The sequence below is a fragment of the Ranitomeya imitator genome, chromosome 3 (genome assembly GCF_032444005.1).
Source record: "Ranitomeya imitator isolate aRanImi1 chromosome 3, aRanImi1.pri, whole genome shotgun sequence".
Lineage (NCBI taxonomy): Eukaryota > Metazoa > Chordata > Amphibia > Anura > Dendrobatidae > Ranitomeya > Ranitomeya imitator.
In genome coordinates, this window is record NC_091284.1 from 679,157,598 (window position 1) to 679,445,955 (window position 288,358).

Consider the following 288,358-nt stretch of genomic DNA (forward strand, 5'->3'; position numbering starts at 1 on the left):
GCATGAGCCCAATGTGCACCATTATATTTGGCCTTCCAAGGATATCTAAGATTTATTACATGATGGCTGTAAATTCAAAAGTGTAGAAATCTCTATACAAATATACTTGTTAGCATATGCCGGGGACTTAGTCAATGTCAATAATGTATAGACTTTTGCCTCACTCCTTATCTTACATCACATTGTGCCCCTCCCAAAAGATGTCATCCATTACTGATCCCAGAAGAGCACACCTCGTATTGTTGTGTTGTGAGGTGACATTTGAGACCAGGCACAAGCCTGCAATGAGTGTTGGGCTCTGAAGCTAATAAAATATTATTATAGAACGCCATCATATTCCACAGCACTTTACAGACATTATCATCACTGTCCCCATTGGGGCTCACATTCCACGCAAACACGGGGAGGACATACAAACTCCTTACAGATGTTGTCTTTGGTGGGATTTAAAGGAACAGTGCTAACCACTGAGCCACCATGCTGCCCACAGATTGGCACTAAATGACCCTTTTACATAGGCCAATAAATGATCGTTATTTGGCTAGATGCACGCTGATCAGGGAGGCGCACATTCTACGCCCACAGAACAATTCTTAATATGATGCTTCTGTCCCATTTTAGCAGTTGTGCTGTAGAGAACAATGAGTTTTAAGCCAGCATAAAAGCTCACACACCCAATGAATGAGTATTTCACCCGTTCATCAGGTGTTTGCGGCCTATTCAGACGGGCCTATAGGATTAATCTTTCCTGGGAACACGCGTGGCCCATTTCAGTGGACGATATATATCTGTTTTAGGTAAGTTTTGCAACATGTGTCCAAAGTTACTAAATTGTGTATGAACTCTGGATGTAAACAGATTCCATTATCATCATGTATGTTTCTGACTGCTCATACTTATACCCACACACATTATCATTTTACTTTTGCCCAAGTACACACAATAATTTTGTAAAGACTTGTAATCTGATTAATTCAATAAGTATACAAATTTTACAAAATATGTTATCTATCGACAGTAAGTATATATAGAAAATATTATTGTGATGCTAACTACTTCCGCTATAATATGGTTGGGACAAGATGGACCCGGTCCACAGTGTATAGCTGGTATGAGGGAGTATATCATTGTGGTGGAGGACACCGGGGCCTCCTGCTGACCATATTAGGTCTCTGAGCAGCAGAGGAATGTCTCTGCTGTCTGTTTATCTGGGGGCTGCGCTTACCAGATGGAGTCAGATACTCGCCTGTTTCCCTTTTATGTTGTAGCACAAGTAATGCATATAGATGAATCTCACGAGTAAGTAATAGCACCGAAACCCTGCTCATATATGCATTCTGGAATAAAAAGGGATGAACTGGTATTTCGGAATTATTGCAACTAATATGTTTAGCGATGTGCTTTCCATCCTCCCCTAAAGTATCTCATCTGTTTATGATCAAGCAATAACTTGCCATTTTTTACAGCCCTAATTGTAAGGAGAGTTGGCAGAAGTGTATCAATTGGATCAAGTTATTTTAGATAATAAAGTACCAAATAAAATGGTTGGATGGTGACTAGTGATGAGCGAGCATGCTCGGATAAGGTGTTAGCAGAGCATGCGCGCGTGCTAATAGAGCATATTCGGTGTGCTCGAATACTATGCTCGAGTCCCCGTGTCTGTATGTCTCGCAGCTCTTCAACAGCCACAACACATGCCGAGATTGCCAAACAAACGGCCATTCCTGCATGTGTTGCGGCTGTCAGACAGCGGTGAGACATGCAGCCGCGGGGACTCGAGCATAGTATTCTACGACACACAAGATACTCTACTAGCACTTGTGCGCTCGCTCATCACTAGTGGTGACATCAAAGGTCAACACAGACCAACTGTATGCACAGGTTTGTCACAACTCTCCGTACTTCCCGTGCAAGTGGGTGGACATGTGACCACAAGTATGCGATTTTTCGTACCTGCGGTTAAAAGGATTTACCCGCAAACAAAAGTTTATTATTCCAACATCTGTTGATTAAAATAATTTCCACAATTGGATTTCTCCTACGCCTCATTGGGGGACACAAGACCACAGGTGTTATGCTGCTGCCACTAGGAGGACACTAAGTAAACACAAAGAATTAACTCCTCCTCTGCAGTATACACCCCTTGACTGGCCAGTAACGACCCAGTTCTTGCTTAGTGTCTGTATTTTATTTTTCTGTACATTTTTATTGTTTAATTAACGGAGTGAAGGGGGCGACGGATTCTTTTTCAGTGTCCGCTCTCCCCTGAACTATCAACAGGCGAGCACGGCGAGTATACCTCCCCGTACCTCTCCTGCGTCGATTGGGGCACGCCTAATCTACGCTAGGCTGATGGTTCGTATACGGTCCCGATCTCCCCCCTGTAAGATGGCGAGCACATAGAGTATACCTCTTATGTGCATCTCCCGGGCTCCTCCGCAATTAAGCCCTCACCTGTTGGCGTCATGTAGTCCCCACAGTAGCCGTAAGCCCCCTGCGGCAGGCACAGCTGTAAGTCCCCTGTGGCAAGCACACATCAGGACGCTCTCCATCCCCCGGCATAGGGAGGATCGATTGAGCTGGAGGTGGCTCCCTCCTCGGTGAGTACTACTCTTCCTCACGCTGCTGGCGTGGGAAGATGCGGTCCAGGTCCCTGGGGAGAGGCGCGGCTCCACTAATTTAGTCCCCGGCTTCTCCAGTTGGACTAGGCCACAATTCAAAAATCCCGCCCACCGCCGGAGCCCCGCCCACTACTCAGGCGCTTCTCGCTTTGAACGAGAAGAGCCCTGCAAATCTCGGGCGCTATCTTGGGACTCCACTGCTGCAGGGAAATACAGCCAAAAACGCTACTTCCCTCTCTTCCTCACTGGGGACACCAGCACAGGATTGTGGGTAAGCTGCTCCACTCCATAGGGAAAAGCATAACCCCTTCTCTGCACCCATAGCCCTGCTATTAGCAGTTTACTGGAGAATAGACATACACTATGTCTCAATCTAAGGAGTCTAAAAGGGGCAATAAAAATCATACTGTTTTTTACTTCATGTGCCACTTGTAATTCTGCGTGGCCACGTGCCCACAATACCCCCTTGTGCCAGACCTGTGACCCGGCCTGTGCGCAGCCGCCTTCTGCCTCCACTGACCACGTCGAGCCTAACCCTCCTAAGTGGGCTGCGTCCTTGTCATGCTCAATGGATTCCTTGGTCAAGGCATTGGACTCTTTCCGAGGGTCCTCCTTAAGCCAGAACTCGCCTCCGTCAGCTGCGATGGAATCTGGCTCCGATGCGGGGCCATCCGACCACAGGGGGCGCACCGTACTACGGGAATCTCGGGGTGCCAGAAAAAGAACCCCTCATCTCCTGTCCATGCTCGAGCTTCAGTATCTGTGAGCTCATCTTCCCGCTCCCCCGAGGGTCTCAGCGTACAAGACTCAGAATACGAGTCAGAGGAATCTTTAACCCAAGATTCTTCTATCGGTCAAGAGACACTTGACTCCCTTATTGAGGCAGTCAACAAAACACTAATGGTGGATGAGGAATCTGTATCCACTCAGGAACATGTCGTGTCTTTTAAAAGACTAAACGTGTTCAAAAGATATTTGCTAATCACCCTGAGTTTCAGGACATTGTCCAAAAGCATAGGGAACACCTGAAGAAGCGATTTACGACTCAAAAAGCCACGGAAGCTAAATATCCTTTCTCCAAGGATCTGATGAAGGAGTTGTTTCTCTCTCCTGTGAAACCTGCTGCATCGCGACTCGCATCCAAAACAGTCTTATTTCATCAGTCAAAAATCCTTCTGACTGTCAAATTGACGTCCTGGCTCGCTCAGTCTTTGAGGCCTCAGGAGCAGCTCTCCTGCCATCCGTTGCCGCTACCTGGGTGGCTAAGGCAATGGTTGCCTGGGCAGAGGTGTTAACCTCTACCGTCCACGACAGTAATCTTCCACCAGAGGCAGCCAGATTAGCTAACCAGATAGCTCAGGCCGGAGATTTTGTAGTTAACGCTTCCATAGATGCGGCTAATTGCGCAGCACATGTGGCTGCAAACGCAATCTCCATCAGGAGGGCCTTATGGCTCCATGATTGGTGAGCAGATCCTGCTTCTAAAAAGTCGCTGACTTCTTTACCTTACCAAGCTGGTCCTTTCGTAACAACTCCAGTTGGTCCTCCTCCTCCCCTGGTTCAGGACGGCGGGAAAACAGAAATCCCAAGGTCTCATACAGACCAAACCGTTCCTGGAAACCCAGACAGAGACCTTCTGGCCCTAAGGCATCCACATCCCTTAAACCTTCTACACAATGAGTCATCGACGTGTCCGGCGGACACTGATAAAGTAGGCGGACGCCTTCTTTAGTTCCGTCAAAATTGGCTCTCAGTTCACGACGAGTGGGTCAGAGAGCTCGTGTCTTCCGGATAAAAAATCGAGTTTTCTTCCATCCCCCCTCCGCGCTTCTTCCAGTCTTCTCCCCCCAAATCAAGGGCGTCACATCTTCTTCAGGCCATACAGGCGATTCAAAGGGATGGTGTCATCGTTCCGGTCCCTCAAGACCAAAGGTTTAATTGGTTTTACTCCAACCTATTCGTAGTCCCAAAGAAGGATGGGACTCTACGGCCCATACTGGACCTCAAACTGCTAAACAAGTTCATACAGGTCCGACACTTCAGGATGGACTCGCTCCGTTCCGTTGTCGCGTCCCTGGAAAAAGGAGACTTCCTTGCATTCATAGACATCAAGGATGCTTATCTACATATTCCAATTTTCCCCTCATCAGCAGTTCCTGCGCTTCGCAGTCCAAGAAGAACACTTACAGTTTGTGGCTTTGCCCTTCGGTCTCGCCACTGCCCTCAGAGTCTTCACGAAGGTCATGGTGGCCGTCATGGCCATTCTTCACGCTCGGAGAGTGGTAGTTCTTCTATATCTGGACGACCTTTTAATCAAGGGTCCGTCCCATTCTGCCTGCGAGGAGTCTGTAAGTATCACTGTGGATTCTCTTTCTTGCCTGGGTTGGAAAATCAACTTTGAGAAATCATCTCCAGTGCCGGCTCAGCAAATCTTCCTGGGCATGATTTTGGACTCTTCCTTGGGGGTTAGTCATTCTCCCTCCAGAGAAGGTCTTGCCCTTACAACGGGGAGTGCGCAACCTCTCCCGCCCAGTCCCTCACTCCATTCGCTTTGCGATGCGCATCCTCGGGAAAATGGTTGCGGCGATGGAAGCCGTTCCGTTTGTGCAGCTCCATCTCCGTCCCCTGCAACAGGTGCTGCTGTTAGCCTGGGACAGGAGTCCGTTTTCCCTTGACCGTCGTTTTCGCCTGTCCCCACAGGTCAGGCAGACCCTCAGTTGGTGGACGCTGCAGTCCTCCCTGGACCAAGGGAAGTCCTTTCTCCCAGTGCGCTGGTTAGTGGTGACCACCGATGCCAGCCTTTTGGGCTGTGGCGCAGTTTTCAATCACCACACGGCACAAGGTCATTGGTCCACAAGAGAGTTGCGTCTTCCAATCAATATCTTGGAGATTCAAGCGATCACACTTGCCTTACGCAACTTTCACCATCTTCTCGCAGGCCATCCCATCCGAATCCAATCCGACAACGCCACAGCCATGGCATATATCAACCGGCAAGGGGGAACCCGCAGCAGGGCAGCCATGCTCGAAGTCTCCCACATCCTGCGCTGGGACAAGACCAATCACTCACTCATCTCGGCGATCCACATACCGGGTGTAGAGAATTGGGAAGCGGACTTCCTCAGTCGCCAAAGTCTTGCCTCGTGCGAGTGGTCCGTCCAGCCAGAAGTCTTCCAGCAGATTTGTCTTCGCTGGGGGACGCCGGATGTAGATCTCATGGCCTCGAGGCTCAACAACCAGGTTCCCCAGTTGATTGCTCGATCCTTGCGCCATCGGGGCAGATGCTCTGGTCCTGTCGTGGCATCGGTTCCAGCTACCATACATATTTCCGCCTCTTTCTCTGCTCCCAAGAGTCATCAAGAAGATCAGGGCAGAGGGGAAACCGGTGATCCTCGTCGCGCCGGACTGGCCGCGCCGAGCATGGTACGTGGAACTCGTCCAAATGGTCGCCGACGTCCCATGGCGGCTTCCAGATTGCATGGATCTTCTCTCACAGGGCCCGATTTGCCACCAGAACTCCGGGGCCCTGTCTTTGACGGCGTGGCCATTGAATCCTGGATTTTAGCCCAAGCCGGATTCTCTCCAGGGGTTTCTTCTACCATGATTAACGCTAGGAAATCCGTATCCATGCGCATTTATCATAGCACCTGGCGCATCTTCTTTTCATGGTACAATGCCCATGGACGTTCTCCTCTGGTTTTTTCCATTCCGTCCATTCTGGAGTTTCTCCAATCAGGTTTAGAGTCAGGCCTTGCCCTCTGCTCACTCAAGGGACAAGTGTCCGCATTGTCTGTTCTATTCCAACGAAAGAGCGCTTCCAGACTGCCGGTTAAGACGTTCATCCAAGGAGTCTCCCGGGTGGTCCCTCCCTATAGAATGCCTTTGGCTTCATGGGATCTTAACTTGGCTCTCGGAGTTCTTCAGGAGGCCCCTTTCGAACCATTGCAGGACATCCCTCTCATCCTCCTTTCATGGAAGGTGGTTTTTCTCGTGGCGATTACGTCAATCAGGAGAGTTCCTGAGTTGGCGGCCCTCTCTTGCCGACCCCTTTTTCTGATTTTTCACCCAGACAAGGTAGTTTTGAGAACCTCTCCCTCTTTCCTACCTAAAGTAGTCTCATCCTTTCATCTAAATGAGGACATTGTCTTGCTGTCATTCTGTCCGGCACCAACCCATCGTATCGAGAAAGCTCTCCATACTCTGGATGTGGTTAGAGCTCTTCGGCTGTACATATCTCGCACGGCTCCCTTCCGTTAGTCGGATGTCCTGTTTGTGCTTCCGGAAGGACATAGGAAAGGTCTACCCGCCTCAAAGGCCACTCTAGCCAAGTGGATTCGCTCCACTATTCAGGAATCCTACCGCGTCAGGAACACCCCTGTTCCAGCAGGGATTAAGGTGCATTCGACTCGGTCGGTGCTTCTTGGGCCATTCGGCACCAGGCTTCAGCACAACAGCTTGGTCCAGTCTGCATACCTTCACGAAGCACTATCACGTTCATACCCAGGCTTCGGCAGACGCTGTCCTTGGCAGGCACATTCTGCAGACGGCGGTACAACAGTAAGTCAGTGGTACATGGGTTTTAGCAGTGCAATTGCTCCCCACCCAGGGACTGCTTTAGGACGTCCCATAGTCCTGTGTCCCACAATGAGGCGTATGAGAAAAGAAGATTTTTGTGTACTCATCATAAAATCTTTTTCTCCGAGCCAATCATTGGGGGACACTGCACCCACCCTGTTAGCCTATTGGCTGGTTGTTGTTCTGGTTTGTTCCTCAGTTTTTGACATAGTTTACTTGTCTTGGGTTTTATTATACTCCTACTGCTTTACTACCGAACTGGCCAGTCAAGGGGTGTATACTGCAGAGGAGGGGGGGGGAGACTCAGGGTCCTGGAGTCTCATAACTTGTCCAACTGCTCTTGGCATCAGCTAAGTGTTTTCTCCTCCTTTCAGCTAAGTGCAGACAATGAGCTAAACCAGTTTTAGGCTAGTGTCTATAGAAGGCAGCTGTACCTGCTGTGCAGGTTCATTTTTTTTTTTTTTTTTTCATTTTTCCTTTTTATTAATAAAGGTCTGAATCATTAGGCCACTTGAGGAGTGAGAATTGTGTGCTGCCTTGCCTCTAGAAGAAAAGGGTGGTCAATCTCAACACTGGAAGTTGTAAAGGACTTCAACCTACTCGAATCACTGATCACCACTAGATGCAGTGATGACGCAAGGAGTCCATATAATAGCTATGGAGAAATCAACAATGAAGTCACAGGGCAAGGTCTTCATATTGAGGAGTATTTCACTGGCAACAATGACACAGCTTGTACATAGCTAAGGTTTTTTTTTTACATCGTGGATATGAAACCTGGACAAGTAACAAACAAGACAAAAGAAGAATCGCCGCCTTTGAAATGTGGTGCTGGAGAAGGATGTTAATACCGTGGATGGCAAGAACAAAAATCTATTTTGGAACAAATCAAGCCACATATCACCCAAAGCAAGGATCACCAAATTACAACTTGCCTACTTTGGACACATATGAAGAGAGCAATCACTGGAGGACATCCTGGTGGGAAGAATAGAAGCAACAAGGTGGCTTGATACAAACAAGACCCTGGCTAGGCAGACACAAGATTGATCTTCCTACAGATCGTTCATCCATCAAGTCACCATGGCTTGAGAGTGAGCTGAAGGCCATTAAATAATGTCTCTTCCTCATTTGTAGCAGGGGCATCTTCCCTTCTCCGCCTGTGTGCAACTCTGGGAACCCTGCTGTTTGGCTGACTGTATGCTCTCACACTGTTTTTCTTCTCACTAGCTTTTTAACGTCCATAACCACCAGCCAGTTATGTATCAGCATAGCACTCTCATATTTGCAGGGAGTAGAGCTATGTCAGAACAAAAAAGTAAAGCAACAGTGGTAGTCAGCATTTTGAATGTTCCCATTGTAGTGCAAAATTTGTTTACTCAAACCCTCAGCGTTATCTGCATCCTAGACAGTCCCCATCTTCAGCCTCACTCAGTTTCTAACCTGAATAAGTTTTCTTCCTATTTTAGGCAATAGACTTCATAAGGTGCCTATATTAATCTCAACATGTGTTGCAAAACCTTACAGGCCCTTTCATAGCAGAATGTGGCTCTCAAGGTAATAAAGGTTGGGGACCCCTGCCCTATAGTATAATGCACTCACCATAGACAGCCTCTATAGTATAATGCATTCACCATAGGCAGTCTCTATAGCATAATGCAGCCCCATAAAATAAAATACCTCTCTTCCTCCTGCGCTGCTCCGAGCTCCCACACGTTCGGACCGCAGGCGCTGAGTAGTGATGTCATCGCGCCCACTGTCAGTGTATGCTGGAGAATGATGACAGTGACACCGATGCTAGGAGAGGGAGCGCTATGCTCCTTTTCTAATCAATGCGGTCAGTTGAACCCGCGATTAGACGTTTTGTATTCTCTCCTTGTAAACAGTAGAACCTCTAGCTCAACAATGAAAACCATTTTGTAAAGCACTATAGTAAAGATACTATCGATGGTAGTTGCAGAATCATCACAGGATCTGCAAAATGGACTGCTCCACAAAATATTTCTTTTGAGGCAGTTGGTTCAGCCCTCAGGCCAATATTTGCCACTTTGTGGACAAAGCAGCAATGAGATGGGCAATGCTGCCATTCGATCCATCATTCTAGCAAAATACCCTAGACACTAAGGCTTCTTGCTCACCATAGACATTTTCCATGCCTAGAGAGGGCCTTTCACCAAAATTTCCACTTGAAACTGGACACAATTTAATAGTAACTGCAGAGCAGAATAGCCTTTATAATAAGGGTCTGCCAAAGGGTAGGTGGAAAAAAAAAACCCTCACAGCATGCTGTAATTGCACTTTTGAAATCGGGGGCAACTCGCCCATTCAAGTCTGTGGGTGCGTGAAAAACATCAGACAGACCGATTTTCCACGCCCAACAGAATGGAGAAATTTTGTTCTCTTTCTTTTCAGTGTGCTCAGATTCTCTCATCCAAGAGTATTGATCACATTATGCGGTCACTCTGATGATGCTTATATCAAAGTCTTATTAGGCCGGCTTCACACTCAGCGTATGAAAATACGGTCCGTATATTACGGCCGTAATACGCTGAAATGTCCCGAAAATAGTGGTCCGTAGCTCGTCCGTAGGCAGGGTGTGTCAGCGTTTTTTGCGCATGGCATCCTCCGTATGTAATCCGTATGGCATCCGTACTGCGTGGTTTTCTCGCAGGCTTGCAAAACCAACATACCGCTATAGAAGTGATCCATGTGTCCCAAAAAGAAAAAAAAATATATATATACTATATATATATATATATATATATATAAATATATGTCATTAGACACATATATGTATATATTTTAATATTTTTTCCAGCGCTATACAGCTTGAAAGCCGGTAATTCAATTACCGGCTTTTTCCTTCTCCTTCCTAAAACCCGACATGATTTGAGACATGGTTTACATACAGTAAACCCAGGCTTTCTAGGTAATTTCCCACGATCTATGAACATCCAGCAGAGGGCGCCTCACCGCAAATGAAGCTAAATATAGCTCATTGATCTATATTTAGACTCATTCCCCGGGGTTTTGCAGCGAGGAGTAGCATTGCATTAGCAAAGCTCCTTGCTGCAAAATGTTTTAACCCCTTCAGAAGGATTTACATCGTTGGACGTTACAGATCTGCAGAGGGTAAGTATATTGTTGATTTATTATGTTATTTCTTTCACAGAACGAGGGTCTTCAGTGACTGGATTGGGCGTAGAATAAAATACTCAAACAACCATTGTTTTTATTTCATTAAAATAATTTTAAATAATGTGTTTGTGTTTTATTTAACCCTTTACTACAATTGGATTAATAATGAATAGGTGTCATAATTGACGCCTCTCCATTATTAATTAGGCTTAATGTCACCTTACAATAGCAAGGTGGCATTAACCCTTCATTACCCCATATCCCACCGCTACACGGGAATGGGAAGAGAGTGGCCAAGTGCCAGAATAGGCGCATCTTACAGATGTGCCTTTTCTGGGGTGGCTGGGGGCAGATATTTTTAGCCAGGGGGGGCCCAATAACCGTGGACCCTCTCCAGGCTATTAATATCTGCCCTCAGTCACTGGCTTTACTACTCTGGCGGAGAAAATTGCGCGGGAGCCCACGCCAATTTTTTCCACCATTTAACCCTTTATTTTAAGAGCTAGAACGGCCAAATTTTGCAGATACACTCTACTGACATTAGTAGTGTGGAATCTGCAAAAAAAATGGAGAGAAGACATGGTTTACTGTATGTAAACCATGTCTCAAATCATGTCGGGTTTTAGGAAGGAGAAGGAAAAAGCCGGTAATTGAATTACCGGCTTTCAAGCTGTATAGCGCTGGAAAAAATATTAATATATATACATATATGTGTCTCACTGACATATATATATATATACATACCTATTCTATGTGTACACATTTATTCTACCTATTCTACTGTAAGCTGTCAGTGTGATTTTACTGTACACCGCACTGAATTGCCGGCTTTTCTCTCTAACAGCGCTGCGTATTTCTCGCAAGTCACACTGCTTGTCCGTGTGTAATCCGTATTTTTCACGCTTCCATAGACTTTCATTGGCGTATTTCTTGCGCAGTACGGTGACAAACGCAGCATGCTGCGATTTTGTACGGCCGTAGAAAGCCGTATAATACTGATCAGTAAAATACGGCAGATAGGAGCAGAGGCATAGAGAATAATTGTGCCGTATTTTTTGCGAGTTTTACGGACGTAGTTTCTGCGCTCTTACGTCCGTAAAACTCGCAAGTGTGAAGCCGGCCTTAGCCTGATTCCTGGGATGAGAGAATCTACGGCCATCTGATCACAAAAATTATTTCATACAGAATCAGATTGGATTTTCTAGTTACGGTATATACAAGCTCACTACAGGGATTAAGTGTCAAGGCCATGATTTTTTTTTCCATTATTGACTCTTTGGTTACAATGTTTAATATATTGGGTTTATATGGCACATTCTGTGAGCATGTTTTTCATCAAAGGATTTTTAAAAATTGTGAGGTTTCTCCGCCTTCCCATTTTAAGAAATCTGTACGTTTTAATCATATTACATGTTTAGATTCTGGTTGCTGGTTACCAGTTTTCGGATGATGGCCCTTCCTAGAGATTAACCCCTTCATGACCCAGCCTATTTTGACCTTAATGACCTGGCCATTTTTTGCAATTCTGACCAGTGTCCCTTTATGAGGTAATAACTCAGGAACGCTTCAACGGATCCTAGCGATTCTAAGAATGTTTTTTCATGACATATGGGGCTTCATGTTAGTGGTAAATTTAGGTCGATAATTTTTGCGTTTGTGCCACACCACACACCTGATGTAGTGTCATGTTGGTGAGTGTGGCGTAGTGTACATCAGGTTGGTGTACGTGTGGTGTAGTACACCACACACCAACCTGACGTAGGGTCAGACTGGCAAGTGTGGAGTAGTGTACATCAGGTTGGTGTGTGTGGTGTGTGTGTACACGTGCGAGTGTTTAAACTTTCTACTGCAGGAGGGGGCTTTCAGGCGTGGGGGGCTGAGGAGATGCAGGAGCCGGCAGCAGCAGCAAGGGGAGCGATCAGCGGGGCAGGAGGGAGCTGTCAGGCGAAGGGGCCTGGGGAGATGTAGGAGCCAGGGGCAGGGGGTGATCACTGGGGCGGTTGATCACCGGGGGGGGGGGGGGCTATCAGGAGCAGTGGGGAAGGAGGGGGCAGGGGAGATGTAGGAGCCTGCAGCAGGGAAGGGTGATCACTGGGCAGGGGGGTGATTTCTGGGGCATGGGAGGGAGTGGAGGTCGGGAGGGGGGAAATCGGACGGTGGGGGGAGCGGGAGGCAGAAGGGGGAGTACCAGAAGGCGGCAATCAAGCGGCTGCGGCGGTGATCAAGCAGTGGCAGCGTCAGTCAGTCGGCGGGGGCAGCAGGCAGGAACCTCACTCTCCAGCTTCCACGGAAGGGATGAAGCTGGAGAGTGATGTCAGACATGTTTCACTGCGCCCCTCCACATCTGATTGGAGGGAAAGCGTCACATGGATGCTTTCTCCAATCAGAGCTGGGGGGGGGGTGAAAGAGGTCACAGGAGCGATCGTGGCCACAGGGGGGGGGTGGGGGGGGGTGGGGGGGGGGCAAAGCTACCCCCTCTGGGGTCAACTAGAGGTCCTCACGTACCTGCGGGTCGGGTGACATTTCATTGATCCCGGTCACCCAAACCGCAGGAACGCAATCAAACCATGACGCATATGCTGCGTCATAGGTCAGATTGGCACCGACTTTCATAACGCAGGGTATGTGTCATAGGTCAGGAAGGGGTTAAATTAATCAAACTTGGATCAGAGTATTAAAGGGGTTTTCCAATCTAGTTGTTAAAGTCAGCACTAAACTGTTTTAGGAGCAGTTTTGTAAGAAAACACTGATGCATATTTATTTCCCCAGTATGGTTTATGTATTTTTAACCTTACGGGTGGGGAAGTAATAAGATGTACAGTATGGGAAGTTATGAAACTTTGCAAGCCACTGTGATAGTTCTTCATTCCTGTCCAAGTCTGGCTTTTTTCCTCCCTAGTCCTTTTCCTGCCCTCAGCTTTATGGATATCAGCACACTCAGAGTACAGAAGCTGGCAGTAAAAGGGTCAGCCTAAGTGTTGTGCTTACCAGAACAATCTTCTGCAGCCCCTCACTACCCCCTGTATACTGTAATGGAAATATTGGATTTACTTACACTCAGTTTATTATAATTCAGAGGCTAACTTTTTTTATTTTATTTTTTTAGACCCAATATCTCTGAGGAATACCTCGTCTAGTCTACCTTTCTAAGCCAAATACATTGGCAGCTATCCTATCCCAATGGGGTAAGTTACCCACTCGGACACTAGCAAACCCATTTGCCTAAACACAAGGAACAATACGCAGGATCAGCAAAGTATACACATTTATAGCGGCTCTGGAAAGTTTAGCTGTACATGAACTACACAGAACATACCAAAAAAATTGAAAATAAAAAGCCCACATGCAACCTAGTCATTTTGTTCCTTCCCCATGTATCTAATTTATGAGTCAAACAACATTGTTCTGTATTGACGGTATTTATTTTGAGCAGACATTGCAAACAATGTAGTATTAACTTATCATCCTGTCCATGGTTTTCAAGGCTATTCTGGTTAATAAAGAAAATTCACAGGGAATTTTTGAAAAAAGATGAAGTTCTCTTTATTTGGTAATTGGGAAAAATAGAATATTTTACTGAGTGGTTGTAAATAAATTCCAGATTATTTTTACTATTCATTCTATGGAGGACCAAACTTGCAGTCACACCTTGCATTATGGGCACCAACTCCTTCACGGGATCAGATGTCAACACTCGGAGAGATGGACGAGTAGGACAAAGGGTGAAAGCTTTCAGGGACCTTCACTATATAACCCAAATGTCCTTCCATGTAAAGTATAGCAAATAGAAACATTAATACGTGAAGCTGCCCCTCTGGTCTGGCTGGTAGAAAGCAGTGTAAAAGATTCAGCCGTTCATTACCATCCGGACAAGTTCTGCAAAAGAAAAACCAACAATTACTGACAAGCTTCAGAGCCAAAGGCTTATACCCTGCTGCTTAGCACAGAACATATGAACAACTTTTGATGCCTTGAAATGTCCAAGCTCAACGGAAAATTGCTTCAAAGTTGTTTCATATAAAACAAAAGTATGAAATACTAAGAGGCCTATAAAGCAGCGGGTCAGCGAGCACACAGTCCCATGTAAAGGGGGCAAGAGCTCCTATATTAGTAGATGGGGTGCTGAAACTTGGAATTTCCTAAATACTAAATTCATGTGTTATCACACAATTTGGCATCTGCAAGTATGTAAAGAACAACCGTGCATAAACATGATCAAGGCGTGAGGAGTATCTGATCAATGTTCATGTATCCAAAATAATAAACTTATTTACTTTCTAAGGAGTAATGTGCAGCAGATGTGTATTGACACACTGGCCAGATTTACAGAAAACTTTAGTCGAAATATTGTGCAATATGTTGATCCATTATATTGATTATGGAAAACTGCATCAAATACATGGAGTCAGAACACTTCTGAGAAGCAGATTATGTAATGTTTTATTTTTAAGTAACATCTTTCCAAATCAGCTGAACTGTGGACAGATGGATCTCTTCATGTACACTACAGATAAATTCAAGGCTTTTAATAATTCATCATTAAAAGGCTAGTGAATATAGTGAAGGATAATTTAACATTCCACCCATCAAGAGAACCATAGGAGCCCTTCTCCCAGATTAACGATCTTCTACGTTCTACTAATGATTAAGACATGGAATCTACAGCAAACTATATATTAAAATGGCATAGGCAAAAGATATTTCTATTATCTACAGAAAAAGTTGGAAGCAATCAGCAGATTGCCATCAGCAATGAAGCAGGAAATTTCAGAACTGCAGGAGAAAACACATTTCACACAAATCTCACACTTGTCCACATTTCACGGATGTGTGAAACCGGCCCGTTATCTCATCAGAAGACCCGGCCTGACGTTGGGTGTCTCCCAATCTGAGCGAACTACTTCATATATTCCTATTAAGCAGCTTTGGTCGGTCGGGAGGGAGGGGGGGGGGGGGTGGGGGGGTCTTCCAACGCAAGAACGGTCAACATTTCACAGATGTGTTAAACTGGCCTTACCAATGCCTGTCAGGACACAGTCATCTGCACAATGGGGCTGAACGTTCCTTCTGTCATATTTTAGTTGTGGATTTATAATTATTTACTTATTTATTTAGCAAAATAAATTCTTCTAAAAACATAAAACCCTTTTACAAGAAGATTTTGCTTTTATATGTGCCTTTATGTATTTTAGCACAGGACATCTGCATGAACTGCAGCCATGGTGATTTTGCAGAAGAGTCTTGTTTTAATACACAGAACACAGTATTTTGTTGTATAAAACAGACAGGACTCATCTGTCATATTTCCATTTGTATATACTCCCATCTAACATCTTTTTGTAGAGCAAGAACTTGTTCAAGATGTTGTTAACACGGCCCGATTCTTCTATAATGGCACACATCGTTCCACACTCAGTCACTACAGCAGAAGTAGACGGCTTTCTGCAAAGTAGACTCTTTGGCAGAATAGAAGATGCAGATTTCAGTTTTAGTTTCTCTACAGCTGCAGTCTAGTAATATCGGCTCTGGCACAGCAGATAGCATGCAGAGATATGCCAAGGCATCCAGAAGAAAAAAAAAAAAAACATTCTAGAGGCTTAGAGAAGGGGGAATAAGAATCAAAAGTATCACAAACTGAACCAGATGATGGAGCCAGCATACCCAGGAGGGGCGAGATCACAACGCCATGATGTGCCTGACAAAGTCTGCAGGAAGGAAGATTCATCAGAGACTCAATATAACCCTAGATACATAGCATCCAGGCACACAGAGGACAGAGTTAGAAGTCATTGTAACCAATGTGCTCTGCCCTAAGACACTCATTAGTTTACACGTGCTGCGCCGATTCTTTGGAATGCACTACCTAGGTTAATACGATTAATCCCCAATCCCCACAGTTTTAAGCGTGCCCTAAAAAAAACTCATTTGTTCAGACTGGCCTACCGCCTCAATGCATTAACCCAACGATCCCTGTGTGGCCTATTTATAATAAAAAAAAAAAAAAAAACGTTCCTCGCATCATGTTCTCATACACTTTATGCAGTATTAGCCCTCTGTGTCTGTACTGCTACATACTTAGGCAGGTAACTGGTTCATGCAGCTTTACATGAACACCTGAGCCTTACACTATAGCTGGTCCGAATAACTAAAGCAATTGTTACCATCCACCTCTCGTGTCTCCCCTTTTCCCCATAGTTTGTAAGCTTGCGAGCAGGGCCCTCACTCCTCCTGGTATCTGTTTTGAACTGTATTTCTGTTATGCTGTAATGTCTATTGTCTGTACAAGTCCCCTCTATAATTTGTAAAGCGCTGCGGAATATGTTGGCGCTATATAAATAAAATTATTATTATTATTATTATTATTATTATTATTATTATTATTATTATTATTATTATTATTATTATTATTATTATTATTATTAGTGCATTTGCTACAGTTGTTGCAGAAGGTTCTACAACTATCCCATCCATCTGAAATTAACCCATTAAGATGAATGGAACAGATTTTCATACACAGAAATGTCTCGAATAAAATCTTCAGCCTAAGGCCGGGTTCACATTGTGTTGCTGGCGTCCGTTAGACGGACTACGTTACACCGTGGCATAACGCGGTGTAACGCAGTCCGTTAATGCCGCCATTAATTCCTATGTTGGACGCATCGCTGGCGCACGCCCACAGTGGGCATGCGCTAGCGATGTGCCATCATTGAGTGACGGACCCCGAGACGCGTGCTGCAGCATTTCCGGGTCAGTCACTCCTAGCGCAGATAGAGCTAGCAGATGATCTATCTGCGCTAGCGCGATGGAATGTCGGCACTTGCGTTAACAGCAGCCCGTTAACGCAATGTGAACCCAGCCTAAGGGTATGTTTCCATGGTCCAGAATGGCAGCGCTTTGGATGCAGCTCCGTACAAAGTGCTGTACGCGCGGTGATTCCGCATGTGTTCATTGAACCGTGTGGAATCACCGCATCCTATACATTAGACTGTGATATTTATCTTGCGGAGGCTGAGCCTCTCCGCAAGATAAGTAGACATGCTGCGGCCTGGAAAGACGTTACGCATGGAAGCCGGAGGCGTCTGTGCCCGCATAGTGGAGACCGGATTTCCTAAAATCCCATCCACTATGCTGTAACATCTGGCTGCTGCGGATTGGACGCTGTGGCTGTACGCAGCGTCCAATCCGCAGCAAATACTGAACGTGGAAACATACCCTAAGAATTCACCATTAGGCCATGTTCCTGCATGTGAAAAATGCATTTTTTCCACCAGACTTCCCATAAAAACCTATAGGGAGAGGCGGAATTTACACATGTTGGACCATAGGGCAACATTGTATTAAAGGGAATCTGTCACCCCAAAAATCGTATATAAGCTGCGGCCACTGGCATCAGGGGCTTATCTACAACATTCTGTAATGCTGTAGATAAGCCCCCGATGTAACCTGAAAGGTAAGAAAAAGAGGTTATATTATACTCACCCAGGGGCGGTCCCGGTTCTGTTCATGTCCGATGGGCGTCATGGTCCGGGGCCTCCCATCTTCATTCGATGACGTCCTCTTCTTGTCTTCCTGCTCCGGCGCAGGCGTACTATATCTGCCCTGATGAGGGCAGAGCAAAGTACTGCAGTGCGCAGGCGCCGGGAAAGGTCAGCGCCTGCGCACTGCAGTACTTTGCTCTGCCTTTAACAGGGCAGATATAGTACACCTGCGCCGGAGCAGGAAGACAAGAAGAGGACGTCATCGTATGAAGATGGGAGGCCCCGGAATGCGACGCCCATCGGACTTGAGCAGAACCGGTACCGCCCCTGGGTGAGTATAATATAACTGGTTTTTCTTACCTTTCAGGTTACATCGGGGGCTTATCTACAGCGTTACAGAATGTTGTAGATAAGCCCCTGATGCCAGTGGCCTTCGCTCATATACAATTTTTGGGGGTGACAGATTCCCTTTAAGTTTTTGTGACTGCTCCATTCATTAGAATTTGCAGAAATCCATGTATGTTCTGCCAAGACAAAAACAAGAACTGTTATTTACTGCCACAGAAATGTCTGCAACAAATTTGCCACATCAAAACATAACCTTACCAAGGGAAAAAAAGAAAAGAAATAAAAATGGTGTAAAGTTAATTCCTGCTTTCAGAGAAAAATCAGAATCTCTTAATGAGAATATGGGAACCCAGGAAAACAAAAAGGTATTGATGACGTTTTTGCTTTACTTCATGTTATCCACTTGAACATTAGATTACAAAAGTGGTTTTCGCCATTACAACCGCTGGAATATACAGTATATATAAAACAATGTGGGCCCAATCATCCCCACCAAGAACAAATTCACCTTTACATGCTGGTTCTTATATTGAGTTTAATAGAGCGGGACCACTCAAGTTCTTGGTAAAGGCGAGGTATCACACACTTGTGAAATAACCATGAAATATTATGTAAAATATTTGCAGTACTAAAATTCCCCTAGAAGAAATATCACAAGAGCAAACAACGTAAGAGTGTAAATTCCAAAGTACCATCTTTAACCCAATATGAAGGATGTTCTCACCTTCATAATTAATGCATCCATTGGCATCTTCATGGCCACAGACTAGCATTTCCACTTCTTCCTCTGTCATTTTTTCTCCTGAAAAATGATAAGATTGTTAGGCAGTCTATGTCGGAACGTATCATTACACAACGGGCTGCAGATAAGGCGAATGGGCAGCGGCAGACAAAGCAGATGTACGCCAGTGTGAGCATTAGACTACGGTCACACCATCAGTATTTTATATCAAGATTTGTAACCCAAAACCAGGTGAGGAACAATCAGAGGAAAGGTATAATAGAAACATATGCACCACTTCTGGATTTATCACCCATATTTTTGTCTTACAAATACTGTTGTGAATACTGACCAAACACTGATAGTGTGACGGTAGCCTTACACGGAGTCTTGCATCCTTAGGAGCGTTGATTTTGCTATATATTAAATGCAGGTCAAAGCTTTATGTAAAATACACACAGAATAAGGCTGTGTGCACATGTTGCGGATTTTTCGCTATAAAAAAGCATACATATGCATCCCATCATTTAGAATGCATTCCGCAATTTTTGTGCACATGATGCGTTTTTTTTCCCGCGAAAAAATGCATTGTGATACAAAAAAAAAGCAGCATGTTTATTAATTTTGTGGATTTTTTGCAGATTTCCCACTGTATTATTGCATTGGGAAATCTCCGGAAAAAAAACAAACAAAAAATAGTTGCAGAAAACGCGAGAAAATCACGCAAAAAAAAAATAAACGCATGCGGATTTCTTGCAGAAAATGTCCGGTTTTGCTCAAGAAATTTCTGCAAGAAATCCTGACGTGTGCACATAGCCTCAAAGTTATCAAAAGAATAGAGGGAGCAGATTTACATTTCTGATTACCTAGTGTGACAAGAACATGACGGATCTCTGAGCCCATAACAGTGCCATTGCCTTCCTTATCAAATACTTTCAGCCCCTCAATAAAGTCGTCTGTTGTGCCCTGGTCCTTGTTCTTGGCAATGGTTTGCATCATAGGTAGGAACTGATCAAAGCCAAGTGTCTTGGAGTTCAGCTCTGAAAGACCAAAGAAACACTGGTAATAATTAGAAGACCACCAGGAGCCGACAAGGCTATGCATGCAAATGGGACATTCTAGGTGAAGAAACTATATACAATTAATCCCGGAGTGTATCAGCCATATCCTCCCGCTTCCTCAAACTCAATGTGGCCAAATCTGAACTCATCGTCTTTCCTCCATCCCATAGATCTTCCTTACCTAACCTATCTATCTATCGCAATTAACAACATTACGCTTTCTCCTGTACCGGAAGTCCGCTGCCTCGGAGTAACCCTTGACTCTGCCCTGTCCTTCAAACCACACATCCAAGCTCTTTCCACCCCGTCGCCTCCAGCTCAAAAATATCTTCAGAATCCATCCTTTCCTCAACCTTCAATCTACTAAAATGCTTGTGCATGCCCTTATCTCCCGCCTTGTCTACTGCAACATCCTTGCACCTCTCCAGTCCATCCTTAACTCTGCTGCCCGACTAATTCATCTCTCTCCTCGCTACTCTGCTTCCCCCCTCTGCAAATCTCTTCACTGGCTCCCATTCCCTTAGCGTATCCAGTTCAAATTACTAATACTGACCTACAAAGCCATCCACAACCTGTCTCCTCCATATATCTCTAAACTAATCTCCGGATATCTTCCCTCATGTAATCTCCGGTCCTCCCAAGACCTCCTTCTCTCCTCCACACTTATCCACTCCTCACCCAACCGCCTCCAAGACTTCTCCTGAATATCCCCCATCCTCTGGAATTCTTTGCCCCATCACGTCCAACTATCAACCACATTTGGATCCTTCAGACGGAACCTGAAAACCCACCTCTTCAGGAAAGCCTACAGCCTGCACTGACCCCATTGCCTCCTCACCACTATCGGAGCTACTACCTCACCAACACCGGAGCTCCTGCAACCCTCAACCTACTGTCTCCTCCTTCCCCACCATCCTGTAGAATGTAAGCCCGCAAGGGCAGGGTCCTCGCCCCTCTGTATCAGTCAGTCATTGTTAGTTTGTTTACTGTAAGTGATATCTGTAACGTGTATGTAACCCCTTCTCATGTACAGCACCATGGAATCAATGGTGCTATATAAATAAATAATAATAAATATTTGACCTTACTAAGGAACCGTCTTATGTCGCAGAATTAATACTTTTTGGAAATTTTATTTTAGGCCACCACATTACTCACCTTCAGACTTAGGATTTCCCAAGACTTTGAGGACCTCAGCATTGGTGGGATTCTGACCCAGAGCCCGCATGACATCTCCACACTGGTTGTAAAGGATTTTGCCATCTCCAGTGCGATCAAAGAGAGCAAAAGCCTCCCTGAAATCTGGCATGAAGAATTAGATAAATATTAGCATTGATAGAATTACAAATCTAAGACAGAAAAAAAAAAAAAAACACTGCTGGGAATTGTCCGTATACCACAGAAGCACAATGACAGCTGCAAGTGGGCCATCGGGACGAGATTAGAAGATATTTTATAAGTGGCACATTCTTCCTTTAACCCAAAGTCAGACAAATAACCAAAGAGTTTGGGCAAATCCGAGTTAAAAATAACAATGGTCAAAAAACCATGATGTGCAGGTATGTCAGCGAAAAGCCAAAATCACTGATTATTTCCACGTAACCAGTTGGATTAGTGATCGGCCTTGCAGCCCCATGTTGGAATAAGTGCTCGATTTTGGCCGATTACTATACAGATTTTTCATCCTCTATGGGTTGATGCATATATTTTTTGGACAATATATTTAATCCCCCTCTGCCGCTGTGGTCCCCAGTATCAGACCCAGGAACCCCTAAACCGCTCACATTAACAGTTCTGCTATTAGGTCATTTCCTAATCACAGAAAACAAAGGCTATAAAGTGACTTCAATCAGAGAAGAAAAAACCCACAAAGTTGTGCTCTACATATATGAAGCAGGCCGGATACAGGCGTGTACACAAGTGCTGGCCATGTGGAGGGGCAGTGTACACCAGGGGGTCCTGTACCAGCAGCTCAGCACAAGCTCCCACAGGCTCGGAGCCCGGCTGGCAGACAGCTTGCCGCTTCCTTCCTGTGGCACTCCCTGCATCCACCCCTCCTGCTGCATTCCAGGGAGAAGCCGTCCACACAAGGGCCGTAGTGAGGCAATGCAGCGCCCAGGCTACCTCACCCCACCGCAGACCCTTATTTATCGGTATGGGCTATGTCCACAGTGGGAACGATGGTGAAGATGCCCAGGGCACTTCCCAGAGAAGAATGTACAGTATTGACTCCCATCATTGACTCCTCCTGTACCAACAGCCCAGAATGAGGCTTTGTTACCATATAAGGCAGCCACATACAGCCCGGCAGCCATGTTTGTGGAGAGGAGGGGGCGTGGGGCTGTGTCAGGGCAAGGCAAAGGATTGCATGCAGAACAACATCCTCACAGCAGGCAGGCGCTGCGGACCCCCTTATAAGGCCGGTACCGGCCCGGGCAGGTCTATACACACAGCCCGCCATCAATTGTGACAAGTCTGGAATGTACTTTACTAGTCCCCACTGTGCACTAAAGGAGAAATATCTCTATCCATATCTATCTGGTGGCCCATAGCCTGGCATTAGGAAATTACACAGTATCAGAACCGTTGGTGTGGACCACAGCTACACAGGCCTAGCGGACCGGGCACTCCTGATGTGTAAGGAGGCCAAAAAGGGGCACACAGCCCACCTCACTTGCCTCTGAGGGGGACAAGATTTTGTGTGACCCCAATATAATGTCACCTCACACAATCTATATAAGATGTACTGCATTTTCCATCATATTTGATAAAGTTAGAGTGTAAACAAAAAACACCTCCCCCAAACAGCACCACCTGAGATCAGTCCATAGGACGTGCCCCATATTACAGATCATTACCATTCAAGGGAATGGAGCGAACCTGCAATACCAGTCACAGCCCACAGGCAGAGGTGGCACCATTTCTGGGTACAAAAAGAAGAAAGTGAAATAATTTTTTAGGCTTTACCAACCACATAGTGATGCTGTGTAAAAATCACATGTGCCCAGTATTGTAGGCAATTAGGACAGCCTCGGGGGAGAGAAAGACGGCCTGTGTGCAGGACCCTGCAGTAGGGGGTATAGTGCCCCATTATGGCTCTGCACAGAGTGCCCACATTAGTGCGGGAGTAACTACTATCACCCCAGCCATAAAAGCACCGGATGTGGAGCCCAGGAGTCCACAGAAGCCCGCAGCGTGCAGCACAGGGGCGATCGGACAGGAATCTGCTGACTGACGCGAATCACAAGCGATATACCAGAAAGGTCATCAGGGAATCGGGCTCCGCGCGCTGCTTGCCTCATTAGTGGTATGAAGCTCAGCGCGGAGAAGGGCTGAGGAAACTCTCTTATCTGTCTCTTTCTGAGCTCCTCTCCGCACTGTCTCCCACAGACCACACCAAGGTCTGAAGTGCAGAGAAACAAAAAAGTTTGTAAAATACAAACTGCAAAATGTTTAGCCCCAAACACATCCTGAAAAACCTGACGCAGAGAACAGAGGGATGTGACAATCAGCGCTGATCCGAAAAGCCTGAACGGTGACAGGAGCACGGCGGACCCCCTAAGTGACTAAAAGGGGCCACTGCGCATGGATGGGGTCACACAGCGCCCCCTGCAGGGACATTACTGGGACTGCACTGGTAACCTCACAGCGGACAGGATACATGGGGGTAGTCCCACAGATATTAGTAGGGGATGATCGGGGTAGTAGTCCTTCACACAGTCACTTACCACCTATCAGATGGGGCAATGCAATCTGGTCACCAGGAGAGAGAGGGGCAGACAGGAAGGAGAGGTGGAGGGAGATGCTGGAAATGAAGGAGGAAGAACACAGAAGCAATGACCAGATCGGAGCAATGACGGAACGGACACGATCGTTCACTTACCGGAGATCTGATCTTCGGAGAAGTCGCTCTGTGCGAACAAAGACAAGGGAAATGCATCAGACAGGACAACGGCAAAACCATCCACACCCCGAACCTGAGCAGCCCGCTGACGTCACAGTGTACAGAGCCCGGAGCAAAGGTGAGCGCAGAGCACCACAGGACGCCCACCATCACTACACCCGGGGGGCGAAACGGGGCCTCAACGGCTCACACTGTCCGAGCCAGCCCCCGCATACACCAGCGCCCTGCCCGTCCTCACCATGTTGCCTGCTCGTCCCGCTTCCGGAATGTGACTGCTGGCGGCCGGGAGGGTTCTTTCTAGTTGCGCCTACGTCACCGGCCCCGGTCTGACCGCTCCCAGCCAACGGGAGTGCAGCAAGTCTGCGCTGTCAGGCCGGGTTCACTTTTTACCTATTGGCGCCATCTTCTGGGAGCAATTAGAACTGCAGCCTGGTACATACGGACGCTGTGACCTTATCGCGGCTTCTGAGACTTTTTTTTCCCCTTTTCGTTTGATGTTCCGCCGCTTTCTACACTTGGTCGGATATTTGCGCGGGTTGGTCAGTCTGTGGCCTGAACGCTAAAGCTGCAGAGTAACATGCGACACTTTGTTACAGTTGGTGAAAATAATGGTAGCGTCGCCTCCAGCAAAATGATGGCAGAAATTCTCCTCACAATAACCCCCCACAGCCTGAGACCGCTCTGTGCCCGGTGCAACGTGTCTGCGACGGTTTATACAGACTGTGAATTACTGTAAAAAAAAGCCAAGTCCCAGAGAAGCCGCAGCGGAAATCACTAGAGGGGCCATTGCGAGGGCGGTGACACGTATTGCCGTATCCTCATCCGATGGCGGATGGAAATCTCGCCTGAGCTGCCGATTCTCCTGTCACCAGGTTTTGCCACCTAATCTGAGAGCAGCATAATGTAGGGGCAGAGACCTTGACTCCAGCGGTGTCACTGGGCTGCTTGCTGTAGTTTTGATAAGCTCCTGCTGATAAATCAGTGATTTTATCACTAGAGGACTAGTAACCCTGCTGCCATGTAGTCCTCCATATTCATGAGCCCTATATTATCCCACCCCCACCACTGATTGGCAGCTGTCTGTGTACACTGTGCATAGGCAGAAAACTAACAATCAATGGTTGACAGTGTCGGATCAGAGTGCCAAGAGCCCACAAATGTCATGTTACCCTCATGCACTAATTTACCTCTGCTTTTAAATAATAATTCACAAATTACCCAGTTTATTGAGTCATGATTTGCTTCCCTTGTCTGTAAATAGTGAAACAAGTGACTTGTGCCAGTTACTACTCATAGGGGGGCACTTCTGTATAGGGGCCCACGGAGGAAGGGGGATTCTCCTTTCCCCCGTTAGCCAGTCTGTGCCCGGTGGTGTGTGCAGTGTTATTCAAGCTCAGCACGTAAAGAACAGGTCCATCTGCAACAGAGAAAACCAGAATTTTATTGAAGCTGCAGCAAGGCTGGAATCGGGCTCTGTTTCTACATTATGCTGCTCTCAGATGAAGTAGCAAAAACCTGGTGACAGTTTCCCTTTTTTAGAGGTTGTCCCACTAAAGAAAATGTTGCTGTTCCAAATTAAAATAATTTGACATTTTAGATGGCAACATGTACAGTTCTACCTTTCCTGCACTGCTTCAGTCATCTCCTCTGTGTCTGCGCTCTGTGCACACACTGTAGTGGTAACTAGAGATGAGCAAATATTTCAATGCTCGGTTCAGATTACAATCGCCAAATTTGCAATATTCGCCAATTCATCAAATATTCGCCGAACATAACCAAATGCCATTCAGGTCAATGGGAGGCAAAAAGAAACGCACAACACCTTATAAGGGCCCCATATGCTGCCAAAACACATCAAATGAGGGACAGACACCAGGAAAGTGGCCTCAATTCACCCACAGTACAAATAGTAGTATGGAGCTGCAGCAATCAGCTAGGCATGAGGTATCAGGGTCTGGGACAGCAATTACATATTTCCAATGAACGTCACAGTAAGACGAGGTGGATGAGGGATCGGTGTAGGGCCCTTTTGCTGGGAGCCCTGACACCACATGCAACACCTCTCCCTGCTTTCACGCTGAGCGACACTCAGTCGGCACAAATATCAGTTTTGTAGACTACTATTGTCAGAAAAATTTAAGGATAGTAACATTGGTAGTTGAGTCCAAGGTAGTAGAGGCCTGACGGAGTCAGAGGCCTGCTGCTAGAGGCAACAAGCATGAAGGAGACCCATCCAGGGGTGTTCACATTTCCAAAAATTATTGGCACACACCACCAAAGTGGCATCAATTTCACCACAGTAGAAATAGTAGAATAGGGACCAATAGGTCTTCCACTACACTCAATCCAGCGTATGGACACCCAACCAGCAGTGTTCACATTTCTAAAATTTACTGGCAGACACCACAAAAGTGGCATCAATTTCACCACAGTATAGATAGTATAATAGGGACCAACAGGTCCTCCACTACACCCAATCCAGCAGATTGACACCCAACCAGGAGTGTTCACATTTTAAAAAATGAGGGCCTTACACCACAGAAGTGGAATAACAGGCTGTGTGCACACGTTCAGGATTTTTCGCGTTTTTTCGCTATAAAAACGAAATAAAACCGAGAAAAAACACATACATTAAGCATCCTATTATTAGAATGCAATCTGCAATTTTTGTGCACACGTTGCGTTTTTTTTCCGCAGCGGAATCGCATTTCAGAAAAGAACGTAACATATTCATTCTTTGTGAGGAATCGCGGGGATTCCGCACACATAGGAATGCATTAATCCGCTTACTTTCCGCATGTGGCTATGCCCACCATGCGGGAAGTAAGCGGATCATGTGCGGTAGGTACCCAGGGTGGAGGAGAGGAGACTCTTCTCCAGGCCCTGGGAACCATATACCGTATATACTCAAGTATAAGCCTAGATTTTCAGCCCAAAAAATGGGCTGAAAGTGCCCCTCTCGGCTTATACTCGAGTAATGGAAGGCGGGGGGGTCGGCGGGTGAGGGGGAGCGACGCCTGTCAAATACTCACCTGCTCCTGACGTGGTCCCTGCATGTCCCATGGTCTTCGGGCGCCTGCAGCTTCTTCCCCTGTTCAGCGGTCACTGGTACCGCTCATTAAAGTTATGAATATGGACTCCACTCCCATAGGGGTGGAGCCGCATATTCATTACTGTAATGAGCGGTACCATGTGACCGCTCACTACAGGAAGAAGCTGCCGCTCCCGAAGACCGTGGGACATGCAGGGACCGCGTCAGGAGCGCCGGGAGCAGGTGAGTTTGTCATATTCACCTTTCCGCGTTCCACCGCCGCCTCGTCTTCCCGTCCTCTTGCTGTGACTGTTCAGGTCAGAGGGCGCGATGACGTATTAGTGTGCACGCCACCCTCTGCCTGAACAGTCAGTGCGGAGAGACGGGACGCTGAGGAGCAGCGACGAGAGGCGAGTATGTAATTTTTTTTTTTTTTTTAGTGCTGCAGCAGCATTACATGTGGCACATTGCATGGCAAGAACTGCATGGAGCATTATACGGGGCATCTATGGGGCCATAACTGCATGGAGCATTATATGGGGCATCTATGGGGCCATAACTGCATGGAGAATTATATGGGGCATCTATGGGGCCATAACTGCATGGAGCATTATATGGGGCCATAACTGCATGGAGCCATAAATGCATGGAGCATTATATGGGGCCATAACTGCATGGAGCATTATATGGGGCATCTATGGGGCCATAACTGCATGGAGCATTATATGGGGCATCTATGGGGCCATAAAGAACTGAATGTAGCATTATATGGGGCCATAAAGAACTGCATGGAGCATTATATGGGGCATATTTGTATATGGAGCATCTTATGGGCCATAATGAACTGTATGGAGCATTATATGGGGCTCTTGATTCAATATGGATATTCAAAAACACTTAACCTACTGATGTCTCAATTAATTTTACTTTTATTGGCATCTAATTTTATTTTTAACATTTACCCGTAGCTGCTGCATTTTCCACCCTAGGCTTATACTTGAGTCAATTAGTTTTCTCAGTTTTTTGTTGCAAAATTAGGGGGGTCGGCTTATACTCGGGTCGGCTTATACTCAAGTATATACGGTACCTGTAAAAAAAAGAATTAAAATAAAAAAATTGTGATATTCTCACCTTCCGGCGGCCCCGGCAGCCTTCCCGCTCCTCGTGATGCTTCCGTTCCCAGGGATGCTTTGCGGCAATGACCTGTGATTACGTAGCGGTGTCGCGAGACCGCTACATCATCTGGCGTTATTGCCGCAAGGCATTATTGGGAACGGGAGTATCACGAGGAGTGGGAAGGCTGCGGGGGACGCCGGAAGGTGAGAATATCACAATTTTTTATTTTTTAAAATTATTTTTAACATTAGATCTTTTTACTATTGATGCTGCATTGATGTTTGACAAGTGTGACCAACCTGTCAATCAGTTTTCCAAGCGATGCTACAGATCGCTTGGAAAACGCTAGCATTCTGCAAGCTAATTACGCTTGTGAAACGCTAGTGTTTAGCGGGAAAATGCATGCCAATTCCGTATGCGTTTTACCCGCGGCACAGTTGCGGAATTGCAGAGGAAATTTCCGCAGCAATTCCGGAAGTGTGTACATAGCCTCACGAGAATAGAAATAGTATAATTGGGACCGAGACGCCTCCCACCACAGCTAACCCAGCAGATGTAGACCAACCATGACTGTTCACATTTCCACAAATTTGTTAACAGCAGCCAAAGATATCACAAAGTGCAGTTACGTGACATTAATGCATCACACTAAAAAATGCAATATCACCTAGTCTGTACAGTCTACGATTGGGGTGCAAAAGTCCTTGGAGATCCATGACCTGTTCATCTTGATGTAAGTTAGGTGGTCTACACTTTAAGGGGACAGCTGGCTCCACTTATCTGTCAGGACACCACCAGCAGCGCTGAAGACGCATTCTGAGGGAACACTGGCTACCGGGCATGATAAAACCTCCAAGGCATGTGAGGCGAGCTCAGGCCACTCATCCATTTTGGTAGACCAAAATGTGAAAGGGTCCAAACCCTCCCTGATGGTATTGATATTTACTTCTAGATACTCCTGCACCATCCTCTCTATTCGTCCACCATGTGTAAGACTTGGACTCTGTTGTGCTGTGCACGAGTTGGTCTAAAAAATTTTGTCAAAGGACTCACAGAAATTGCTTCCTCCACTTCCACGACTGCTGCTGCTAATGTTTTGGCGTTGACAAATTGATGTGCCAGAGGTTGGAAGTCTAGAGTTGCGATGCGAACTGTGTGCTTCACTGCTGTCTTGGGAAAAAGCTTTCTTAAGGTTGCGTAAAAGCGTGTATCGATACTCCAGAATTCGCGGGTCCCTTTCTAGGGCCGGAATCATCTGGCAAAATTTGGTTTTATAACGTGGATCTAACAGAATGGCAACCCAGTAGTCAGCATTATTCCTAATCATTACCAGGGCAGCACGGTGGCGCAGTGGTTAGCACAGCAGCCTTGCAGCGCTGGAGTCCTGGGTTCTAATCCCACCCTGGACAACATCTGCAAAGAGTTTGTATGTTCTCTCCGTGTTTGCGTGGGTTTCCTCCCACATTCCAAAGACATACTGATAGGGAATTTAGATTGTGAGCCCCATCGGGGACAGCGATGATAATGTGTGCAACCTGTAAAGCGCTGCGGAATATGTTAGCGCTATATAAAAATAAAGATTATTATTATAGCAGGATCATGTAGCAGATACTGCAGCAAGAAAGCACTCATATGTCGGGCTCTACCATGAGGTCTGAGCCCATGCTGTGTTGGTGGCTGGATAACAATGAGGCTCGTTTCCTCCGTCCCCTCCCGCCAACCCTGAACAACAGAGAGGGGAGGATTATCCTCTTTACCGACAGTTGCTAGTCCATCACCTCTTCCTCCTTGCATCTTGCACCTTCGATAACAGTTTGTTATGACCAGCCCCCCTCAGTCGCAGTAATCCACCCTCCCTTGGCACTCGCCTGTGTGACGACAGTCTTGAATTTAGAGACAGTGGTATCTCTTCCGCATCCTCCGCTGCTTCCTCCTCTTCTTCTGGGACCACCATCTCCCGCAGGCAATTCAAAGTCTGCTCCAGCATATATATGACCGGAATAGTGATGCTGATGACTGCGTCGTCAGCACTAACCACCTTTACTAGCTATTTCTAAACTGTGCAGAAGGGTTCAGAAGTCGTTAATCTGTGCCCACTCTTTAAACGTGAAATGCGCCACATCCGTACTGAGTTGGCCAGGCTATACAACATGACATACTGCGTCCGGGCTCGCTGCTGCCACAGTCGCAGCAACATGTGCAGAGTGGAATTCCACTGTGTCGGCACATCGCATATCAACCTGTTAACTGGCATGGACAAAGACCTCTGCATCGATGTAAGTTGATGACCAGAGGGTTGCGAATGGTGGAAATGAGGGCTCAGCTTACGTGCCTTCTGGAGCAGCTCACCCAGGCCACGATAGAGGCAGAGAAAATGCTGTGCCACCAGGTTGAGGGTGTGAGCCATGCAAGGTGAGCTTGCCTCGCCATAGGGCCGCCACTAGGTTTGCACCGTTATCGGACATGGCCTTCCCTGGATGCAGGTTCAGTGAAGACAGACATTGATCAAACTCAGCCTGGAGAGCTGTCCACAACTCTTCAGCTGTATGACTGCGATCTCCAAGGCATATCAATTTTAATACTGCCTGATTATGGTGAGCCCTGGCTGCACAGTATGAAGGTGGTGGGGATTCGCTCTGCGCTGTTGGAACGCTTGTCTCGTTAAGGCAGAGATTGAGGTGCAGGTGAAGGCCCTGGAGGAGATAGAGGAGGCAGAAGCAGTGGAGGAAGTGTTGAATGTAGAGGTTTGTCCTGCAAGCCTTTGGGATTCCAAGACTTGAGGGGCAGCTCATCCCCCCACAGCAACCAGATTCATCCAGTGGCCAGTCAACGACAAGTAACACCCTTGGCCATGCTTACACGTCCAAGTGTCTGTGGTGAAATGCACCCTGGCAGAGAGAGATTTGGAACAGGTGATGTTGTCTGTGACATGCTGATGTAGCGCAGGCACAGCTTTCTTAGAAAAGCAATGGTGCCTGGGTAATTGGTACTGGAGGACTGTGACACCCATCAGCTTTCGGAAACCATCTCTATCTACCAGGCGGAAAGGCAGCATTTCCATGGCCAACAGATTGGAGATGGTGGAGTTCAACCTCTCAGCTTTGTCATGCGTAGGAGGAAACAATCTTTTACGTGACCACAACTGCGGAACCGTGGGCTGGCTGCTGTGCTGAGGGCAGAGTACATGAACTGGACAAACTGCTGGACTGTGAGAGAGGTGCAGGCGGAGAGGTTATGGCGAATTGAAAAATTTGTGTGCTCGTTCTCTGAGATCAGTCAAAAACAGCAGGCATGTACACTTCCATTACAGCTGAAGGCAGATTCTCAGTCAGTGTGACTGGAGAAGGTAAAGAACCCGAGGTTCTGCGGTCAAAGACCTGCATCTCAATAGCTGGCATGGTAACAGAGGAGGAGGAAGAAGCGGCAGATGTGATTAATGGGCCAGCTGATGGTTGATGAGGTCTGCATTTTTGCGTCATGGGATTCCCACAGTAAAGTATGTTGATTGCGCATGTAAAGGTTCATACATGTAGTAAACAAATTATTGCACTTTTACCTCGATTCAGTATTTTTTTTGCAAAGTTGGCAGATGATATTACGTGAGTTGGCTCATCCTTTGCAGTGTCAAAAAAGGCCCAAGATAGGCAACCCTTGCCACCCCTGCGAGCTGCTGCCCCGCGGATGCTGCTGGTCACAGGCAAAGTTGTGGCAGAGGATGCATTGCTTGTTGTGGCTGCATCACTATGTGTCTGCGATGTATGGCGCAACGTAACCTCCTCATCTTCCTCTTCAGATGACCTATTCAGCTCTGTGTCTCTATGTTCATGCCTACTGGGATCTAACACCTCATCATCCTCTGTGTTATCACATTCCTCGCCCTTGGAGTCACCCTCCTCTTTTTCTTGCCCTGACAGTACAGTACAGTCTACATGAGCTTCAGATATCTGAGTTTCAGAACCACCTCCCCCAGGGGTTAACATCTGATGATGAGGGTCAGGATGCTGTTTGGACTGGATACAAGCTAAAACAAATTTTGGGCATCGGTGCAGATTTCCTCCTCTTGACTCTGCGATGTTTTTGAGTACACTTCTGATGAACATGGCATAGAATGAGGGAACAGCTCTTCAAACTCACCCATCTGTGGTTCCCTGCAGTCAGTTGAACGGTTGGATAGTTGGGACGCGTGAGGAAGCAAGGGGAATGTGGGTGCCACCTCTGTGGACTGTACTGGGTGTGATGTTGAGGTGGAGGAAGAGGAGAGGTCACTTAAAGCTACACTTGCCATCCACTCGAGTACATGCTCTTTCTGGGCATCATTGACAAGGCGTACCACTGTCCGTCTGCCAAAGAAAGGTAGTGTCTTTGCATAGGACATGACATTGCTTAACTAGTGCTTTCACAAACATTACCACCAACTGCACATTCACCTTGAACACCAAGGCCTATTTGCCCTTCCACCACGGTCTCGCTTTTTCCCAGTCATGTTGCTCAGATAGTGTGGTAGGAGCACAGTATTAGCAACAAAAAAATAGATTTTAAACTCTGCACCACCTCTGGAAAACAGCTGAATTTCATCGACCGTAAATTCCAAGTTGAAATATGGCATGCTGTATCGTGTTAGTCACAGAAAAAATAATTGAGTGTGGATGAGACTTGTATGACAAAAGTTATGCTGCAAACAATTTGAAAGTCAGGTCCCTTACTGTTTGACACTAGGAAAAGAAGAATTATTTTGTGGCCTCTGAATCAGGCCTCTACAGCTTAATTTCAACCCAACCAAATGACAAAGTGTGATACAGCGGGTTGTCTAACTTTTGGCAACTGAAATTTTTTTTTTTTTTTTTAAATGCGCCTTAGGTCTGCAGACCTTATACTTATTATAATACCATTCTTGATTTGTAAACTTTGTTACATATCTTATATATTTATTGTGGTGAACTCAGGTTAATGCGTCTCTTTTTGCATGATTGCACTACTGCTCTGCTTTGCACACGTTCCCCATGAAATCCCAGCTTTTGTCCTATACTTATAATAAAGATTTTTCAATATATTAATTTTGGATGTTGTGGTCGTAATTTGTGGTTTCCACACTCCCCTTTTGTGTTATATTTTATACTTGACTAGAAAACCTGGAGTATAATGAATCAAAAATTGTGACATTTTGAAAAGTCACAAATGTTGAATTAGGCTAGAACATTTGGATAAGTTAACCATGCCAACATTGAAAAAAAAAAAGATTAAATTATGTAAAGCTAATTTAAAAAAAGTACCCCTTCCCGACCTGTGACACAGCGTATGCGTCATGAAAGTCGGTGCCAATCCGACCTGTGACGCATATGCTGTGTCACAGAATGATCGCGTTCCTGCAGATCGAGTGAAAGGGTTAACTAATTTCACCCGGCCTGCAGGGACAGGGGGAGTGGGGTACTTCAGCCCCTTGTGGCTACGATCACTCTGATTGGCTGTTAAAAGTGACTGTTTCACTTTCAATCAGCGCAATCGTAATATTTCACCAATGAAAATTGGTGAAATATTACAATCCAGCCATGGCTGATGCTGCAATATCATCGGCCATGGCTGGAGACCACGATCTGCCCCCGCCACCGATCTCCACCCCTCCGTCCTCCGCTCCCCTCCATCCTCCTGTCCGCTCCCCCGTGCTCTAATCCCACCCCCCCATACTTACCGAGCTCCGGTGTCCCTCCCGCTGTCCATCCGTCTTCTCCATAGTCGCCGCTATCTTCCAAAATGGTGGGCACATGCGCAGTGCGCCCGCCGAATCAGCCCCCCTTTATCACCCCCATAGGTAGGGACAATAATAATATAAAATATATTTACTTTTATTTTTCCACTAGGGTTAGGGTTAGAACTAGGGTTAGGGTTGCAATTAGGATTAGGGTTAGAATTAGGCTATGTGCACACGGTGTGGATTTGGCTGCGGATTCGCAGTGGATTGGCTGCTGCGGATTCGTAGCAGTTTTCCTTCACGTTTACAGTACCATGTAAAGCAAATGGAAAACCAAATCCGCTGTGCCCATGGTGCCAAAAATACCGTGTGGAAACGCTATGTTGTATTTTCCGCAGCATGTCAATTCTTTGTGCGCTTTATACCTGTTCCTCAATAGGAATCCGCAGGTGAAATCTGCACACAAAACACTGGAAATCCACGGTAAATCCGCAGGTAAAACGCAGTGCCTTTTACCTGCGTATTTTTCAAAAATGGTGCGGAAAAATCCGCACATGAATCCGCAACGTGGGCACATAGCCTTAGGGTTAGGGTTGGAATTAGGGTTATGATTAGGGTTAGGGGTGTGTTGAGGGTAGGGTTATGGTTAGGGTTGGGATTAAGGTTAGGGTTGGGATTAGGGGGTTAGGGTATGTTGGGGTTAGGGCTGTGATTAGGGTTAAACCTCTCTTGAGCACCGACACAGTTGTGCCGGCACTATACTTCACTTGTGATTAGGGTTATGGCTAGAGTTGGGATTAGGGTTAGGGGTGTGTTGGGGTTAGTGTTGGAGTTAGAATTGAGGGATTTCCACTGTTTAGGCACATCAGTGGTCTCCAAACGCGACATGGCGCCACCATTGATTCCAGCCAATCTTGCGTTCAAAAAGTCAAATGGTGCTCCCTCCCTTCTGAGCCCTGATGTGCACCCAAACAGTGGTTTACCCAAACATATGGAGCATAAGCGTACTCAGGAAAAATTGCACAACAACTTTGGGGGTCTAATTTCTCCTCTTACCCTTGAGAAAATAAAAAAAATGGGGGCTAAAAAATTATTTTTGTGGGAAAAAAAATGTTTTTTTTTTCTTTTTATTTTCACGGCTCTACGTTATAAAATTCTGTGAAGCACTTGGGGGTTCAAAGTGCTCACCACACATCTAGATAAGTTCCTTGGTTGGTCTAGTTTCCAAAATGGGGTCACTTGGGGGTTTCTACTGTTTAGGCACATCAGGGGCTCTGCAAACGCAGTATGACGCTCGCAGACCATTCCATCAAAGTTTGCATTTCAAAACGTCGCTATTTCCCTTCCGAGCCCCGACGTGTGTCCAAACAGTGCCCCCCCCCACGTGGGGTATCGGTGTACTCAGGACAAACTGGACAACTATTGGGGTCCAAGTTTTCCTGTTAACCTTGTGAAGATAAAAAATTGTTGCTAAAAGATCATTTTTGTGACTAAAAAGTTAAATGTTCATTTTTTCAAGTTGTTTCTGCTGCTGTGAAGCACCTGAAGGGTTAATAAACTTCTTGAATGTGGTTTTTAGCACCTTGAGGGGTGCAGTTTTTAGAATGGTGTCACTTTTGGGTATTTTCAGCCTTATAGACCCCTGAAACTGACTTCAAATGTGAGGTGGTCCCTAAAAACAATGGTTTTGTAAATTTTGTTGTAAAAATGAGAAATCGCTGGTCAAATTTTAACCCTTATAACATCCTAGCAAAAAAAAATTTGTTTCCAAAATTGTACTGATGTAAAGTAGACATGTGGGTAATGTTATTTATTAACTGTTTTGTGTCACATAACTCTCTGGTTTAACAGAATAAAAGTTAAAAATTTGAAAATTGCGAAATTTTCCAAATTTTCGCCAAATTTCCATTTTCTTCACAAATCAACACAAAAATTATCGACCTAAATTTACCACTAACATGAAGCCCAATATGTCACGAAAAAACATTCTCAGAACCGCTAGGATCCGTTGAAGCGTTCCTGAGTTATTACCTCATAAAGGGACACTGGTCAGAATTGCAAAAAATGGCCATGTCATTAAGGTCAATATAGGCTGTGTCATGAAGGGGTTAAGTAATAAGGCACAAACATAAAAGCCACTACAAAAATTCTTTTCTAAACAAAAAAGTGCAAAGACTAATGAATACAATGATACAATGTTAACTTTGTTGTGTTTATTTTATTTATTTTTTTCATACACAACCGCAAACGCATGGCAAAACGCATGCAAACGCTTGATAACTCTGCGTTTTTTATCCGCATCAACTTACACATGACCGATAAAAAAACGCAACGTTTACACTCGTTTACATTGTTTATGCACATGCGTTTGTTATGAAAACATTTTTCAAGGAGAATTTCCTTGACACAAGCTACTCCCAAATAGGATTTCTCTATGTAGACCCTTGTGCAAACGCAAGCGAATGCATATCCTTGTGTTCCTATGCGTTCCCATAGACTGTAATGCGTTGTTTTGGATCGTAAAAATCGGAGAGGAGGAGGGGTTTGTCTCTATGTAAAGTCTTGTCTAAAGTCCACTTTAAGGGAGGATATTAGCGAAGGGAATGAGGATGTCGAGTCCATATGGGTTGAAATTCATGGAGGGAAAAATGGTAACAAAATTCTCATTGGGGTCTGTTACAAACCCCCAAATATAACAGAAAGCATGGAAAGTCTACTTCTAAAGCAGATAGATGAAGCTGCAACCCATAATGAGGTCCTGGTTATGGGGGACTTTAACTACCCGGATATTAACTGGGAAACAGAAACCTGTGAAACCCAGAAAGGCAACAGGTTTCTGCTAATAACCAAGAAAAATTATCTTTCACAATTGGTGCAGAATCCAACCAGAGGAGCAGCACTTTTAGACCTAATACTATCTAATAGACCTGACAGAATAACAAATCTGCAGGTGGTCGGGCATCTAGGAAATAGCGACCACAATATTGTGCAGTTTCACCTGTCTTTCACTAGGGGGACTTGTCAGGGAGTCACAAAAACATTGAACTTTAGGAAGGCAAAGTTTGAACAGCTTAGAGATGCCCTTAATCTGGTAGACTGGGACAATATCCTCAGAAATGAGAATACAGATAATAAATGGGAAATGTTTAAGAACATCCTAAATAGGCAGTGTAAGCGGTTTATACCTTGTGGGAATAAAAGGACTAGAAATAGGAAAAACCCAATGTGGCTAAACAAAGAAGTAAGACAGGCAATTAACAGTAAAAAGAAAGCATTTGCACTACTAAAGCAGGATGGCACCATTGAAGCTATAAAAAACTATAGGGAGAAAAATACTTTATCTAAAAAACTAATTAAAGCTGCCAAAAAGGAAACAGAGAAGCACATTGCTAAGGAGAGTAAAACTAATCCCAAACTGTTCTTCAACTATATCAATAGTAAAAGAATAAAAACTGAAAATGTAGGCCCCTTAAAAAATAGTGAGGAAAGAATGGTTGTAGATGACGAGGAAAAAGCTAACATATTAAACACCTTCTTCTCCACGGTATTCACGGTGGAAAATGAAATGCTAGGTGAAATCCCAAGAAACAATGAAAACCCTATATTAAGGGTCACCAATCTAACCCAAGAAGAGGTGCGAAACCGGCTAAATAAGATTAAAATAGATAAATCTTCGGGTCCGGATGGCATACACCCACGAGTACTAAGAGAACTAAGTAATGTAATAGATAAACCATTATTTCTTATTTTTAGTGACTCTATAGCGACAGGGTCTGTTCCGCAGGACTGGCGCATAGCAAATGTGGTGCCAATATTCAAAAAGGGCTCTAAAAGTGAACCTGGAAATTATAGGCCAGTAAGTCTAACCTCTATTGTTGGTAAAATATTTGAAGGGTTTCTGAGGGATGTTATTCTGGATTATCTCAATGAGAATAACTGTTTAACTCCATATCAGCATGGGTTTATGAGAAATCGCTCCTGTCAAACCAATCTAATCAGTTTTTATGAAGAGGTAAGCTATAGACTGGACCACGGTGAGTCATTGGACGTGGTATATCTCGATTTTTCCAAAGCGTTTGATACCGTGCCGCACAAGAGGTTGGTACACAAAATGAGAATGCTTGGTCTGGGGGAAAATGTGTGTAAATGGGTTAGTAACTGGCTTAGTGATAGAAAGCAGAGGGTGGTTATAAATGGTATAGTCTCTAACTGGATCGCTGTGACCAGTGGGGTACCGCAGGGGTCAGTATTGGGACCTGTTCTCTTCAACATATTCATTAATGATCTGGTAGAAGGTTTACACAGTAAAATATCGATATTTGCAGATGATACAAAACTATGTAAAGCAGTTAATACAAGAGAAGATAGTATTCTGCTACAGATGGATCTGGATAAGTTGGAAACTTGGGCTGAAAGGTGGCAGATGAGGTTTAACAATGATAAATGTAAGGTTATACACATGGGAAGAGGGAATCAATATCACCATTACACACTGAACGGGAAACCACTGGGTAAATCTGACAGGGAGAAGGACTTGGGGATCCTAGTTAATGATAAACTTACCTGGAGCAGCCAGTGCCAGGCAGCAGCTGCCAAGGCAAACAGGATCATGGGGTGCATTAAAAGAGGTCTGGATACACATGATGAGAGCATTATACTGCCTCTGTACAAATCCCTAGTTAGACCGCACATGGAGTACTGTGTCCAGTTTTGGGCACCGGTGCTCAGGAAGGATATAATGGAACTAGAGAGAGTACAAAGGAGGGCAACAAAATTAATAAAGGGGATGGGAGAACTACAATACCCAGATAGATTAGTGAAATTAGGATTATTTAGTCTAGAAAAAAGACGACTGAGGGGCGATCTAATAACCATGTATAAGTATATAAGGGGACAATACAAATATCTCGCTGAGGATCTGTTTATACCAAGGAAGGTGACGGGCACAAGGGGGCATTCTTTGCGTCTGGAGGAGAGAAGGTTTTTCCACCAACATAGAAGAGGATTCTTTACTGTTAGGGCAGTGAGAATCTGGAATTGCTTGCCTGAGGAGGTGGTGATGGCGAACTCAGTCGAGGGGTTCAAGAGAGGCCTGGATGTCTTCCTGGAGCAGAACAATATTGTATCATACAATTATTAGGTTCTGTAGAAGGACGTAGATCTGGGTATTTATTATGATGGAATATAGGCTGAACTGGATGGACAAATGTCTTTTTTCGGCCTTACTAACTATGTATGTTACTATGTTACACTCCTTCCGCAAGCGTCCGCATGCGTATGGTGGCAGAAATTTGACGCCCAAAAAATTCTAACATTGTGCGTCAGCCACACACCATGAAAAAAAAGCATGCGTAAGCAAGCATGGGCAAACGCATGCACCTGCGTCTACAATGTTAATGATAGGAAATCAAGACCCATGTGGACGTATGCGTCAGAAATGCTGCGGACACAACTACAAATGTGAAACCAGCCTAAGTCATAGGATTTTCTGTCTATACAGAGTGCAGCAGCTGAGATGGCTTTGTCTTTGACTGACGTACTCTGCCTAGGCATCAATTGATAACTGTCTACAGTGGTGATTTGTGGTTCCCTAGTTGCCATTCATTTTCTCTTTTCCTGGACTATCAACTGATATGATAAAGCTCACTTCATCATAATGTGAATATTGTCATCTCGGCCGCTGCCTATGAAGAGCACAGCAACGAATGACAAATTCATGTTGATTGCTGCGATCTGCAGAGTTACCTGCAGCATTGGAACCAAGTTGTCAAAGAGGCTCCTGACAACTATCTCTGTGCCACTCCCAAACTCCATGCCACAAGTTTTGGAGCTGGGTTGGAGAGTCTCCCTTTTAATATTGCTCTTTGTAATTTTGAAGTCCATTTTATATGTTTTAGGAAATCTGCAAATAATTTACCACAGCAGCCCATCCTTTGTACGCAGCACATTGCCGTATCGTGTAATCTATAGCTAATGGAACAGAAACTCTATAGTCTTTGCTTATCTAGTTTTCTCATGTGTCCTGGTCCTTTCATGATCAGTCAGTACTAGAATTCAGTTTTTCCTTCCAAGCGCATATTAAATGTTTATGTGCAGCAAGAAAATGCCACTTTAGTATGTACATTACAACCCAATCGCTGTAAACGGGGGTCAGAACATACAGTATTTAGAAGGGCAGCCTTCCTTTTATGGTGCATTAATTTATTATAAAGCAGCAAAGACATACAAAACTTATCAGTTACACAAAAATTTGATTATGATACTAATATAATTTGCAGCTAACATGACATGAATAATGAAATGAAAGATTTTATGCAGATACAAAATATCCTGAAAAGTTGAAACAGGACAATAATAATAATAATTTAAAAAAAAAGGTAGATGGGGTGGGAATAATAACTGTAAATATAATGTTAAAAGAGGACCTGCCTCCAGGTCATAAATATGCTTTTGCTTATATTATATTCCCATTACTCCCCTGTGTATCTGTGCCACTTTGCATTATTACCCTGTGAGCAATGCCCTCTTTGTAAAGACCATAAAAAGAAAAGCAGCAGGTGTGATGGAGGGTTTGGTATGTAGGCATCAATTTTAGAGTTGAGTGAATTTGTTCGGGTTCCCTCTTATTTGGCAATCTATAGCGCTTACCGAATAAGCTGCAGAGGGAACCCGGCTTCCTGGATCACGCCGGCCGATCAGCGCCGCAGCTGCATGTGTCGCAGCTGTGTGACAGTCACAACACATGCATGGAGAGCCCAATAAACAGGCTCTCCATGCATGTGTTGTAACAGTGAAACACCACTACACATACAGCTGTGGTGCTGATCAGCTGATCTGTCAGCGTGATCCAGGTAGCCAGGGTTAACTCTGCAGCTTATTCGGTACGTGCTATAGTACGTGCTATAGTTTGCTGGATAAGAGGGAATTCGCTCAACTGTAAACATTTTGTCTATATTCATATTTTACTGATTTTCATAGTGTTCTCTTGTAGGACGAGTTGATATTTGTTATTTGATGAATAGCTGTTAAGGTACCGTCACACTAGACGATATCGCTAGCGATCCGTGACGTTGCAGCGTCCTCGCTAGCGATATCGTCCAGTGTGACAGGCAGCAGCGATCAGGCCCCTGCTGTGCTGTCGCTGGTCGGGGAAGAAAGTCCAGAACTTTATTTGGTCGCTGGACTCCCCGCAGACATCGCTGAATGGGCGTGTGTGACACCGATTCAGCGATGTCTTCACTGGTAACCAGGGTAAACATCGGGTAACTAAGCGCAGGGCCGCGCTTAGTAACCCGATGTTTACCCTGGTTACCATCCTAAAAGTAAAAAAAACAAACACTACATACTTACCTACAGCCGTCTGTCCTCCAGCGCTGTGCTCTGCACTCCTCCTGTACTGGCTGTGAGCGTCGGTCAGCCGGAAAGCAGAGCGGTGACATCACCGCTCTGCTTTCCGGCCGCTGTGCTCACAGCCAGTACAGGAGGAGTGCAGAGCACAGCGCTGGAGGACAGACGGCTGTAGGTAAGTATGTAGTGTTTGTTTTTTTTACTTTTAGGATGGTAACCAGGGTAAACATCGGGTTACTAAGCGCGGCCCTGCGCTTAGTTACCCGATGTTTACCCTGGTTACCGGCATCGTTGGTCGCTGGAGAGCGGTCTGTGTGACAGCTCTCCAGCGACCAAACAGCGACGCTGCAGCGATCCGGATCGTTGTCGGTATCGCTGCAGCGTCGCTAAGTGTGACGATACCTTTATTGCCATCTGATATCAGCTCCCACAGTACTGTACTGTTATCTTTCCACAAGGTCAGTGAATAACCCTGCTTTCTAATATGCTAATGACATATTGAACAAGCTTATTGATTTTGTAAAGCAATGGAAGACACAATGCAAATTGATGAAATGTTCAACCGGCTCCTGCGACCTACCCCCCAGACCTGTGAATGAGAGGGACTTTTTTTTCTCCATTCTTTATTTAAGTTTAGAAATTTAAAGAACAAACAAACATTACAAGTGCTATAGAGCGATACAAACAATACAAAAAAATCAGGCTCACAAGTCTCATCATAAAGAGGAGAGCGACTTTTTTTGAAATATCAGCCAGAAAACAGGAGAGATGAGAGAGAGAGGAGTGAGATTAGAAAGAATGGACTATTTTATCCTCTGTCTACTGGATTGTTGGACTCCCATTTCCCAGGGCTTTTATTTAGTTACCGAACTGTATTCGGGTTCTGGACTATCTTATCCTTTGTGTGGTGGATTGTATATGGACCTTTCGGCTTTTGCCTAAAAAAAGGTGTTTGGATTGTTCACTTGCTCTGCTCATTGTGTGATACCAGAGAAGGACCCTGTGACAGCGGAAATAAAATAAGAGAAAAAACTGGCCACTTCTGACTGGTCAATTTTATGCTAAATAGGCAAAATTATACTGTGACCACAAGTACACTTAGTATTCCCATCAAATCTCTTAAAAGGGAACCTGTCAGCAGGATTGTGCACAGTAACCTACATACAGTGCCAGGTCGGCGCCGTTATACTGATTAAAACAATACCTTGGTTGATAAAATAGGGATTTTTGTGTACTCACCGTAAAATCCTTTTCTCCGAGCCACTCATTGGGGGACACAGGACCGTGGGTGTAGCTGCTGCCACTAGGAGGCTGACACTAAGTAAATACACAAAGGTTTAGCTCCTCCTCTCCAGTATAAACCGCCCACTGGATCCGGATAGAACCAGTTGAGTGACCAAGCAGATTAATAAAAAAAAATAACCGTAGGTACAACATGTCAAAACTATAACACTCATCATAGGCAACAACCCAAAAAGGGGTGGGTGCTGTGTTCCCCAATGAGTGGCTCAGAGAAAAGGATTTTACGGTGAGTACACAAAAACCCCTATTTCACCATCTCCACATTGGGGGACACAGGACCGTGGGACGTCCCAAAGCAGTCCCTAGGTGGGAAATTACAACATAGAGTAAATTCACGGCGCTTGCTGTCTAAAGGTGCGCTACCGCTGCCTGCAAAATTCGTCTATCCAGGCACGCATCTGCAGATGCCCGAGTATGGACATGATAATGCTTTGAGAAAGTATGCAGGCTAAACCAGGTCGCAGCTTTGCAAACCTGCTCAGCAGACGCTTGATGCCGAATGGCCCACAAAGCACCCACCGACTGAGTGGAATGTGCCCTGATCCCCGCTGGGATAGGCTTGCCTCTGACGTGATAAGCTTCGTGAATAGTCGACCGAATCCATCTGGCTATTGTCAACGTAGAGGCAGCCAATCCCTTCCGGTGTCCCGCCGGGAGCACGAACAGAGCTTCCATCTGTTGAAAGGGTGCCGTCCTAGACACATACTTTCTGAGAGCCCTTAGGCTAGGTTCCAATTGCGTTAATGGGACCGCGCTAATGGACAGCGTTGCACGGCAAAGTTAACGCCGTGCAGCGAGTCCGTTAGCACGCCCATTAACAGCAATGGGGACGCGCATCACTAGCGCGTGCCATTTTCGGCACGTGCTAGTGATGTGCCGGTGTTTTGTGGCATGCCGTGGACGTTGCTTGCAGCGTCCGAGGCGCGCCCGAGGTCCGTTCCCCGCTCTCGCAGATCGGAGATCTGCGAGAGCGGGGATGTTTAACGCGACCCCTTTACAACACATTGCCTAGCGCTAACGGATTGCGCTAACGCAATCTGAACCTAGCCTTACAAGATCCAAGGAGTGAAGAGCCTTCTCCACGCGGTGCGCCGGGGCAGGACAAAACGAAGGAAGGACGATATCCTCATTAAGATGGAAGGAGGACACCACCTTTGGAAGGTAGGAGATGGTCTGAGGACCACTTTGTCTCGGTGGAATGTAAGAAAAGGCGCTCGAGAGGAAAGAGCAGCCAACTCTGAGATTCGTCTGATAGAAGTAATTGCGACAAGAAAGGTTAACTTCCATGAGAGGAGCGATAGAGAGATGTCCTGCAACGGCTCAAAGGGAGATTCCTGCAGGACCCTTAGGACCATATTAAGGTCCCAAACCTCTAGGGGTGCTCTAAAGGGAGGCACCATGTGGGAGATTCCCTGAAAGAACATTCTCACCTGGGGTTTGGAAGTAATTTTACGCTGGAAAAGGACTGACAAGGCAGAGACCTGCCCCTTAAGGCAGATCGGCGATAGCCCCAAGTCCAGACTGGATTGAAGGAATTCCAAGATGGTGTGAATGTTGAAAATCAGCAGAGGGTGACCTCTACTTCTGCACCATTCAAAAAAGATCTTCCAGGTCTGATGATAGATGCACAATGACACCAGCTTTCGGGCATTGATCAAGGTGGAAACTACTTTGCGGGAAAAACTACTTTGCGGGTAAATCGGACCCTGTAAAAGCAGATCCGGACGTGGTAGCCGCCAAGGAACATCTGCAATCAGTTGTACCAGCTCCGCGTACCACGCGCGGAGAGGCCAATCCAGAGCAATGAGAATCATCGGCACCCCCTCCGCCTTGATCTTCCTGATGACCCTCGGAAGTAAGGGCAAGGGAGGAAGCAGGTAAGGAAGATGAAACTTACTCCAAGAAAGGACCAGCGCATCCACTCCGATCGCTCTCGGGTCCCGAGACCGGGCTACAAACTAAGGTACTTTGGCGTTGAACCAAGAAGCCATCAAGTCTACGTCTGGAGTACCCCAACGAAGGCAGATCTGTTGGAAGATGTCATGATGGAGAGACCACTCTCCCGAGGCAAGACCCTGACGGCTTAGGAAGTCCACAGCCCAATTTTCCAACCCTGGAATGTGAACAGCCGATATGACCGAGTGGTTCCTCTCAGCCCAGTGAAGAATGTGTTCCACCTCGCGCATTGCAGCCTTGCTGCAGGTGCCCCCCTGATGATTTATATAAGCCACAGCTGTAGCATTGTCCGACTGAATATGGATGGGGCAGCCTGCTAGGAGATGATGGAACCTCTGCAGGGACAGCCAAATTGCACAGATCTCCAGGACATTGACTGGAAGGCGAGACTCAAAAGGAGACCAGCTCCCCTGTGCAGTGTGATGATGGAAAACAGCTCTCCAGCTGAGGAGGCTGGCATCAGTAGTGATCACCAGCCAATGGACTGGAAGGACTTCCTTGGAGAAGGGAGGCCCGAAGCATCCACCATTGGAGTGCCTGCTTGATCCGGTGGGGTCAGTGGACACGGTTGGTCGAGGGAAAAAGGACTCTTGTCCCATGCGTCCAACAGTGCGTGCCAAAGGGGACGAAGATGCAGTTGCGCAAACGGAATCGCCTCCATCGCGGTCACCATCTTTCCAAGAATCCTCATGCCGAAATGGATGGAACAGGGAGACGGTTGCTGGAGCTTCCGGACCCCCTGTTGAAGGGCTAGGACTTTGTCCCGAAGGAGAAGCACCAACCCTCGGGAAGTGTCCAGAGTGATGCCCAGGAAAGAGATCTGCTGAGCTGGGACAGGAGATGACTTTTTTAAGTTGATCAACCAGCCCAGCTGAGAAAGAGTATCCAACGAAATGAAGATGCACTCCTCGCAGGCTTGGAAAGATGGGTCTTTGACCAGTAAATCATCGAGATAGGGGAGAACGACTAGACCCCGAGAGTGCAGGATGGCCATGACCGCTGCCATGACCTTTCTGAAAACTCTGAGGGCGGTGGCGACACCGAAAGGTAAGGCCATGAACTGAAAATGTTCTCCGCTGACAGCGAAGTGAAGGAACCTTTGGTGAGGGAGAAAGATTGGAATGTGAGGAAACGCATCCCGAATGTCGATGGAGGCTAAGAACTTGCCTTGTTCCATTGAGGCGATGACAGACCCGAGGGATTCATCTTGAAATGTCGAACTTTGACAAATCTGTTTAAGAGCTTTAGATCGAGGATGGGTCTGACTGTACCATATTTCTTGGGGACCATGAACAGATTTGCATAAAAACCGCGGAACCTTTCGTTTTCTGGGACGGCGATAATGACTCCGTCGCGGCGAAGAGACTCGATGGCCTGGAAAAAAGCCGGAGCTCGTGTTCCCGCTTCGGGAGGTTGGGAAGCAAAAAACTGGGTTGGAGGGGGGAGGAAAATTCGATTTTGTATCCGAAGGACACCAGATCCCAGACCCACTCGTCGTGAATGACTGCAAGCCAGATATGACAAAAACAGGAGAAGGCGACACCTACTCTGCTGATGTCATTCGGACAAGGTCGCGAGTCATTTAGTTGACGACCTTTGGGGTCTGGATCCTCTAGATCTAGACTGCTGGGGGCGGCCCTTCCAAGAGTGGTTGGGCTTGTATGAGGTCTGTGGACTTTTGTCTCTTGACAGTGCGACACCCCGAACCGGGGGAACTGGACGTAGAGGACCACCCATAATTGCTGCGAAAGGACCAAAAATGAGCCTGCGGCTGTTGGCGGATCGGTTGCCTAAATCTTTGCTGGGGAAGGGATTTACTCTTCCCTCCTGTAGCATCCGAAATCAGTTGGTTCAGCTTTTCACCGAATAAGCTGCCACTGAGATAGTGAAGTAACATAGTCACATAGTTATTAAGGTTGAAGGAAGACTAAAGGTACCGTCACACTAGACGATATCGCTAGCGATCCGTGACGTTGCAGCGTCCTCGCTAGCGATATCGTCCAGTGTGACAGGCAGCAGCGATCAGGCCCCTGCTGTGCTGTCGCTGGTCGGGGAAGAAAGTCCAGAACTTTATTTGGTTGCTGGACTCCCCGCAGACATCGCTGAATCGGCGTGTGTGACACCGATTCAGCGATGTCTTCGCTGGTAACCAGGGTAAACATCGGGTAACTAAGCGCAGGGCCGCGCTTAGTAACCCGATGTTTACCCTGTTTACCATCCTAAAAGTAAAAAAAACAAACACTACATACTTACCTACAGCCGTCTGTCCTCCAGCGCGGTGCTCTGCACTCCTCCTGCTCTGGCTGTGAGCGTCGGTCAGCCGGAAAGCAGAGCGGTGACGTCACCGATCTGCTTTCCGGCCGCTGTGCTCACACAGACAGTACAGGAGGAGTGCAGAGCACAGCGCTGGAGGACAGACAGCTGTAGGTAAGTATGTAGTGTTTTATATGTATTTCTATATCCGCGCTGGAAATGCCACAGAAAAATATATATATTTCTTTCAAAATAAAATATTATCCTAAGATAAGCGATGACTTAATTAGGCACTGATGTAACATTAAAAATAAGATAAAAATGGTTACCGGATGATGGCAAGCAATTTCCTCCTTGTCCGGGTTCTCGAATGTGTGCCCGATAATGAAGGAATCTTGTGCAATTTTAAAGGTAAGTATGTGAGGGGAGGGTGTAAAAAAGCCTGTCCCGGCCGGTGACAGACACCCTCTGCCTCACGAACGTAGTTACCTAATCTTCAGCGCTGAGCAGCGCTTCCACACGCTGATTGCCGGCGAGGTGCAGGAAGTTTGCAGGACCTCGCGTGACGTCACTCGCACGTGATGCTTCACGTGAGCGGCTACGGAATACGCACTTTCCCAAAAAGATTCTTGTCCTATCCCTTTGCACTTTACATTGGACAATTCAGGTAGTTGTGTCCATATATTTGCAGCAGGAATACCACTATTATTAAGATACCACCACTATTATTAATACACATTATATGCAGCGCCCCTAGCCTCTTTTATATTAAGTATGTAGTGTTTTTTTTACTTTTTATGATGGTAACCAGGGTAAACATCGGGTTACTAAGCGTGGCCCTGCGCTTAGTTACCCGATGTTTACCCTGGTTACCAGCATCGTTGGTCGCTGGAGAGCTGTCTGTGTGACAGCTCTCCAGCGACCAAACAGCGACGCTGCAGCGATCCGGATCGTTGTCGGTATCGCTGCAGCGTCGCTAAGTGTGACGATACCTTAAGTCCATCAAGGGAGGTTAAGGACTTTTTAGATGCAGAGTCCGCTCGCCAGTTCCTCAGGCATAGTGCCCTTGTAATCGCCACTGTGTTTGAAGCTATAAGTGCAGAGCAATTAGCCGCGTCTAGGGAAGCGTTTACTAAGTAATCACCAGCCAAGGAAATTTGATTAGCCAACTCCGCTATCTCGGAGGGGAGATCACTGTTCTGTATGGCCTTATGCAGAGATTCTGCCCAAAAAGTGCCGAGCCTGATGCCTCAAAAACCGAACGGGCAAGACTGTCAATCAGGCGATCTGTGGGATCCTTGATGGAGGATCTGTCCAACAAGGACAGAAGAGTTTTGGAGGACAAATGGGAAATGGGAGGATCCACTGGAGGAGATTCTGTCCATTGTTTGCGGAGGTCAGGAGAGAAAGGATATCTGGACTCTAGAGATCTCTGGCCTGCAAAGCGTTTGTCCAGACGCTCCCTATTTTGCCGAACTATGTCCTGGAACTCTGGGTGATTGGCAAACACCCTATGAGGATGCTTGGTCCTTTTCAAGGACACTGCATTATCCGTATGGGAAGTAGCGGGTTTCTCGTCGACATATTTATCAAGTTATTGGTTTGTGTGGGAGGTGCTCTACAAGTGTCCATATTGTCACTTTGGTCTATATACAAATAATAATTTTTTTCTGGTCCACCTTCTTTACAGATTTGAAATCATGATATTTTTCCAAAAATATATTCTAATATGTCCTATGTTGTGTGCATGTTTTTAACTTCGTATCTCTGCTGCTATTTCTATTAATAAAGGCATATATTATATCATCAGTATAACCTTGCCTGGTATTTTATGGTTATCCATGTTGTTGGTATTTTATGTTTTCTGCAGATGTCTGCTCCACACGATAGAATAACAATCTGCTCTGATTATTTGCGGTGTTTCTTTTATACATTTTGTGTTTTTGGTGCAGATGTGAGTCCACGTTTTTAATGCTTTAATAGTACAGAAAAGCTTTGATTCTGCATTTAAAAATGCAATGGCTTTTTTCCCCCTTTGTTATTTCAGGCTTCACTTAGAAGCTTATAGATAAAAAAAAGGAAAAGCACCAAATCCGCACAGTTCAGCAGCAACTTTAGATGAACCAAGGGCACAGTTTTTCATAAAATCACATCCACTTTGCTTTGACTTTTACACCATGTTCACATGTAGCGTAAATGCTGTGTATTTTCTGCAGCTTTTTTTTCCTGAGTTGTTTAACTGTCCAAGTAAAGTGAATGTGATTTCCTGAAAATTGTGCCCACTGTGCATCTAAAGTCATTGCTGAACTGTGCGGATTAAGTGCTCTTTTTTTTATCTACAGGCTTCTATGTGATGTGTGTGTTAGGTATACTCACGGGCAGAACCAATCTAGTGTGTGCGACCTTGGTCCATACACTTGTATTGTGTGAGGTTGAGCCCATCTAGTTGGCACGAGACTGCATGTATGCTCCCGCACGCTTTATGAGGATTCATAAGTCTTAAGTCACCGAGTACCTGAAAGCCAGACAACTCCTTTAAAGCATGGTGGTCCTCTTCAGATTGATGTACTGTAAATATTGTATGTGGTTTCTTGGCCACATTTCAAGCCAACATTCGTATGGATAGTGTACCGGTAATACAAGGATCATCAGTGACATTATACACATGAGCTCTGTACATTGTCATACAGTGTCAGTGTACAGGTTTAACACACTGACTTCACCAGTGACGTCCTTCATCTTTGCTTTCCTTTTTCATCCAGCGCAGACCGCCATCACTTCTTACCACCAGGACTTATCTCTGCATAAAATAAGTTATCTAGAGCATTGCTTCCAGAGCACATTTCCCACTTTTTCCCTTTGTTCTACACTACGCAGCTGAATACAGATGTGCACCCACCATTAATATATAATAGCTTATATGCAATCCACCGTCCCAAATATAAATTATAATCCACCACTGTGCCCCCACTAACTATAAATAGCCACTTTCCCCACCTAATATACAAATTAGCCACTCACTCTTTCCCCCAATACCAGTCACTGCATCCTCCACACACCCCACTCTGTACCTCCCACTCCTCCAATTCATTATATTAACATGCCCCTTCCACCTCAATTTATGTCATGTCTCTCCGAGCTGAGCCCTCTATTCATTATAAACTGCTCTGCCCCACCCTCAATTCATCATTTGCAGTCCCCCATCCCTCACCCTCAATTCATTATTTGCAGAACGCTCAATCAAGCTGATATTTCCAGTGAACGAGGGTGTCAAAAGAGAGAGTTTTCCTTTGTCTAGATACCTTATGTAGCAAAGACACTGACATCCATGTCCCTTATTCATTAGTAGGGTCGATGCTCCTGTACGAATCGTGCGCCATCAGCCCCTCCATTGTGGTGATGGTTGCCCGGTCACAGCCCCCGCTCACTTGCAGTCCCCCATCACTCCCTGACTTCACCATTTGCAGTCCCCCTCCCCCATGTAATTCATTTTATAAAGAAAACAAAAAATGTTTTTCATACTTGCCTCAGGGACAATCCCCTGCAGGTCAGGCTCTGCTTCCGGTGTCCTGGCAATGGCCAGTGGCACTCGTACATGCTGCCGTGTACGCAATAACTTTATCCTGTATGCGCAGTCACCTGACCAGAGATCGCAGAGGGAGCTGCGCAGCTGTTCAGGTCAGATGGTCGTGGATCTCTGGGAAAGCTCCCAGTGCCGAGGTGTGCGGTGCATGACACTTTATTACTCGCTGGGGCCCAGTGAGAAGCACCAGAGAGGGGCCCTGACTGGGTCCGTTGCCCCCCTCTGTACTTCTGCTCACTGGGACCCATACCAGTAATGCCCTGATTCCAATATCCAATGATGAGTATTTGGCGAGTTTTGACATTGCAGGTTTTCTGCACAAATTAGGTTACTTGCGTTATTCTAATTGTTTTTTTTTAACTCCATTTTTATCGCATTTTTTGTCTCTTTCTGGTATATCATGTATTAAACTGCACAGATTTTGATACTTCCAGATATTTGACTAGGACAAAAGTTTATTGATAAAGTAATGTGCGGATGATATGCATTTCCACAGGGGAAACACAGCATGTGTTTTTTTACCTATGGATTTTCATCTAATGCATTTCTATGGTAAAAACCAGCTCATAAAACTCTGCGTACCCACAACAGAAAATTTATGTTGCGAATTTAAAACGCACAGCAGGTCAGTTTATGCAGCACAAATAAAAAATAAAGAAAGAAAAGCATACTGGGCATCAGATTTCTATACATCCCACTGACACTGTCAGACGCTGAATTTTTTTGCAAGCAAAAATACGCAGCTTAAACAGCTCAACAAAAAGCTAATCATGACAGCTTGTACTTGGCGATAGCATTTTTGGTCTTTTCCGACTGCTCATCTTTGCCATAATGAACAAAGAGCAGGGAAAAAAATTGTCCTTACTAAACGTCAAAACCACCATCGATAGGACAATTAAAGTCATGTGAGTGGGACAAGCGAGTCTAATTTCTAATTAATCACCGGTCACTTTGATTTCTCCCCTTTGTTTTAAACTGAATGGTGGGAGTCACTCAGTGTCCTTCCTGGCATTACCGTATATTCAGTTTTGGATCTTTTTTTTTCAAAGTGAGAGATAAACTGCAATATGGCTGCAAAAAAAATATATGGACCTGTGATGTTCCGCTCCATAAATTGCTTGACCAGGAACCCGCTGATTGGTGCGGCTGCCTTGGGTCGGACTCCCACCAATCTTATTAGTGATCTATTCAGATGATGAATGTACTTGTAACCACATATATCATTGAAGTTCAGCACCAAAATGAAAGGAATTGCTTACAGCGAATCTTGTATAATAAGTGATAGGTTGACATTCTAATTTTTTATTTTTTTTTACTTGTCATTAAATAACACCATAGAGACATATTGAGAGCGTTTTATTGAATATGTAACAATTATCCAGAAAGAATGTTAACAATTTGCTAATTGAATAACAAAAATAGCACATAAGCATACATAGAGGTACAGATAGTGCAAATGTTGCTTCTCCTTCTCAAAGCCGCATAATAAAATATTTGTGGAATAAAAAAATGCACATAAAAACACAAAATGTAAAGCTAAATTTTGGCTTCCATTTGAATGCAAACAGGACAACACTATAAACAGACCTAAAGCATTACAGACTTCACAGCGCATTACCACTGATCTCCCAGCTACTATCACATTGCTGCTCCATATACTAAAGAGGCTCATGGCAAGTTGACTTCAAGAGTCGGGTCATGTTTTGGATGAGGCCTCTAATAAATGCAATATAAATTAAATATCTTGAAAGCATTTTTATTTCAGCACTGAAGTGGTGCCACTAATCTAAGTCCCTTGACCCTAGTATTACTTACCAGCAGCTGTCTTCTGTTCTTCTTGTGACTGACTGGAAGTCAAAGGTAACTGTCACAAGCTCTCAATTCTAGTCTATGAAAGCCTTGTCTGGTCTTGATCTGGCCCTCATAGACTTACATTGAGTAATGACTTCCAGTTCGCCCAGCAAATACTGGAACAATCCGGCAGGTTGCAACCCGCAGAAGAAGACTGAAGCGCTGATAGAAGATAAAAATGGTGGCTGGTAAGTATGAAACTAGGGGCAGGGAACTTATATTAGTAGCTGCACTCCAATGGTAAAATAAAAAAATGAACAAAACATTTGAAGCAGTACTTTAAAACTCAAATCTTTTTGAAAATTATATATTTGAACTATTTAACAATGAGGCCAATTCAGAAAAATTGAGTTTTATACGGCACTTTTGATGATTTGTATGCTTGAGTAAAATATGCCAAAAGCATCAAGAGGTGTAAAGCAGCATTACTAATGTTATGGAATACAGTATATTTCTGTCATTATTTGCCTCCTTGGTTATGATATAAATTACCACTTTTCAGAAAGCTGGTTAAAAGAATGCAAAAAGTTACATAAATTTTAGTACACACTGTTTGACAAATCTGCCCCGTTAACTAAGAATTTTGCTAAAGTAACGCTTACCAACCTGGAGCTTTTGTGGATGTTAAATGGGTTCTCTAGGATCCCCCCACTCCAAAAAAATGGCCCAAGAGAGTGGGGAAATGCTATAAGTGTATATTCCCATGTAGCACTTAGGCTATGTGCCCACGTTGCGGATTCATGTGCGGATTTTTCCGTGCAGATTTTGAAAAATCTGCATGTAAAACGCACTGCATTTTACCAGCGGATTACCCTCGGGTTTACTGCGGATTTCCAGCGTTTTTTGTGCAGATTTCACCTGCATTTTAACACCTGCGGATTCCTATTGAGGAGCAGGTGTAAAACGCCACGGAATCCACACAAAGAAATGACATGTTGTGGAAAATAAACCGCAGCTTTTCAGCATGGTATTTTCCGCAGCATGTGCACTGCGGATTTTGTTTTCCATAGGATTACATGGTACTGTAAACTGGTAAACTGCTGCGAATCCACAGCGTCCAATCCGCTGCGGATCTGCAGGCAAATCCGCAACGTGTATACATAGCCTTATGTTGTTGATTTCCCACTGCAGATTTGCTGGGTCGAAAAGGATCTCAGCAACAAGATAAACTAGTGGAGTCTGGCAGCCTGTCTCTCTCTCATACAGAACACAGGAGCACTTGGCAGAGCGAGTGCTCAAAACTATGGAGAAGACGGGACAGATAGCTGACAGCAGAACCTACGTCCGACAGCGATTTATTAAGTATGGCACGAGTAATGCTGCTTTTATTATTTTACAGGATTTACCATCCTTTAACTTTTTTTTCCCCAGCCAATCCGTTAAAAGGTGGCGATAAGAGATATCTGATCATTTTGTTGTTGGATAGTTCCCAATGCATGTTTAGGTAGAGAGCATGAATGTTCACTACCAGACACCTCTTGTACTAGTTATATACTGGGAGAAAACGGATTTGCCATGTTGAAATTAGAGTTGAGTGAATATGTTCAGAATCAGTCTCCAAATCAGAATTTGCCATATTGGTACCCTATTCATGTTGAATTTATGTTTGACGATCGATTCCGAACATATTCGGTCATTTCTACTCCCATTGATTCCAATTATATTTGGCTGTGTTGCTAGTGCATTGCAATGCATTATACCTTCAATCAAAGTGAAAAAGTGAAAGTCCCATAAAGGGACTAGGTAAAAAAGTAATAAAAGGAAAAAAAAATGAAAAAAATTACAAAATAAAAAACCCCACTAATAAATACACATTTTTATGTAAAAAAAAAAAATTAAATAAGCAAAAAAAAGTACACGTTTGGTATTGCCACATCCGGAACAATCTAATATACAAAATTGTCATGCTAGTTAACCCCTTCAGAACGCCATAAAAAGAAAAAAAAGTAGCAATGTTTTATCATCATACTGCTTGGAAGAAGTGGAATAAACTGCGATCAAAAAGACTAATATAAATAAAAATAGTATAACTGAAAATACCATCCTGTCCCGCAAAAAACAAGCCACCATACAGCTCCATCAGCGGAAAAATAAAAAAGTTGTAGCTCAAAATAAAGTGATGCAAAAATATTCTTTCTATAAAAGTTTTTATTGTGTAAAAGCACCAAAACATAAAAAACTATACAAATGAAGCACTGCAGTAATCGTACTGACCCGAAGAATAAAGAGGCCTTATCAATTTTACCACATGCAGAACGAAGAGGAAAAAAAAGCAATTCCTGAATTGCTAGTTTTTGTTCATTCTGCCTCCACCAAAATAGGAATAGAAAGCGATAAAAAATGTCATGTGCCCGAAAATGGTACAAATAAGAAAGTCAACTTGTCCCGCAAAAAAAAAAAAAAGACTTCACATGACTCTGTGGGCTGAAATATGGAAAAATTGTAGCCCTCAAAATATGGTATTGCAAAAAAAGCGTGTCTTTTACTGTGTGACAGCAGCCAAACATAAAAAAGGATATAAATCTGATATTGCTGTAATCGCACCAACCCAAAGAATAAAGATGCCTAATCACTTATACCACACGAGGAACGGCGTAAAAAATAAATAAAACAAATTCTTCAGCTGCTGTGGATTTGTTCATTCTACCTCCCAAAAATTACAGTAAGGCTCGGCGCACATTTATCCTGTGCTCTGCTCTGAGTGCTTACACTGGGGTGTCCATGTAAATCTCTGAAATGCGTAATCAGACAGAACTGCCGGCGGAAGATTCCCTATAATGAGGCAGATGGAGGCACTGTGGACGCCAAAGGACCCGTGATCCGGCAGTGTCCGTTCTTTTAGGCGTGCATAAAAATACGGTCCACCACAGTTTTGTGCACCTCTGAAAGGAAGGACAATGCTGAACAGAGGCCAGACGGAGTCCAGAGTAGCTCTGCTGCCTCATTATAGTGATTGGATCCCTCGGGGGTTCATTTGTCACGTCACTCGGAGATTTAGATGGAAACCCCGAAGTAAGTGCTCAGCGTAGAGCGCCAGGTAAATGTTATTCCAAATGTTATGAAAATAGAATTAGTCTTACCGGTAATTCGGTTTCTAGGAACCTTCCACGACAGCGGTACTGGAGGATGTCTCCCCGCCCTAATAGGGGACAGGAACACAAAGAGGTTAAATACCCTCCCCTTCCTACCACCTCCAGTGTTTTTTCTGGACACAGTAGTATGTATAATTACCAACTCGGTGCAGGAACCCCTAAATGAATATCGTCAATAGGGAGAGAAATTAGTGCTGTCGTGGAAGGTTCCTAGAAACAGAATTACCGGTAAGACTAATTCTATTTTCTCTAGTCACCTTCCACGACAGCGGTACCAGAGTAGTACCAACAAATAATTTCTTAGGGAGGGATGACAGCCTGCAGAACTCGGCTGCCGAATGTTAAATCCCTGTTAAAGTCTAATATGTAGTGCCTGGTGAACGTGTGAACTGATGACCAGGTGGCGGCTCTGCAGATCTGCTCCGTAGATGCGTCTCCTCTCTATGCCCATGATGTCGACACTGACCGTGTAGAGTGGGCCTTTAGTGATAAAGGAGGGGATAAGTTCTGAGATGAATATGCAAGGGCTATGGCTTGCTTAATCCAATTGGCAATTGTGTTCTTTGCCGCCTTTTTGCCCTTGTTCCTTCCTGAGTATTGGGTGAATAAACTTCGATCAATCCTCCAGCTCTCAGTCTGTTGGAGGTAGAAAAGAACCATCCTTCGAACGTCCAAGGTGTGGAAAGACTCTTCCTTCCTGTTGTAAGGGTCTGGGCAGAATGAGGGCAGCACTATGTCCTGACGTCTATGAAAGTCTGATGTTACCTTAGGTAAAAATGATGGGTCTAGACGAAGGATTATACTGTCAGTTGTTACCCTGAAATAAGGTTCTTGCATGGAAAGAGCTTGCATCTCTCCTACCCGTCTAGCGGAGGTAATGGCGACTAGAAAGACAGTTTTGAGGGTGAGAACTTTTAAGGAAGATTCTGATAAAGGTTCAAATGGAGATTGTGTCAGACTATTTAGTACCAAATTCAGGTCCCAGGGGGGAACACGACTACGCACTGTGGGACAGAGTCTACTGGCTGAAGTCAAGCGTTTTATCCAACAATGGTTGGCCAAATCCTAATAAAAAAAACAAACTAAGTGCAGAGACCTGAACCTTTAATGTACTCAGCCTAAGTCCTAACTCTAGACCTCTCTGGAGGAAGTTTAGTATCTGGGAAACATTCAGATGGAAAGGGTCTGGAGTATTCCGGAGTGTAGGAGGAGGCTGTGGTAACAGGGTCTGGGAAAGGGCAGATACTGATGACTGCACTTCTTTTTTAATAAATGACTTGATGCTTTCAAGGAGGGATGGCTGTTCGGTGCGTAACACCTCGTCCGTGCAGGACTGACAAAGCTTTTTCTTGTATGATACAGGGAGCTTTATTGCACATACGCCACACTTGCGGTCTTCCGTTTTTCTGGAAGATTTGTCCTTCTTGGGGGCAGAGGCCTTGTCTCCCTGGAAAGAGAGAGAAGGAAACTAAGTCTAAATGCCACCCAGAAGTAAAGAGGACCTTCATCCGCTATTCACAGTAGGAGGGAGGACGCCGGGCTCCGCAGACGCAGAGAGGGGGGTTCAGTTACCATCCATGGTCAGTCCACAGTCCAGACAAACAGACAGACAGTGGGTCTTACCTGGTGGTGAACCCTGACCAGGGTTAAATAACAGAGTTCCGGTGTCTGACACCGCGTGCTCCTCCTCTCCCAGGTCACAGGAAGGGGGGGGGGGGGGGGGAATGCCAGGCGAGAATGCCCCATGTGGCCACCGACTCCGGAGAACAGCGGAGATGCTGGGCGTGCATGCGTTCCAGCATGGAAAGCACAGGGAACAAACCGGAAGTACTAGCACGTCACTTCCGGTGTGCGCGTAACTCCGGAATCCAGCACCATGAGGAGAGGAGGAAGCAGAGGAGCCGCGAGGGGACGCCGGCTGCATGTCACCGCCCTGCTTTACCCCACAAGGGGGCGCAGGAAGGGCGGGAATAGGGGTCCCGAGTCCAGGTACGGCATGGAGACGGGAGCAGCTATATCAGGAGGAGAGCATCGCCCCTGACCCCAGCTGCCCAGCTAATGGTAAGCTGAACAGTGTGCTCCGGTCGTCGGTCATGGCAGCACCATAGGATCTCTTCATGCCCCATAGGGGACAGGAAGAACACTGGAAGTGGCAGGAAGGGGAGGGTATTTAACCTCTTTGTGTTCCTATCCCCCATTAGGGCGGGGAGACATCCTCCGGTACCGCTGTCGTGGAAGGTGACTAGAGAATAATGTATCCAATAAAAGTTTCAACTCAATCCACAAACAACAAGCCCTCACTCAGGTCCGTCATCTATTAACGGAAATATAGGGGGCTTCCATGTTACTGGTAGCACAAAGGCTCTGGAAAAGCAAAATGGCTCATTGCCCCCAAAATGAAATTCAGCAAATTCTCCGCTCCCAAATCCAAATGCCTCCCTCCCTTCTGAACCCCAGTGTGCATAAACCGCCTTTGCAGTTCACATTTGCAGGGGTATAATTTCCAAAATAGGATCACTTGAGGGGAGATTCTGCTCTCTAGCACTTAGGGGCTCTGTGTATGAAGTCCACAAACTATTCTAGGATAATCTGCGCTCCAGGAGGCAAATAGCGCTCCGTCCCTCCCAAGACTCTCCGTATGGCTAAGCAGTACTGTACAACCACATATGGGGTATTTCTATATTCAGCAGAAATTATGGGACAAATTCTGGTGCCAATTTTACCCACTTCTTGTGTGAAAATATAAAATCTGGGGCTAAAACAATTTTTTGTGGTAAAAATATAATAATCTCAATATATCTCACATGATGGCACTTGAAAGCGCACAAAGCTAAAATCAATAAGCTATAAAAAAATAAAAGTAGAATTTTCAGTGATATGTTGGAATACAGAAAGATGATGTTATTTCTCCAAACTATTTATACTCTGCCTTCACCTAGAAGCACAATTAAATAGATACAATTCACATACTAATAAAGATTACATCTTGGCATATTGTAAGAACTTTTTGGTGCACAGTAAGAAAACTGGAATGCTGTACCAGCAGGATGCATGGTATTAGGACATGATAAAGCATGTGAAGCGTTACATTGCAATGGACGGAGTGTCTGAAGCTCGTTCTGTAAAAAACATACACTAACTTAAAAAAGTCTATTATGTAACACTGAAATGTTAAGAGGACAAAAAGTAACTTATGGCTAGATTTACATCACACTATGGAGATCCGCCCGCCCATGTAGCCCCCTCTCCCTTGTGCCCCTCTACTGACAAACTAATCTCCAAAATGCAATATACATCTAACAATATTTGGTAAAAGCTATATTCACACTATGTAAAACTTAAAATTGCAGTAACACAGCAACATTTTGCCATGATTTTCTAAGAAAAAGGATGTAACTTCACCTTAAATTTTGCAATTTGTGAACGCAGCCTTATAGGGATTTACATCCTTTTAGAATAAAACAAAATATATAAAAAAATAAGACAGTTTGTTAAAAAAGACCATATAACTACAAAAAAGTGAAAAAGTATATAAAAAGGATAACAGAAATGTTTTTACCTTCAAGCTTGGAATCACATGTAATAGGACATGAAGGAACCATAAAAGCTAAAATGGAAAAAAAGAAATAAGATCAAGAACATCCAAGCCTGACAGGTTCCCAGCCGGCAGTGTACACAGACTGAGTATTTACTACAAGTGGATGCTCCTTTTTGTAAACTACCAGTAAGCGCTAGGCTTTTGTACTAGAAACATCAAGATATTTCAATAAGTCGCCTCATTGGGTTCTTGTTTGGCGGTTACACATTTTTCTGGTTGGTCTTCTCTCCAGCTCTCTTGGCAGTAACAACTATAGAGGAAAGGGTAAGCAGATTGCTGGAAAGGGTAAGCAGATTGCTGGACAGAACCTGGACTATGTTCCCTTGTAACATTAATAACAGCAGGCTCCAAGCAGCGAAATGGTCCCATGGGATTGTCTTTGCTTTTCCTGCTATTGTGACCTGTTCTTTTCTGCTAGAGATGCCTTCAGACGTGTGTTACGTGATGACTTTATAGGGAACATCTTGAGAAGAGAACGACGGCTCACTGCATTGGCATTGTAGATGATAGTTAGACGCTTGTCCTCTCACCCTTCAGGTCATACCTGACAAAACATAAGTTTAAGAGAAAGGAGATCACTTATAAAGAGTATGGTGTAATTGGTAATATGGTAATTACATATCCAAAAAAGGATACCAATATGAACTCTAATTTTATTATTGGGCAGACACATTACAACAGCTCCTTTATGTCCTTGTGGCCAGATATGCACACAGAACTGCTGGTGTATTTTATGGGAGTTGTAAATGTAAGTAAAGAGCTTTTTATTTTAAAGTTTTCGTATTTTGCAATGATAAAGGCTAAAAAACTACACCAGGTTAAAGAAGAATTTTCAAAAAGTTGCACAACATCATGAACTGCTATAAATCAGTGTTGGCCAACACCAGTCATCAAGAGCCACCAGCAGACCGTGTTTTCAGGATTTCATTAGCATCGCCCAAGTGATGGAATGGTCATATGTGCAATACTAGGGAAATCTTGAGAACATGATCTGCTGGTGGATCTTGAGGACTGGAGTTGGGGGGGAACACCGATATAAAATAATATTAAAACAATACCTGTACAATTCCCATCAATGCCAGTATCACCATTCAGGTGATCTCAGCAAATCTGATGACATCACATCAACTGTCACAGCAAAGCACTGACCTCAGGGAGCATAAATGCAAATGTCACCGCTAAGCAGCAAATGCCTGCATCGGTCATGTAAACGATGGATAGAATGTTGTCAATGCAGGATTGGTGGGGATCATAAAAAAGTGGACCGAATGGGGACTGAACGTGACTGGTCCTTTAGGATTATTTTATGATGATTCCTACTATTGAGCAACTTTCTCAAAAAGTCTGTACAAACCCTTTAATTTCTGTGCAGTAGTTAGTTCTAGGACAAGTTGAAAAGACACCTTGTAATACTTGTCAGAAAACTTTTATTTTGCACCTAGGTAACATATAAGAGACAGCAACTCAATAACAGCTTTAGCCATCAGTGATCGGCAAAAGGCTCCATTTCCTTTGGAACTGGTGCAAAGAGTCAGAACATCTGCACCAGGGAATGAGGCATCTCTAATGGAGCAAGACTAAGCAGAGGATACTTAAAGGGCATCTGTCAGTAGGATGAACCCTCATAAGCCATCTATATGGGCATGTAGGTCATAGTAAGCTGAATAAAGTGATCCTTTGTTATCTGAAATCCAATGTCTTATTCTGGAGAAATCAACATTTTTCTTATATGTAAATGAGCTATTCAGGACTTTGGGCCGAACGCTGATCTGCAAAAGGATCCGCCTCCAGAGATTATTTTTAATAAAAGGGAGAGTTACCAGTGTGAGACAAGTAAACACGAGAACTGAACTTTGTCTCCTTATAATCACATTTGCTGCAGCTTTCACAGCTCTGCTGTATGACAACCCTGACTGCCTGCGAGAGGACCCTGCAGATGTGTCAGGTATAATCACACACAGCTCTGCAGTGAGATCAGGGGAGCAGAGAGCGGCCATTACACATCACACTGGTAACTCACCTTTTATTTTACAATTAGCTCTGGAGGCAGATTCTCACGCAGATCAGTGTCCAGCCCATAGTCCAGAACAGCAATTTTACCTATTAGAAAAACTTAGATTTCTCTGGAATAAGACATTGGATCACAGATATTTTATTTTGCTTCATATCACCTATATGCCCATGTACACCACTTATGAGGGTTGATGGTACTGACAGATTTCCTTTAATGAATACGGAGGGGTTTTTACATATTTCTGCTGACAGATACCTTTAAAAGGGGAATACGGTGAAGGTAGACACAAGCGAACTCTAAATCTCCATTTCCTTATTTTTCAGTCTTAAGAATTATCAGATTCAATATCAGGACATCATTTGTTTTCTAAGAGAAACATGCATGCTCAATTTAAACAAGTGTGCCTGTTTATTCTATAGGGAGGAGGATGACAAGCTGCTGCCAGTCACTCTGACAGAAAGTCACCTCCTGGCAGAGCAAACGATCAGCGTTGTTGGCTTCCAACATGCCGGACTCTCATTGCACCGACTACTGGGGAAAAGGAAGTCCTCATGTATATTGCAGAATTCCCCGACTGATATAAGGTGGAAAATTAATGGTGTTTTTACCCTCTACAAAACTTACCAGTGATTAATTCCTTTGGACAAATCCACCTGGGAAAGGTCAATGATCACCTGCAGAATGAGGGGGAGACAGATCTCATTAGCACCGAATGAATAGCAGGAGCGGTCTTCATAAATTGGGGCCACTGTATTCTATATGGAACAACTATTCCTGGTAATTTGTTAGGTGGTCAGACACAGGGGGTAGCAAAGTAGTGAAAGAGAATAGGAGTTAGGAATCCATTTTATTGCAGGTCATGGAGGAGAAAAGACCCAGGGATCCCCAACCCAGAAGAGAACACTTGTGTAAGGGTTAAGCCTTAATTCACTCTCTGCACTGAACATGAACACTGAGCTCCAAGCAGGTGGGGATGGACGGGATTAACCCCTTACTTACACACACACACACACACACACACACACACACACACTTATCACCACTACTCTAGAGAGTGAATTGAGGACATTCAAACAAGGAACTTTGGGACCCCCGTTCTTGTGATAATAGAAGAAACAATTAGACCTTCAGTTATGGGGAAAAATCCTTTAAATGGGCTTTAAGAGAGAATCACACTAAAATTTTGATGAACCGCCTGCCCTTTTTTTTCCTATTCAGGATTCCTATTGTTAGATCATTCCTTCTTGTGAAAAGAACAGTTACAACGATAAGCAAATGTAAGACAAGTGATATTCATGAAATAATGCAAAAAAACAGACAAAACAAAAATGGATAAACTGGAATAATACTGCTATGCATAAATGTATGTGATAATAAAATCATTTGTAGCATTAGCAGGAATAATAGATGTCTGTAGTCCTGCATTTTAATAAACTGTACCTTTCCAAGCAGCTCCTTCTCTCTTGACATGAAGGACACGCTGTTTTTCACTGAGATTTCTAGCTTCCTCTTTGTTGCTTCCTCCAATGGAATTTCCCACTCCAACCTACAGTAATCAGAATTATGTAAGGGCTGTAAGTAGTGTCCAGGCTAAATGGGTTGTCCTTGCTTAAAACAAATTATCACCTATCCATAGGTAGGGGGCCGACTGCTGTGCCCCACGAAGATTGGCAGAATGGGGGAAATTTACCCGTTAGAAAAGAGTTGTAGCGCACATCTGCGACCTGCACGCTATTTATTCTCTATGCCCACTGAGCGCTGAACCATGCTTTTTCCAGCAGCCTCATAATAAATTAATGGAGTAAGTAGTCGTCCGGTAACCGGCCTGCCACATCACTATGTAACTGGGATTAAAGCTTCACGTCGGGGATAAAAAAATCACCAAACTGCAGATTAGTGTGAATCCCAGTGAGGAGGAGACAAAGTAGGAAGCAAGCGACAGCTGTTTTGCGTAAACTAAGCTTCTTCTGGCTTCTTTAGCAGCAAGACGCGTAGTTTACTCGAAACAACAGTCACTTGCCTCGTTATGTCTCCTCTCCCCATGTGACGACCACAATAAAGTGCTACTTTTTCACGTACCAGTGGTGAGTGCAGCTCTCATTTAGCTTATCATGCATTTTTGCTCACAATTTTATACTGTTGAGCATCACTATATCTGGTAATCCGCAATCAGTGTTTGCCTGAATGTATTCCTGGAGGGTCTTTTAGCAGTGCCAGTATTTCTGCCTTTTATTTTTTATGAGTTGGACTTGTTTTCAAGATCTCATAAGTCCAAGTGTATTGACTTGTACTGAGCAGTGTGAAACTCCGCATCGGTAGGGAGGAGGTGCACTGAGGAGCTATCAATTGAGCTTAAATGGTGAAAGAGATATTACAGCCATTGTGACAAGGATGTCATGTATATCAGTCACATCAGGTCTAACAGATTGATTTAATATATGTAGTATAACATACGGAGTCCATCTCTACTGGAGCTGGTGCCACCCCAAATGTTGGAGAACAGTGTTGTAACGTCTCCAGCAGGCAGTAGATCTAGAGGAATGGAAGATGTAGGTATACAGAGGTATTGGACGGCACTATAGACTTGTATGGTTGCCATATTAGAGATAAGTACAACTTTGAGGTTGGACAAAACTATAATAGTCCTTGAAGGCCGTGAGAACACACTCCTTGGAGTTGGTCCATCTATTGTGTCACATTTTCTCAGGAATTGTTGGAGTATTCACCACCAGAACGTACATTAGCCACAGACGAGCCCAAGTCGCTTAACACCATGTGGTCACTTTCCAAATAGAAGATTATCACTTAATAAAAACTGTCAGCACGTGATGGGAGTGCTTACTTTTCATTGAACTCTGGATTAAGGGTCCGTTTCTTCACACTGGTTTTCCGCTTTGTGGTACGATTTTTATCTGGTAGCAAGATAGCTGACAAGTATGGATCAGGAAGGTCCTTGGTACCAACACTTAAATTCCTAAGGATAATGAAAAATGGGCAATAATAAATGTAAATAAAAATACCTCCCCCCCCCAAAAAAAAAAAAAATTGACACATCTTCAAGATTAAGGGCAAAATATCAGCATACAGTTAAAAATAATCATGAGTTACATCTGTGAAAAGAAAAAAAAACTGAAAAAATAAGTACAGTGGACCATTTAATACATTTAGGATACTTATTATTCAAGCACCAAACTGGTCTCATGGATGCTGTTAATCCAGCATTCATGAGACCAGTTTGGTGCTTGAATAATAAGTACGGTATATAATATAATCTACTATATAATTGTCTAAGGGTCACTTCCGTCTTTTGGTCTGTCCTTCTGTCTTTCTGTCCTTCTGTCTGTCACGGATATTCATTGGTCGCGGCCTCTGTCTGTCATGGAATCCAAGTCGCTGATTGGTTGCGGCAAAACAGCCACGACCAATCAGCGACGGGCACAGTCCGGAAGAAAATGGCCGCTCCTTACTCCCCGCAGTCACTGCCCAGCGCCCGCATACTCCCCTCCGGTCACCGCTCACACAGGGTTAATGCCGGTGGTAATGGACCACGTTATGCCACCGGTAACGCACTCAGTTACCACCGCTATTAACCCTGTGTGTCCCCAACTTTTTACTGTTGATGCTGCCTATGCGGCATCAATAGTAAAAAAATGTAATGTTAAAAATACTAAAAAAACAAAAACCTGCTATACTCGCCCTCCGTAGTCGGCCGAGCCGCTCGCGCCTGCCACCATCTTCCATTCCCAGCGATGCATTGCGAAATTACTCAGAAGACTTAGCGGTCATCTGGGTAATTTCGCAATGCATCCAGGGAACGGAAGATGGCGGCAGCCACGCGCGCATCGGGACAGCTTCGCTGGATTGGATCCCGGCGGGTGAGTATAGAACTATTTTTTTTTTTTTTTAACAGGGATATGGTGCCCACACTGCTATATACTACGTGGGCTGTATTATATACCGCGTGGCTGCTATATACTACCTGGCCAGTGTTACATACTATGTGGGCTGTGTTATGTACTGCGTGGCTGTGCTAGATATTACGTGGCCACTGTTATATACTGTTTGGGCAGTGTTATATACTACGTGACTGGACAATATACTACGTGGCTCTGTGCTGTATACTACGTCGATGAGCTGTATACTTCATCGCTGTGCAATATACTACATAGCTAGGCAATATACTACGTGGCTGGGCAATATACTACGTGACTGGCCAATATACTACGTGACTGGCCAATATACTACGTGACTGGGCAATATACTACGTGGCTGGGCAATATACTACGTGGCTGGGCAATATACTACGTGGCTGGGCAATATACTACGTGGGCTGTGCAATATACTACGTGGGCTGTGCAATATACTACATGGGCTGTGCAATATACTACGTGGACATGCATATTCTAGAATACCCGATGCGTTAGAATAGGGCCACCATCTAGTATATAACAAGAGAACATCTCCCCTGCCTCATGGCTACCTGCCTGCCAGGAACAGGGCGCTGCTGATTGACAGTACAGCCTAGTGGATTAGTCATGATGACTAACAGTTTAGCCCAATGGCATAGTTATGCTGACTGACAGTTCAGCCCAGTGGCACAGTTATGCTGATTGACAGCTTAGCCCAGTGGCATAGTTATGCTGATTCAGAAAGTTATAGAAGGCTAGCACTCGACAGTTCTGGAGGTGACGGTGCAAATGAACGGAACCCGTGGTCCTCTCAATCATGTAGCGTAAAATCACTGCACTCGTACGATGAAGAAATTCAATTCATGTGGATGTTTTTATTAGATAAATGTTCAGGTGAAGCGATAAGTACAAAAACGTTTCGACCAGCCCGTGGCCTTGATCACTAAATCGCCTAAGGTAGTAGATTCTTCCCTTGCATGCGTGAATGTTGTTGCTGGGGTGTCAGCCAAGAGGAAAAAAAAGGGTAAACAACCTTAGTATAAATAATGTTGTAGTCGCCGTGATGGAGGGCAGACTGGTGTATATCAATGGCTCTGCGCTTTAAGGGACCAGCCTGAATACAAGTAGGATACCTTGAGAGAGTACAACCAATAATGTGGGGAGATTCGTATGGCTTGGTGGTACTGGTGCTGTAGTCGCCGTGGTGCACGGCAGACAGGTCTATGTACCATATGCTGTGCGCTATAGAAGACCAGCCAGAGCAACACTTGAATACCTTTGAGGAGTACAACCAGTACTGTGGGAATATTTGTGTAGCTGCTGGGTTGTGGAGCCAGTCAAAGTCCATGTCTAATGAGCTAAGCCACCGGAATAGGGGAACCAATGTCAATCCGTCCTCAGGAGTCCGTGGAGACAGGTGGCCAGGACCAGCGTTGGTGCGCTACCTCACGCAGTGACACGGTTAGTGTCTGCCTTTCCCACTTGCCCACCAACGCTGGTCCTGGCTTAGCTCATTAGACATTGACTTTGACTGGCTCCACAACCCAGCAGCTACACAAATATTCCCACAGTACTGGTTGTACTCCTCAAAGGTATTCAAGTGTTGCTCTGGCTGGTCTTCTATAGCGCACAGCATATGGTACATAGACCTGTCTGCCGTGCACCACGGCGACTACAGCACCAGTACCACCAAGCCATACGAATCTCCCCACATTATTGGTTGTACTCTCTCAAGGTATCCTACTTGTATTCAGGCTGGTCCCTTAAAGCGCAGAGCCATTGATATACACCAGTCTGCCCTCCATCACGGCGACTACAACATTATTTATACTAAGGTTGTTTACCCTTTTTTTTCCTCTTGGCTGACACCCCAGCAACAACATTCACGCATGCAAGGGAAGAATCTACTACCTTAGGCGATTTAGTGATCAAGGCCACGGGCTGGCCGAAACGTTTTTGTACTTATCGCTTCACCTGAACATTTATCTAATAAAAACATCCACATGAATTGAATCTCTTCATCGTACGAGTGCAGTGATTTTACGCTACATAGTTATGCTGATTGACAGCTTAGCCCAGTGGAATAGTTATGCTGACAGTTCAGCCCAGTGGCATTGTTATGCTGACTGACAGTTCAGCCCAGTGGCATAGTTATGCTGATTGACAGCTTAGCCCCGTGGCATAGTTATGCTGCTGGTTGACAGTTAAGCCCAGTGGCACAGTTAGGCTGATAGTTCAGCCCAGTAGCAGAGTTATGCTGCTTGTCAGAGTTGCATGTTCTCAGATGCTGCAAGCAGAGGCAGCTTTACCTCTGCATCGAAGGAGCACTGGGACACTGAATGGGACAGGATCCAGCACCAAAGGCAGACTTGGAGCAGCACTTGCAAGCTCTTTAGCCAAGCCTCCTTGCCTAGGTAATGATAGAACTAAAATTCCCTCTCTTCATCAGAACAGAGAAAATTTTTATTAAAAGATAAAATTGCTTGTTTTTACAACCACTTCGCAATTTTATATTTATAATGTTAACAAAATCCCTTTAAGGCCCCAAAACACATAGAATAAAAATAGTTTTAACATCAATTTCATAAGTATTGGCAGACCATCTGATGTGCAAACTCTTTTCCAACAGATGGCATCAGGGGAGAAAAGCATTGGGCATTTTGAATGGGAGAAGATGGGACAGATAGCTGTATGTGGCCATATAAGGTGTATGAGCGGCTGCATGTGGCCATATAAGGTGTATGAGCGGCTGCATGTGGCCATATAAGGTGTATGGGCGGCTGTATATGGCTATATAAGGTGTATGGGCGGCTGTATTTGGCCATATAAGGTGTATGAGCGGTTGTATATGGCCATATAAGGTGTATGAGCGGTTGTATATGGCCATATAAGGTGTATGGGCGGCTGTATATGGCCATATAAGGTGTATGGGCGGCTGTATATGGCCATATAAGGTGTATGGGCGGCTGTATATGGCTATATAAGGTGTATGGGTGGCTTTAGTGCATATATGTGCAATGGCGCCATACACATTAGACTAAAGTCAGCCAAGCCCACCAATATCGATGGGTTCGGGAAACAAACTAATAAGTATGGGGGTCCTGGACAGATGATGTTGGTGCGATAACGATCCAGAGTATCCGATTCTGGACTGCAATCGTTTTGGTCTCCCGCCTCAACTAAGTTTCCATCTAAAGATCCTGGCAGAGGCGCTCTCAGAGTACAAGAGCGTCCTCAACGAGAGAGCGCTCCTGTGCATGGGAGAGGTTGGCGAGAAGCATCAAGCAGACAACAGCCATCTAAAGTGTATGGGGGCTGAAGAGCGCGGAGATAGTCATGGGTAATTAGTCTAAACACATGCAGCCATGGGAGCCCAGAGACGCTTACCTGCAGCTGTGCATTACTGCCAGGAGCTTGCCTTCCTTCGCTGGGTAATACACTGTGACATGCAGCTGACTTACATTGAATTCCATGAGGCTCGGATCACTGTGGGAAAACATCAGACATTTTTGCTTATTGAATTTCTTGACTTGTCATAAGGCCCTGCCCCTCCATCCTGGTGCTGACAATATCAGACTGTAGGGACTCGCCCAACTGAGAAAGAACCATTAGCTAAAGCAGACAGACCCTCGCTTAGGCTATGTGCACACTGAGGGTTTGCAGCAGATTTCTCTGCACTAAACACGTCACATGGCAGGAAAAATGCAGCTCACAATACATGAATTTTGTATATGTTTCTACTTTCATGCACTATTCTCTTCTGCATTTCAGAGACGAGGCGCCTCTTCTGGTGTATGGGTCCGTACAAAAATTATGTGTTTAACGTGCAGTTAACTGTGCTTGATGTTTTCCTGAGAAGTTTAAAAAAAAAAAAAATCCATTTTAAAATGGCGCCCGCCACGTCTCTACAGTAGCAGCTATCGGTGTATATAGGTTATCCGATAGCCGCTACTGCGCATGCGCCGGTGGCACCATCTTGCTAGAGTAAAAAAAAAATCCTCCTCCAAGATGGCGCTGTAGCAACTATTTGCGATTACTAGTGGTTCAGTCTAAAGGGGCTCCGGAATGAGATACCAAAACATCAATATTTTATATTGTTTTCCTTATAAAGGGTGCAGATAGAGGATTTGGTTGCCTTTTCCCATATATTCTGCCAGCATTGGGGAGACGGCGTCCTTGCCATATGGATGACAATACAGGTGAAAAATAATCTATTTTTCCTGGATGAAAATTTGATAATTTTTAAAAGTGTGTAAATTTAGTTTAACAGAAAAAGGTGAACGTTTTCTCCAAAAGACATTGACTATTCTTGACCTCATGCAGCATCCATTTGTGACACTGGAACTATGCTGTTAGCACTAAGTGCAAAGGTAGAAAATCTTACTGAAGACCATATAAAAGGTAGGATGACTAAACACCACAATGATGCCACTAAATAAGCAACTCATCTCACATACACAAATCCTCATATGGATGCGCAAAAGAAAAGGTGCCCATATACAATGACGCAAAGTAGGCAAAACCTGACTGAGCCGGACTGAATGAATATCCAAATAAATATCTTCCAATGGCGGCGCAAGTATCACAGACCCAGAGTGGTTACAAATTGTATAACTGGCAGCTATTGAAAGTGTATGGTCAGCTGCATATAATCCAGTCTGGGCAATGGCTAAAAATCTTGGCCTTAAAGTGAACCTGTCACAAGGTTTGGCCGATACGAGTTACGGCCACTCCCTTTCAGGACTTATATACTGCATTCTATAATGCTGTATATAAGCCCCCGATCCGACCTGTAAGAGAAGAAAAATAACCTTTATATACTCACCTGCTGGGCAGACCGTTCCGAGGGGTGTCGCTCTTCTTGGTCCAGCACCTTCCATCTTTTTACAATCCCTGTCCTCCTGCTTGCTTCATGAGTATGACGCGTCCCTGCATCATCCACAGGCTCCCCGACATCGCGCTCCTGCGCAGCCGTGCTTATCTGACCTGTCGAGGGAAGAGCAAAATACTGCAGTGCACATGAGCTGGGGGCTCTTTGACCTTTCCCGGCACCTGCAGTACTTTTCTCTGCCTCAACAGGTCAGAGACGTACGCCTGCGCAGGAGGACGGCATCACAAGAAGAAGGGAGGAGCTGGACCAAGAAGAGCGACACCCATCGAATTGGACCGCCCAGCAGGTGAGTATAATAAAAGTTATTTTTCTTCTCCTACAGGTAGGGTTGGGGCTTATATACAGCATTATAGAATATGGTATATAAGTCCTGAAAGGGGGTGGCCGTAACTTGTACTGGCCAAACCTGGTGACAAATCCTGAGGAAGAAGGACCGCATCCTTCGAAATGCGTTAGTTGGATCTGACCCTATGCGCACCAGTCCTTACCAGTCACGTGGCGCCACGTTTCCGTCAGTTTTGCTACAGCGGTGTTTCCGACCAGAGCACCGCCATTAGCTTTTATCCCAACACACTCCTGCTCGAGTCCCTGTGCACCTGTGCCAGCTATTATCACGAGAGGACGCTCCCTACAATCTGGTCTTTCTGCACCCTAGTAACACCAGCATGGCATCAATTGTTCATGCCTGGACAGCAGAAGTGCCATCAGTGATTACTAGATATTAGCACACCGCAGCCCTGCATTGATTTTACAGTTCAATATAACAATATCGAGCAGCACAGTGTAAGAGCAGGGACTTTTTTCTTTATTCTCAATTTTACATGATGTGTAATTAAAGTTATTTTTCTTCTCTTACAGGTCGGGTTGGGGGCTTATATACAACATTATAGAATGCTATCAAATCAACATATGTCCAAAAGGTACTTAGGGGCACTTGATCCAAATGCAACCACAAAATCCCACATCATTAAATGTTTGGGACAAGGAAGAGATCCCACACAAATTATTAAAATCAATATTTTTATTCAAGCCAAAAAGGACAATGAACAACAATAAAAAAGCAAAATGCCATCTAGGAGACGCCAGAATATTAATCAGAACATTCCCCACACAAACAATAGTCCAACGCAAAATTGCCTTATTATCAGTTTATTAATATATATTGCTGTTAACACAAAATTATATAGGAACTTTTTCTAGCAATGAAGCCATTCAAAAAATACCCAATACCATTTCTACATCTTCACGTAATGTGACCAGACTCGATATCTCCAAATGGAGGGTTATAACAACACTAATAATCCTGTGTTATATTTAACAACCAGGAAAGATGAGACCTATCCTAATAAATAACTACATAGTCTCCATAAATTCAAGTCAATAACCTTCCCTGGTACACAGTATTCATTTAGGGTGGTAAAACAAAAAATGAAGATTGATAATTACTTAATGTGTGGATAGTTTTGGCGTCCCCTCACCCCGACGCGCGTTTCGCCGCCAGCTTCTTCTGGGGGCATGTCAAGGTGAGGGGCTGCCGTGTATTTATGTGAGCGCTGGCCTATCAGCGGTGTATGGTGCCGGTCAGCTGATGCGGCGCATTGTGTGTCTTCCCCGCCTCCTCTATTCCCCTTCCTAGCAACGCTCAATGACACGCACGCTAATCTGCGTGCCAGTGTCAGTGTAAGAGAGCAGCCTGGAAGTGACGGAGTCAGAGGTAGCTGCGCATGACCGAGCGGCTTCACCAGCACCACCGATATCTAACTAGCAAAGTGTGGAATCAAATGAACGGAGACCGAAAAGATTTCTCAAATTGAAATAATTCTCATCCGTATTACTACATACTAGGAATCTGTTTATATAATATAGATGTATGCTAAAAATGAATTCATATTTAAATTAGCCTCCTTAAACGTAACCAAGCCTCCCTAATTATAAATGCAATATACCAAATTAAACCTTAATCATAATTAAATCTTTATCAAATGATATAGGGTACACTAATTTATATAGAATGAATAAATTCATATCCTATATAAAAATATATATATATAAAAGTAACAATTACTAAAAAGTGACTTCGTGCATGAGGCATACAAGTCATATACTAAACCAAAACCTATATTAATAAAATAACTCAACTCAAGGTGACTATAGTGACTAGTGCATAAATTAATGATCATGTTTTTAACCAAAATTTACAACTTCAACATTAATATAATACTTTTAAAGTGACCTAGTGCTGTCATAAATCACGATCACATGAATTATTATTATTAACCCTATAAAGTGACCAAGTGCTTGAATTGAATGAACTACAATGTCTATTATATATATCTCCTATAATCCTTTATAAAGTGACCAAATGCATAGTGAACCCATAGTTATTCTATTTATATAGCGATTATTAACCCTATAAAGTGACCCAGTGCTCCTATTGTTTAATCAATAAAAATATCCAAAAAATCTAAATATAAATATAGGCAGTGACATAATATATATGGGTTTTACTATGTTACTATATACCGTATATACTCAAGTATAAGCCGAGATTTTCAGCCCACTTTTTTGAGCTGAAAGTCCCTCTCTCGGCTTATACTCGAGTCATACCCAAGGGTAGGCAGGTGAGGGGGTGCGGGGGCTGTCTAATTATACTCTGCTCCTGGCACGGTCCCTGCAGGTCCCTGCTTCCCGATGCCGGCAGCTTCCTCCTGTACTGAGCGGTCACATGGTACCGCTCATTACAGTAATGAATATGCAGCGCCACCTCCCACAGAGGTGGAGCCGCATATTCATTACTGTAATGAGCGGTAACGGTGACCACTCACTACAGGAAGAAGCTGCAGCACCGGGGAAGCAGGGACTGCACAACGCCATGAGCAGGTAAATATAACGGGGAGGGGGAGCGCTGCACTGCGCGATAGTTACCCGCTCCTCGTTCCGGCACCGCTCCATCTTCAGAAGTGGCGGTCAGGTCAGAGGGCGTGGTGATGTGGTCAGTGCGTGCCCTCAGCCTGAACGCAAGGGCTGAAGATAGGAGCGGCGCCGGAGTGAGGAGCAGGTGACTATTGAAAGTGCTGGGGGCCTGAGCGACGGAGAGGTGAGTATGTGATTTTTTTTTTTTTATCACAGCAAATGGTGCAAGTGTCTGTATGGAGCATTTATGGGGCCATAACGTTTGTGCAGCACTATATGGGGCCATAACGTTTGTGCAGCACTATATGGGGCCATAACGTTTGCGCAGCACTATATTGGGGCCATAACGTTTGTGCAGCACTATATGGGGCAAGTGTCTGCATGGGGCCATAACGTTTGTGTATCAGCAGGGTGAATAATCCAAAAAGTAACACTTGAACAATAGTAGCAATTGGATACAATAAAACTTGACTTTTATTTACTAATGTTAAAAAATACTAAATAAATGCGACATATGCACAAAAACAAAAAATATGTACACGGAGGAAAGGGACCAAAGTGAGGAAGTGCCCTATACCCTAACACAGAAGGGAAGACAAACACAGACACAAATATAAAATGACCGTACTGATTTTACGTTGGACTGGTGATGTACCAGCAACCAAGGTGATGCAGAGAAACTACACTACTAAAGTGCAGTAGGGAAGCACTATTCCTCCTAATCCCTATGGAGAGAATGCAAATTTTAAATCAAAAGAATAATGCATCACAAGACCATCTACCATAAGGGATAACAAGATATGGACTGATATCTACTTATTCCATCTATGCAAGCTAATGTCAAGACATGCATATATCAGAGGTGCCAACCTCCGCTGTTAGGCAGGGAGCAGTTAGTTTTAGGGAAATTTCGTTTTAGGGTCTTATAGGCTACAATTCTCTATTCACCTTTCACTTTTTGATTCATCTAGTGGTGTCCCGTACATGTTAGGATTGAGCATGGGATTGCTTTTTATATCCTAGGTACCAATCAGTATGGCCCCCTTTTACATATAAAAACATCTTCTCTCTAAAATTCTGAGCCACCACTCCATATGTCTTTTTTATAATTGTAACAGCACACTCACGCCAATGAGGACTTTCTTTTGTGTCTGGAATATGGTGGTTGTGTTAAACCTGTATCATGCCTTAGGTGATAGATAAAGGACGAAGCGAACATGAATTGTATTCGTCTTTTATTCGAGTGTTGGGTCCATGCATAAATGTCTGTCATTCATATTCAGACTTCTCTGTCTTTGCATGTGTCTCTACATTGGTTTTCAGTGCGCGCTGATCCGTTCAGCAGCGCACTATGCATACCCAGTCTTTTCGGTATGGAAAGGGTTAAGAAAATGACCCTCATAAGCGCGAGTACCTGGTGGAGGGGAGCGCTTGCGTTCCACCTCCCTGTGATACTTGCGTTCTTCTATGTAGATAAATGTTCAGTGCATACCGGAAGTACTCCTTTGAACCAGGCACGCGTCACACGCCGGGGGCGGAGCCTCTCAGACGCGCCAGAAATCTGAAGGCATAAAACGGCACAGAAGGGGGGAGACCGACGATAGCAGCAAGTACAGGTCTTTTAACTCCCCTGATGACTCCGTAAGGAAGAAACCCGTCGGGAGACGATGTCCATAGCCGGGGCTTCTAGTTTTGCTTCACCATTACGGGAGAACTCCAGACAGTCAGGAATTTCTCCAATATCTTTGGTGAGATCTACCCATTATTTGGGAATACTTAGTGTACATATTGGTTGCTTGTTTGGACCAATGTTAATGACGTACACATATTTAAGCTATTTTGAGCATTTGTAGTTCTACTGTAAGGGAACGCCCATTAACATTATAGGGGGCAAGATGGTTCCATATTTACAAGAATGCGGACTACTGTGCATTTGTCATAATGTTGGCTTCGAAGCCACTTTGCTATGCTGCTACTAATTGACAGTACTGTGTGGTATGGTTGATAATTGGGACGCACACAAGCACAATATAGCGGTTCAGTCCCCAGGTGTAACACTACAGGCTATGGACTCGCATCAGTGACTAATGCTGTCCTCACATTTTTTATATAAAAGCCTCCTGATATAACACTGCGGGCTGTAACTTGATTCCAATCAAGTATCCTCCGAGTGGTTCTGATATATGCATGTCTTGACATTAGCTTGCATAGATGGAATAAGTAGATATCAGTCCATATCTTGTTATCCCTTATGGTAGATGGTCTTGTGATGCATTATTCTTTTGATTTAAAATTTGCATTCTCTCCATAGGGATTAGGAGGAATAGTGCTTCCCTACTGCACTTTAGTAGTGTAGTTTCTCTGCATCACCTTGGTTGCTGGTACATCACCAGTCCAACGTAAAATCAGTACGGTCATTTTATATTTGTGTCTGTGTTTGTCTTCCCTTCTGTGTTAGGGTATAAGGCACTTCCTCACTTTGGTCCCTTTCCTCCGTGTACATATTTTTTGTTTTTGTGCATATGTCGCATTTATTTAGTATTTTTTAACATTAGTAAATAAAAGTCAAGTTTTATTGTATCCAATTGCTACTATTGGCCATAACGTTTGTGCAGCACTATATGGGGCCATAACGTTTGTGCAGCACTATATGGGGCCATAACGTTTGTGTAGCACTATATGGGGCAAGTGTCTGCATGGGGCCATAACGTTTGTATAGCACTATATGGGGCCATAACGTTTGTGCAGCACTATATGGGGCCATAACGTTTGTGCAGCACTATATGGGGCCATAACGTTTGTGCAGCACTATATGGCACAAGTGTCTGTATGGGGCCATAATGTTTGTGCAGCACTATATGGCGCAAGTGTCTGTATGGGGCCATAATGTTTGTGCAGCACTATATGGCGCAAGTGTCTGTATGGGGCCATAATCAATGTTTGTGCAGCACTATATGGGGGCAAATATCTTTATGGAGCATCTTATGGAACATAATCAGCATGTGTGCAGCATTATATTGGGCAAATGTCTATGGAGCATCTTATGGGGCCATTATTAACCTTTATGCAGGATTATATGGGGCATTTTTTAATATGGAGCATCTTATGGGGCCATCATAAACTTTATGGGGCTCCTGATTCAATATGGATATTCAAAAACACTTAACCTACTGATGTCTCAATTAATTTTACTTTTATTGGTATCTATTTTTACTTTTGACATTTACCGGTAGCTGCTGCATTTCCCACCCTAGGCTTATACTCGTGTCATTAAGTTTTCCCAGTTTTTTGTGGCAAAATTAGGGGGGGTCGGCTTATACTCGAGTATATACGGTAATTTTTTGTTAATAAGATAATAAGGCAATTTTGCTTTGGACTATTGTTTATGTGTGGGGAATTTTCTGATTAATATTCTGGCGTCTTCTAGACGGCAGTTTGCTTTTTTATTGTCCTTTTTGGCTTGACAAAAAATATTGATTTTAATAATTTGTGTGGGATCTCTTCCATGTCCAAAACATTTAATGATGTGGGATTTTGTGGTAACATTATAGAATGCTGCATATAAGCCCTGAAAGGTGCTGGCCGTAACTCGTATCGGCCAAACCTGGTGACAGGTTCACTTTAAGACTGATATATTGTAGCAAACTTTGACAAAGTATGCTCTAACTTCTAATATGCATAGTGGTTAAACGTTAACTATATAGGACCAATGAACCACTTCAACTGGGCAACATGTGTTCTCCGCTCTTGCAGCCTGAATGAGAGCACATAAAAGTGCAGCTGAGCTGTGGATTCACTACGTGACATGTGAGTCACTGGTACAAGTCTCACCACACCCCACTCTCTAACCAATGCAAAGAATCAGGAAAGAATGAATGTATCTTTTTAGGATAAACATCAAAGCACCTTACTTTACATATATACTTAAGGTACCTTCACACTAGACGATAACGTTAACGATATCGTTGCTTTTTGTGACGTAGCAACGATATCGTTAATGAAATCGTTCTGTGTGACAGCGACCAACGATCAGGCCCCTGCTGGGAGAACGTTGGTCGCTGAACAAAGTCCAGAACTTTGTTTCGTCGCTGGATCTCCCGTGGACATCGCTGGATCGGCGTGTGTGACACCGATCCAGCGATGTCTTCACTGGTAACCAGGGTAAACATCGGGTAACTAAGCGCAGGGCCGCACTTAGTAACCCGATGTTTACCCTGGTTACCAGCGTAAAAGTAAAAAAAAAACAAACACTACATACTTACCTACCGCTGTCTGTCCCCGGCGCTGTGCTCTGCACTCCTCCTGCACTGGCTGTGAGCGTCGGTCAGCCGGAAAGCAGAGCGGTGACGTCACCGCTCTGCTTTCCGGCCGCTGTGCTCACAGCCAGTACAGGAGGAGTGCAGAGAAGCTGAGCGCCGGGGACAGACAGCGGTAGGTAAGTATGTACTGTTTGTTTTTTTCACTTTTACGCTGGTAACCAGGGTAAGCATCGGGTTACTAAGCGCGGCCCTGCGCTTAGTAACCCGATGTTTACCCTGGTTACCCGGGGACCTCGGGATCGTTGGTCGCTGGAGAGCTGTCTGTGTGACAGCTCTCCAGCGACCAAACAGCGACGCTGCAGCGATCCGGATCGTTGTCGGTATCGCTGCAGCGTCGCTTAATGTGAAGGGGCCTTTACTTCACCCAGGGAAATAACAGGGCCGCCTCTATCCAAGGGGTGTGAATGGGAGTTCTCACCTGTTTGTATTGGGCAGCCTGTGTCTCAGCTCCCCCGTAGAGAACTCATTATTATCCACAGCAGACTCTAAGCTAAATGTAGAATTCAGAGGGCTAGGGGAGCTTGGCGTTACAGAAGATTTAAGAGTCAGTGCTTGGACCTCAGGACTGACATTGGGAGAAGAGAGAACCTGAAAAAAAACACAAAAAAACACAAGTTTCAGTATAAAAAAAAGCAAATTATGATTTTGTCAGGAAAATACAAAATGCATTTGTTCAGTTTGCAGAGACTGAGGGTATGTGCACACGTTCAGGATTTTTCGTGATAAAAACACATAAAAAACGCATACATATGCATCCTATCATTTAGAATGCACTCCGCAATTTTTGTGCACATGATGTGTTTTTTCCGTGGAAAAAACGCATCGCGGTAGAAAAATAGGGATTTTTGTGTACTCACCGTAAAATCCTTTTCTCCGAGCCATTCATTGGGGGACACAGACCGTGGGTGTATGCTGCTGCCAATAGGAGGCTGACACTAAGTGATACAAAAAAAGTTAGCTCCTCCCCTGCAGTATATACCCTCCTGCTGGCTCTCAGCTAACCAGTTCGGTGCAAAAGCAGTAGGAGATCAATAACAATATATGAGCGTATAGCATGTCATATTCTAAAAAACAAGCATAAGCTAATAACAGGGTGGGAGCTGTGTCCCCCAATGAATGGCTCGGAGAAAAGGATTTTACGGTGAGTACACAAAAATCCCTATTTCTCCTTCGCCTCATTGGGGGACACAGACCGTGGGACGTCCCAAAGCAGTCCCTGGGTGGGGACAACAATAGATCAGGCCCTGTGTAACCGCTACTTACAAGTGCGCCACCGCGGCCTGCAGAGTCCGCCTGCCCAGACTCACATCTGTGGAAGTGTGGGAATTATAGTGCTTCAAGAATGCATGCGGACTGGACGAATCCGCAAGCTTGCAGGCGTGCCTTGCTGACGCCTGGTGCCTAGAACCCTTGATAGACAGGAAGATAGGCTGACATCTAGCACGGAAGGACTCCTGGATGGTGAAAAGAATTCACCATGTTATCATGGTCGATGAAACGGCTAAACCCTTCCTGAAAATGTCAGGAAGCCCAAATAAAATGTCCAACCTTCAGAAGGACGCTGTCCTCAAGACGTACCTACTCAGAGCACTCACTTCGTCCATAATATGGGGGATCTTATTCCATTTTGTGGACTGGAGCCAAAAGAGATGAGGGAAGAACTATGCCCTCATAACAGTGGTAATACAGTACCACCTTGGTAACAAGGGATGGAGATGGCCTGAGGACAACCTTGCCTCGAAGGTAATAAGGGAAAAAAGTCTGAAAGAGCAGAGAAGCTAGCTCCGAAGACTTGTCAGAGTGAGAATATCGCAGAGGAGAACGGGACGACTTTCCCTGATAGTAAAGTCTGCCCGGATGAAAAAGGAGCCTACTGTAAGGCTCCTAGGAATAATAAGGTCCCAATGATCTAACGGTATGCGATAGGGAAGAACTACGTGTGAAAACTCCCTGTGAGAAAGTCCCTACTTGCAGTTGTGCTGCGATAAGGCGAGAAGATACTAGCTCCGCAAACAAAAAACGGACGTGGTCAGTGCGGATCTCTGAGGATCACTGGGGCCCCTTTCTGCTTCTGAAAGGCTTTTGGAAGCAGTGAAAGGGGAGTTATGGAAACTGGTACCACGGCAGAACCAGAGCATGGAGAGCGATGGCTCTTGGATCTCGAGGCCGAACCACGAACTCGAGTACATTGGCCTTCAGTCTGGATGTCATCCCACCAACAACTGGAGAGCTCCAGTAAGGACAGATCTGATGGAAGACTTCGGGGTGAAGTTCCCACTGAATTGAGGCTGAACCCTGACGGCTGAATTTGTTTGCCGTTCAGAGTTCTACTTCTGGGATATATACTGCCGAGATCACCGAATAATAGACTTCGACCCATCAGAGAAAGTGAGGTACCTCGGTCATGGCGCCTGATCGTGGGTACCTGCTAGATGACTGACGTAAGGCACCGCCGTGGCATTATCCAATTGAATTCGGATAGGGTGACCCGCCAGAAGGCAGTGGACCTGATGTAAGACTACCGTTCGGATCTCCAGAACAATGATGGGGAGAAGAAGACTGGCATTGGTAGTTACTAATAACCATTGAACCGGGAGAAAGGCCCTGGATAAAGAAGGAGCTCGGAGACTATTGTCTGAAAGTCTATTTGACTTGCTGAAAACGAGCGGAGCGAAGGAAACCGCTTCCATTGTCGTCACCATTTTTCCTCAGAACTCTCTTAGCAAATCGAATGAAATGAGGGGTGAGTAATCAAGTCCTCAGAACTCTCCTTGCGCGAGCTCCCTGTTGAAGGGCCATGACCTTGTCTCGAGGAAGAATTACCATCCTTCTAGAAGTGTGCAGGATCATCCTCAAAAAGGATATCTGCTGGGCTGGAAATGAGGAGAACTTGTCTAAGTGTAGCTGCCAGCCCAGGAGAGAAGGTATCGCAAGAGATATAGATGACTCAGCGTAGTCCTGGAAGGGTGGCTAGACAGACCAAACAGGGCAGGACGAGCACGCCTCTAGAGTGCAAGAGAAACATGACATCCGCCATGACCCGAGCGAACACTCTGGGTGCGGAAGCAAGGCCAAGGAACAAGGTTGTGACATGAAAATGCTGTTGACGAATGGAAAGGCGAAGGAATTTTTGCAGAGGGTAAGCAACCCGAATGTCGATGGATGCCGGAAACTGCACCTTTTTCTGTTGAAGTAATGGCTGAGCGGAGGAACTCCATCCAAAGAAGGAGGACCATTTCAAAGGTTGTTAGAAGTTTGAGGTCCAGGGTCGATCTTACTTTTCGTTCCCCTGTTTGGAACCAAGATCCCTTAGATCTAGACTGTGCTGGACAATCCTTATACAATCCTTTGTCAGTCTCCTGCTCAAAGGATTTGATTGGCCAGTTGTTGCTGGTGTGAATCAAGTTAGTTAAGGTCTCCAGCCAGGAGACCATTGCTCTAGCAATCCATGCGGCCGCTAGGGAGGATAGAGCGCTGGACCCGAAGCCGCAAGACGGAACGAACCAGATTTGCTATCTGACAGTCCGTGGTATTTTTAATTGATGACCCATCAAGTAGGGATACTGGTAGGAATACCACAGGAGATTCTACCCGGTTAATCTGCCCCATGGCAGAATGTGAGACTGCATCCAGCAGGTCATAGTCTCTTGCCATCGCCTCTTTTCACGGTGCAGAGATAAAAATTAGGCACCCTCGATCCATCAACCTCTTAACAGGGAAGTGGAGAGGAATTGTCCGCCTTCTTGCATCATCCACTAAATAGTGGTGATGCAGAGGGGGGAGCTCGTACGCCAAAAAGGGTGCCTCTATATGTCCGCAGAGTACAGGTCTCCAGGTGGACAGGACAGGTTGTCTGGCGTTAGGCCTGGATGCAGAAGAGGAAACATGGAGACGACACTCCGTGTGCTCGTCTGTTGATGGTGTGGGGAGATCGGTGCCCTTTAAAGGACCCGTCGCCCTTAAAAAACAGGCCAGGCATGGCATCCCACGTAGAGGCTTCTGTCCAGTGAATCGCTTATCCGAATTGAATGGCAAATGCTCTCGAGGGAGTTTAGTCTCTGAAGCTCTGGCAAGCTCAGGCAATATCCAATCCATATTCAGAAAAGTAAACAAAATAAAAACGTTGGGGTCTGAAACAGACCCATGTGCCTCCTACAGACACTAAGCAAGAACTGGTTAGCTGAGAGCCAGCAGGAGGGTATATACTGAAGGGGAGGAGCTAACTTTTTTTGTATCACTTAGTGTCAGCCTCCTATTGGCAGCAGCATACACCCACGGTCTGTGTCCCCCAATGAGGCGAAGGAGAAAAGCAGCATGTTCATTAATTTTGCAGATATTTCGCGCTTTTCCTGCTATTTAATGCATTGGGAAAAGTCCAGAAAAAAAACGCACAAAAAACGCATGCGGACAGAAATGTCCGTTTTTTGTCAGGAAATTTCTGCAAGAAATCCTGAACGTGTGCACATACCCTGAAAGTACTTGCAAGTTTATGTCACTCCACTTAATTAAAGGGAACCTGTCAAACCCCCCCCCCCCCCCCCCCCCAGGCGTTTGAAACTAAAAGAGCCACCTTGTGCAGCAGTAATGCTGCATTCTGACAAGGTGGCTCATTTAGTTATTGGTGCTGTAACTGCAGAAATAATTCGTTTTGTAATTTGTCCGAAATACCGGTCTTCAGTCCTGGAGGCAGGTCTTTCCCCCCTGCTGCAGACGCCTCACAGCCGTCACTCAAGTCTTCTTGGCGCCGCCTCCTCAGCGCTGTTTTGAAATCAGCAGTGTCTTCTGATTTATTCATACTACGAGGCTGGCATTCACAGGCAGGGCGGCCGCACAGGCGCAGTCAGCTAGACTGCATATGAGGACAGACGGGCAGCGCTCACTGCGCCTGCCCCAGGCAAGACAAGAGCGCAGGTGTCGGCAGATTTCAAAACAGCGCTGAGAAGGCGGCGCCAAGAAGATTTGAGTGACGGCTGTGAGGCGTCTGCAGCAGGGGTGGGAAAGACCTGCCTCCAGGACTGAAGAAAGGTATTTAGGACAAATTACAAAACGGATTATTTCTGCAGTTACAGCACCAATAACTAAAAGAGCCACCTTGTCATTGTCAGAATGCAGCATTACTGCTGCACAAGGTGGCTCTTTTAGCCTGGGGGGGGGGGGGGGGAAGGACAGGTTCCCTTTAAATGGTGAATGACTATGCATTGACCTCCGCCTTTTCAACTAGAACTTCTGGGCATGTTAAGACCAGTGCCAAACCGCCAATGGCAGCAGTGCCAACACCGAGCTCCTGCCACAAGCCGTCATCGCAAGTTTAACTGTATTGGCATCCGCTGTCGATACAGCTGAAAGCAATGGTGAAAGAGGGAGCATCAGCTAACATTTCCTCCATCATTCTTCCTCAGTGTCTGATGTCTCAGCGCATCACGGGCGTCATGAAGTCACCACTTGGTGCCCATTGCACTGAGAGTGGACACTTCAGAACGAGGAGGAGAGGTGAGTATTGTTATTTTTTTTTGTTTGTAAATCAATGACTACATTTTGGTGGCAATTATATTACATGGAGGACTATGGGGAGCACATTGTACTTCATTGGGGACTATGGGTAGTGCATCATACTACATGAAGGACTATGGAAAGTGCATTCTACTATATGGAGGACTATGGGGTGTGCATTATACTATATGGAGGGCTATGGGGTGTGCATTATACTATATGGAGGGCTATGTGGGGGCCATTATACTATATGGATGGCTAAGTGGGACCATTATACTGCATGCAAGCAATTATACAATGTGAAGGTTTGTGTGGGGTCTATCCATAGTGTGTAGGGCTAGTGCGGGCCATTATACAGTGTGGTGAGGTCTGGGGGCCATTATATTGTATGTAGGCCCATTATACTGCATGGAGGGCTGTGTGGGGTCACAGTTGGGGGATCATAGTGTACTGTGGTCACCATACTGTGCAAGTGGAAGGTACTGTGGGGGTATGATGCAGTGTTTGGAAGGCACATTAGTTGGCATCATATTTATGGGTGCAATTCTTGGCTTCAGTAGGAGTAAAATTACTTTGCAAAGTTGTGAGATATGCTCTTCTGTGACCCCCACCGAACATTAATTATTTTATTTGTTGGGGTGTGGGGGGGTCCAATTAGAACTTCTCCTATGAGGCCTCATGATTTCTATGCATGCCCTTGTTTAGCCCTATGCTCATTTTTAAAATTAGTTGGGTCTCCAATTTGGATTTATTAATTTAAAAGTTTTTTTCCCCCACAAGTATGAAAGTTATCACCTATCTGATCACTGGGGTCAGACTGCTGAGATTCTCCACTGATCCAGAGAATCAGTGCAAAGCTCAATTATGTGCACTTCACTTTCATTCATCCTAACAGGAAAGCCGAAGACCAGCTGAACACAGCACCTTGCCATCTCTGGTGGTCCCATGGGTAAGTGGGTAAGGGATCATTTTCCTACATGAATACTCCTATAAGCTAGATGTATTTTAAAGCAACTATTTGAACAGTATCTTCGTTATATTGATGGTGCACAGTTGATATAGTGAATAACTGGTTCTCCACAATTGCTTTTAAAGGGAACCTGTCACCCCGAAAATCGCGGGTGAGGTAAGCCCACCGGCATCAGGGGCTTATCTACAGCATTCTGTAATGCTGTAGATAAGCCCCCGATGTTACCTGAAAGAGGAGAAAAAGACGTTAGATTATACTCACCCAGGGGCGGTCCCGCTGCTGGTCCGGTCGGATGGGCGTCTCTGGTCCGCTGCGGCGCCTCCCATCGTCATTCCAAGACGTCCTCTTCTGATCTTCAGCCACGGCTCCGGCGCAGGCATACTTTGTCTGCCCTGTTGAGGGAAGAACAAAGTACTGCAGTGCGCAGGCGCCGGAAAGGTCAGAGAGGCCCGGCGCCTGCGCACTGCTGTACTTTGCTCTGCCCTCAACAGGGCAGACAAAGTACATCTGCGCCGGAGCCGTGGCTGAAGATCAGAAGAGGACGTCTTGTATTGAAGAGAGGAGGCGCCGCAGTGGACCAGAGACACCCATCCGACCTGACCAGCAGCGGCACCGCCCCTGGGTGAGTATAATCTAACGTCTTTTTCTCCTCTTTCAGGTAACATCGGGGGCTTATCTACAGCATTACAGAATGCTGTAGATAAGCCCCTGATGCCGGTGGGCTTACCTCACCCGCGATTTTCGGGGTGACAGGTTCCCTTTAACCCCTTCATGACCCAGCCTACTTTGACCTTAAAGACCTTGCTGTTTTTTGCAATTCTGACCAGTGTCCCTTTATGAGGTAATAACTCAGGAACGCTTCAATGGATCCTAGCGGTTCTGAGACTGTTTTTTCGTGACATATTGGGCTTCATGTTAGTGGTAAATTTAGGTCAATAAATTCTGTGTTTATTTGTGATAAAAACGGAAATTTGGCGAAAATTTCGCAATTTTCACATTTTGAATTTTTATTCTGTTAAACCAGAGAGTTATGTGACACAAAATAGTTAATAAATAACATTTCCCACACGTCTACTTTACATCAGCACAATTTTGGAAACAAAATTTTTTTTGCTAGGAAGTTATAAGGGTTAAAATTTGACCAGCGATTTCTCATTTTTACAACGAAATTTACAAAACCATTTTTTTAGGGACCACCTCACATTTGAAGTCAGTTTGAGGGGTCTATATGGCTGAAAATACCCAAAAGTGACACCATTCTAAAAACTGCACCCCTCAAGGTGCACAAAACCACATTCAAGAAGTTTATTAACCCTTCAGGTGCTTCACAGCAGCAGAAGCAACATGGAAGGAAAAAATGAGCATTTAACTTTTTAGTCACAAAAATGATTTTTCAGCAACAATTTTTTTATTTTCCCAATGGTAAAAGGAGAAACTGAACAACGAAAGTTGTTGTCCAATTTGTCCTGAGTACGCTGATACCTCATATGTGGGGGTAAACCACTGCTTGGGCGCACGGCAGGGCTTGGAAGGGAAGGAGCGCCATTTGACTTTTTGAATGAAAAATTGGCTGCACTCTTCAGCGGACACCATGTCACATTTGGAGAGCACCCGTGTGCCTAAAAATTGGAGCTCCCCCACAAGTGACCCCATTTTGGAAACTAGACACCCCAAGGAACTTATCTAGATGCATAGTGAGCCCTTTAAACCCCCAGGTGCTTCACAAATTGATCCGTAAAAATGAAAAAGTACTTCTTTTTCACAAAAAATTTGTTTTCGCCTCAATTTTTTCATTTTCACATGGACAACAGGATAAAATGGATCCTAAAATTTGTTGGGCAATTTCTCCTGAGTACACCGATACCTCACATGTGGGGGTAAACCACTGTTTGGGCACCATTTGACTTTTTGAATGAAAAATTATCTCCATCGTTAGCAGACACCATATCGCGTTTGGAGAGACCCTGTGTGCCTAAACATTGGAGCTCCCCCACAAGTGACCCCATTTTGGAAACTGGACCCCCCAAGGAACTTATCTAGATGTGTGGTGAGCACTTTGAACCCTCAAGTGCTTCACAGAAGTTTATAACGCAGAGCCATGAAAATAAAAAAAAAAATTTCTTTTCTCAAAAATGATTTTTTAGCCCGCAATTTTTTATTTTCCCAAGGGTAACAGGAGAAATTTGACCCCAAAAGTTGTTGTCCAGTTTCTCCTGAGTACGCTGATACCCCATAAGTGGGGGTAAACCACTGTTTGGGCACATGTCGGGGCTCGGAAGTGAAGTAGTGATGTTTTGAAATGCAGACTTTGATGGAATGCTCTGCGGGCGTCACGTTGCGTTTGCAGAGCCCCTGATGTGGCTAAACAGTAGAAACCCCCCACAAGTGACCCCATTTTGGAAACTAGACTCCCCAAGGAACTTATCTAGATGTGAGGTGAGCACTTTGAACCCCCAAGTGCTTCACAGAAGTTTATAACGCAGAGCCATGAAAATAATAAATACGTTTTCTTTCCTCAAAAATAATTTTTTAGCCCAGAATTTTTTATTTTCCCAAGGGTTACAGGAGAAATTGGACCCCAAAAGTTGTTCTCCAGTTTCTCCTGAGTACGCTGATACCCCATGTGTGGGGGTAAACCACTGTTTGGGCACATGTCGGGGCTCAGAAGGGAAGTAGTGACTTTTGAAATGCAGACTTTGATGGAATGGTCTGCGGACATCACGTTGCGTTTGCAGAGCCCCTGGTGTTCCTAAACAGTAGAAACCCCCCACAAGTGACCCCATTTTGGAAACTAGACCCCCCAAGGAACTTATCTAGATATGTGGTGAGCACTTTGAACCCCCAAGTGCTTCACAGACGTTTACAACGCAGAGCCGTGAAAATAAAAAATCATTTTTCTTTCCCCAAAAATGATGTTTTAGCAAGCAATTTTTTATTTTCTCAAGGGTAACAGGAGAAATTGGACCCCAATAATTGTTGCGCAGTTTGTCCTGAGTATGCTGGTACCCCATATGTGGGGGTAAACCACTGTTTGGGCACACGTCGGGGCTCGGAAGTGAGGGAGCACCATTTGACTTTTTGAATACAAGATTGGCTGGAATCAATGGTGGCGCCATGTTGCGTTTGGAGACCCCCTGATGTGCCTAAACAGTGGAAACCCCTCAATTCTAACGCCAACACACCCCTAACCCTTATCCCAACTGTAGCCGTAACCCTAATCACAACCCTAACCCCAACACACCCCTAACCACAACCCTAACCCCAACACACCCCTAACCACAACCCTAACCCCAACACACCCCTAACCCTAACCACAACCCTAATTCCAACCCTAACCCTAAGGCTATGTGCCAACGTTGCGGATTCGTATGAGATTTTTCAGCACCATTTTTGAAAAATCCGCGGGTAAAAGGCACTGCGTTTTACCTGCGGATTTACCGCGGATTGCCAGTGTTTTTTGTGCGGATTTCACCTGCGGATTCCTATTGAGGAACAGGTGTAAAACGCTGCGGAATCCGCACAAAGAATTGACATGCTGCGGAAAATACAACGCAGCGTTTCCGCGTGGTATTTTCCGCACCATGGGCACAGCGGATTTGGTTTTCCATATGTTTACATGGTACTGTAAACCTGATGGAACACTGCTGCAGATCCGCAGCCAAATCCGCACCGTGTGCACATAGCCTAATTCTAAAGGTATGTGCACACGCTGCGGAAAACGCTGCGGATCCGCAGCAGTTTCCCATGAGTTTACAGTTCAATGTAAACCTATGGGAAACAAAAATCGCTGTACACATGCTGCAGAAAAACTGCACGGAAACGCAGCGGTTTACATTCCGGAGCATGTCACTTCTTTCTGCGGATTCCGCAGCGGTTTTACAACTGCTCCAATAGAAAATCGCAGTTGTAAAACCGCAGTGAAATGCGCAGAAAAACCGCGGTAAATCTGCGATAAATCCACAGCGGTTTAGCCCTGCGGATTTATCAAATCCTCTGCGGAAAAATCCGCAGAGGACCAGAATACGTGTGCACATACCATACCCTAACCCTACCCCTACCCCTAACCCTACCCCTAGTTCTTACCACAACATTAGTGGAACAAAAAAAAAAAATTCTTCATTTTTTTATTGTCCCTACCTATGGGGGTGACAAAGGGGGGGGGGGGGTCATTTACTATTTTTTTTTATTTTGATCACTGAGATAGGTTATATCTCAGTGATCAAAACTCACTTTGGAACGAATCTGCCAGCCGGCAGACTCGGCGGGCGCACTGCACATGCGCCCGCCATTTTGGAAGATGGCGGCGCCCAGGAAAGAAGACGGACGGACCCCGGGAGGCTCGGTAAGTATAAGGGGGGGAGATCAGGGCACGGGAGGGGGGGCGTCGGAGCACGGGGGGGTGGATCGGAGCACGGGGGGGGGGTGGATCGGAACACGGGGGTGGTGGATTGGAGCATGGGGTGGGGGATCGCTGTGCGGGGGGGTGGATCGGAGCACGGGGGGGGGGATCGCAGTGCGGGGGGGTGGATCGGAGTGCGGGGGGGTTTGATTGGAGCACGGGGGGTGTGATTGGAGCACGGGGGAGTGGAGCACAGGACGGAGGGGAGCGGACCACAGATCGGGGGGCTGCGGGGTGATCGGTGGGGTGGGGTGGGTGCACATAAGTGTTTCCAGCCATGGCCGATGATATTGCAGCATCGGCCATGGCTGGATTGTAATATTACAAATCGCTCTGATTGGCAGTTTCACTTTCAACAGCCAATCAGAGCCCCCTGGGCTAAACTACCACTCCCCCTGTCCCTGCAGATCGGGTGAAATTGGAGTTAACCCTTTCACCCGATCTGCAAGGACGTGATCTTTCTGTGACACAGCAAATGCGTCACAGGTCGGATTGGCACCGACTTTCATGACGCATACGCTGTGTCACAGGTTGGGAAGGGGTTAAGCTTTCTTTTTGTCTTAAGATACATTCATTTTAATTTATTATTGTTATAAACTGCGCCCAGTTCTGTCATGTAACATCACTCATATACACTACTTTAGGCATATATGGCAGTAACGTCCACAGCATGGAAAGACATACCATAAGTGCAACCACGCATGGACCCATGAGGTAAGGGCACCACTTCTACCCGTAAAGCAATTATGCATTATGATGAGCTATTGAACAGCAAAAGGTCCATATACTGATCTTGCACAGGGCCCTCTCCTGTCTGTGTGGGTGCATACAAGCCAGAAACCTGTGGATCTATTAATGCCTGGACTGCAATATGGAGAGAACATCGACTCACCCTCAATGTAAGTCTCATGAGAATCTCACTGTTTGCTCCTGGTGAAGTCAGAGGGAACCAGCCATCACGTGTCATGGACTCCGCGGTTAAGAGATCAGAGAGTGGCATGGTGAGAGACCCCAGAGACTTATTAGACTCATCTTGAACCTTAGAAAAAAAAGACCAACATCACCATCTGACAAGGTAAAGTAGATCATTTATATTCAAACACGGCTTATGTAAAACATTCTCCTGAGAATATAATCTTCCTACTAACTTGTAGCTGCAGAGTCTCATTTTTGGGGTTCTTGACTAGGAACACACAGCTTTCCTCCCACACTGGCTCAGTGTTCTTTGTGGTGACCTGAAGTAAATGATTATTATTACTACAGATGAAAAAAGAACGCCTGTGTCACTGCATTTCACAAGGTAATATGATAATATACAGTACATAAGAGTGAAATTTCAAGAGTAACATGAAGGGATCGGAGCGTTCTACACAGCTTGTGTCATGTATAAGGCACTGTCCCAACGAGGTCCTGCATGAGGCGGAACAGTGCATTGGTTTTATCTGGAGTGAGCTAAAAATTTCCTACTGAGGAGGTTCAATGTTATATTAAAGAAGCATTCCTCCTCCCACCAAGGTTTTCATCCTCTTAATATATTACAATCATATTATATAGCACTGTGTACATACAATTGCTCATTTTGCCTTTCTACTCTGACAATTCTTCTCTTTTCCATTAGGTTTATGACATCACGTGATTAAAACCTGACTAGCTGAATCCTTCTAAGCGCTATGTAGAAACAGGAGGTCAATTTTCCCTGTATGAATCATAATTCACTGCAAAAGTCCCTGGTAGGGGGGAGCAGCTGGGTCAGGAGATGATGAGGGGAATGATAAATGTAGGGACAAGAGACTTCCTGTTTCTACATAGAGAACAGAGAAGAATTAGCTGGGTAGAAAGGCAAGATGAGCAACTGAAACTACACACTGCCATATAATATGATGATTGCAATATATTAGGATGATAAAAACTTTGATGGCATTGCTTTTTTAAGGAGTATCTGTCCCCACTTGGGATATGTCTCTTTTTCGCAAACACTGTGTAATATTGTTCCTCTGTTATTCCTCATGAACATTTATCAATACATTAACTAGCAGTTTCCATTTTCCCTTTCAAATAAGAGTGTGCCTCCACAGTGACTGTCAGCACTGGTTGGACAATGTCTGGTTGTATGGTGAAGGGACAACACCTTTCTCCAAACTGGCCACAAACACAGTTCAAGTTATTCGTAGACTTCTAAACGAATGGCACAATACAAAGGTCTAAGAAAAGAATGATAGGAAGAATTCTTGTATTTCCTATAATGGATATACAAGGGATGACGACAGGTCCAATTACAGGTACGCTGCAAATAATCAAGTGGAAAAGATGGCTGAATAGAAAAGCGTATACACCATGGCTGTAACAAGTACCTTAGTCTTGTAGGAAGCTTTCCTCACAGTTATCTGTGCACTTGCACTTGGAAGTTTGGCCCCTTTCTTCACCTATGTAAACAGTAAGATGAACAGTAAGAAAAGTGTAGAAAAGAGCGAGCAGCTAAATGTAAAAACACTGCAGTGTAAGGGGGAAGAGAAACAAAAGAAAGTGATTACCGCTATGGGGCAGATCACTAGGCAAGGTAATGCATCACACTGCCGCTTGGTAATATCGGGGCCTCAGACTCCCTAACATTACGCTACGTATTGCTGACTTGCATTACGCCAACATTTTGGCACAATTTTACTGCATGGTATAGCATCTGCAACCAGGCCCGTCTTTTGTATGAAGCCACAGATTTCCCATCAAGCTACAGCAGTTTGCTAAGCAAGGCGGAATAAAAGGGTCTGACCAGAGGTTTGGCACTATTAGCTTAGCAAATCTTCCCCAAGGGTTTCTTTTTTTTTTTTTTTTTTTTAAATACATAGAGGAGGATGGCATTTTCCAATCAGAACGTGGTGCACATAAGCGCTCTATAACATACAGCAATACCGGGCTCTAGTATGGTGCCTTGCCAGTAAGATATAAAGGCCTGGATTTGTTTCCCTCTTGCACTTAGGTGCTATTTACAGAATATAGGGGGGTTTGGCCACCTCCAAGCTCAAGCTTCCTATTGCCCACCCATCATTCTAAGACGGTCTATAATTAGAGCAAATCATAGCTGGATCCTGCAGAGGCGACTTTGCACAATTCAGGGTCCCATATAAATAAAGTCAGCTTGTTGCTGGTGGGTGGGCTTTGAAGATTTTGATCAAAACTGTAAACAAATTATCTCATGCTTTTAAATGTCTAAATATAGTTGAATTTATGTACTCATTAATTCTAGTGTTTGTAAATGTATGTTTGCATATCGGCCACAGCATACGTACACCCTTGTATTAAGTGAATGCTATATGTGTGTGCTGCTCGTATCTCACTTTTTTTTGCATTTACAAGATATAGCAGTCCAAGTTTATTCTTCCTTGAAGGGGTTTATCCGCGACATTTATTATTTTTTGCTTATGGACTAAGAACTAACAGGCAGGTAATTGCTACCTACTGTACTTGCCTGTTCTTCCTGGCATTGGTCTCTGTTGACTCAGCGATTCCCATGCTGCCGTTGGCGTTGTGTTGAAAGAGCAGCGTTTCCTGTTCTGCTCTGCTGACAGGGCGTCTCTGCTGATGTCATGCTGATTGACTGACTGTGGGAAGCCGGCTGTCAATCATCACGACGTCTGCAGAGCAGAATAGGAAGAACTGCTCTGTTGACGAGAGGTGACATGAATCAGGGGACTCGCCAGCTGATTAGCAATGTTTAGCACTTTCCTTTGTGGTTTTAAAAATGCACAGTAAAATTGGCTTGTAAGATGTGCAATCTGCTTATTAACCCCTTCCCGACCTTTGACGCATACGCTGCGTCATGAAAGTCGGTGCCATTCCGACCCATGACGCAGCATATGCGTCATGGAAAGATCGCGTCCCTGCAGGCCGGGTGAAAGGGTTAACTCCCATTTCACCCGATCTGCAGGGACAGGGGGAGTGGTAGTTTAGCCCAGGGGGGGTGGCTTCACCCCCTCGTGGCTACGATCGCTCTGATTGGCTGTTGAAAGTGAAACTGCCAATCAGAGCGATTTGTAATATTTCACCTAAAAAACTGGTGAAATATTACAATCCAGCCATGGCCGATGCTGCAATATCATCGGCCATGGCTGGAAACACTTATGTGCACCCACCCCACCCCTCCGATCGCCCCCCCAGCCCCCCGATCTGTGGTCCGCTCCCCTCCGTCCTATGCTCCGCTCCCCCGTCCTCCTGTCCGCTTCCCCGTGCACCAATCACACCCCCTGTGCTGCAATCAAACCCCCCCGCACTCCGATCCCCCCCCCCCCGCACACAGCGACCCCCCCCGTGCTCCGATCCACCCCCCCCGCACAGCGATCCCTCACCCCGTGCTCCAATCCTCCCCCGTGCTCCAATCCTCCCTCCCGTGTTCCGATCCACCCCCCCCCATGATCCGATCCACCCCCCCGTGCTCCGACGCCCCCCCCGTGCCCTGATCTCCCCCCCCTTATACTTACCTGGCCGCCCGAGGTCCGTCCGTCTTCTTTCCTGGGCGCCGCCATCTTCCAAAATGGCGGGCGCATGTGCAGTGCGCCCGCCGAATCTGCCGGCCGGCAGATTCGTTCCAGAGTGAATTTTGATCACTGAGATATAACCTATCTCAGTGATCAAAATAAAAAAAATAGTAAATGACCCCCCCCCTTTGTCACCCCCATAGATAGGGACAATAAAAAAAATAAAGAATTTTTTTTTTTTTCACTAAGGTTGGGGTAAGAACTAGGGGTAGGGTTAGGGGTAGGGTTAGGGGTAGGGTTAGGGGTAGGGTTATGGGTAGGGTTAGGGGTAGGGTTAGGGGTAGGGTTAGGGTTTCGGTATGTGCACACGTATTCTGGTCCTATGCGGATTTTTCCGCAGCGGATTTGAAAAATCCACAGTGCTAAACCGCTGCCGATTTATCGTGGATTTACCGCGGTTTTTCTGCGCATTTCACTGCGGTTTTACAACTGCGATTTTCTATTGGAGCAGTTGTAAAACCGCTGCGGAATCCGCAGAAAGAAGTGACATGCTGCGGAATGTAAACCGCTGCGTTTCCGTGCTGTTTTTCTGCAGCATGTGTACAGCGATTTTTGGTTCCCATAGGTTCACATTGAACTGTAAACTCATGGGAAACTGCTGCGGATCCGCAGCGTTTTCCGCAGCGTGTGCACATACCTTTAGAATTAGGCTATGTGCACACGGTGCGGATTGGCCGCTGCGGATCCGCAGCAGTGTTCCATCAGGTTTACAGTACCATGTAAACATATGGAAAACCAAATCCGCTGTGCCCATGGTGCAGAAAATACCGCGCGGGAACGCTGCGTTGTATTTTCCGCAGCATGCCAATTCTTTGTGCGGATTCCGCAGCGTTTTACACCTGTTCCTCAATAGGAATCCACAGGTGAAATCCGCACAAAAAACACTGGAAATCCACGGTAAATCCACAGGTAAAACGCAGTGCCTTTTACCCGCGGATTTTTAAAAAATGATGCTGAAAAATCTCATACGAATCCGCAACGTTGGCACATAGCCTTAGAGTTGGGTTGGAATTAGGGTTGTGGTTAGGGTTAGGGGTGTGTTGGGGTTAGGGTTGTGGTTAGGGGTGTATTGGGGTTAGGGTTGTGATTAGGGTTACGGCTACAGTTGGGATAAGGGTTAGGGGTGTGTTGGAGGTAGAATTGAGGGGTTTCCACTGTTTAGGCACTTCAGGGGGTCTCCAAACGCAACATGGCGCCACCATTGAATCCAGCCAATCTTGTATTCAAAAATTCAAATGGTGCTCCCTCACTTCCGAACCCCGACGTGTGCCCAAACAGTGGTTTACCCCCACATATGGGGTACCAGCATACTCAGGACAAACTGCGCAACAATTACTGGGGTCCAATTTCTCCTGTTACCCTTGAGAAAATAAAAAATTGCTTGCTAAAACATCATTTTTGAGGAAAGAAAAATGATTTTTTATTTTCATGGCTCTGCATTATAAACTTCTGTGAAGCACCTGGGGGTTTAAAGTGCTCAGTATGCATCTAGATAAGTTCCTTGGGGGGTCTAGTTTCCAAAATGGGGTCACTTGTGGGGGAGCTCCATTGCATAGGCACACAGGGGCTCTCCAAATGCGACATGGTGTCCGCTAACAATTGGAGCTAATTTTCCATTCAAAAAGTTAAAAGGCGCGCCTTCCCTTCCGAGCCCTGCCGTGTGCCCAAACAGTGGTTTACCCCCACATATGAGGTATCGGCGTACTCGGGAGAAATTGCTCAACAAATTTTAGGATCCATTTTATCCTATTGCCCATGTGAAAATGAAAAAATTGAGGCGAAAATAAATTTTTTGTGAAAAAAAAGTACTTTTTCATTTTTACGGATCAATTTGTGAAGCACCTGAGGGTTTAAAGTGCTCACTAGGCATCTAGATAAGTTCCTTGGGGGGTCCAGTTTCCAAAATGGGGTCACTTGTGGGGGAGCTCCAATGTTTAAGCACACAGGGTCTCTCCAAACGCGACATGGTGTCCGCTAACGATGGAGATAATTTTTCATTCAAAAAGTCAAATGGCGCTCCTTCCCTTCCGAGCCTTACCATGTGCCCAAACAGTGGTTTACCCCCACATGTGAAGTATCGGTGTACTCAGGAGAAATTGCCAAACAAATTTTAGGATCCATTTTATCCTGTTGTCCATGTGAAAATGAAAAAATTGAGGCTAAAAGAATTTTTTTGTGAAAAAAAAGTACTTTTTCATTTTTACGGATCAATTTGTGAAGCACCTGGGGGTTTAAAGGGCTTACTATGCATCTAGATAAGTTCCTTGGGGCGTCTAGTTTCCAAAATGGGGTCACTTGTGGGGGAGCTCCAATTTTTAGGCACACGGGGGCTCTCCAAATGTGACATGGTGTCCGCTAAAGAGTGCAGCCAATTTTTCATTCAAAAAGTCAAATGGCGCTCCTTCCCTTCCAAGCCCTGCCGTGCGCCCAAACAGTGGTTTACCCCCACATATGAGGTATCAGCGTACTCAGGACAAATTGGACAACAACGTACGTGGTTCAGTTTCTCCTTTTACCATTGGGAAAATAAAAAAATTGTTGCTGAAAAATCATTTTTGTGACTAAAAAGTTAAATGTTCATTTTTTCCTTCCATGTTGCTTCTGCTGCTGTGAAGCACCTGAAGGGTTAATAAACTTCTTGAATGTGGTTTTGTGCACCTTGAGGGGTGCAGTTTTTAGAATGGTGTCACTTTTGGGTATTTTCAGCCATATAGACCCCTCAAACTGACTTCAAATGTGAGGTGGTCCCTAAAAAAATGGTTTTGTAAATTTCGTTGTAAAAATGAGAAATCGCTGGTCAAATTTTAACCCTTATAACTTCCTAGCAAAAAAAAATTTTGTTTCCAAAATTGTGCTGATGTAAAGTAGACGTGTGGGAAATGTTATTTATTAACTATTTTGTGTCACATAACTCTCTGGTTTAACAGAATAAAAATTCAAAATGTGAAAATTTCAAATTTTCCAAATTTCCGTTTTTATCACAAATAAACACAGAATTTATTGACCTAAATTTACCACTAACATGAAGCCCAATATGTCACGAAAAAACAATCTCAGAACCGCTAGGATCCATTGAAGCGTTCCTGAGTTATTACCTCATGAAGGGACACTGGTCAGAATTGCAAAAAACGGCAAGGTCTTTAAGGTCAAAATAGGCTGGGTCATGAAGGGGTTAAACTCTCCGCTATGATTTGTGAAACATAGATAAAAGGTAAGAAATGTACGATACCCAACTCACCGGTAAATTACTGGCTCGCTCTAAATATACACACAGAAGGGCAGTGGAGAACTCTTCGCTTTGTGCTGACTGAATGAGGCTGTTCACCTTCTGCACCTAAGAAAGTATAATAAAAAGACCATAGAAGTCATAGCAGCCAATAACAACAGAACTCTATTACTTGTATAAAGCAAGAGCATAATACTGCCAGGGCAAGACAGGAGCGAGTCCGCTAGAAGTACTAACAATAGAAAAAAAAGGGAAGCGAGTATCCAACAATGTAGAGACAGAAGCCGTATATTACAGACTAGAAACACAATGCAGTATGTAGGAATACCTGATCGAGCAGAGAAGGATCCGTCAGCTGAGACAAACACTCGGCTTTGACATGCAATCTGCCTGATTTTACAGCTTCCAAGGGCAGCCACTGTCGGACGGTAACAGAGTTAGTGAAGACAGTCCAGACATCAGTGTTATGTATCATTTATTATTGTCCACTATGGTACATCATCTTATTAATGGACCCATGAAGGTGAGGAAAAAAAAAAAAAGATGGACACTCGCCTGCCACACTAGCTCACTCCTCAGTAGTTAGCACTGGGCCCCCATTGGTCTGCTGGGATCAACATTCAATGGGGGCGTCACATGAGCGCGGCAGCCACTGATCGACTGCAGCGTTCACATATTGTAAGAGCCAAGCCGGATTATTAAAGGGGTTGTCTGCCTCCCTTAAGTCTCACAACACTGTGCACATGTAAAACGGATAAAACATACGATTGTATGTAATCAGTAGCTACATACAGTTAGGTCCATATATATTTGGACAAAGACAACATTTTTCTAATTTTGGTTATAGACATTAACACAATGAATTTTAAACAAAACAATTCAGATGCAGTTGAAGCTCAGACTTTCAGCTTTCGTTTGAGGGTATCCACATTAAAATTGGATGAAGGGTTTAGGAGTTTCAGCTCCTTAACGTGTGCCACCCTGTTTTTAAAGGGACCAAAAGTAATTGGACAATTGACTCCAAGGCTATTTAATGGACAGGTGTGGGCAATCCCTTCATTATGTCATTCTCAGTTAAGCAGCTAAAAGGCCTGGAGTTGATTTGAGGTATGGTGCTTGCATTTGGAAGGTTTTGCTGTGAAGTAAACATTCGGTCAAAGGAGCTCTCCATGCAGGTGAAACAAGCCATCCTTAAGCTGCGAAAACAGAAAAAACCCATCCGAGAAATTGCTACAATATTAGGAGTGGCAAAATCTACAGTTTGGTACATCCTGAGAAAGAAAGAAAGCACTGGTGAACTCATCAATGCAAAAAGACCTGGGCGCCCACGGAAGACAACTGTGGTGGATGACCGGAGAATAATCTCCATCGTGAAGAGAAACCCCTTCACAACAGCCAACTAAGTGAACAACACTCTCCAGGAGGTCGGCGTATCCATATCCAAATCTATCATAAAGAGAAGACTGCATGAAAGTAAATACAGATGGTTCACTGCACGGTGCAAGCCACTCATAAGCATCAAGAATAAAAAGGCTAGACTGGACTTTGCTAAAAAAAATCTAAAAAAGCCAGCACAGTTCTGGAAGAACATTCTTTGGACAGATTAAACCAAGATCAACCTCTACCAGAATGATGGAAAGAGAAAAGTATGGCGAAGGCATGGTACAGCTCATGATCCAAAGCATACCACATCATCTGTAAAACAAGGCGGAGGCAGTGTGATGGCTTGGGCATGCATGACTGCCAGTGGCACTGGGTCACTAGTATTTATTGATGATGTGACACAGGACAGAAGCAGCCGGATGAATTCTGAGGTATTCAGAGACATAGTGTGTGCTCAGATCCAGCCAAATGCAGCAAAACTGATTGGTTGTCGTTTCATACTACAGATGGACAATGACCCAAAGCATAAAGCCAAAGCAACCCAGGAGTTTATTAAAGCAAAGAATTGGAATATTCTTGAATGGCCAAGTCAGTCACCTGATCTCAAGCCAATTGAGCAGCATTTCACTTGTTAAAGACTAAACTTCAGACAGAAAGGCCCACAAACAAGCAACAACTGAAAACCACCGCAGTGAAGGCCTGGAAGAGCATCAAAAAGGAGGATACACAGCGTCTGGTGATGTCCATGAGTTCAAGACTTCAGGCAGTCATTGCCAACAAAGGGTTTTCAACCAAGTACTAAAAATGAACATTTTATTTAAAATTATTGAATCTGTCCAATTACTTTTGGTCCCTTTAAAAACAGGGTGGCACATGTTAAGGAGCTGAAACTCCTAAACCCTTCATCCAATTTTAATGTGGATACCCTCAAATGAAAGATGAAAGTCTGAACTTCAACTGCATCTGAATTGTTTTGTTTAAAAATCATTGTGGTAATGTCTATAACCAAAATTAGAAAAATGTTGTCGCTGTCCAAATATATATGGACCTAACTGTATCACCATACACACAGAATATTTGCTAAAACAATAGGGTCACAAGATAATAACCCGGCCATCTCCAGTCTGCTGAACTCAATGAGGCTCTGTTCACTTTGCATTGTACCCTGGGTCTGATCGGTGACCACTGAAGTCCTATGAGGAACAGGCCACCCAATACACACCTGTGGCAGGTTCACAAACTGCTAATCCTACATAATAGGGCACAAAATCAGATGTGTGTCAAATTGAGTCATCTTTATCAGGATATATTTCAATAAAATGACGTGTGTGCCTCTGCATGTGAAGGTCGTGATTAAAGTCCACCATGTATGCATATTATACACAGTAGATATAATTACTAGACAGCCCTGTACATGTGAGGAGTAAAGAAGGGAGATGCTGACCCAAACAATGGGTGCAAAGACAAGTAAATGTATAAGAAAGCAAAACCAAGGAGTGCAAAGAGGACCTCCACAACACATACAGGAAGGCAACCACAGCTGGCCTGCGCTTCACCATTGCTCCTATAAAATGAAGACCAGGCGTAATGTTGTTGGGGTGCAGCAGCCATCCGGGGTTCAATGACAATCCTTTATCCACTTTGGCACAAATCAGTATAGTTTACTGGGATTCCAGATGTATTTAGTAATCTTTGCAGCTGTTGATTTGGGTCAGTACCTCCCTGTATATACTGTCTCCTAGCAGGACGTACAGTACACACCTCGGTGTATGATGCTCCTCATTGACATTTTAGTGGAATGCATCATAACAAAAGCTTTATTTCTTTGACTTTTGTTCTGTGACCTATTTGTTAGGTTTATTAGTTACAATGGAGTCCATGAGGATTTCCGTTGTTTTGGAGGCATGCTACAGAATTCTTGCTGTCACCCTAATAATGCATGCGATCACAGCCCTACAGGTCTTGTGCTAGTTTTGTGTTAGGCAGGTTTTCTCTCATTTTTGCCAATTTTCCATGCACATACATATGGTTTACAAAATAATGCTGACCAGACGAAGTTCAGTATTACCTCATCAATGCTTTTCTGCTTCAGCACATTTTTCACGGCAACTTTACAGCTGAAATGAAAGGCGTGACCGATCAGGAATACCTTATTGCTAAATAACACAGATCTTTTAGTGTAGAAGAAAGGAAGTGAAAATATCTGAAGCAGCTACAAAAGCCCAGAACTTAAATACAGATGACGCCTACATCCAGTGGCAGGACTGTGCACAGACACTGTTCTTCAACAGGATGATGAGATTTGCCCAATAGTCATTTTGTTAATTTCCAGGAGAAATAACAGAAATATTTCATTTTTAAGAAAATATTATCCAGAATTGTTATTCAAGGGGGAATTAAATATTTACTAAAAGGGAAATGTAATTAGAGATTAAAGGTGCTCCTCCTCGGCAGGTCAAAAGCAGTTTCTCCCATTTTATTCCCATTGCTCCACTGATCGTTTTAACCTGTTGATAAGTTCACTTTAAGGGATTGTTCTCAACCTGTTTTCAGGGGTGCACCCTTCCCCCTTCCTATTTGCTGGGGGGTGGTGCACACCTCAGTGTTCGACAGTTCGCAACACAAGCATGATTGATACCCCATCATGAAATATATGATCTGCAATGCTGCTGGAACTCCCTGAATAAGAGGTCAGCCACCGCAAACAGACCTAGTCATTGATCAATAAACTATAAAATTAGAAATTCTTCCATTCTTTTTTTTAATTTTTTTAATTATCTTTTTATTGAAATATTACTATAGCAATAAACATTAACAGATCAATTAACATTGGCACTGGGAAAATCCCAGAATTTCCCCAAATACTTCTACCCCACCCACTCCCACCCCACAATTCTTCCATTCTTGAGAATGGAGAGGACTTTTAATAAGAAATTTGCAAAGGTGCTCGTCTTTCCAAGCTCTTTGCAAGTTTTCTGATTTAGAGAGATAAACCAGCTAGCAATTAACCAATTGCCACAATTTTTACCAATTTATACCAGCCTACCCACAGGTAACAATAGTCCCCCCAGGAGGGGATCGATGGCAGCTTACAGCCAGTTGTAAATGGTGCCTGTAATCCCCTAACAGCTAAAGGGCAGTGGTGAGGAGCGGACGATTATATAAAGCAGACCTGACATGGATGGTCTTGTTTTTGTACAAGGATTATAACTGACATGTACTGACCTTCCAAGAGAATCGTCTTTGTCAATATCTTTATCAAACAGGAGAAACTCAATATCCTGCCCAGGGACATCAGTGACCGTAATCTGCAGAACAAGCGCAATGCATTTGTATCAGATTTCCTGGTAAAACCATTCCCAGTATATACTATAAAGGCTCCGCATGTAGATGATACCTCAAAGGTCTGATCCCAGCGTGGATTCAAGGTCTCCTTTATTACTCTGGTTTGCACAGACTTCCCCCCAGATCGGATCACAACATAAGGGTCAGACTTCCCTTTAATCATTCCTCCCATGAAGTTATCCTTGGCAATAAGGTTTTCGGCTTCAACAATAAAAACACGTAGCACATTCTAGCGCAAGAAAAGGAAAAAAAAAATTAATTACCTTGATATCAGATTTCCAACAAAGACAAGAGTAAGGCCGAATTGAGACATCCATGAAGCCTTGTCTGTGTGTAGACGTCATATCCAGACCTGGACTCAACATCCTCATAGCAGGGTTGTGGAGTGGGTAAGCCAAACCTCCGAATCCGCAATTTCCCCGACTCCTTACAGCCCGTGCCAGCTCAGAAGCATAAACGTGACTGTTGTGTTCAGATCAGAAGACCCATAGCCGGTTTGTGCATTGTGGCCTGTTCATGGATGCCTGAATTCTGCCATAATGTCACCAGGAACCTATATTCAGCTATCAGCTTTCCCCTTAACTTTATTTATGTTTTTTCCTCCCCTTCTTCCAACAGATATAACTTTTTGACTTTGTCATCAACCTAACCACATGAGGGTTTGTTTTCTGTGGGACGAGTTGTTGTTTTGAATGGCACCATTAATTCATCTGATGCACTGGAAAGTGGAGGAAAAAAATTCCAAGTGAATTGAAATTGCAAAAAAAGTGAAATTCTACAATTGTTTTTTGGGGGCAATTCTGGAACTTGGATTTTTCTTCTAATTTTGCAGTTTAAGGATCAGATTAATCTATTTAGATTTTGATAGATTGGACTTTTACTAATGCACTGATACCAAATATGTGTACTTTTTAATGGGGCAAAAGGGGGTGAATTGTACTTTTAGATTATTTTTTTTCTTCATATTTTTAAAACATTTTTTTAAACTTAGAACTAATTGTTAGTCCCCATAGGGGAGTTGAGCCTGTGATTGTCTGATCACTTGTACTACACAAAGCAGTGATTCAGCAGAGCCCGGGCTGTCATAGCAACCCATCGATGCCCCGCAATCAAGTCGCATGGATTGATGCACCCCCTGCCGGCGAGCGTTAAATGCTGCTGTTAGAGACCAACAGCCTGTTAAATGCTTCTGGATTAAATCAGCCATCATCAGCCAGGAAAAGATACAGGCTGGGCTGGCGAGCACACATCAAAGTCAGGGACACGACATCCAACGTAAATATACGTCATGAAGGGGTTAAGAGGTAAACCCCTCTCGGCAATGAATGGCTATGATGGGAAAACCTGTTTATATATGTTGGCCAGTGGAGGACAGTACTACAGAAATATTCTTGCAAGCTATGCAGTTTCCGTAATGTCAAATCTCTTCTATGGGAGTTGTGCAAATACTTCTATAACCAAATCCTGGATCCTCTTAAATGTGGTCATCTAATATGCCACAAAATTGCCATTTTATTTTAGGAGTCATTTTTCAAAAATAAGCATTATAGGATCTGCACATCTTCATTACTGTACTGTAAAATAGAAAATAACATGTATATTAGAACAATACAATATATTCAATTCTCTCCAATACGCAGTTAGAGGTGAATTGTGGGTGGTACATTGTGTTCTCAGGTTTGGCGCTCTGGGCTGCAGTAATTGAGAACAATGGAGCCAGGATTCTAACCAGGATGTTTGCTCATCAGCTAACAATACCAATTATATTGTGCGTTACACAATGGTAGGTTATTCTCTGTCCGTGCAGTAACATGTCACATAGCTGGCAACATACGTTCATCGTTCATAGGGACATGCGGTTGATAACCTTGTAGCAGAAAGTAATGCATCTAATATTATAAGGGATATGGAAAGAAACAGATCATGGCTGGTCTCATTTCTGGGGTCCCTATGATCAGCTATTGATAGGGAAACTCATCAATAATTGTGCGGTTAATGAAACTTGGCTTCAAAAACTCTAAAGCCATCACTGAATCAATGTAACAGTGAAATACAAAACCACATCTAACCTCAGTGCCAAAGTTCTCAGGAGGGCTGGTTTTATTCGACCTTGGGGGCCTATCCACACTGGAGCCATGAGTTGATTCTACTAGATCAGAGTTTTCAGATCCTGTGACCGGGGATACAGTGGGATCCAAATACAGAATCTGTGTCAGAAAAACAAAAAACATAAACCAAAGCATTGTTTTTAAGTTTTGTGTTTTTACTTGTTGCTAAATTATCTGAGAAGCTCAGACTACACATTAAATTGTTTACAACTCCAATTATGAGGATTTCCTTAAGGCCGGGTTCACATTGCGTTAACAGCAGCCCGTTCAACACATACGTTAACGGGCTGCTGTTAAAGGGAACCTGTCACCCCGAAAATCGCGGGTGAGGTAAGCCCACCGGCATCAGGGGCTTATCTACAGCATTCTGTAATGCTGTAGATAAGCCCCGATGTTACCTGAAAGAGGAGAAAAAGACGTTAGATTATACTCACCCAGGGGTGGTCCCGCTGCTGGTCCGGTCGGATGGGTGTCTCAGGTCCGCTCCGGCGCCTCCATCTTCATTCCATGACGTCATCTTCTGATCTTCAGCCACGGCTCCGGCGCAGATGTACTTTGTCTGCCCTGTTGAGGGCAGAACAAAGAACTGCAGTGCGCAGGCGCCAGAAAGGTCAGAGAGGCCCGGCGCCTGCGCACTGCAGTACTTTGCTCTGCCTCAACAAGGCAGACAAAGTACGCCGGAGCCGGAGCCGTGGCTGAAGATCAGAAGAGGACGTCTTGGAATGAAGAGAGGAGGCGCCGCAGCGGACCAGAGACGCCCATCCGACCGGACCAGCAGCGGGACCGCCCCTGGGTGAGTATAATCTAACGTCTTTTTCTCCTCTTTCAGGTAACATCCGGGGCTTATCTACAGCATTGCAGAATGCTGTAGATAAGCCCCTGATGCCGGTGGGCTTACTTCACCCGCGATTTTCGGGGTGACAGGTTCCCTTTAACGCAAGTGCCGACATTCCATCGCGCCAGCGCAGATAGAGCTAGCAGATGCTCTATCTGCTCTAGCAGTGACGGACCCGGAAACGCTGCAGCCCGCGTCTCAGGGTCCGTCACTCAATGATGGCACATCGCTAGCGCACGCACATTGTGCGCGTGCACTAGCGATGCGTCCGACATAGGAATTAATGGCGGCATTAACGGACTGTGTTACACCGCGTTATGCCACGGTGTAACGTAGTCCGTCTAACGGACGCCATTAACGCAATGTGAACCCGGCCTTAAGAAAACATTTTTCTGTGCATAAAATAATAATCGAGATCTAAAACAAAAAAAAAATTATTTTTTGTATATTTCTATAAGGTTATAATTCAACATTATGATGTGAATGAACGTAATTGAGAACTGCTGAAATAAAAGATGCAGAGACATCGTATATTGGCAGTTTGGAGTGACCCGTAATATCCCCATGATCCTGTAGATCTGCAAGAAGAATATAGGGCTGCTCACAAAAAGTATAAAATAGTTTGGCCATTTAAGCAATCTCCTACTATATTAGTATAGCCACACAGGCCACTACTAATTTTTACATTTAGTATTTATTTTACTAATTTATCGCCTGAGTGACTGCTTTCATTAATATTGCATAATGTGATGATCCAAAATTCTTCAAAACTATTTATCTAGGAGGCACATGGCGGTAGGGTCACTAATTAATTCTAAATGTATGTAGACTGTGTATATATCGGTATTACCCTCATAACAAGCTTCAGATAAATTCTGCTTCTTTGTCCAGAGTTCTCGAGCTGAAACCACTGGTCCAACGTCAACTGATCAGCAGAAAGGATCCTCCCCAACGGAACTGACAAAGTGCCCAAAGTCTGCTGGCGATCATCATCTTTTACCTGGTAAGAAACAAACACGTGTCACTTTCTATCTATCTGATCGTTGCAGCCTCCTGACCGCAGTGATCGTGCTAGAGAAAATCTCATCTCACCTGAATGTCAAGGTCATGAAGGCTAGGATTACGTAGGAAGAATCGGAAAGGCTCTTCCCATACAGGACTGTTTGTGTTGAACACAGTCTGCAAAATCAAACACCAGAGAGCATTACGTCACTGCAGCAAGGGTCACTAGCACTGCGGTCATAACTTGTGGTCTAAAACAGGGCAAACACTAAAATAACAGACCAGCTCCTACATAATTCCCCCAAAAATCCCACTTACGGTACTTAAAATGAGGACGGTTTTCAAGGAACGAATAACATTGCAAACTAGCATTCATAAATGCAAAAATCAGAAAAAGAAGTAAAAAAAAAACAAAAACCACTAGAGCCTTACATGGTGCCCACCAAAGCACGGATGGTGGGTTTGTGAAAACCAAAGCAAGAGTGGGCGCCTAGAGGAGCTCTGAAAGCCTCAGTGCCAGCAATCTGAATATATCCGTGTCGGTGGATTTCTTTTGCTTGATGGATTATATTGGAATATCAGATCAATATACCGTTGTGCTACAGCTTTACTGACAAAGTGCTTCACTATGACTAAGTACCACTGTCCCTTACCTTGCTTTCATGTGTAACGTCCTGTATCGATAATTGTACCATAGGATTTGGTTGTTTTGCTGACTTCTTTAGCTATAAAAGAAAAATAAATATCACAAGGATAACAATTTAAAGACTTTTCTGAGTCGTATGGAAGGTGCGTATGGATGCACGGTGCCAAGGGATCCAGTTGTCTGTTTGTTGGGATGCGTGGATGAGATTGGAGTGGATAAACACCTAAAGATAGCTATAGCCAGATTGTTGTATATGGCTAGGAAGGTGATAGCTAGAAACTGGATTAGGGAAGAGCCGCCGTCAAGAGGAGAGTTCCTCCAGTATGTGAAGCAGGGCCTGACACTAGAAAAAGGGATTTATAAGAAGAAAGGGAAAACTGAAACGTTCAATAAAATGTGGTCTCCATGGATTGCTATGGGATAGTAATGTGAAGTGTGGCTTATACGAATGGTTGAGGGATTAGATACTCTATTGTTTTAATGATGGTAGTAATTAACAAGATGAGCTGCTTTGTGGGGTGGGGGTGGGGGGCTTTGGGATCGAAGGGGGCTGTTTGAAGGTGGAGGGGGGGAAATACTCTATATTGAAAATGTAAATGTAACATAGAAAATGTAATCCCCGCGCTAACTGGACTGAGGTCTAAAGTGCCAAAAAAGGATAATACTGAATAGTAGGTACAACATACAAAGAAAATAAAATAAAGGATGGAGATACAATGTATGGGTACTCACTGGTAGGAAAAAAATGGTAGGCGTATAATGAGATGATAGCTGGTGTATGCAGCTGTAGGACTTGAAGCTGGTAGATGAAATTCCTTGTACAGAAGAGTCTGCATACAATAGGCAGTGCACTGGAAATGGGTAGCAGACAAAAAACAAATAATAAATAATAAATAAATAACTAGAGGTTGCTGCCTGATGGAAGGTATATAAGAGCAATGTGATCTACCGTGCCTAAATGAAAGTGTATAAATACTCCGTCCAAGGTAGTCAACAATGCACAATAAAAAAAAAATATAAAATAAAATCAAAAAGCACACTTACTAGTAGATGTGCCTGGGCAGGACCCAAGGTAGGCAATGCAGCTGCACAAAGGTGCGGGGCTATGGTGAGCCGCCGGGGTGCGGGGCTGGATGAGTGCCGACGATGGAGAGAGGTGCTGCCGCGGGGAGCGGCTAAGTGGCGACCTCTGGAGGAAAGCACACTGGTTTAGAAGTGTGCTGAACGGGACCCAAGACTGGCGGTGATGATCCGCCAAAGGTGCGGTGTGATGCGGCTTACCGTGGGTGGGGAGAGGTATTGCTTGCGGAGAGCGGCTAGGTAGAGAGAGCCTCGGAGGGCTGGAACAGCGCCAGGCACCCGCGTGTTCCGGCCGAGAACAGCGCGGGGAACCGGCGCGATAGGTGGGTGGAGCTAAAATGTGACGTCACAAGGTAGCGAGGACGGAGGCTCAGTAAGGGATTGACCTACGCGTTTCGAGAGGGGTCTCCTCTCTTCGTCAGGGTTATCCCTGTGGCCGACTACCTGCCTATATATATACCTCTGCCCCATAATGAAATAATGAGTGCCTTAATTGGGTCCAAATGGATAAGAGCAGCACCTCTCTCCATCGTCGGCACTCATCCAGCCCCGCACCCCGGCGGCTCACCATAGCCCCGCACCTTTGTGCAGCTGCATTGCCTACCTTGGGTCCTGCCCAGGCACATCTACTAGTAAGTGTGCTTTTTGATTTTATTTTATATTTTTTTTTTATTGTGCATTGTTGACTACCTTGGACGGAGTATTTATACACTTTCATTTAGGCACGGTAGATCACATTGCTCTTATATACCTTCCATCAGGCAGCAACCTCTAGTTATTTATTTATTATTTATTTTTTGTCTGCTACCCATTTCCAGTGCACTGCCTATTGTATGCAGACTCTTCTGTACAAGGAATTTCATCTACCAGCTTCAAGTCCTACAGCTGCATACACCAGCTATCATCTCATTATACGCCTACCATTTTTTTCCTACCAGTGAGTACCCATACATTGTATCTCCATCCTTTATTTTATTTTCTTTGTATGTTGTACCTACTATTCAGTATTATCCTTTTTTGGCACTTTAGACCTCAGTCCAGTTAGCGCGGGGATTACATTTTTTACGTTCTAGTACCCATTCTTCACAGGTATACGCACAGAACCTGTCTAAATCTCCAGCTGCTCCTGAACTAGCATTCACCAGTGGTAAGCGCCAGTGGTATTCCTCCAGTTTTGTAAATGTAACATGTTAATTGCCTTGTTATTCTTAATAAAAATGTATTTGAATAAAAAAAAAAAAAAAAAAGACTTTTCTGGACTGCAGATAAATATCGGAGGTCATTCTATGCTACCGAATCATGACAGTGTGCAATGCGCACACTGTCATGATTCCTATGTTCCCAGCTTGAGTGAGCAGTGACTGGCAGTGCTGTTATGCTGTCTACATTTCCATCTGCTTCTTTTAAAAGCAGAAGAGAATCTAGTCTGCATGAGACTGCACCTCTGCCGTTTATATACTTGCGGTCACTCACTGGGAATACTGGGGAATCATGACAGTTTGCACATTGCACGCTGTTACATTTGGGCAACCTGCATAGGAGTGACTTCAAAAATGTGTCCAGAGCCCCAACCTCTTTATTGTAAAAACTTTTGAAAAAGATTATAATAAATGCGAATTGTAATTTTTTCCCCCAAAGTCTTCTTGATTTTTCAAAATAACAATTTTACAAGAATTAGTATTTACTTTAAGACATGACCGTACCAGCTATAGAGAGTACACAGTGTGAGGAGGCAGAAAAAAGACAAACACATTTTTAGGATGTATTAAGAGAAGCGTAGACTCTAGATCCTGGGACGTAATTATCCCCCTTTACTCCGCCATGGTCAGACCTCATCTGGAATGCTGTGTTTAGTTCTGGGCACCACATTTAAAAAAAAAAGAAATTACAAAACTGGAGCAAGTTTAGAGAAGAGCTTTCAGGATGGTGAGCGGACTGCAAAGTATAATAGCTCCTCCCTCACTGCTGTTATTTGGCCGCAATCACCAGCAGGACTAGCCTCCTCCAGCAAACCATCAACCGGGACTTCACATCACACGGCCTGGTAAGCTGAACCTACTCTCCATTTCTTCAAAACATCAATGACTTCAAGAACAAATGAATTTTAGACACATTACATATGCGATCAGGCTGCAGCGCAGGCACCACCGCCAGCACCTGCCTGCAGAAGGGGATTTTTTATACATCATATTCATTATGTAAACAAGGGGGCAGGTCAGTGAGGGATCAGGGACCTGTCAGCAGTCTGCATTATGAAGACCTAATCAGAGCACCTCATGTAGACCCCCACAGGCCGCCCCGGAGCCTGAACGGTCTTTTAGCTGACATCTATCTGATGTTAGGCTATTTTCACAATCTGTATTACGCACATGTTAAAAGGGAACCTGTCCTGTGAAAAAATGCTATTACGGTAACTTGCAGATATTGGGTTACTCTGCAGATTAATAGAGTTGTGACACCGTGCTGCAACCACACAAAGTCCCGCTGCCAGGAGGAAATTAGCTTTATTCCCAGCGGTAGGGTTCTTGTTTCAGTAACGGGGATGGCGGTGGTGTAGGCTCAGTCACCACTGTGTGTATAGAGAGCGGCGGCTGTAACCGTGCCCCCGCACTGACTGACAGCAGCTCAGCACTAGAGTCAGCTGTCAGTCACTGCCGGGGCTCAGTTACAGCTCTCTATACACAGAGCGGTGAATGAACCAACACCGGCACTGAATTAGACCTGAACGCTACCAGGAAGACAAATTTACTCCCAGCAACTGGGCATTAAGACCAGGCGCCAGGTAGGTTCATATCTGCATGTTAATTGTGTTTTTTCAAGTGACAGGTTCCCTTTAATCTGCACACAAAACAGATAAATGACAAAAAAATTATACATAAATAAATGTTATATAGGTGTTTTTTTGTTTTTACATTCTGGTCAATAGTGACTCTACACTAGTGTAGCTATACTGTGGCATATGTCAGAGCCTTTTGCCAGAGATATATAAGTCAGAGCTTTTTGCTAGAGGGATACATCAGAGCCTTTTGCCAAAGGGATACGTCAGAGTCCTTTGCCAGAGGGATAAGTCAGAGGCTTTTGCCAGTCTTTTGCCAGAGGGATAAGTCAGAGCCTTTTGCCAGAGGGATAAGTCAGAGCCTTTTGCCAGAGGGATAAGTCAGAGCCTTTTGCCAGAGGGAAACTACAGAGCCTTTTGCCAGAGGGATACGCCAGAGTCTTTTGCCAGAGGGATACATCAGTCTTTTGCCAGAGGGATACATCAGAGCCTTTTGCCAGAGGGATAAGTCAGAGCCTTTTGCCAGAGGGATAAGTCAGAGCCTTTTGCCAGAGGGATACGTCAGAGCCTTTTGCCAGAGGGATAAGTCAGACCTTTTGCCAGTCTTTTGCCAGAGGGATACGTCAGAGCCTTTTGCCAGAGTCTCTTGCCAGAGAGATACGTCAGACCCTTTTGTCAGAGTCTTTTGCCAGAGGGATAAGTCAGAGCCTTTTGCCAGAGGGATAAGTCAGAGCCTTTTGCCAGTCTTTTTCCAGAGGGATATGTCAGAGCCTTTTGCCAGAGGGATAAGTTAGACCTTTTGCCAGTCTTTTGCCAGAGGGATACGTCAGAGCCTTTTGCCAGAGGGATACGTCAGAGCCTTTTGCCAGAGGGATACGTCAGAGCCTTTTGCCAGAGGGATACGTCAGAGCCTTTTGCCAGAGGGATACGTCAGAGCCTTTTGCCAGAGGGATACGTCAGAGCCTTTTGCCAGAGGGATACGTCAGAGCCTTTTGCCAGAGGGATACGTCAGAGCCTTTTGCCAGAGGGATAAGTCAGACCTTTTGCCAGAGGGATACGTCAGACCCTTTTGTCAGAGTCTTTTGCCAGAGGGATAAGTCAGAGCCTTTTGCCAGAGGGATACGTCAGAGCCTTTTGCCAGAGGGATAAGTCAGAGCCTTTGGCCAGAGAGATACGTCAGAGCCTTTTGCCAGAGGGATACGTCAGAGCCTTTTGCCAGAGGGATACGTCAGAGCCTTTTGCCAGAGGGATACGTCAGAGCCTTTTGCCAGAGGGATACGTCAGAGCCTTTTGCCAGAGGGATACGTCAGAGCCTTTTGCCAGAGGGATACGTCAGAGCCTTTTGCCAGAGGGATACGTCAGAGCCTTTTGCCAGAGGGATACGTCAGAGCCTTTTGCCAGAGGGATACGTCAGAGCCTTTTGCCAGTCTTTTGCCAGAGGGATACATCAGAGCCTTTTGCCAGAGGGATACGTCAGAGCCTTTTGCCAGAGGGATAAGTCAGAGCCTTTTGCCAGAGGGATAAGTCAGAGCCTTTTGCCAGAGGGATAAGTCAGAGCCTTTTGCCAGAGGGATACGTCAGAGCCTTTTTGCCAGTCTTTTGCCAGAGGGATACGTCAGAGCCTTTTGCCAGTCTTTTGCCAGAGGGATAAGTCAGAGCCTTTTGCCAGAGGGATACGTCAGAGCCTTTTGCCAGAGGGATACGTCAGAGCCTTTTGCCAGAGGGATATGTCAGAGCCTTTTGCCAGAGTCTTTTGCCAGAGGGATATGTCATAGCCTTTTGCCAGAGGGATACGTCAGAGCCTTTTGCCAGAGTCTTTTGCCAGAGGGATATGTCATAGCCTTTTGCCAGAGGGATACGTCAGAGCCTTTTGCCAGAGGGATACGTCAGAGCCTTTTGCCAGTCTTTTGCCAGAGGGATATGTCAGAGCCTTTTGCCAGAGGGATAAGTCAGACCTTTTGCCAGAGGGATAAGTCAGAGCCTTTTGCCAGAGGGATAAGTCAGAACCTTTTGCCAGAGGGATAAGTCAGAGCCTTTTGCCAGAGCCTTTTGCCAGAGGGATACATCAGAGCCTTTTGCCAGAGTCTTTTACCAGAGGGATAAGTCAGAGCCTTTTGCCAGTCTTTTGCCAGAGGGATATGTCAGAGCCTTTTGCCAGAGGGATACGTCAGAGCCTTTTGCCAGAGGGATACGTCAGAGCCTTTTACCAGAGGGATACGTCAGAGCCTTTTGCCAGAGGGATACGTCAGAGCCTTTTGCCAGAGGGATACGTCAGAGCCTTTTGCCAGAGGGATACGTCAGAGCCTTTTGCCAGAGGGATACGTCAGAGCCTTTTGCCAGAGGGATACGTCAGAGCCTTTTGCCAGAGGGATACGTCAGAGCCTTTTGCCAGAGGGATACGTCAGAGCCTTTTGCCAGAGGGATACGTCAGAGCCTTTTGCCAGAGGGATACGTCAGAGCCTTATGCCAGAGGGATACGTCAGAGCCTTTTGCCAGAGGGATACGTCAGAGCCTTTTGCCAGAGGGATACGTCAGAGCCTTTTGCCACAGGGATACATCAGAGCCTTTTGCCAGAGGGATACCTCAGAGCCTTTTGCCAGAGGGATAAGTCAGAGCCTTTTGCCAGAGGGATACGTCAGAGCCTTTTGCCAGAGGGATACGTCAGAGCCTTTTGCCAGAGGGATAAGTCAGAGCCTTTTGCCAAAGGGATACGTCAGAGCCATTTGCCAGAGGGATACGTCAGAGCCTTTTGCCAGAGGGATACGTCAGAGCCTTTTGCCAGAGGCATAAGTCAGACCTTTTGCCAGAGGGATAAGTCAGAGCCTTTTGCCAGAGGGATAAGTCAGAGCCTTTTGCCAGAGGGATAAGTCAGAGCCTTTTGCCAGAGCCTTTTGCCAGAGGGATACATCAGAGCCTTTTGCCAGTGTCTTTTACCAGAGGGATAAGTCAGAGCCTTTTGCCAGTCTTTTGCCAGAGGGATACGTCAGACCTTTTGCCAGTCTTTTGCCAGAGGGATACGTCAGAGCCTTTTGCCAGAGGGATACGTCAGAGCCTTTTGCCAGAGGGATACGTCAGAGCCTTTTGCCAGAGGGATACGTCAGAGCCTTTTGCCAGAGGGATACGTCAGAGCCTTTTGCCACAGGGATACGTCAGAGCCTTTTGCCACAGGGATACGTCAGAGCCTTTTGCCACAGGGATACGTTAGAGCCTTTTGCCACAGGGATACGTCAGAGCCTTTTGCCAGTCTTTTGCCAGAGGGATACGTCAGAGCCTTTTGCCAGAGGGATACGTCAGAGCCTTTTGCCAGAGGGATAAGTCAGAGCCTTTTGCCAGAGGGATAAGTCAGAGCCTTTTGCCAGAGGGATATGTCAGAGCCTTTTGCCAGAGGGATACGTCAGAGCCTTTTGCCAGAGGCATAAGTCAGACCTTTTGCCAGAGGGATAAGTCAGAGCCTTTTGCCAGAGTGATAAGTCAGAGCCTTTTGCCAGAGGGATAAGTCAGAGCCTTTTGCCAGAGCCTTTTGCCAGAGGGATACATCAGAGCCTTTTGCCAGTGTCTTTTACCAGAGGGATAAGTCAGAGCCTTTTGCCAGTCTTTTGCCAGAGGGATAAGTCAGACCTTTTGCCAGTCTTTTGCGAGCCTTTTGCCAGAGGGATACGTCAGAGCCTTTTGCCAGAGGGATACGTCAGAGCCTTTTGCCAGAGGGATACGTCAGAGCCTTTTGCCAGAGGGATACGTCAGAGCCTTTTGCCAGAGGGATACGTCAGAGCCTTTTGCCAGAGGGATACGTCAGAGCCTTTTGCCAGAGGGATACGTCAGAGCCTTTTGCCAGAGGGATACGTCAGAGCCTTTTGCCAGAGGGATACGTCAGAGCCTTTTGCCACAGGGATACGTCAGAGCCTTTTGCCACAGGGATACGTCAGAGCCTTTTGCCACAGGGATACGTCAGAGCCTTTTGCCAGTCTTTTGCCAGAGGGATACGTCAGAGCCTTTTGCCAGAGGGATACGTCAGAGCCTTTTGCCAGAGCCTTTTGCCAGAGGGATACGTCAGAGCCTTTTGCCAGAGGGATACGTCAGAGCCTTTTGCCACAGGGATACATCAGAGCCTTTTGCCAGAGGGATACATCAGAGCCTTTTGCCAGAGGGATAAGTCAGTCTTTTGCCAGAGGGATACGTCAGAGCCTTTTGCCAGAGGGATACGTCAGAGCCTTTTGCCAGAGGGATAAGTCAGAGCCTTTTACCAGAGGGATACGTCAGAGCCTTTTGCCAGAGGGATACGTCAGAGCCTTTTGCCAGAGGGATGCGTCAGAGCCTTTTGCCAGAGGCATAAGTCAGACCTTTTGCCAGAGGGATGCGTCAGAGCCTTTTGCCAGAGGGATAAGTCAGAGCCTTTTGCCAGAGGGATACGTCAGAGCCTTTTGCTAGAGGGATAAGTCAGAGCCTTTTGCCAGAGGGATACGTCAGAGCCTTTTGCCAGAGGGATACGTCAGAGCCTTTTGCCAGAGGGATACGTCAGAGCCTTTTGCCAGAGGGATACGTCAGAGCCTTTTGCCAGAGGCATAAGTCAGAGCCTTTTGCCAGAGGGATAAGTCAGAGCCTTTTGCCAGAGGGATACGTCAGAGCCTTTTGCCAGAGGGATACGTCAGAGCCTTTTGCCAGAGGGATACGTCAGAGCCTTATGCCAGAGGGATACGTCAGAGCCTTTTGCCAGAGGGATACGTCAGAGCCTTTTGCCAGAGGGATAAGTCAGAGCCTTTTGCCAGAGCCTTTTGCCAGAGGGATACATCAGAGCCTTTTGCCAGTGTCTTTTACCAGAGGGATAAGTCAGAGCCTTTTGCCAGTCTTTTGCCAGAGGGATAAGTCAGACCTTTTGCCAGTCTTTTGCCAGAGGGATACGTCAGAGCCTTTTGCCAGAGGGATACGTCAGAGCCTTTTGCCAGAGGGATACGTCAGAGCCTTTTGCCAGAGGGATACGTCAGAGCCTTTTGCCAGAGGGATACGTCAGAGCCTTTTGCCAGAGGGATACGTCAGAGCCTTTTGCCAGAGGGATACGTCAGAGCCTTTTGCCAGAGGGATACGTCAGAGCCTTTTGCCAGAGGGATACGTCAAAGCCTTTTGCCACAGGGATACGTCAGAGCCTTTTGCCACAGGGATACGTCAGAGCCTTTTGCCACAGGGATAAGTCAGAGCCTTTTGCCACAGGGATAAGTCAGAGCCTTTTGCCAGAGGGATACGTCAGAGCCTTTTGCCAGAGGGATACGTCAGAGCCTTTTGCCAGAGGGATACGTCAGAGCCTTTTGCCAGAGGGATACGTCAGAGCCTTTTGCCACAGGGATACATCAGAGCCTTTTGCCAGAGGGATAAGTCAGAGCCTTTTGCCAGAGGGATACGTCAGAGCCTTTTGCCAGAGGGATACGTCAGAGCCTTTTGCCAGAGGGATAAGTCAGAGCCTTTTGCCAGAGGGATACGTCAGAGCCTTTTGCCAGAGGGATACGTCAGAGCCTTTTGCCAGAGGGATATGTCAGAGCCTTTTGCCAGAGGCATAAGTCAGACCTTTTGCCAGAGGGATACATCAGAGCCTTTTGCCAGAGGGATACGTCAGAGCCTTTTGCCAGAGGGATACGTCAGAGCCTTTTGCCAGAGGGATACGTCAGAGCCTTTTGCCAGAGGCATAAGTCAGACCTTTTGCCAGTGGGATAAGTCAGAGCCTTTTGCCAGAGGGATACATCAGAGCCTTTTGCCAGAGGGATACGTCAGAGCCTTTTTTTACCAGAGGGATACGTCAGAGCCTTTTGCCAAAGGGATACGTCAGAGCCTTTTGCCAAAGGGATATGTCAGAGCCTTTTGCCAGAGGGATACGTCAGAGCCTTTTGCCAGAGGGATACGTCAGAGCTAGTGATGAGCAAGGGGCCCTTACGTGTTTATGTGATCAGTGAATGTGTTTGAGGGGCTTTATGTGTTTATGTGATCAGTGAATGTGTTGAGGGGCCCTTATGTGTTTATGTGATCTGATTTATGACTGCTAGACTGGCTGAATACATGTGGGGATTCCCTAGTAACCAGGCAATTCCCACATGTATTCAGGCTGGCTAGCAGCCATAAATCATGCAGCTGCGTCAACAAAAACTGAATCTCCGAGCAGTCACAAATACTCGGAGACCACCTGAGCGTGCTTGGGAAAACCTGAGCAACGAGTATACTCACTCATCACTAGTCAGAACTTTATGCCATAGGGATACATCAGCGCATTATATCAGAGGGATACATCAGAAGTATTCCTCAACATATTTCTGCAGCACAAGGCTGTGTATAGATGTGAACACAGTCTTATATAAATGGATCACATTGGCATACAGCTTTTATCTGGTGTTACTGTTTTCTCAGTTCCGACTTGTTTGACAACTAAAAGGCTGTGACACAAATAATCTGGTCTGATACAAGTGGCTCTTTGTCTCTAGATGTCACTCACAGAGACTTGGAATAGAACGTTGTGGCAGCCATGAAACGAAGCAAACTTACAGTATGTGAACAGAAAAAAGCAGCCATGGCAACATAAAGGGAAGAAAAACAACTCTGTACATTCGTACCGTGCCACAATTCTACGTTACGAGAGCACATAACACGTACTCCACAATTATCCACATAAAGAGAACATTCTGGGTGATTTATAGAAATGGTTTTACTGTTATTTCACCCTAAGGTCTATAGCATTAAACTAATGCCTGTATACTCCACTAAACATCACACCATAATTCAGAATTTACTAGAGGTGGAAATTATTGCCACTCCTTTAACATGTGTTACATTACCCATGTTTCTGGGGGTGGGAGTAATTCATGCTCGGAGTGCCTGGCATACCCTTGTAAAATGGGCAGTTTTCAGATAAAGAGTAGGATCCACTAACCGAGGCCACAGAGCTGAACCAGACATGGCTCTTTGTTCATTTAATGGAAGAAAGCAGTCATTCTAAACAGATAGCCATTAACTTATGAGACCCGTTTACATCTATTCTCAGAGACCAAGAAATTGTTCAACAGAATTGACAAAAACTTTGCATAAATGCTGTCTAATAATTTCTTTTAACATAAGTAAAAAGTGAAAATTCACTACATTGAACACAAAGAGCTTTACTTCACAAGAAGCACAGATTATGACAAAATACTTGTGGATATATTTCTTGCTCAAGTAATTATTCCAATGTTTTCACACTCTGTATTACAGTTGAGCAAAAAGATCTGCTCTGCCCTCGTCTGGCATCCAGTCCTCCTTGATAGTCTTCATTTCTACAGCCGACATCCTCAACCCAAGATGCCGGCAGCCGTAGAGAAGACTGCCCTGATCTGGCTGACACGGAGGACTGGATGACGGATGAGGGTGGTGCAGATCTTTTCGTTCCACACCGTTCTGCATTAGTGTCTCCTTTTATATTAAACTGTGCAGAGAACTGGTGTTTGCCTCCGCGTGTACTCACAGGGAGGTCATCGGCTCGGTCCAAGTACACCATGAGAAAGGCAGCAGAAGGTTCTCCATTTGTTTTCGACGTTATCCCCTTGTTCATGTTTATTACCTGGGGAGGAAAGTAAACACAGGTGTGAATAAAGGCAGGGTCACCCTAACACCCAACATTGGATGTGGCCTGGACTGGAAAAGCAGTGTGTAAGATGCACAAGACTGCGACATGCCGGCGATACTGCATACTGGAAAAGTCAGTCAATAGTAAATGTGTCCGGTTACATAAGAGCAAAGTTGGCAGAAGAGCCACATAAAGCACATGATCAACTCAAGGAAAACAAAATTATTTCTATCACATAAATCTCTTCATGCTAGTTTGTAGATATTTCAGAAACTGTCCATGGATTATATTCCCGCTAAGATAATTTTGTTCCTTAGTTAAGCACATTCACTGCCTCAAAGAGATCAGAATCTTTCCCGCTGATGCCATCAAACTGCTTTCTCTTAACCTAACGGATAGTGTGTCAAGCAGGGTAGAAAAAGTGCAAGACTGTGTGCGCACACGGCAGCAGGCACTAGATGTCTCCGACAACAGCGAGACTGGACGATAGTCGGGAGACCCCAATTCACATTAAACTGTCGGCCAAGATTAAGAAAAGCCCACTGGTAACCGGAGAGATTTGGATCATATGTGCCATATATTTTAGGACTTGTATACAGAAGTTATACATGTATTGTTATCACATACATTTATAAATTACACTTAATGAACACAACCCAAATAATGAGTGTTTATTTACCTGCTCAAGGTTGGAAGCATTAGGCATAAGAGTAAGCCATTCCAGTCTGAGATGTATCTTCCCACTTTTGACACCATTAAGTTCATACCACTGAGAAGACAAACAATTAAGTACAGAAAGACCACAAGCAAATTGCACTCAGTAACTGACATGGGCTCTAACCTTATCAAGTACTTTAGCTTTTTTCACTTCACCAAGATCCAACTTCATTCTGAGTGACAGAAAACAAGGTTAATAAAGACTGATCTGCAAACACAGTTGTAGGTATGAAAATAGGGAATAAAAATACAAAGAAAAGAAAAACAAAGGTAAATACTAACATACATAAATCCCCCCAAATATTATAGACATTCAAAAAGTCTATTGACCCGATTCATGAAGGTGCATTTTTGCCAGGCCATAACAGTCCTTCAAATGTCGCAAAATGTTGTCGCATCGCAAAATTGTCAGAACATTTGTAACATTTGACACCAATTTCTGCCAGCTCTGCCAAAGTGGTTGGAACTGGGCAAGAATCCAGACAGGAGGAACATTTTTGGTGAGGCACATGCAATCCATTAAGTGGTGTATGGCTCGTAATGAATTTGGTGCATATTACTCCTGCACACCCATCATTAAGATAGGATTACGAAATGCTGAAGCGACGGGGCGGGACTTCTGATGGTATTCTGACTGACAGCCGGCTCCCCGGGTTAAGCAACAGGGATACGGCTATCAATCAGAATGATGTCGGAAGTCCCACCCCATCAACAGAGCGAAGCGGAGAAGAGGCCTTCGCTCTGTAGACGTGACGTCAGCAGAGGCTTTTGAATCCACGAAGGAGCAATTTGTGGCTGCTCTGTGTCGGGGTAAAACAGCGCTGTGCACAACAGGCAGGTAAGTTGCAATTACCTGCCTGTTAATGCTTAGGTTCATTTTTTATGAAGTCCTAGATACCCCCTATCAGGCTGTATGGCTGCACGGATACAGTACTTTGCAAATATTTTCAAAAGGAAGGTCTGACACATCGTCTGATTATTCCCCACTTCTGTTACAGCGGTATGGGTGTGGATTTCTTTATTCCAATAAGTTATCGGACGTTCCATACTGGAGCTACAAGCTTTGCACAATGAACTTTAAACGTGCAGCATCACATATGTAACGAGGCAGGACTAGTCTGATCATGCCCAAGAAGGGTTATTAGAAGATCCGCGGCTGGACTAGTCTGTGGAAAGATGCCCTGCTGGACTAGTCCTGACTAATTACATATATAATGTATGGAACGGCAAGAACCTTATTTGAATTTTTAAAAATATGTATGGTACTACTATATCAGCGGCTGGGGACTGTTCACACGGTAATTAACCCATCATTTAATTACAGATTGTACCATTAGAAGGCTATAATACATGGGAGCTTTCTAAAAGATTACGTACACTGACATTTTAGACAAAGGCTCTTGATCTACAATGAACAGTCCTATGGCTAATAACGTGGTAAAGCCTGCTTATATAGGAAGCTCAGAACCAACTGTGTTAGGATGTAATTAAAATCACAGCATGGTGAAGGGCGGAGCGTTCAAGTCAGAAAAAATAGTTCATAGTAAATATAGAAAAACTGACTGAACAGCAATCTAATCTGAACTGGTGCATAACCAAAAAAGTCATATAGAAAATAGATTAATGGCTGCACTCAAAATTAATCTGTGCTAGAGCAAGGAAATGTGCGATACATGAAATGGGAATAGCATAATGGCTTGTGAAATATATGAAAAAACACATGAGATTCTTAGCACAAGATTTGGCCAAAAGTTGTGAGCCCATCCACCAATCGTCAGTCCTAACTGTGATGTTACGATAAGGCATTAATACTGGAAAAAAGAGAAGTCTACAATTTTCCAAAATCAAATTTCTATGTGGGCGATCTCCGAGTGACAAAGCGCAGTCTCCTAACGTGAGAAAATAGACTTTAGATCTTCTATACAGTCTTGTAGACTACAACCAACTGTACGTGGTTTATTCCTGGTATCTGCTGGTGCAACAACAGCTATAAAGGAGCATTGGAGAAGAAAACCCTCCAATATTAACATACAGCAAACTGACCGGTAAATTGTAAGCGGTTTCATACAGCGTGGGTGTATAAATGTTCACACATCTGCTCATCTGCTCTTCCAGTAGGATGCTCAATACTGGGATTATATGGGACGATCGCAGTCGTAAAACATTTAGCTGATCGTCCTTCATTTAATAACGGACCATAATTCTGTGCGCACATGATGTTATCGGCAGCACATCCCCGGGGCATGCAGGACGATGTGTTGCCGATAGCGATGACTTTTAAGCCAGCTTTAAATTCATGGCACACAACGAATGAGCGTTTAACTCAATTGCTGCGTGTTTACAAGAAAATTTCCTTGGCCAATAATTGGAAACAAAATGTTCTAAATAGGCCTGTCCTCTGTCACCTCTGTATGAAAAACAAACAGGAACAAACAAAAAATGAAAAAAAAAATAGCAGTTCTGTCTAAATTAGGAAAATTGCATTGAAACAGGTCTGCATGTAGAGAGGAACGTCAGCTTCTGTGCACATATGTCCAGATAAGATAATAACCTCAAGACATTGCCGTTGGGTTTGACAACAATTTCTACATTTTATTGTAAACGGTGGCACCACGTAGGTAGATCAAAGATAAACTAAAAGTACCGTCACACTGAGCAACTTTTGAACGATAACGATAGCGATCCGTGACGTTGCAGCGTCCTGGATAGCGATCTCGTTGTGTTTGACACGCAGCAGCGATCAAGATCCTGCTGTGACATCGCTGGTCGGAGCTAGAAGGCCAGAACTTTATTTTGTCGTCAGGTCACCCGCTGTCATCTCAGCACAACTTCCTAAACAGCACTTGTGTTCCCGTTACTTATAGTAATCTGTGTGCACAGGATGATATACTTAACTCATAGCATTTGGGTCATCCTGTGTAAACAGGCCAGTAATCGACCGATGATTGGCTTGTTGATCTGCAGTGATTTAGCAATTAGAAATTCCATATAAATGCAATCGGAAAATACATTAATCTTCACTTAGTAGGACTAAGACAGTTTCAACGATGCCGAAGTCGTTCCCCTGATCGTTGGTCGCTGGAGAGCGCTGTCTGTGTGACAGCTCCCCAGCGACCACACAAGTCCCCGGGTAACCAGGGTAAACATCGGGTTACTAAGCGCAGGGCCGCGCTTAGTAACCCGATGTTTACCCTGGTTACCATTGTAAAAGTAAAAAAAAAAAAAAACACTACATACTTACATTCCGGTGTCTGTCACGTCCCTCTCCGTCAGCTTCCCGCACTGACTGTGAGCGCCGGCCGTAAAGCACAGCGGTGACGTCACCGTTGTGCTCTGCTTTACGGCCGGCGCTCAGTCAGTGTGGGAAGCTGAGGGCGAGGGACGTGACAGACACCGGAATGTAAGTATGTAATGTTTTTTTTTTTTTTTACTTTTACAATGGTAACCAGGGTAAACATCGGGTTATTAAGCGCGGCCCTGCGCTTAGTAACCCGATGTTTACCCTGGTTACCGGGGACCTCGGCATCGTTGGTCGCTGGAGAGAGCTGTCTGTGTGACAGCTCCCCAGCGACCACACAAGGACTTTCCAACGATCACGGCCAGGTCGTATCGCTGGTCGTGATCGTTGGAAAGTTGATCAGTGTGAAGGTACCTTAAGAAGCAATTTGTTAGTTTACCAAGTTTCATCTGTAGCTTAGGTAAGCCTAAGGTACCGTTACACTAAACGAATTACCAACGATCACGACCAGCGATACGACCTGGCCGTGATCGTTGGTAAGTCGTTGTGTGGTCGCTGGGGAGCTGTCACACAGACCGCTCTCTCCAGCGACCAACGATCAGGGGAAAGACTTCGCCATCGTTGAAACTGTCTTAGTCCTACTAAGTGAAGACTAATGTATTTTCCGATTGCATTTACATGGAATTTCATGAACAATTTTATCCAAACCTAATATCTGCACTATTTCCTTATGGCCCATTTACACGAGCCAAGCTCGGCTGCTAAATCACTGCAGATCGACAAGCCAATCATCCGTCGATTACTGGCCTGTTTACACAGGATGACCCAAATGCTATGTGTTAAGTATATCATCCTGTGCACACAGATTACTATAAGTAACGGGAACACAAGTGCTGTTTAGGAAGTTGTGCTGCCAATAAGGATTAAATATCATCGCACCCTATGAAGGAGTGCTTTTCTCATTTGTCGGGTGCTTGCCTGACTATTCAGATGGGTCAACAGTTGGGAATAAGTGTTTTTCTATGAAAGCTAGCACCCCGATTATTGACCCTTCTAAATGGGCCTTTACTCGCCTTGGATAAATGCCAGTTGATAAAATGTTTGCCAAGAACACACTACAAAGAATACACCTACATCAAGATCTTCAAAAACTGTGAGGTGGGCTTCACTGACGAGGTGCAGCCATGGGGTCAGTTTAGACAACAGTGTATAATCTGCACTGACCTACATTTGTAGCAACCACACTATCAACTACTGAGCGCAGGAGAAAAACTGTAGAAGAAATTGAGATAATTGAGGTCAAAAGCGTTTGATTGGTGTTGAGGCCCCAGCATCTCCATATTTTGGCTGGTGGCCAAGTCAACTCCTAGACTGAAAGGAAGCCAACACCATAACTGAGGTCAAATAACCCAGTGATTTTATCAAAACTGCAGCAAGCAGCCCAGTAAGTGACATATCACTAGAATCAGAGTCTCGGTTACAACATAAAAATCTGCTGGCAGACTCCCTTTAAGCGCAATGCTTTACTTTCAGTACATGTCAGCTAAAAAAATGGTATGTAGGTAAAACAAATACCTTAAATATAAAGTGAACATGTATTGCACATAATCATGTAAGTCATTAGCTCACAAGACTTTACATTTCCTTTTCCCCAAACCTCATTTTGGCTTTAAAAGGAAACCTGGCGTGTGAACAAACCCCATTACAAGTTAATATATGGGGTTATTTAATAGGCTAATAGTGTTCTGAAGCTCGGCGGCCGCCACACTAAAAACTCAGTGATTGGGAGGAAATGAACTTTTACTCCTCCTGGAAGTCTCAAGCTTTCAGTTACGGAGGCGTCGTTTCAGTACTGATGCACTATAACCAGGCCCTGGGCACTGACTGACAGCCAGCTCTGCAGAGCATCAGTACTGAAGCCATGCCAGCCACACCTCTAATGACTGAAAGCCGGAGGAATAAGGTTCACTTCCTCTTGGCTGCGGGGCTTTCAGTGCGATGGCCGCAGATTGCTATTAACCAGCAGATTAACATTATCTGCAGGTTAACAGCGTTTTTTCACAAGACAGGTTCTCTTAAAAAAAAAGAATAAAAGGAAAAAAAGTAATCTCTTACCTTCCTAAATCGTCGTCTTTATCAGGGTCCTTATCAAACAGCTCCACCTCAAGCTCCTGGCCTGGCACCTCATGTACTATAGCCTGCATGTGTGACCAAGAAGATTATGGTGAAAGGCATCATACTGCACAGCTGCACATAGGAGCAGGGACATCATGATAAAGGGAGAATTTTACTTCACACATAAGCACAATTTATAAACTTCCTGCCGTTGGCGATCATCCAGTCAAGCTAAAACTATTTCATTAGATCAACACAACAAATATAAAAGGGACAAGTGGTTCTTCTTTCAAATACAGAAACAACGTAAATTTTGCGAATAAACCTAATTCCCAATAGAAGATCAATAATTGTTACCGCACTATATATTAGGGAATATTTGGACTTATTTACCCAGCAGCATGGCAATACACCACTGTAACTGAGCCCGCTGCCCCGGTAACGGAGCCCGCTGCCCCGGTAACGGAGCCCGCTGCCCCGGTAACGGAGCCCGCTGCCCCGGTAACGGAGCCCGCTGCCCCGGTAACGGAGCCCGCTGCCCCGGTAACGGAGCCCGCTGCCTCGGTAACGGAGCCCGCTGCCCCGGTACCAGAGCCCGCTGCCCCGGTAACTGACCACATGCTGCAGCAGCCAATCATTAGACCGAGCGGTGACACTGGCATGTTTGGCACATAGCCAGTTATTGGCTGCGGCAAATATATTAATCTACGACTTATGACAAACAGCAGGACCAGAGGAGACCACAGGAGCAGTGGAGGTTTGAAAGGCAAGCTGTGGTTAGCTATTGGCTCATTAGGGCTTGTTCACACATAGAATTTTTTGCTGTATTTTTTGCTGTGTGGAAAAAAATGCAGTGTTTTACACTAGCAGCTAAATAAATCATATTTCCAAAATCTCATTCACATGCTGCATATTTTTTCTTGCATGCTTTTCAGCAGCAGTACGTTTTTATTTTAAATCAGAACATGTCAATTCTTTCAGCGTTATTACTGGGATATTTTATCCATTCAACAGAATACATAAAACGCATTAAAAAAACATGAAAAACGCAGTAAAAACAAGAGTAAAATTGACATGAGTCTTTCCTGTCAAATACTGTGTTTTTTTTTAATGAGGGAGTAAAAAAATACCCTTAGCGAAGATACCCCTAGCAGACAAAAAATCGATTTACACAACCGGCCCATTGGCCGTTACAGTATTTTTGGCAGCTGCATTGGAGCCGAGAACCGCCTCTTACCTGACGGCATCCGCAGCTCTTTTTCCGAGTAGCCAGCTTGGCACAACGTCATTTTGCCAGACTGGCCATTTACAGTTTATGATCACAGTATACTTCTGAGCAGCCCCCATTACAGTGACTGTGGTACTGCCGCCATTTTGGCTCTCATGAGACCAGTCTAGTGACCAATAATGTCGAAGCGTTTCAGCCTCCCAGCACTGTGGATGGTTGATGTGAACGTGCTCTATAGAGGGACCCATCACGGCCATGGATGCTGCACGCTATAACTGTGAAGCAATGTGCTGTTACCTCATACATTTCTTTCCATACAGGGTTCAGATTTTCATTGATGACACGGCTGGTGAAGACCTGGGTCCCGACACGTAGGATGGCATAAGGATCGGACTTTCCTGCCATCAAACCTCCTATCTGAAAATCCTTATTAACAAGTTCGCTTGCTTCTATAAGATGAATGCGCACAATACCCTGAAAGAAGTAGAAAAAACCCCTCAAATTACACACACCAGTGGACATTAAAGACATGCGTTTAACACCTTCATGACACAGCCAATTTCCGTTTTTGTTTTTTATTTTTCTGTCCACAGACATACAGTACAAACCAAAAGTTTGGACACACCTTCTCATTTAAAGATTTTTCTGTATTTTTATGAGTATGAAAATTGTACATTCACACTGAAGGCATCAAAACTATGAATTAACACATATGGAATTATATACTTAACAAAGAAGTGTGAAACAACTGAAATTATGTCTTATATATTCTAGGTTCTTCAAAGTAGCCACCTTTTGCTTTGATGACTGTTTTGCACACTCTTGGTATTCTCTTGATGAGCTTCAAGAGGTAATCACCGGGAATGGTCTTCCAACAATCTTGAAGGAGTTCCCAGAGAGGCTTAGCACTTGTTGGCCCTTTTGCCTTCACTCTGTGGTCCAGCTCACCCCAAACCATCTCAATTGGGTTCAGGTCTGGTGACTGTGGAGGCCAGGTCATCTGGTGTAGCACCCCATCACTCTCCTTCTTGGTCAAATAGCCCTTACACAGCCTGAAGGTGTGTTTGGGGTCATTGTCCTGTTAAAAAATAAATGATGGTCCAACTAAACGCAAACCGGATGGAATAGCATGCCGCTGCAAGATGCTGTGGTAGCCATGCTGGTTCAGTATGCCTTCAATTTTGAATAAATCCCCAACAGTGTCACCAGCAAAGCACCCCCACACCATCACACCTCCTCCTCCATGCTTCATGGTGGGAACCAGGCATGTAGAGTCCATCCGTTCACCTTTTCTGCGTTGCACAAAGACTCGGTGGTTGGAACCAAAGATCTCAAATTTGGACTCATCAGACCAAAGTACAGATTTCCACTGGTCTAATGTCCATTCCTTGTGTTCTTTAGCCCAAACAAGTCTCTTATGCTTGTTGCCTGTCCTCAGCAGTAGTTTCCTAGCAGCTATTTTGCCATGAAGGCCTGCTGCACAAAGTCTCCTCTTAACAGTTGTTGTAGAGATGTGTCTGCTGCTAGAACTCTTTGTGGCATTGACCTGGTCTCTAATATGAGCTGCTGTTAACCTGCGATTTCTGAGGCTGGTGACTCGGACAAACTTATCCTCAGAAGCAGAAGCAGAGGTGACTCTTGGTCTTCCTTTCCTGGGGCGGTCCTCATGTGAGCCAGTTTCTTTGTAGCGTTTGATGGTTTTGCCATTGTACTTGGGGACACTTTCAAAGTTCTCCCAATTTTTTTGTACTGACTGACCTTTATTTCTTAAAGTAATGATGGCCACTTGTTTTTCTTTACTTAGAATTTGTATTATGGCAAGAAAAAAGCAGCTAACAGTCTATTCAGTAGGACTATCGGTTGTGTATCCACCAGACTTCTGCACAACACAGCTGATGGTCCCAACACCATTTATAAGGCAATAAATCCCACTTATTAAACCTGACAGGGCACACCTGTGAAGTGAAAACCATTCCCGGTGACTACCACTTCAAGCTCATCAAGAGAATGCCAAGATTGTGCAAAGCAGTCATCAAAGCAAAAGGTGGCTACTTTGAAGAACCTAGAATATAAGACATAATTTCAGTTGTTTCACACTTTTTTGTTAAGTATATAATTCCACATGTGTTAATTCATAGTTTTGATGCCTTCAGTGTGAATGTAATAATAATAATAATTTTATTTATAAAGCGCCAACATATTCCGCAGCGCTTAACAAATTATAGAGGGGACTTGTACAGACAATAGACATTAAAGCATAACAGAAATCACAGTTCAAAATAGATACCAAAAGGAATGAGGGTCCTGCTCGCAAGCTCACAAACTATGAGGAAAAGGGGAGACATGAGAGGTGGATGGTAACAATTGCTTTAGTTATTCGGACCAGCCATAGTGTAAGGCTCGGGTGTTCATGTAAAGCTGCATGAACCAGTTCACTGCCTAAGTATGTAGCAGTAAAGACACAAAGGGCTATTAACTGCATAAAGTGTATGAGAACATGATGCGAGGAACCTGATTATGGTTTTTTTTTTTTGAATGGGCCACACAGGGATAGTTAGGTTAATGCAATGAGGCGGTAGGCCAATCTGAACAAATGTTCATAGTCATGAAAATACAGGATAATCTTTACATGAGAAGGTGTGTCCAAACTTTTGGTGTGTACTGTATGAGGGCTTATTTTTTTGGAATGTTGAAAGACAAAATTCTGTTTACCACATAATGTACTGGAAAACGTGAAAAAAATTCCATGTGGGGAAAAATTGGGAAATTCTGACATTTTTAGGGAACTTCTTTTACGGTGTAAATTTTGTGGTACAAAAGACCTTGCAATATGATTCTCATCAGCAAGTTTACGGCGATACCAAAAAGTTAACAGTTTCTACAAATTTTGTCTTATTATTTTAATGGTAAAAAAAAAAAAAAAAAGTGGTTTGGGTTTTGTTTATTTTTTTGAGACCAGTAACGTTTCAATTTTTCAGTCTCCGGAGCTCTGTGAGGGCTTACTTTTTGTGGGGTGAGACTACATTTTTAGTTTTACCATTTTGGGATATATATATGAAGTTTTGATTGCTTATTACCGCATTTCTTGAGGTATTGCAGCACCCAAAAAAAAAAAATTGGGGTTTACCATTCAGGTTAATTATTTTGAAATTTTGATAGATCGGACTAGTCTGAACTTTACAATGCCACCTGTATTTTTTTTTTTTTTACTATCTTTATTTTTAATGGGGAAAAAAGGATGGTTTGAAAATTGTGGGTTTTTTTCCATACTTTTTAAAAACTTTTTTTTTATTTTTTTTCTGTTCTTGTTAGTCCCCTTAGGGGACTTGAACCTGCGATCATATAGCTTGTGCTATATACAGCAATACAAAAGATTTGCTGCATATAGTAAACATTACGGTCTCCTTTGAAGCCCAGCCACAGGTAGAATTTCAAGTGAGCTCCATAATTACAAGCATGGAGGTCTGCAACAGACCCCAAGCTGGCATAGCAACCCTACAGCGACCCACGGTCATGTCACAGGTGCCCAGATGGGTGCATAGGAAATTACCGGTAATAGCAATGCAATTCTGTAGAAAATCAACATTTAAGGTGTTGTCACAACAAGCCAACCCCTTGTTTTGTAAAACTTGTTATCTTGAAGGATACTTCATAATAAAACGGTACAAACATACAGGAAGAGAATTACCGTATATACTTGAGTATAAGCCGAGATTTTCAGCCCACTTTTTTGGGCTGTAAGTCCCCCTCTCGGGTTATACTCGAGTCATACCCAGGGGTCGGCAGGTTAGGGAGAGCGGGGGCTGTCTAATTATACTCACCTGCTCCTGGCGCGGTCCCTGCAGGTCCCTGGCTTCCCCGACACTGCAGCTTCTTCCTGTAGTGAGCGGTCACATGGTACCGCTCATTACAGTAATGAATATGCAGCTCCACCTCCCATAGGGGTGGAGCCGCATATTCATTACTGTAATGAGCGGTAACGTTGACTGCTCACTACAGGAAGAAAATGCGGCGCCGGGAAACAGACGTGCAGCGACGGCGCCAGGAACAGGTGAGTATGACGGGGGCAGTGCGCAATATTCACCTGCTCCTCGTTCCACCGTCGGCGCAGCTGTGTCTTCTGCAGTGACGCTCAGGTCAGAGGGCGCGGTGACACAATTAGTGTGCGCACCGCCCTCTTCCTGATCGTCGGTGCAGAGGATGGGGAAGACACAGTGGCGGTCAGAGGTGGAACGGGGAGCAGGTGACTATAGCAAGTGCCGGGGGCCTGAGAGGTGAGTATGTAATTTTTTTAATCGCAGCAACAGCATATGGAGCAAATATCTGTATGGAGCATCTTATGTGACCATGTGCAGCATGATATGGGGGCAAATATCTGTATGGGGCATCTGTATGGGGCCATGTGCAGCATGATATGGGGGCAAATATCTGTATGGGGCATCTTATGTGGCCATGTGCAGCATGATATGGGGGCAAATATCTGTATGCGGCATCTTATGTGGCCATGTGCAGAATTATATGGGGCAAATATCTATATGGAGCATCTGTATGGGGTCATGTGCAGCATTATATGGGACCATGTGCAGCATGATATGGGGGCAAATATCTGTATGGGGCCATGTGCAGCATTATATGGGGCAGTTATCTGTATGGAGCATCTTATGGGGCCGTAATCAACATTTGTGCAGCATTATATGGGGCATATTTTAATATGGAGCATCCAATGGGGCCCATCAAACTTTATGGAGCATTATATGGGGCTCCTGATTCAATATGGATATTCAAAAACACTTAACCTACTGATGTCTCAATTAATTTTACTTTTATTGGTATCTATTTTTATTTTTGAAATTTACCGGTAGCTGCTGCATTTTCCACCCTCAGCTTATACTCGAGTCATTAAGTTTTCCCAGTTTTTTGTGGCAAAATTAGGTGGGGGGTCGGCTTATATTCGGGTCGGCTTATACTCCAGTATATACGGTAACTCAGTCATGTCACCATTGCACACAGAATTAGACATCGTAAACAGTAATATAAACTACCGTATGTAGCCTACAATTAGCAACGGTTATTGCATTACATTAAGGCCCATATAAAGATAAGGCACATTGCACACATCTGAAAGTGCAGAATTACACAAATGTAGCATGCTGTGTAGAACGGCTGACACTCACCAATGCAAGTCAGTAAGTGCGAGGAAAAACGCACGGCACACAGACCATGTGTGTGTGCTGTGCAATTTTTAAGTAGCGATCCCATAGGAAACCTGACATTTCATCAGCCGAGTACAATAAATTCACAGAGTGACCCGTCAGAATCTACTATATAATTGTCTAAGGGTCACTTCCGTTTGTCTGTCTGTCCTTCTGTCACGGTTATTCATTCGCTGATTGGTCTTGGCAGCTGCCTGTCATGGCTGCCGCGACCAATCAGCGACGGCCACAGTCCGATTAGTCCCTCCCCTACTCCCCTGCACTCACTGTCCGGCGCCCGCTCCGTAATCCCCTCCACTCTCCGCTCATACAGGGTTAATGGCAGCGGTAACGGCCTGTGGTGTAACGCACTCCGTTACCGCTGCTATTGACCCTGTGTGTCCCCAACTATTTACTATTGATGCTGCCTATGCAGCATCAATAGTAAAAATATGTCATGTTAAAAATAATAAAAAAAAACAAAAAAACCTGCTATACTCACCCTCCGCCGCCTTTCCCGCTCCTGGCCACGCTCTCGGGACCGCTCCATTGCAAGCGGCAGCTTCCGGTCCCAGGGCTGGTGTGCGACAAGGACCTGCCGTGACGTCACGGTCATGTGACCGCGACATCATCATAGGTCCTGCTCACACCAGCCCTGGGACCGGAAGCTGCCGCTTGCAATGGAGTGGTCCCGGGGGCGTGGCGAGGAGCGGGAAAGGCGGCGGATGGTGAGTATAGCAGGACTTCAATGGGCCTTCGGAAGGTGAGTATATGTTTTTTTTTTTTTTAAGTCTCTATACTACGTGGCTCTGTGCTGGGCAATATACTACGTGGCTGGGCAATATATTACGTGACTGGGCAATATACTACGTGACTGGGCAACATACTACGTGACTGGGCAATATACTACGTGGCTGGGCAATATACTACGTGGCTGGGCAATATACCGTACTACGTGGCTCTGCTATATACTATGTGGCTGGGCAATATACTACGTGACTGGGCAATATACTACGTGGCTCTGCTATATACTATGTGGCTGAGCAATATACTACGTGACTGGGCAACATACTACGTGGCCGGGCAATATACTACGTGGCTGGGCAATATACTACATCGCTGGGCAATATACTATGTCGCTGGGCAATATACTACGTGGACATGCATATTCTAGAATACCCGATGCGTTAGAATCGGGCCACCATCTTGTATAATGGATATATAGATGGAAAGAGGTCAGTGAGATATATACGGTAATCAGTGATGGGCATGTATAGTTTTCTGAACTTGTATTTAGGGAAAGCAGAAGGTTGAGAGCTGATCTTAATAGTCTGGGAAGGGACGATAGACATGGTGCATCCCAGGTTATTAATATTGTCTCACAGTTATCTACTTAGCTTTTACTGTTCATTAAAAAGGGGGGACGCAAAAAAAAACAGTGTGGGGCCCCCCCTATTCTATAATAACCAGCAAAGGCTAAGAAGACAGCTGCGGGCTGATATACGGTAAATAAGCTGAGAAGGGATCAGGGATATTAGCCCCCTCCCAGGCTAATAACACCAGCCCTCAGCTGCCCCCAGAAATGGCGCATGAACTGCGGTAACCTTATAAAAGTCACCGCTCGTCACTCCAGGCACGTTCTCACACTACTGTCAGTGTCTTCCGGCTGGCGTGCTGAGCGGTTGCATTACTCATGTCAACGCTCAACACACCATCTGGATGTAGCAGAGTTGGAGATCATCAAGGGACATTAGTTGGATTTACGGTGGACCCCTTTGAAATATTTGATTTGTTAAAGGTAATAAATGGGTAAAAGAGGGTCGTGGAGTGCTTTGTACAAATAATGGACTTTTCTCTGGGCTTGATGTCTGTTCACATTACAATAGCTTGGGAAACTCCATGTTTATTACCGCCTTACTAGGCTATTAAGACCAAATCTCAGCTGTCTGCTTTCCCGCAGCTACTTAACAAAAATGAGTGGGACTCCACGCCATTTTTACTTTATTTATTAGCTAAATATAAGTACAGAAAACAACACATGCATAGCACTGATTATATATTTCAATGACATTTCTTTCTATCTACAGGGTGGGCCATTTATATGGATACACCTGGGTGGGCCATGTATAAGGACACACCTAAATAAAATGGAAATGGTTGGTGATATCAACTTCCTGATTGCGGCACATTAGTATATGGGAGGGAAAAAAAAACTTTTCCAGATGGGTGATGACCATGGCGGCCATTTTGAAGTTGGCCATTTTGGATGCAACTTTATAAATGGCCCACCCAGGTGTAACCATATAAATGGCCCACCCTGTATATCAGACTGATTTATTAACAACAAACTAGCTAGAAATAACATAATTACTCTATGTAAAAGCATACACGTCATATGGATAGTAGGTGAAAAAAAACGCATGAGTCTCGCCTGACGTTCTCCAACTTTTCTTAAAATCTCAACTACCTTATATACACCGATGTAAGCATACCCTAAATGTGAGAAGTCTCCCCCAACCCTACTCAGTGATATTGCCTTCCCAAGGCACAATCTAATGGGGCTCTAATGATTTGTGACAGCATGCTGATCACTTCTCCCAGTATCTTTGTGACCACGCTATTCCAAAAGTCTGCACGTAAATCATTGCATTTCTGGCAACCATCTGATAACGTAAACTCTTTTCTCAAACAGATACTCTTGTCTACAAGTTGACTATAACATATCGGGCTCCTCGGTCTTCCGCTGATGAGTCTTCATAGCTGGGAACAAGATGGGAAGAAGAAAGAACTACTATTTACATATAGGAAAAATTTACATTACCCTAGGCAATGGAGAGCGTAGTTCTGCTGTATGAAGATCACCGGTAAGTGGGATGGTCAAACGATTTGGCAAGACAAGAAAGCCAGAAATGATGTCCATAACAACTGTATCAGATAGTACACTAAAGATATAAAAGAAAAAGTAATTGAAAACACAAAGCAGACCTGTCAATTCAAGTAACTTTTCAGAATAAGTTGACAGGGGCGCATACATGTAGAGCAAAAAAAAGGGAAGAAGCCAGCACTGCTTATGGTCAGAACGCAGTAACTGAAGTGCAATTGCACATAAATTCTAACTGTATTTCAAATATGAGACATGTAGCAAACAATTGATCAATTCTTTGAGCTACCCCGCCACTTCACGGCATTCTCATAATGGGGCAGTCCTAATCTACGTATTTTATTTACGTTGTGCCATTATGGCCTCCTGAATGTATAAAGAGTATAAAAAAAAAAAAGGACCACATTACATGCGAACTGTACCTGGAGCATTTTCAGAATCACTCCCTTGGTGCCAGGAAAGGCAAGCGCAGGTAAAGGCCGATCAGGTCCAGTGCGGACATTTCAGATCTGGCTTCCACACTGCCAAACCCGCACCAAAGATGAAGGGTGAGACAGGCTGAGACACAGGTGCACAATTAACTGGAGCCTGAGGCAGGGCAGGGCTGCTGTGTGTGTGCACAGCAGCCTATCAATCTTTGGTGCAAGCCTTTACCTGCGCTTGCCTTTCCTGGCACCAAGGGAGTGATTCTGAAAATGCTCCAGGTACAGTTCGCATGTAATGTGGTCCTTTTTTTTTTTTTATTTTTTTTTTTTATACTCTTTATACATTCAGGAGGCCATAAAGGCACAACGTAAATAAAATACGTAGATTAGGACTGCCCCATTATGAGAATGCCGTGAAGTGGCGGGGTAGCTCAAAGAATTGTTAATGTTGATAATTATGGCTTACAGCCAATGAAAACCCAAAAGTCATTATCTTGGTAAATTAGAATACTTTATAACACCAGCTTGAAAAAATGATTTTAACATCCAAAATGTTGGCCTACTGAAATGTATGTTCAGTAAATGCACTCAACACTTGGTCAGGGCTCCTTTTGCATCAATTACTGCATCAGTTCGGCGTGACATGGAGGTTATCAGCCTGTGGAACTGCTGAGGTGTTATGGAAGCCCAGGTTGCTTTGATAGCAGCCTTCAGCTCGTCTGCATTGTTGGGTCTGGTGTTGCTCATCTTCCTCTTGACAAAACCCTATAGATTCACTATGGGGTTAAGGTCAGGCAAGTTTGTTGGCCAATCAAGCACAGTGATACTGTTGTTTCTAAACCAGGTATTAGTACTTTTGGCAGTGTGGACAGGTGCCAAGTCCTGCTGGAGAATTAAATTTCCTTCTCCAAAAAGCTTGTCGGCAGAGGGAAGCATGAAGTGCTCTTCAATTTCCAGGTAGATGGCTGCGCTGAGTTTGGTCTGGATAAAACACAGTGGACGTATACCAGCAGATGACATGGCTCCCCAAACCATTACTGATTGTGGAAACTTCTCACTAGACCTCAAGCAGCTTGGATTGTGGCCTCTCCACTCTACATCCATACTTCAGGATCTTGATTTCCAAATGAAATGCAAAATTTACTTTCATCTGAAAACAACACCTTGGACCGCTGAGCAACAGTCCAGATCTTTTTCTCCTTGGCCCAGGTAAGACGCTTCTGGCATTGTCTATTGGTCATGAGTGCGACACTTGTAGCCCATGTCCTGGAGATGTCTGTGTGTGGTGGCTCTTGAAGCAATGACTCCAGCAGCAGTCCACTCCTTGTGAATCTCGCACAAATTTTTGAATGGCCTTTTCTTAACAATCGTTTCAAGGCTGCGGTTATCCTGGTTGCTTGTGCACCTTTTTCTACCACATTTTTTCCTTCCACTCACCTTTCTATTTATATGCTTGGATGCAGCACTCTGAACAGCCAGCTTCTTTAGTAATGACCTTTTGTGGCTTACCCTCCTTGTGGAGTGTGTAAATGACTGCCTCCTGGACATCTGTCAAGTCAGCAGTCTTCCCCATGATTGTGGAGCCTACTGAAACAAACTAAGGGACCTTTTTAAACGCTTAGGAAGCTTTTGCAGATGTTTTATTATTCTAATTTACTGAGATAATGAATTTTGGGTTTCCATTGGCTGTAAGCCATAATCATTAACAGAAATAAACACTTGAAATAGATCACTCTGTTTGTAATGACTCTATAAAATATATGAGTTTCACTTTTTGTATTGAAGAACTGAAATAAATGATCTTTTTGATGATATTCTAATTTTATGAGAAACAACTGTATGTCAAGTGGATAGCCATTACAGATAGAATACAATATCTGTTTAAATCCAGTTATTTTTTTCAGCAGAAGCAGGCTGTATGGAGTCAAATTGACTATTCCTCAAAAGATGATGTCAAGGGAGATAAGAATGGGTACAGTGGGTGCAGAAAGTATTCAAACCCTTGTAAATTTTTCACTCTTTGTTTCATTGCAGCCATTTGGTAAATTCAAAAAATGTCATTATTTTCTCATTAATGTACACTCTGCACCGAATCTTGACTGAAAAAAACGAAAATGAAGGAATTTTTGCAAATTAAAAAAAGAAAAACTGAAATATTACATGATCATAAGTATTCAGACCCTTTCCTCAGTATTGAGTAGAAGCACCCTTTTGAGCTAGTACAGCCATGAGTCTTCTTGGGAATGATGCAACAAGTTTTTCACACCTGGATTTGGGGATCCTCTTCTTCCTTATACTCAATTGGGTTTAGGTCAGGGTTCTGGCTGGGTCAGTCAAGAATAGTCACATAGTTGTCCTGAAGCCACTCCTTTGTTATTTTAGCTGTGTGTTTAGGGTAATTGTCTTGTTGGAAGGTGAACCTTCGGCCAAGTCTAAGGTCCAGAGCACACTGGAAGAGATTTTCATCTAGGATATCTCTGTACTTGGCCGCATGCACGTTTCCTTCAATGGCAACCAGTCATCCTGTCCCTGCAGTTGAAAAACACCCCCATGGCATGATGCTGCCACCACCATGTTTCACTGTTGGGATTGTATTGGGCAGGTGATGAGCAGTGCCTGGTTTTCTCCACACATACCGCTTAAAATTATCACCAAAAAGGTCTATCTTCGTCTCATCAGACCAGAGAATCTTGTTTATCATAGTCTGGGAGTACTTCATGTGTTTTTTTTTTTTTTAGCAAACTATATGCGGGCTTTCATGTGTTGCACTGAGGAAAGGATTCCGTCGGGCCATTCTGCCATAAAGCCCTGACTGGTGGAGTGCTGCAGTGATAGTTGACTTTGTGGAACTTTCTCCCATCTCCCTACTGCATCTCTGGAGCTCAGTCACAGTGATCTCGGGGTGGCACGGTGGCTCAGTGGATAGCACTGCAGCCTTGCAGCACTGGAGTCCTGGGTTCTAATCCCACCTTGGACAACATCTGCAAGAAGTTCGTATGTTCTCCCAGTGTTTGCATGGGTTTCCTCCGGGCACTCCGGTTTCCTCCCACATTCCAAAGACCTACTGATAGGGAATTTAGATTGTGAGCCCCATCGGGGACAGTGATGATAATGTGTGCAAAAAACTGTAAAGCGTTGCGGAATATGTTAGCGCTATATAAAAATAAAGATTATTTATATTATTTATATTCTTCTTTTCCTCTCTCACCAAGGCTCTTCTCCCATGATTGCTCAGTTTGGCTGGACGGCCACGTCTAGGAAGACTTCTGGTGGTCCCAAACGTCTTCCATTTAAGGATTATGGAGGCCACTGAACCTTGAGTGCTGCAGAAATTGTGTTGTAACCTTGACCAGATCTGTGCCTTGCCACAATTCTGTCTCTAAGCTCGTTGGCCAGTTCCTTTGACCTCATGATTCTCATTTGGTCTGACATGCACTGTGAGCTGTGAGGTCGTATATAGACAGGTCTGTGCCTTTACAAATCAAGTTCTATTAGTTTAATTAAACACAGCTGGACTCCAAGGAAGGAGTAGAACCATCTCAAGGAGGATCACAAAGAAATGTGACTTAAATAAGTCTGAAGAATTATGACCAAGTGATTTCATTTTTTATTAGCAAAAATTTCTACATTTGTTTTTTTCAGTCAAGATGGGATGCAGAGTGTACATTAACACCTTAATCCCATATGACGTACTATCCCATCAAGGTGACCTGGGACTTAATTTCCAGGGATGGGATAGTACGTCATGGGGGGAGCGCGGCCGGGTGTCATCTGACTATCAAACATGATCGCAGCGTTCCGGGGGCATAGAGAAGCATCGCGCAGGGAGGGGGCTCCCTGCGGGCTTCCCTGAGACCCTCGGTACAAGGCGATGTGCTCAACTTGTACCTAGCGTCTCCTCCCTGCAGGCCCCGGATCCAAAATGACCATGGGGCTGCATCCGGGTCCAGCAAGGAGGTGGCTTACAAGCCAGGAGCAGTCCACGTCAGATCGCTGATCTGACATAGTGCATTGCAAAGTGTCAGATCCGCGATCTGACCTAATAACATGATGCCCTCCCCCGGGGCAATGTTATAAAGTAAAAAAAATATATATATTTAGATGTGTAAAAAAAATTTTAAAAAAAAATCCTAAATAAAGAAAAAATATATATATATTGTTCCCATAAATACATTCCTTTATCCAAATAAAAAAAAACAATAAAAAGTACACATATTTAGTATCGCAGCGTCCGTAACAACCCAACCTATAAAACTGTCCCACTAGTTAACCCGTTCAGTGAACACCGTAAAAAAAAAAAAACCGAGGCAAAAACCAACGCTTTATTATCATACCGCCGAACAAAAAGTGGAATAGCACGCAATCAAAAACACAGATATAAATAACCATGTTACTGCTGAAAAAGTCATCTTGTCCCGCAAAAAACGAGCTGCCATACAGCATCATCAGCGAAAAAATAAAAAAGTTATAGTCCTCAGAATAAAGCGATACAAAAATAATTCTTTTTCTATAAAATAGTTTTTATCGTATAAAAGCGCCAAAACATAAAAAAAATATATAAATGAGGTATCGCTGTAATCGTACTGACCCGAAGAATAAAACTGCTTTATTCATTTTACCAAACGTGGAGTGGTATAAACCTTCCCCCCCCCTCTTTTCCCCAAAAGAAATTCATGAATAGCTGGTTTTTGGTCGTACTGCCTCACAAAAATCGGAATAAAAAGCGATCAAAAAATGTCACGTGCCCGAAAATGTTACCAATAAAAACGTCAACTTGTCCCGCAAAAAACAAGACCTCACATGACTCTGTGGACCAAAATATGGAAAAAATTACAGCTCTCTAAATGTGGTAACGCAAAAAAAACATTTTTTGCAATAAAAAGCGTCTTTTACTGTGTGACAGCTGCCAATCATAGTTAGGGAAAAATAATAAAATTTAAAAAAAAAATGTATTTATTTCCATTTTCCCATTAGGGTTAGGGCTAGGGTTGGGGCTAGGGTTAGGATTACATTTGCGGTTGGGATTAGGGTTAGGGGTGTGTTGGAGTTAGGGGTGTGGTTAGGGTTGGGGATAGGGGTGTGGTTGGGATTAGGGGTGTGTTTGGATTAGGGTTTCAGTTAGAATTGGGGGGTTTCCACTGTTTAGGCACATCAGGGGCTCTCCAAACGCGACATGGCGTCCGATTTCAATTCCAGCCAATTCTGCGTTGAAAAAGTAAAACAGTGCTCCTTCTCTTCCGAGCTCTCCCGTGTGCCCAAACAGGGCTTTACCCCCAACATATGGGGTATCAGCGTACTCAGGACAAATTACACAACAACTTTTGGGGTCCAATTTCTCCTGTTACCCTTGGGAAAATACAAAGCTGGGGGCTAAAGAATAATTTTTGTGGGGAAAAAAAAAATTATTTTTATTTTCACGGCTCAGCGTTATAAACTGTAGTGAAACACTTGGGGGTGCAAAGCTCTCACAACACATCTAGATAAGATCCTTAGGGGGTCTACTTTCCAAAATGGTGTCACTTGTGGGGGGTTTCAATGTTTAGGCACATCAGGGGCTCTCTAAACGCAACATGGCGTCCCATCTCAATTCCAGCCAATTTTACATTGAAAAGTCAAATGGCGCTCCTTCCCTTCCGAGCTCTGCCATGCGCCCAAACAGTGGCTTACCCCCACATATGGGATATCGGGGTACTCAGGACAAATTGTACAACAACTTTTGGGGTCCATTTCTCCTGTTACCCTTAGTAAAATAAAACAAATTGGAGTTGAATTAAATTTTTTGTGAAAAAAAATTACATGTTCATTTTTTTTTTAAACATTCCAAAAATTCCTGTGAAACACCTGAAGGGTTAATAAACTTCTTGAATGTGGTTTTGAGCACCTTGAGGGATGCAGTTTTTAGAATGGTGTCACACTTGGTTATTTTTTATCATATAGACCCCTCAAAATGACTTCAAATGAGATGTGGTCCCTATAAAAAAAATGGTGTTGTAAAAATGAGAAATTGCTGGTCAACCTTTAACCCTTATAACTCCCTGACAAAAAAAAATGTTGGTTCCAAAATTGTGCCGATGTAAAGTAGACATGTGGGAAATGTTACTTATTAAGTATTTTGTGTGACATATCTCTCTGATTTAATTGCATAAAAATTCAAAGTTGGAAAATTGCGACATTTTCAAAATTTTCGCCAAATTTTAGTTTTGTTCAAAAATAAACGCAGGTAATATCAAAGAAATTTTTACCACTATCATGAAGTACAATATGTCACAAGAAAACAATGTCAGAATCACCGGGATCCGTTGAAGCGTTCCAGAGTTATAACCTCATAAAGGGACAGGGGTCAGAATTGTAAAAATTGGCCCGGTCATTAACGTGCAAACCACCCTTGGGGGTAAAGGGGTTAAGGAAGTACGAGACAGCAATATTTGAGAGCTTAGCAGAGGACTACTTACTTCAAGCCAGGGATGTCCAGTAAATTTGTAAGCCCCGTCCAGTTTAAGTCCAACAACTACCAGAAAAGAAAAAAAAACAAACTTGGCTTGTTATGACATTGTACATACACACACACACACCGATAAACATAAAAACCCACTGACAAGTCAGATGAAAAGAATGACATTGATTATTTTCTGACACCAGTCAACACGTGAGATGCATAATGCACCAAAAGAAATGGTATTTCTTGAGGATACACATAAAAGTTGGCCACATCCTCCATATGGCAGGGTCAAAGGATCATCATGTGTATGGAGGCCTCCTGACCGATGATATCAGGGGAGATAAAAATCAGGACGTTTGAATTAAACCTTGAATGGTCATGAGAATGCACAATATATACCTTCAGATTCAGGAACTTACATTGTGTGTAGATTCTTTAACGAGAACCTGTCAGCAGGATTTTGCCAAGTACAGACAGGGCACTGATCCGTCAGTAACCTCCCTTCTATTTTATATAACAAGTCGACGAAGTAATTTCTGTGGTCTTCGGAAAAAAATATTTGGTCTCCAACAAAATGGTGCTGTCAGTGGCACATGAACGGTCAAATCTGTTCTGATATTGCCTTCACTGGTAAGATATCCTGAGCAGCGGCAATATATGTCCCCTCTTCTGCGATCTCCCTCGATGGTCCCCTGTACACATTGGGAAGTGCATGCGCAGATTGAGAACTCGAATCAATGCCTTGATGTTGAGACTGCGCATCAGCCGCTGACAGCAGCATTTTGCGCATACCTAATTGTTTTGGGGGGAGACCACATAAATTACGGCATCGGCGTGATATTTAAAATGTCGGGTCATTCAAAAAAAAAAAAAAAAAGACAAGGGGGGGTCAGAGCACCAAGAAAGGACCCTGACCACAGCCCTGCTCCGATGCATGGAAATATTATTACAGGATCCCGACCACAGCCCTGCTCCAATGCAAGGAAATATCATTACAGGACCCCGACCACAGCCCTGCTCCGATGCATGGAAATATCATTACAGGACCCCGACCACAGCCCTGCTCCGATGCATGGAAATATCATTACAGGACCCCGACCACAGCCCTGCTCCGATGCATGGAAATATCATTACAGGACCCCGACCACAGCCCTGCTCCGATACATGGAAATATTATTACAGGACCCTGACCACAGCCCTGCTCCAATGCATGGAAATATTATTACAGGACCCCGACCACAGCCCTGCTCCGATGCATGGAAATATCATTACAGGACCCCGACCACAGCCCTGCTCCGATGCATGGAAATATCATTACAGGACCCCGACCACAGCCCTGCTCCGATGCATGGAAATATCATTACAGGACCCCGACCACAGCCCTGCTCCGATACATGGAAATATTATTACAGGACCCCGACCACAGCCCTGCTCCGATGCATGGAAATATTATTACAGGACCCTGACCACAGCCCTGCTCCAATGCATGGAAATATTATTACAGGACCCCGACCACAGCCCTGCTCCGATGCATGGAAATATTATTACAGGAAAACTTCAAACACGGATTACACAAAAAACACAACGTATTTTTGCACCACAGGTATCGTTTTAATGAGTATAACAGCACCAGTATGGCCATGAATGTATTTAACTTAGCAATTAACTAATGCTAACTTACCGGTCGTTTAATGAAGAATATGGTTATAGCTCCGACGACTGGAAGATCACCTATCAATGGCTCTAGGATTACTCGTATCATCCCATGCAACTAATGAAAAAACATCAGAAACCGGTCACACATGGTGACAGGGGACTAGAACATTTCAGAAATGTCACTTTACAATTCATCAAATCTATGTCTTGTCACCATGACATGACTCACCTGCACCCCCTTAACTCCAGCTTTACAGAAATACTTCTTCACTTCAACATCTATTTCGATGTTTCCGACATAACTGTAGACAGTAGAGTTAGGTCAGTGTGGTATTGAGGGAAAAGCAACAATAAAAAGACATGCATGGATAACAAAGGGCCAGGTTTCTTGCCATCTAATCAATACAGGACACCTTCCAATTCGGTAAACCTCAAGATGGTAAAACCAACTGATTCTATACAGCACTGCAATGGAAAGATGGAGTCAGGAAGGATTTGGCTTGTTTCACCATTCTGTCAACTCACTGGTCCATGGAATACATTGGGAGAATTGACTTTATTTTACTCAAATAAATTCAACAAAACAGAATAATAAACATTGTGAATTTATTTAGCAATGCATCTCAATGGGAAGTGAATCAGATATTATGCAGCCCAGATAAGGAGGACATAGCTGCTTCTAAATGGTTAGTCTAGAAAAGGAGGAGTCAGCTGAGTAAAGAGTTACAGTCTCTCACTACTGAAAACAAACCCTCAGGAGACTGACTGCATTTACCTCAGTTTGTTTTTTTTTGTCTACTGCTTTATAACCCCATACCTCCCCCCAAAAAAAGAAGAGGGACAGTTTATGCTGAGCACATTGCACACCACAGAATCTTTTGGCCATGCCCTTAATCACATCCATTTAATTCTCCTCTGGTCACAAGGAAAATGTTAGAAAGTGACAACTGAATAGTGTAAAAACAATGAACATGTTGGGATTGCATTTGTTTCCAGCATTTCATGTCATTTGGATTTTACCACCATTTTTCAGTACAATTTATAGAAAAATGGATGGTGTCATTCAAAACTACAACTTGTCCCACAAATAATACAAGCCCTCATACTAGGTCAATGAAAACTATCAAATTAAAATTGGCCGTGGAAGCAAGGGTTTAAGTGGGTTTTTGTGGCGTGGAGCAAAAGTCTGCAGGCAATCTACGTCACCATAGAACACTGAATTGTGACTGTGTGCCGTGCGCATGCTGTCTCAATTCCCCAATATATAAGCAGGTGGTCATGGTTTGCACACAAGTGACAAGACAGCACATGAACCGCCCACTTTCGCAATTCAAGAGTTTGTAGTCACAGAGTTCCTGCGGATTTATGTCACAATCACCGACAACCCCTTCAATAAACAATAAAATCTATCTTGAATTAACAAAATGTTTTTTTTTGGAGGTGGGGGCAGATCTTTATATATCTATATCTATCCTTGGACTATAGTGTGGTCCTGCCCAGGATTTAAAGTCACACGCTCCAACACAATAGGTATGAGGGTCAGGCTGGACCGCCAAGGATGGAAGAGTTTTCTCTTGCTACTCAACTACATGATGTTCTTTTCTATAGGCACATTGCAGTGGTAAATAAAGATCTATATACCAGCACTCCTCTAAGTAGGTATTTATATAACCATTGTAAGATGGCAGCTGTACAGGTCCTGGATGGGAAATGTTTCACTGAGGTGGTTAAGCTCTTTGATATGAGCTCAGAAAACAGGCTCCAGCACTATTAGTGCTGAGAGGGTTTTTTAAATGGGCTCGGGTTGTAGTTCTGGGTTTTAGGATCAGCTACAAGAGCTGGGTGGGACTGGCTATTCTCATATCTCCACCTCCAGGATTGGAGGGGCTATTTAAGGCAGTTGAGCTGCCTCAGTCATTGTCCAGGTAGTGTAGGTACAAACACCTCTGTTGTCTTGGTCAGTTACAGCGAAGACTGACTAAGCATGGAGACCACTGTAAATGGGTAAGCACATACATCTGAGAGATTGTTTTCAACAATGTGCCAGCAGGGAGACTGTTGCCATATAAGCATCCATTCTGATGCGATCAGAAGAGGGGGGAGCCAACAGGAACATTTCCCCGTCTCTGATACTCGGTCTGGAGCCCCTGCCGCTCAGCAGAGTCGTACAGGCGGCAATCCAGGCGAGCTTTCCTCTTCATAAATAACTTGCAGAGATTCTCTCTGAGGGTTCCCATCTAGGAACAGGAAACCAACTGAGGAGCGAGGGGGGACCGCCCCTTTTATCTTTCTGTAGGTTTCCTGTTCCTAGGGGCGGATCCCCTCTCTCTAGTGGGTGCTGTCGTGGCGAATAGAAAAACTGTATCTCCAAGCAACAACAAATACTCGGAGGTCACCCGAGCGTGCTCGGGAAACCCCAAGCAACGAGTATACTCGCTCATCACTAATCTTGATGTTTCTATGTCTGCGGAACACAACATAATCAAGAAGTTTAACAGCCATGACACTGTAGCTAATCAATGCGGACGGCAGAGAAAAACCGATAAAAAGGTAGTAACGCAGGATAATCCGGAATGTGGATAAGCAGCCCCAATCAATTTCCAAAAAAATTCAAGCTGTCCTGCAGGTTCAGGGTGCTTCAGTGTCAGCATGAACTATCTGTTGATATTTGAATGAAATTAGACACTATGGCAGAAGACCCAGGACGACCTCACCGCTGACACCAACATAAAAAAGACTATAGTTTGCCAAAAATATATGTTAGTAAGCCAAAATCCTCCTGGGAAAGAGTCTTGTGGAAAGAGGATACAAAAATAGAGTTTTTTAGTAAAGCACATAGTTACACTGCTTAACAAAAATGAAATGAGGCCTACAAAGAAACCAACACAATACCTACAGTCAAATATGGTGGAGGTTCTAAGATGTTTTGCTGTCTCTAGCACTGGGTGCCTTAACTGTACGCAAGGCATCATGAAATCTGAAGATTACCAAAGGAGTTTGGGTCGCAATGTAGTGACCAGTGTCAAAAAGCTGGGTTTGCATTCTAGGTCATTCTAGCATTATAATGACACCAAATATACTTCAAGAAGCCCCCAGAAATGGATGGAAACAAAGCGCTGGAGAGTTCTGAAGTGGCCAGCAATGAGTCCAGATCTAAATTCCTTTGAACACCTGTGGAGAGATCTTAAAATTGCTGTTGGGAGAAGGCGCCTTCAAATATAAGAGACATGGAGAACTTTGCAAAGAAAGAGTGGTTCAAAATTCAAGTTGAGAAATGTAAGAGGCTTATTGATGGTTATAGGAAAATATAGCAGTTATTTATGAATTTGTGTCCAATTAACCTTTTGTCCTTCTGTTTTTTGTGGTGTTCCAATACACACAAGGGAAAGAAACGTGTATAACAAAAAAAATGTGTAAATTGCAATGATTTTCTGGGAGAAATACTTCAGTTTCTGAAACAATTTCAAGGTGCCAACACTTTTGGCCATGACCTCCTGGTACAGCGAGACATCTCCCCCAATTTGAGACTGTCCCAGTGGATCTGGGACAGTTTGGAGTTATGCAACACTGAGGAATTTATCTTTCAACGCTTCTTTATAATATCATCCAGCATGATGTGAAACAACGGTAAGACAGCAATACACATATCCATTTATACCAAGCTGAAGATTCCAGTATCTTCCAGCTCAGAAACAGGAAGTCTGAAACATTTATCAAAAACAGTGAGACTGCAGTGAGCCCAACTTTCCCCAATTACCGTAGTCTCTCTTAAAGGGAACCTGTCACCCCGTTTTTTCAGATTGAGCTATAAGTACTGTTAAATAGGGCCTGCGCTGTGCGTTACTATAGTGTATGTAGTGTACCCTGATTCCCCATGTATGCTGAGAAATACATTACCAAAGTCGCCGTTTTCGCCTGTCAATCAGGCTGGTCTGGTCAGGTGGGCGTGTTCACAGCGCTCTTTTCTTCTCCAGCTTTCCGTTGGTGGCGTAGTGGTGTGCGCATGTCCAAGGTCCGAATTCCCTGCGCCCACGTGAAGACACAGCGCGCGATCTGCGCTGTTATCCCTTGCATCGGTGGGGGCGGCCATCTTCCTGGGGCCGCGCGTGCGCAGATGGAGTGCTCTGCTGCACGGGGCTTCAGGAAAATGGCCGCGGGATGCCGCGCGTGCGCATTAGAGATCGCGGCGGCCATTTTTCCAAAGCCGAGATGCAAACTCTGCTTTGGGAAAATGGCCGCCGCGATCTCTAATGCGCACGCGCGGCATCCCGCGGCCATTTTCCTGAAGCCCCGTGCAGCAGAGCACTCCATCTGCGCACGCGCGGCCCCAGGAAGATGGCCGCCCCCACCGATGCAAGGGATAACAGCGCAGATCGCGCGCTGTGTCTTCACGTGGGCGCAGGGAATTCGGACCTTGGACATGCGCACACCACTACGCCACCAACGGAAAGCTGGAGAAGAAAAGAGCGCTGTGAACACGCCCACCTGACCAGACCAGCCTGATTGACAGGCGAAAACGGCGACTTTGGTAATGTATTTCTCAGCATACATGGGGAATCAGGGTACACTACATACACTATAGTAACGCACAGCGCAGGCCCTATTTAACAGTATTTATAGCTCAATCTGAAAAAACGGGGTGACAGGTTCCCTTTAAGAGGGCTAGAGCTAATATCACGAAAGTAGACTTTTTTTTGTTATCCTAATTATACCCATTTGTGAAGGAAGAGGAGACCAACGTCTAAAACCTTTTAAAATTTTCATTTTTAAGATTTTTAATATTGTACAATTTATAATCCTAAACTCACCTCACATTCAGGTCCAAAATAATTTGTTTTTTATCCATTTCTGTATGGGCTTTAACACCGATTACCTTTGGAGCCTGCCCAACACATAGCAAAAGCACACCATTAAAGTGTCATAGAAAATCATGTTACAGGTACATAAATGATAATGATTGTCTATCAAGTATAACAACATACTAAAATGTCTACATTACATTAATGATTGCTAATGCTTAATACTACAAAATTGCCTGCCATCCGTGTCTACGATTTACACTCATTAAACAATAAAATTAGATCCTTTCTGAACACACTTTGCCTGTATGTTCATGTACTCACTAATGCAATCCGAGCTCGTTTACTTAATTAGCTAACAATTATGATGCATGACTTTCCCTTTAGGGAAAGCAAGTTTTTAAACACAGTTTCCAGCATGAGGCTCTTAAGAAACCAAGTACCATAATAGTATTACCCTATTGAGATCTAAACACATAAAAGGTTTACTCATCATCATAATCACATTTCAAGGTGTTATTTATGTACAATTACAAAGAGTAATACATTCACCGGCAAAAAGATCACTCTCTCACGACTCTCGTGCCTCAGATGTGACTGTAAAGGGGGCTCTGCTTCCCAATCACTCCACTCACCTATCGCAGTAGGCCAACAATGAGCTACGCGCACCCCCCCAGACGGTCCCCACATTCACATGACACGTTACGCTGCCACCACCGTCTTATCAGGCCAGCGAGATGCCAGCGCTGGTCAACACACTAGTACACATGCACACAACACTTTCCTAAGCTCCTGAACGGTTCACTACTTGCACTCTGGCTATAAAGGACACCAATATATTGAAGTCATTTGCATTAGTCACTTTTTGCATGTGCTGTATATTTATTAATTTCGCATTTTGTATTAATTTAATATTCATTTTGTATTATAATCACGTACATGGGTGCCACTTTAATTATTACGTCACCATCATTATATATTTATTTTTACCTTCACATAATCATGTTTATTCATTAGTTATATGACTATCCACACTTACCTGTTATATTATCTTTATTTATTTGCCCAGTTTAATTTTTAGTTATTATTTACTACTTTCCACCTGGTGGACGTGCGCATTTTTGCTCCACTCAGATTTTCGTGGGCCTGGCATTGCTGGAGGCGAGCGCCTGCGCTGTGGCCTCTGACCTGGATGAGGCTGCCCTGTCATGCTGAGCGTCTAACAGCCCAGATCCCGTAAGTCCATGATTAGGGGAAGTAGCAACACAGCATGTGCCATCATCACAGTGTTTTTGTGACGATAATCTTCCACCGATTGGCCTATTCTTATATATAATGACCTTTTTCTCCTTCTCCTCACCTCCTGATGAAGAAGTGCGAAACGCACTTGGGGCCGCGGGGACACATGGCCATTTCAGTGAGGTATGTATCAGTACTTTGATTAGGCATTTACTCTGCACTATTTATTCTACTTATTATGCTTGCAAACTACTGACATCATCCACATGAATAAGTTATTTCAATCACTATATTATACTGCAATTGAAGTAAGTAAATACATTTTCAAAGATGTTTTTGACATGAAATCATCATCAGATGTCGGTAGCAACCCATTCAATCCACACAGTGAAATAATTCAAACCATAGATGTCCATAAACGAAGTTATGAGTAATGAGAAATGAGATAGGGAAAAAGCATTGAACACACGAAGAAAAGTTTAAAAAAGCCATGGAAAGTCATGGCACCACTGAAATCTATCAGTAATTAGAAAATAATCCTGCAAGTTAATGAAAAATAATATCAGCTGGTTCAACTGATGGCATATAAAAGGGGTCTCAATACCACAATAAACATCTCATCATAAGTAAAACCAGTGAGTATGCAAAACATACTGATGGCATTAGTAACAGAAGAATTTCTAAAATACTGAAGGCTCCAGTTAGCAGTGTTGGGGCCATATTCTGTAAGTGGAAAGAACAACATTTCACTATAAACCGGCCATGACTAGGTGCTGTCCGCAAGGTTCCAGACTGAGTGAAAATAATTATTAGAAGAGTTGTCCAGGAGCCAAGGAGAACCTGTGGAGAGCTACAGATAGACCTGGAATCAGCAGGTACAATTATTTCAAAGAAAACTATAAGTAATGTACTCATCCTCCATGACCTGTATGCCCGCTCATCACACAAGACTCCATTGCAGAACAAAAAGCATGTTCAAGCATGTTTACAGTTTGCTCAACAACATTTAGACAAGCCTGCAAAATACTGGGAGAATATAGTCTGGTTAGATGAGACCAAAATTGAACTTATAGGATGCCATAATACACACCATGTTTGGAGGCCAAAAGGCACAGCATATCACCCCAAGACCGCCATACTAACAGTGAAGTTTGGGGGTGGGAATATCATGGCGAGGGGCTGTTTTTCAGCATACAGCTCTGGCAAATTTCATCACTGAAGGAAAGATGAATAGACAAAACGTACGAAGACATGCTTGATAAAAATCTGCTGCCATCTACCAGGAAGATGAAACAAGTGTGGACATTTCAGCAAGACAATGATCCCAAACACACAGGCAAGAAAACTCTCAATTGGTTTCAGAGAAAGAAACTAAAACTGCTAGAATGGCTCAGCCGATCACCTGACCTGAATCCAATAAAACATTTATGGAAGGAACCAAAGCTCGGAGTTTATAGAAGGAGCCCACAGGACCTTCAGAATATGAAGAGTGTTTGTCTGGAAGAATGGGCCAAACTACACCTGAGCAATGCATGCGACTAGTTTCTCCATACAGGAGGCATCCTGAAGAGGTCATCACAAACAAAGGCTTTTGTACGAAGTACTAAACAAGTTTCACAAGAATGTTCAATACTTTTTCTCTGTGTCATTTCTCATTATTACACACAACTTATTTATAGACATCTACGTTTTTTTATTTCTTTGCCTGCGTGGATTGGATGGGTTGTTACCGACATCTGGTGAGAACTTCGTGTCAAACCAGCACTTCCACTTTAATGCAAAAAAAATCAATTAAAATACTGTGAACACTCAGGACAATAGGATTAACCGCACACAATGATACATTGGACCTTCAGGGAGTCTTCTAACAGATGCCGGCTAATCCCATACAAGGAAATCCGCATGGCATAACCGTGGATCCTCATATGCACAGATACTTTTCGAAATATATTTACTTAGAAAATTGGTGATGGTTCAATTATTATTTCACCCGCTGTATAGACGTATTTCACACTATTTAATGTTTCTGGCTATTGTGTCCCCAGCTTCTGTGTGTCACATCTTATTATTTTAAATTAATAAAGAGGTTTCTTTGTAGAGCAGACCTTGTTTTCACAGGTTTTTGTGCAGTTCCGCAAATCAGTAGTATATCAGTAGGTTATCACCCAAAATATCACCGCTTGCCCTAGCTCCATTTCTGAATATTATAAAAGGCAACAAAAAGTACAATTTATTTTACTTTGTTGCACTTAATTTGCTTTATTTACATTTCTGCAAAGGATAAGAAAGCTGTACTCTGAAATGCTATAACATGCAAACATTGCGTACATGAAATTGGAGCTACATTACTCCACTATAGAAAATGTTAAAAAACATGAAGGTACTTAGCGCATAAATTGGCCAATTCATGAGAGCCCATCAGCCGTGGCAAGGCCTACCTCTTAGATGGGACCCTAACCATACATGCCTCTCCTGGGCTGAAAGCCTACAGTTTTAAAGGGAACCTGTCACCTGAATTTGGCAGGCTCTATTAACGGTCCAATGGGCGGTGTTTTCTCTCCTTTCATGCACCCCTTCCTTTCCCGCTGGCCGCAATATTGTCTTGAATTTGATTAGGTTTCCTCCGTAGTACACGCGTGCGCAATGCAATCTCGCCTTGCGCACGCGCAGTATTCTTTGCCCAACTGCGGGCAAAGCCGAAAAGCATTAGTGCGCATGCGCCGGCGCACTATGTCCCGGAAGTATTTTGCTGTGGACAGAGGTGGATGGGTTCAGAAAGACAGGTGAACACCATTTCCATAAATTCCATAGAAGTGCATGGGAGTTACAGTAGAGCCCACGTGATAGGTATTCCAATTTTGGCTATGAATGGCTGGAGTGGGAAAAACTCTTGAATTAACTCTCCTTTGTGCTTTAGTTTAGTACTAGCAATCATATAAATGCAAAAATAATTAGACTTTTATTGGACAGAAATACACAGAATGGAATGGCTTACCTTCTCTCCAACATCGATCTTTGTGAAGTGGAATGTAGAAAGGTGCGTGTTATATGAACGGACCAACGGGGCGATGGTGCCTATGAGCAGCTTTTCCATGTACTGCCCTATAAAAGGCCACATCTGTGCTAGAATCTGAAACAGAAGAATTTGCACATGAGTTCACAATGTATTCTACTGCACGGTCATAAAGTATTTGTCCCAATTTACATATCGCCAATCCCACTAGGATATTTTTTCCTTAAAGGGAATCTGTCAGCAGTTTTTTTCTATAGAATCTGAGAGCAGCATATGATGTGGGGCAGAGACCCTGAGACAGCGATGCATCACTTGGTGTAGTTTCGATAGAATCAGTGTTTTCTCTTCTGTAGATGTAGCAGTGATGAGAATGAAGAGTCGTATAACCCCACTCACACCTCCGATTGCCAGCAAGTTACCTATCAGCGGTGAGGGACGGGGACACGCAGTTGAGTCAAACTTTACTTAACGCAATGCCTAGTCCAGCGGTGATAATTTCAAGCTGCTAAAATACTGATTGTATTGAAGCTGTATCAAATAACATCCTTGGAATCGATCTCCCTGCCTCTACATTATGCTGCTCTCACAAAAACTTGCCGACAGATTCCCTTTAATCAAAATGGACTTGGAAGTGACAAACGTGATTTAATAACATTAGTAGCACTCAAGGTAAAAACCCATTTATCACTGGTAAAATATAGTTCTTCGTGCAAAAAATGATTCATTTGTCTCAATTTGCATTTGAACATTACAGGTCTGTCAGTGGCCATACACTTCAGCTTAACCTTCGTCCGGCTGAGTAGGTACAATTGTAACTATTCCGTTTTAAAATTGCATTCATTTTTTTTTTTCCAAAAGCCGTTGAGGGCTGAAATTTCGTGACATCTCTGCAGTTTTGGTCCAGAATATATTGGCCAAATTTCAATAAAATATATATGAAAGGTACAATTGTACCTCTGCAGCCTGTTAACGTTGTAAAATTATGCAACCTGACGAAGGTTAATAACAGCTGAAACTGCTGATTTCACTAGGAAGGTCTGACCATCTAAAGTGTATGGCAGTGTCCTGATTTTACCCAAATACCAAATGTCATCACATAGAAGGATCAGGCATGCTGAATTTCAATTTTCCAGTTCCACTTGTTCCCAGTGGGGATAAAAAGCCTCTGGAAGTGTCTGGCAGGGACTTATTACCCCTTCCCCATTTAGAGCATATGCACACTCTGCAGAATTGAATCTCAGGTTCTTATAAGGAAACATACAAGATGTGCCAACACTACAGATGGGAGGGTTCTACCAAAGCGAACACAATCCCTCACAAATGAAGATGAAATTTACCTTGTTTAGCCATTCTACTTTTTCTATATCAGGAAAGGTGACCTGCAAGAACAAACCGAACAGATGAGCTATCATTCATAAATGGTTCTCGGCATTTCTACAACTATAATGCAACATGTAGAGAGGCATCTTCTCTAGTTTGGTGGCCTGAAAATATCTAGACACCAATACAAGACATTCATAACTTGTGTTTACAGGATATTACTTTAGTTACCATAACCATTTTATAATAAGAATCTGTCGAAAAATAATTTGTATACAAGCTGGGTGATCTGATGGCAAAAACATGCTCCAAAATCTTTGAATAATTGCTACTTAAAGGGAACCTGTCATCCCCAAAATTGAAGGTGAGCTAAGCCCACCGGCATCAGGGGCTTATTATTATTATTATTATTTATTGTTATAGCGCCATTTGTTCCATGGCGCTTTACATGTGAGGAGGGGTATACATAATGAAAACAAGTACAATAATCTTAAACAATACAAGTCATAACTGGTACAGGAGGAATGAGGACCCTGCCCGCGAAGGCTCACAATCTACAAGGGATGGGTGAGAATACAGTAGGTGAGGGTAGAGATGGCCATGCAGCGGTTTGGTCGATCGGTGGTAACTGCAGGTTGTAGGCTTGTCTGAAGAGGTGGGTCTTCAGGTTCTTTTTGAAGGTTTCGATGGTAGGCGAGAGTCTGATGTGTTGTGGTAGAGAGTTCCAGAGTAGGGGTGATACGCGAGAGAAATCTTGTATACGATTGTGGGAAGAGGAGATAAGAGGGGAGTAGAGTAGGAGATCTTGTGAGGATCGGAGGTTGCGGGTAGGTAAGTACCGGGAGACGAGGTCACAGATGTATGGAGGAGACAGGTTGTGGATGGCTTTGTACGTCATGGTTAGGGTTTTGTAGTGGAGTCTCTGGGCAATGGGGAGCCAGTGAAGGGATTGACAGAGGGGAGAGGCCGGGGAATAGCGGGGGGACAGGTGGATTAGTCGGGCAGCAGAGTTTAGAATAGATTGGAGAGGTGCGAGAGTGTTAGAGGGGAGGCCACAGAGCAGGAGGTTGCAGTAGTCAAGGCGAGAGATGATGAGGGCATGGACTAGGGTTTTTGCAGATTCATGGTTGAGGAATGAACGGATTCGTGAAATATTTTTGAGTTGAAGTCGGCAGGAAGTGGAAAGGGCTTGGATATGTGGTTTGAAGGAGAGATCAGCGTCAAGGATTACCCCGAGGCAGCGAGCTTGTGGGACTGGGGAGAGTGGGCAGCCATTTACTGAAATGGATAGGTTCGTTGGGGGGGTCGCGTGAGATGGGGGAAAGATAATGAATTCTGTTTTGTCCATGTTAAGTTTCAGAAATCTAGCGGAGAAGAAGGATGAAATAGTGGACAGACATTGAGGGATTCTGGTTAGAAGGGAGGCAATATCTGGTCCAGAGATGTAGATCTGTGTGTCGTCAGCATAGAGGTGATACTGAAAGCCATGAGATTCTATGAGCTGTCCCAGGCCAAAGGTGTAAATGGAGAAGAGCAAGGGCCCAAGGACTGAACCTTGTGGGACTCCGACAGATAGGGGGCGAGGTGAGGAGGTGGTGTGTGAGTGGGAGACGCTGAATGTCCGGTCTGTTAGGTATGATGAGATCCAGGATAGGGCCAAGTCTGTGATGCCAAGGGATGAGAGGGTTTGTAATAATAGGGAATGGTCCACTGTGTCAAAGGCAGCCGACAGGTCCAGGAGGAGGAGGACAGAGTAGTGTCGCTTGCTCTTGGCGGTTAAGAGGTCATTGGTGACTTTAGTTAGGGCAGTTTCGGTGGAATGGTGTGACCGGAAGCCAGATTGTAGGCGGTCAAAGAGGGAGCAAGAAGAGAGATGGGAGGACAGTTCAAGGTAGACGTGTTGTTCCAGTAGTTTTGAGGCATAGGGGAGAAGTGATATAGGGCGATAGCTAGATACAGAGGATGGGTCAAGAGAGGGCTTTTTGAGGATAGGTGTGATGAGGCATGTTTAAAGCTTGTTAGTGATAGGTTGAAGAGATGGGTTAGGGTTGGGATGAAGATTGTGGTGAGGTTTGGGATGAGGTGGGATGGGAGTGGGTCAAGTGCACAGGTGGTGAAATGTGATCTTGAGAGTAGAGTGGAGAGTTGATCTTCTGTAATGGTGGAGAAGTTGGTTTTGGAGGTGGAGGGCTGGGAAATCGGGAGGAAGGGCTCTGGGGGTTGTTGACCAAAACTGTCTCTAATGCTATCAATCTTCTGCTTGAAAAATGAGGCAAAGTCTTCAGCAGAGATAAGTGGGGAGGGAGGAGGTGCTGGGGGACGGAGGAGAGAATTGAAGGTGTTGAATAACTGTTTAGGGTTGTGAGAGAGGGAGGATATGAGAGATGAGAAGTAGGTTTGTTTAGCTGTGGCAAGTGTGGTCTTGAAAGTAGTGAGGGACTGTTTGAATGCGATGAAGTGCTCGTTAGAGTGGGATCTTTTCCATCTGCGCTCAGCAGCCCTGGAAGCTCGCCTCAGTTCTTTGGTCAGGCTGGTGTGCCAGGGCTGTCTGTTGATTTTGCGAGCTTTGGTATGTGTAAGTGGGGCAGCAGATTCCAAAGCTACAGCTATTGTGGTGTTATATAGAGCAGCAGCGTCATCCGCATTGTGTATGGAACTTATGCTTGTGAGGGGGAGGAGGGATTCAGAGAATGAATGTAGGTCAAGATGTTTAATATTTCTGCGAGGGTGTGAAAGTTTGTGGGGTGGGGATTGTAGACATGGAGTGGAGAGAGATGAGAATGTGAGAAAGTTGTGGTCAGAGAGTGGAAGAGGTGAGTTAGAGAGGTTAGATAGAGAGCAGAGGCGGGTGAAGATGAGGTCCAGTGTGTGACCGTCTTTGTGAGTGGCTGCAGAAGACCATTGAGTGAGGCCGAAGGAGGAAGTGAGAGTTAGAAGTTTAGTGGCAGCTGAGAGGGAAGTGTCAATGGGTATGTTGAAGTCGCCCATGATGATAGTGGGGATGTCCGCAGAAAGGAAGTGAAGTAGCCAGGTGGTGAAGTGGTCAAAGAAGATGGTGGCTGGCCCTGGGGGGCGGTAAATGACAGCCAGTTGGAGGTTGGTGGGGGAATAGATGCGCACAGAGTGCACCTCAAAGGAAGGGAGGGTAACAGAGGGTGGCAGTGGGATTGGGGTGAAGGAGCAGTTATCTGACAGGAGAAAACCAACTCCTCCGCCATGTTTGCTGTAATACTGTAGATAAGCCCCCAATATATCCTGAAAGATGAGAAAAAGAGGTTAGATTATACTCACCCAGGTGCGGTCCCGCTGCGGTCCGGTCCGATGGGCGTTGTGGTCCGGTCCAGCGCTTCCCATCTTCTTATGATGACGTCCTCTTCTTGTCTTCACGCTGCGGCTCTGGCATACTTTGTCTGCCCTGTTGAGGGCAGAGCAAAGTACTGCAGTGCGCAGGCACCGGGAAAGGTCAGAGAGGCCCAGCGCCTGCGCACTGCAGTACTTTGCTCTGCCCTCAACAGGGCAGACAAAATACGCCTGCGCCGGAGCCGCAGCCCTAAGACAAGAAGAGGGCGTCATCATAAGAAGATGGGAGGCCCCAGACCGGACCGCGACGCCCATCGGATCGGACCACCCGCGTGAGTATAATCTAACCTCTTTTTCTCATCTTTCAGGACACATCGAGGGCTTATCTACAGCATTACAGAATGCTGTAGATAAGCCCCTGATGCTGGTGGGCTTAGCTCACCTTTGATTTTGGGGGTAACAGGTTCCCTTTAAAACGCAATCTATTGCTCTAAGGATATGTTCCCACGGAGTAAGTTTCTCAAGAATCCTCAAGAAATTCTGTTTTCTCCACCTCCAATATGAATCGGCCCCATTGCTTCTCGTATAAACTATCTTCTGTGGATTTGAAATCTGTGTCAGAAAAAGTCATGCCACTTACGACATGAGAGTCACTGCTGGTAGGCAAGCATGGATGAGTCCAACTAAGTCGGGACAATTCATGTCATGATCTGGACCAAATAAAACTTGAAATCATAGGCAGAAATTGGAAGGTCGGTCTCAGATCTCTGCAGAGATTCTCAGGCAATGTAGAGTCACAGGTTTGTTTTTTTTTAACAATGAAAAACTGTGTGAACTAACAAGATAAATTTAATACAGACCAAGAGGAACAGGAGCACAGGTACATTTTATTATCTGGGTGGAATAGTGACGTAACAACTTCAACCCCAAGCCTGTTTTCACCTTCATGACCGGGCCAAATTTGACAGTTCTGACCACTGTCACTTCATGGTAATAACGCTGGAAAGCTTCAACTGATCCCACTGATTCTAAGTTGTTTTTTGTGACATATTGTACTTCATAATAGTAAAAAAAAATGTATTCAATATGACTTGCATTTATTTGTGATAAAATTGGAAATTTGGTGAAAATTTTGAATATTTAGCAATTTTCAAACTTCTAATTTGTTTGCCCTTAAATCAGACAGTTGTCACACAAAGTAGTTAATAACATTTCCCACAGGTCTACTATACATGAGCACAATTTATGAATCAATTTTTTAAGTTCGGAAGTTTGAAGGGTTAAAAGTTGACCAGCAATTTCTCATTTTTACAACAAAATTTTATTTATTTTTTTTATAGGGACCACCTCATATTTGAAGAGACTTTGAGGGGTCTATATGACAGAAAATACCCACAAGAGTCACCATTCTAAAAACTGAACCCCTTAGAGTGCTCAAAATGACATTAAAGAAATGTATGAATCCTTCAGGTGCTTCACAGGAACTGAAGCAATCTGGAAGGAAAAAATGAACATGTAAAAAGAATTTTCACAAAAAATTTAATTTAGTCCCGAATTTTTTTATTTTCACAAGGGTAACTGGAGAAAATGGACTCCAAAATTTGCTGTGCAATTTCTCCTTAGCACACGGATACCCCATATGTGGGGGAAAATTACTGCTTGGGTGCACGGCAGAGCTCGGAAAGGCACGAGCGCCATTTGACTTTTGAGGGTCAAAATTGGCTGGAATCATTAGCGAATGCCATGTCGAGTTTGAAAAGCCCCTGATGTGTCTAAACAGTGGAAATCCCCGACAAGTGACCCAATTTTGGAAACTACACCCCTCAAGAAATGTATCTAGATGTGTGGTAAGCACCTTGAACCCCCAGGTGCTTAACAGAAGTTTGAAACTTTGAGATGAGAAAATAGAAAAAAATCTTTATATTTTCCCACAATAATGTTTTGTGCCCTAATTTTATTTTCACAAGGGTAACAGGAGAAAATTGAACCCAAAATCTGTTGTGCAATTTCTCCTGAGCACGCAGATATCACATACCGTATATACTCGAGTATAAGCCGACCCGAGTATAAGCCGACCCCCCTAATTTTGCCACAAAAAACTGGGAAAACTTATTGACTCGAGTATAAGCCTAGGGTGGAAATGCAGCATTTACCGGTGAATTTCAAAAATAAAAATAGATTATTTCCCCATAGCTGTGCCATATAGTGCTCTGCATCGTTCATATTTCCCCATAGCTGTGCCCCATATAGTGCTCTGCCCCATACAGTGCTCTGCACCGTTCATTTTGTCCCATAGCTGTGCCCCATACAGTGCTCTGCACCGTTCATATATCCTCATAGCTGTGCCCCATACAGTGCTCTGCACCGTTCATATATCCTCATAGCTGTGCCCCATACAGTGCTCTGCACCGTTCATATATCCTCATAGCTGTGCCCCATACAGTGCTCTGCACCATTCATATATCCTCATAGATGTGCCCCATACAGTGCTCTGCACCGTTCATATATCCTCATAGCTGTGCCCCATACAGTGCTCTGCACCGTTCATATATCCTCATAGCTGTGCCCCATACAGTGCTCTGCACCGTTCATATATCCTCATAGCTGTGCCCCATATAGTGCTCTGCACCGTTCATGTATCCTCATAGCTGTGCCCCATACAGTGCTCTGCACCGTTCATATATCCTCATTAGTGTTGAGCATTCCGATACCGCAAGTATCGGGTATCGGCCGATATTTGCGGTATCGGAATTCCGATACTGAATTCCGATACTTCCCGCGTATCGGATACCGGAATCGGAAGTTCCCAGAATTCAAATTGAACGCAGCAGCCAATGAGGAATGAATGAAAGTGTGGGCACATCCTGTTTAGCATGGTGGGCATGTAAGTACTGGCAAGGCTTGGATTGGCTGCTGAAATGATGTCACTCTGCACTATAAAAAAGCGCTGCCGCCATTTTGCGCTCACTCTGCTGTGATTTCAGTTAGGGACAGGACGCTGTGTTCTAACTGAGGGCCAGTTGAGCTAGCTAATTGCTTTATTTTCCTTTCCAAAGGCTAATTTAGCAAAACGCTGTGTGTTCTTCACTGTTCACCTTGCTCTTGCCTTGCAGCGCTGTTTTAACAGCGTTCTGCAAGGTCTCTGTGTGTGTGTGTGTGCAGCTCACTCTGTAGTCTGTGTGCAGCCATATACCCGGTTGTATTCAGCTCAGGGGGGGTTCACACTGCCTCACACAGTTGTTCTTTTTTGCTCTTAGTGCAGCCTGCTGCACATTTTTTCTCAAATTTCCTATTAGTGTTTTTCCACCAGTCTCCAGCTCTATTGTGGAAAAACACTACATAGGATAACCTAGAGGGGGGTTTTTGGGCCTTGCAGCGCCGTTTACGGCTGTCTGCACGGTCTCCGTGTGAGCCCAGCTCGCCCTGTAGTCTGTGTGCAGCCATAGCCGGTTGGATTCAGCTCAGGGTTCGTTACTGGCTCATACCTTGAGAAAAATTTTCCTTTTTTTCAAATAGTGCAGCCTGTTTAAAATTTGAAAAAAAAAATTCCTATTAGTGTCTTTCCACTCGTATCCAGCTAAATAGTGGAAAAACACTATATAGGATAACCTAGAGGAGGGTTTTTTGGCCTTGCAGCGCCGTTTACGGCTGTCTGCACGGTCTCCGTGTGAGCCCAGCTCGCCCTGTAGTCTGTGTGCAGCCATAGCCGGTTGGATTCAGCTCAGGGTTCGTTACTGGCTCATACCTTGAGAAAAATTTTCCTTTTTTTCAAATAGTGCAGCCTGTTTAAAATTTGAAAAAAAAAATTCCTATTAGTGTCTTTCCACTCGTATCCAGCTAAATAGTGGAAAAACACTATATAGGATAACCTAGAGGAGGGTTTTTTGGCCTTGCAGCGCCGTTTACGGCTGTCTGCACGGTCTCCGTGTGAGCCCAGCTCGCCCTGTAGTCTGTGTGCAGCCATAGCCGGTTGGATTCAGCTCAGGGTTCGTTACTGGCTCATACCTTGAGAAAAATTTTCCTTTTTTTCAAATAGTGCAGCCTGTTTAAAATTTGAAAAAAAAAATTCCTATTAGTGTCTTTCCACTCGTATCCAGCTAAATAGTGGAAAAACACTATATAGGATAACCTAGAGGAGGGTTTTTTGGCCTTGCAGCGCCGTTTACGGCTGTCTGCACGGTCTCCGTGTGAGCCCAGCTCGCCCTGTAGTCTGTGTGCAGCCATAGCCGGTTGGATTCAGCTCAGGGTGCGTTACTGCCTCATACCTTGAAAAACAATTTCCTTTTTTTCAAATAGTGCAGCCAGTTTAAAATTTGAAAAAAAAAATTCCTATTAGTGTCTTTCCACTTGTATCCAGCTAAATAGTGGAAAAACACTATATAGGATAACCTAGAGGAGGGTTTCTTGGCCTTGCAGCGCCGTTTACGGCTGTCTGCACGGTCTCCGTGTGATTTAAACTAGCTCTGTAGCCCGATCTGCACCAAAAAAAAGGTTAAGTTCACCAAACACAACTTACACTTGTGTAGGCCACATTTGAAAAATAATAAAGTTTAGTCCACAATTTACAACATTAGTGTTTCTTACACCTGTTAGGAGGAGCATTACAGGAATAAGCACACTAAGGCCTTAGTACTTTTCTGCTTATCTTTATCTGTCAACCAAGATGAAGAGGGCAGGGAGTAAGGCACGTGGGCGTGGGCGCGGAGCAGGGAGAGGAGCAGGGAGAGGACGTGGTGATTCTGTGCCTGCTGCGGGCGCCGGTGACTCGTCGTCACTCAGTTTCAGCAGGGAACAGTCCTTCATGCGCAGCTTTGTCGGAGAGCGCCGTGCACCGCTGCTGCGTGAAGACCAAATTGAAGCCGTTGTCGGGTGGATGGCAGCTAACGCCTCGGCATCGACTTCAGTTAGTGCCACATCCTCTCAGGCACAGAGCACTGGAGAGCAGCCATCTGTCTCTTCACCACCTGCCAAATTGGCCAGGCAGTCAGAGAGCCCAGGACAGGAGCCGTCTCTACTTCTGTTCTCTGAATCTCTTGGCTTGGAAACAGGGGGCCAGCCAAGCAGCATTGGAGAAATGGAAGAAGAGGCAGTGTGCAGTGATGCCCAACACCTTTTTCTCTCTGACTCTGAAGAGGCAGGTGGGCCAGTGCCTCCGGTGACCACAGCGCAGTACGCATCTGATGATGAAACTCAGGTGCCGCTTTCTCGTGCGTACTGTGCTGCTGAGACTACCCAGGAGGAGCAGTTGGTGGCAGAGGGTAGTGGAGATGATGAGGTCCTTGACCCATCGTGGCGTGAGGAACAGGAAGGTGGTGGGAGCAGCTCAGAGGAAGAGCTTCCTCTTACGGGCCAAAGAGGGAGAGGGAGGGGGAAGACTGCGGAGCCTGTAGCCTCCACTTTGGCACCCGTTAGGAGCCTGTCTCTTTCCAAAGCCAAAAAGGGCGCTCCCAAGACTTGCAGTGCCTGGTCCTTTTTTGACACAGTTGCAGATGACATTTGTTTTGTCAAATGCAAGCTGTGTCATCATAAAGTAAAAAGAGGGAAAAATGTCAGCAACCTCAATACCACAAATATGTGGAAACATGTGCGGACCAGGCACGCGGTGGAGTTACAGAAACACACTGAAGATGTAGGCCAACCAACAGCGGCAGCTACCACCTCTTCAGCTCGTGTTGCCTCTTCCTCCAGCTCACGCACAGCTGGTTTGGCTTCCTCCCAGAGACCTTGTGTAATTCCACCCACAGCACCACCTTCCCAGTCATCCTCACACTCCCAGTCTACTCTACAGCCATCGGTAGTACAGGCATGGGAGAAAAGGCGGGCATTCTCGGCCAACCACCCCCGAGCACAGGCTCTGAATGCAGGCATTGCCAAACTGTTGTCCCTGGAAATGCTCTCGTTCAGGCTGGTGGAGACTGACAGCTTCCGTGACTTGATGGCATTGGCAGTCCCACAGTACAAGGTGCCCAGCCGCTTTTACTTCAGCAGGCAGGCTGTCCCTGCCCTGCACAGGCATGTTGAGGCAAACATAAAACATGCGCTACTGAACGCCGTCAGTAGCAAGGTCCACCTCACCACCGATGCGTGGACCAGTCAGCATGGACAGGGGCGATATGTTTCCCTCACTGCCCATTGGGTTAATGTTGTTGAGCCAGGTACAGATCGTGCGAGTGGCGCAGGACGTGTCCTGCCCACTCCAAGGATTGCAGGAATCCAGTCTGTACGCATCGACTCCTCCTCTTACACCAGTTCCTCTGATTCCTCTCTGCAGGATCCGTCACAGTCCACCCCCACATGGACCCGTGAACGTTTACCTATGACCGACATGAGCACAGCCGTGGCCAAACGTCAGCAGGCCGTCTTGAAACTAGTTTCATTGGGGCATCGAAGCCACACAGCGCAGGAGCTCTGGAATGCCATAAAGCAGGAGAGCGATGTGTGGTTACTGCCAGCGAATCTCCAGCCAGGCATGGTAGTGTGTGACAATGGCCGAAATCTGGTGGCAGCTTTGGCCCTTGGCAACCTCACTCACATCCCATGTCTGGCACATGTGCTCAATTTGGTTGTGCAGAGTTTTCTGAGGGACTATCCGGATCTTGATGCCCTGCTGCACAAGGTCCGCCTAGAGTGTGCTCACTTGCGGCGTTCCAGCTTGGCCAGATCCCGCATTGCTGCTCTGCAGCGCCGATTCCGCCTTCCGGAACACCGCATCATATGTGACCTACCTACCCGGTGGAATTCCACGTTACATATGTTGGAGCGGTTGTGTGAGCAGCAGCAAGCAGTTATGGAGTACCAGCTGCATCAGGCGCAAAGAAGTCGCAGTCAGCGCCGATCAGACTTCACAACCACAGAGTGGGCCACTATGAAGGACGTCTGCCAGGTTTTGCGTCCTTTTGATTATTCCACGCGGATGGCAAGTGCAGATGATGCACTAGTCAGCATGACTGTCCCCCTTATCTGCCTGCTTCAGCAAACTTTGCAAGGGTTAAGGGATGATGTGGTGGAAGAGGTGGAGGATGAGGAGTCACCTTTTCCATCAGCTTCTGGAGAGTCAGCGCCACGTGGTTCCTCACAAAGGGGTACGCAGGGGCCAATTTGTGAGGAGGATGAGGAGGAGTCAATGGAGGAGGAAGAGCTCCGTCCAGAGGAGGGAGCGACACAATTGTCCAGTGGTCAGTGTGTACAGCGAGGGTGGGGTGATGACGAGCGGGCAGAGATCATGTCTCAAGCAGGGGACAGCGTTTCTGGGCCGGTTGGCACTCTGCAGCACATGGTGGATTTCATGCTGCAGTGCCTGAGAAACGACCGCCGCATCGACCACATTCTCAACATGCCTGATTATTGGGTGTTCACCCTCCTCGATCCTCGCTACCGGGACAACGTCCAAAACCTCATCCCTGCGTTGACCCGGGAGCGTAAATTGCGGGAGTACCACGACACACTGGTGAATTCCATCATCTTCTCCTGTCCAACTGAGAGGAGTGCTGCTAGTGCTTTACAAAGCAGCTCAGTGCGTCGAGGCAGTGGGGGAGGCTCTGCCCAAAGAGGGAGCAGAAGCAGTGCCTCTGCCCAAGGCAAGCCCAGTATGGCACAACTCTGGCACACTTTTGTGTGCCCGCCCCAAATGTCTACACCATCACCGGCGGCTCCAGTCAGCAGGAGGCAACGGTTCCGTCAGATGGTGACAGACTACATGGCTTGCCCTCTTACTGTACTCCCAGACGGCTCTTCCCCGTTCAAGTTTTGGGTCTCTAAGCTGGATACATGGCCAGAGCTAAGCCAGTATGCATTGGAGGTGCTGGCTTGCCCTGCGGCTAGTGTCTTATCGGAACGTGTCTTTAGTGCCGCAGGTGGTGTACTAACAGACCGTCGCATGCGACTATCCTCCGATAACGTTGACCGGCTTACTTTCCTGAAAATGAACCAGGCCTGGATCTCGCAGGAATTTGCCACTCCTCTGCCTGATTAAGTAATTGGGTGTCATCCAGGTCTCCTGCTGTGTTCATCTTTCTACCACCTGAACTGCTATTCCTGGGCTCCAACACCGCCAGTTGCGGCTCAGAAGTGCAGGCTGCACAGTAAAAACATACGACCCAGTGTTATTGGGTTTCAGTAACGTCAGCTGATCCCCAGCTGTGTAGCCGGCAATGTGTCCTGCGACCGCCACGCTGGCACAACAACCTAAATGTAAGGGAACCTGTCACCCCCCCCCCCCCCCGTCGTTTGTTACTGAAAGAGCCATCTTGTGCAGCAGTAATGCTGCACAAGGAAAAGGTAGCTCTTTTTTTTTAGCTCTTTGCACACGCAGAACTTAACACTTATAAAATGTGTTCACTGATACCGTTATACCGTCCCGGAGCTGGGACTTTCCTTCGTAATGTGACGCAGCACAGCCGTCATTCCTACCCCCTTGGTGCCATGCGCTGCCTCCTCAGCGTTGTTTTAAGCTGTCACGGAGCCTGCGCTGTTCTGTTATCCCTTGGGCATGCCCTATTTGCGCTGCCTGTCTTCTGACATAATTTGGTGTCAGGCTGGCTGCGCCTGTGCGGCCGCGGTGCCCGAGATCCCGCCTCGCAGTGTCTTCTGATTGAGTCACACTGCGGGCCTGGGATCCATGGGCATGCGCAGTGCATATCTTCCCCTCGGGCTCTCGCTCATTTCCCTCCGCCTTCTTTAGACTGTGCGCCGTCAGCTGATCCCTAGCATGCCACGGCCGTGACACCGCACAGTCTGAAGAAGAGGGAAGGAGGGGAGTGAGAGTCGAGGTTATGCACTGTGCATGCCCATGGTTCCAAGGCCCGCAGTGGGATTACGTTAGATGAGACTGCGAGGTGGGATCTGGAGCAGCGTGGACGCACAGGCACTGACAGCCTGACACCAAATTATGTCAGAAGACAGGCAGCGCTAATTGGGCATGGCCAAGGGCTAACAGAACAGCGCAGGCTCCGTGGCAGCTTAAAACAACGCTGAGGAGGCAGCGCACGGCATCAAGGGGATAGGAATGACAGCTGTGCTGTGTCCCATTACGAAGGAAATTCGCACCTCCAGAACGGTTTAACGGTATAAAGGGACACATTTTTAGTGTTTACTTCGGTGTTTGCAAGGAGCATAATTAAAAGAGCAACCTTTTCCTTTTGCATCCTTAGTGCTGCACAACATGGCTCTTTCAGCTACAAACGTCTTGGGGGGGGGGGGTTAAAGGTTTCCTTTCAACTTGCTCCAATCAGGCTTCGGCCTACACTCTGTTCCTCTGCTCCTCCTGCTGTCCCTGGGCTCTAACACCGCCAGTTGGTGCCTGGAAGTGCTGTGTGCACAGTCAACAGTCGCTCCTCTGTTATTGGGGTTCAGTAACGTCAGCTGATCCCCAGCTGTGTGTGCGGCAATACCTCCAATCTGCTCCTCCTGCTGTCCCTGGGCTCTAACACCGCCAGTTGGTGCCTGGAAGTGCTGTGTGCACAGTCAACAGTCGCTCCTCTGTTATTGGGGTTCAGTAACGTCAGCTGATCCCCAGCTGTGTATCCGGCAACGTGTCATGCGACCGCCACGCTGGCACAACTAAAATGTAAGGGGACCTGTCCCCCCCCCCCCCTAGGCGTTTGTTACTGAAAGAGCCACCATGTGCAGCACTAATACTGCACAAGGGAAAGGTCGCTCTTGAAATTATGCTCCTTGCAAACGCTGAACTACACACTCATGTAATGTGTCCCCTCACACCGTCCAACCGTCCCGGAGGTGGGACTTTCCTTTGTAATGTGACACAGCACAGCCGTCATTGCTACCCCCTTGGCACCGTGCGCTGCCTCCTTAGCGTTGTTTGATTCCGTCATGGACCCTGCGCTGTTATGTTATCCCTTGGCCATGCACAGTTTGCGCTGCCCGTCCTCTGACATCATTTGTTGTCGTCCTGGCTGCGCCTGTGCGTCCACGCTGCCCGAAATCACACCTCGCAGTGTCGTCTAATGTGATCCCACAGTGGGCCTGGTATCCATGGCCATGCGCAGTGCATATACTAGCCTCTCACTCCCCTTCTTCACGCTTCTTCAGACTAGGCGGCGTCAGCTGATCCCTAATAGCATGCCACGGCCGTGACGCCGCACAGTCTGAAGAAGCAGGAAGGAGGTGAGTGAGAGGCGATGATATGCACTGCGCATGCCCATGGATCCCTGGCCCGCAGTGGGACTACATTAGATGACACTGCAAGGTTGGATCTCGGGCAGCTTGGACGCACAGGCACTGCCAGCCTGACACCTACATGATGTCAGAAGACGGGCACCGCTAACTGTGCATGGCCAAGGGATAACATTACAGTGCGGGCTCCGTGACAGAACCAAACAACGTTGAGGAGGTGGTGCCCGGCACCAAGGGGGTTGGAATGACGGCTGTGCTGTGTCACATTACAAAGGAAAGTCCCACTTCCGGGATGGTTTGACGGTGTGAGGGGACACATTATATGAGTGTGTACTTCAGCGTTTGCAAGGAGCATAATTTTCGGAGCCACCATTTTCCATGTGCAGTATTACTGCTGTACAAGATGGCTCTTTCAGCAACAAATGCCTGGGGGGGGGGGTTAAAGGTTCCCTTTCAACTTGCTCCACTGCAGGCTTCGGCCTACACTCTGCTCCTCTTTGATTCCCTGGGTTTCAACACTGTCAGTTGCCACCTGGAAGTGTTGTCTACACAGAAAAAAACACTAGGTGATGTGTCAGTGGGGTTCAGCACCGCCAGCTGTTCCCCTGCTGTGTAGTCGGCAACGTGTCCAGCACAAGCCACGCTGGCACAACAGAACAAAAGCTGCCACCAGTGCAGGCTTCGGCCTACACTCTGCTCCTCTCCTCCTCCTGCTGACCCTGGGCTCAAACACCGCTAGTTTTTGCCCGGAAGTGCTAGCTGCACAGAGAAAAACACCAGCCAATGTGTTAGTGGGGTTCAGCAACGCCAGCTGTTCCCCTGCTGTGTAGCCGGCAACGTGACCTGCAAACGCCATGCAGGCACAGGAACTGAAATTAAAAGGGAACCTGGCCCCACCCCCCCAGGTGTTTCTATGTATAACAGCCACCTAGTACAGCAGTACTGCTGCATTTGTACAAGGTGGCTGACTTTTTCTCCTTGCCCACGTGGAACTCAACACGTACAAAATGTGTCTCATTGAGACCATTCCACTGTCCCTGAGGTGTGACTTTCCTTTGTAATGATACGCAGCACCCCCCTTGGTAGCGTTTCCCGTCTTTTGTCATCATGGTTAGCTGGCTGCACCTGTGCATCCGCCCTGCTAGAAACAACGCCCCTCGTTGTCATATTTATTTTGTCAGCGAGGGTGTGGTTTATGGGCACGAGCAGTGCATATGTTCGCCTGTCTTAACTCATCTCCTTCCGCCTTCTTCAGACTGTGCGGCCTCCTGGCCGTGGTAGGCGATAAGGGATCAGCTGAGGCCGCCCAGTCTGGAGCCGGTGTAAGGACATGTGTAAGCGGCAAACCTATTTACTGCACAAGGCCACGAATCCCAGCCACGTAGTGTGATTGTTTGAAAACACACTGTGGGTCTGGGATTCATGTCCATCGCTAACCGCAACGGCCGACATGAAATGAGGTCAGAAGACAGGAAGCGCTCACAGCGCATGGCCAAGGGATCACAATAGCGCAGACTCCTGTACAGCAAATAACAACGCTCAGGAATCTGCGCCCAGTACCTAGGTGCAAATTTTGACACCTGTGCTGCGTCTCGTTAAAAAGACAAGTCACGCCTCCACAACTGTTTGACAGTATAATGGGCTAAATAGTGTACGTGTTTTAGTCAGCGTGTGCAAGGAGCAAAACAAATAGAGCAACCTTTTACTTGTGCAGCATTAATGCTGCACAAGGTGTGGCTCTTGTACCTTGCAACACCTGAGGGGGGGGTTAAAGGTAACCTTTGAAATTGGTTCAACTAGGCTTCGGCCTACACTCTGCTCCTCTACTCCTCCTGCTGACCCTGGGCTCAAACACCGCTAGTTTTTGCCCGGAAATGCTAGCTGCACAGAGAAAAACACCAGCCAATGTGTTAGTGGGGTTCAGCACCGCCAGCTGTTCCCCTGCTGTGTAGTCGGCAACGTGTCCAGCACAAGCCACGCTGGCACAACCGACCAAAAGCTGCCACCAGTGCAGGCTTCGGCCTACACTTTGCTCCTCTCCTCCTCCTGCTGACCCTGGGCTCAAACAACGCCAGTTTCTGCCCGGACATGCTAGCTGCACAGAGAAAAACACCAGCCAATGTGTTAGTGGGGTTCAGCACCGCCTGCTGTTCCCCCGCTGTGTAGCCGGCATCGTGTCCAGCACAAGCCACGCTGGCACAACCGACCAAAAGCTGCCACCAGTGCAGGCTTCGGCCTACACTTTGCTCCTCTCCTCCTCCTCCTGCTGACCCTGGGCTCTAACACCGCTAGTTTTTGCCCGGACATGCAATCTGCACAGAGAAAAACACCAGTCAATGTGTCAGTGGGGTTCAGCAACGCCAGCTGTTCCCCTGCTGTGTAGCTTGCAACGTGACCTGCAAACGCCACGCAGGCACATGAACTGAAATTGAAGGGAGCCTGCCCCCCACCCACAGGTGTTTCTATGTATATCAGCCACCTTGTACAGCAGTACTGCTGCATTTGTACGAGGTGGCTGACTTTTTCTCCTTGCCCACGTGGAACTCAACACGTACAAAATGTGTCTCATTAGAGACCATTACAATGTCCCTGAGGTGTGACTTTCCTTTGTAATGATACGCAGCACCCCCCTTGGTAGCGTTTCCCGTCTTTTGTCATCATGGTTAGCTGGCTGCGCCTGTGCATCCGCCCTGCTAGAAACAACGCCCCTCGTTGTCATATTTATTTTGTCAGCGAGGGTGTGGTTTATGGGCACGAGCAGTGCATATGTTCGCCTGTCTTAACTCATCTCCTTCCGCCTTCTTCAGACTGTGCGGCCTCCTGGCCGTGGTAGGCGATAAGGGATCAGCTGAGGCCGCCCAGTCTGGAGCCGGTGTAAGGACATGTGTAAGCGGCAAACCTATTTACTGCACAAGGCCACGAATCCCAGCCACGTAGTGTGATTGTTTGAAAACACACTGTGGGTCTGGGATTCATGTCCATCGCTAACCGCAACGGCCGACATGAAATGAGGTCAGAAGACAGGAAGCGCTCACAGCGCATGGCCAAGGGATCACAATAGCGCAGACTCCTGTACAGCAAATAACAACGCTCAGGAATCTGCGCCCAGTACCTAGGTGCAAATTTTGACACCTGTGCTGCGTCTCGTTAAAAAGACAAGTCACGCCTCCACAACTGTTTGACAGTATAATGGGCTAAATAGTGTACGTGTTTTAGTCAGCGTGTGCAAGGAGCAAAACAAATAGAGCAACCTTTTACTTGTGCAGCATTAATGCTGCACAAGGTGTGGCTCTTGTACCTTGCAACACCTGAGGGGGGGGTTAAAGGTAACCTTTGAAATTGGTTCAACTAGGCTTCGGCCTACACTCTGCTCCTCTACTCCTCCTGCTGACCCTGGGCTCAAACACCGCTAGTTTTTGCCCGGAAATGCTAGCTGCACAGAGAAAAACACCAGCCAATGTGTTAGTGGGGTTCAGCACCGCCAGCTGTTCCCCTGCTGTGTAGTCGGCAACGTGTCCAGCACAAGCCACGCTGGCACAACCGACCAAAAGCTGCCACCAGTGCAGGCTTCGGCCTACACTTTGCTCCTCTCCTCCTCCTGCTGACCCTGGGCTCAAACAACGCCAGTTTCTGCCCGGACATGCTAGCTGCACAGAGAAAAACACCAGCCAATGTGTTAGTGGGGTTCAGCACCGCCTGCTGTTCCCCCGCTGTGTAGCCGGCATCGTGTCCAGCACAAGCCACGCTGGCACAACCGACCAAAAGCTGCCACCAGTGCAGGCTTCGGCCTACACTTTGCTCCTCTCCTCCTCCTCCTGCTGACCCTGGGCTCTAACACCGCTAGTTTTTGCCCGGACATGCAATCTGCACAGAGAAAAACACCAGTCAATGTGTCAGTGGGGTTCAGCAACGCCAGCTGTTCCCCTGCTGTGTAGCTTGCAACGTGACCTGCAAACGCCACGCAGGCACATGAACTGAAATTGAAGGGAGCCTGCCCCCCACCCACAGGTGTTTCTATGTATATCAGCCACCTTGTACAGCAGTACTGCTGCATTTGTACGAGGTGGCTGACTTTTTCTCCTTGCCCACGTGGAACTCAACACGTACAAAATGTGTCTCATTAGAGACCATTACAATGTCCCTGAGGTGTGACTTTCCTTTGTAATGACACGCAGCACCACCCTTGTTAGCGCTGCCCGTCTTTTGACATCATTGGTTAGCTGGCTGCGCCTGTGCATCTCCCCTGCTCGAAACAACGGCCCTCGGTGTCTTATTTTTTTGGACAGCGAGGGTGTGATTGATGGGCATGTGCAGTGCATATGTTTGCCTGTGTTCACTCATCTCCTTCCGCCTTCTTCAGACTGGGTGTCCTCATGGCCGCGGCAGGCGATAAGGGATCAGATGAGGCCGCCCAGTCTGAAGCAGGTGTAAGGACATGTGTGAGCGGCAAACATATTTAGTGCACCAGGGCACGAATCCCAGCACCGCAGTGTGATTTTTTAAAAACACACTGTGGGTCTGGGATTCATGTCCATCGCTAACCGCAACGGCCGACATGAAATGAGGTCAGAAGACAGGAAGCGCTCACAGCGCATGGCCAAGGGATCACAATAGCGCAGACTCCTGTACAGCAAATAACAACGCTCAGGAATCTGCGCCCAGTACCTAGGTGCAAATTTTGACACCTGTGCTGCGTCTCGTTAAAAAGACAAGTCACGCCTCCACAACTGTTTGACAGTATAATGGGCTAAATAGTGTACGTGTTTTAGTCAGCGTGTGCAAGGAGCAAAACAAATAGAGCAACCTTTTACTTGTGCAGCATTAATGCTGCACAAGGTGTGGCTCTTGTACCTTGCAACACCTGAGGGGGGGGTTAAAGGTAACCTTTGAAATTGGTTCAACTAGGCTTCGGCCTACACTCTGCTCCTCTACTCCTCCTGCTGACCCTGGGCTCAAACACCGCTAGTTTTTGCCCGGAAATGCTAGCTGCACAGAGAAAAACACCAGCCAATGTGTTAGTGGGGTTCAGCACCGCCAGCTGTTCCCCTGCTGTGTAGTCGGCAACGTGTCCAGCACAAGCCACGCTGGCACAACCGACCAAAAGCTGCCACCAGTGCAGGCTTCGGCCTACACTTTGCTCCTCTCCTCCTCCTGCTGACCCTGGGCTCAAACAACGCCAGTTTCTGCCCGGACATGCTAGCTGCACAGAGAAAAACACCAGCCAATGTGTTAGTGGGGTTCAGCACCGCCTGCTGTTCCCCCGCTGTGTAGCCGGCATCGTGTCCAGCACAAGCCACGCTGGCACAACCGACCAAAAGCTGCCACCAGTGCAGGCTTCGGCCTACACTTTGCTCCTCTCCTCCTCCTGCTGACCCTGGGCTCAAACAACGCCAGTTTCTGCCCGGACATGCTAGCTGCCCAGAGAAAAACACCAGCCAATGTGTTAGTGGGGTTCAGCAACGCCAGCTGTTCCCCTGCTGTGTAGCTTGCAACGTGACCTGCAAACGCCACGCAGGCACATGAACTGAAATTGAAGGGAGCCTGCCCCCCACCCACAGGTGTTTCTATGTATATCAGCCACCTTGTACAGCAGTACTGCTGCATTTGTACGAGGTGGCTGACTTTTTCTCCTTGCCCACGTGGAACTCAACACGTACAAAATGTGTCTCATTAGAGACCATTACAATGTCCCTGAGGTGTGACTTTCCTTTGTAATGACACGCAGCACCCCCATTGTTAGCGCTGCCCGTCTCCTGACATCATTGGTTGGCTGGCTGTGCCTGTGCGTCCCCCCTGCCCGACACAACGCCCCCCGTTGTCTCATATATTTTGACTGCGAGGGTGTGATTGATGGGCACGAGCAGTGCATATGTTCCCCTGTTTTCACTCCCCTCCTTCCGCCTTCTTCTGACTGTGCGGCCTCATGGCCGCGGCATGCGATAAGGGATCAGCTGAGGCCGCCCAGTCTGAAGCAGGTGTAAGGACATGTGTGAGCGGCGAACATATTTACTGCACAAGGCCACGAATCCCAGCACCGCAGTGTGACTTTAGGAAAAGCCACTGTGGGTCTGGGATTTATGGCCATCGTTAACCGCACCGGCCAACATGAAATGAGGTCATGAGACGGCCTGCACTAACAGGGTATTGCCAAGGGATAACACAAGAGCGCAGACTCCTGTACAGCAAATAACAACGCTCAGGAATCTGCGCCCAGTACCTAGGTGCAAATTTTGACACCTGTGCTGCGTCTCGTTAAAAAGACAAGTCACGCCTCCACAACTGTTTGACAGTATAATGGGCTAAATAGTGTACGTGTTTAATTCAGCGTGTGCAAGGAGCAAAATTAAATAGAGCAACCTTTGACTTGTGCATCATTAATGCTGTTCAAGGTGTGGCTCTTGTACCTTGCAACACCTGAGGGGGGGGTTAAAGGTAACCTTTGAAATTGGTTCAACTAGGCTTCGGCCTACACTCTGCTCCTCTACTCCTCCTGCTGACCCTGGGCTCAAACACCGCTAGTTTTTGCCCGGAAATGCTAGCTGCACAGAGAAAAACACCAGCCAATGTGTTAGTGGGGTTCAGCACCGCCAGCTGTTCCCCTGCTGTGTAGTCGGCAACGTGTCCAGCACAAGCCACGCTGGCACAACAGAACAAAAGCTGCCACCAGTGCAGGCTTCGGCCTACACTTTGCTCCTCTCCTCCTCCTCCTGCTGACCCTGGGCTCTAACACCGCTAGCTTTTGCCCGGACATGCAATCTGCACAGAGAAAAACACCAGTCAATGTGTCAGTGGGGTTCAGCAACGCCAGCTGTTCCCCTGCTGTGTAGCTTGCAACGTGACCTGCAAACGCCACGCAGGCACATGAACTGAAATTGAAGGGAGCCTGCCCCCCACCCCCCCAGGTGTTTCTATGTATAACAGCCACCTTGTACAGCAGTACTGCTGCATTTGTACAAGGTGGCTGACTTTTTCTCCTTGCACACGTGGAACTCAACAAGTACAAAATGTGTCTCATTACAGACCATTACAATGTCCCTGAGGTGTGACTTTCCTTTTTAATGACACGCAGCACCCCCATTGTTAGCGCTGCCCGTCTCCTGACATCATTGGTTGGCTGGCTGTGCCTGTGCGTCCCCCCTGCCCGACACAACGCCCCCCGTTGTCTCATATATTTTGACTGCGAGGGTGTGATTGATGGGCACGAGCAGTGCATATGTTCCCCTGTTTTCACTCCCCTCCTTCCGCCTTCTTCTGACTGTGCGGCCTCATGGCCGCGGCATGCGATAAGGGATCAGCTGAGGCCGCCCAGTCTGAAGCAGGTGTAAGGACATGTGTGAGCGGCGAACATATTTACTGCACAAGGCCACGAATCCCAGCACCGCAGTGTGACTTTAGGAAAAGCCACTGTGGGTCTGGGATTTATGGCCATCGTTAACCGCACCGGCCAACATGAAATGAGGTCATGAGACGGCCTGCACTAACAGGGTATTGCCAAGGGATAACACAAGAGCGCAGACTCCTGTACAGCAAATAACAACGCTCAGGAATCTGCGCCCAGTACCTAGGTGCAAATTTTGACACCTGTGCTGCGTCTCGTTAAAAAGACAAGTCACGCCTCCACAACTGTTTGACAGTATAATGGGCTAAATAGTGTACGTGTTTAATTCAGCGTGTGCAAGGAGCAAAATTAAATAGAGCAACCTTTGACTTGTGCATCATTAATGCTGTTCAAGGTGTGGCTCTTGTACCTTGCAACACCTGAGGGGGGGGTTAAAGGTAACCTTTGAAATTGGTTCAACTAGGCTTCGGCCTACACTCTGCTCCTCTACTCCTCCTGCTGACCCTGGGCTCAAACACCGCTAGTTTTTGCCCGGAAATGCTAGCTGCACAGAGAAAAACACCAGCCAATGTGTTAGTGGGGTTCAGCACCGCCAGCTGTTCCCCTGCTGTGTAGTCGGCAACGTGTCCAGCACAAGCCACGCTGGCACAACAGAACAAAAGCTGCCACCAGTGCAGGCTTCGGCCTACACTTTGCTCCTCTCCTCCTCCTCCTGCTGACCCTGGGCTCTAACACCGCTAGTTTTTGCCCGGACATGCAATCTGCACAGAGAAAAACACCAGTCAATGTGTCAGTGGGGTTCAGCAACGCCAGCTGTTCCCCTGCTGTGTAGCTTGCAACGTGACCTGCAAACGCCACGCAGGCACATGAACTGAAATTGAAGGGAGCCTGCCCCCCACCCCCCCAGGTGTTTCTATGTATAACAGCCACCTTGTACAGCAGTACTGCTGCATTTGTACAAGGTGGCTGACTTTTTCTCCTTGCACACGTGGAACTCAACAAGTACAAAATGTGTCTCATTACAGACCATTACAATGTCCCTGAGGTGTGACTTTCCTTTTTAATGACACGCAGCACCCCCATTGTTAGCGCTGCCCGTCTCCTGACATCATTGGTTGGCTGGCTGTGCCTGTGCGTCCCCCCTGCCCGACACAACGCCCCCCGTTGTCTCATATATTTTGACTGCGAGGGTGTGATTGATGGGCACGAGCAGTGCATATGTTCCCCTGTTTTCACTCCCCTCCTTCCGCCTTCTTCTGACTGTGCGGCCTCATGGCCGCGGCATGCGATAAGGGATCAGCTGAGGCCGCCCAGTCTGAAGCAGGTGTAAGGACATGTGTGAGCGGCGAACATATTTACTGCACAAGGCCACGAATCCCAGCACCGCAGTGTGACTTTAGGAAAAGCCACTGTGGGTCTGGGATTTATGGCCATCGTTAACCGCACCGGCCAACATGAAATGAGGTCATGAGACGGCCTGCACTAACAGGGTATTGCCAAGGGATAACACAAGAGCGCAGTTTCCTGTACTGCAAATAACAACGGTAAGGAATCTGCGCACAGCACCTAGGTGTAAATTTGTACACCTGTGCTGCGTCTCCTTAAAAAGACTAGTAGTCACGCCTCCACTACTGTTTGACAGTATAATGGGCTAAATAGTGTACGTGTTTAATTCAGCGTGTGCAAGGAGCAAAATTAAATAGAGCAACCTTTGACTTGTGCATCATTAATGCTGTTCAAGGTGTGGCTCTTGTACCTTGCAACACCTGAGGGGGGGGGTTAAAGGTAACCTTTGAAATTGGTTCAACTAGGCTTCGGCCTACACTCTGCTCCTCTACTCCTCCTGCTGACCCTGGGCTCAAACACCGCTAGTTTTTGCCCGGAAATGCTAGCTGCACAGAGAAAAACACCAGCCAATGTGTTAGTGGGGTTCAGCACCGCCAGCTGTTCCCCCGCTGTGTAGCCGGCATCGTGTCCAGCACAAGCCACGCTGGCACAACCGACCAAAAGCTGCCACCAGTGCAGGCTTCGGCCTACACTTTGCTCCTCTCCTCCTCCTCCTGCTGACCCTGGGCTCTAACACCGCTAGTTTTTGCCCGGACATGCAATCTGCACAGAGAAAAACACCAGTCAATGTGTCAGTGGGGTTCAGCAACGCCAGCTGTTCCCCTGCTGTGTAGCTTGCAACGTGACCTGCAAACGCCACGCAGGCACATGAACTGAAATTGAAGGGAGCCTGCCCCCCACCCACAGGTGTTTCTATGTATAACAGCCACCTTGTACAGCAGTACTGCTGCATTTGTACGAGGTGGCTGACTTTTTCTCCTTGCCCACGTGGAACTCAACACGTACAAAATGTGTCTCATTAGAGACCATTACAATGTCCCTGAGGTGTGACTTTCCTTTGTAATGACACGCAGCACCACCCTTGTTAGCGCTGCCCGTCTTTTGACATCATTGGTTAGCTGGCTGCGCCTGTGCATCTCCCCTGCTCGAAACAACGCCCCTCGGTGTCTTATTTTTTTGGACAGCGAGGGTGTGATTGATGGGCATGTGCAGTGCATATGTTTGCCTGTGTTCACTCATCTCCTTCCGCCTTCTTCAGACTGGGTGTCCTCATGGCCTCGGCAGGCGATAAGGGATCAGATGAGTCCGTCCAGTCTGAAGCAGGTGTAAGGACATGTGTGAGCGGCAAACATATTTACTGCACCAGGGCACGAATCCCAGCACCGCAGTGTGATTTTTTAAAAACACACTGTGGGTCTGGGATTCATGTCCATCGCTAACCGCAACGGCCAACATGAAATGAGGTCATAAGACAGGAAGCGCTCACAGCGCATGGCCAAAGGATCACAAGAGCGCAGACTCCTGTACAGCAACTAACAACGCTCAGGAAGCTGCGCCCATGCAAAAAGGTGTTTTCGACACCTGTGCTGCTTTTCTTTAAAAAGACAAGTCACGCCTCCACTACTGTTAAACAGTATAATGGGCTAAATAGTCTACGTGTTGCATTCAGCTTGTGCAAGTAGACAAATTAATAGAGCAACCTTTTACTTGTGCAGCATTAATGCTGCAGAAGGAGTGGCTCTTGTTCTTTGTAACACCTGAGGGGGGGTTAAAGGTAACCTTTGAAATTGGTTCAACTAGGCTTCGGCCTACACTCTGCTCCTCTCCTCCTCCTGCTGACCCTGGGCTCTAACAACGCTAGTTTTTGCCCGGAAATGCTAGCTGCACAGAGAAAAACACCAGCCAATGTGTTAGTGGGGTTCAGCAACGCCAGCTGTTCCCCCGCTGTGTAGCCGGCATCGTGTCCAGCACAAGCCACGCTGGCACAACCGACCAAAAGCTGCCACCAGTGCAGGCTTCGGCCTACACTTTGCTCCTCTCCTCCTCCTCCTGCTGACCCTGGGCTCAAACACCGCTAGTTTTTGCCCGGAAATGCTAGCTGCACAGAGAAAAACACCAGCCAATGTGTTAGTGGGGTTCAGCAACGCCAGCTGTTCCCCCGCTGTGTAGCCGGCATCGTGTCCAGCACAAGCCACGCTGGCACAACCGACCAAAAGCTGCCACCAGTGCAGGCTTCGGCCTACACTTTGCTCCTCTCCTCCTCCTCCTGCTGACCCTGGGCTCAAACACCGCTAGTTTTTGCCCGGAAATGCTAGCTGCACAGAGAAAAACACCAGCCAATGTGTTAGTGGGGTTCAGCACCGCCAGCTGTTCCCCTGCTGTGCAGCTTGCAACGTGACCTGCAAACGCCACGCAGGCACATGAACTGAAATTGAAGGGAGCCTGGCCCCCACCCCCAGGTGTTTCTATGTATAACAGCCACCTTGTACAGCAGTACTGCTGCATTTGTACAAGGTGGCTGATGTTTTCTCCTTGCCCACGTGGAACTCAACACGTACAAAATGTGTCTCTTTGAGACCATTCCACTGTCCCTGAGGTGTGACTTTCCTTTCTAATGATACGCAGCACCCCCCTTGGTAGCGCTTCCCGTCTTCTGACATCATTGGTTGGCTACTTGCGCCTGTTCGTCCGCCCTGCCTGAATAAAATGCTCCTCGTTGTCTTAATTATTTTGACTGCGAGGGTGTGATTGATGGGCACGAGCAGTGCATATCTTCGCCTGTCTTAACTCATCTCCTTCAGCCTTCTTCAGACTGTGCAGCCTCATGGCCGCGGCATGCAAGAAGGGATCAGCAGAGGCCGCCCAGTCTGAAGCAGGTGTAAGGACGTGTGTGAGCGGCCAAAATATTTACTGCTCAAGGCCACGAATCCCAGCACCGCAGTGTGGCTTTATGAAAAGACACTGTGGGTCTGGGATTTATGGCCATCGTTAACCGCACCGGCCAACATGAAATGATGTCATAAGATGGGCAGCGCTAACAGGGCATTGCCAAGGGATAACACAAGAGCGCAGACTCCTGTACAGCAAATAACAACGCTCAGGAAGCTGCTCCAAGCACCAAGGCGTTATTTTGGACACCTGTGCTGCGTCTCATCAAAAAACCAAGTCACGCATCCACTACAGTTTGACTGTAGAATGGGGTAAATTGTGTATGTCTTTCATTCAGCGTGTGCAAGTAGACAAATTAATAGAGCAACCTTTCACTTGTGCAGCATTAATACTGCACAAGGTGTGTCTCTTGTACTTTGTAACACCTGAGGGGGGGGTTAAAGGTTTCCTTTGAAATTGGTTCAACTAAGCTTCGGCCTACACTCTGCTCCTCTCCTCCTCCTCCTGCTTCAACACGGGCTCTAACATCGCTAGTTTTTGCCCGCAAGTGCTAGCTGCACAGAGAAAAACACACGCCATTGTGTTAGTGGGGTTCAGCAACGCCAGCTGTTCCCCCAGTGTGTAGCCGGCAAAGTGTCCTGCAAACGCAACGCAGACACAAAGCTGCCTCCAGTGCAGGCTTCGGCCTACACTCATCTCCCCCTGCTTACCCTTTGCTCCAACACCGCTAGTTGGGGCTCTAGGAAGACAATCTTTAATAGGCAAGGCAACGCATCCGGGTTCCAGCACCGCCAGCTGGTTCTCGGCAGTGTTCTTGTCACAGGTACTCCCTCGTGCCAAGCCTGGTTTCAGCACCGTCAGCTGTTTCCGGGTTGTGTCAACTTCACTGAGACGCCTATGCTTGCCTCGTCGTGGTGCGGTCGGGTTAGCCAACTCCAGGGTGCCTCCAGTTTAGGAGCTTCCTATGTGGGCTGCGTGAACTGGTAGTCAAGGCTGGTTCTGTAGTGCCAGTAGGCCCAGCTCCCCCTGTAGGACTGTTGGGGTTCGGTAACTGCGGCTGCCTCGCGGCCTAGCTGTTCTCTCCTCTCCTGTGGACCTTCGGGTCCACCACCTGGTTCCAGCACCGTCAGCTGGTTCCGGGCCGAGCCTTTGGCTTAGGTGCCTCCTCCTGGGTATCCGAGTTCCGCCAACGCCAGGCGGTCCTTGGTAGTGCTTTTAAGCGCGGGCACCTACAGCTTAGTAACCGGGTTCCAGCACCGTCAGCTGGTCCTCGGTCGTGCCATTGGCTCTTGCACACTGGGGCAACGCATCCGGGTTCCAGCACCGCCAGCTGGTTCTCGGCAGTGTTTTTGTCACAGGTACTCCCTCGTGCCAAGCCTGGTTTCAGCACCGTCAGCTGTTTCCGGGTTGTGTCAAGCTCACTGAGACACCTATGCTTGCCTCGTCGTGGTGCGGTCGGGTTAGCCAACTCCAGGGTGCCTCCAGTTTAGGAGCTTCCTATGTGGGCTGCGTGAACTGGTAGTCAAGGCTGGTTCTGTAGTGCCAGTAGGCCCAGCTCCCCCTGTAGGACTGTTGGGGTTCGGTAACTGCGGCTGCCTCGCGGCCTAGCTGTTCTCTCCTCTCCTGTGGACCTTCGGGTCCACCACCTGGTTCCAGCACCGTCAGCTGGTTCCGGGCCGAGCCTTTGGCTTAGGTGCCTCCTCCTGGGTATCCGAGTTCCGCCAACGCCAGGCGGTCCTTGGTAGTGCTTTTAAGCGCGGGCACCTACAGCTTAGTAACCGGGTTCCAGCACCGTCAGCTGGTCCTCGGTCGTGCCATTGGCTCTTGCACACTGGGGCAACGCATCCGGGTTCCAGCACCGCCAGCTGGTTCTCGGCAGTGTTTTTGTCACAGGTACTCCCTCGTGCCAAGCCTGGTTTCAGCACCGTCAGCTGTTTCCGGGTTGTGTCAAGCTCACTGAGACACCTATGCTTGCCTCGTCGTGGTGCGGTCGGGTTAGCCAACTCCAGGGTGCCTCCAGTTTAGGAGCTTCCTATGTGGGCTGCGTGAACTGGTAGTCAAGGCTGGTTCTGTAGTGCCAGTAGGCCCAGCTCCCCCTGTAGGACTGTTGGGGTTCGGTAACTGCGGCTGCCTCGCGGCCTAGCTGTTCTCTCCTCTCCTGTGGACCTTCGGGTCCACCACCTGGTTCCAGCACCGTCAGCTGGTTCCGGGCCGAGCCTTTGGCTTAGGTGCCTCCTCCTGGGTATCCAAGTTCCGCCAACGCCAGGCGGTCCTTGGTAGTGCTTTTAAGCGCGGGCACCTACAGCTTAGTAACCGGGTTCCAGCACCGTCAGCTGGTCCTCGGTCGTGCCATTGGCTCTTGCACACTGGGGCAACGCATCCGGGTTCCAGCACCGCCAGCTGGTTCTCGGCAGTGTTTTTGTCACAGGTACTCCCTCGTGCCAAGCCTGGTTTCAGCACCGTCAGCTGTTTCCGGGTTGTGTCAAGCTCACTGAGACACCTATGCTTGCCTCGTCGTGGTGCGGTCGGGTTAGCCAACTCCAGGGTGCCTCCAGTTTAGGAGCTTCCTATGTGGGCTGCGTGAACTGGTAGTCAAGGCTGGTTCTGTAGTGCCAGTAGGCCCAGCTCCCCCTGTAGGACTGTTGGGGTTCGGTAACTGCGGCTGCCTCGCGGCCTAGCTGTTCTCTCCTCTCCTGTGGACCTTCGGGTCCACCACCTGGTTCCAGCACCGTCAGCTGGTTCCGGGCCGAGCCTTTGGCTTAGGTGCCTCCTCCTGGGTATCCGAGTTCCGCCAACGCCAGGCGGTCCTTGGTAGTGCTTTTAAGCGCGGGCACCTACAGCTTAGTAACCGGGTTCCAGCACCGTCAGCTGGTCCTCGGTCGTGCCATTGGCTCTTGCACACTGGGGCAACGCATCCGGGTTCCAGCACCGCCAGCTGGTTCTCGGCAGTGTTTTTGTCACAGGTACTCCCTCGTGCCAAGCCTGGTTTCAGCACCGTCAGCTGTTTCCGGGTTGTGTCAAGCTCACTGAGACACCTATGCTTGCCTCGTCGTGGTGCGGTCGGGTTAGCCAACTCCAGGGTGCCTCCAGTTTAGGAGCTTCCTATGTGGGCTGCGTGAACTGGTAGTCAAGGCTGGTTCTGTAGTGCCAGTAGGCCCAGCTCCCCCTGTAGGACTGTTGGGGTTCGGTAACTGCGGCTGCCTCGCGGCCTAGCTGTTCTCTCCTCTCCTGTGGACCTTCGGGTCCACCACCTGGTTCCAGCACCGTCAGCTGGTTCCGGGCCGAGCCTTTGGCTTAGGTGCCTCCTCCTGGGTATCCGAGTTCCGCCAACGCCAGGCGGTCCTTGGTAGTGCTTTTAAGCGCGGGCACCTACAGCTTAGTAACCGGGTTCCAGCACCGTCAGCTGGTCCTCGGTCGTGCCATTGGCTCTTGCACACTGGGGCAACGCATCCGGGTTCCAGCACCGCCAGCTGGTTCTCGGCAGTGTTTTTGTCACAGGTACTCCCTCGTGCCAAGCCTGGTTTCAGCACCGTCAGCTGTTTCCGGGTTGTGTCAAGCTCACTGAGACACCTATGCTTGCCTCGTCGTGGTGCGGTCGGGTTAGCCAACTCCAGGGTGCCTCCAGTTTAGGAGCTTCCTATGTGGGCTGCGTGAACTGGTAGTCAAGGCTGGTTCTGTAGTGCCAGTAGGCCCAGCTCCCCCTGTAGGACTGTTGGGGTTCGGTAACTGTGGCTGCCTCGCGGCCTAGCTGTTCTCTCCTCTCCTGTGGACCTTCGGGTCCACCACCTGGTTCCAGCACCGTCAGCTGGTTCCGGGCCGAGCCTTTGGCTTAGGTGCCTCCTCCTGGGTATCCAAGTTCCGCCAACGCCAGGCGGTCCTTGGTAGTGCTTTTAAGCGCGGGCACCTACAGCTTAGTAACCGGGTTCCAGCACCGTCAGCTGGTCCTCGGTCGTGCCATTGGCTCTTGCACACTGGGGCAACGCATCCGGGTTCCAGCACCGCCAGCTGGTTCTCGGCAGTGTTTTTGTCACAGGTACTCCCTCGTGCCAAGCCTGGTTTCAGCACCGTCAGCTGTTTCCGGGTTGTGTCAAGCTCACTGAGACACCTATGCTTGCCTCGTCGTGGTGCGGTCGGGTTAGCCAACTCCAGGGTGCCTCCAGTTTAGGAGCTTCCTATGTGGGCTGCGTGAACTGGTAGTCAAGGCTGGTTCTGTAGTGCCAGTAGGCCCAGCTCCCCCTGTAGGACTGTTGGGGTTCGGTAACTGCGGCTGCCTCGCGGCCTAGCTGTTCTCTCCTCTCCTGTGGACCTTCGGGTCCACCACCTGGTTCCAGCACCGTCAGCTGGTTCCGGGCCGAGCCTTTGGCTTAGGTGCCTCCTCCTGGGTATCCGAGTTCCGCCAACGCCAGGCGGTCCTTGGTAGTGCTTTTAAGCGCGGGCACCTACAGCTTAGTAACCGGGTTCCAGCACCGTCAGCTGGTCCTCGGTCGTGCCATTGGCTCTTGCACACTGGGGCAACGCATCCGGGTTCCAGCACCGCCAGCTGGTTCTCGGCAGTGTTTTTGTCACAGGTACTCCCTCGTGCCAAGCCTGGTTTCAGCACCGTCAGCTGTTTCCGGGTTGTGTCAAGCTCACTGAGACACCTATGCTTGCCTCGTCGTGGTGCGGTCGGGTTAGCCAACTCCAGGGTGCCTCCAGTTTAGGAGCTTCCTATGTGGGCTGCGTGAACTGGTAGTCAAGGCTGGTTCTGTAGTGCCAGTAGGCCCAGCTCCCCCTGTAGGACTGTTGGGGTTCGGTAACTGCGGCTGCCTCGCGGCCTAGCTGTTCTCTCCTCTCCTGTGGACCTTCGGGTCCACCACCTGGTTCCAGCACCGTCAGCTGGTTCCGGGCCGAGCCTTTGGCTTAGGTGCCTCCTCCTGGGTATCCGAGTTCCGCCAACGCCAGGCGGTCCTTGGTAGTGCTTTTAAGCGCGGGCACCTACAGCTTAGTAACCGGGTTCCAGCACCGTCAGCTGGTCCTCGGTCGTGCCATTGGCTCTTGCACACTGGGGCAACGCATCCGGGTTCCAGCACCGCCAGCTGGTTCTCGGCAGTGTTTTTGTCACAGGTACTCCCTCGTGCCAAGCCTGGTTTCAGCACCGTCAGCTGTTTCCGGGTTGTGTCAAGCTCACTGAGACACCTATGCTTGCCTCGTCGTGGTGCGGTCGGGTTAGCCAACTCCAGGGTGCCTCCAGTTTAGGAGCTTCCTATGTGGGCTGCGTGAACTGGTAGTCAAGGCTGGTTCTGTAGTGCCAGTAGGCCCAGCTCCCCCTGTAGGACTGTTGGGGTTCGGTAACTGCGGCTGCCTCGCGGCCTAGCTGTTCTCTCCTCTCCTGTGGACCTTCGGGTCCACCACCTGGTTCCAGCACCGTCAGCTGGTTCCGGGCCGAGCCTTTGGCTTAGGTGCCTCCTCCTGGGTATCCGAGTTCCGCCAACGCCAGGCGGTCCTTGGTAGTGCTTTTAAGCGCGGGCACCTACAGCTTAGTAACCGGGTTCCAGCACCGTCAGCTGGTCCTCGGTCGTGCCATTGGCTCTTGCACACTGGGGCAACGCATCCGGGTTCCAGCACCGCCAGCTGGTTCTCGGCAGTGTTTTTGTCACAGGTACTCCCTCGTGCCAAGCCTGGTTTCAGCACCGTCAGCTGTTTCCGGGTTGTGTCAAGCTCACTGAGACACCTATGCTTGCCCCGTCGTGGTGCGGTCGAGTTAGCCAACTCCAGGGTGCCTCCAGTTTAGGAGCTTCCTATGTGGGCTGCGTGAACTGGTAGTCAAGGCTGGTTATGTAGTGCCAGTAGGCCCAGCTCCCCCTGTAGGACTGTTGGGGTTCGGTAACTGCGGCTGCCTCGCGGCCTAGCTGTTCTCTCCTCTCCTGTGGGCCTTCGGGTCCACCACCTGGTTCCAGCACCGTCAGCTGGTTCTCGGCAGTGTCTTTTGCTCTTGTACCTTCTGCTCCCCATCCTGGTTCCAGTACCGTCAGCTGGTTCCGGGCAGAGCCTTTGGCTTAGGTGCCTCCTTCTGGGTATCCAAGTTCCACCAACGTCAGGTGGTCCTTGGTAGTGCTTTCAGGCACGGGTACCTCCTGCTTAGTAACCGGGTTCCAGTAACGTCAGCTGGTCCTCGGTAGTTCCATTGGCTCTTGGACCTTCGGCTACCCATCCGGGTTCCAGTACCGTCAGCTGGTTCTCGGCAGTGTCTTTTGCTCTTGTACCTTCTGCTCCCCATCCTGGTTCCAGTAACGTCAGCTGGTTCCGGGCAGAGCCTTTGGCTTAGGTGCCTCCTTCTGGGTATCCGAGTTCCGTCAACGTCAGGCGGTCCTTGGTAGTGCTTTTTAGCACGGGTACCTCCTGCTTAGTAACCGGGTTCCAGTAACGTCAGCTGGTCCTCGGTAGTTCCATAGGCTCTTGAACCTTCGGGTAGCCATCCGAGTTCCAGTTCCATCAGCTGGTTCTTGGCATTTTCTCAGCCTTCTTGTACCTTCTGCTACATTTCCAAGTTGAAGACCCTAACGTCGACGACCCGGAAGACCACCACGATGACGACGACACGGAAGACCACCCCGATGACGACGACACTGGAGACGACGACCCTGGAGACGACAACATGGAAGACCGAGAAGCAGAAGAACAAGAGGCTGCAGAACAAAGAGCAGAAGAACATTAAGCATAAGACTTAATATCAGAGCAAAAGATATTATCTAAATTATATGCAGAAGAAGACTAAGCAGTGTATGGGGGTGAGTCCGTTCCTCCTCGTGGTGCCCCTGGATAAAGCCTGATGCTGCAGGCCAAACTGAACGCGGACAAATGTAACTTTTGTGACTGGCAGAACGGAAGGTGTAATCTTCAAACTTTTATAGATAACAACTACGGGAATGCCTGTCACAAATGAGAATATGATGAAGAAGTAGAATAGGAAGAATAATAACAGTGGAATAAAAAGAATATGTAGAATAAGAAGAATAATAATAGTTGAATAAAATGAATATGAAGAATGTAATAAAAAAAAAAAAATAGGTAGAAGATGAAGAAGAAGATGAATAAGGTGAAGAAGTTGATGTCAAAGATGCTGATGATGATGAAGATGAAAGTGTGGGAAAAGAAAAAAAAAAAGAAAAAAAAGAAGGGGAAGGGCGTGGAATAGTGAAACATCAATATCTGACAAAATAAAAAAAAAATTTACATAGTCAATATCTTTGTCACTCCGAACGTCTTAAAAAAAAACAAAAAACATGCTATTCTATTTGATTGGGATAAACCTCTATGACTTTAATGTCTCCGCCACCTCCCCAAATACATCCGGCATTATTCTTAGTTGTTTTCCTTCATGTAGAATGAACCTACAAGGAAAGAAAGGGTTTATTTTAATTCCGATATTTTGGTCCCATTGACTTGCATTGGGATCGGGTATCGGTATCGGCGATATCCGATATTTTTTGAATATCGGCCGATCCAAACCGATACCGATACTTTCCGATATCGGAAGGTATCGCTCAACACTAATCCTCATAGATGTGCCCCATACAGTGCTCTGCACCGTTCATATATCCTCATAGCTGTGCCCCATACAGTGCTCTGCACCGTTCATATATCCTCATAGATGTGCCCCATACAGTGCTCTGCACCGTTCATATATCCTCATAGATGTGCCCCATACAGTGCTCTGCACCGTTCATATATCCTCATAGATGTGCCCCATACAGTGCTCTGCACCGTTCATATATCCTCATAGATGTGCCCCATACAGTGCTCTGCACCGTTCATTTTGTCCCATAGATGCTCCACATAAATCTGTGCCGCTGCTGCAATAAAAAAAAAAAAAAACACATACTCACCTTTCTTGCTTGCAGCTCCCCAGCGTCCGGTCCCGGCATCTCTCTCCGCACTGACTGATCAGGCAGAGGGCGCCGCGCACACTATATGCGTCATCGCGCCCTCTGACCTGAACAGTCAGAGCGGAGCGACGCCGGGAAGATGGTGCGGCGCCCGGAACGCGGACAGGTGAATATTACATACTTACCTGCTCCCAGCGCTCCTGATGCTCCCTCTGCCTGTCACAGCTGTCTTCGGTGCCGCAGCCTCTTTCTCTATCAGCGGTCACTGGCATCGCTGATTAGAGAAATGAATACGCGGCTCCACCCCTATGGGAGGTGGAGCCGCCTATTCATTTTTCTAATGAGCGGTCCCACGTGACCGCTGAAGAGGAGAAGAAGCTGCAGCACAGAAGACCGTGGGACGGCAGGGGGAGCGCCAGGATCGCTGGGACTAGGTAAGTATACCTCAGCGCCCTCTCCCCCTCACCCACCGACCCCACCGCTACCGTGACTCGAGTATAAGCCGAGAGGGGCACTTTCAGCCCAAAAATTTGGGCTGAAAATCTCGGCTTATACTCGAGTATATACGGTATGTGGGAGAAAACTACTGTTTGGGCACACAGCTGTGCTGAGAAAGGAAGAGGTAATGTTTTGGAATGCAGACTTTGATGGAATGCCTTGCAGTTGTCATGTTGTGTTCGGAGAGCCTCTGATGTGCCTACACAGTGGAAATCCCCCACAAGTGACCTCATTTTGGAAACTACACCCCTCAAGGAATTTATTTTGATGTGTGTGAGCACCTTGAACACCCAAGTGCATCACAAAATTTTACAACTCTAATCTGTGAAAATGAAAAAAAAAATTTCTTCCACAAAAAATGTATTTTTTCACAAGGATAGGAGAAAATGGACCCCATAATTTGTTGTGCAATTTCTACGGATTACACATATACCCCATAGGTGGTAGAAAGCTATCTCTGAGGCACAGTGCAAAGCTCAGAAGGGAATGAACGCCATTATTAGAGTTCAGATTTTGTTGGTTTGAGGGTACCATGTCAGATTGGTAGAGCCCTTGAGGTTCCAGAACAGCAAAACACATGGACGCTAAATGTGGTTTAGGCACACTGGGGTTCAGATGGGAGCGCAGAATCTGCCAATTTCTTTTGGGATGGTGAGGAGCCATAGTGCTTTTCCAGAGCCTTTGTGCTACCAATAACATGGAAGCCCCCTATATTTCTGTTACCAGATGACAGACCTGAGTGGGGACTTGCTTTTTTTGTGGACTGAGTTGAAGCTTTTATTGGGAACATTTTGCATAACACTTGGGATCACATTTATCCGGCGCTCTACGATGAGCACTTACTTTATGGTTTCCATCTAAATCTCCAAGTGACGCGATTCAGCTGAAAGCCCCGAGGGAGCTAGTCACTATAATGAGGCAGCAGAGTTACTCTGGACTCCATTTGACCTCTGTTCAGCAGTGTCCTTTTCAGAGGTGCACAAAACTGTGGTGGACTGTGCTTTTATGCACGCCTAAAAAGACGGACACCGCCGGGTCACAGGTCAGAGAGTCCACAGTGCCTTTATCTGCCTCATTATAGGGAATCTTCCACCAGTGGTTCCCTCTGAATCACGTATTTTAGAGATTTACTCGGAAACCCTGATGCAAGTGCTCAGCGCAGGATAAATGTGCAGGGCTGTGGAGTCAGTGCCCATTTTAGTGGAGTTTGAGTCGGAATAAAATGGACAGACTTCTAAAATATATAATACATTGGGTACAGTAGTAAAATGCAGGATGTGCTGTAAGTTATGAAATGTCCTATAATAATCTTTATTTTTTTTGTCCTATAAATGTCTGTTCTCTTCCTGATCTGATGATCTCGGCTTTTAGCTGAGATGAATCTGTGCTGCACTTTATGTCCATTCTCAGTAGTGACCAGAGCTGTGGGGTTGGAATGTGGAGTCGGAAGTCAGAGAAATTGAGGAATCAGAGTCGGTGGTTTGGCTTACCGCCTTCACAGCCCTGTAAATGTGAGATGAGCCTTACTGGGATCTTTGGGAGACATAATGAAAAAAAAAATTAGTAGTTATTTTTTACGCCATTCCTTCTGCGGTACAAGTGATTAGTTTTTTTCTACGGGTTGGCACAAGCATGTCTATGCTTTATAAACTGTCAGAGCTTTTAGTGCTGCAAACAGGCAATTCCTGCATGGGTAGCGGCTGTCGAACATATTATTCTAGAACACTGAAAATACTCGAATAGGACACAGGCTGCTCCGATAACACCTCATCCGATTATGCTCGCTCATTACTAGCCATGGTGACCAGTCGTCGTCATGCCAACGATCAGCCCTTTGCGATGGCATAACAGGTGTGCCATTCGGAGGGCACAGAGGGCCCTCTATCACCCCTGTAACTGCTGTGATAAATGTTGATCGCAGCATTTAGAAGGGTTAAACTGCCGGGAGTGGTGCGGGCACAGCTCCTAATAGTGAGTGGCGGGTGACAGCTGTGCACAGGCGATTGTATGATGTATTTATGCTTTAACGGTGGGGAAGTAATTTCCAACAATGACGTATATATACTGGAAATGGTTAAAGAGTAACGGCTATTTTAATTTTAGAAATCAATAGTAGACATGAGACACTTTAGAGGGATGCACAGATTATCCGGCACATTCCAAAGCAGATCAACTGATCTGGCAGCACAGTGGCCATTTATCAGCAGATACTAATATCACAACCAACATCAGTCAGAAAACAGCAGACAAAGCTAGATATTCACCCAAAATGCATCGAATGATAAAAAAACAGAAGTGTTTGGTTGCTGATGTGTTTGCGGTACCACACCCAGATTTATTTCCGCTGTTTCCTATGATGTGACCTGTGCCCATGATACCATCAGTGTTTGTGAGGAAACTGAGGTTACTCAAAGCAGAAGGAGGACTCAGAGGAGGATGATACAAGATAAACAGGACTGAAAACATACAGATAAGCGCTGCAAAAGAGTCCATGTATGTAGGTAAAAGCCCTTAAGACCAGACAGTCCTATATGAGATTTAGTATTTCTAATCACGGAGGCTGAGGTCATGTCTGGCCCTGGAAAGGCCTGGCCTCAATGCAGCACTTATTGCAGTACTCTCCAGGGACCAGTGAAAAAACGTACAGACATCCATCTAAACACATCCCTTTAGAGACGCAAACAAAGCAGAAAATTAAACTGGCCGTACCACTGGGGTCTTTACCATTCTAACCACATAACTGGAAGGGCATGTTCACACGCACTGCTTTTAGCTATGGATTTTAATACACTAAAAAGTGTTGGTAGCAAATAAATCTGGGTAAAATAAACATGTTACAGACATGTTCTCAAGTCCATTTTTTTCCCCATGCAAAAATTGACATGTTGTGGACTTGAAAGAAAACCCAGCAGCTCAAAAAAAATGTAAGGAAAAAATTACTATGTATGAGATTTTAGAAATGTAATTTACTTTGCTGGCTTTGCAAAACACGGAACTTTTTCTGTGCAAAAAAAAGCCAAGTGTGAAGGCACCCTAGTAGAGAAGACATGCGAAAATAGCTGATCTAAACAACCACCTTCTTCAGGATTGAATGCAAGCTTGTACTCATTTAAAGGGGTTTTCCACTACTCGAACAATACCGTCTTAATCACCATATTTGCACCAGTAAAATAACACATACTCGCCTCCAGTGGCGGCACCGTTCCACTGGTGGCGGCACCAGCTCTCGTAGAGCTCATGTGAGAACGTTTTGTCATGTGAGCCCTCCCACCAATCAGTGCTGGCTTCTCTCTCCCCACCAATCAGAAATCAACAGGAATTGAGCGGCCAGCCGCAGCTCTGACTTCCTCTTAGTGTCTGATTTTCTTAGATTGGTTCTATTATAGGCAACCAAAGAAAAGCATTGACAGTATTGATGACAATACATACCGAGGGAGGTTGGCATCAGTAAGAAGACAGGTAAGTAATCCATAAGAAACAATACTAATGAGTAATAAAAAATATACAATTGTAAATGTCTGTGCTATCTAGAGCATGTGTATCATTAGATACCTTTCTTCTAATGTTCCTTTCCTTTGTTCTCTGTCTTTCAGAAGTAATATTTCTTCTCCCCAGAACATGTACGATCTGGCTGGTGTGGAATTCAGTGACATAACACATCAGAGAAAAGCTTTGAAAATTCTTGTTTCACTAGCGGTGAACATATCCTGATGGCTGAACTAATGATTGCAGCACATTACTTGTACACATGCAATTTGTGGCAATATGTAGAAGCAGGCTGGTTGTGTGAACATGGCCCTGCAGCTGTTTGCCAGCACTAAATATTGGATGTTGTCCTTGTCCTCTGGGTAATTTTCCACAATATTATCTCACACGTCTCATTAATACAAGAGATAAAACGATAGAACAAAAACCTATTCAAGAAGCCGCTGCAAGGGAAATAGGTTTTAATGTGGATCGTTTGACAGATGGAAATACAATGGCCGCCTTCCTGTAAGAGAATGTACCATTTTCCGTAGTGGTTTATGGCAACTATGGAAACCAAACTGCAACACGAAACCTAGAGTAAATCTAGTCAATCGTAGCCGGCCACCCTAGTCAGACAGAAACTCCGGGTGCACGCCACATCCTCCTCAGGCGCTTCTCAGAAGACATTTAGCACAGGCAGCAAACTAATTTTCATTTTTTATTTTATTTTTTTTAAAGTGTAGTCCTCGTGCTAAGAGGTCTACTGAAATACACTGAATAATTTACTGCCTAAACAAGAATAAAATTGAAAAATACAGTCATGGCTGAAAGTGTTGGCACCCTTGAGTTGCTCCCAGAAAATGATTGCAATTACACGTTTTGTTATACATGTTTATTTCCTTTGTGTATAATTTGGGTTCACAGGTCCTCAGTTCTCTTCTCCTGTTCTCCATGCTTAGTACGGCACACACAGACACACAATGCAAAGACTACGTCAACTTCTCACCTTAGCTGGTTTCGGATATAATTCTCATAGTGCTCACACCTGTTACTCGTCAATTTCTTTTTTTTTTCCTTTTGTTCCAATACGCACAAAGGAATTAAATGTGTATAACAAAAAATGTGTAGATGCAATACTTTTCTGGGAGCAATGCGTCATTTTCTGGAACAATTTCAAGGGTGCCAATACTTTTGGCCATGAGTGTATTTACTGCAAATCCTTCTTATGTTTGCTTTGAGCAAAGAAAAGGGGTAGTCCAGAGCAGATAAACAGTTATTCATTGAATAAGTGATAATTGTTACATAGTTATGGGTCCCATAGCTGAGCCCTCCACCATTTGCCAATCCCACACTCCCATGGCTAGGAGCAAGTAGTCATGCATATACCTAGGCCGGCACAAGTTTGCTAAGGCCAGCGATTGACTGCACCCATCTCTTGCAAGATGTACGCAATTATATCACTGCAATACCAGCAAGGACCACCAGAGCGGCAGCACTGTAGTAGATTCTACAGGTAACATAACATAACTTATAAATATTACTTATGGTACCACCTTTTTTACTTTTAGCAATTCCGACATGTAGTTCTCCAAATTGGACAGACCATTAAAGAGAATCTGGCAATTAATTTCACCCCCCCAAGCCGAATACATGTGTGCAGGAATAAGAACACAACTGAATCATTACCTTTATTAAAGAAAAATGGTATTCTAATGCAGAGAAATCCACTTCAGAAGTGATATGCAAATTAGGCAGTGGGCAGGATGGGGCACTTCCACTGCCTCGGCTCCATTCTTAGCTCAACTCTTGGCACGTGACATGCTGCAGCATGCGAACTGTCAATCACCTAGTAGATGGTGGAGTAAGTCAGACTGGGGGCGGAAGCAGTGGAAGTGCACCGTCCCACCCAGAGCACTTCTAGCTTTAATTTGCATATTTCCATAGTTGATCCCCCTACAACAGAGCAGCGTGTTTCTTTAATAAAGGTATTATGCAATTGTATTCTTATACACACTCACATAATCAGTTAGGGGAGTTTGGTGGCGGGGGGAGGGGGGAATGAGCAGAAAGATTCCCTTTAAATGGTGGATTCAGGGACAAATTTAACAAAAGTAACACTGCAATTCGGACTTAGGGTATGCTCAGATTTCTGTATAAATATGACAAGTGCAATTTGAGAGAGGTGGGTTGGGGGGCGGGGTGTAAATTGCATTGTACTTGCTGCAGTGTTATTCAATTAGGCAAGTCTGCAAGTTTGTCCTCACCTGGAATGTGGTGTGGGAAGATAAAATGAGTGCAGAGCATGTGTAGTATGTCTCACTGACATCTTTATATCTAGTCTATGATGAAATGTTGGACCACGTGCCATCCAATTTTTTTTTTCTTGCACTCGCCCGTTTAACGCGGCCGTACGCAGCATGCTGGGAGAGCAGGAAGATCAGTATCATTGCCCTACCCGGGGATATAAACATACATTAATCGGGTACATTAAAGCTCATCAGCGGTCATTTCATAGGCTGCACACAGAACTAGAATTAATAGCCCTTTCTGTGCATGTAGAATGCCATTGTTCTTCGCACATGTCCAGTTTCAGCACCCTGCTAGCTCGTTCATCAGATGATTGGCAGCCTGCTTACACCAATTTTCGAATTATTGGGAAATGAATGCTCATCCATGATAATAATTGGCCAATAAACGATAAATGCCAGAAGGGTAATGAAGTTGTCGAACTGCAAGGAGAGTTTAAACAAAGAAATTTTCTTTCAAATTGAAGTCAACATACTGCAATTATAAAAAATGACTTTCCTAATTACACATTATGGGATCCGATCTGGCATATTCAATTCTATATAAGACTTTACTTTTTAACCGCCTTTGCCTTGATCTTCAGCCATGGTGACTTGATGAACGAACTGTAGGAAGATCGATCTTGGGCAAGATTAGATAGGCCCACCAGGGTCTTTGATGCAGTTATATTGATAGTATCAAGCCATCGGGTTGCTGGTCTTCCTCTCCGCCTTGTTTCTCCTCTTCTTCTGATCATGATGTCCTACAGTCTTCTAAGTGCAGCATTAGTATATGAGGTTTCTAGGGCACTGAAGCCATCATTCAAGGTCTGCATGGCAGAAAATGTGTTGCACTGTTGCCTTATAGCGATATCTAACTAAACACCTATTTTTGGTTGTAGGAAACTTATAACTGACAAATGACAAACACTGTTTCTGTATTTCTTGGCATGCACAAGTGTGTCACATTATCACGATCATAAGAACTGTTGCGCAAGGAGGGAAAATAAATGTTGCATTATGCTCTGCAGCAACTATTACATTTAGTATCAAATTCAAAATGAAAAATTTGGGGAAAGGTCCTCTGTAAACCGTTTGCAATTTAAAGGAAACGTGATAATAATTATAAATTTTTTTTATTTATTTTCCTCCCTGGAGGAAATTAACCTTATTCAATGTTCAGTCACAACATTAAACATTCTGAACGCTGAATGTTCCCTAGAGGAATAAGGTTGTGTTTCTACTGGGCGTAATCTCTGCGCTTTGGACACAGCAGATACCCCGCTCCGCCCAAAGTGCCGTCCCCTGTTGTACGCGCAGTGATTCTGGATGTCTTCATTGAACACATCCGGAATAACCGCATCGTATTCATAGACTGTATTATTTATCTTGCCGAGACTGAGCGTCTCCACAAGATAGACATGCTGCGGTCTAGAAAGACGCGCCACATGTCCGGTTACGCAGGGCCGTCGGATGCGGCCCTCCACGCATAGTGGAGATGGTATTTCATAAAATCCCCCCCACTATGCTGTAACATCTGGCCGCTGCGGATTGGACTCTGTAGCTGTACGCAGCGTTCAATCCGTAGCAAAGACTCAAGCAATACGCCCGTGGAAACATACCCTAAAGTTAATTTCCTCCAGGCGGCGGGGCTCTCAGTGAGGCGGCCACACGGTGTCAGAACTCTATTAAAATGCAGATTAACCCTATGTCGGCAGCTTACTAGCGTCATTTTGCATGACAGGCTCCCGTTAAAGAACTTTTCCCTTTTTATATATTTTTTTTTGGGGGGGGGTGGGGGGGGAAACAGGCTTTATCTAGAAATCAAACAAAAATCAGTCCGTCACTCAGCCTGTCACTCCAGAGATGTCTATGAAATTGTGCCGATCTTGTTTTATGGTAATTTCATGACCAGAACTAGTGATATCTACCTCGTAACTGACTGGTAGGAGCTCACATGTGGTAGTTGTGAGGTCATCACTTCTGTGTCAAAGACCAAGGGGCAAGAGGCAGAGCGAGAGGGGGTAAAGGAGGCCGATTTTTAGATAGAGCCTCTGCCCTTAAAAAAATAAATTATAGTAATCATGGAAAACCCCTTTAAGTTTCTTCACAAATGGAGCTTCACTTTACACTATTTCACAAAATGTACAGTGTCATAGCCATCTTCATGAAAGAAAAAAAAAAATAATACTGTCCGGGATGAGCCAAGGACACGTCCATTTATTTTTCCCTTTTACATTCGACTGCTGTTCTGGCAGATGGTGACGCCAATTCAATAGAACAGCAGTGCGAGAGACATTATCTTACACGCATCATGGAAACAGCACTGCAAACTAATGAATCAAGGCCGGCCATAGGCACTCCATGCCGGGCAACAGCAAACACTGTAATAAGGCCAAGGATGAATACAGAACAGATCACACAAAAATCCTGCCATGCCTGTGATCACAATGTCTCCTCCATAGACAGGTACAGATGGGTATAGGAAGATCAGGATCTGCTCATTGCTGCCTGCAGTCCACAACAATTACACAGAAGACAATATATATATATATATATATATATATATATATATATATATATATTTATTTATTTATTTTTTTTATTTTTTATTTTTTTTTCAATGGATAGAATATATGGAGACAAAGAAAAAAATATATGTATTTAATACAGAAGATTATTCCCTTACTATAAATTACAGGGCTATCAATGATTACACAATACACTTCCAGAATTGCAAGATAATCTAGTCCTGTAAAATTGCTGCCTAGACAAGGATATTTTTTGGAAGAATGTATCTAAGCCCATCAATGCTGGCCTTGGAAACTGGGGTGCATGGCTGTGTGGGGTGCACTTATATAGTGCAGGATAGCCCTCCTTAATAGGCCGTAAGCAGGACCCTGTGCCCAGCAGGTCTCCGATTGGCATCTTATTCGTCTGCATTTGTAATACTTGGCAACCACCCTCTACATGAATGGTAGGTGTATGACTGCTTGTTCCTCAGTACTTTGCTCCTGTGTTACTGCCGCCTTTATCATGGGGGTCTCCTGCATGTAGGGCCATTTACAGCACTCGACCTTTTATCTGGCCCCCAGGGACCGCAGTGCTCGAGATGGCCGCTGTGTTGTGACAACCACCTTCCACTAATTTCTCCTAGCTCTTTGCTCATGCAGTGTTCGGTACCAGACGCTGAGGCGCGTGGCAACGAAGGATTATGTCCCGACCCCAGTGCCAGCGCCAGGACGTACTTTGTGGGCAGAGTTAGTGTGCAATATGAACGGCCCCCGAAGGATGGCAGAAATATCCAAATGGCCCTTAGCAGAAAAATAAATAAATAAACTCCCCACCCCGGCTGTAGTGCATTAGTTTTGTGACCCGACTTGGTATACACAACTGCCTTATTTCTTCCTTTTCTCCTTTTTTCTGTGCTTTGCTTGATCGAGGTCCCATATTATGACCGAATTTTAGATAATGTACCTACTTTTCTCCCGACATATTCCTAAATGATGAACTGGGTCCCTCCCTGGGTCAACATTGCAGCACACTGAAGACTATTGTATTGTTTGCTAACTAGAGAAATCTGCCCATGCAAAGCCTTTTGGCAGAGAGAGGCGCTTCTGCTGCGGGCAGCTGCCATCTTACAAAAAGTGTCAAATATTCTTTTCGGGGATAAGAATTGCGCACGTTGTAAGGGCGAGTCTTATTTTAATGACATTTCAAAATGAAGATGTGGGTTAAATGTTCGCTCCAAGCAATATCATCTGCAAGTGGAAAAATAAGCAATAAAAATAAGACTGTGTATATAGGAGCCATGGCATTACTGAACTGCACATATAGCAATTCCCTAAAATGCTGATGTATCATGTGCCAAGGATTAGCGGGGAAATGGATAGAGCTAAACCTCCATCACTGATAGCAGAATAGTCACACTAATAAAAGAGTAATTACCATATTTAATGCTACACAATCATGTGCACAAAACAATGTGATTGGTACGATACTCCACCGTCTCTGCCTGGCTCCACTGCAATGCCCGGCCTAGGGTGCAGTACTGCATTGCAGCCATTTCCAGCTCCTACAGGGTCCGTCTATGGGAGGGGAACTGTTCATTCAGCAAATGCAGCAAGAACGTCAGCATCAATAATTCAGAGATTTCCATTTCCCTGAAGTATAAACTTTTCAATATAGCATATCGCTCTTCTGCATTTACGCAGCCATTAGACAACGGAGAATATTTATTAATTCTAGTACACTTGTGAATTGATAAAAACATGCTATTATCCTGGTTTATTAATTCATGCCACTTAATATAATTCTACTAACAGGTCAGAAACATCATTAATTGTCAGACTAAAATACCGTAAGTTGTGACCCTGCCAGTTCCATAAGAAGCGCCCTTGGCTCTAACAAATGTACATTATTTCATGCCTTCCAATTGATGTACAACATGGTTATAAACCCACCCACGACAATGAGCCCATCATTGCATGGTACCAGAACGGCCGCTTTGAGGTCTATTTTTCAGGGTCTACTGGAATTGTGTGTATAGTGTGTGATATAGCGCTTACCGCATGTGTTTTGGGGACACTTGCTAAGGCTGGTTTCACATTTGCGTTTTTTGCCGCAGCGTTTGTACCGCATATAAACGCATGCGTCATGTTTTTCTATATTTAACATTAAAAACGCATGCGTCTTCTTTTGTTCGCATTTTGCCGCGTTTGACGACGCATGCGTCTTTTTGTCGCTTGCGGCTTGGCGCGGAAATGCAACATGTAGTAACTTTAGAGGCATCTTTTTGCCGCCAGGAAACGCATGCGTTCGATTGCGCACGGTTTGCGTAAAAAAAAAAGAATTGCTGTCTATGTAAACGCATGCGTTTTTAAGCACATGCGTTTGGTTGCGTTTTTGAACGCATGCGTTTCAATAGAGAAAAACAAGTCTAGACCCTATAAGCCATTCCCCACCATCAAGGTGATAAAGGGATCCAAACCCTAACCCTAAGCCACCATCAAGGTGATAAAGGGATCCAAACCCTAACTCTAAACCTAACCCTAGCCCTAACCCTAACGGGAAAATGGAAATAAATACATTTTTTTTAATTTTTTAATTTTTCCCTAACTAAGGAGTTGATGAAGGGGGTTTGATTTCTATTTATAAGGGGTTTTTATGATTGGCAGCTGTCACACACTGAAAAACGCTTTTTATTCCCAAAAAATTTTTTTGCGTTACCACATTTTGAGAGCTACAATTTTTCCATATTTTGGTCCACAGAGTCATGTGAGGTCTTGTTTTTTGCGGGACGAGTTGACATTTTTATTGGTAACATTTTCGGGCACGTGACATTTTTGATTGCTTTTTATTCCGATTTTCTGAAGCAGAATGAACAAAAACCAGCTTGTGAAATTTCTCATCATGCATACCAAAAGCGCAAACGCAGGAAAAAACGCATGTAAACGTGTACAAACGCGGCGTTTTTTTAACCGCATGCGACAACGCATGCGTCTAAAAAACGCAGCGTTTGTACGCGTTTACATGCATTTTTTTCACCACTTGCGGATGCGTTTTAAACGGTGCGGATTTAAACGCAAATGTGAAACCAGCCTTAGCAACGGGACTCAGTCACACAGGCACATTTTTCGCATAAAAACAGTCCACACGGTTTAATATGGCATCATAAACCGGGTTACACACAGTTCATTATAAACTTCATAGAACACAATAGGCACCAACCGGTGACATTAAGTTGCAGCTTTAACTCAGATATTTCATATACGGCTTTAACTCACAGTTCAGACACTCCACCCGCCAGCCCTCCTTGACTAGTTCCCGGCAGTGTCCGTACGGCGTATCAATGTCTAGTCATATAGCGCACACGACATTGATTCACAGTCTCTAAACACGCTAGAGCTTACTTCGTCCAGTTACCATGTGAGACCACACAGTTCGTTACTGATCCCCTGTCAGTGCACACAATTCCTCATACTCTGGGTTACCTTCCAGGAGCTCCTGCTCCACACGCTGACTCCTGTCAGTCTTCTCTTCTCCAGGGAAACTGCAGAACCGGGATCACCAACTTGCCTAGCAGGCACATATCAGTTAGTCCAGCTCCTCAGACAGGCTGTAGCTCCCCAATGCAATGCCATCACAGACTCTGCATACACTCCTTCCATGTGCTGTTCAAGAATCCTACTCCCAAGACTTCCAACATTGGCCAATCAGTGCGCTATTCAGGACGTCCGTCCCCACCTGGGACCGTCCAACATACAAGTCTCTCAGTGTGCTTAACAGGGATCCGATCCTACCCCTAGGATCTCCCATCACACAGGTCTTCAGACCCACGACCTCTCAGTGTGCTGTTCAGGACGTCTGTCCCCACCTGGGACCGTCCAACATCCAGCACACAAGTCTCTCGGTGCGCTTTATCAGGGATCCGATCCTACTCCCAGGATCTCCCAACACACCAGTCTTCCAGATTCACGGCCTCCCAGTGTGCTGTTCAGGGATCCGGTCCACACACAGGACCTCCCAACACACAAGCTGTCCAGGATCTCACACAGTCTCCATTACAGAGACCACTACACCCCCCATGGTCACATTATGTAGTTGTAACCACTGCCATAGATGGGAGGTGTGTGTGGCTAGTTCGACCCGCTCAGCTCTCATAACTAGAACTGTGAGCCTCCATTTACTATTATACAAACACTTGTGGGACTACAGGTCCCAGAACAACAACACTACTTCAGGCTTACAGCGCAGACTTCCTCTGCGACACATATCGGCCATTTACAACTCTGCCAGTCACTGATTTACCACAGATACGTCTCCATGCATATCCCGAGCTAGCTGTAACAGGGGTCACTGCATCACAAGTATTAACCACAAAACTGACCCCTTAGAGTTCCCTAGAAGAGCAATAACTACAGATTATTAGTACCTACACGGGCAAAGACAAGAAAAGGTCTAATGGACATTTACACAGTAAGAGAATAGTGAAGAGTGTTGTAGAATTAAAAAAATAAAAACACGCATATCACGATTATCTTGCAGCGCAAAAGACTCATCGTTGCATCATCCTGTGTAAACAGGACTCGTTCTGCTGAGAACGGCAGCCTATAAGCCACCATACACAAATAGATTAAAGTTGATCGAACACGCCAAGTGCAGCATGATCTGTCCACCATTTAGTTTACAGAGAAGCTTCCTGACTCTCCAATATATGTTGTTGGGGGAGGAAGGGATTGGGCATGTGGAGTTCAAACATCCGATCCCTTAGTTTCTCCAAGTGATAATCCACCTTTAGGGTATGTTCACACGTTCCTGATTTCCATCCTTTTTTTTTCAGGACTGTTTTTTAAAAAACTGCAGCTCTTGGCAGAAAACGCAGGTCCTTTTTTTTGGTCCTTTTTTTGTCCTTTTTTGATGCGTTTTTTGATCCTTTTTTTATGCAGTTTTCTATGCAGTTAAAATGGCTGAAAATACCCTAACCCTACCCCTAACCGTACCCCTAACCCTACCCCTAACCCTATTCTAACCTTAGTGGGGAAAAAAAAAAAATTCTTAATTTTTTTTTATTGTCCCTACCTATGGGGGTGACAAAGGGGGGGGGGGGTGTCATTTACTATTTTTTTTTTATTTTGATCACTGAGATAGGTTATATCTCAGTGATCAAAATGCACTTTGGAACGAATCTGCCGGCCGGCAGATTCGGCGGGCGCACTGCGCATGAACCCGCCATTTTGCAAGATGGCGGCGCCCAGGGAGAAGACGGCCGGACGGACACCGGGTAAGTATAAGGGGGGGAGATTAGGGCACGGGGGGGGCATCGGAGCACTGGGGGGGCATCGGAGCACGGGGCGGTGGGATTGGAGCACGGGGGGGCGGGATCGGAGCACGGGGGGGCAGCCACACTCCGCCCACGCACTTCCGCCCGCTTCCCTGCACTTCCTGCTGCAGCGGTTCGGCACCACAAACCGCAGTAAAACCCGCAGATATTTTTTTCATCTGCGGGTTTTACTGCGGGTTTGACCTCACAATGGAGGTCAATGGGTGCAGAACCGCTGCGGCTCCGAAAAAAGAAGTGACATGGTACTTCTTTTTTCCCGCAGCTATTCAGCGCGTTTTTTTTTTTTTATTTTCCGCATTGTGGGCACAGCAGTTCCTGTTTTCCATAGGGTACAATGTAATGTACCCTGCATGGAAAACAGCTGCGGACCCGCAGCGGGAAAATCGCGGCAATTCCGCAAGAAAAAAAGGATCGTGTGAACATGGCCTTAGCAGCCATTTACTTGCCTCTCCACTTTGACAATATATTAATGCTGGGCCACCCAGAGAATTCATGCATGTGGGGAAGATGATAAGATAGCTGTCGGCCAACAGCCATCCATGGTCATCTCCAACAACCTGAATAAGTCGTTTGCACAAATCATGCATTCTTAAAATGTAAAGAGAACCCAATAATCACATGTCCCCTTCTTACATGTCAGCTATGCCGCTATGGTCAATCCAAATAATTTTGGTTGACACATAACCCATCCACTCATTCTAGGAACCTCATCCACATCCCCCACATGGCAAAAAGCATTTCCTGAATACATGTCTATGAAGCATACTGTATATGTGAAATCTTAGCTCTATTGTATTTTTTCCTCCAGGGGGTAAGATATTATTAGACTCAGTTAACATATCACATTTTTCTTCACATTCAGCTTATCCTTGCACTAAAATGTATACATACAGTGGAGAAACTAAGTATTTGATACGCTGCCGATTTTGCAAGTTTTCCACCTACAAAGAATGGAGAGGTCTGTAATTTTTGTCGTAGGTACACTTCAACTGAGAGGCAGAATCTAAAAATTAAAATCCAGAAAATCACATTGCATGATGTTTACATAATGAATTTGCATTTTATTGCATGAAATAAGTGTTTGATACAATAGAAACCAGAACTTAATATTTGGTACAGAAACTTTTGTTTGCAATTACAGAGGTTAGACATTTCTTGTAGTTCTTGACCAAGTTTGCACACACTGCAGCAGGGATTTTGGCCCACTCCTCCACACAGATCTTCTCCAGATCGTTCAGGTTTTGGGGTTGTCGCTGGACAAAACGGAGTTTCAGCAACCTCCAAAGATTTTCTATTGGATTCAGGTCTGGAGACTGGCTAGGCCACTGCAGGACCTTCAAATGCTTCTTACAAGCCACTCCTTAGTTGTCCTGGCTGTGTGTTTTGGGTCATTGTCGTGCTGGAAGACCCAGACACAACCCATCTTCAATGCTCTTACTGAGGGAAGGAGGTTGTTGGCCAAAATCTCACGATACATGAAACCATCCATCCTCCCTTCAATACTGTGCAGTCGTCCTGTCCCCAGAAAAAAGTATGATGTTTCGCTCACCATGCTTTACGGTTGGGAAAGTGCTCTTGGGGTTGTACTCATCCTTCTTCCTCCAAACACGGCGAGTTGAGTCGATATCAAAGAAGTTCTATTTTGATCTCATCTGACCACATGACCGTCTCTGGTCATCCTGATGTTCATTGGTGAACTTCAAACGGGCCTGGACATGTCCTCGAGTGAGCAGGGGGACCTTGCGTGTCCTGAAGGATTTTAATCCATGACAGCGTAGTGAGTTACTAACAGTAATGTTTGAGACTGTGGTCCCAGCTCTCTTCAGGCCATCCCGTGTAGTTTTAGACTGTTTCCTGACCTCTCTCAGGATCATCCTTACCCCACGAGGCATGATTTTGTATAGACCCCTAGACGAGGAAGATTGACAGACATCTTGTACTTCTTCCTTTTTTTACTAATTGTGCCAACAGTTGTTGCCTTCTCACCAAGCTGCTTGCCTATAGTTCTGTAGCTCATCCCAGCCTTGTGCAAGTCTACAATTTTGTCCCTGGTATCTTTAGACGACTCTTTGGACTTGCCCATGGTGGAGAGGTTGGAGTGTGATTGATTGTGTGGACAGGTGGCTTTTATACAGGGAACGAGTTCAAAGAGGTGCAATTAATATAGGCAATGAGCCCAGAGTAGGAGGCATCTTGAAGAAAAAACTAACAGGTCTGTGTAAGCCAGAATTCTTGCTGGTTGGTTGGTGATCAAATACTTATTTAATAGAATAAAATGCAACTTAGTCATTTAAAAATCATACGTGATTTTCTGGTTTATTTTTGATTCTGTCTCTCACAGTTGCAGTGTACCTACCATAAAAATTACAGACCTCCCCATTCTTTGTAGGTTGGAAAACTTGCAAAACTGGCAGTGTATAAAATACTTATTTTCCCCACTGTAGGTCCCATCCCACCGGAATATGCCAAAGGGTTGTTTTTGCATTGGCTAGTCTGAAAAGCAATGGAATACATTTTAGTCTCTGCTGCTTTTTCCTATACAGATGGACACAGTAATAAAACAAAAATATACAGTACACCACTGTATACTTGTGTAACAATGTAAGGTGCCAACCAATAGGAACTAAACTGTTAAAAATGTATTTCTCAATGCAGTTTTCAATTACATGAGTTGTAAAATTTTTACTGACAGGTTCCCTTTAAGAACACGTGTTTTTTCACCTGATTCACACGGTCCAAACCGCAAGCAGCATGAATCAGAGCCTGGCTGCGCAAGTGCAGCCAGGTATATTTTTCTTGGAAACGCTCCAGCTAATTGACAAGTTACTCGATATGGGACAGACACACTAGAAGCGATGTGAAGAGCTGGCTGGTGGCGAAGCCAGACTTGTCTCATCTGTGGTTTTGGGCCCCAACCGGATGTTTAAATGAAGTCTGTCACCAGGTCGTTGCTACGTCATCGGTGAGTAGCATAATGTAGGAAAAGAGACCCTGACTCTGCCATAGTGATCTTACATGTACGATGAAGCAGAGCAGAGAAAGCGAACCCTGTCACCTAGCAGACTATCTACATTGTATATAGACAGTGAGCTGCTCATCACAGGAGGGGGAGTGGCCAGTCTCACTGCCAGACCTGATCCAGCAGGGAGAAAAACAATTGTAAGTAAACAACAGTACACATGCCGGGATTCAGTGTTTTAACCCTTACATCACAATGTCCTCAAATTACATAGCAAAAACCTGCTGACAGATTGCAATTAAAGAAATAGCTTGAAGAATAAAAGCACAGCACTCCCATTTTCGATGCCCAGTAGGATCCTATCCCTTTAAGGCCGGCTTCACACTTGCGAGTTTTACGGACGTAAGAGCGCAGAAACTACGTCCGTAAAACTCGCAAAACATACGGCACAATTATTCTCTATGCCCCTGCTCCTATCTGCCGTATTAAACTGATCAGTATTATACGGCTTTCTACGGCCGTAGAAAATCGCAGCATGCTGCGTTTGTCACCGTATTGCGCAAATTAAACGTCAATGAAAGTCTATGGAAGCCCCAAAAATACGGATCACACACGGACCAGCAGTGTGACTTGCGAGAAATACGCAGCGCTGTTAGAGAGAAAAGCCGGCAATTCATTGCGATGTACAGTAAAATCACACTGACAGCTTACAATAGAATAGGTAGAATAAATGTGTACATATAGAATAGGTATATATATATATATATATATGTCAGTGAGACACACACATTATATATATATATATATATATATATATATATATATATATATATATATATATATATATATATATATATATATATATATATATTAATATTTCTTCCAGCGCTAGATAGCTTTACAGCCGGTAATTCAATTACCGGCTTTTGCTTTCTCATTCCTAAACCCAACATGATATGAGACCTGGTTTACATACAGTAAACCATCTCATATCACCTTTTTTTTTTTGCATATTCCACACTACTAATGTCGGTAGTGTGTCTATGCAAAATTTGGCCGTTCTAGCTAGTAAATTAAGGGGTTAAATGGCGGAAAAAATTGGCGTGGGCTCCCGCACAATTTTCTCCGCCAGAGTGGTAAAGCCAGTGACTGAGGGCAGATATTACAGAAAAAGACCAAATTGAAAGATTTTTTTAACAGATTTCTCTACCATGCTCACAACCCTAGTGGGGGAGCCTCCCAGGGAGAAACAGTTATAAATCGGACACTCCAGAGAGCAGAAATAACAATGAAAAATTGGAGTTCATGTCCATAAATATTAACAAATTTTTATTAGTCTACAACAATTACAACCTAAATATAATAATATTGACACATCATATTTAAATATATATTAAACATAAGAAAGAAAGAGGGATGATGGTAGCAAAAAGATGGAAAAAGCACTGCGTGGATATACCTAATGCCACAAATACTTTCCTAAAGTGCATAGTGCAACTAGTAACTGGGCCTAGGATCGAAGCACTGTAATGCTTCCATAATGAATCATGTCAAGTACTATACCAGGTACGCCAAGCCATGCGCAAAGGCTCCGGAAACCGACAGTCAAAGTACGTCACTACACAAGAGTGCGCCCATAATCCTTACCCAGATGATGGCAGTTAGGATGTTAGGATTCTAGGAAAGTTCCCACGATCTAGGAACAGCCAGCAGAGGGCGCCTCACCGCAAATGCAGGTAAATATAGGTCAATGACCTACTTTACCTTCATTCCCCGGGGTTTTACAGACATGAGCAATGTTGCATTAGCAAAGCTCGTGGCTGCAAAATATTTTAACCCCTTCAGATGGATTTACATCGTTGGACTTTACAGATCTGCGGAAGGTAAGGATATTGTTGGTTTATTATGTTTTTTTGGTTACAGAACGAGGGTCTTCAGTGATTGGATTGGGCGTTCAATAAAATATTAAAACAACCTTTGTTTTTATTTCATTAAAATAATGTTTAATATTGTGTTTGTGTATTTTTTTAACCCTTTACTAGTATTGGATTAATAATGGATAGGTGTCATAATTGACGCCTCTCCATTATTAATCTGGCTTAATGTCACCTTACAATAGCAAGGTGGCATTAACCCTTCATTACCCCATATACCACCGCTACACGGGAATGGGAAGAGAGTGGCCAAGTGGCAGAATAGGCGCATCTTCCAGATGTGCCTTTTCTGGGGTGGCTGGGGGCAGATGTTTTTAGCAAGGGGGGGGCCAATAACCGTGGACCCTCTCCAGGCTATTAATATCTGCCCTCAGTCACTTACTTTACTACTCTGGCGGAGAAAATTGTGCGGGAACCCACGCCAATTTTTTCCGCCATTTAACCCCTTAATTTACTAGCTAGAACGGCCAAATTTTGCATAGACACACTACTGACATTAGTAGTGTGGAATATGCAAAAAAAATGGTGATATGAGATGGTTTACTGTATGTAAACCAGGTCTCATATCATGTCGGGTTTAGGAAGGAGAAAGCAAAAGCAGGCAATTGAATTACCGGCTTTCTGCTATATCGTGCTGGATGAAATATTAACATATATATATACACATATGTGTCTACTGACATATATATACAGTGGGGCAAAAAAGTATTTAGTCAGTCAGCAATAGTGCAAGTTCCACCACTTAAAAAGATGAGAGGCGTCTGTAATTTACATCATAGGTAGACCTCAACTATGGGAGACAAACTGAGAAAAAAAAAAATCCAGAAAATCACATTGTCTGTTTTTTTAACATTTTATTTGCATATTATGGTGGAAAATAAGTATTTGGTCAGAAACAAATTTTCATCTCAATACTTTGTAATATATCCTTTGTTGGCAAAGACAGAGGTCAAACGTTTTCTGTAAGTCTTCACAAGGTTGCCACACACTGTTGTTGGTATGTTGGCCCATTCCTCCATGCAGATCTCCTCTAGAGCAGTGATGTTTTTGGCTTTTCGCTTGGCAACACAGACTTTCAACTCCCTCCAAAGGTTTTCTATAGGGTTGAGATCTGGAGACTGGCTAGGCCACTCCAGGACCTTGAAATGCTTCTTACGAAGCCACTCCTTCGTTGCCCTGGCGGTGTGCTTTGGATCATTGTCATGTTGAAAGACCCAGCCACGTTTCATCTTCAATGCCCTTGCTGATGGAAGGAGGTTTGCACTCAAAATCTCACGATACATGGCCCCATTCATTCTTTCATGTACCTGGATCAGTCGTCCTGGCCCCTTTGCAGAGAAATAGCCCCAAAGCATGAAGTTTCCACCACCATGCTTTACAGTAGGTATGGTGTTTGATGGATGCAACTCAGTATTCTTTTTCCTCCAAACACGACAAGTTGTGTTTCTACCAAACAGTTCCAGTTTGGTTTCATCAGACCATAGGACATTCTCCCAAAACTCCTCTGGATCATCCAAATGCTCTCTAGCAAACTTCAGACGGGCCCGGATATGTACTGGCTTAAGCAGTGGGACACGTCTGGCACTGCAGGATCTGAGTCCATGGTGGCGTAGTGTGTTACTTATGGTAGGCCTTGTTACATTGGTCCCAGCTCTCTGCAGTTCATTCACTAGGTCCCCCCGCGTGGTTCTGGGATTTTTGCTCACCGTTCTTGTGATCATTCTGACCCCACGGGGTGGGATTTTGCGTGGAGCCCCAGATCGAGGGAGATTATCAGTGGTCTTGTATGTCTTCCATTTTCTAATTATTGCTCCCACTGTTGATTTCTTCACTCCAAGCTGGTTGGCTATTGCAGATTCAGTCTTCCCAGCCTGGTGCAAGGCTACAATTTTGTTTCTGGTGTCCTTTGACAGCTCTTTGGTCTTCACCATAGTGGAGTTTGGAGTCAGACTGTTTGAGGGTGTGCACAGGTGTCTTTTTATACTGATTACAAGTTTAAACAGGTGCCATTACTACAGGTAATGAGTGGAGGAAAGAGGAGACTCTTAAAGAAGAAGTTACAGGTCTGTGAGAGCCAGAAATCTTGATTGTTTGTTTCTGACCAAATACTTATTTTCCACCATAATATGCAAATAAAATGTTAAAAAAACAGACAATGTGATTTTCTGGATTTATTTTTCTCAGTTTATCTCCCATAGTTGAGGTCTACCTATGATGTAAATTACAGACGCCTCTCATCTTTTTAAGTGGTGGAACTTGCACTATTGCTGACTGACTAAATACTTTTTTGCCCCACTGTATATATATATATATATATATATATATATATATATATATATATATTACATACAGTATATATGTATTTTTTTTTTTTAACACATGGATCCCTTGTATATCCGTATGTCGGTTTTGCAAGCCTGCGATAAAAACACGCAGTACGGATGACATACGGAGGATGCCATGCGCAAAAAACGCTGAAACACCCTGCCTACGGAGGAGCTACGGACCACTATTTTCGGGACTTTTCAGCGTATTACGGCCGTAATATACGGACCGTATTTTCATACGCTGAGTGTGAAGCCGGCCTAAGGAGGGAATGTAAACTTGGCACTCGGATGTGAATATGGTAGGTACTTATTTGTGTAGACAATCCAAAACAGACATTTCGGTCCTAAAATAAACCTTATTCAGCAGCACGGATTGCACAGGTAAAAGGAAATGAGAAGCGACAGCTGTCCGCAATCCTGCATACCGACGCCGATTCGTGCTGCCCGTGGTTTGGACAGCATGAATCAGATGATGGTTTATTAAAAGGGAACCTAACAGCACTTTACAGTACAGAAAATTATCCAGAATTCCTTTCACAGTCAAGTTATCAACGTAACCTTAAACAATGGAAGTATTAAGATTGCTTATAAAAGGTCATTCCCAAAATCACATTGTGGTCTTATAAGAATGTACACATAGATTTGTGCCAGTAAAACTCATTTTCAAATCTGCCATGTTTTTCATATCTTCCTGTCCAAAGGATGCCCCCTCAGGCACCACTGGGAAATTCTGCTATAGTTCTTCTGGTTGATCATGTGGATCAGCTGGCGTCCGGCCAGAATAGCTTTGCTCTGGGACATCTCAGGAACGGGGCTGCTCCTATGACGGATGATGACACAGAAAAAGGCAGAGCCTCATCCATTACTGTGCAGTGCTCATACTAGGAAGCAGTGGTGCTCTGTGCTGATAACTAGGAGAAATGTACTGCAGGAAGGAGCTGTGTACACAGGGACTGAGTGGGGGCTGTATAAAGAGGATGCTGAGAAAAGTAATATACCGCAGGATGGACTGTATATCGAGAGGCTGAAAGGCGCGATTCTGCAGGATGGGCTGTAATATTATATATTGTCTAATGGTCACTTCCATCTTTCTGTCTGTCCTTCTGTCTGTCACGGATATTCATTGGTCGCGGCTTCTGTCTGTCATGGAAATGCAAGTCGCTGATTGGTCTCGCCAGCTGCCTGTCATGGCTGCCGCGACCAATCAGCGACGGCTACAGTCCGATTACTCCCTCCCTACTCCCCTGCAGTCAGTGCCCGGCGCCCGCTCCATACTCCCCTCCAGTCACCGCTCACACAGGGTTAATGCCAGCAGTAACGGACCACGTTATGTCGCGGGTAACTAACTCCGTTACCGCTGCTATTAACCCTGTGTGACCAAGTTTTTACTATTGATGCTGCCTATGCAGCATAAATAGTAAAAAGAGCTAATGTTAAAAATAATAATAAAAAAAAAAACCTGCTATAGTCACCCTCCGTAGTCCGACAATGCGCTCGCGCCTGCCGCCAGCTTCCATTCCCAGAGATGCATTGCGAAATTACCCAGAAGACTTAGCGGTCTCGCGAGACCGCTTAGTGATCTGGGTAATTTATTTCGCAATGCATCCTGGGAACGCAAGATGGCGGCAGCCGTGCGTGCATCGCCAGAGGTTCGCTGGATCTACGCTGGATCCCGGCGGGTGAGTATATAACTATTTTTTATTTTAATTATTATTTTTTTAACAGGGATATGGTGCCCACACTGCTAAACACTACATGGGATGTGTTAGATACCGAGTGGCTGCTATATACTACCTGGCCAGTGTTAGATACTATGTGGGCTGTGTTATATACTACGTGGCTGTGTTCTATACTGCGTGCTATATACTACGTGGCCACTGTTAGATACTATGTGGGCTGTGCTATATATTATGTGGCCAGTGTTATATACTGCGTGGCTGCTATATACTACGTGGGCTGTTTTATATACTGCGTGGCTGCTATATACTGCGTGGCTGCTATATACTGCGTGGCTGCTATATACTGCGTGGCTGCTATATACTGCGTGGCTGCTATATACTGCGTGGGCTGTGTTATTTACTGCGTGGCCTATATTAACGCATCGGGTATTCTACAATATGTATGTATGTACAGTATATAGCAGCCACATGGTATATACCACAGGCCACGTAGTACTCCTATATACTACGTGGCTGCTATATACATACATACATATTCTAGAATACCCGATGCGTTAGAATCGGGCCACCATCTAGTCTATATATATATATATATATAAATGTCTAAGCGGTATTTCCGTCTTTCTGTCGGCAACTTCCGTAATGGAAATCCCGCGTCGCTGATTGGTCTCGCCAGCTGTCGGTCATGGCTGCCGCGACCAATCAGCGACGGGCACAGGCCGATTAGTCCCTCCCCTACTCCTCTGCAGTCAGTGCCCGGCGCCCAGTCCGTAATCCCCTTCAGTCACCGCTCACACAGGGATAATTCCAGCGGTAACGGGCCACGGGTACCGCACTCCGTTACCGCTGCTATTAACCCTGTGTGTCCCCAACTTTTTTTCTATTGATGCTGCCTGTGCAGCATCAATAGTAAAAAGATGTAATGTTAAAAATAATAAAAAAACAAAAAACCTGCTAATCTCACCTTCCGTCGTACGACGATGCGCTCGCGCCGGCCGCCATCTTCCGTTGCCAGAGATGCATTGCGAAATTACCCAGAAGACTTAGCGGTCTCGCGAGACCGCTAAGTCATCTGGGTAATTTCACAATGCATCCTGGGAACGGAAGATGGCGGCAGCCGCGTGCGTATCGCCGGCGCTTCGCTGGATCCCAGGAGGTGAGTATATAACTATTTTTTATTTTAATTATTTTTTTTTAACAAGGATATGGTGCCCACATTGCTAAATACTGCGTGGGCAGTGTTATATACCGCGTGGCTGCTATATACTACATGGGCAGCGTGATATACTCCGTGGGCTGTGCTATATACTACGTGCCCTGCGTTATATGTTACGTGGGCTGTGTTATATACTGCGTCGCCTGTGTTATATACTACGTCGCCTGTGTTATATACTACGTGGCTGCTATATACTGCGTGGGTTGTGTTATATAGTATGTGGGCTGTGTTATATACTGTTTGGGCTGTGTTATATACTGCGTGGCCACTGTTATATACTGCGTGGCCTGTATTAACGCATTGGGTATTCTACAATATGTATGTATGTATATAGCAGCCACATAGTATATAGCACAGGCCACGTAGTATTTGCTATATACTACGTGGCCTCTGCTATATACTATGTGGCTGCTATATACATACATACATACATACATACATACATATTCTAGAATACCCGATGCGTTAGAATCAGGCCACCATCTAGTTAGTTTCCACATGCACCACTACCTACAGAGGAGTGCTGATCGTTTTGGATCGCTTTTGATACATATGACAGAAGATAATCCTCTGCTATATGCATAAACAGAGCAGCATTTGCCGTTTCAGATCAATGATCTCCCAGTAGCAGATTAACAAACCACTTTGTACTGTCTAGTAATTACAAGGTCCATTGTGGAGAAGTGCATGAGTGTCGAGCTATGCTGTAAACCAGCTAACAATTACGTATATATAATCACATAGGCAACTATACTGCTGTAGATGGAAGCAGATACAAACAATCAGCCAGGCACAGTACTTACTATATAGGATCATAGAATGTGTAGAAGCATAAAGTGAATTATTCAGTGTGTTTAGCTTGATGAAAACTCAGGTGGTGCTATTCTGTAGTAAACATGAGAGAGAGAAAGGGGTCCGAAAGCTCCGAGAAGAAACAAGTGCTGCTCGCAAATGTAGTTTTAGCAGTGTTAGGCTATGTGCTCACGTTGTGTTTTTAAGCATTTTTTCTGCGCTTTTCCACTGCGGAAACGCTTAAAAAATGCTTACAAAACGCATCCCATTATTTTTAATGGCATTCTGCAATTGTTGTGCCCATGCTGTGTTTTTCCGCAGCGGAAACGCATCGCGGAAAAAAACGCAGCATGTTCATTAATTTTGTGGAATTGCCACTATAGAATTGTATTGGGACTCATGAAAAAAAAAAACTGTGTGTGGAATAGTATTTTATTTTATAGGTTACTTGAATACTTAATACTAATCCCAGTATAATGTTTCTATCCTGTACCTTTTGTGTTTCGCCTGTATCTGCCCCTCTGTGCATCGCATGGCAGTCCTACTCTTAGGCTATGTGCCCACATTGCAGAATCTAAGCCTTTTTTCCTCATCAAAACTGGACTCCCTTGCCAGGAAATTCGCTTGCATTTTTCTAGCGGGTTTTTTTTTTCACATTTTTTGGGGCATTTTCATACGTTTTTTTTTTTTTTTTTAGTGTCGATTTCACTATAGAATTGTATTGGGAAAAAACGCAAGCGGATTTCCTGGCAAGGGAGTCCAGTTTTGATGAGGAAAATTCTGCTTAGATTCTGCAACGTGCGCACATAGCCTAAAAGTAGGACTGCCATGCGATGCACAGAGGGGCAGATACAGGCGAAACACAAAAGGTACAGGATAGAAACATTATACTGGGATTAGTATTAAGTATTCAAGTAACCTATAAAATAAAATACTATTCCACACACAGTTAAAGTTCACATTGTCATGTTTTTAACTGCACAACAACTCAAGTGCCGGTGTCAGACATTTTAAGGCTCTGTGCACACGTCGCCTTTTTCAGGTGGTTCCATCTGAAAAGTGCCCAGAAAAGAAACAAAAGAATGGACAGATGTATTTCTATGTAAAAACGACTTGCTCATATGCTCAGTCTTATGACCATCTTTTAACTGCCTCAGTTTTGCAAATACGCCAAACAGTAAAAAGTGAGCTGACAACTCCTTGGGTATTATCCGCTCAGGAGACGCTCTATACTTTACAGTACAAGTCAATGGGAAGAAGGCTCGAATGAAGCCTGGAAGATGCCCGGCCATCGTTTGAAGCGTTTTTTTTATCTTATTCTTTAAGGGTATAATCCTACTTGGGTAGTACTACATTCCTCGTAGCAAACACGATGTACAATGAGCCGAAATGCTTCCAACCACACAATACTGCAAAGTGCAACCTAATCACTTTGAGGAATGTGAACGCAACTGTAGGGCACAAGAACGTAAACCAGTTATTCAGGATATACACAAAACACACACAAGTTTGGATAAAAATTGATTTGTATTTGGATTCATTGAGAAAGTACACAGGGAAACTATCAGAGTAATTTAACACTTATTTACCAAAAGAGGATTTTTAGGAGTTCTCAATATTTAATTACAATTTACAAGTAAATATTTTTCACAGTACCATTTATATGCCAATTAGGTCATTAGCTGGGCGTTACAGAGTGTCTACGATCGGCACAATCGCCAATGTGAATGAAATGGGAAAAAAATCGCATCTATGCATCTACTACTGTAATCCGCTGTGGATTCTCCTTGTGTAAATCCACTAATACGACCTGTTATTCCTTCCCTTGTATGGACCCGACCAGAGGGGCTCAAATATTCAACAATCATTTGTGTTGCGCTTTTCTTATAATCGTCTCAAAGCACTTATTCGGAAGGAAACATTTAGATTACATAAATGATCATAGGGCAAATTATATGGTGAATATAACCTGAACATTGAATCTAAAATAACTAGTCCAAAAAGAAAAAAAAAAGAAATAAGAATTTTAGTATGAGATGTTGTCAAAAAAAGAAAAAGCAAAAATGTGAATATATATGAGTTTGGTTAAAAGAAACACAGCAGCATTGTTATAAAACACATATGGATGAGGCAGGAGAAAGATTCCATGGAAAACTGCACAACAAATAGTGCAGGGGTAATTTTATCCCAAAATGGGCCATGAAGAGAATTCCACGTTTTACATTCTACGGCTACTTTCACACTAGCGTTAACTGCAATCCGTCACAATGCATCGTTTTGCAGAAAAAACGCATCCTGCAAAAGTGCTTGCAGGGTGCGTTTTTTCCCCATAGACTTGTATTGACGACGCATTGCCACACGTCGCATCCGTCATGCGATGGATGCGTCGTGCTTTGGCGGACCGTCGGGAGCAAAAAACGCTACATGTAACGTTTTTTGCTCCTGACGGACCGCTTTTTCCGACTGCGCATGCGCGGCGGGAACTCCGCCCCCACCTCCCCGCACCTTACAATGGGCCAGCGGATGCGCCGGAGAAATGCATCTGCTGCCTGCGTTTTGCAGTGCGTTAAACGCTAGCGTCGGAATCTCTGCCCGACGCATTGCGACGGGGAGATTCCGACGCTAGTGTCAAAGTAGCCTTACTCTTAAAATGTGTACAGACTGCATACACCACTATATAAGGGTACGTTCACATTTGCGGTTTGCGCCGCAGCGTCGCCGCCGCAACAAAACGCATGCGTCGTACGGCCCTATCTTTAACATTGGGGCCGCATGTGCATGCGTTGTGTTGCGTTTTGTTGCGTTTTACGCCGCATGCGGCGTTAGGGCGCACCTGCCTGGGCGCGTCAAACGCAACATGTTGCATTTTTCGGGCGGCGCCGACCTTTTCAAAAACTCATGCGTCGTGCGGCCCTATCTTTTAACATTGGCGCCGCATGGGCCGCATGTGCATGCGTTTTGCTGCATTTTTGTTTGCGTTGTGCGTTGCGGCAACGACGCTGCGGCGCACAACGCAAATGTGAACTTAGACTAAGAGATTGGGACAGAATGCCTTGCACTAGCCCAATACAACTATCGTATGATTAGTTCTGGCGGAGCCATCTGGAGTCTCCATGCATCGTCCTATATGGGTAGGAAGACTTACCTGCTAATGAACCTGATCTCTTACGGGGAAAACGCGCTGAGGCGATGGCATGATACATAAATAATAAAAATGTACTTTTTATATTATGGAGGTATATTCTATGGGTATATAATCTATGCTGTTCCCAGTCTGTCAATGTTATTTTGTTAATTGTAATTTATATTTTACATCAATGGTGCTTTAAAAATAAATAACAATTTCCTAAGAATGTATTGCCATTTTGACTTGTCTATCCTTTAAGTGCATTATTAGGGAATAATAGGGCTTATCTTATATTGAGGGGTAATTTTTCTGTTACTATATTCAAGTGAGTGTTATCAGACAGTTTTTACTGGAGGCGTGTACTTCTTCCCCCTGTATGGCACTGACCAATCATAAGCAGGCAATAACTCTTGGAGAGAAGAACACGCCTCCGCACCACCATAGCTCAGAGCAGGTTTTTCAGCGGGTGAGATGTAGTCACACTTGGATCGGCTGTGCTTGACTTTGACTCACTCTGCAATGACAGCAGGCTGCCATAAAATCTCCCATAGTAGCAGTTATGTTATGGGCTACTACTATGTGAAATATAAAGAGACCCTACTCTGATCTCACTGCAGAGCCAGTATAACTTGCCTGCGCACAACAGACATAAGTGACATTACTGACACATCTCTGGTCAGGCAGTGTGGGGGAGTGGAGATATAGCAGAGATGCCAGTACTAGAAGATGAGAGCTGATAGAAGGGTTTGTAATGTGACACAGCTAAACTCAGATGTGCTGCCACTCCCCCTCAGGGACCTTATTTGAATAGTCATCTGTGCTTTCTAATCATGCAGGAGTTTAGACCAGGAGATCATGCATCTTACACCCTGAGAAATCTGCTCTAGGAGAGGTGAAATTATACAGAAAAATAAAAACAATTTTATTTAACTCTGAAGTCAACATTACATCGCACGTCCAGCTCAACATGAAAAATTGGGTGAAAAGTCTTTAAAATTAAACAAGTGACACTTCTTTTGTTTTCATTTAAAAAGAGAGCTGGTCGGTCACCTTTTTCATGCGGCTCATCCAGCCGCCTGCTTTTTTCACACCGGATTAACAGCAGAGGGCTAGCTTGGCTACTGAAAAGCGCAGTCAGTCAGCCCCCATCACACACGGTCACGTGCCAAGAAGAGTAGTGGAAGTTGTCAGGACACGGGACCGGACCGACTAGCAGAGAATCAGGACACCCAGCATACAAGAACTAAGTTATATTCTCATAAAATTCATTAGTTTTTGTTTTTATTCCATCTTTAGGAGTTGCCATAAATAGGAATTTCTTTATATTTTCTCCATATAGGTCTGGTTAATTTGAAGTAAATAAAGTGACAGGTTCTTTATAGATTTTCCGGGTCATGGTTACTGACAGAAAATCTATGACAAGGAAAATGGTATTATGAAAAATATTTACGTATAATGATCAACGTGCTATTCCTGGAAGCCTCCGGAGAATGTGGCCACATATGCTGCATTACTGACCGATTATAATGTATAGCTACGACACAAATGTGTATATTGAAGCGCTTCTAATTTTAGCACCGATGAAGGATGTGACTACAGTTAGTGATAACAGCAAGTCGTGCTCGTGTCTATAGAGAGGCACACAAAGGACTGGAATAAGTCTTTCCACTGAATGTGATGGCCGGTAATGGAGGAGTGGGCACTTTTGTTTGCTTTCCCTCAGCTCTTCATGTATGACAGGAATGTGACTCAGAAGATGGGGGAAAATCTGAAAAAGTGCCAGCAGAAACACGAGTCCATAAATGTCCATGTGAGAAAGGTTTTACAGCCCCAACGAAAATTCACAGACAAGACGGATTACAGCAAAGCTCGGCCTCTGGAGATGCACAGAATATAAGGGAAGTCTAAAATGAGATCTCAATGTCCTCCAGCCCTCACAGGACAAGGTCAGGATGGTTTCCTCAGATTCCTCCATACTTAGTACTCAAAGTGAGAACTTCCGCACATTATAAACATTACTGACTGTAACGTTAGAACCCATTTAATAGCAGTACGGTTTCTTATTGAATATAGTCAGAATTAGTTGACAAGCTATACAAGGTCACGGAAGAGAAGGGGAGCCAGACATCAGAAAATCGCCCATTTACCTAGCCCCATGAGCCTGCTGGCAATTACAGGATAATTACAATGGTGTTTGTACCTAAATTATGGCGGATTCATCAGACATTATGGCAGAATTCTGGTGTAAATTGCTTTGAACATTTTTGTGCAACACTGGGTTGTGCAATTTTTTTCCCCCTTCACCCTGACAGCATTGTACAGAGATAGAGTGTATCCGCCTCCAGAACAGGAAACCTACAGAATAAAAAGGTGGTACTTCTACGTACACTTCAGTACAGTTTCCTATTCCTGTGAAGATGGATGCACCTGAGTATTTTTCTTCAGGAATTGCAGGAGGCATTCCCAGGGTGCGCGGCCGCCATTGATTCCTTAGTCCTATCGACTCAAGTGACTGCTGCCCTCCCTGTCTTTGCATGTGGCTGCTGGAATAGGGAGGCCGCTCTGCTCCCGGCGGAGCCACTGCTAGGTTCTGTAGTCGAGGCCAGATGTGACACAGGACACTCAGGTGTGTGTGCTCTGCTGGAGATAACAGCGCTTTCGGGCATGGAAGCGCATGCACACGGTTGGCCGGACGCTTCAGCGTTTGGAAAGCATGACCGATAATTAAAGTACTTGGTGGGGAGTTCTGCCTCTGATTGGAATAGCCCCCTCCCCATTTTGATCCACCCAGGCCATCAGAAATATCTCAGAGTAGCGGTGGAGACCCACTTCATCTAAAGTACCAATACCTACCCTTTTTCACAAAAGCAGTGGCAAAAAAGGCGCCATATATAATTAAAGGAAAATACCAAGTTGGGTGGATGCCCTTCTACACAAGTGGGATTTTTGCCTAGCTCAATCCTTTCCATCTTTCACTCTAATCCCAGCTGTATTGAAGAAAATACGCAAGAAGGAGCCAGAGTCATACTAATTGCTGCCATTTGGCCCAGAAGAGCTTGGTTTACTTGACTGAGAATCATGTCCGTCTCAGACCCCTGGATGCTACCAGACGTTCCCAGTCTTCTGTTCCAGTTGTACACCTGCAGGTTCACAACTTACATCTGACTGCTTGGAACTTGAAAGGGGATTGATCGGTCAAGGGATTTTCGCAAGTCTTACTTTCCACTCTTCTAAGTAGGAAAAAGTGTGGAATAAGTTTCTGAAATTCTCAGGGCAAAATATGTCAACACAACAAAAGGCACCCCATACGGAAGTGTTTGAGTTTCTACAGAAAGGCAACCTTTCCACTAGCACGCAAAAAGTTCAGATCTCTACCCTGGGGGTTCTGTTTGATCAAAAGATCTCTGACCACTTGTGGGAGAAATGGTTAATCAAGGCTTACTTTTGTTCTACGCTGGTAAGTAGCCCTAGAATAGCTCCCTGGGATCTGAATCCAACTCTGAATGCCCTTACACGAGACACCTTAGAGCCTATTTTGTATACTACTATTAGGGTCCTCACTTTAGAAACGGCCTCAGTAGTGGCCCTAACCTCGGTGAATTACAGGCAATTTTCATTAACCCACCCTTCACAACTATCCTGGGGCACAGGGTAATATTAAACCCTAACTCAACTTATCTGACAATGGTAGTCTCCAGATTGAATAGATCTCAGGAAATATTCCTCCCTTTTGTGACAATCCAAAATCTCAGAGTGAGCTAGTTTTTCATTCCTTAGATGACAGGAGTTATCTCCTTAGATACTTTGAAGTCACAGGGCCCTGGTGGAAGTCTTATTTCAGATTTGTCTTATTTCAGGGCCCCAATAAAGGTAGGGGGGGGGGGGGGTATAAGTCCTCCATAGCTAGGTGGGATATAATGGCCATAGCCTTGGCTTACTTGGGCAAAAATCATCATTAGAATATTAAAAGCTTACTCTACAAGGTCCATGGCTACCTCCTGGGCGCAAAGGGCTAATGCTTCTATTAAAGAAGTAGTCCACTACTTGGACAACTTCTTCTTATCTCCATCGCTTGGCCCCAATAAAATAATAAAGCTTAGACTCAACTCCCGTGCCAGTGCTGTTCCCGCGGTGTTGGCAATCACTCTTCCGGGGCTTCGGCGCTGTTGTGACACATGACGCCGGCGCCCGATCAGCACTTGCTTCGCTGCCCCTGCCTCCTGTGGAACTGAGCAGGAAGAGGAAGTCCGAGATCAGCTGCAGCCCAGATCTCCTTTTCATGTTCGATTTGTCTGAAGGCGGGGACAGGGACGCCAGTGCTGATTGGGAGCCGGCGTCACGTGTCAACATGAGAGCCCTAGAACCGCGAGTGCCGACACCGCGAGAACGACGTCGGCACAGAAGGGGAGTATAAGGCTAGGTTCACATTGCGTTAATGGGTTAACGCTAACGGACTGCGTTGCACGGCGAAAATGTCGCAATTAACGCCGTGCGACGGGTCCGTTAGCGCACCCATTGACAGCAATGTGATTTGTGCCTGTAGCGCATCGCTAGCGCATGCCATTTTCAGCATGCGCTAGCGATGTGCCGTTCTTTTGTGACGGACCTGCAAGCAGCGTCCGAGGTGCGTCCGAGGTCCTTCCCTCGCTAGCGCAGATCGGGGATCTGCGCTAGTGGGGACGGCGAACGTGGACCCTAGAGTAACATTGCGTTAGCGCAATCCGCTAGCTCTATGCGCTTAACGGATTGCCCTAACGCAATGTGAACCTAGCCTAAGCTTTATTTTATTGGGGCCAAACATTTTGATCAAGAAGGGGTTGTCCTAGTAATGGACATCCTCCTTTAATTAATCAAATCTGCAGAGCTGCAGTCTGGTCATTCCCCTCTACCTTCTTTAAGCACTACGAGTTGGATCTGAGCCACTCTGACCTCTCCTTTGGGAAAAAGATCTTTCAAATTTGATCCCTGCCTAGGGGTTTCTTCTATTTTAATCTCTCCTATGGTACAGTCAGAGTAATGGGAAAATGTGATAATTACTCACTAGTAATTTGATTTTCCCGAACCATGACAGCACTGTCGTAAATTCACTCCCTGATATATATATTCCACCACCAGAAATATACATATAATGTGTGTATATAAGAAAATAAATCAATGGGGTAAGGTGAGAAGCTCGCATTTTAGTTGTAATAATGTATGTTGGTGTCTTTAGCAATGCGGCTATGTCTTATGCTCTGTAAACACACTGAGGCGCACGGAGAGGTGCCGCCTTTTTATTGTGTAGGTTTCCTATTCCTGGAGGTGGATGCTGTCTCTTTGTAAGGAGCTGTCATGGCTTGGGAAAACCTAATTACCTGTATGCAAGTATCTTTTTTACCTGCAGTTTTCATGCCAGTTTCACCCACTAAAATAATCTGGGATGCCCCATGTCGTGTGGAGTATTATTTGTGGTGAGATACATGTCACTTGCCGCCACAAATGTAGCTCCAACTGAATCAGGAACATCTGACTCCAACATGAAGACCGGCAATGATCTTGACCTGGACCTGTTGAAGCGTCTGATCGACGTGAAACGGCCGTTGTCCTCCGCTGCACCTGCTCCCCTGCATCCACATACTACTTGTATTGAATAAAGAAAGGATTGTGTTACTGCATCATTGAGTGCCACCTATTTTTTCCTCTTTGGCCTTGACGTTGAGCTTGATGAATCGGGGCCCAAGTGTTTTGTGGTTTTGCTATAGTTATAAGTTAAAAACAAACCACAACAAATTTCCTTAGTGCCTGTGTAGAGCAGTTTCCCCAAATTATCAGAGTGGAGCGGTAGAATGGTATACTGGCAGAGTCATCTTTTGAAAAAATGTCCTCCAGCCACGTGACATCAGCAGAGCTGTCTGAAATCTAGTGTACATACTCCAAACAGAGATTGGGGCAAATCTGCGCTGCCACCATCAGAGCCAAACTGACCTGAAATGGGGTCCAGGGCGTTCCATCAAGGTGTCAGTCATTTAAAACAAATAAATTAAAAAGAGCAGTATTCAGTATGACTTTTCTGGTAACATTTCCAGAAGACATGACAAAACCTGAGCTGCAGCCTACAATGCACGTGCGAACTCGGCCTGAATTCTACTTGCCATGTCTACGGAGAATGTGAAGGCTTTAGCATGTTTGGTCCTTACACATCCCCAAAGGAGGTTCCAAGTAAGGCTCTGACTTTTTAGACCTCTGGAAACCAACCATCAGCATAGCAAAGGAAATTAGATGAATAGATATACCGTATTATCTATCAGGGTTAGTTCAGATGCTGCAGCTGATGCAATTGTCACATTTGAAAACTCTGCAGTTTGGGACTAAGATTACGCTGTATAAAAAATGTGCGCTGAAACAAAATAATAGGGCATGTGAGAGTAAGTAGGGCTTTCAGGTCGTCACAAGGCAAGATTGAGAACATTAATAGAGCAACCTTCTTTGGTGCCAGAAAGCACTCCGCATTCCTCCGCTATCACAGAACTCCATTGTGCAATGTGCCATACGATTACAGAAAAGGAGAAAGTGGGGAAATGATGGCAAAGCATTTGTAACTTTATTTTCTCCTGTTATTGAAGATTTGTTACAAGTTGGTATATTGCTTATTGTGTGACTGATTAGAGATGAGCTCGGGTCCCTGCTTATTCAGCTAACTATAGCGCTTACCGAATAAGCCCACCTCCATGCATGTGTAGTGCCTGTCACACAGCCGCGGTGGCGATCAGCTGATCATCCGGCGCAATCCAGGAACCGGGTTCCATCTGCAGCTTATTCGGTAAGCGCTGTAAGGCTGGTGCCGACATGGGTTGAGCCACTGCCCTGTGCATAGAGTGGCGGCTTTAGCCACGTCCCCTGGCCCTGACTAACAGCAAACTAGTGTCGGCTGTCAGTCAGTGCCGGGGGTGCGGTTACAGCCGCCACTCTATGCACAGAGCAGTGACTGAAGCCACACCAGCGCCACCCCATGATTGAGACACAAATGTTGCCGGAGGGAATAAAGTTAATTTCCTCCCAGCAGAGGTTTAAGTGACCGTCCCGGGCAGGTTCAGAATGGTATTAACTCACAGTTTATCCCTATATTTGCACGTTAATAGTGTTTTTTCACATGACAGGTTCCCTTTAAAGGGAACCTGTCACCCCCAAAATCGAAGGTGAGCCAAGCTCACCGGCACCAGGGGCTTATCTACAGCATTCTGTAATGTTGTAGATAAGCCCCTGATGTAACCTGAAAGATGAGAAAAAGAGGTTAGATTATACTCACCCAGGGGCGATCCCGCTATGGTCCGGTCCGATGGGCTTCAAGGTCCGGTCCGGGGCCTCCCATCTTCTTACGATGACGTCTTCTTCTTGTCTTAGGGCTGCGGCTCCGGCACAGGCGTATTTTGTCTGTCCTGTTGAGGGCAGAGCAAAGTACTGCAGTGCGCAGGCGCTGGGCCTCTCTGACCTTTCCCGTACTGCGCACTGCAGTACTTTGCTCTGCCCTCAACAGGGCAGACAAAGTACGCCTGCGCCAGAGCCGCAGCGTGAAGACCAGAAGAGGACTTACAAATGGGAGTCACCACCAAGAAATATGAAAATACAGCTTTATTGATTACAAAAACATGTACAGACGGCAAAACACAGTCATTAGACTGTAAAAATACCAAAGGCACATGGGTGCCTGTAGCCCGCACGTTCTCTGTATTGGGTATGCACTCCTCTTTTACCCTGCTTGTGACCGGTGCCTTTGGTATTTTTACATTCATGCAATTCATGCATTTATTCTACTAGGGTGCACGGCCTGTTCATTTATGTGGGTAATGGGCAATTTACATGTGCTCATTGGTGGTCTTAGTATATTCTCAGTCTAATGACCGGCCTCTGGGCTCTTTTTCTAGCACCATTCTATTAGTGGCTATTATGCCATATTGACTTTATTGTGTCAAGCTGATTTAGTTGTGCTTTTTTGCTTCCCCAGGTTCTCTTAACGCTCATTTACGTTAACATATATTTAGGACTGGTTGGGATTGCCTTATGTTACTATCATGTTGTCAGTCAGGTCATTCTAACCTTTGGATGTGCTTTTACTCACCCTGTTCAGGTTCGTGCGGGCTTTTTGCCTTATTCTGGGCTTTAGTGTTTACGGGGTTACTGTTTATCCCCTTGTTTTTAAGGTTTTAGTGTGTTTTGCCGTCTGTACATGTTTTTGTAATCAATAAAGCTGTGTTTTCATATTTCTTGGTGGTGACTCCCATTTGTAAGGCTTTTCTGTTTTCTCTTTATGTATGCGTGGTAGTCTTTAGGCCTGGTTTGAGTCCTACTTACCGTGGTGCCCCCATTTCTCTCTTACTGACCAGAAGAGGACGTGATCGGAAGAAGATGGGAAGCCCCGGATTGGACTGCGGCGCCCACCGCAGCAGGACCGCCCCTGGGTGAGTATAATCTAACCTCTTTTTCTCATCTTTCAGGATACATCGGGGGGCTTATCTACAGCATTATAGAATGCTGTAGATAAGACCCCAATGGCGGTGGCTACAGCTTATATACGAAAAATGAGGTGACAGATTCACTTTAAAAAATATTTGTAGGGGTAAACACAAATGCAAAAATTACTGCAACCAAGGGGAGTACATTCTATTCTATAACTTATGGCCTGAGGGAGGCACTGATAGATTATATTTAAAAGTTTTATATTAAATAGACAGTCATGCAGAAAGTGATCACAAAGTGCTTTAATTGCATAAGGTGCATAAGGTGCAGAAACTTCTACCTGCTGCAGGCTGGGTTTAGGTAAGGAACCTTATAATCATAATATCTTTAATAGAATTTAGCAGCAGCATATCAAATAGCTTAGCAGCACCACAGTACTGGAAATCCACTGGAAAATAAATGAATGAATAAAGTAAATGTGCACAACCATAAGGTGCAGCAATGGTGCCCAACGCACGTTTCGCATTCTAAAAGACCCCCAGGAAGAAGTGAACACTACACGAATGTCGGGCATCATTGTTGCACCTTAAGGTTGTGTACATTAATTTAATATAAACCTTTTAAATATAATCTGTCTGCTATCAGTGCCTCACTCAGGCCCAGGCTCGGACTGGCCCATAGGGTAACAGGGGAATCCCCCGGTAGGCCCCTATGCAGATTTGGGACTCCAACCTCACTATATAGGCAGTACTTGGCATAATTCACTTGATTCACTCTGTACAGAACAAAACAGCATCTCATCATTCATTTACCAAACTACCCAGTCTATTATTACATAGATATATAGGTAAATTTGTGAATCAGATTAGTGTAATATTTGAATGCAGGTGAAAAGTGGGCCCCCCAAAGTCAGTTACTGGTGGGCCCTTGGCACCCCAGTCTGACACTGCTCAGGCCATCTGTTATGCTGCTAATCTATCTAGAATATATTACTAGAAGGTGGTTTTTCACCAATACATAGTCTAACTTGCAGCATACGTAGATATTTGCACTGCATGCGCTTTAAGCACCAGCTTGATACTATATGCTGTAAGACTATCTAGGTTTGATCTATACTTCATCATGTGTGCAGTTGTCTGACGGGAGATCTCTGCTGTCATTATACTCTTTACTCTCAAGATTAAATCCAGTACTGACACTCATGTACTTTACTGAGGTTTTCTGACCTAGTCTTACCTTTTTAGAGCATATGCGGTGGTCTGTCGTCTTATAACTGCACTCATACTGATTACACATTATTGGTGGCTAATTACAAACACGAATGGAATATTTTTGATGATTAGGATGTACTCCCCTTGGTTGCAGTCATTTTTGCACTTGTATTTACCCCTAGAAATATTTTTTTATGAAATGTATGTATATTTCTTAATAGAGATTTGTATATTTCTTATATACTGGGCATACAGGCTTGTGTTTATACATTGTTCGATAAGATAACTATGGGCAGCACAGTGGCTCAGTGGTTAGCACAGCTGCTCTGCAGCGCTGGGGTCCTGGATTCCTTAGAGACATATAGTGATGGGGAATCTCGATAATCTGTACTGCGCTGTGGAATTAATGGTGCCATAAGCAAAGCAGAATAATGACTTCAGGATGGGAGATAAATCCCGGCAGGAACAGACGAGCGCTTTACTTGTCTGCCAGTCCCATAGGCCATGAACGAAGCCGAGATTAGCAGAATTCTGTACCCCGAACACATCCATATGGGATAACCCTGTAACTGGCAGACTGGCACCCCACAATGGTGAGGAGAAAGAATGCCCTCCCAAAGCTTCACAAGAGCATCTGTCCCTGACCCATGGTGGAACTTCTGAGCTGAAGGGGGTCAGAAAACGGTCAAGGACCTTCCTAGTTTCAGAAGGGGCCGTCAGATGCCCCCTCCCCTAGCTGTCTGTGCCATTCTTCGCCATGCGGGAGACAGAGCACTGGATCTATAATGACACAATGGCATCCACTATATGCCCCTGCCCCATACACATCTGCCAGCCAAATGTGCCCCGAAAGCCCACTGTGCTGAAGAGGGGCAGCCTTCACATACCATCCGCCGACCCCAGGGGCAGTGAGGCTGCAGCACAGCGGAGATTCATCACCGCAACTACTGAGGCCACCAGGTCCCTCCGGACGAGCAGACTGGCATCTTCTAGGGTCAGGACGGGCACCTGTGGCAGCACCAGCCCCGGGCACACTGGCAGCACCAGCCCCGGGCACACTGGCAGCACCAGCCCCGGGCACACTGGCAGCCCCGGGCACACTGGCAGCACCGGGCACACTGGCAGCACCGGGCACACTGGCAGCACCGGGCACACTGGCAGCACCGGGCACACTGGCAGCACCGGGCACACTGGCAGCACCAGCCCCGGGCACACTGGCAGCACCAGCCCCAGGCACACTGGCAGCACCGGGCACACTGGCAGCACCGGGCACACTGGCAGCACCGGGCACACTGGCAGCACCGGGCACACTGGCAGCACCGGGCACACTGGCAGCACCGGGCACACTGGCAGCACCTGGCACACTGGCAGCACCTGGCACACTGGCAGCACCGGGCACACTGGCAGCCCCGGGCACACTGGCAGCACCGGGCACACTGGCAGCACCGGGCACACTGGCAGCACCGGGCACACTGGCAGCACCTGGCACACTGGCAGCACCTGGCACACTGGCAGCACCTGGCACACTGGCAGCACCGGGCACACTGGCAGCACCGGGCACACTGGCAGCCCCGGGCACACTGGCAGCACCGGGCACACTGGCAGCACCTGGCACACTGGCAGCACCGAGCACACTGGCAGCCCCGGGCACACTGGCAGCACCAGCACCGGGCACACTGGCAGCACCGGGCACACTGGCAGCACTCACCCAGGACGGCAGCTCGTTGCTCCTGAAGGCGCTGCGGGCGGTGATCTGCTCCTCTTTCTCCAGGCTCTCGCTCGCTAGCTGGAAGCTCTTCCATTTGTTGCTCCGCGCAGTCCTCCAGCACATGTACACCGCCAGCCCCAGGAGGACGAACAGCACACTCAGCCCCAGGTACCCGCACAGGTACACGGGCAGTAACAGCAGCAGCTGCCGCCCCACAGACCACAGGACCGACACCAGCTCGGAGCCCGGGGCCGGGGAAGGGACGTGCTGGGCATCGGACATGATGAGCTGCCTATGTGTATGGTGCGGAGTCCGGACAGACAGTCCGCGGGGCCCCTCACTGCAGCCTACCACATCCCCGTTACACGCAGCGCTGTCAGGGGCGTGGTTTCTCGTCACGTGACATGCAGGGCGGAGCCAGGATCCTGACTGCTGTAGCGGCGGATGCAGGGAGGCGGTCTGTCTGCCGGACACTAGGTGGCGGCCGGATCATGGATCATCATGGAGGACGTCATGGAAAGAAGATGGGAGGCGCCGCAGCGGACCGGAGACGCCCATCCGACCTGACCAGCAGCGGGACCGCCCCTGGGTGAGTATAATACAAAGTCTTTTTCTCCTCATTCAGGTTACATCGGGGGCTTATCTACAGCATTACAGAATGCTTACCTCACCCGCGAATTTCGGGGTGACAGGTTCCCTTTAAGAACGCAAAGTTCACACCGTCAGTATTCGGTCAGTATTTTACCTCAGTATTTGTAAGCCAAAATCCAGAGGAAAAGTATAATAGAAACATGTCACCACTTCTGCATTTATCACCCGCTCCTGGTTTTGTCTTACAAATACTGAGGTAAAATACTGACCAAATACTAAACGTGTGTGCATTAATTAAAAACATCAGGCGATCAAACCGGTCAAATAATAAAGGAAAACTAGAATTAATTAGAACTAACGAAAAATAACAGTTTTCCTAACAGGTTTTTCCATCAGCAAACTTACCACCGTTAGTTTCATTACTGTGGTTTTGCAGTTTATTATTTGACCATTATGGGTTTTTCTAGTGATTGTTGAATTTTTATACTCATGTTTTTCAATATGGTTAATTGTTTGGGGAGTTAGTTTGCTCTCCTGATGTTTTTAATTGATGTATCTGTTTCTTGCATGCCGCTTTGTATATAACACTAGCGATGTGGGTCGGCTTTCACACCATGAGTAAGACGTGAATGGTCGCAATGCGTTGATTTGGACCACCAGAGACCCCATTTTTCATCATGCATACAATCCAATATTGGTTTTAAGTGTGTCTCCAATAAAATTGTTATTTTAATTCCTTGAAATTTTCCGCTGTAGATTACTCTCACATTTTTGCTATTGACAACGCCTCTGATCAGGGGGGCTCTGTGCATGTATGAACATTGGATTTCCTTTGAGACTGGTGAGCTGACTTTTGTTTCCTATTTCTTCCCCCACCCTCCACGTTTATTCAGTGTTTGTGGGGAACTTTTGTTGACATCATACTTTAAAAGGAACCTGTCACCCCCCCCCCCCCCCCCCCTCAGGCGTTTGTAACTAAAAGAGTCACCTTGTGCAGTTCTGACAAGGTGCATTCTGACAAGGTGGCTCTTTTAGTTATGCTCCCTGCACACGCTGAAATAAACACTTATAGAATGTGCCCCCTCATACCGTGAAATCGCCAGGGAGGCGGGACTTTCCTTCCTAATGAGACGCAGCACAGCCGTCACTCCGGGCCTGTGCGCGCCGGCTCCTCTTGCTGCATTAGCGTCCCTGGCGCCTGCGCTGTAAGTACGAAGGGCAGCGCAACTGCGCACGCCCCCCCCAAAAAAAACTTAATGCGCAGGCGCCGGGGACGATAATGAAGCAAGAGCAGCTGGCGTGCACAGGCCCGGACTGACGGCTGTGCTGCGTCTGATTAGGAAGGAAAGACCCGCCTCGGGAACATTTCAGGGTATGAGGGGGCACATTTTATAAACTTTTATTTCAGCGTGTGTAGGCATCATAACTAAAAGAGCCACCTTGTCAGAATGCAGCATTTGTGCTGCACAAGGTGGCTCTTTTAGTTACAAACGCCTGAGGGGGGTGACAGGTTCCCTTTAAGACAGCAATGAAAGGGGAATCTAGAGCTCCAGTAGGAGGAAAGTTAGAGGGTACACAGTACTACATTGTAGGTGCGGTAATAGGGACACATATGGTTGCAGCAGCTCAGCATTGGGGTATCCGCAGGATAAGAAGTTTGCGCAGGTTAGGGATAGATGCGGACTGTTCTGGAAATGAGAAGTCATATGTGTCTTTGTTGTAATCTCTGTAGACGAGTCCTGGCTGGAGAAGTTGCCATGCCGGTCTGGGCCATATGGAAAACAGAATGACCCCATCAGAAAGAGCGTCATCTGTAAGTCACCATCAATAACTGTACTATGGTCTCCTATGTGAACTACAGGACTGGTATCTACCACTGTATGTCACTATATGGCGGTAATATCAGTGTTGGTTTTTAGTATAGAGATTATTTTCAGTAACAGATGGTCATCTGCTGAGGTTCTCCTACATCCACTATTAGAGTGCGCTACCATAGTTGTAATTAGGGTTACAAGGTTAGGGGCCCAATCAGAAGTTTGGCACTGTCTGACCCAAACCCTAGCTACGCCACTGCAGCCATCTGAAATAATATTACTGATAAAACTGCTGCTATTACCTGCAGTTAAAAAGCACATGAATACAGCCCCTTACCCCATCATATCTTACTGCTGTTCTGGCGTTTTCAAAGGGCTATGGCAAACCCTTACTATTTTAACCATTTAGTTTGCCATGTGGACAATAACTACGCCCCTGTGCCAGTCCCAAAAGAAACCGCAGTAGGGGCATAGAATTTGGTGCCTGGGCAATTGCCCCTGGTGCTTTCCTCCACTCCATCTTCATGCGGCACCACTACATTACACTGCAGGGAACAAGGTCATTATTGCCTCTTTACAGTAGCTATGTAAAATGATCCTGTAAATTATTAAAATCTGATTCTGTAAAAAAAAAAAAAGATTGTATACGAACGACAAGTGAGAAAAATAATATTTTTTTAATGTAACTGACAATAGTTTGTACTTTCATGTGACCCTGGCCTTGAACAGGTTCCATGTAGAAAGGAAAACTACAAATCTCATCAGGTCTGGATTTGCCGGGAGTTCTATTTCTATACTGAAGAGAAATAAAATAAATAACAGGAATTTGTGAGCTGCGAACCAACTTCAGAGCTGTCTCTCAGGATGGCCACACGCGGGCAGCAATAAGATGATTAGTGGGAACACTGGGTATGGGGACACTGGTCAGCCTGGTACTGCCCCCAGATCTCATCTCAGCCTGTGCAGCTTGTTTAACAAAACAAAAATTATCATGTCATTTCTTTGTCCAACCTGGGCTCCTGCGCAATTTTCTGTGCCAGAGAGGGAAAGCTGGGGGCCAATGTTTCTAGCCTGGGAAGGGGTTAATACTCATGGAGCTTCCCAGGCTATGAATTGCAGCCCGCAGCTGTATATTTAGCCATTACTAGCTAATAAAATAGGGGACCCCCAAAAAAATGATGTGTGGTCCCCCTATAATTAATAGACAGGTTTTGCAGACAGCTGCAGGCTGATATTCTTAGCCTAGAGAGGGGCCATGGATATTGTCCCCCCACCGTCTACAAATACCAACCCCCAGCCGCTGTAAGATGCGCCAAATCCGGCATTTAGCCTCTCTCTTCCCACTACCCTGTAGCGGTGGCATATGGGGTAATAAGGGGTTAATGTCACCTTTGATTGTAAGGTGACATTAAACCCGGTTAGTAATGGAGAGGCGTCAATAAGACATCTATCCATTACTAATCCTATAGTAGTGAAACAGTTAAAGACACAGCCAGAAAAAAGTATTTTTATATTCTTAATTTCACCATACTTACAACCACGCCTAATTCCCCGAAGCCATCGATCACCTGCAAAAAATAATAAACCAACAGTATAATCCCTGTCCGACGCAGCTCAATTAATAACGAGTGTCCCACAACGATTTCCCCTATAGAACAGTGACATCGGGTGATGTAACTGTTCTACAGGGCCTCCCACGATGCGCTGACAGGAGATAATGGCTCCTGCAGTGCATCGCTGAAGAGGATACCTGAGTTCGGGCTCACTTTACGGCAATGATGTGTGAGAATTTTCTCACAGCGCTGCCGGCGAGAGAATGAACTCAGGTGACCTCTCTCCCGGCAGCGGCTGAAGGATACATCACGGACGATTACCGCCGCCTTTCAGCTCATTGCGGAGGCACTGTAGAGCACTGACATTGTCCAATGTCACTGTTTTACTCGGGAGATCGTCGTGGGACACTCGTTATTAACTGGACTACGGCGCAAAGGTAAGTATAGGTTGGTTTATTAAGTTATTTTTATTAGATCGAGGGCTTCGGGGACTAGGTGATTGGTGAGTATGTAATGTATGTTTGGGGGGTTTTTACTACTGAACACATGCATTGTCTGATGGGACTACTTTCCCATCATCGGCAATTCTGTCACTGTGAGCATTCATAGCCGGATGGGAGCAGTAGTCCCATCAGACAATGGCTGCTTACACAGGCCTGAACACACACGGACACAAACACACAGAGACACACACAGACCCACACATACACGTAGACCCCCGCACACAGACACGCACATAGTCTCCGCACACACACACACATTCTCCGCCCACACACTTCCCTCCTCCCGATCTGCAGCGTTTCTCGCACCAACATTCACAGCAAACCCACAGATCTTTTTTTACACCTGCAGTTTTGCTGCGGATGTGCCTGACTCAATGGAAGTCAATGGGTGCAGAGACGCTGCAGATCCGCAAAAAGAATTGACATGCTGCGGAAAATAAAACGCTGCAAATCTGGGCAGATTTTTCCACAGCATGTGTACAACAGTTCTTCATTTCACATAGAATAACACTGGTAGTGCACAACACTGCAGATCTGATGCAATTCCGTACGTCCAAAAATGCAGCGGATCCGCATCAAAATCTACAACACGTGCACATAGCCTAATCTAATAGTATATTGGGTGGTTTATTAAATAAACCTCCCATACTGTCTGCATGAAGTGTAATGAGTGCACAGTGCAAGGCTGTTACCAGAAATCTATTGGCCCTATATAAATAAATGGCTGGTACCCCTTGTCATGGACTGGTCCTGTCCTTATTATTGCTAAGACAAGTTCCTAATTTTTTTTAAGCTTCCCCACAATTTACACCAAAGATTGTTATCCAAATCATGCACCAGATTTATCGCGTCTTAGACTTTATGGGCAGAATTTTGGTGAGGTGGATGACTTGAAGTTGTTTCCTAATCGTCCAGTTTCTTCTTCATGGCTGACATTGGTTTTTTACATAGTAGCTTACAGTTCTAGTTTGTTAATGAATATAACAATAAATGATACTACAGTGAGGTGTCCTAGGGTTAATACAATTATAAACAACCTGAAAACAGGAATAACTGCTACAAAAATAAGCATCAAAATGTGTTCCGAAAAGGGTTCAAATAATTTGGATCACTTATCTTATGTTGCCAACACCCAGAAATGCATCAAATTCAGTTTGAGTTTAAGCTGGTCCTGATTGGACTTGTTAATAGGGTCGGCCTGTGCTTCAGTGAGCATACCAAAGCTTTATTTAAGTTCATTAGGTCACCCTGATTAAGATGCTACAGTGAGAACCAAGTATGGAGATACAAAATGGTTAAAAACTAAAAAGGGCACAAGACATTGGTGTGTCTTCTCTCATTTCTTTTCAACCTCTATGTGGAAGTGATCATGAGGAAGCTGGACTTAGATTGCTGATTGTTCTTCCGATGATTTGTACCCCTCCTCTGAAATAATATAACTTGTGTAGATGATTCAATCTTGATGGCAGAGAATGAGAAGGGCTTTTAAAAAGTTGACCTTGAAGTTGAAAGAAGAAAGCACGAAGATGGGACTTTACCTGAACATCAAGAAGACCAAAATCATGACTATCACCAACAAAGTCAGCTTAAAGATCAACAATAAAGAAATAGAAGTGGTCAACAGCTTCATTTTTCTTGGATTCATCATTATGATAGAGCCATGGTGAGCAAGGAACAAATTTGGAGGTGTAAAGATGTCTCAATCACCATCAAAAACTGATCACTGTAATTATGTTCGCAATTGTTAAATATGGCTGTGAGTCGTGGACACAAAATAAAGCAGACAGAATAAAAATTGATGCCTCTGAGCTGTGGTGGTGGAGAAGACTTCTTTGAATCCATTGGTCAGCTAGGATCACCAACAAAGATGTTCTTGATCATTTAAACCCAGAGATGTCCCTGGAAGATCACCAGATGGAAACTGACCAAATTTTGACATGTGATGTAGGCAAAGGGAGAAGCTACTTGGAATAGTCAGTGGTAAATGAAACAGGATACTAAAGACCTATTGGTTGGTTTCCTATAGAGCCCTTACTGCTCTATAGGGCCTGGTGAACAGAAAAGCGCTTCTGCTCACCGGGCCCCAGGGTGCAATGTGCCGATGCGCCGTAAACTGTGACATACAGTACAGACCTAAAGTTTAGACACACCTTCTCATTTAAAGATTCTTCTGTATATTCATGACTATGAAAATTGTACATTCACACTGAAGGCATCAAAACTATGAATTAACACATGTGGAATTATATACTTAACAAAAAAGTGTGAACTGAAATTATGTCTTATATTCTAGGTTCTTCAAAGTAGCCACTTTTTGCTTTGATGACTGCTTTGCACACTCTTGGCATTCTCTTGATGAGCTTCAAGAGGTAGTCACTGGGAATGATCTTCCAACAATCTTGAAGGAGTTCCCAGAGATGCTTAGCACTTGTTGGCCCTTTTGCCTTCATTCTGCGGTCCAGCTCACCCCAAACCATCTCGATTGGGTTCAGGTCTGGTGACTGTGGAGGCCAGGTCATCTGGCGTAGCACCCCATCACTCTCCTTCTTGGTCAAATAGCCCTTACACAGCCTGGAGGTGTGTTTGGGGTCATTGTCCTGTTGAAAAATAAATGATGGTCCAGCTAAACGCAAACCGGATGGAATAGCATGCCGCTGCAAGATGTTGTGGTAGCCATGCTGGCTCAGTATGCCTTCAATTTTTAATAACTCCCCAACAGTGTCACCAGCAAAGCACCCCCACACCATCACACCTCGTCCTCCATGCTTCACGGTGGGAACCAGGCATGTAGAATCCATCCATTCACCTTTTCTGTGTCACACAAAGACACGGTTGTTGGAACCAAAGATCTCAAATTTGGACTCATCAGACCAAAGCACAGATTTCTACTGGTCTAATGTCCATTCCTTGTGTTATTTGGCCCAAACAATCTCTTCTGCTTGTTGCCTGTCCTTAGCAATGGTTTCCTAGCAGCTATTTTACCATGAATGTTATGATCAGGTGACCTTGGAGCAGCATAAAAACTTTCACTGGAGAAGGTGGTAACTATACTGACCGCAAACCCTGATCTTATCACCGCAACTAGAAGTAGCCGTAGGGTGTGCCTAACAAAACCTAGACACCTCGACACAGCCGGAGGACTAAATACCCCTATAGATGGAAATAGGAATATCTACCTTGCCTCAGAGCAGAAACCCCAAAGGATAGGCAGCCCCCCACAAATATTGACTGTGAGTAGTAGAAGAAAAGACACACGCAGGAAGGAAACAGGATTTAGCAAATGAGGCACACTAGCTAAATAGGAAAGGATAGGACAGGAGACTAAGCGGTCAGTATTAAAAATCCTTCCAAAAATATCCACGGCAGAAAATACAAAAACTCCACAATCTAACTAAAGATGTGGAGCGTATATCTGCATCTCCAGAGAATCCAACAAGACTGAGAAAACACTGACACAGTCTAAGCTGGACAAGAGAAAAACAACAGAATAACACCTAATATAGCACACTGCATGTGTGCCACAGAAACAAAAACCAGACACTTATCTTTGCTGAATTGGCAGCGAAGCAGGAGAAGCCAGAACGTGAACCAACACTTCAGAAGAAACATTGACAACTAGAAGGACTAAAGAATCCTACACACCTAAATATCCCAGCCAGAACCGCAATCAGCAGATACACCTGGCCAGGACTGTGACTCAGAGACAACTGCATTCCCACCTACAACCACTGGAGGGAACCCAAGAGCAGAATTCACAACAGTACCCCCCCCTTGAGGAGGGGTCACCGAACCCTCACCAGGACCTCCAGGACGATCATGATGAGCCAGATGAAAGGCACGGACCAAATCAACAGCATGGACATCAGAGGCAAAAACCCAAGAATTATCCTCCTGGCCATAACCCTTCCATTTGACAAGGTACTGAAGCCTCCGCCTCGAAAAACGAGAATCCAAAATCTTTTCAACCACATACTCCAACTCACCATCAACCAACACAGGAGCCGGAGGATCAACAGAGGGAACAACGGGCACCACATATTTCTGCAATAAAGATCTATGGAAGACATTATGGATAGCAAAAGAGGCCAGAAGCGCCAAACGAAAAGACACTGGATTAATAATCTCAGAAATCTTATAAGGACCAATAAACCGAGGCTTAAACTTAGGGGAAGAAACCTTCATAGGAGCATGACGGGAAGACAACCAGACCAGATCCCCAACCCGAAGCCGGGAACCAACACACCGACGACGGTTAGCAAAACGTTGAGCCTCCTCCTGAGACAACACCAAATTGTGCACCACATGAGCCCAAATCTGCTGCAACCTGTCAACCACAGAATCCACACCAAGACAGTCAGAAGGCTCAACCTGCCCAGAAGAAAAACGAGGATGAAAACCAAAATTACAAAAGAAAGGCGAAACCAAAGTAGCCGAACTAGCCCGATTATTAAGGGCAAACTCGGCCAATGGCAAGAAGGCCACCCAATCATCCTGATCAGCAGAAACAAAGCATCTCAAATAAGTCTCCAAAGTCTGATTAGTTCGCTCGGTCTGGCCATTTGTCTGAGGATGAAATGCAGAAGAAAAAGACAAATCAATGCCCAGCCTAACACAAAAGGCCCGCCAAAACCTAGAAACAAACTGGCAACCTCTGTCGGACACAATATTCTCCAGAATACCATGCAAACGAACCACATGCTGTAAAAACAAAGGAACCAAATCTGAAGAGGAAGGCAATTTAGGCAAAGGCACCAAATGAACCATCTTAGAGAACCGGTCACAAACAACCCAGATAACAGACATCCTCTGGGAAACCGGAAGATCGGAAATAAAATCCATAGAAATATGCGTCCAGGGCCTCTCAGGGACCGGCAATGGCAAAAGCAACCCACTAGCACGGGAGCAACAAGGCTTGGCCCGCGCACAAGTCCCACAGGACTGCACAAAAGAACGCACATCACGCGACAAAGAAGGCCATCAAAAGGACCTACCAACCAAGTCTCTGGTACCAAAAATGCCAGGATGACCAGCCAACACGGAACAGTGAACCTCAGAAATCACTCTACTAGTCCATCTGTCAGGAACAAACAGTTTCCCCACAGGACAGCGATCAGGTTTGTCAGCCTGAAATTCCTGAAGAACCCATCGTAAATCAGGGGAAATGGCAGAAAGGACCACCCCTTCTTTCAGAATACCGACCGGTTCTAAGACCTCAGGAGAATCAGGCAAAAAACTCCTAGAGAGGGCATCAGCCTTAATATTCTTAGAACCCGAAAGGTACGAGACCACAAAATCAAAACGGGAAAAAAACAAGGACCATCGAGCCTGTCTAGGATTCAGCCGTTTGGTAGACTCAAGGTAAATCAGATTCTGATGATTGGTCAAGACCACAATACGGTGCTTAGCTCCCTCAAGCCAATGTCGCCATTCCTCAAACGCCCACTTCATAGCCAACAACTCCCGATTGCCGACATCATAATTGCGTTCAGCAGGCGAATACTTACGGGAAAAGAAGGCACACGGTTTCATCAAGGAACCAACAGGATCCCTCTGAGACAAAACGGCCCCTGCCCCAATCTCAGAAGCGTCAACCTCAACCTGAAACGGAAGAGAAACATCCGGTTGGCGCAACACCGGAGCAGAAGTAAATCGACGTTTAAGCTCCTGAAAGGCAGAGACAGCCGCAGAGGACCAATTCGCCACATCAGCGCCTTTCTTCGTCAAATCGGTCAAGGGTTTAACCACACTGGAAAAATTAGCAATGAAACGGCGATAAAAATTTGCAAAACCCAAAAATTTCTGAAGGCTCTTCACTGATGTGGGCTGAATCCAATCATGAATGGCCTGAACCTTAACCGGATCCATCTCTATAGACGAGGGAGAAAAAATAAAGCCCAAAAAAGAAACCTTCTGCACCCCAAAGAGACACTTAGACCCTTTCACAAACAAAGCATTGTCACGAAGGATCTGAAATACCATCCTGACCTGTTGCACATGAGACTCCCAATCATCGGAAAAAAATCAAAATATCGTCCAAATATACAATCAAGAATTTATCAAGATAAGTCCGGAAGATGATATGCATGAAGGATTGAAAAACAGATGGAGCATTAGAGAGTCCGAATGGCATCACAAGGTATTCAAAATGGCCTTCAGGCGTGTTAAACGCAGTTTTCCATTCATCACCCTGCTTAATACGAACAAGATTATATGCCCCCCGAAGGTCAATCTTAGTAAACCAACTAGCTCCCTTAATCCTAGCAAACAAATCGGAAAGCAAAGGTAAAGGGTATTGAAACTTGACCGTGATCTTATTCAAGAGGCGATGATCAATACAGGGTCTCAAGGAACCATCTTTTTTAGCAACAAAAAAGAACACCGCTCCCAACGGTGAAGAAGATGGTCGAATATGCCCTTTCTCCAAAGACTCTGTAATATAGCTCCGCATGGCGGTATGTTCAGGCACAGACAGGTTGAAAAGTCGACCCTTAGGAAACTTACAGCCTGGAATTAAGTCAATAGCACAATCGCAGTCCCTGTGCAGTGGAAGGAAACTGGACTTGGGCTCATCGAATACATCCTGAAAATCAGACAAAAACTCTGGAATTTCAGAAGAGGAGATTGACATCAAAGGAACATCATTATGAACCCCATGACAACCCCAACTAGTAACAGACATGGACTTCCAATCCAACACAGGATTATGTACCTGCAACCACGGAAAACCCAGCACGATAGCATCATGCAAATTATGCAACACCAGAAATCGACAATCTTCCTGATGGATTGGCGCCATGCGCATGGTCACCTGTGTCCAAAACGGGCTTATTTTTAGCCAAGGGTGTAGCATCAATGCCCCTTAAAGGAATAGGGTTCTGCAAAGGCTGCAAGGGAAAACCACAACGCTTAGCAAACTCAAAGTCCATTAAGTTCAAGGCGGCGCCTGAATCCACAAACGCCATGACAGAAAATGATGACAATGAGCAGATCAAGGACACAGATAATAAAAATTTAGGTTGTACAGTACTGATGGTAATTGAACTGGCGATCCTCTTTGTCCGTTTAGGGCAGACAGAAATGACATGAGAAGCGTCGCCACAATAATAACACAACCTATTCTGACGTCTGAAACCTTGTCGTTCCGTTCTAGACAGAATCCTATCACACTGCATAGGCTCAGGAATTTGCTCTGAGGATAACGCCACAGCGCGCACAGTTCTGCGCTCCCGCAAGCGCCGGTCAATCTGAATGGCCAGAGACATAGAATCACTCAGACTGGAAGGCGTGGGAAACCCCACCATAACATCTTTAACGGATTCAGAAAGACCCTTTCTGAAAATTGCCGCCAAAGCATCATTATTCCATTTAGTCAACACCGACCATTTTCTGAATTTCTGACAATACAATTCTGCCGCCTCTTGACCCTGAGACAGGGCCAACAAGGTCTTCTCAGCTTGATCCACAGAATTAGGTTCATCATATAACAATCCCAAAGCCTGAAAAAAGGAGTCTACATCAAGCAAAGCCGGATTCCCAGATTCCAGGGAAAATGCCCAATCCTGCGGGTCGCCACGCAGCAGGGAGATGACAACTTTTACCCACTGAATTGAATCACCGGAGGATCGAGGTCTCAAAGCAAAAAACAGTTTACAGTTGTTTTTAAAACTCAAAAATTTGGACCTGTCACCAAAAAACAAATCAGGAGTAGGAATCTTTGGTTCTAAAACAGGAGTCTGAACAATATAATCAGAAATACCCTGTACCCTAGCAGCAAGCTGGTCTACACGAGAAGCTAATTCCTGAACATTCATGCTAGCACAAGGCTCTTCAGCCACCCAGAGATAAAGAGGGAGGAGAAGACAAAGTAGACTGAAGAAAAAAAATGGCTCAAGACCTTTCTTCCCTTCTTCTGAGATGGATTTAACTCATTATTGGCCAGTTGTACTGTTATGATCAGGTGACCTTGGAGCAGCATGAAAACTTTCACTGGAGAAGGTGGTAACTATACTGACCGCAAACCCTGATCTTATCACCGCAACTAGAAGTAGCCGTGGGGTGTGCCTAACAAAACCTAGACACCTCGACACAGCCGGAGGACTAAATACCCCTATAGATGGAAATAGGAATATCTACCTTGCATCAGAGCAGAAACCCCAAATGATAGGCAGCCCCCCACAAATATTGACTGTGAGTAGTAGAGGAAAAGACACACGCAGGAAGGAAACAGGATTTAGCAAATGAGGCACACTAGCTAAATAGGAAAGGATAGGACAGGAGACTAAGCGGTCAGTATTAAAAATCCTTCCAAAAATATCCACGGCAGAAAATACAAAAACTCCACAATCCAACTAAAGATGTGGAGCGTATATCTGCATCTCCAGAGAATCCAACAAGACTGAGAAAACACTGACACAGTCTAAGCTGGACAAGAGAAAAACAACAGAATAACACCTAATATAGCACACTGCATGTGTGCCACAGAAACAAAAACCAGACACTTATCTTTGCTGAATTGGCAGCGAAGCAGGAGAAGCCAGAAAGTGAACCAACACTTCAGAAGAAACATTGACAACTGGCAAGGACTAAAGAATCCTGCACACCTAAATATCCCAGAAAGAACCACAATCAGCAGATACACCTGGCCAGGACTGTGACTCAGAGACAACTGCATTCCCACCTACAACCACTGGAGGGAACCCAAGAGCAGAATTCACAACACATGAAGGCCTGCTGCACAAAGTCTCCTCTTAACAGTTATTGTAGAGATGTGTCTGCTGCTAGAATTCTGTGTGGCATTGACCTGGTCTCTAATCTGAGCTGCTGTTAACCTGCGATTTCTGAGGCTAGTGACTCGGATAAACTTATCCTCAGAAGCAGAGGTGACTCTTGGTCTTCTTTTCCTGGGGCGGTCCTCATGTGGGCCAGTTTCTTTGTAGCGCTTGATGGTTTTTGCCACTGCACTTGGGGACACTTTAAAAGTTTTCCCAATTTTTCGGACTGACTGACCTTCATTTTTTTAAAGTAATGATGGCCACTCGTTTTTCTTTACTTAGCTGTTTTTTTCTTGCCATAATACAAATTCTAACAGTCTATTCAGTAGGACTACCAGCTGTGTATCCACCAGACTTCTGCACAACACAACTGATGGTCCCAACCCCATTTAAAAGGCAAGAAATTCCACTTATGAAACCTGACTGGGCACACCTGTGAAGTGAAAACCATTCCCGGTGACTACCTCTTGAAGCTCATCAAGAGAATGCCAAGAGTGTGCAAAGCAGTTATCAAAGCAAAAGGTGGCTACTTTGAAGAACCTAGAATATAAGACATAATTTCAGTTGTTCACACTTTTTTGTTAAGTATATAATTCCACATGTGTTAATTCATAGTTTTGATGCCTTCAGTGTGAATGTACAATTTTCATAGTCATGAAAATACAGAAAAATCTTTAATTGAGAAGGTGTGTCCAAACTTTTGGTCTGTACTGTACATCTTTGCGCAGGGAGGCGCATACACGATGACATGATTACGTATGTGCCTTCATGTAAGAGCCCCAGGATGCCATCCCAGAAATAGAGCTGCAGGGGATCGAATGAGAGGGGCAAGCATTTTTTAATATAAATAAATGTCTTGGGGCATAGCAAGTGATAAATTGGGAGTGGAGGGTGGGGAGAGCAAATGTCACAGGGTTTCCGCAACAGAGAGCCAGAAGACCATGGCGTCTGATTTCTCCTACTCCTACACTTAGAAGAAGCACTTCTCCATTCAAATCCATGTCAGAGCTAGCATTTGTTGCATGGTTTAGGAGGAGAGGAGTTCATATGAGAAGGAGTTACAGTATCTATGACTGTTGCATGGTTTGTAAGTGTGGTAAATCACTTCCCTTCTCTAATTTGGTTTATTCCCCTCCCTCCACTCCCAGGTGCATTCCTCTGTTATATGTGAGTGAATACTGTTAATCCTCATTTGTGTAGCCGTGTTTGTTGGGTTGGTGTACTGCGATGCATAGTAGCGCCCCTCTTTCCTGGGTGGAGGAAGAGAACAGACAGAGGGCTAACTCAGGAGATAAGGCAAGGTTGGCGGCCCTGGCATCTTCACCTTCAGAAGTATCCCGGGGAAAAGGGTAAGCTAGGGCTCCCCTAGTCAGGGCTGTGGAGTCAGTAAGCCACAGTTGCGACTCTGACTCCTGGATTTTATCAGGTTCCGACTCCGGCTCCGACTCCTTCATAAATGGCCAATTCATAACAATAAATTTACTGTTGTCAAATATTAACGTCATCCTTATTCAGTTTCTCACCATCATATAAGTAATCAGACCACTTAGAGCAAAAACTATATTTATTAGAATACAATTAGAATATAGCAAATAACTTTTATAAACTTTTCTAAACTCTTGTAAGTAAATATGCAATAAACACTGTTGTTGAAAGGATAATACTTCTTACAGTCTTCCTCTTCTGAGTAGCAGCTGTGAGATGCTTGGAAGATGCACACCAGACATCTAGTCTAGAGGAGGAGCTTTACTACTAAGAATTTGCAACACATTTTCAGATTCATACATTGTAAGTAGGGGGGTTGGGGCAGCATGAGGTTAACCAAGTATAAGATTAGATAAGGGCAGTGGAGAACAGTGACACACAAGAAGTAAGAAATGTCTCTATCTCCAGCAGAACTGCTTATCACTAATGTTCATAGTTTGATAGAACATATGTATTTGGGTAACATTTATAAAATTCATATGAAAGTTCAATTATGAAATATTAATACTGTGTTTTTTAAAGCTGGAGTCGGAGTCATAGTAACATAGTAACATAGTTAGTAAGGCCGAAAAAAGACATTTGTCCATCCAGTTCAGCCTATATTCCATCATAATAAATACCCAGATCTACGTCCTTCTACAGAACCTAATAATTGTATGATACAATATTGTTCTGCTCCAGGAAGACATCCAGGCCTCTCTTGAACCCCTCGACTGAGTTCGCCATCACCACCTCCTCAGGCAAGCAATTCCAGATTCTCACTGCCCTAACAGTAAAGAATCCTCTTCTATGTTGGTGGAAAAACCTTCTCTCCTCCAGACGCAAAGAATGCCCCCTTGTGCCCGTCACCTTCCTTGGTATAAACAGATCCTCAGCGAGATATTTGTATTGTCCCCTTATATACTTATGCATGGTTATTAGATCGCCCCTCAGTCGTCTTTTTTCTAGACTAAATAATCCTAATTTCGCTAATCTATCTGGGTATTGTAGTTCTCCCATCCCCTTTATTAATTTTGTTGCCCTCCTTTGTACTCTCTCTAATTCCATTATATCCTTCCTGAGCACCGGTGCCCAAAACTGGACACAGTACTCCATGTGCGGTCTAACTAGGGATTTGTACAGAGGCAGTATAATGCTCTCATCATGTGTATCCAGACCTCTTTTAATGCACCCCATGATCCTGTTTGCCTTGGCAGCTGCTGCCTGGCACTGGCTGCTCCAGGTAAGTTTATCATTAACTAGGATCCCCAAGTCCTTCTCCCTGTCAGATTTACCCAGTGGTTTCCCGTTCAGTGTGTAATGGTGATATTGATTCCCTCTTCCCATGTGTATAACCTTACATTTATCATTGTTAAACCTCATCTGCCACCTTTCAGCCCAAGTTTCCAACTTATCCAGATCCATCTGTAGCAGAATACTATCTTCTCTTGTATTAACTGCTTTACATAGTTTTGTATCATCTGCAAATATCGATATTTTACTGTGTAAACCTTCTACCAGATCATTAATGAATATGTTGAAGAGAACAGGTCCCAATACCGACCCCTGCGGTACCCCACTGGTCACAGCGACCCAGTTAGAGACTATACCATTTATAACCACCCTCTGCTTTCTATCACTAAGCCAGTTACTAACCCATTTACACACATTTTCCCCCAGACCAAGCATTCTCATTTTGTGTACCAACCTCTTGTGCGGCACGGTATCAGACGCTTTGGAAAAATCGAGATATACCACGTCCAATGACTCACCGTGGTCCAGCCTATAGCTTACCTCTTCATAAAAACTGATTAGATTGGTTTGACAGGAGCGATTTCTCATAAACCCATGCTGATATGGAGTTAAACAGTTATTCTCATTGAGATAATCCAGAATAACATCCCTCAGAAACCCTTCAAATATTTTACCAACAATAGAGGTTAGACTTACTGGCCTATAATTTCCAGGTTCACTTTTAGAGCCCTTTTTGAATATTGGCACCACATTTGCTATGCGCCAGTCCTGCGGAACAGACCCTGTCGCTATAGAGTCACTAAAAATAAGAAATAATGGTTTATCTATTACATTACTTAGTTCTCTTAGTACTCGTGGGTGTATGTCATCCGGACCCGGAGATTTATCTATTTTAATCTTATTTAGCCGGTTTCGCACCTCTTCTTGGGTTAGATTGGTGACCCTTAATATAGGGTTTTCATTGTTTCTTGGGATTTCACCTAGCATTTAATTTTCCACCGTGAATACCGTGGAGAAGAAGGTGTTTAATATGTTAGCTTTTTCCTCGTCATCTACAACCATTCTTTCCTCACTATTTTTTAAGGGGCCTACATTTTCAGTTTTTATTCTTTTACTATTGATATAGTTGAAGAACAGTTTGGGATTAGTTTTACTCTCCTTAGCAATGTGCTTCTCTGTTTCCTTTTTGGCAGCTTTAATTAGTTTTTTAGATAAAGTATTTTTCTCCCTATAGTTTTTTAGAGCTTCAATGGTGCCATCCTGCTTTAGTAGTGCAAATGCTTTCTTTTTACTGTTAACTGTACATTTCTTCCGACTCCAAGCAAAACTACCTCCGACTCCACGACTCTGACTCCACAGCCCTTCCCCTAGTGTCAGGCACAGGGAAAGAGCTCTTGGTCCCGTGTCACCCAACAGCTGTGTTGTGACAAAATTATAAATTGGGAGTGAGGCATAAGGAGAGCAAATGATGAATTTTGAGTGTGGATGGCAAATGACGAATTGGGAGTGGGGGTGATGAGGGCAAATGAATTGGGAGTTGGGGTGGGGAGAGCAAATGAAAAATTGGAAGTTGAGGTGGGGAGAGCAAATGATGAATTGGAAGTGGAGGTGGAGAGAGTAAATGAATTGGGAGTGGGGTGGTGAGGGCAAATTATGAACTGGGAGTTGGGGTGGGTAGAGCACGTGACAAATTGGAATTTGGGGCGGGGAGAGCAAATGACGAATTGGGAGTGGAGGTGAGGAGAGTAAATGATGAATTGGGAGTTGGGAGAGCAAATTATGAATTGGGAGTGGGAGGTGGAGAGAACAAATGATGAATTGGGCAGGAGACCAAATAATGAATTGGAAGTGGGGGTGGGAAGAGCAAATGACAAATTGGGAGTGGGAGGTGGGGAGAGCAAATTACGAATTTGGGAGTGGGGGGAGAGCAAATGACAAATTGGGAGTGGGAGGTGGAGAGAGCAAATTCCGAACTTGGGAGTGGCGGGAGAGCTAATGATGAATTGTAAGTGTAAGGAGAGCATATGACGAATTGGGAGTGGGGAGAGAGCAAATGACGAATTGGGATTGGGGAGAGCAAATGACGAATTGGGAGTGGGAAGAGCAAATGATGAATTGGAAGTGGGGGGACAGCAAATGATGAATTGGGAGTGGGGGGTGGAAGGGCAAATGATGAATTGGGAGTGGGGGGGATGGGGAGAGCAAATGATGAATTGGGAGTGGGGAGAGCAAATGACAAATTCGGTGTGGGGAGAGAAAATTTTGAATTTGGGAGTGTGGTGAGAGCAAATGATGAATTGTGAGTGGGGGCAGAGCAAATGATGAATTGGGAGTGGGTGGAACCAAATAACGAATTGGGAGTGGGGGAGAGAGCAAATGAGGAATTGTGAATGGAGGAGAGAGAAAATGATGAATTGGGGTTGCGGGTGAGCAAATGATGAATTGGGAGTGTGGGATGGGGAGAGCAAATGAATTGGGAGTGGGGGCGAGGAGAGTAAATGATGAGTTGGGAGTGGGAGGTGGGTTGAGCAAATTACACTTTTTTTTAGAGCAAATGACAAATTGGAAGTGGGGGCAAATTATGGAGTGGGGGTTGGGGAGAGCAAATGATGAATTGAGGGTGGGGATGGTAGAGAGAAATGAATTGAAACGGGGTGAGGAGAGCAAATGATAGCAGATTGAGGGTGGAGGACAACAAATGATGAATTGGGGTGGGAGAGAGTAAATGATGAATAGATGGTGGGGGTGGGATAGAGAGGACATGACATAATGAATTGGGGCAGAGGGGTATATGTAAATATAATGGGGGAGCGGGAGGTACATAGTGGGGACGTTGAGGATGATGGAATGTGACTGGTAATGAATTGGGGGAAAGGGTATAGGTGCTAATTAATTTATATATTCATGGGTTGGGGAAATTGGCTATGTATATTTAGTGGGAGTGCAGTGATGGATTACAATTTATATTTAGAATGGTGGGGTGCATAATATCAAATTATATATTAATGGTGGGTGCACGTCTGTATTCAGTTGTGTAGTTGGGGAATGTGCTCTTAAGTGATGGTCTAGATAACTGTGTTATTTTATGTACCGATGAGTCCTGGCTGGAAGAAATTATGGCAGTCTGCTTTGGATGAAGGATTAAAGCGAAGATGAAGGACTTCAACTAGAGACGTCACCGGTGAGTCAGTGTGCTACCTGGACACTGATACTATACACTGTATACTATTGAAAACCAGTGAAATGGAGTAATATGTACACCAAAAAAATAATAAATAAATAAACTTTATTAAATCAAATAAATCAAAATAAGAAAAAAAGAAAAGAGAACAACAACCAGTAATAAGGATAGGGCACAGGTCCACTGTATGACCAGGATGAGCAAACAAGGCTACTTAGATATCACCAGTTATATATAAATGCTAGGCATTTTACATGTATCGTTCACCCCACCCATAAAGTTACCCCATATGGGATACCTGCCAGTAGTACATGTTAATACAATAAAGTGTATGCTCACCCATAATTAGTCCGGACCCCCAAGTGACCTTCCCACGACCCCTGACGCGCATTTCGGCTGATCGCTTTCTCCTTTGAGAAAGCGATCACACGAAAAGCGCATGACTCAGTACTGCGCATGACCGGAAGCTATCTTCAGGACTTCTGGTCATGCACAGTGCGTCTCTGAAGCCAGGAAGCTTACACCTGGCTTCAGAGACGCATAAAAGCTGCCGAAATGAGCGTCGTGTATGCGCTAGATTTGCATGAGCTTGTGATAATGCCGCCTTGTGCAAATGATGTTATCACACCACACAGGAACGTGATAACATGGAAAAATGGCTGACTAGTCTGGGGAACTAACGCCACATCGACTAGTCAAAGGCCTTGTCAGCATAAGAAAAGCGGAGGTTATAAATACTGTTTTAAAGCATTTATTTAACTGAATTACCGTGTACAGGGCTGGTTAGGGAGGGAGTTTAATCATACACAGGTGAATGCTGCTGGGTTGGAGGGCATGGGGGACCTGACAGGTTCTCTGTAACAGGGGTCCCCAACTCCAGTCCTCAAGGCCCACCAACAGGTCATGTTTTCAGGATTTCCTTTGCATTGCACAGGTGATGCAATTATTACATGGGCAAGACTAAGGAAATCCTGAAAACATGACATGTTGGTGGGCCTTGAGGACTGGAGTTGGGGACCCCTGCTCTGTAAGAACTACACTTTCTAAGACTTGATACTTGTTTGCAAATTATATTCTTTACATTTTTAATGAGACATGTTATATAAATGTATGTCACATGTCTAGTGTGAATGAAGCAGGCTCTGGAGTTGAGCCTGCTCCACACATAAGAGACGCTGTGTGTAGCATTTAAAGGCAACCTGTCAGGTGCCCCAGAACCACCAGCAGTTGTGTCTACATAGCTAAATTTCTTGCCTAACAGTCCCTTATTGCATTAAATACATAAAAACATCTTTAGAAAAAGTATTTCTAAAGTCCGTTTATGTTATGTAAATGACTAGTCAATAGTGTTCCCAGAATTGTCAGCCCAATTGTCAAATTATGGCAGAAATTCTCTGAGAATGTCCTTTCTTCTAAAACACTTGTGCCCTTTACTCCCTAACTCTGGGCTAGCCCTACAGTTGCCCCGTCACCCCTGCCTAACAGGAGGGTAAAACAGAGAATGAAATACAGGGATCTTCAGAGAGGGTGCTGCGCCATCTTCTCCACCTTTACAGCGCTATCCACAAGAATGATAAAAGATCTGCATTTTTAAAATCAGTAAATTAGAGAAAAAAATTGTAAGTTTGGTATCACTGTAATCGGAATGGCCAGCAGAATAATATTTCTAGGTCACTTTTACCACATTAAAACCGAAATGAAATCACAAAAATTAAAATTTGCTCCAATGGACAGGGGTTAAAGAGAACCAATCAGAATTTACCCCAGCCCTCTGCAGTCCAACCCTTGTACTTCCCGCAGAATTTCAGTCTGTCAATGCTGTTTTTCTTGGATGGAAGTGGCGCCTTTGATGTCCTTCTTGACACCAGGCAGGACTCCAAAGCCTTTGCTGCGCTGCGTGTAGATTCACTGACAGCTGATGGCCGTACTCTGTAGTTTCACATTCTAACATGCTGGAATTTTACTTAGTTGGAATAAAGTCTACTGAAGATTTTTGCACGTGCAAGTGCTGAAGTGTCTGCATCATGACTAACCAGTATTGGGACCCTGCAAGCGAATTGCCTTTTCGTGTATAAAGTTGATCTTGAACTGTCTCCCATGCGCATCTACATTCCTCCCACCATCTCAAGGAAAACCACACTACTACTAGGGCCACCAAATTCTATAATTTATTCTACATTTTATCTAAACTTATTTTGCGTGATACTGCCCTGTGAGCCATCGTTTCTACTGTAAATGTAACGTGATACTGATTATGGATCCTCTGTAGCTAATCCTATGATATTTGATACGGTCTGCTGAGCCACTCCTTTTAATCCTATTGTTTGATACTGGCTGATTACTTAATATATCAAAGCAGGGTCGGTATCACCACTTGGCATACCCGAGCAAGTGCTGGGGCCCTGGATAAACAGGGGGCCCACTCGTCGGGGACACAGGCACGCTATGAGGCCTGTGAGTTGGGGTAGCCAGTTGCCCCCTCAAATGCCTCTCCTCGTTCCACGCAGCTCTGATGTCTTCAGTGACTTCTGACTCTGTGTGATGTCTCAGGACAGACGGCGTGACGACATCACAACAGTGTGCCCTCTGTGCTGAACACAGCAGAAAGTTGCACGGAATGGGCGAGGTCAGCATTTGATTTTTTTTTTGTATGGAGCATTATATGTGGCCTATTATACTGTATGGAGCATTATATGGGGCCATTACTGTATGGCACAACATATGGGGCCATCATATACTGTATGAAGCAGTATACATGGCCAGTTATACTATATGGAGCATTATATTGGGTCCATTATACTATATGGGCAATATATGGAGCTCAGGTGAAAAATGTTAAAATATGTGCATCAGCGCTCCCCCAATATTACGTTATTAAAGCTGCATATAAGCGCACTTTAAGCCCATGTGCGCAATAAACGGTCAATTATGAATTAACTCTTATATGCGCTAAAAATAACCGTTGATTGTCAGAAGCCTACCTGTGCTTCTAAACGAATGTGATGTGGCGTGCTGTCCTGAATTCCACCCGAAGGTTTGAAGATGTGATGATTCACCTGTCTTGGATCCACCCAAAGGTGGTGATCCAGCTGTCCTGGATCCGTGCTTGATACTCCGCAAACCGTGTAGACATGGTTCCGGCCGGTCACGTCTGCGCTAACACCGGTTTGAAAAAAATCAGCCGCCCTGTGCCTGTGTGACATTACTGAAGCCGCAGGCTCTGCTCAACACAAAAAGAAAGTGCTGGCTGTTCATCAGACGTGTTTCTGAGGCTCCATCCTCCTTCATCAGGGATTACATGGACACCAGTTCTTATATAGATCGGTGTAAAGTATGGAGCTTATATTTAAAAGGCAAATAATTATATTTTGCTGTTTAGACCATGTCTTTAATAAAAAGATCCATTTGCTTTCTGCTCTAGGCATTCCATGTATATAATTTCCTCTTCTCATGCCTCAAAATTTGCTACCCGTTAATTGGCCATTATGTGCTATTTTGTAATGGTGAGACAACGGATGTCCATTGAATTGTAGTTTAATATTGCATATCTGCTCCTTTATTCTAACTGTTAGTTCACGCTTCGTTATCCCTAGGTAATACTTATGAGATGGACACTGGAATATACTATTCCTTTCGTATAACATGATAAGGTTTTGATTGTAAATATCAAGTAATGGTAAACTGACTTAACAGAGAACTAGTCTGAACTGGTGCATACCAAAAAAACTATTAACATAGCAAATAGAGAAAGGGTTGCACTCAATTGTACTAAAGTGAGCATAATGGCTTGTGAAATCTATGAAAAAACACATGAGATGCATAGCACAAAATTTGGCCAAAAAATGTGAGCCCATCCACCAGTGTCAAGGTAATCTCATGGATCGGATGGGTCCCTGACCTAACTGCCTAGTGTGAACACTTACCTCTGGCTAATGTCTTGGTAAACCTGTATTTATAGGAAAGTTGGAACCAAATTTTGTGCTAAGCATCTTGTGTTTTTTTTCATAGATTTCACAAGCCATTATGCTATTCACATTTCATGTATCACACATTCACTTGCTTTAGTACAATTGAGTGCAGCCATTTCTCTATTTGCTATGTTTATTGCAAATATATCATCTGAAGTTGGAAAAGTGAATGTGGGATTGCGACTTTTTGTTTCTTTACACGTCTTGCACGGGAAGAAGCCTTTGTTTTGTGCTATGTTCCTGTTTTTATGTTCGCTGGTTTGTTTCTGACTACGGTAGGGGCTATATGACTGGATAAATTATTTGTCTTTCTGGGAATGAGCTCTCCTATTACTTTGTCCTCTTGCAATAATGACCACTATTTTTTGTCATTATAGTAATTTTGAATTCTGATGAGCTGTATGTATTTTCCGCTGTCTTTTTTGTATGTACAGTTAAAGAGTCTCTTGGTACTTTTTCTACTTGTTCATTTATTTCTTGTAGTTTAGTTTGATTGTATCCTTTTTGGACAAATGTATTCAAGATTTTTTGTGATTCTTCATAGCAATCATGTTTTGTAAAATGCCTTCTAATTCTCATAAGTTGTCACTTCGGGATGTTTTCTAGATATATAGGCAGGTGACAACTATTCGGATGTAAGGCTATGTGCACACGTTGCGGATTTACTGAACTACCTTGCATGTCTTTTTACTCCATTCAATGTCATCAAGCATCCTGAATGGTAATCATGTCATTCAACTCCTTTGGTAGAATTTATCAGGTACATGGTTCCCAGTACTTACTGTTGTAGCCCCAGGGGGAAAATCTCTGTAGATGTTTATCTCAGGAGAGGTGCTATAGTATAGAGATGTAATCAGGTCGGCGTCTTTGATTATCTTCTCCACACCAGGATGTGTTGAGCAGCTGTCCCTAATTTAGAACTAACCAGCTCCCATAATCCCGCTCTCCTCACCCTGTACTGGGGGCCTATAAATTTAGATTAATTCTATGGGGTGCACGCATGTGCGGGACTGCATGCATTCAGCAATGCATCGCATTAGCTAAGCATCAAGCTAAAGGGCAGTTACTCCATGGCAGTTAGTCAGGGCAGGAGTCAGGTAACCCACACTCTGCTCTCCCTTCTATCCATGTGCTGTATTGCTATCCTCCTATGTTCTCTTGCCATCCAAATTCACTGCCCAATCCCCTCTCCATCATGACTCATACACATCAGCCCCTTCATACTTCCCTCTCGCATGTACAGCTCCCATGCACTTCTCACCTTCCTGAAAAAACTCAGTCCATCTTGCCCAAACACACTGCACAAAAAATCTTCGTACAATTTCAAAAACTTCTTGCTTTTTATCTTCCTACTCCTACTGATTTCGGGGGACATCTCCCTCAACCCTGGTCCACTATCCCACAACCTCAACTGCTACCCTACCTCATATCAAAACCATTCTAACCTTATTAATATTACTTGCACTCCCTAATCTCTCGCTTTCAATTGTGCCCTTTTGAATCTACAGTCTGTATGTAACAAGATTCCTTTCCTGCACAACTACCGTACTTTCTGAACAACTCTCTGAATCTGTTGGCCCTCACTTAAACCTGGATCCAGGACTCTGACACTGTCTCCCCTGTTGCCATTTCCCATGGTGGCCTACAATTCTCCCATTCCCCGAGACCCACAAACAGACCTGATGATGGAGTCAGCATACTCCTGTCCCCACAATGCACCTTCCACATCATCCCCACAGTTCCATCACTCTCATTCCCTTCTGTTGAGGTCCACACCATCAGGCTCTTTCGTCCCCTCTCCCTTAGATTAGCGGTCATATATCGGCCCTAGGCTCACCCACCCACTTCCTGGACCATTTCTCAGCCTAGTTGCCGCACTTCATGTCCTCAGAACTCCCAACCATTATCCTGGGAGACTTCAACATCCCCATTAACAGCCCCACTTCCACATCTGCATCCCAGCTTCTATCACTAACCACTTCTCTCGGCTTCTCACAGCTCTCAACCTCTGGGACACAAGGACGGTAACACCCGTCCGGCTCTGTTCAATCTCCTACTTAAACAACTCACCGCTTCCCCTCTGTGACCACAACATTCTCTCCTTCATGCTCACAAATTCCCATCCTCCTTCAAACACTCTATCATTACTCCACTATTAAAGAAACCCGCCCTCGACCCATCCTGCACAAATAACTACAGACCGGTCTCCAACCTCCCCTTCATCTCTAAACTCTTGGAGCGCCTAGTCTACTCCCGCTTTACCAGTTACCTCTCCACTCACTCACTCCTTGACTCTTCACCGTCCGGCTTCCGCCCCCTACTTTCAACAGAAACTGCACTCATCAAAGTGACCAATGACCTACTGACAGAAAAATGTAACGGTGACCACTCTCTGCTCATTCTTCTCGACCTTTCTGCAGCTTTCATCACTGTTGACCACCCTCTCCTACTCTCTAGGCTCCAGTCACTAGGCATTAAGGACACTGCTCTCTCCTGGATCTCTTCCTATCTTTCTGACTGCTCCTTCAGTGTTCAGTTAGCTGGCTCCACTTTGTCTCCTCTTCCTTTCACTGTCGGGGTACCTCAGGGCTCAGTCCTTGGCCCCCTTCTCTTTTCTCTCTACATGGCCCCAATTGGACAGACCATCAGCAGATTTGGCTTTCAGTACCATCTTTATGCCGATGACACACAACTATACACATCATCCCCTGACCTTACCCCCACTGTACTACAGAACGCCACTGACTGTCTTTAGTCTCCAACATCATGTCTGCTCTCTATCTGAAACTCAACCTCTCCAAAACTGAACTTCTGCTCCCGCCTGTTATGACCTGGTGGTTAGGACAATAATGGACCTGGTGGTTAAGAGCACACGGAAAGACCTGATAGTTAATAATAATACAGGACAAGCTCTGGGACGTGGGAACTCTGCTGACCGCAATCCCTAATCCTATCACACACACTAGAAATAGCCGTGGATTGCTCCTAACGCTCCCTATGCAACTCGTCACAGCCTAAGGAACTAGCTAGCCCTAAAGATAGAAAAATAAAGCCTACCTTGCCTCAGAGAAATTCCCCAAAGGAAAAGGCAGCCCCCCACATATAATGACTGTGAGTTAAGATGAAAATCACAAACACAGAGATTAAATAGATTTAGCAAAGAGAGGCCCGACTTACTGAACAGACAGAGGATAGGAAAGGTAACTTTGCGGTCAACACAAAAACTACAAAAAACCACGCAGAGGGCGCAAAAAGACCCTCCGCACCGACTCACTGTGCGGAGGCGCCCCTCTGCATCCCAGAGCTTCCAGCAAGCAAGACAAAAATCAAAATAGCAAGCTGGACAGAAAAATAGCAAACAAGAGAAAAACAAGCAAGAACTTGGCTTCTGCTGGAGAAGACAGGTCACCAGAACGATCCAAGAGCGAACTAGACCAATACTGGAACAATGACAGGTGGCATGGAGCAATGATCTAAGTGGAGTTAAATAGAGCAGCCAGCTAACGAATTAACCTCGTCACCTGTGGAAGGAAACTCAGAAGCCGCAGCCCCACTCACAACCACCAGAGGAAGCCCATGGACAGAACCAGCCGAAGTACCATTCATGACCACAGGAGGGAGCTTGACAACAGAATTCACAACAGTACCCCCCCCCCCTTGAGGAGGGGTCACCGAACCCTCACCAGAGCCCCCAGGCCGACCAGGACGAGCCAAATGAAAGGCACAAACCAGATCGGCAGCATGAACATCAGAGGCAAAGACCCAGGAATTATCTTCCTGACCATAACCCTTCCACTTGACCAGGTACTGGAGTTTCCATCTCGAAATACAAGAATCCAAAATCTTCTCCACCACATACTCCAACTCCCCCTCAACCAACACCGGGGCAGGAGGATCAACGGATGGAACCACAGGCGCCACGTATCTCCGCAACAACGACCTATGGAATACATTATGGATGGCAAAAGAAGCTGGAAGGGTCAAACGAAACGACACAGGATTGAGAACCTCAGAAATCTTATACGGACCAATGAAACGAGGCTTAAACTTAGGAGAGGAAACCTTCATAGGAACATAACGAGACGACAACCAAACCAAATCCCCAACACGAAGTCGGGGACCCACACAGCGCCGGCGGTTAGCGAAACGTTGAGCCTTCTCCTGGGACAATGTCAAATTGTCCACCACATGAGTCCAAATCTGCTGCAACCTATCCACCACAGTATCCACACCAGGACAGTCCGAAGACTCAACATGCCCTGAAGAGAAACGAGGATGGAAACCAGAATTGCAGAAAAACGGCGAAACCAAAGTAGCCGAGCTGGCCCGATTATTAAGGGCGAACTCAGCCAAAGGCAAAAAGGACACCCAATCATCCTGATCAGCAGAAACAAAGCATCTCAGATATGTTTCCAAAGTCTGATTCGTTCGTTCGGTTTGGCCATTTGTCTGAGGATGGAAAGCCGAGGAAAAAGACAAATCAATGCCCATCCTAGCACAAAAGGATCGCCAAAACCTCGAAACAAACTGGGAACCTCTGTCCGAAACGATGTTCTCCGGAATGCCATGTAAACGAACCACATGCTGGAAAAACAATGGCACCAAATCAGAGGAGGAAGGCAATTTAGACAAGGGTACCAAATGGACCATCTTAGAGAAGTGATCACAAACCACCCAAATGACCGACATCTTTTGAGAGACAGGGAGATCCGAAATAAAATCCATAGAAATATGCGTCCAGGGCCTCTTCGGGACCGGCAAGGGCAAAAGCAACCCACTGGCACGAGAACAGCAGGGCTTAGCCCGAGCACAAGTCCCACAGGACTGCACTAAAGAACGCACATCCCGTGACAAAGACGGCCACCAAAAGGATCTAGCCACCAAATCTCTGGTACCAAAGATTCCAGGATGACCAGCCAACACCGAACAATGAACCTCAGAGATAACTCTACTAGTCCATTTATCAGGGACAAACAGTTTCTCCGCTGGGCAACGGTCAGGTCTATCAGCCTGAAATTTTTGCAGCACCCGCCGCAAATCAGGGGAGATGGCAGACAAAACTACCCCCTCTCTGAGAATACCCGCCGGCTCAGGAACACCCGGAGAGTCGGGCACAAAACTCCTTGACAGGGCATCAGCCTTCACATTCTTAGAGCCCGGAAGGTACGAAACCACACAATCAAAACGGGAGAAAAATAGCGACCAACGAGCCTGTCTAGGATTCAACCGTTTGGCAGACTCGAGATAAGTCAAATTCTTGTGATCCATCAAGACCACCACGCGATGCTTGGCTCCTTCAAGCCAATGACGCCACTCCTCGAATGCCCACTTCATGGCCAACAACTCTCGATTGCCAACATCATAATTGCGCTCAGCAGGCGAAAACTTTCTAGAAAAGAAGGCACATGGTTTCATCACCGAGCCATCAGAACTTCTTTGCGACAAAACAGCCCCTGCTCCAATCTCAGAAGCATCAACCTCAACCTGAAACGGGAGCGAAACATCTGGCTGGCACAACACAGGGGCAGAAGAAAAACGACGCTTCAACTCCTGAAAAGCTTCCACAGCCGCAGAAGACCAATTGACCACATCAGCACCCTTCTTGGTCAAATCAGTCAACGGTTTAGCAACACTAGAAAAATTACTGATGAAGCGACGATAAAAATTAGCAAAGCCCAGGAACTTTTGCAGACTCTTCACAGATGTCGGCTGAGTCCAATCATAAATGGCCTGGACTTTAACAGGGTCCATCTCGATAGTAGAAGGGGAAAAAATGAAACCTTCTGAACTCCAAAGAGACACTTTGACCCCTTCACAAACAAAGAATTCGCACGAAGGACCTGGAACACCATTCTAACCTGCTTCACGTGAGACTCCCAATCATCCGAGAAGACCAAAATATCATCCAAATATACAATCAGGAATTTATCCAGGTACTCTCGGAAGATGTCATGCATAAAGGACTGAAATACTGATGGAGCATTGGAAAGCCCGAATGGCATAACCAGGTACTCAAAATGGCCCTCGGGCGTATTAAATGCTGTTTTCCATTCATCGCCCTGTTTAATACGCACAAGATTATACGCCCCTCGAAGATCTATCTTGGTGAACCAACTAGCCCCTTTAATACGAGCAAACAAATCAGACAGCAGCGGCAAAGGATACTGAAACCTGACTGTAATTTTATTAAGAAGGCGGTAATCAATACAAGGTCTCAAAGAACCATCCTTCTTGGCCACAAAAAAGAACCCTGCTCCTAACGGTGATGACGACGGGCGAATATGACCTTTCTCCAAGGATTCCTTTATATAACTCCGCATAGCGGCGTGTTCTGGCACAGATAAATTGAACAGTCGGCCCTTAGGAAACTTACTACCAGGAATCAAATTAATAGCACAATCGCAATCCCTATGAGGAGGTAGGGCACTGGATTTGGGCTCATCAAATACATCCCGGTAATCCGACAAAAACTCCGGGACTTCAGAAGGGGTGGATGACGAAATAGACAAAAATGGAACATCACCATGTACCCCCTGACAACCCCAGCTGGACACAGACATAGATTTCCAATCCAATACTGGATTATGGACCTGTAGCCATGGCAATCCCAAAACGACCACATCATGCAGATTATGCAACACCAAAAAGCGAATATCCTCCTGATGTGCAGGAGCCATGCACATGGTCAATTGGGTCCAGTACTGAGGCTTATTCTTGGCCAAAGGCATAGCATCAATTCCTCTCAATGGAATAGGATACTGCAAGGGCTCCAAGAACAAACCACAGCGCCTAGCATACTCCAAGTCCATCAATTTCAGGGCAGCGCCTGAATCCACAAATGCCATAACAGAATAGGATGACAAAGAGCAAATCAGAGTAACGGACAAAAGAAATTTTGACTGTACCGTACCAATGGTGGCAGACCTAGCGAACCGCTTAGTGCGCTTAGGACAATCGGAGATAGCATGAGTGGAATCACCACAGTAAAAACACAGCCCATTCCGACGTCTGTGTTCTTGCCGTTCAGCTCTGGTCAAAGTCCTATCACATTGCATAGGCTCAGGTCTATGCTCAGATAATACCGCCAAATGGTGCACAGCTTTACGCTCACGCAAGCGTCGATCGATCTGAATGGCCAAAGACATAGACTCATTCAGACCAGCAGGCATGGGAAATCCCACCATGACATCCTTGAGGGCTTCAGCGAGACCCTTTCTGAAAATTGCTGCCAGGGCACATTCATTCCACTGAGTGAGTACAGACCACTTCCTAAACTTCTGACAATATATCTCTACCTCATCCTGACCCTGACACAGAGCCAGCAAGATTTTCTCTGCCTGATCCACTGAATTTGGTTCATCATAAAGCAATCCAAGCGCCAGAAAAAACGCATCAACATCACGCAATGCCGGATCTCCTGGCGCAAGGGAAAATGCCCAGTCTTGAGGGTCGCCACGTAACAAAGAAATAATGATTTTCACCTGTTGAACAGGGTCACCTGAGGAGCAAGGTTTCAAAGCAAGAAACAATTTACAATTATTTTTGAAATTCAGAAACTTAGATCTATCCCCAAAAAACAAATCAGGAATAGGAATCCTAGGCTCTGACATCGGATTCTGAACCACAAAATCTTGAATGTTTTGTACCCTTGCAGTGAGATTATCCATCCAAGAGGACAGACCTTGAATGTCCATATCTACACCTGTATCCTGAACTACCCAGAGGTCTACGGGAAAAGAAAGGCAAAACACAGTGCAGAGAAAAAAAAATGGTCTTAGAACTTCTCTTATCCCTCTATTGAGATGCATTAATACTTTGGGCCACCTGTACTGTTATGACCTGGTGGTTAGGACAATAATGGACCTGGTGGTTAAGAGCACACGGAAAGACCTGATAGTTAATAATAATACAGGACAAGCTCTGGGACGCGGGAACTCTGCTGACCGCAATCCCTAATCCTATCACACACACTAGAAATAGCCGTGGATTGCTCCTAACGCTCCCTATGCAACTCGTCACAGCCTAAGGAACTAGCTAGCCCTAAAGATAGAAAAATAAAGCCTACCTTGCCTCAGAGAAATTCCCCAAAGGAAAAGGCAGCCCCCCACATATAATGACTGTGAGTTAAGATGAAAATCACAAACACAGAGATGAAATAGATTTAGCAAAGAGACGCCCGACTTACTGAACAGACAGAGGATAGGAAAGGTAACTTTGCGGTCAGCACAAAAACTACAAAAAACCACGCAGAGGGTGCAAAAAGACCCTCCGCACCGACTCACTGTGCGGAGGCGCCCCTCTGCATCCCAGAGCTTCCAGCAAGCAAGACAAAAATCAAAATAGCAAGCTGGACAGAAAAATAGCAAACAAGAGAAAAACAAGCAAGAACTTAGCTTCTGCTGGAGAAGACAGGTCACCAGAACGATCCAGGAGCGAACTAGACCAATACTGGAACATTGACAGGTGGCATGGAGCAATGATCTAAGTGGAGTTAAATAGAGCAGCCAGCTAACGAATTAACCTCGTCACCTGTGGAAGGAAACTCAGAAGCCGCAGCCCCACTCACAACCACCAGAGGAAGCCCATGGACAGAACCAGCCGAAGTACCATTCATGACCACAGGAGGGAGCTTGACAACAGAATTCACAACACCCGCCATCTACTACTCTGCCTAAATCTGACATCTCCAGATGTCTGGGTGTTATGTTTGACTCCGATCTCTCCTTCACATCCCATATACAATCTCTTGCCCGCTTTTGCCGCTTACACCTAAAGAACATCTCTAGAATCCGCCCTTTTCTCACTATGGAAACAACAAAAACCCTCACTGTCGCCCTGATCCACTCCCGCCTGGATTACTGCAATGCTCTATTAATTGGCCTCCCCTTTACTTGACTTTCCCCTCTCCAGTGTATCCTTAATGCGGCAGCCAGGGTTGTCCATCTAGCCAATTGGTACTCGGACCCGTCAGCTCTTCGCCAGTCATTACACTGGCTGCCCATTCATTACAGGATACAACTCAAAGTACTTGTTCTCAGCCACAAAGCCCTCCACAGTGCAGCACCCCCTTACATCTCCTCCCTCATTTCGGTCTATCGGCCTAACCGACCACTGCGCTCTGCAAACTACTTTCGACTAACCTCTGTACTAATCCGTACCTCCCACTCCCGACTCCAAGACTTCTCCCGTGCTGCACCAATCCTTTGGAATGCTCCACCCCAAGATATTAGGACCATTCACAATTTGCATAGTTTTAGGCGCTCGCTCAAAACAAATTTGTTCAGAGCGGCCTATCACACTCCCTAATCAAAGTCATTTTATGTTTGTGTGTGTAGCCCATTCACTACTTCCATTTATCCCTCACCCCCTGAATATGGCTGGGCCATCATTGTAAATACATAATTGTAAATACACACCTGTATTTTGTATCTCGCCCACCTCATTGTAGATTGTAAGCTCTCACGAGCAGGGTCGTCTTATTTTGCTTTAATTATTGTATTCTTAACATTGTTACTTATGACTGTTGTGTTTGAAACTGTTAAACTGTAAAGCGCTGCAGAATATGTTGGCGCTATATAAATAAAGATTATTATTATTTAGATGCAGATCTGCAGCGTTTTTGGACGCGCAGAATTACATTAAATCTGCAGTGTAGTGCACAAGCAATGTGAAAATTGACATTTGGTGTGCACATGCTGCTGAAAAAAATGCGCGGAATCGCAGCTTTTTTTCCCCCGCAGCATGTCAATTATTTTTGTGGATCTGCAGCGTTTCTGCACCCATAGATTTCCATTGTCAGGCCAATCCACAGCAAACCGCAGTTTAAAAAAGATCTGCGGATTTGCTGCGGATGTGCCTGCGAGAAACGCTGCAGGTTGGGAGGAGGAAGAGTGTGGGCGGATACAGTGTGTGGGCGGAGACTGTATGTGCAGAGATGTGGGGGGCTGTGTGTCTGCGAGGGTGTGTATCTGTGAGTGCGGGGCTGTGTGTGTGTGTGTGTAGGTAGGCATCGTCCGATGGGACTGCTAGTCCCATCCGGCTATGCCTGCTACAGTGACAGATAGCCAGATGATGGGACTATACACATATACAGTACATACATATAGACATACAGTACATACTCACCAATCACCTAGTCCCTGAAGCCCTTGATCACCTGTAAAAAATGTAAAAATAATAAACCAACAGTATACTCTCTGATCCGATGTAATCCATTTAATAACGAGTATCCCACGACGATCTCCCGTGGAGAGCTGTCACATCGGCAGATGCGACTGCTCTCCAGGGGCTCCGGGATACAATGACGGAAGGTATCCTTCTGCACTGTATCCCTCCGCTGCTGTCAGTACAGTATAGTTCATACTGTCACTTGCGGCATTGCTGTGTGGGAAATTTCTCACGCAGCAGTGCTGTAAAGTGAGAGCCTGAACCCTCAGTGATAACGTTGCAGGAGCCATAGTCTCCTGTCAGTGTGTCACTGGAGCCCTATAGAGCAGTCACATCTCTTGATGTGATAGCTCTATAGGGGAGATCGTCGTGGGACACTTGTTATTAATTGGACTGCGTCGGAACAGGGAGTATACTGTTGGTTTATTATTTTTTGCAGGTGATCGATGGCTTTGGGGAATTAGGTGTGGTTGTAAGTATGATGAAATTAAGAATATTAAAACACTTTTTTTCTGGCTGTGTTTTTATTTAACTCACTACTATAGGATTAGTAGTGGATAGATGTCTTATTGACACATCTCCATTACTAACCGGGACCGGGCTTAATGTCACCTTACAATCAAAGGTGACATTAACCCCTTATTACCCCATATGCCACCGCTACATAGCAGTGGGAAGAAAGAGGCTATGTGCCGGAATTGGCGCATCTTACAGGTGCGCCATTTCTGGGGCGGCTGGTATTTGTAGCCCATGGCCCCCCTCTAGGCTATGAATATCAGCCTGCAGCTGTCTGCATAGCCTTTTCTGCCTATTAATTATAAGGGGACCCCACGTCATTTTTTGGAGGGTCCCCTATTTTAATAGCCAGTAAAGGCTATTAAAATATTATCTATCAATTATCTATCTACCATCTATCGTCTATTATATATCTATCATCTGTCTGTTTATATCTGTGTAAACATTATTCTTCAATGGAGTATGTAAAATAAGAGGTTGGACAAAGAAATGACATCACAATTCTTTTCTTTTTTGTTAAATAATAGATCTTTATTTAGGTTACAAAAAGGCAGACAAATCCGCATGAAAATCCACACAAAAAAAAACCACATCAAAAACAAGTGGATTTTTACTTGCGTTTTCTGCCAAGAGATGCAGATTCTGTGCAGAAAATTCTGCAGACAAATCTGCAACGTGTGCATATACCCTAACTGTTGTTATCAGTTGGTTTACCATACATTTTTGTGGCTATATTACCTCAGTCTATGAACACAATGTCTAAAAAAAGTAATAGATGTATCAGTAGTAGATGTGAAGTGCAGGTTAAAATTATTTTTATCAATTTTATTTGAAATAGAATTAGTCTTACCGGTAATTCGGTTTCTAGGAACCTTCCACGACAGTCACCTTGGAGGATGTCTCCCCGCTCTAATGGGGGACAGGGAACACAAAGAGGTTAAATAACCCTCCCCTTCCTGCTATCTCCAGTGTTTTTTTCTGGACACACAAGCATGTATAGTTACCACAAAAATGCAGGAATCATCCAATAGGAATATAAGATAGGGAGGGAAATTAGTGCTGTCGTGGAAGGTTCCTAGAAACCGAATTACCGGTAAGACTAATTCTGTTTTCTCCAGTCACCTTCCACAACAGTCACCCTGGAGTAATACCAACACTGATTTCTTTAGGGAGGGACCACAGCTTGCAGAACACGTCTGCCGAAAATTAGATCCCTGTTAAAGCTCAGTCTTTAATGTCTGGTGAAGGTATGTACCGAAGATCATGTAGCCGCTCTGCATATATGCTCAGATGAAGCGTTCCCTCTCACTGCCCAGGATGTAGAGACCGACCGGGTGGAGTGATCCTTTAGTGAGGCAGAAGGAGGAAGATCTTTTATCGAGTACGCTAGACAAATGGCCTGTTTGATCTAATATGTAATTGTGCTTTTAGATGCCTTTTTACCTTTATTTTGGCCTGAAAACTGAATAAAAGATTCTGGTCAACCCTCCAATCCCAGGATTGTTCCAGGTAATGGAGGACCACTCTGCAGACATCCAGAGTGTGGAAATTTTATTCCTTCACATTAGAAGGATTTGGGCAAAATGAGGGCAGCACAATATCTTGACCCCTATGGAAGTTTGAGGCAACCTTGGGCATAAAGGAGGGATCTAAACGCAAAACTATACTATCAGAGTTTATAGTTAGGTAGGGTTCCTGTATTGACAGGGCCTGCAATTCTCCTATGCGTCTAGCCGTGGTAATTGCCACCAGAAAAACCATCTTAAGAGTCAGGGTTTTAAAAGATATTGAGGACAAGGGCTCGAAAGGAGCCTGGGTTAGACCGTTGAGTACTAAATTTAAGTCCCAGGGAGGGACCCGGCTAGGGAGTCTAGGACGTATTTTACTTGCAGAGGTCATAAATCGTTTGTTCCAGCGGTGGCCCGCCAGGTCTTGGTAAAAAAAAGAACTAAGAGCAGAAATCTGAACTTTCAAAGTGCTTGGGGAAAGACCTAGCTCCAACCCTTTCTGGAGGAAGTCCAGGATCTGAGCAATGTTGGGGTGGAAGGGATCAGGGGCATTGGGAAGGCACCAGGAAGATAACTTTTTCCATACTTTGCCATAGATGGCATTCGTCACTGGTTTCCTGCTCTTTTGGAGCATTTGGATTACCCTGTCCGAGAGAGCTCTGGCGTTTAGAATGCTGGCTTCAGTAACCAAGCTGCTAGGTTCAGTCTGTTCAAGTCTGAGTAACATAGGGGACCCTGGTAAAGGAGGTCGGTGGTGTGGGGTAGAAGTAAGGGATCCTCTAATGCCATGTCCATCAGTGTGCTGTACCAGCTGCGCCCTGCCCACATTGGAGCAATTAGGATCGTTGTGACCTGGTTCAATCGGATTTTCTGCAGTGTTTTCGCCAACATAGGTATGGGCGGGAAGGCATAGGCCAGGTTGAAATTCCATGGATGGGCGAAAGCATCTACCCCCCGAGCTCCATAAGTCGGACTGAGGGAGAAAAAGGTTTTCGTTTTTGCATTCTGAGCATTTGCAAACAAATCGATGTCTGGGCTCCCCCATCTCGCGGTCAGGGATAGGAAGACCGTTGGTTCAGACACCATTCTCCCAGATGGACATCCCTCCTGCTCAGGAAGTCCACCTGGGCATTGTCTGAACCCTTGAGATGTGTTGCCGAAATAGACAAGAGGTGTTTCTCTGCCCAGAAAAATATTCTTTCCGCGATTAGTTTTAAGCTGGCATACTTCGTGCCCCCTTGGTGTCGAAGGTAGGCTACTGTTGTTACGTTGTCGGAGTAGACCCGAACATGATGATTTTGAATTAGAGGTGAGGCAGCTATCAGTGCGTCCTCCACTGCCTTTAGCTCCCTCAGGTTCGAAGATCTGGATTTTATGTTCAGGGGCCATAATCCCTGAAAATATGTTTCCTCCACCACAGCTCCCCAACCTCTTCGGCTGGCATCTGTACAAAGAATTTTTAGGGGGAGCTGATCCCAGCTCACCCCCCTCCGCAAGCTTTGGCAATTCAGCCACCAGGAGTGAGCCGACTTCACATGTCCGGGAAGCGGAATTCTCCAGGACAGCACGTTGTGGTACCTTCGAGAGTATAAAAGGACGTGGGATTGGAGGGTTCGGGTGTGCGCTTGAGCTCAGGATACTGCCTGAATACATGAGGTCAGCGATCCCAGAATGGACATGGATTCTCTCAAGGTTGGTGACCTCAGCTGTTTGAATTTTGAGATTCTCTGGCGAAGGTCGTGTTGACGATCCTCGGGAAGAAAGGATGTCCTTTTCTCCGAGTCTAGGAGGATCCCCAGAAATTTCTTCCTTGGGGAAGGGTGGAGGTCTGATTTTTGAAGATTTGGGATCCAGCCCAGGGATTCGAGGATCTCCACGGTTCTTGACACATCCTGGTTCAACCCAGATGTCGATGGAGCGATTATGAGGAAGTCATCCAAATAAGGAACAACATATATTCCTTGGAGACGGATGAATATAACCGCTTCCCTCATGATTTTTGAAAACATTCTGGGTGCTGAGGAGACGCCGAATGGTAGTGTGTTGAATTGGAAGTGGGTGATCCCACTGCGAACCTGAGGAACTTCCTGTGATCCGGATGGATCGGAACGTGGTAGTAAGCGTCCCTCAGGTCTATTGTAGCCATCATCCAGTTTTTTTCCAATCAGAGGGATTGCCGTCTTGATCGACTCCATCTTGAATCTCCGGTATTTGATGAACTGGTTTAGGGGTTTTAAGTTTATGATGACCCTGCATCTCTCGGAGGGTTTCCTTATGAGAAACAGGTGAGAGTAATGGCCTCTGCCTATCTCCTGATGGGGCACCTGAGAAATTACTTTTTCTCGCAAAAGATCTTGCATTTATAGGTGGAAGGAGTTTTGGACATCTGGAGACTGTAACGGGGTAATCCTCAGACACTGGGGGTGGGGGAAGACTCTCGAACTCCAACTTCAGCCCGAACTGTATGGTGTGAAGGATCCACTGGTTTGTGGATATGGACTGCCATTGGGCAAGGAAGTCCGAGAGTCGGCCCCCCCACTGGAGAGTCACTGTTTGTCCGGGGTCTGTTGTTGTTGAGGGACAAGGATGTTCCTGCCTTTACCTCCTTTCGGGTAGCTCCACCGTCCAGTTTTACCCTTTCCCCTGAATTCCTTCTGGGGCTGTTCACGAGGGCGACAAAAAAAATACTTCCTAGTAAACTTCTGCTCAGGAAGCGACTTCTTCTTATCCGAAGCTTTCTCAAATATATCATCCAAGACTGGGCCACACACTTGTTGTCCCTGGAGGGGGATGCCACAGAGTTTAGTCTGAGAGGTGATGCATCCCCCCCCAAAGATTTTAACCAAAGGGATCTCCTAGCAGAATTGGAGAGGACTAAGGATTTTGCTGCCACCCAAACTGACTCTCCTGAGTAGGGTTGAGCGACTTTTCATTTTTTGAGGTCGAGTCGGGTTTCACGAAACCCGACTTTCTCAAAAGTCGGGTCGAGTGAAATCGGCCGATCTTATTGAAAAGCCGAGGTCGGGGATCGGCCGAAACATGAAACCCAATACAAGTCAATGGGAAATTTTTTTTTAAATATATTTACTTCAGTGCGATATAGCAGAAAAGCCGGTACTTCAATTGCCGGCTTTTCATTTCTCCTGCCTAAACCCGACATGATATGAGACATGGTTTACATACAGTAAACCATGTCATATCCCGCTTTTTTTTTTGCATATTACACACTACTAATGTTAGTAGTGTGTATGTGCAAAATTTCGGCGCTCTAGCTATTAAATTTCAGGGTTAAATCGTGGAAAAAATTGGCGTGGGCTCCCGCGCAATTTTCTCCGCCAGAGTGGTAAAGTCAGTGACTGAGGGCAGATATTAACCCCTTTCTGCCAATGGACGTACTATTCCATCCATGTGGGGTGGGCCCTACTTCTCAAGGACGGAATAGTACGTCCAGCGCGATCGGCCGCGCTCACGGGGGGAGAGCGGCCGATCGCAGCCGGGTGTCAGCTGCCTATCGCAGCTGACATCCGGCACTATGTGCCAGAAGTGGTCACGGACCGCCCCCGGCACATTAACCCCCGGCACACCGCGATCAAACATGATCGCGGTGTGCCGGCGGTACAGGGAAGCATCGCGCAGGGAGGGGGCTCCCTGCGGGCTTCCCTGACACCCCCGCAGCAACGCGATGTGATCGCATTGCTGCGAGGCTCTCCTTACCTCCCTCCCTGCTCCAGGCCCGGATCCAAGATGGTTGCGGCATCCGGGTCCTGCAGGTAGGGAGGTGGCTTCACAGAGCCTGCTCAGAGCAGGCACTGTGAAGCCTGCAGTGCTCTGACAGAGTGCTGTGCAAACTGTCAGATCACCGATCTGTGATGTCCCCCCCGGGACAAAGTAAAAAAGTTAAAAAAAAAATTTCCACACGTGTGAAAAAAAAAAAAAATCCTAAATAATGAAAAAAAAAAATTATTATTCCCATAAATTCATTTCTTTATCTAAATGAAAAAAAAAAAACAATACAAGTACACATATTTAGTATCGCCGCGCCCGCAACAACCCAACCTATAAAACTGTCCCACTAGTTAACCCCTTCAGTAAACACCGTAACAAAAGAAAAAAACGAGGCAAAAAACAACGCTTTATTATCATACCGCCGAACAAAAAGTGGAATAACACGCGATCAAAAAGACAGATATAAATAACCATGGTACCGCTGAAAGCGTCATCTTGTCCCGCAAAAAACGAGCTGCCATACAGCATCATCAGCAAAAAAATAAAAAAGTTATAGTCCTCAGAATAAAGTGATGCAAAAATAATTATTTTTTCTATAAAATAGTTTTTATCGTATAAAAGCGCCAAAACATAAAAAAATGATATAAATGAGGTATGGCTGTAATCGTACTGACCCGAACAATAAAACTGCTTTATCAATTTTACCAAACGCGGAACGGTATAAACGCCTCCCCCAAAAGAAATTCATGAATAGCTGGTTTTTGGTCATTCTGCCTCACAAAAATCGGAATAAAAAGCGATCAAAAAATGTCACGTGCCTGAAAATGTTACCAATTAAAATGTCAACTTGTCCTGCAAAAAACAAGACCTCAAAGGACTCTGTGGACCAAAATATGGAAAAATTATAGCTCTCAAAATGTGGTAACGCAAAAAATATTTTTTGCAATAAAAAGCATCTTTAAGTGTGTGACGGCTGCCAATCATAAAAATCCGCTAAAAAACCCACTATTAAAGTAAATCAAACCCCCCTTCACCACCCTCTTAGTTAGGGAAAAATTAAAAAATTTAAAAAATGTATTTATTTCCATTTTCCCATTAGGGTTAGGGCTAGGACTAGGGTTGGGGCTAGGGTTAAGGCTACAGATAGGGTTGGGGCTAAAGTTAGGGTTAGGGTTGGGGCTAAATTTAGGGTTAGGGTTTGGATTACATTTACGGTTGGGAATAGGGTTGGGATTAGGGTTAGGGATGTGTCTGGTTTAGAGGTGTGGTTAGGGTTACCGTTGGGATTAGGGCTAGGGGTGTGTTTGGATTAGGGTTTCAGTTATAATTGGGGGGTTTCCACTGTTTAGGCACATCAGGGGCTCTCCAACCGCGACATGGCATCCGATCTCAATTCCAGCCAATTCTGTGTTGAAAAAGTAAAACAGTGCTCCTTCCCTTCCGAGCTCTCCCGTGCACCCAAACAGGGGTTTACCCCAACATATGGGGTATCAGCGTACTCAGGACAAATTGGACAACAACTTTTGGGGTCCAATTTCTCCTGTTACCCTTGGAAAAATACAAAATTGGGGCTAAAAAATAATTTTTGTGGGAAAAAAAAGGATTTTTTATTTTCACGGCTCTGCGTTATAAACTGTAGTGAAACACTTGGGGGTTCAAAGTTCTCACAACACACCTAGATAAGTTCCTTGGGGGGTCTAGTTTCCAATATGGTGTCACTTGTGGGGTGTTTCTACTGTTTAGGTACATATGGGGCTTTGTAAACGCAATGTGACGCCTGCAGACCAATCCATCTAAGTCTGCATTCCAAATGATGCTCCTTCCCTTCCGAGCTCTGCTATGCGCTGAAACGGTGGTTCCCCCCCCCCCCCACATATTGGGTATCAGCGTACTCAGGACAAATTGGACAACATTATTTAGGGTCCAATTTCTCCTGTTACCCTTGGAAAAATACAAAACTGGGGGCTAAAAAATAATTTTTGTGGAAAAAAAAGTATTTTTTATTTGCGCGGCTCTGCGTTATAAACTGTAGTGAAACACTTGGGGGTTCAAAGCTCTCACATCACATCTTGATGAGTTCCTTAGGGGGTCTACTTTCCAAAATGTGGGGGGTTTCTACTGTTTAGGTACATTAGGGGCTCTGCAAACGCAATGTGACGCCTGCAGACCATTCCATCTAAGTCTGCATTCCAAACGGCGCTCCTTCCCTTCCGAGCCCTCCCATGTGCCCAAACGGTGGTTCCCCCCCCACATATGGGGTATATTGTTGTTTTTTTATTTTTCCTTTGTTACAGAGCGAGGGTCTTCAGGTGGATTGCGAGTACAATAAAATATTACAACAACTTGTGTGTTTATTTCATAAAAGTACTTTGCAATATTGTGTGTGTGTGTTTTTAACCATTTCATACAATTGGATTAATAATGGATAGGTGTCAGAATTGACGCCTCTCCATTATTAATCTGGCTTAATGTCACCTTACAATAGCAAGGTGACATTAACCCTTCATTACCCCATATCCCACCACTACACGGGAATGGGAAGAGAGTGGCCAAGTGCCAGAATAGGCGCATCTTACAGATGTGTCTTTTCTGGGGTGGCTGGGGGCAGATGTTTTTAGCCGGGGGGGGTGGGCAATAACCGTGGACCCTCTCCAGGCTATTAATATCTGCCCTCAGTCACTGGCTTTACTACTCTGGCGGAGAAAATTGCGCGGGAGCCCAAGCCAATTTTTTCCGCGATTTAACCCTTAAATTTAGTAGCTAGAGTGCCGAAATTTTGCACATACACACTACTAACAGTAGTGTGGAATATGCAAAAAAAATGGGGATATGAGATGGTTTACTGTATGTAAACCATGTCTCATATTATGTCGGGTTTAGGAAGGAGAAATGAAAAGCCAGCAATTGAATTACCGGCTTTTCACCATTATCGCGCTGAAGTAAATATATATATATATATATGTGTGTGTCTCTATGACATATATATATATATATATATATATATATATGTATACAGTTAGGGCCAGAAATATTTGGACAGTGACACAATTTTCGCGAGTTGGGCTCTGCATGCCACCACATTGGATTTGAAATGAAACCTCTACAACAGAATTCAAGTGCAGATTGTAACGTTTAATTTGAAGGGTTGAACAAAAATATCTGATAGAAAATGTAGGAATTGTACACATTTCTTTACAAACACTCCACATTTTAGGAGGTCAAAAGTAATTGGACAAATAAACATAACCCAAACAAAATATTTTTATTTTCAATATTTTGTTGCAAATCCTTTGGAGGCAATCACTGCCTTAAGTCTGGAACCCATGGACATCACCAAACGCTGGGTTTCCTCCTTCTTAATACTTTGCCAGGCCTTTATAGCCGCAGCCTTCAGGTCTTGCTTGTTTGTGGGTCTTTCCGTCTTAAGTCTGGATTTGAGCAAGTGAAATGCATGCTCAATTGGGTTTAGATCTGGAGATTGACTTGGCCATTGCAGAATGTTCCACTTTTTGGCACTCATGAACTCCTGGGTAGCTTTGGATGTATGCTTGGGGTCATTGTCCATCTGTACTATGAAGCGCCGTCCAATCAACTTTGCAGCATTTGGCTGAATCTGGGCTGAAAGTATATCCCGGTACACTTCAGAATTCATCCGGCTACTCTTGTCTGCTCTTATGTCATCAATAAACACAAGTGACCCAGTGCCATTGAAAGCCATGCATGCCCATGCCATCACGTTGCCTCCACCATGTTTTACAGAGGATGTGGTGTGCCTTGGATCATGTGCCGTTCCCTTTCTTCTCCAAACTTTTTTCTTCCCATCATTCTGGTACAGGTTGATCTTTGTCTCATCTGTCCATAGAATACTTTTCCAGAACTGAGCTGGCTTCTTGAGGTGTTTTTCTGCAAATTTAACTCTGGCCTGTCTATTTTTGGTATTGATGAATGGTTTGCATCTAGATGTGAACCCTTTGTATTTACTGTCATGGAGTCTTCTCTTTACTGTTGACTTAGAGACAGATACACCTACTTCACTGAGAGTGTTCTGGACTTCAGTTGATGTTGTGAACGAGTTCTTCTTCACCAAATTAAGTATGCGGCTTTACATGAACACCTGAGCCTTACACTATAGCTGGTCCGAATAACTAAAGCAATTGTTACCATCCACCTCTCGTGTCTCCCCTTTTCCCCATAGTTTGTAAGCTTGCGAGCAGGGCCCTCACTCCTCCTGGTATCTGTTTTGAACTGTATTTCTGTTATGCTGTAATGTCTATTGTCTGTACAAGTCCCCTCTATAATTTGTAAAGCGCTGCGGAATATGTTGGCGCTATATAAATAAAATTATTATTATTATTATTTATTATATGCGGCGATCATCCACCACTGTTGTCATCCGTGGACGCCCAGGCCTTTTTGAGTTCCCAAGCTCACCAGTCAATTCCTTTTTTTCTCAGAATGTACCCAACTGTTGATTTTGCTACTCCAAGCATGTCTGCTATCTCTCTGATGGATTTTTTCTTTTTTTTTTCAGCCTCAGGATGTTCTGCTTCACCTCAATTGAGAGTTCCTTTGACCGCATGTTGTCTGCTCACAGCAACAGCTTCCAAATGCAAAACCACACACCTGGAATCCACCCCTGACCTTTTAACTACTTCATTGATTACAGGTTAACGAGGGAGACGCCTTCAGAGTTAATTGCAGCCCTTAGAGTCCATTGTCCAATTACCTTTGGTCCCTTGAAAAAGAGGACGCTATGCATTACAGAGCTATGATTCCTAAACCCTTTCTCCGATTTGGATGTGGAAACTATCATATTGCAGCTGGGAGTGTGCACTTTCAGCCCATATTATATATATAATTGTATTTCTGAACATGTTTTTGTAAACAGCTAAAATAACAAAATTTGTGTCACTGTCCAAATATTTCTGGCCCTAACTGTGTGTATATATATATATATATATATATATATATATATATATATATATATATATATATATATATATATATATATATATATATATATATATATATATATGTAAAAAAAAGCAACCCGACTTTGGAGAAAAGATCGCCGACCGCCGACCCGATCCCACAGTGGGATCAGGTCGGGTTTCACGAAACCCGACTTTGCCAAAAGTCGGCGACTTTTGAAATTTGCCGATCTGTTTCGCTCAACCCTACTCCTGAGGCATCGGCTAAGAAGCCCGTGGCCTTTTGGAGAAGGGGAAGGGAGTGAAGGATCTCCTCTCTAGAGGTCCCCTGAGAGAGGTGTTCCTCCAATTTACGAAGCCGGAGAAAGAGGGATCTAGCGACACAAATAGAAGCTATGTTGGTTTTGATCAGATTAGTAGAGGTTTCCCAGGATTTTTTCAGGTGGCTTTCAATTTTTCGATCCATTGGATCTTTTAATTGGGAGGAATCCTCAAAGGGGAGGGACGTCTTTTTGGTTATTTTAGAGACCTGGACGTCCACCCTAGGGATTTCCCAAAGAGAACTATCACATTCAAGGGGAAAGCGATTTTTTAACTCTGAGGGTATGCCAAGTCCCTTTTCCTGGGGAAGACCATTCCTGAAATATAAGGTTCTGCACATTTTCATGAACTGGAAACTCTTTTTTACCCCTGGGTTTCAGCCCCCCAAACATCTCATCCTGAATTGAATGTTTCACCTCTACTTCCTCCACCCCCATGGTGTTTCTCACTATGGAAACTAGTCCTTCCATATCCTCGGAAGAGAAACAGTATTTTTTATTATCAGGCGTAGGGGTGGATGTGGAGCCCTCATTTTCCCAAATGTCCTCTGCCCCTGAGGTATGAATTTCGCCTGAGTCAGAGCCAGATTCAGCCCGTGCCAATTTCCTCTTTTTAGGGGGAGGGGGACGAGGCACTGGGGGCTGGGAAAGGGCTGCCATGGAGGTTTGCACTTCCTGCTTGATGAGTTTTTATACTATCCAGGAGAGAGGGCTGTTCGGCATGTAGCATATCATCCGTGCAGGGTTGGCATAAGGTCTTCTTATAAGCTGAAGGGAGCCTGGAACCACAAAGCCCACACTTTCGGGTTTGCTCTTTGGGGCAGAGACCTTTTCTCCCTAAAAGAGAGAGAAGGTATCCTAAGTGACCCATAGGTATCAAGCCCGGACAGCAAGGGACCAGCCCCGCTACTCACGGTAGGAGGGTGAACGCTGGGATCTGCAGACGCAGCAGTAGGTTTGTCACCGTCCATGGTCAGACCTGTCACCAGTCACTCAAGACAGAGACTCTGCGTCTTACCTGGAGGCTCCCGACCAGGATATAAAGGGATCGAGGTCCAGCGTCAGTTGTGTGCTCCTCCTCCCATGATCCGCAGGGAGGATCCTTAGGAACGACCCCAGTAGCTGAAGGTGCAGAGCCCTGGTCGCAAACCGCGCATGCAATCAGGATGGCGCCGAGATGCGAACGCCGGCCTCACTTCTGGTGCGCGCCGACGTCATTTCCGGCAACCTCTTCATGGCCCACTGTGGAACAGGAAAAAACACTGGAGATAGCAGGAAGGGGAGAGTTATTTAACCTCTTTGTGTTTCCTGTCCCCCATTAGGGCGGGGAGACATCCTCCAAGGTGACTGTCGTGGAAGGTGACTGGAGAAAAATCTGTTACGTGGTCCCCAGACATCTTTGAAACAGGCCCGATTTCTTCTGATTGCTCCAGACTAGTGGTCAATGCAGACATATTTAAAATTCCATGCATGCTCTTTTAGGGACTGGGCTCAGTACGCTGTGCGAGGTTGAGCTGCATGCACCTCGTCACATTGCCCAGCCGGCTGCAACCATTCAGCGACCCGAGATTTCCGTTACAGACAGACGGAAGTACCCCTTACACAATTATATATATATATATAACCAGATGGTGGCCCGATTCTAACGCATCGGGTATTCTAGAATATGCATGTCCACGTAGTATATTGCCCAGCCACGTAGTATATTGCCCAGTCACGTAGTATATTGCCCAGTCACGTAGTATATTGCCCAGCCACGTAACAGGTTAAAAAATAAAAAAGAAACATATACTCACCCTCCGAAGGCCCCTTGTAGTCTTCTCGCCTGTGTGCGCTGCATGTGGCAGCTTTCGGTCCCAAGTTTGGTATGAGCGCAGGACCTGTGATGACGTCGTGGTCACATGGCCGTGACGTCATGGAAGGTCCTTCTCGCATAGTATCTTTGGAACCGGAACTTGCCGCTTGCACTGCCGAGGACAGCACGCACGTCGGAGGGTGAGAGTAACTTTTTATTATTATTTTTAACATTAGATCGTTTTACTATTGATGCTGCGTATGCAGCATCAATAGTAAAAAGTTGGTCAAACAGGGTTAATAGCTGCATAACCGGAGTGCATTACACTGCGCTCCGGTAATGCTGGCATTAACCCTGTGTGAGGGCTGACTGTGTGTTGTGGCTCTTACAATGACTCCAGCAGCAGTCCACTCCTTGTGAATCTCCCCCAAATTTTTGAATGGTCTATTCTTAACAATCCTTTCAAGGCTACGGTTATCCCTGTTGCTTGTGCACCTTTGTCTACCACATTTTTTCCTTCGACTTAACTTTCCATTAATATGCTTGGCTACAGCAATCTGAACAGCCAGCTTCTTTAGCAATTACCTTTTTTGGCTTACCCTTCTTGTGGAGTGTCAATGACTGCCTTCTGGACATCTGTCAAGTCAGCAGTCTTCCCCATGATTCTGGAGCCTACTGAAATAGACTAAGGGACCTTTTTAAATGCCTAGGAAGCCTTTGCAATAGGTTTTTGTTATTCTAATTTACTGAAATAATGTCTTTTGGGTTTTCATTGGCTGTAAGACATGTGATCATTAACAGAAATAAAAACTTGAAATAGATCACTCTGTTTGTAATGATTCTATTAATATATGAGTTTCACTTTTTGTATTGAAGAATTGAAATAAATTAACTTTTTGATGATATTGTAATTTAGTGAGAAGCACTTGTAATTGCAGCTTACCTGCCTGTTGTGCATGACACAGCGGTCACAGACTGCTCCTGCAGGGATTCAAAAGCCTCTGCTGACACGACAAGGCAGGACTTCCGATGTCATTCCGATTGACAGCTGGCTCCACCAGTTAGGCATCGGGGATCTGGCTGTCAATTAAAATAACCTCGTGAGCCTCGCCCTGTCTACAGAGCGAACCGGAAACGAAGCCTCCGCTCTGTAGACTTGAAGTCAGCAAAAGTTTCTAAATCCCGGGTAGAAGTGTCTGTGACCGCTCTGTGCTGTGGAAGAATAGTGCCGTGTACAACAGGCAGGTAGGTAGCAATTATGTGCCCGTTAGTGCTTACATATTTTTGTAAAGTCCCAGCTATCCCCTCAAAGTGCATGTATTTTTGTGTGTGGCTCCCATACTCAAAACGTAATAAATCAAGATTTTTTTTTATCCTTTGCATGTCATTAACATGTTTATCGAGCTTGGGATTTCCAAAATTTTGTGACTTTTCCTTCTTGTTGCAATTTTAATGTTGAGAATTGTATATAGAGTACGATAAAAAAGTTTTGTGCAGGTGTTGAAAAAAAGATGCTAGCCAAATGCTTTACAAAATTAAAGTGAAAATAGTTCATTTTTATCAATTAAAATAAAAAGGTAATACATGCGTGTAATCTAAAATCAAATCAAATCAATATTTGGTGTGACCAATCTCTGCCTTCAAAACAGCATCATTTTTTTCAAACTACACTTGCACACAGACTTTGCAGGAACTGGTCCTAGAGGTTATTTCAAACATCTCGGAACACTAAACACAGATCTTCTGTGGATGTAGGATTGCACAAATCGTTCTGTCTCTTCTTGTAATTGCAGACTTGATGATGTTGACATGAGGACTCTGTGGGGACTATCATCACTGCCACAACTCGTTCTTCTTTACACTGAAGATGGTTCTTAGTTATATTTAATGTATGGTTACGGAGTCATGGTGCTGCTGAAATGAAATGGAGCCAAATCAAAAGTCTAGCTGATGGAGTTGCATGATGAGTAAGTATCTGCCTGTATTTCACAGCATTGAGGACATCATTAATACTGACCAATTTCCCACTCCATTTGTAGAAATGCAGTCCCAAATTTGTAAGGAGCTCCCACCATGCTTCACGGTTTCTGGCACTCATTACTACTTTTCAATACTTTAATGAACAAACTGCCTTGTGTTGCAGCCATGTATTTCACATTTTATCTTAAAGGGAGCCTGTCACCCCCAAAATCAAAGATGAGCTAAGCCCACTGGCATTAGGAGCTTATCTACAGCAATCTGTAATGCTGTAGATAAGCCCCCGGTATCCTGAAAGATGAGAAAAAGAGGTTAGATTATACGCACCCAGGGGCGGTCCCGGGCCTCCCATCTTCTTATGATGACGTCCTCTTCTTGTCTTCACGCTGTGGCTCCTGTTGAGGGCAGAGCAAAGTACTGCAGTGAGCAGGCACCGGGATGGGTCAGAGAGGCCCAGCGCCTGCGCATTGCAGTACTTTGCTCTGCCCTCAACAGGGCAAAGTACGCCTGCGCCGGAGCGTGAATACAAGAGGATGTCATCGTAAGAAGATGGGAAGCCCCAGACTGGACCGCGATGCCCACCGCAGCGGGACCGCCCCTGGGTGAGTATAATCTAACCTCTTTTTCTCATCTTTCTGTGTCATCTCCTCCTGTATATAATATGTACCTGTGTCATCTGCTCCTGTATATAGTATATATCTGTGTGTCATCTCCCCTGTATATAGTATATACCTGTGTGTCATCTCCCCTGTATATAGTATATACCTGTGTGTCATCTCCCCTGTATATAGTATGTACCTGTATGTCATCTCCTCCTGTATATAGTATATACCTGTGTGTCATCTCCTCCTGTATATAGTATATACCTGTGTGTCATGTCCCCTGTATATATCTGTATGTCATCTCCTCCTGTATTAGACCTCGTTCAAAGTTATTTGGTCTGTATTTTTACCTCAGTATTTGTAAGCTAAATTGGCAGCCTGATAAATCCCCAGCCAATGGGAAGCCCTCCCCCTGGCAGTATATATTAGCTCACACATACACATAATAGACAGGTCATGTGACTGACAGCTGCCGTATTTCCTATATGGTACATTTGTTGCTCTTGTAGTTTGTCTGCTTATTAATCAGATTTTTATTTTTGAAGGATAATACCAGACTTGAGTGTGTTTTAGGGCGAGTTTCATGTGTCACGTTGTGTGTGGAGTTGCATGTGGCAACATGCATGTAGCGACTTTTGTGAGATGAGTTTTGTGTGGCGACATGCGTGTAGCAACTTTTTGTGTGTCAAGTTGCATGTGACAGGTTAGTGTAGCAAGTTGTGTGCAGCAAGTTTTGCGCATGGCGAGTTTTATGTGTGGTGCGTTTTGAGTATGTGCAAGTTTTGTGTGAGGCAACTTTTGCATGTGTTGCAACTTTTGTGCATGTGGCAATTTTTCCGCGTGTGCAAGTTTTGCGTGTGGCGAGTTTTCCATGAGGTGAGTTTTGCCCGTGGCGAGTTTTGAGCAGCAACTTTTGTGTTTCAACTTTTATGTGGCGAGGTTGGTGTATGTGTGGTGAAATGTATGCTGAGGGTGGTATATGTGTTCAAGCACGTGGTAGTGTGTGGCGCATTTTGTGTGTGTGTTCATATCCCTGTGTGTGGTGAGTATCCCATGTCGGGGCCCCACCTTAGCAACTGTACGGTATATACTCTTTGGCGCCATCGCTCACTCTTTAAGTCCCCCTTGTTCACATCTGGCAGCTGTCAATTTGCCTCCAACACTTTTCTTTTCACTTTTTCTCTATTATGTAGATAGGGGCAAAATTGTTTGGTGAATTGGAACGCGCGGGGTTAAAATTTCACCTCACAGCACAGCCTATGACGCTCTCAGGGCCAAGATGTGTGACTGTGCAAAACTTTGTGGCTGTAGCTGCGACGGTGCAGATGCCAATCCCAGACATACACACCCACATTCAGCTTTATATATTAGATTTAGAAGAATTGATGCTCTTTTGGAGGCAAAGATTTGTCACACAAAAAGATTTCCCTTCATTTTGCTAATTGATAAAAATGATTTATTAAATAATTCTATTTGCTAAGGCCGGTTTCACACGTCAGTGGCTCCGGTACGTGAGGTGACAGTTTCCTCACGTACCGGAGACACTGACACACCTACACACATAAAAATCAATGCATCTGTTCAGATGTCAGTGATTTTTTGCGGACCGTGTCTCCGTGTGCCAAACACGGAGACATGTCAGTGTTCGTGGGAGCGCACGTATTACACGGACCCATTAAAGTCAATGGGTCCGTGTAAAACACGTACCGCACACGGGCGTTGTCTGTGTGCAGTCCGTGTGCCGTGCAGGGGACAGCGCTACATTAAGCGCTGTCCCTCCCACTGGTGCTGAAGCCGCGATTCATATCTTCCCTGCAGCAGCGTTTGCTGCAGGGAAGATATGAATAATAGTGTTTAAAATAAAGATCTGTCAACCTGTGCGACCCCCCACTCCCTGTGCACCCCCCCGTTCTGAAAATACTCACCCGCCTCCCCATAGGGGTGGAGCCGCATATTCATTACTGTAATCGGCAGCCCCACGTGACCGCATACAGTAGAAGATGCAGCCAGACCAGGAAGCAGCGACAGCCAACGAGGGAGGCAGGTGAGTATTTTCAGAACGGGGGGGAGCGCACAGGTTGACAGATCTTTATTTTAAACACTATTATTCATATCTTCCCTGCAGCAAACGCTGCTGCAGGGAAGATATGAATCGCGGATTCAGCACGATGCAGGGGACAGCGCTAAACTTTAGCGCTGTCTCCTGCACGGTGCGTGTGGTGCCCAGTGGGCACACATGTGCCGCCCGTGTGCCACAATGATGTGCCATGTGAGCACACGGACACACATAACTCCAGTACCGATTTTATACGGTACTGGAATTATCTGGACGTGTGAAACCAGCCTAAAGAATTCTTACCTTGCAGCATTTTTCCACTTTTCCTAAAACTTTTTTTTTTTGGGTGTGTGTCGCTAATTGCAGACACAGCTTGCTCCATATGCCTTTTTGCAAAATTGTAAGCCCACTCCCTTGGATGTAAAAACAAAACAAAAAACCTTCATTCAGGAATGGTCTAGGATGCTTTAGGCTATGTGCATACGATGCAGATTTACTGCGGATCCGCAGTGGGTTTTTTTTTGTGCAGAAACGCTGCAGATCCGCAAAGTGATTTACAGTACAATGTAAATCAATAGGAAAAAAAAAGTTGTGCTAATGGTGCGGAAAATTCCACATTGGAAAACACAACGGATTGAAAGAATGAGCATGTCACTTATTTTGTGCGGATCTGCAGCATTTCTGCACCCTTCCATTATAGAAATCCGCAGGGGTAAAAAACACATGAAATCTGCAACAAAAAACACAAATTCCGCAAGGAAAACGCATCAAATCTGGACCTGCGTTTTCTGCCAAGAGATGCAGATTTTGTGTAGAAAATTCTGCACGTGTGCACAGAGCCTTACTGTTGGCATGACATAGGACTCATGGTAGCGAGCACGCTTTCTTCTCTGGACACTCATTCTTCCATATGTCCCAGTGTGATGGGGGCTTAGGTTACTTTCACACTAGCGTCGGCCCATCGCAGTGCGTCGGGCCAATGTATCCTGTGACAACGCAGCACTATTACAACGCATCCACTGCCCCATTGTGAGTTGCGGGGAGGAGTTCCGGCCACGCATGCGCGGTCAGAAATGGCAGACAACACACAAAAAAGTTACGTTACTTTTTTTGTTGCGACGTGTGGCAATGCGTCGCTAATGTTAAGTCTATGGCGAAAAAACGCATCCTGCAGCCAACTTTGCAGGATGCGTTTTTTCACCAAAACGACGCATTGTGACGTGCGTCATACGACGCTAGTGTGAAAGTAGTCTTAATGGGAACCTGTCAGCAGGATTGTGCACAGTAACCTACACACAGTGTCAGGTTGGCGCCGTTATACTGATTAAAAGGATACCTTGGTTGGTGAAATCTGTCTTGTTGTTTAACCCCTTCACGATATGCACTGTACTAGTACTGCTTTGCGGGAGGTGTGTTACCGCAAACAGTACTAGTACAGCGCACCAATCGCACAGCATCACGTGCCAGCTGACACCCCACAGCAAAGCCCACGATCAGTGCCAACACTGATCATGGGCATTTAACCCCTCTGAGGCCGCTGTCATTAGTGACAGCTGCATAGAGAAGCAGAGGCTCCCGGCGCGCTTCCATCAGAATGCAATGAGATCGCGTTGGCTTGATTGTCTCCATGGAGACCCCCGGCACCAAGATCGCCACGGGGTCCTTCCGGAAGGTGGCTTGTGACAGCCTTCTGAGAGCAGGCGCCAGCTTGGCTCCTTCCCTGCCTGTCAGATCAGCAATCTGACATTATTTAGTGATGTCGCATACTGGGACAATGTAAAAAAAGTTTTTTTATTTAGGAAATAAAAAAAAAAAAATTATATACACAAAAAACCAACGATCAGCACCTCCTAATGTAAACAAGTGCAAGCTGCGAAAACTTTTTTTTGAGTTTAATCTAAATTGAATGTTTTTCTGCGTCGCCGCAAGATATAGCACAGGGCCCTATGCGATGGGTGCGATGATGCCGGATGTGTGCTGTGAACACATCCGGCATCATCGCGTCCCAGAAGGCTTAGCGCAGAGCGGCAAAGCCGCTCCGACGATACCGCCGGCCATCCTGATCGTGGACACGCAGCCTAACAGGCTGCTGTTAACGCAAGTGCCATTATGGCAGCCCGCTAGCGCAGATAGGGCATCTGCTAGCTCTATCTGCGCTAGCAGTGATGGACCCGGAAACGCTGCAGCCCGCGTCTCGGGGTCTGTCACTCAATGACACATGGCTAGCGCACGCCCATTGTGGGCGAGCGCTAGCAATGCGTCCGACATTGCATTCAATGGCGGTGTTACCGGACTACGTTACACCACAGCATAACGTAGTCCGTCTAACAGACGCCAAGAACGCAATGTGAACCCAGCCTTAGCCCGGTAGTGACGTTTGTCCAAAACTTTAGGCTGGTGGCCCAGAAGTGGCTTAGGGCTCATTCACACGTCAGTATTTCTCCAACAGTATTTGTATGCCAATACCAGGAATGTCTTCAAAACACAGAACAGGTGTCAATCTTTCAATTATAGTTCATCTCTAAGTTCCACTCCTGGCTTTGGTTTGCAAACACGGATACAAAATACTGACGTGTGAAACAGGCCTTATATTGTAGAGCAGGGACCCATCAGAGGGAGGTCAGCTTGCTGTGGTTATTCGGCTTACATGGATTGGCCAATTTGTGCATGCTTTTTAATTTCCTAAATAAAAAAAAATATTTTTCTAATAAATACATGAACATAAATAAAAGTACACACATCTGGTATCGCCGCGTCCGTAACAACCCGCTCTATAAAAATATCCAAACAAATCCTACAGTGAACACCGTGAAACTTAAAAAAAAAAAAAAAAAAAAAAAAGAGGCAAAAAAACAAACATGAAGTGCAATAAAACGCAATCAAAAAGACGGATGTAAATAAAAATAGCACCCCTGAAAATGTCATCTTGTCTGGCAAAAAACAAGCCGCCATACAGCTCCATCAGCAGAAAAGTAAAAAAAAGTTATGGCTCGCAGAATAAAGCAATGCAAAAATAATTTTTCTTTTCTATAAATGTCTTTATTGTGTAGGGTCTATCACAGTGATCGAAATAAAACAATTTTTTTTTTTTTTTTTTTTTTTAAATCAAACCACCTTTTATCACTCCCTTAGGTAAAAAAAAAAATGTATTTCCATTTTCAGTTCGGGCTAAAGTTGGGGGATAGGGTTGTAGTTAGGATTAAGGCTGTGTTAGGGTTGGCGTTAGAATTAGGCTACTTTCACACTAGCGTCGGAATCTCCCCGTCGCAATGCGTCGGGCAGAGATTCCGACGCTAGCGTTTAACGCACTGCACAACGGAGGCAGCGGATGCATTTCTCCGGCGCATCCGCTGCCCCATTGTGAGGTGCGGGGGAGGTGGGGGCGGAGTTCCGGACGCGCATGCGCGGTCAGAAAAAGCGGTCCGTCAGGAGCAAAAAACGTTACATGTAGCGTTTTTTGCTCCCGACGGTCCGCCAAAGCATGACGCATCCGTCGCACGACGGATGCGACGTGTGGCAATCCGTCGCAATGCCTCGTCAATACAAGTCTATGGGGAAAAAACGCATCCTGCAAGCACTTTTGCAGGATGTTTTTTCTGCAAAACGACGCATTGTGACGGATTGCAGTTAACGCTAGTGTGAAAGTAGCCTAAAGGTACCTTCACACTAAACAACGCTGCAGCGATCCAGACAACGATCCGGATGGTCGCTGGAGAGCTGTCACACAGACCGCTCTCCAGCGACGCCGGTAACCAGGATAAACATCGGGTTACTAAGCGCAGGGCCGCACTTAGTAACCCGATGTTTACCCTGGTTACCATCCTAAAAGTAAAAAAAAAACAAACACTACATACTTACCTTCCGCTGTCTGTCCCCGGCGCTGTGCTTCTCTGTACTGGCTGTGAGCACAGCGGCCGGAAAGCACAGCGGTGACGTCACCGCTCTGCTTTCCGGCCGCTGTGCTCACAGAGTACAGGAAAGCACAGCGCCGGGGACAGACAGCGGAAGGTAAGTATGTAGTTTTTTTTTTTTTTTACTTTTAGGATGGTAACCAGGGTAAACATCGAGTTACTAAGTGCGGCCCTGCGCTTAGTAACCCGATGTTTACCCTGGTTACCAGCGAAGACATCGCTGAATCGGCGTCACACACGCCGATTCAGCGATGTCAGTGGGAGAGCCAGCGACCAAATAAAGTTCTGGCCTTCTAGCCCCGACCAACGACATCACAGCAGGATTCTGATCGCTGCTGCATGTCAAACTGAACGATATCGCTAGCCAGGACGCTGCAACGTCACGGATCGCTAGCGATATCGTTTAGTGTGAAGGTACCTTTAGGGGGTTTCCTCTGTTTAGATACATCAGGGCACCACTATTGATTCCAGCCAATTTCCCTCCCTCCCTTCTGAGCCCTGCCATGCACTTAAACAGTGGCCTTCCCACTCACAGGGCTGCCACTAGGAATTTCGGCCCCCTTGAGACTGCGCCCAACCTTCGAACCTTCCACGGTCCCAGGGCTCACTCTTGGAAAAACGCAAGTGCTCCACCATGTCCTCACCAATCAGATATTAAGGGTATGTGCACACGTAGAATGGACCTCTGCAAATTTTTCCACAGATTTTAGAAATCCGCAGATAAAAGGCACTGCGTTTTACCGCGGTTTTTATGTGGATTCCTTTTGTGGAGCAGGTGCAAACCGATGCGGAATCCACACAAAGAATTGACATGCTGCGGACTGTAAACCGCATTTCCGCGTGGTATTTTCCGCATGTGCACAGCGTTTTCTGTTACCATAGGTTTACACTGTACTGTAAACTCATGGGAAACTGCTGATCCATTGCGGATCCGCAGCAAAATCCGCAACGTGTGCACATAGCCTCACAGTTCCCATCAAACACCAGATTACATTCATAACCAGCAGCTTTTGTTCTGGCCAAAAGAATTTTTAAGCCGCCAAAACGACATGGAAGACTCTTTTGGCCGGACCCTACTCTACTCTATTCAATATATTTTTATGTATTTTTTCTGTAAGAGAATGGGTCACATACATTTTTTTCAAATAACTATTAATACTACAAGGGACAAATACTGTCACACCATGACCAGACCACATACTACCACCACATGGTGACTGAATACTACAATAAATCACTAATAAAATCATTACATGTGGGGATTCCCTAGCAACCAGGCAACCCCCACATGTACTTATATGCTAGCTAATAGATGTAAATCATTCAGCTGCGGTGCTGAAAACTAAATCTCTGAGCACTTACAAATACTTGGAGAACACCCGAGCATGCTCGGGAAATCTCGAGTACCGAGTATATTCGCTCATCACTAATAGTGATCACTGGTGACATTATACACAGGAGCTCTGTACAGAGTATACCGTGTATAATGTCAGTGTACAGGTAACACACTGACTCACCAGTGATATCTCTAGCTGAAGTCCTTCATCTTTGCTTTTCTTTTTCATGCAGCGCAGACCACCATAACTTCTTCCAGCCAGGAGTCATCGCTGCATAAAACAGTTACCTGGAGCACCGCTTCCAGACCACATTCCCCTCTTTTGCCTCCTTTCTTGAACACTACACATATGAATATAGATATGCACCCACCATTAATACATTGGTTATTATGCAACCCACCATTCCAATTATAAATTATAATACGCCACTGAGCCCCTTCTAGCTATATAGACACTTTCCCCAATTCATTACCAGTCACTGCATACTCAATGTCCCCCACTATGTACCCCCGACTCATTTACATGCCCCTTCTTCCCCAATTCATTGTCATGTCTTCTCTCGCACCCTCTATCATAAGCAGCTCTACTCCCGCATTCAATACTTCATTTACTGCTCCACCCTCAAAATTCATTATAGTTGCCCTCTCCCGATCATTAGCTCTTCCCACCCCCAATTCAATTGCTATCCCTCACTCTCCAATTAATCATTTGCAGTATCCCGTCCCCTCCCTCACTAATCCCCATCATGTGCAGTCCCCTTTACCCCATGTCATCCTTTGCAGTCCCTTTTAACCCCCCACTTCATATGCAGTCCCCCTTTAACCCTCACCCGACATCATGTGCAGTCCCCCTTACTCCTTCCCTGTCATCATGTGAAATTAACTCCTCCATTTAATTCATTTTGTAAAGAAAACAAAGTTTTACATACTTACCTCACACTCGTTCCCCAGCAGCGCGGCTCTGCGTTCGGATCATGTCGGGCAGCCAGTACGTGATGACGTCATCGTGTACACGCAGTCACATGACACAGAAGACGGAGGAGGCAGGAGCTGCGCAGCAGTCAAGGTAAGATGGCCCTGCACCGCTCCGGGAAAGCTGCCGACATGTGTGCCGCAGTGAGCACCACTTTGCTGCACGATGGAGCCCGATAAACAGAAGCACATAAGCAGGGCCCCGGACCTGCAGGCCCCTCTGTGTGCTGCTGTTCACAGGACCCCATACAGCAGAAAGGGTAGTAATGCCCCGATAGCGACCCTGCCACCACACACGGGGTATAATAGGGCATACTCAGGACACATTGCACTAATTTCGTGGTCCATTTTCTCCTGATACCCTTGTGAAAATAAAAAGCTTGGTTCCAAAGTATATTTTTAATGGAAAAAAAAAAAAAAAAAGAAGCACCTGGAGGGTTAATAAACTTCTTGAATGTGGTAGTGTGTACCTTGGGGGGGGTGCAGTTTTTAGAATGGTGTCACTTTTGGGTATTTTCTGTTATATTGACCTCCAAACTCACAAAAGAAAAAAAAAAGGTTAACTTTTTTTGGAAAAAATTAGAAATCGCTGGTCAACTTTTAACCTTTATAACGCCCTAACAAAAAAATAAATTATGTTTCCAAAATTGTGCTGATGTAAATTAGACATGTGGGAGATGTTATTTATTAACTATTTTGTGCGATATGACCGATTTAAGGGCATAAAAATTAAAAGTTTTAAAATTGCAAAATTTGCCAAGTTTCCATTTTTTTTCATAATTAAACGCAAGTCATATCTTACCCCTAACATGAAGTACAATATGTCACGAAAAAAAAAAAAAACTCAATCAGTGGGATCTGTTGAAGCGTTCCAAAGCTATAACCTCAAAGTGACTGGTCAGAATTGTAAAAATTAGCTTGGTAAATAAATACCAAATTGGCTGTCACTAAGGGGTTAAAACATTTCTTCACATATCAATTCTGTGCTACCAGATGCTGAGAGTGTAAGCTGGAAGGGTACATGTGATAAGGCTCATTATTGAGTCACAGGTCTCGGGAACTCTACACCTTCAGTCTGAAGCCCGTACTGACACATGATCAGGACGGGCTGCAGTTTGAATTATATCAGGGACACCATTTTATCTTATTCTTGAAGAACCCCTTTAAAAGCTGCGGCTTCTCCGCAAGTGCTCCCTTTGAGTGACAGGTTTCACATTGCATGCGTGTATAGAGGTGTTACTCCAGGGGAGAAAGCGAGAAGCCGACAGACGCGCCTGTCCATCTGGCCTCAAGAGCTGCTGTCTACTCCAACATCATATAAAAGCAATAGAGTAAAAACAACTCGACACGGTAAACGTTTAGAGACTTTATATACGTCACAAGAACTATACACACGATAGTTTAATCTTCTACATCACAAACATAAGCAAAACTTTTATGCTGCAATTCACCATGCAAAAAAAAGAACATATCACAGTAATAAACAATTGTTATAGACAAAACATAATCCAGTCAGTTTTAATTTAGTCCATTAATTAATCCTGGACCACTTAAGAGGAGCATTAAATTCTAATTTACTAGCAGACTATGGAAATAAGACAAATGAAGCACTGAGTCACATTGGTATACATGTGTATCGCTTATAGCCATCTCTTTAATGTCCCATCAACATGCTTGCTTATCAGAGTGTGCATGGGCATTTCAAATTTAGTATTAAAAAATTTTTTTTTTAAAGGAGACAACCCACTGCAGACACATCTTACACAAAGGACAGTCGACAAGGCCCTTTACACTAAATAATTGGGAGGGAATGTTTAATGTATATGGCTCCTGTATGTCAGCTATCTCAATAGTCTATTCTGTGTATATCCTAATTTATGCATCAGATGACAGTCCTAGAGTGTTCGCCACTAACTTAAATTTTGGGATCAGTTAAAGGGCAGCTATTTGAGTCCTATTCATAATCTCCAGGTATACACGGAATAGAAATAGGTAGGAAAAAAAACACAGGGCCCTTTGGAAATGCAATAGTTCCTTTTTACAAAAATTGGCAAGTGTCTTCACATGACAAATACAGTAAAGATCTCCAAGAAAGGCTTATCTGTAATAGTAAGGAGGGATTCATAGAAGGGAGATTTGCTTTCCCAACACGTTTGCCTTATAATACAGTATTTGGGGTCATGTGTTGTGAACACTCAACATGTATAGAAGGGTTTAATAAAAACAAATAGAAAACCAGCTTTATAAAATCTCAGCCATTCATGTATACATACACATTTCCTTATCCTTTGCGCCAACACATTTGAACCTCTACCCCATAGAATACCATACGGATGGGCACCCACTTCCTTGGCAAAAATGTTTCCACGCTGCTGGATATCAAGGACACAAACAGATTAGTGGGGCATGGCTGTTATGCGCATGCTTTGTGTAGCAATGGGATAGGTTACCATCGGTGTAGTGGCATGACTCATGGTAATCCCAGGAAGGGGCTGAGCCATAGAAACAGCCACTGGTGCCACAGACACTGCCACAGGTGCCATGGAGACAGGCGGAGGTGCCATGCCTTGAGCAATAGTTTGCGCCAGCGCAGCAGACAGTGGTGTAATCTCAGGATTTAATTGAGGGGCTGCGTTGGACTGTGCAGGAGCAGGTGCACCACTAGAAGCTACCAGTTCCTGCTGCGTGACTGGTCGGGGCTGCAAAGCCTGGCTGCTCAATGTGGTGTGAGTTTGCGCAATGCCATGGTTATAATTGGTCACTGTCCTCACTCCTTGCTCACTGGTTGGGGCTGTGGTGCTCAGGGTGCTTAGTGTCACCACCTTGGCTTGATTACGAAACTGGGCATTCTGATCAAGCAAAATTTCATTGGTTGCTGCGAGAACAGAGAGCTGCTTTTTCATATCCTCGATACGCCTCCGAAGCATGACATTCTCTTCTTCCAACAGATGGTACTCGACAGGGGATGCACTGAAGTACCCATCGTATCCTACTCGTCTCCTTTTCATTACAGGATCATCAAAATGATCACCGTAACGATATGCGGACGAGAAGTGTTCAGTTTCTGAAATCCCATCAGGTCCTCCAAAATGCTCAAAAGAACGCACAGTGGTAGCAGGCAGGCCTCCAGATGTTAGGCCAGTATTCAGACCCACTACCCGCCTATCACATGAATATTCAAAATCAAAGTCCCTTTGCAAATGACGAAATTTGCACCTATTATCACGCTGACAATTACCTTTTAGGAAGTCCCGACAGATGGGAATCTCATCTTTATTAGGTAGGTCAGTGGGTGACAAGCCAAGACCAGCAGCTACTTTCTGACGCAAGCGAGGAGGCAACTCTCCAGTTTTCTTATAGTGTTCTTCATCCTCTTTAGTGCCATGAATAAACCGGCAGTTGTTGCGCACGCACTGCTTATTCTGAAAATCGTGACAGAAGACAAATTCATTCTTCTGTACCCCAAGATCAGGAACATCTTCGGTGTCTGGATGCTTAAAGCGGCAACGCTTCCCTCGCTTGCATACATTGCGGAGAAAGTCCCGACATACAAAATCCACAGCTGAAGAAGCCTCCTCACTGCCACTACCGGCACTGCTGGCACAATTTGGATAATTTTCCCTGTTCGGCATTGTTTTAGCAGCGCTTATGTGTGTTTTGTTTTTTTAGCTTGTCAACAATTATCGCTGCGCCTTAGTATACGAGATGCACCCGGCAATGCGCTCTGCGTAAAAGCTGTAAGAGAGAACATTACATTCAGCAATGTATTAGGCATAATCGTGATCTATATATCTAAATTGCAAAATAGCAGATATTGCTATTCATTCTGGTTTACATTGAATGGATGTTTATTTGTTGTGGAATTTATCTGGACAAAAATACTGTTCATAATTACCCAATATTTTAAAAATGCAATGGTGTCAAATTGTACAGGTGTATCCATACATAGCAGATAACTGTGCAGCATGGGGGCTTATGGTAAACTGTGCGGTGCTCTGCTGCATGGCAAAAGTCAGTTCACACGTATGATGCAATACTGATGTAAAATACAGACCAAATACTGAACGTGGCCTTGGCCTGTGTCAAATATGCAGGAATCCGATGCTTCAGCCATAAAATCAAACTGCTTTCCTGCAATATTAAAGGAGGGTTGTACACTAACCTTCTCAATTCCCTTGTTTACTCCCTGTAAAATAACACTAAGGCCACATGCAATATTTTACCTCACTATTTGCAAGCCAAAACCAGGAGTGGGTGATAAATACAGAAGTGGTGACGGGTTTCTATTATACTTTTCCTCTGATTGTTCCACTTCTGGCCTTAAGTTAAGGCTTTACTATATCTGCTTCATGACTGTATAAGCATCGCTTAATTGTGGGCAGAAATTAAAGGGAGTCTGTCACCCCAAAAATCGTATCTGAGCTAAGCCCACCGGCATCAGGGGCTTATCTACAGCATTCTGTATTGCTGTAGATAAGCCCCTGATGTATTCTGAAAGATGAGAAAAAGAGGTTAGATTATACTCACCCAGGGGCGGTCCGAGTCCGATGGGCGTTGCAATCCGGGTCCAGCACCTCTATCTTCATTCGATGACATCCACTTCTTGCAGCGGCTAAGGCACACTTTGTCTGCCCTGTTGAAGGCAGAGCAAAGTACAGCACTGTGCAGGGCTTCTCTGACCTTTCCCGACGCACTCAACAGGGCAAAGTACGCCTGCGCCGGAGCAAGACAAGAGGATGTCATTGAATGAAGATAGGAGGCGCTGGACCTGGATTGCGACGCCCACTGGACCGGACCGCCCCTGGGTGAGTATAATATAACCTTTATTTCTCATCTTTCAGGTTACATCAGGGGCTTATCTACCGCATTACTGAATGCTGTAGATAAGCCCTGACGCCGGTGGGCTTAGCTCAGATACGATTTTTGGGGGTGACAGGTTCCCTTTTACTTTATGCCACACTGAAGTTGGTTTCTTATTCAGCAATTTCTTTTTTCTGTTTTATTACAGGTTTAATTACAAAAAAATTAGAATACAAATGCAGCAAGGTGCCCTGATACATCAAGGCTATGTACACATGTCTGGAATTGCCGCGGAAATTTCTGCAGCCACTCCGCAACTGTGCCGCAGGTAAAACGCATGCGTTTTCCCACTAAACACTAGCGTTTTCCAAGCGTAATTAGCTTGCAGAATGCTAGCGTTTTCCAAGTGTTCTGTAGCATCGTTTGGAAAACTGATTGACAGGTTGGTCACACTTGTCAAACATAGTGTTTGACAAGTGTTACCAACTTTTTACTATTGATGCTGCTATGCAGCATCAATAGTAAAAGATCTAATATTAAAAATAATTTAAAAAAAAAATCGTGATATTCTCACCTTCCGGCATCCCTCGCAGTCTTCCTGCTCCTCATGGCAGTGACCCCAGATGACGTAGCGGTCTCAAGAGACTGCTACATCATCACAGGTCATTGCCGCAAAGCATCACTGGGAACAGAAGCATCGCGAGGAGCAGGAAGGCTGCTGGGGCCGCCAGAAGGTGAGAATATCACGATTTTTTTTTTTTTTTACAGGTATATGGTTCCCAGGGCCTGGAGGAAAGTCCCCTCTCCTCCTCCCTGGGTACCAACCGCACATGGTCTGCTTACTTTCCGCATGGTGGGCATAGCCCCATGCAGAAAGTAAGCGGATCAATGCAATCCTATGTGTGGAATCCCCGCGATTCCGCACAAGTAATGAACATGCAGCAGGTTTTTTTTTTATGGAATGCGATTCTGCTGTGGAAAAAAAATGCAACATGTGCACAAAAATTGCTGAGTGTATTCTAATAGGATGCTTAATGTATGCATTTTTTTTTTCACATTTTTATAGCGGAAAACCATGAAAAATCCTGAACGTGTGCATATCCTTAAAAGGAGCAACAAGTTATAAAACTGGTACAAAAATGGGCTGCATTCTAGGTTATTATTGTATTTGTTATAGCTGTGAATAAATAAAATAAACTGCAGAATAAGACACCGACTTCAGCACCGTGTTTAGCCCGAGCGCAAGGCACGGCTCAGCATGAGGGGCAGCACTCGGTAATGGTGGCTGAGCTGAACAGACGAGGCTCCGCTGCCTCACTACAGGGACCGCAGAACACCATGGCGGAGCCGCGGCGGCTCTGTGTGCGCGGGATGTCGGCGGCGGCAGCCTAATGGCGGCGCTACGGACATGCTGAGCGCGGTCTCTCCGCGGCACTGTACAGGATGCTGCACTATGGAGGCCGCCGCAGCACTAGGCCTGATCGCACCCGCTCCCGCCCAGAGAACGATGGCCGCCATTCACACGTCACAGAGGCTGCGCACGTATCGCTCCAGCCAACACACGACAGGCCCATACGTACCCAATAACGCCTTGCGGCCTCGGTAACCGCGACCACAGGACAAATACGGGCTCCCGCGACTAGGAGGCACCGGAGAAGTTATAGCGTTTTTGACGAGGCCAGAATGCCAGTCACGACCGCGCGGCAGTAGACCACACCCACTTCCGGAGTAGCAGTACGGGACGTGTGCAGAGAGAGGGCGTGGCTCTGGGGCTGTAGCCGGAAGCAGTGTACGCAGTGGGTGGTGCAGCACGTAGAAGACCGTCACGTGGCTGCTGTATAGAGTGTGGAATGGATTTCACTGTGGAATGTGCGCCTGCGCCGACTGAGACCCAGGCGTGACTCTAGAGAGGACTCACATGCTGTAACTTATAGGAAACGTTTCCACAAGAATCTGCAGGGCTGGCTGCTGGTCATGTTATAAGAGAAAACCCATTAGGCTATGTGTACTGATTTTTCCACACAAATTTTGGTAAATCCGCACTGCGGATTTACCGCTTTTTTTTCCGCATTTTTTGTGCAGATTCCTATTGAGGAGCAAGGTGTAAACCGCTGTGGAGTCCGCACAAAGACTTGACATGCTGCGGAATAATCAACGCAGCGTTTCTGCTCGGTATTTTTCGCAGCATGTGCCCTACGGATTTTGTTTTCCATAGGTTTACATGGTACTGTACAGCGCATGGAGAACTGCTGCGAATCCGCAGCGTGTGCACATACCCTTATACAAACCCCATACCACATCCCTGGTTTTCGGGCACTTAAAGGGATTGTCCACTAGTAGAACAACCCTATCTCTCTCTAAATGTTTTGCCCCGCTAAAGTAATAAAACCTATACTTCTCTGTTCCTGTGACGTCGGCACTTGTGGCCCAGAATCTGGTGCGGTTGTTGCGAATCGCGAGCCTGGTGCCCGGTCTGCTGGCGTCACTGTCTCCGCCCTTGAAGGAATAGAACATGAAGAGGAAATCCGGGCTGCGTCTGCTGTCTCACATGTTCAGTTTGCACGTATGTGGGGACAGTGACTCCAGTACTGATTGGGCGCAGGGCACCACGTATCGCAACAACTGCACCAGAGCCCGGGACCGTGAGTGCCAGCACGGCGGGAAACGGCACCAGCACGGGAGTGGAGAATAAGGTTTTTATTTTATCGGGGCCAAACTTTTAAATCATGAAGGGGTTGTGCTAGTAGTGGAACCCCCTTTAATATACTATGTTGTGCTTCTATAAAGCCAGTCCAGAGAGATTACTAATCTTCACCGGACCCTCGTGGGAAGAAAGCTATAATGAGAATGAGTAATTTTCATAATCCGTTCATTGGTCAGAGTCCCAAATAGAACAACAAGCTCTTTGACAATCTACAATCTGGTTTCCGCCCCAATCACTCAACTGAGACAGCCCTGACTAAAATCACTAACGACCTACTTACCGCAAAAGCTAAATGGACAATACTCTGCACTCCTCCTTCTAGACCTGTCCTCTGTTTTCGACACAGTTGACCACTGCCTCCTACTACAGATCCTCTCCTCCTTTGGCATCAAAGACCTCGCCCTATCCTTGATCTCCTCGTACCTTTCCAATCACACATTCAGCGTCTCCCACACTAACTCCTCATCCCACCCTCTCTCTGTTGGAGTCCCCCAAGGCTCTGTTCTGTGACCCCTACTCTTCTTAATCCATACACTCGGCCTGGGACAACTCATAAAGTCCCATGGATTCCAGTACCACCTCTATGCTGATGACACTCAGATCTTCCTCTCTGGCCCAGACGTCACCGCTCTGCTGTCCAGAATCCCAGAGTGCCTATCAGCCATATCCTCCTTCTTCTCCTCTCGCTTCCTCAAACTCAATATGGACAAATCTGAACTCATCATCTTTCCTCCATCCCATAGATCTTCCTTACCTGACCTATCTATCGCAATTAACGACATCATGCTTTCCCCCGTACCAGAAGTCCGCTGCCTCGGAGTAACCTTCGACTCTGCCCTGTCCTTCAAACCGCACATCCAAGCTATTTCCACCTCCTGTCGCCTCCAGCTCAAAAATATCTCCAGAAACCGTCCTTTCCTCAACCGTCAATCTACTAAAATGCTTGTGCATGCCCTCATCATCTCCCGCCTTGACTACTGCAACATCCTTTTCTGCGGCCTCCCTGCTAACACCCTTGCACCTCTCCAGTCCATCCATCACTCTGCTGCCCGACTAATTCATCTTTCTCCTCACTACTGCTCCGCTTCCCCCCTCTGCAAATCTCTTCACTGGCTCCCATTCCCTCAGCGTATCCAGCTCAAATTACTAATACTAACCTACAAAGCCATCCATAACCTGTCTCCTCCATATACAGTGGGGCAAAAAAGTATTTAGTCAGTCAGCAATAGTGCAAGTTCCACCACTTAAAAAGATGAG

General features: G+C 45.4%; 3 protein-coding genes across 5 annotated transcripts; all 3 read right to left on the bottom strand.

Moving 5' to 3' along the window:
* Positions 1-13,734: 13,734 nt before the first annotated feature.
* Positions 13,735-24,222, bottom strand: MYL6 (myosin light chain 6). 3 transcript variants are annotated; one of them, XM_069758406.1, is made up of 7 exons: positions 24,085-24,222; positions 23,826-23,853; positions 21,101-21,244; positions 19,748-19,921; positions 18,885-18,962; positions 15,996-16,039; positions 13,735-14,210 (listed from the first exon to the last, which is right to left on the bottom strand). In XM_069758406.1, the coding sequence occupies exons 1-6, from the start codon at positions 24,085-24,087 to the stop codon at positions 16,011-16,013; spliced, it is 456 nt and encodes a 151-aa protein (XP_069614507.1). In that variant the 5' UTR covers positions 24,088-24,222; the 3' UTR covers positions 13,735-14,210; positions 15,996-16,010. The 3 variants fall into 3 exon arrangements, with proteins under 3 accessions (XP_069614507.1, XP_069614506.1, XP_069614508.1); XM_069758407.1 differs by having other exon boundaries at positions 14,071-14,210; positions 15,970-16,039; XM_069758405.1 differs by lacking the exon at positions 15,996-16,039.
* Positions 24,223-51,459: 27,237 nt separating this feature from the next.
* On the bottom strand, positions 51,460-223,036 carry ESYT1 (extended synaptotagmin 1). Its single transcript, XM_069758408.1, has 31 exons — positions 222,682-223,036; positions 150,348-150,389; positions 148,993-149,127; positions 144,768-144,841; positions 140,189-140,261; positions 139,985-140,074; positions 138,317-138,372; positions 131,380-131,500; positions 123,664-123,840; positions 122,139-122,221; positions 116,910-116,958; positions 116,748-116,837; positions 115,967-116,062; positions 104,647-104,718; positions 104,084-104,170; positions 103,842-103,991; positions 102,118-102,255; positions 100,101-100,277; positions 99,929-100,011; positions 98,772-98,820; positions 95,649-95,738; positions 95,333-95,428; positions 89,917-89,988; positions 88,714-88,800; positions 88,458-88,604; positions 77,125-77,294; positions 67,971-68,069; positions 63,518-63,649; positions 62,116-62,221; positions 61,300-61,349; positions 51,460-59,205 (listed from the first exon to the last, which is right to left on the bottom strand). The coding sequence occupies exons 1-31, from the start codon at positions 222,961-222,963 to the stop codon at positions 59,172-59,174; spliced, it is 3,207 nt and encodes a 1,068-aa protein (XP_069614509.1). The 5' UTR covers positions 222,964-223,036; the 3' UTR covers positions 51,460-59,171.
* Positions 223,037-280,950: 57,914 nt separating this feature from the next.
* On the bottom strand, positions 280,951-286,139 carry ZC3H10 (zinc finger CCCH-type containing 10). The gene is made up of 2 exons (XM_069758409.1): positions 285,978-286,139; positions 280,951-283,332 (listed from the first exon to the last, which is right to left on the bottom strand). The coding sequence occupies exon 2, from the start codon at positions 283,227-283,229 to the stop codon at positions 281,994-281,996; it is 1,236 nt and encodes a 411-aa protein (XP_069614510.1). The 5' UTR covers positions 283,230-283,332; positions 285,978-286,139; the 3' UTR covers positions 280,951-281,993.
* Positions 286,140-288,358: the final 2,219 nt, after the last annotated feature.

Coding starts and splice junctions, on each gene's coding strand:
- MYL6 (XM_069758405.1), bottom strand. Junction 21,245..23,825: donor CTCCGAAGATCAGATCTCCG/GTAAGTGAACGA, acceptor TCTTCATGCCAG/ATTTCAGGGAGGCTTTTGCT. Junction 18,963..19,747: donor TCATGTTCTTGTCACACTAG/GTAATCAGAAAT, acceptor ATCATTTTTCAG/GAGAAAAAATGACAGAGGAA.
- ESYT1 (XM_069758408.1), bottom strand. CDS start 222,963: ATGTCCGATGCCCAGCACGTCCCTTCCCCGGCCCCGGGCTCCGAGCTG. Junction 140,262..144,767: donor ATTTTGGACCTGAATGTGAG/GTGAGTTTAGGA, acceptor TACTGTCTACAG/TTATGTCGGAAACATCGAAA. Junction 77,295..88,457: donor TCATGAGACTTACATTGAGG/GTGAGTCGATGT, acceptor GTTTTTTTTCAG/GTTCTCTCTTCTCCCAATGT.
- ZC3H10 (XM_069758409.1), bottom strand. CDS start 283,229: ATGCCGAACAGGGAAAATTATCCAAATTGTGCCAGCAGTGCCGGTAGT.